The sequence below is a fragment of the Neodiprion pinetum genome, chromosome 6, assembly GCF_021155775.2.
Source record: "Neodiprion pinetum isolate iyNeoPine1 chromosome 6, iyNeoPine1.2, whole genome shotgun sequence".
NCBI lineage: Eukaryota > Metazoa > Arthropoda > Insecta > Hymenoptera > Diprionidae > Neodiprion > Neodiprion pinetum.
Window position 1 is genome coordinate 2,577,586 of NC_060237.1, and position 222,992 is coordinate 2,800,577.

Sequence of the window (222,992 nt, forward strand, 5' to 3'; positions counted from 1 at the left end):
CCACGAACATTTAATTGACGATACTACACAGACTTGTACCTGTAATGAGATGTTCAAAGACGAAAATTAATTGAGTCCGCGGAGCGGCGGTGGGCCGCAAAATTAAATGTCTTGCCGTGTGCTATACGGCTGTTTAGATGCACAGATTCTCGGTACCGTTAAGTATTATAAGGGCGGTTCTTAGCGCGGGGCGTAAAATTCCGAAATGACCTGCGGACGCGGATATACGGCGATTCGATCATTCGTTCACTTATTTAATCGCGGATCAGAGAGAGGAGCAGAATTTTTCAGAATTACGGTATCCATTCCAGTCCCGGGTTCAGACCTCCGGGAATTGGAATAATATACTTCTATAGGTTGTACCTACAGCTCAGAAGAACATATTCTGAATCCTCGCATGACTCGTAGCCGTTAAACCTTATTTCAATAATTTAGTTCAGAATCTGTTACATATATATGTATATATAGGTGGAGGTCTTCCTACTCCTCCGGAGAAACTTGAAATAATAACGAAGAACCCGTTAAAGCGCTTCGAGGAGCAGCTCTTTTAAATCAAGAATTAAATTACGCGGTCGCTCAAAACCGTTGAATGTGGCATGGGTATGTAAATACCGTACATAACTACACACACGCTCCGTTACATACGGAATTCGACGCGTGGTGAGTTTGGCAACTTTGTTCAAAATTATAAATTCATTCCTCACAGTTCGAAAAGAATTTTATTCGTATTTCTATATACCATACGAATATGCGAATATTTGTGTGTACGCATATACGTATGTGTATTTATACATATTATATATGTCAATACGGTCGTAATATGAAGTAACATGTATTATATCAAAGAAATTAGGTGCAAACTTCGTACGTGTGTGAGTTTAGTGTGAAATATCATAAGTCTGTACTTTCACGATAGTGAAAGTAAGGGGAGTAAAATCAGGGATTGAGGAGAGAAAATAGAGTGAAATATAAAGATCCTAGAGTTACAGGGTGTAAGGTATACACAGACGTAACGAAGTAAGCAATATTGAGAGTGACGTCGGGTGAACTCAGCTGTGGCTCTTCCTCGAGAGATTTTGATACGGGTCGGCAACGGATTGGCAGAATTTGATGAAAGGTAGTCCCTCGTTCCCGGAGGCTGGAACATTACATCTGGTCGCGGACCCGTGGTCACTCAAAGTTTGATTTGCCCCTGAAACCGAGAAGAGAGAAGAGATATCTTCGTGTACATGTATGTATGTACGTGTAACAATAACTGATTAGGGAAATTAATTGTGCAGGATAATTGGCTCGTGCATGATTAGAGATCGAGCGGGAGCCGGGCTCGATTTGCGTTTATAACGCTGCAGGCGTTATACACCTGGCTCGAGGACTCCGGGCGTTTATTATGATTACGATTAATACCAACATAAGTAACAATGATCAAACTTAAATTACATTCCGCGCGCTAATTGAAGTTTGAAATCCTGAGGCGAAGGAGGAGGTGGAGGAGGAGGTGGAGGCAGAGCTCCTCGCGCATATTTCTCTATCTCCGAATTTCCATACCAGCCGGCATTGCAGCCTGAACCCTCTCACTCTCACGTCTCGATCCTCGCGTAGCTACTTCGCCTGGCTTTTGACGAAAGGAATAATATTTAGTCGAGAGTTAAATCCCATGATTCTATGTCGCAGTGGATTAGGACTTGACGGAGCTTCGAACGGACTCCCGATAAAGTCGAGCCGCGGTATTTAGTTTCTATTTTCCCCATTTTTACTCCTGCCCGTTCGGTTCTTTTTCAAACGCGTTACATGCTCGGTATGCCGGTATATCTCAGGCTTCACGCTTCGTTTGCCACATTGCACGACGCTACGCTAGCCGGCTAGTCTCGACGCCCAGGATTTTCTCCTCTCCTATGCATATTCTCATCCCAGAAAACGGTTTTTCTCGCAAACTGTCGCGGAAAGGATCAAGCGAAAAATTCACAGGTATATGCGAATGGAAAATAATATGTGTCCGTTAATACACCGTGGGATAAAGGAGAATATACGATAATGCGTATGTGATAATTTGCTCGAACAAATCGATGAATAAAACGAAGGCTATTCTTTAACGCGGTGGCTTTTTTCGTTCCGCGTTACGCCCTGCATGCCGGCCCGAATAACATACGATATTTATCCTACGTATTTACATTTCAACAAGATTCCTATCTGTCCTAATTTTCAGCTTATGCAAAACGATTGATTAATTAAACCCTGTGCTCGTTGTCACGGCTCCGCGCGTACATGTACATACTTGTAGGTAAATATTTGTATAAAAAAGCGACAATATAACAAAGGCTTTTCGTTTAATTGGCGAAAAGAATAATTATTATTATCGCTATTTCACGTTTTTACAAAAGTTAGTCAATTTTTTCACCCTAACAGCAATTACAAGTGAACCAATATAATATTCATGATTCGCACATCCTTCACGGAAGAAAACAATTCGCCAGACCGGAAAATTTCGCAAAAATTTTCAGTGCAACGGCAAAGGATTAGCAAGTATTATATGTACAGCCAAGTGTCGCGAGAAATGTTTTTACCGTGACTATATTGATACTAAAATTTGTTGGTCCAGCGAATTGTTTTTATTTTTTTCACGTTTCAATTTCAGCGAGTCGTTTTGCAGAAATTTATCCGTGAACAATACCCACGAATGGATACTTCGAAACCAACGTTTCCTTTCTCCTTTATTTTTTCTTTCAAAATCTCATCTACATCGTACAATAAAATAGATTGTCAATTTGTTTGATCTCCGATAAGAGTTTTCCCATATTTATCATGTGATTCGGAATAAATTTAAAGAAGAGAGGAAAAGAAAACACAAAAGTGAACGTGATCGAATCGCTCGTCACGAGCTGCGATACGAGGGTCTCGAGTATGTCTACAGCGGGGGTCAAAAGGTATACACCACCGGGGGCAAAGATGAACGTCGACGTCACACGCTACACACGTTGTAGGTATGGAGGAGAGAGAGAGAGAGAGAGAGAGAGAGAGAGAGAGAGAGAGAGAGAGAGAGAGAGAGAGAGAGAGAGAGAGAGAGAGAGAGAGAAAGAGGTGGAAAAGGAAGAGGAGAGAGGGGGTCACGGGGTCGCCGAAATGAAATCGATACGTTTATATTTGTTCTATCCGCCTCATCCCCCCGGTGGCAGCATCATCGAACAATCCTGAGAGCAATTGCAAACCATGGACAAGAGTCGAGAACGCCGCTCCTTAAACCAGCTATTGAACCACTGTTAAAAGGCTGTTGACTGTACAGGATACGCAGAAAACGGACGATTCTTGTTCGGATGAGTAATACATCGATTAGTACGTATATCGGGAGAGAGAGAGAGCGGAAAAAGTTGGAGAAAAGCTCCAGGTCGATTAGTTTTTCTCTCGTTGCGCAAGAAACGCGCCCCGGTCGCAGCGATAATTATGTTTGAAAAAGGTACAGGCAATATACTTTTTGCAAAATTCTTTTTCCATCACTTGGACAGAAATTAATTTCTCATCGATTTTTCTCAACCCTTTACCGCTGCCCTCAATTTCAACATCTTCGCTTCACCTGACTTTGAGACGAAAATTTGGAGGCCAGTATCCGTCTAATATCCCCGTTCTTTATCACCGAATATGATAGAAAAAAAAAATGGTGAATCAACTGAACGCGAGGTCACTGGTGACGGAATGAATATTCATTTGTGTCGATTAAAAATCTGTCGGACTATTTAAATCGACTACACGTTTAGTCAGGCCAACAGATCTTGAATTGACACAAATAAATATTCATTTCACCGCCCGTGACCGGAAATTTAGTTTATTCAACGATTTCTTTCCGCTCGGTGCGTGCGTAGAATATCGCATTCGTTACAGGTATGCGCTAAATTTTCATTCCTTATTTTTTTAACCGCGATTTAAAAAAGCGCGGGATTCAAATTGACCGAGTACGCGAAAAGTTGGTGCGCTCCTAGACGCGGAGTGCGAGTCTGTTTGAACAAATTCTGAGTACGTTGGTACACACGTCACCCCGAGGAGTGCCAGGCTGATCCACACGCGTGGCCGCCTATTTGTTCGAGAGATAGATACCCTGCGGTTCCTGGCCAGCTGCATACATGCACCGTGAATCCTCGTTCGGATACCGGGTCGCTGGATCTGCCCAGGCAATAGCTTCGCCACCGTATTTAGGCAGGTTTGGCCTCCGTGAACGCGAGGCTGGCTCAAGCCTGGCTCAACCATTCTGCAGTAATTAATTGGTAATATTCCAAATTGAGAGCATCGGAAGATCAATCGAACGACCGTGAAGCTAACCCGGACCAAATCCGACTCGGGGACTCAACTCGTGTTGCAGGCATGTAGATAGATACGTACGCTCGATGTTCCGAAATTCGGTTAGGATCCGAAGCCTGCGCGTCATTCCTACGACCAAAACTAATCGATTGTTTTTTCCCGGATAATCGAGTTTTTAGGAATTTCACGAACAACGTGATACAACATCAATTTATGGGACTAAAGTATCGATTATTATCATTGACTTACTTACTGAGAAACTATTTGATATGGTTAGTGAAAGATGAATGAATATTTTTACTTGAAATTGAAAAAATGTTTTGAATGAAACTACAAATTATGAAAAAAAACTCTTTCGCCATTAAGACCACGTACTGAATTTTACGAAATTTTGGTTTCAAATGCACTGTTACGAAAAAAAAAAAACTACGAAATAATCCGAAATAATTGAAAATACCAATAACGAAAATGCAAAACAAAACGATTATGATATGGCTAATTTTGACTGGTTCAGACATTGCCTTTTGTTTAGAATAAAATGGAACTTTTTCTGCAGCCGATTGTAACGTCTATTGATCCTAACCGCAGGTACCGTAAAAAATTTCGCCTCTGATATTTGTCCGCCTTGTTTTACGCCGAACTTTGTGCGGTACATTTTTTTTTTTTTTCCTTAGATATTCAAATTTATTCCTTAACCGCGGTAATGGTTAAACGATAGTCTCCGCATCTGTATCCATGAACGGGGAACAAATGTATTTCCATTAAATATGTATGTAGACATAAATATCACAGCAAAGCAAAAGAGCAGTTCCTTGCCAATTTTCCTTCCTCTCTTTTTTATTGCCATTTCTCTTTGTGCTGCAAAACATGTGACATCGATGTAAAAACGAGTAGGCAAATCGTAATTTAAGGATACCTACCGACATCTGCGCTGGCTAGAAGAGCAACTGTCTGCAACCTCTGTTTCTGACGAGTCTGTAGCCGTTCGGACACATCTGACGATTGGAACTACGCGGTGGGAAATACATGGGACGAGATTCGGCCGAACAGATGATCGCGATTAGAACGATGAGCACGGATAAGAAGATCCCTCCACGTAGGAATTTCATTTTTACCGAACGACGGAGACGATGACGAGGACGATGACGAGGACGATGAAAGGGATCGCAAGACGACGGCGACAAGAGCTTTCGGACTTATGCTTCGGGCTTCGAACGATCCCTCCCTATATACCGCGGCAATGCATCGAAGTTAGTCATTAAGCTAGAAATGTGGTTTCCGTCCGTTTCTTTAACGCCGGGATTTCATATCTTAAACACTTCGGCGAGAACACGGTCACGCGGTTATGCGGTTTCGTTCCCAGTATCCGTCGGACTCCGTTGCACGAAGCGAAACGTTACTCACGCAGTTGTGCGATTACCGCTGATAATTCTGATCCACGAATTAAGACGCAGATCGCCTCGAGCTTTCCATGACGCTTCGCTTCTGGGTAATAACAATGTAGGAGTAAAGATAAGACTGTGTGTGTTTTTAAGTGTCGTAAATTTAAGGATTGTGTTGTGACAAAGGCTATCCAACATGCTGTTGCCAGATGAGGAAACGTGGCTAGTTGGTGAGTCTCGGTCACTAAAGTATAAGTAAGGGTATGAGGGTGGGGGTGGAAAAGGCCAAGAGGCCCTGCATCCACCTAAGAGCCAAAAAAGTCAGTCTAAGACCATCGGGACTGCTGGAAAGATGTACTCGTCACTTTGCCATAATAAAGGAATACTTCTGTAAAATTCAAACCTGCCGTCACACTGCAAATCCTTCTTTAGTAAAATTAATAGTATCAAACCTATTATTATAATTATACTACAACAATGATAATAGTTGTGATAATAAGCTTTGTTTATTACAATTTTGTTTGTAAACAAGGGAGTGAGGAGAAGAGTGAGGCAGGTTTGCAGTCGCAATAGAAACACCCGCATTGGCACGAGGTATGAACAGCCCTTCGTGTGAGCGGAGTTTGAGGCTGGCCGCCCAGCAAGCTGCCTTTCGGGAACGAATCAGGGCCAAAAAACTATTTATTTCGGTTTACTGATAGCTGAGAATTAGTTGAAATCAGAGAAAATCACGGAGAAAGAGTGCAATGGTGTTGAAATACGAAATCAAATGGCGTGTGTTAAAACACGTGTTTCTTTTTTTTTTTTTTCGTATACTTAGTAAACTTTTCGAAATATTTCTTCGCCGTTTTCAGTATGGCGAATTCAATCACTGAACCCAAAAACCCTTTTACAGCGTTTTTGAAGGGATTCGAATAAATTTGAAATTTTTATCCACCATATTGATCTGTCATCTTGGATCCTTGAAATCTAATTTCAGATTCATAATCAGCGAGCCAATTTGACTCAGCACAATAGTGTATGACTCGAGGAGTTAAGATGCTGGATCTCCGTGTACTTGACAATCTACACAGTTTTATTACTGTATTTTGTATAACGTGACAAGTAATACAACAACAATAACAGCAATCCATTTATTGGGTTCCTAAGAAATGTCCCCTGTGCACTTGAGCCAAATACACATATGCATGTATAGATATTCTTGTACAGGTGAAATAGACAAATGCCAATGATAATTGTAAAACGATTCGATATAAAATAAAGAGAACAAAAAAACACCGAAATAAATCGTGATAAATTTAACGTCGAAGAAAGCGAACGATATATAACGGCGTGCAGGAACGCTTGTCTCGGTACAAACATCAGCTGGGACCGCAGAACGATGCGTGTTGAATAATTTCAACTGCAACGTTATCCGCTAGCATACCAAGCTTGTAAAATTCACGCTTAGCTCTGTGACGGCCAATAATAAACAATATCGGATATTGTGCAGCGAAAAGAAAAATTGAAAAATAAAAACATGCCGCAACCAGGTTATCGAAAAAAATCTGCTCACCCGGAAAAAAATGATTAACCACATTTTCCGTTGTTATTAAATAAACAAAAAGTCGCGATACGAATCCTAAACGAATGTCGAATGTCTGATCTGCACTCACCTAAAACAGTATGCGACATCTACCGTTAGTGTAAACGGCGCCACCCAAACATCGAATTGGTACGACGAAGAGGGAGCCTTTGTTTACCTTCGTCGATTTCGGGAACGAGTCGAAGGGAAAGAAACGCTGAGTGACCTGGGAGGTATCGGTTGGAGCCGAACGGACCGATGACAGTATCGGCAAGAGGACCGCGACCAGCGCGATGAGAAAATCGGCTCTCATGGCGCGTGTTTCGAGATAGAAACCCACGAGATTTTATCGAAGCGCTCAGCGTCGGGTCGCACTGATAAACTGAATATCAGAGAGTGTCGATCCGGTCATCCCCCCACCAACGAGCAAAGATCCGACACGGCAAGGCTGTGACGGATGCCAACACGCGGCTGGCTCGCGGTGTCGTGCGTGAAAAATAAACGTCAGCCTTGATTGTCACGCAAGCACACATCGCACGTATCTAGTTACATACACAGACGAATGTCAATGCCGCGTGACGCGCGTGTCTTCGTCGTTGAATCGCGTTCCATGAATGTCGCGATACTCTGAACTTTCGAACAATGTATTCCAGGAACGATTCTGTCATCACGCGGCGTCATCGACGTTCGCAGATATGCTTTTTGCATCGCGAACTTTCGCAGATTACGATATCAGGGAAGGAAATTTACGGTGCGGATGAAATCGCATGGATCCTGCGTTATGACGGAAAGTGGGACCTGCTCGGGACTTGGACGGAACGCTAATCAGCCACACGGATACGCTCGGACAGATCGTCCGTCGTGTGAAACGTGAAAATAGCGTGACCATAAATGGCTGTATGAATACGTGCACGCGTTGATTAATGGGACACGAATCAGCCTTAGAGATGGGAATTACTGCCTAGTCACTTATAGTGAAGATGTGAAGAAGTCGAGTTTGCCTCAAACTGATTTAGAAGGAACGTGACGCTCTTTCTTTCAAGTTCAAACACCTGCTGGTGCGGAGTTCGATTGATATACTGGTAATAATCGAATCCAATTATAATACTCTGCGGCTCAAGGAGAAAATCGGTGTATTACGCAACTAGTGCGTAAAATGTTATTTTACGCACGGGTAGCGATCGAAAAGTATCGAACGAGTGACATTCGATCGCTACGTTGAATTAATCATCAAAACCTATGTATACGTATACCTAAATTTTACGTGACCGCCTCAAACGGGCTAAGATCGACCTTTGGATTTTCGCGAAGCACGAACTTGTGGTTAGTCGCGTAAAGTCAGATTCGTTCGCGTCGGCGCATGTGCGGAGTACAGAAAAGTCCACTTTCAAGTCCCAGGAGTTGAAAGTCGTCTTTTCCGTACTCCGTGCATGCGCATTCGCAGACTCACTCTACCGTCATAAAAACGGGTGCATTGTGTAACAACCAATGATCCCAGTTCATCTTTCCAAGTATAAGCAAATTCTCCCCAACTGCACGAACTTTTATACGACACAACGATGTGATGCAGGATTACTCACGGACAGCAAAATTCACACGCTTTTTCTGCACTGACCGAGGGTGGTGCGGAATGATCCTTCCTCGCAAGGATCGAGGGACATCCTAGGAGCGTCGATTACGGCGGCATAGATCCCATTTTCCGGAACCGACTGCGAATCCGATCTTCCAATTACCGAATTATTCCCAGAGGATATATTGATCAACGCCTCTCCGACAGGCCAGCAGCCCGCGTAGGCGCAGAATACAACAAGCAGGATCACAACCGGCCTTTGCCACTCCATAGTGATCTCCAAAAGTTCGAATATCAAAGTGAAATCGACTATTGTCGTCTGTATCTCACGCGGAGGCTGGGCGGCAATTGACTTCTCCCGGGGTTAAAACACTCCGAACTAATCTTCAGGCCTATGTTGCACAACGCGTAAGTTTATTTCTCTTAGTGTGCCTCAAAAAAGAATCAGAAAAACTTGTTTGCTTGACATAAAACCCACGCATGTGCGCACAGACGCGCGTAAGCACATTTATCGCCGGCTCTATGGTTTATAGATTATTGTTATAATTTATCGATGCGATTCATCGTTGTTGCGGTCCCGCCGCCCTGCCAGATATCTCTTTAAAAGACACGCCACGCCGTTTTCCTCTTCCTTCTTCTCGTTCTTCTACAGTCGTCTGTTTTTCCCTACAACGATTCAATCCCGAGTCGACTTCCCCCGGAAGTGATAACGCACAAGGTTTCGCACCGCATGCGCTTAACGATACGAGCCTTACAAGCTTCCGGTCTGTAACCTCGCGGCTTACCCTCAATTATACGTCTATACGCCGAATATTTTTTCGCTGCGTTTCGCCACTTTTTCACTTTTTATTCATCCAAATTTGTTTCGCATTCAACGTCGACGCGGTGCAATTTCGATTATACGATTGTCGAGCCAACGGAATTTTCACCCGTTAATGGTAGAATGTGACAGACACTTCTGACGGTGTACGTATACATTTTTTTTTATTTATGGCGGGTAATAATACAAACGGATTAGCGTAACGAGAATTTCTCATGGTAATAATTACACTTTTCATGTTCGATGTACGTGTAACGATAAACGAATATAAAGAGTGGTTTTGAATATTTCGAATCGGTATTAACGACAGATTAATTACTAGCTCGTATGAACGTATAGAATGAACAAAAACAAAAAAGAAAAAGAAAGGAATTTACAAGCGACATGCAAACACAATATTCATCATCACATACGATACGTTAAAATTATATTATTATTCACGTGAACGTTGTAAGGATACACTATTGGGGTGATTGTACAGCTTGTGTTAGCGTCAAATTGGCTAAGATCGAGCTTCGGATGTTACGCACACTAGGCTGTATCAAAAAGTTATCAGCGCGTAAAATGGAATTTGACGCACAGGATCGCAAAAATTATATACCAAATTTAAAAGCTGCGTGCGCGCGTTTATCGCTCGCTTCACAACTGATAAAACGAAGCTCGAAGTAAGCATCCGGTTTTCGTGTATTTCAGCTTTATTTATCGACATATTTGAGCTGTCGATCAGACGAGCTCGGAAACGTGAAGAATTTAATATCGAACTGCAGCGCGCGCGTCACTCTTACGATAAAACATACATGATATACAACCGATGCAGGCATGGATGCATTCGCGTACGGATAGAGGGAGATGCCGGAGGTGATATTTTCGGTATGGATTATAAAACCGTCCCGACGAATAATAGAAGACCGTACACCGGAATGTTAAAGCGTCGTGTCACAGACCACGAAAAGATCAACGCGTTCCTCACGACCATTCAAAATAACAACCAACGATCCCAGTTCGTCTTTCCAACCATATAAAGCAAACTCTCCCCAACTGCACAAACTTCCAAACGACACAACGATGTGATGCAATAATACTCACGGACAGAAAAATTCATATGAGTCTTCTGCACCGACCGTAGCGATCAAGGACTCTACCCTTTGTGCAAACTCTGAAACTCCCCTTCTTACGAACGTCGATGATTACCTCCTTGGGGATATCTTCAGAACTAGTCGTTTTCGATGTCGATTGAGTGGCCGGATCGTTCCGATGGAACAGACTTTTCCACGCCTCTCGAATAGACCAGCAGTCCGCGTAGGCGCAGAATATAACAAGCAGGATCACAATCGGCCTTTGCCACTGCATACTGACCTCCAAATATTCGAATATCAAAATGGACTCGACTATTGTCGTCTGTATCTGACGCGGTGGCTGCTGGGCTGCAATGGAAGGCGCAATTTCACGCGGGGTAAAAACACTCTCAACTAATCTTCACGCGTGTTCTGCACTAACGCGAGTTTATCTCTCATGTCGTTACTACGCCTCAAAGCGGAATTCCGAGACCTTGTTTATATGGTATGGAACCAACGATGTGTGGCCATGCATGTGTGCGGGCACACACGCGTATGCACATCTATCAAACGCTCTGGAATTCGCAGCTGTTCAATGTATCGATACGATTCGTCGATGTTGCGATTCCGCAACCATACCAGAGGCCTTTTTAAATGAGACACGACGGCTTTCCTCTTCCTTCTTCTTCTTCTTCTTCTTCTTCTTCTTCGTCTTCTTCAGCCGTCTCGCTTTTCCCGCAACGATTCACTCCCGAGTCGACTTCCCCAGGAAGTGATAACGCACAAGGTTTCGCACCGCATGCGTTTAACGGTACTAGCTTTATAAACTTCCGGTCTGTAACCTTGAGGCTTATCCTCAATTACGCGTTTGTACACCGAGTATTTTTCCGCTGCGTGTCGCGACTCTTTCTCCCTTTATTCGTCCAAATTTCGTTTCGCATTCAACGTCGACGCGGTTCAATTTCGATTATACGATCGTCGAGCCGACGGCATTCTCACCCGTTAACCATTGGTACGTGACAAACACTTCCGACGGTGTGCGTACATACATATTATTACATGCTACCGTTACCGTGCTGGTTTCACGCTGTCGAATATTTTCAAATGCCCGTTTGTAATTACCTTATTAGCCCGAAGTTATCCACGAATTAATTCGGTATCGCAACGATGAAATCAAGAATCACGCCGACCCAAGCATAGACCAACCACCTCGTACTCCTCGCGTTTTAATTAAAATTTCAACGCGCTTGTGTTTTATCCAAATCTGATTTCACTTCGCGGGGAGGTAGGATCAACGTACGTTCCCTGAACTCGACATCGCCCCGACGATCTTCGGTACAAGATTGCGCAGGTACACGTAAAACGAACTAATGAAATTAAGCGTGGTCAATTTTTCACGAAAGTTGACATAAATTTTCGACTCCGCCCGACCAAGTGGGCGCGCAATTATGCATAGATTCCCAGATATTATAGCCGTTACACGCCGCTGACTGTTCGCCGTTATCGTTCGAGGTGGACGTGCATCAGCGCTAAAAATAGGACGTGATATCAAACAGTAATATTTGATCACGTACGATTTGAGCTACCCCACCACCCTTGACAGCAGAGAATGCGTATTCGTTAACCTAATTGCTGGAACAACATTTGACCCAAAATTGTGCCGCACGATGATACTTGCGTAGATTAAGCTTGATGGAATTATATACGTCATGGAATCGGTCCGGCTGCCTGCTCCAACGATAAATCCCCGCCCATTCGCCAGTAATTATAATCATGAAATAAAATTCAAGTCGTTAATATTTCTTCGTGCGCTCGGATCGATCGATAAGCCCGCGTGTAACGAATCGATATAACGAAACAGTATCGTGCGAATATTTTTCGTATTAAATTTTACACTCAAGCAACATTACGCAGAGGGTACACTTTGCACAGAGGCTTTTACAACGATGATAATACAGCTATCCATGCTCTCCGCAGATATTGAATGAATATTTCAACGACATTGGCTATACGCCGTTTGGTCAACGATGAAAATTGTTTTTTCGGTTATTTTATGTTTTAGACATGTATTCGAATAAGCGGGCGTACTGTTAATTTTCCATCACTTTTCGTGCGCTTCGTTATTGCGAAAGGGTTGAAAGGGGGAAAAAAAATAAAAATAAAAAAGTAACGACGTTTCGGGTAAACATATGGGATTAGGAATTCGAGCCTGTAGGAACCTTCGCTCCGGTAGGTACGGCCGATATAAAAAAAAGGTAGGATAGCACGGACCTCATTATCTCTTGAGGCAAACGGGAAGACAAGAGGGGGGGGGGGGGGGGGGGGGGTGATGCGGGGTAAAGAGATCCGGAACCTCCGGAGTAGAAGAAGGGGAAGACGAAGAAGAAGTTACTTACGAATTGACCAAATCGTTTGACCCGTGGCCCCCTGCTTCCCAAGTAACCCCAAATACATTTACAACCGAGAGAGGAGATACAGAGACAGAAAGGAAATAGGTTGCGGACGAAAAGGGAGTGGAGACATGGAGGAGGGAAAAGGAAATGTAAATGTCGAGTTCTTAAAAATAGTCCCGCGGGTGGATCAACTTTGCCCTCTCGTATCTAATTGGGGTGAATTTCGTTTTCTCCTTACACAGCGTGCATGGTTGCGTTGAAGAAAACTGGCCCAAGTTTACGAATATTTCATTCACGGATGGCAAACGACGGCAGAAACGTTTCCCACCGCAAGGATCAGGGGGTCGATTACCTAACATCGCTTTTCACATTTGCCACCATCCAAGCATTCCGATTGGTTGACTAAAACTTGCAAACCAATCGGAACGCCTGGATGACGGGAAATGTGAAAAGTGAAATTACAGGATCGATCCCCCGAAATGACTTGACAAAATTATTTTTCTACACTCGGTGCAGCGCTGTTTGCCGAAGATTCCGAAACCCTCTTAAATCGTATTTCCTACCTTCGGGTTCAGCAAGAGAAGAACGAGAAAAACTCGGACCCACAAGTCCTCCGCAGCTTTGAGTGTCCTTGTATATTCTCGTTCTCAATGTTCCAAACTTTTATACGAATCACTCGGCGCACATACTACATATATATATGTATTATCGGTGAGAGCGAAGAGAGCACGGCTCTGTACGTACGTACGAATGGAAACTTACGGTCATCCAAGTGAGGGGCGACATGTATCCCCGACCTTAAGCTGTGTTCCGGGGCATTTTCGTGTAGTAGCTACGTCAATGATGTGACGAAAGTTTGGGTCCGCCGTCGTGGGGGGCGGAGTTGTAGATGTGGAAATGGGGGTGCTGGCCGTGCCCCGTACAGAAAAGTGAAGGGCCGTCTTGACGTCGTCGCGAATGGTGTTTATCGCTTTGCCGAGGCCTGAGAAGACGTTACCAAAGTCTGCACGCGGCCGACCGCTGGCGTGGGAAATCGAAACGGCGACGATGGCGACTACGAGGAAAAACTTTCGACTGACCATCTCGCGTCTTTCGAACCGCATGATGTTCTCCTTCCGCAATAAGACTCCAACTAACTGAAGCTTGCTCTGCTTTCGGTCACTCGGCCATCTCTTCGAGGTCGGAGGTGGTCGTTATCGCTCCGCTTAATGGCGCCGTAATCAACGCTGCATAATCTCGAATTAACGAGTGCAGTGGGACGTCGGTCAATTTCTCGACACATTGAAAATTATCTTGGTCTCGGTTCGAGGGAAGAACGTAGTTCGCCTAAGCTCGGTGATTTGAATAAGGATCTGCATGTAGCAGGATTTCCATCCCTAAACTCTTGCATTTTGTTTTAATTATGGATAAGCAATAAAGCAATCGTTTAAACGTTGATACCAAAAGATTCTTCGTGTATCGATTCATCGCGTGTACTAGACCTCTCCTTAGCAAGGGTGAAATCGAATTTCTATGGTCTCACTCCCCAAATTGCTTCGAAATAGTTCAAAACAATTATAAATTTTTTTTCCATCCATATTTACCCACCCCTAGAAAGCCTTACGTGTTTCCGTGAGAAAAGCATTGATTTTTCGAGGTTTTTAATCGAAATTGCGTACGTAGTCCAAGAAGAACCGTAAACATTTTTCTGAAACAGCAAAACGAAGGTGAATATTTGTCCTCCTTTGAAATACCGCTTTGGAAATTTGGCTATCTCGATTTTTGACTCCGCTATCTAGCTTTTAGTGTGGTAAGAAATTCCGACCAGTGATTCAAACTTTTCGGTCAAGGAACCCAGTGGTATTAGTTTTAAATAAAAAGGAAATTCTTCGCTGAAAATATTGACAGGTCTATTATATACATATATGTATACAACCAAACAGGCGTTAATAGCCAAAGAAATCAAATGTTGTTATGTCAGCAGAATTTATTTGGTGCTAAAGTCGTATCAAGGTAGCGGGTTATCCTAAGGTCACGGTGGAGTAATCATTACTTTAGAGTAGCTGTCCAGTTAATCCATTGGGCTGCGGTCACATCGTCTTTCTTTTAGAGAATAAGGAAAAATTATTAAAAATTCGCGATTAGATTGGTTGTTATCAGAACTGAGGTTAAGATGTCGAAACCAAATTCGACCATTGTATGTAAAAGAGAGCAATATTCAAATTCATATCTGTTTCGTAATTTTAATATCGTAATTATGTTTTTAATCCGCATCGAAAGTCAAGAAAACACATTTCGCGCGAACTACGGATTTAGATCGCCACGGAAAATAATCCATTTTCCATTATTGGACAAAATATTGATTCAACACGTGTCGAGTGCACGCGTAAGAAGCTCGCTTCCCGAGATGGATAGTGCGGGATACCTACCCAAGACTCGGTTACTTTATGGTCGAAAAAACGTCCGGCCTTCCAGCAGAGCTATTCGGATGTAGAACCGTAAGGAGAACGCCTATGGCAATGATTCTGCGTATCCCCTGAGCCGCGTAATGGGAAAGAAAAGGAGCGAAAAAATTCGCGAGGTGATTCATAGACGGAAGATGCACGATGTTTACCGAAATACTGAATCGAGTCTCTCTCTCTCTCTCTCGCGGGCGATTCAAAGGTAGCTTTATCTGTGCAACCGCGGAACGCATTTTCCATCGAGCAAGCTTGCGTCAGATCCGCAAGTACTTTTCCGTCCACCAGGAGCCCTGGTAGTCGAACTGAAACGTCGGGCACTTCGCAGGCTTCCACCGGACGTCGACGAGGCCGACATCGCGAGCAGGAAGAAGATGGCGAAGAGAAAGATGCCGGTCAATGGAATCCTGAACCGCATGGCGTTTGGTTCTGGAGGAGAAATTGACTCCAGGGATTTTTACAACGACTTTACACCTTACCGATGCCGCGATAATTCAATAATTCACCGTGTCGCATCACGCTTAGCAGGTGCGCCTGCCAATAACTCCGAGCCAATAAAGCTAACTCGGAAGAATGAGTTTGTTCCTCGAGTGCGATAATTGGTTCGCGATACTTGAATCGTTTTCACGGTATAACCTCGCATGCCAATTATTAACTTGAATTTTAATCAGCAGCGCTGTTAGTCCGCGGAGAAGAAGGAGAACAACGGAGGGGGATAAACGAAATTGTTATTGCGTGTAGACGGTGAGATGAGAGGTGATTTTTGCGGTCGGTTTACTCCGTCCGGGTCAAGGAATCACCGCCTCGAGATACGGGGTTATACGGGGTTATACGGGGTTATATCCATCTGCCAGTTTCCCCCGGCTTCGTAAAACACAAATTAGTTTCCAATAATTCAATTAGCCATGAAACACTTGGAAAACCAAAAGGTTTTACGAGCGTTCGTATATATATATATATATGTTCGTGCAACGCGAGGCGGACATGATGGACATATAGTTCCAGCTGGTGTGGCTATTTATGTTTAACATAAACACACGATCCGAACCGAGATACACGGCCGTTTTACCGCTCGGAAACTCGATTGTATAAAAATTTTCCGATTAATCAATACCGAAACGTTCGTTCTCTGCATAAGACGTGCATGGTTATATTATTACATTATATGCACCAGATGGTTACCGTAAAGTCGAACTTCTCGCATTTGTATCGCAAAAACAGTAATTTCAGACAGTAGGTTAAGGATTTGGTGCAAAAAACACGTCGATCTACGTTTTTTGTTTTTTTTTTTTCAGCCGAGTATTAAAAGGATAAGATCGAATTTATACACACGGTTAGTACAAGGCTGTCTGAAGTTGTGCTGTCCTCGTAATGGCCGTGTAAAAAAAAAGACGTTGAAAATCTACGTGCTTTTTGAACCAAATCCCTGCGCCAGTACCCTAACGCTCACAGTTTACAGTTCAAACGTTTCTCAATACTACGAATATCATTTCATGTACGTATTGAAAGCGATTGAATATTTGCCCACGAAACCCCCGACGTATTTTAAATTTATCAGAGAGGTATATTTCCATGATTGCGAAAGTATTTGAGCCCCTTCAGCGTTGAGCAGACTACTTAAAGCTCCGATTCCAAACCTCCGATCCAAAATCTCATTTCGAAGTTGAATATTTAATTTCATAGGGCGTGTGCGGAGAAAGAGAAGGGAAAGACGTTTAGGCTCCCCTTTTTGACCAAACTTTGCCTCTTGAAGGAAAGTCGCGAGCGGGCGATAATTTCGTAGGATATTCAAGTTCACCGGCTAGATTGGATCGTAGCAAAATTTGTCGCACTTTGTTATTCCGAATCCATCCTGTTGTACGAGCTCCCTGCCTTCTTCGCACCTATCTTTGGTCGAATTGCCGAAACTCCGTCCTCCAAGGCTGGGATAGATTTGCGCTCTCTGGAATTTACGATACCGGCCTACGGCAACAAGCCTTGGCACTTAATATCACGGCAGGCCGTCAGCCAAACGCACGAACGGTTTGTTTACAAAGTTATGAGAACTAAATCATCAAGTGGAGCACGAAAAGTGGCTCAAGTCTGGGTAAGAGGATGCTTGTTCACGGCGTTGAGGATCTTCATTAAGAATTAGAGAAGTTTGGAAACCCAATGAAGCTCCTTAGCCCCTCCCTGCCCCTCGCTCATTACCACCGTGGCCCAATTATACCCATAATTAATTTCAACCTCTACCCTTTCCATGAAATCACCAAATTCATTTCATTTTACCGCACGGCTGTTTTATGCTACTCGCTCCGTAACATTTTAAGATTCTACGCCGACAGATTTTTCGATATTTGTTACAAATTTACGGTGCGGCATACGTTTTAGATGATATCGATTCCAGTGAAATTGCTTCCATTCCCGCAAATTCATACACGTAGAACGGAATTTGATGAGATTGGATTGAATAAGCAGCATCAAGCACAGTGTTTATTTGATTTATTATTCGACTTGACATATCAGCTCAAACACGTTACCACCGATTGACGCTGAGGATGGTTCCCCTTCTATTATCAAAGACCAGCTCGGGTGATGATGTATTCCAACACTTACTGCAAATAGTAATAACAATAGCAATTAGTAACAATGGTAATGCCTAATAGGACAACGTGGCCAGGTCAGTCTTCTGTCAAATGTACGCGAGAGAAGAATGAGAGTGTACAAAATGACGTCGAACTTGGTAGTTAACATGGTTTGCTACTTATGGGAATTGGCGCACACCCTTTATGCTTCTCAATGCTGCAAACGGACGGACTCGATAAACAAGAGATACGATCGCACGAACCACATTAGGTACCTATATTCCGGGTCAAGAGATACCAGATAAATGACCCAGCGGTCAATCGCCTAGAGTTCGTCTTGGAAAAGATCCTCGCCATTGCTGTACGACTTCGAACAATCGGGCATATTACGTTCCTCGGGGAAAAAATCTCCAACGCTTATCCGAACCATTTTCGAAATGAGCTTCTAGCTTCGCGAGATCTATCCGCGCAATAACTTGAAGTAAGCCATTTTCACGATCTTTTTCTTTCATCACCATCGCCGGAATTGAAAGACAAAGTTCTTCCGTCAAGTTTTCACAGACATCACCCGCAAACTCACCTAATGCTTGACGAACAAGAAATATAACCGAAACTTTCCAAGGCTACACGAAATCTTCGATCTGTTCCACGCTCCGTACAATCGACGCTGTTACTAACATTGTTAAATATCGTAATGCTGACGATGAGTAAAAAGGGGTTTTGAGGCACCATCAAAGAATTCCTTCAACCATCCGTTGGGAATCCATGACGGGAAATCTCACCTCAGGCGGTGGACCTGGTTTCCTTCGGCATTCGTCATCTACCCAAATCTCTCCCTTTTCGCAAGTGGGAGCTTTGCATACTCCATCTTTTATTTCGTATCCTGGTGGACAGTTCTGTGTACTGGTTGAATCAGCCTGACGTGGCGGTGGTGGTGGTGGTGGTACATCGGGTGATCCAGAACCTGCGTCTTCGCCATTGTTGGCATCGACATCGCCGAGAAGCATCGAGAGGAAGATGACTTGAAGGAGGCAAAAGCCGAACACCGAGATTTGGAATCGCATTTTTGTCCACTTGTTAGGCACGAATCAAAGATCGTAAAGAACTATTGGGTAGTGAACCTCTTTGGCCAGTCTTATAGGTCAAAATCTTTTCCGGAAGCGATCAAGATGTCGAATCGCACTAAATTAATTCACGTACCCCAAACGATACGACCTCATTGTCTCAGCCACGCAATTGACCAGCTCTACATCGCCGTGGAGATAACCTCTCGCGCCTTGGAGCTTTAACAAGGCCTCGTCGTAATCAAAACTAATCGTTCATTTCTCGGCGATTATCGCGTTATACGCGAGGACCAAAGACCCTGGGTTTGTGTGACGAACATTTTTAATGACATCATCGCAAAACGAACTACACACACCACGTTAACTGTAACGATTTTTGATAAGAATATTAATCAATACGAAACTGATAGCCCGGCAGCGAATGTTTTACACTTGAACGGGTTAATTTCAATACCGTAGATTATTGTAATCCAATACTGACCGCACAACAAAAGAGTTTTAAGTTGATGGATTACTCGCAAAATGAAGATGAGAAAACCATCCACCCCGTTTTCAATATCTTTGGCAAGTAATTATAAATAAAAGTTTAGAAAACGAACGAATATGGTTTGAATTAATATTCAGACACCTTTTCCCATTTCCCGTTCTATCTCGTTCTCCTTGTTTGAGACTCGTTTTTTAAATCTATTGTTTCCCTCATCCTTGCCTCCTGTAAAAGTCTCTCTATTTATTCTTGCTAATATCGCTGATGCGTACCAAAACATTGCATCTAGCTGACAGAGAAACCGGCCGCGATGCGCGATGGTATCTTTACCTTCCAACGTGGAACAGTGTAAGGGCAGGGAAAGAAAAAGCTCTGAAATCACCAGCCCAGAATTACGCTGACAATAAAGAATGATAACAATAATAAAATAGAACTTCAGGAAGGAAGAAATATCAGGAATACGAAACGCGCAACGAACGAGCGGTCTGAAAACGAATCTCAGGGGTTTCTGAACAATTTCAAAATACAACAGAACTCCAAAATCGTTTACAACTTGCGGTTTGACGCGCGATAGTAGGTAATGATTTCTAGCGTGTAATAAATAAATGAAAAATGCACGGCGTGATATTTGCATTAAAATTACATTGGACACAGCTTATTGTTAGTACGATTGTCGTACGGATTTGATTTATGGGAAGTCTGGAGGTTTTTCGGGTGAAGGCTGACGCGAGAAATCAGAATACGTGTGTTATGGATGACGTTATATTTATACACGTTGATGCAAATTCTCGTCGACTTGGGAAATTATCAAGTAAAAAAAGGAGAAACTGAACGGAAGAAAACGAAAGAAAAATGTGTAAAATATATAGATCTTAGCTGTACAGAGAGTTTGTCCGCATAAAGTGACTCCTTTGAAAGTAATAAATTCCCGGCATGCCTCGAGCGCATAATTAAGTCGATTCCAATTAAAGCATGGCGTGCTTCGCATCAATACATGTATTCAAATATCACCTAATTGATTCGTCGTCGGTGCTGCATGTCATGTACGAGCAATACAGGTAGGTGGCGCATTGCGCTCTTCATTGTCAGACCTTCGAATCGCAACTAATTCGAGGTGTCTGAATCTGTAACGGAAAATTGTCGAAAAAGTTATCCCGCGTAATTTTTTTGCCCAGCGAAAGAGGCGGTTTTTTTTAATTCGAAGCAATCGATCCTGCGCAATTGCGAAACTACGTTTGCTTGCAAGTTTTTTCAGATATTTCCAACTCCACGGGTGTGCGGAGAAGACAAAATCTGAGCTCATATCCGCAAGTAACACTCGTGCAGTTACCGTCCGCAGAAAACTATTCACAATACCCGCACAGGCCTGCTCCATTATCGATTTACTCGAAATTTTACCTGTTCCAAGGCGGGTCTATAGCCCGTAGCCTTTGTGCACGTACGCGTTTTAAGTGCTCGAAGAACTCCGATCGTTCGTGGATCCATAAATATGCGTAGACATATATTGTGTAAGTGGTGAAATGTATGTGTTACGTATATCAGGGTGATCCTTGAAAAGGTGATTTTTCAATTTCGACCGGCACACCCCCCGAGTAGGCTCCAGATGATTAAAAAATAATTTCGTAATTTTTGCAGATTTTTATCTCAACTCTAACTCGTGCCCCAAAAGTCATTTGCTATTGCTATATTAGATTCGCCATTTTGAATCTTGTAATTTTGAGTTCAGATTCGTAATCAGCGGTGCAAGAAACCCCCCTGAAACCAAATTTCATCCGAATCCGTTCGGTAGATTTGACGTGCCCCTGAAAGTGTTGCATGGAATTCACCCTCTCTGAGACAAAAATCTGAAGAAATTAGGGAATTACTTTTGAATCAGGTGGAGCCGATTTGGGTAGCACGCCGATCAAAATTCAAAAATCACCTCTTTAAGGAACACCCTAACGTATATGTATATAGATATAATAAGCGAAAGAGCGGATTAGAAGTAACGGGTAAATGTTCAAGATTAATTATCCTCATCTCTCGAGTTGATGTTGATGTTGTATCGTGGAACGATACTTGCAACGCAGGGTTGCGTGTAGGTATTATTTATTTCACTTTCCACACCTACGCGCGTATCGCGATGTACACGGTACACATGGATGCCTTAGGCTTTCGTGTGGAGAGGAAAATCGGTGGGATGCCGCTCGGTGTTATTATCAATTTTTTCTCACTCCTCTTTTTTTTTTCACATATCTACTCTTCTTCATTGTTACGCTCGCCCTCTTTCTCTCTCTTTCTCCGTCTATCTATCTATCTATCTATCTACCTATCCGTCTGTCTTTTTCTCCCTTTTCCTCTCAAAAGAAAAATTTACTCGCGAGAAGGTCTCTCGATAATGGGGGCGGCGTGGCGGCGCGCGGATTCTGCGAGGTGAAAGAAAAGCTTAATAACTAATCGAAAAAAGAGAAATAAGCGGGGAGAAAAAAAAAAAAAGAAAAAAAAACGGGGGGAAAGGATAAAAATAAAGTGAATAGAAAAAAAATGGAGAGAAAATTCTCCACCGTGTCCACCTGCACACCGCAAACGGCATTCAATTCCCGCCATCGTGACCCAGTTACAAATAATTTTCTTCCAATTGGACGGATCGCAAATATTTCGATGAAATATCGAGCTTGTAGAACCGACAGCGTCCCCGCATGGTAGCCGGGATGCAATATGCGTATTCCGATTGTTATACGGGTCCCTCGAACTTCCGCGATTCTCTTGCGAATTCTTTGCGATTCGATCACGCCGAGGAAAAATTATACTTGCGGACTTTTTTTTCTTTCTCAAAAATCACCCCGACTCGAAGAGTGAAATAAAATACAATTCCTGACTTACTTCCGCCGCGTTTGTTTAGCTCCCCCCCCCCCTCTTTTGCGCGTTCACTTTGTAATCGAGTCGAGGAAAAAGTTGCGATGTTTACGAGTTGGCAGAGGGCGTGTACCGTCCTGCCTTTCACCCATAACCGGCAGTTGAGCTAAGTAAAAATGTCAATTTCGCGTAACGTTAATTAAAGCTGTACATCGAAGAGGATGAAGTTAGTAGCGTTACCGTAACGATGCAGGTTGAAGAAAAAATGGCTAATTTTCGAAATTTAGCAAACCGTTATACAAAAAAAAACGTACACTATAATTCTGAAAAAAGCCAAGTCCTTGGTAAGTAATTCTAAAATTGTCCGATAATAATTTTAATTTTCTTCTTCCGTGTCGTTACGTTAACGTTACTAACTTCAGCCTCGTCCGATCCACTACTACCAGGTCCCAAAGGAAGGAGAGCAGAGCCGTCGGAAATAACTTGCCGATTTGTTGAGCGATTTTATCACAGACTTTGACACCCTGGTTCCGCTAAGCTCGGTCAAAGGATCGAGTCTTACAGGCTTGGTGCAACGAGTCGAGAAAGGTGATGGAGAAAATCGTGAACGTTCCGTGCAACGGACGGGATGGACGTAATGTGCGGACTCGGAGGCCTCTCTCGTGGCTGATGAATGATAGCTCCGCTGCACCGGAACTATCGCGTTAAAATATCTTAACCGTGCACCGGCGGCTAGATCGTAGGCGGATAGGTGGAGGATAGACAGGGTGACCTCGGCGCAGGGTGCATTATCGAACGTGTGCCGGAGTTATAGCTTCATCAACAAATTTCTAATCACCCCGCGATCTATATTTTCTAATTAATCAACGACTGGAGGGGATGCAGCTGTCTAGAGGCGAAAGGGTGAGCTGCTTCTAATTCCAGCGGTATCATAACCCGTGCAAGGTATCTATTTTAAACAGTTTCACTCCCCAAAGTCGTAAATCGTCTTCGTCGATTCGAAAATATCTGTTCCCTGGGTAATTTTTAGCAGAAGCTTAGATACGAACAGTGTACCCGAATTCTGAACGAATTCGGTATATTCTATAAACGGTTCTCAACGTCGTTCCGCGTTCGTTTAAAAACATTCCACGCAAAGTTTGTATATATATATATATATTTCAAGTAAATAGGAAATTATTGTAAAAGAAGAACGACCCTTTTCTTTTTCTCCACCCTTATCGTCGCATCGGAATAATTTTTTTCCACCACAAAATTTTCCTCGTGTCACTCCCGTGCAAACATACGCACGCCTGTGCACCCGGCTTACCAACGGCAAAGAGAGAAGCAGCAAATCGCACGGTAAAATTAAGAAACGTTTCAGGATATGCGATGTTTTACATAATCTTAGAGAGGATTGGAATCGGAGGATTTCGTTAATGGTGTACGAAACAATCAACCCTCGCGATACGTGGAATATAAAAATTAATCCGCGGAGTAACGTCGGTCGACAATGGCCGAGGGGTGGGGATACGGAGGGGCGCGGGGGTTGAAATTTTCTTTTCAAGATGCGCAGACGGCATATATACGGGAAAGATTTCTCCTGTGCAGAGCACATCGATGAGTAGCGCTCCGGCGGCCTCGCTCGGTTTCGGATCTGCGCCCGCGCAGCAGTCCTCCTTCGGTGGTTGTTTCATGGGGGCAGTCATCGGCCTGCCGCTACTGCGATTTAACAATATTATTCAGGCCGAGCCCTCAGTGCCGTTTTTCCGAATCCGACGGAGGCCGGAGTTTCGTTACCCGACAATCCTTCGGCCAGGGAAGAGTTCGCCCGAATTCACCTCGGATTTCATCCCCTATACGCGGGGCTATGACGCACTACTTGTAAAACGTCGACGACGTGCGCGGAGGCGGAGAGACACGCGCAATTTATCCAAGGTAAATAAAACACCCCTGCATGCCACGCACGGTAGACGACGACTCTTTTTGCACGCCCGGTTTCGGATCAGCCCCCGAACCTCTTTTTACTCGATGGTGATTCTCCAGACCCGCGTACTACCCGCGGACTGTCCTCCTTCCTTCTTCGCGCCTATATCGATTTCCATCGACGAAACTATTTCCACCAAAAGTTTTTCCTCCCTTCACCTCCCTCCCACCCTCCCGCCCTCACGTCACCCCGAGCAGTGCATTGTGCATCCGTCCGTTCCCCGAATTCAATGCCGTCTATCAGCGCCGCTGTCTCGGAATAGCTCGGAAAAATTTCTCACCGACGTTCTGGTTTTGCGCCCTGAAAATGCAGCTCCCGAAGAACGTCACAGGGTCCGAGGAGAAAAGACGTTCAGCCTTTTTTTCCCCCCTATATTCGCGTGAGATTTCTCTTTTCTTTTTCTCTCTGGAACGAAACTGTAAAGCGCAGTGCTGCGCAACCCTCGAAGCCTGCAGTCGCCTCACGAAAACTCGCTCTTTCGTATTCAAACGTTACGAATCGCGTTACGCGGGAAATCGCGACCGGCATATTATAGTATATTTTCCTTACGTACGCTACTTTATTTCACCGAGCTGATTTGAGCGGACGAAATGCTTGGAAATCCTAGACCAAAGTAAACGCGTTTGATATGCACGTTAAGATAAGAGACACGCTCTTTTTTCCATCGATAAAGTAAGTCTCATTCATTTTCAAGACTAATTATTTTTCGCGAAGCATAAAATTCGTCCACCAAGACGTCAGGGGGTTGCGGGTTGCGAGGAGGCGCCGTGGAGGGTAAGGGGGGAGGGGGATTAAAATGTTTTTATATTTTTCTCGTCTCTCACGACCCGGAGTATTGTAATTTATCAAAATTTCTGGGGCTTCCTTATTTCCATTTTCATTTTTTAGTAAACGATATACGTCGATGAGTTACGCCGTTACAAACAGTGTCGTTACAAAAAGTTTTCCTCGACTCGTCGTAGAAACCGTGTGTACGGTATAAATTGTTATATCGTGCATGCTCGTGCACATGCAAACAATTTTCACATGCTGAAATATCCCTCAGGCGCTACGGAACGAGAGAGTGAGATAAATTCGAGTTTCAAAGCAATCGTGCACGCGCGTGTATGCATGCATACATTCACACACATACATATATACATACATACATACATACACATAGTATATACGAATGCACGTATGTGTATGGTTGAATGAATCCGAGGTTCCCGAATTCGATAGTTACGTGCGCGGCTGCAGGTTGAAGCTGTGCGCCATCAGTTCTGCACCTAGGCACGCAGCTTTCCACCGCATTTCCCTTTGTACGGTCGTCCCACAATGCGCTCCTCTAATGAAGACTTGTTTTCGGCTTAATTTGCCTATTCACTAAAAGATAAAGGAATTAGTGCCACTTTGCTCGGCGAACAAATTGAGTAATTCCTGCCGCTGCTGCCGCAGCACTTGCCGCCCCGTTTCTCGATGCTGCACCCCCACAAGCGACGTGTCCGTAACATACGTGCATACCTGTTACCTTCTATACCTGCTTTACACTTGAATTTTCATCACTGCGTGGAAAAATAATTACCTCTGTTATCCAGACACGTATAAATATACGTACGTACCTACACGCGGATACGCCGCCCGCACGAATCACCGCAAACTAACGACTCTATTTATGCAATTATTGCGCTTGAAATTGACAACGTTCAACGTGCGATGATATCCCGCACGAGTTTCACCGGGAGTGTCTCTTGTCGGTGCGTTAATAACGTGGGCGAAAAATGTAACAAGCAAAAGAAACAAAAGGAAACAAATCAAAATGGAAGAAAAATAATGGACAAACGATGGTGAATACGGCAGAAAGAGGAAAAAAAAAAAACTTTACCGCTGCAAAGATACTCTTGTTCCTCCCATAAAATCATGAATTTTAACCCAACTCGATTGCAGCCGCTTCTCAATTAGCGGGTCCAACGCGCGATGGATCGAGAAGCTTGATCCTTTCTCTTCTTGTTTCTTACCGCGTAATAATTTTTCTGCGAGCGGGGTGTCAAGATTGTACGCAAGGCCAGCAGCAGAAATTGGCTGGTGGAAGGGAGAAAAAAAAAAAAACGCCGAAAAGAAAAAGGAAAAAAAACAATGGAAGAATAAAATGACAAGAGGGAAACAGAGTGGATGTCGACATTGGCCGCGCCCCTTGCGCTCGTTCCCGTATACCCGTTTGCACAGCGAAAAATAAAGAGGGCGAGAGAGAGAGAGAGAGAGAGTGAGAGGGAAGGAGAGAAGAAGAGAGCAAGTATCGCCGGCACATGACTCGGTGGTGGCCGCGGTGGTGTAGAGGAGGATTGGCACGAAAATTGGCACAATGGAAATCAACCACACGACCTGCCTCCGCCGCTTGACACGAATTTTCCGCGTCTGTTTGCGCGTCCGGGAGGCGCCCGTCTTTCCCCTACGAATGGTGGAAAGGAACCTGGGTGGCGTAATGCACGTATGTACGTACATACCTCTGTCGGCCGACAGCTGACGGCGTCGTCACACGTCGGCGTAATGGCACGCATGCAGAAACGGAGACGTACATCTACTGCCGCGTCAACGCGGCAAGAGGGTGAAATTTAGATTCGCGGTTTCGGCTCGTTTTCGGAAAATCATCGCCTCGATTAACCCTTTCAAGCAGGTTTTTTTCCTCGCAGTGAAATTTGTTGAAACTGGATATACATATGTTCGCGAGGTGATTGATTTGAAAAATGGGGTCAGATGAGAGAAATTTTCAAAATTCTGTACGTAGGATTTAATATGAGCGAATAGGATCAAGTTTTGTATTTTCACTCCACCATCTTGGATCCGACATCTTGAATTATGAAATTCTGATGCCGGATTTGTTTTCAGCGACCCCGGAATCCTCCGAGTAACAAATTTCAAGCGAATCGGATCGATTTTTATATTCTCAGTCCGCCATATTAGATCCAGTGTTTGGAACTTTGAAATTTTGGCTTCGGATTCGTTTTTAGTGACCCCGAAAATCGAAGATTACCGAGTACGTTCATTCTGTAAAAACAGGCATTTTCAACACATTGTTTATTTACAGCGTTTACTATAATCGCGGAATCGACATAGACATCTCAGAATTCATATTGATATTTGATATTTCAAAAATTCAATACAAATCCTGGATAACCGATTCAAAATGTGTCTCATATATAACGAGACGCTGTGCCGCAAAGGGTTAAACAGCTCGGATGAGACGCTGAACGGGGTTGATTTATAGAGGTAAATAATACGTCGAGACACGATAAACCTGAACGCTCGAGTCGAAAGAATAAAGCCATTTCCATTCCGAAGATAAATAAAACGAAAAAGAGCTCCATCCCTTCCGTCTTATGTAACGTTACAAGTAAGTTGACGAAAGATGCGCTGATCGTGAATATATTCAAGAAATGTCGAGGATTGATCGGAAGCACTTGTACGATCGTTTGGTTCGTGAAAAACACGCGTACCGCGGTTGAATTCGACAAAACACATTTCGGAAAAACAGAATCGCAGATCGCAAAGACATTAAATCTGATCTCCAACTCTATTGATGCAACGGATCTAAGGATCTAAGGGTGGAGGGAAAAAACCACGACTCTCCGTTCGCCCTTCTTCCTTCCCTCTAGTTTATTCGCCGATCCGGCTCTAATTCGCAAACACAGTGAAGTGCACGCACGATCATCTCCGTTCTCCTGATTTCCCCCTTCAAGATCCGATCTCTTCGCCCTGCAACTCTAACACGTCACGACGTTAAGTAAGTAGGCTACAAAAGCAGGGTGCAGGGCAGACGCGTGTCGACACATTGTTAGGGTAGTTCGGAACGTCGGCACCGCCTCGCGCCGCGGAGCCCGTAAACAAAAGGGGGCATTAAAATAAGACGTATTTTATAACAATATTTTATACAGACCGCGACGCAAAGCGCCGGAGAGAAAATTATTACCCCATGCAGGTACACCTGGCCTGCGACGCGAGTCTCCCAACCCCCGTAGGGCATGGTTACCCGGCTAAAGCTCCAGCCCGAGCTTTACTCGCCTCGGAGCTGAAAAACCCGGCATTTGTTCTTTAATCTTCCCCCCCCTCCACTCGGAGAACTTGGATCATTCCCGCGCCTTTGATAGCTCCGCACATGTTTACGTTCCGATATGTTTGTAAAACTGGGATCGGGTGGCGAAGGTTCTGGAACACCCGAAGGACCAGGCGAAAAAGGGTGACCGATAGATCGCGCGATAGCGGGCGAGTCTCTCTGCAGTTTTGACGAGGAGCAAATGGTAATACCCGGCAGGATCGACCGGAGGGCACGAACACCTGGACGACCGTCGTCCTCGTCTTTGTTCCTTTATTCCCCGGCTAGGTGTTCGCACAATGCCCCCTTTTACTCGAGGCCTGGCCAACCGGCGGTCCGCCATTCAGTCGATTTTGATTTGTATTCATGATTCCGCGGGCCGCTTCAACAGCTTGATTCTTATCGGGCCTGAATTCACACGTACACTTCGTCATCGCGAGGGAACTCGACTCCTTGTATCGCCCCTTCGACCACCTTCGAGCGGCTCTCCTAACTACCGGGTCGCTGTTATTAGCGCTAAAATATCACACCCGCGACTCGTTCGCCACCTTTTCCCATCAGGCGCTCTCTTCGCTCGATGGAGGTCAACAAGGGCATTTTTATCCGAATGATGAACCTGATCCACCGTCCATCCGCACGTCGGTACTTTGATCACGTTTTGCGCCCTGTTTTTCTCCGCGTCTGTACGCGCTAAGGAACGACGCCGGATTATTTTGTCGGAACGAATTTCATTTTTCGTTACTTTTCGTCTCTTTACCAGCGAGTCGTACGAAAATTTTTTGAATTAAAAATGAGACCGAAGGCAAAGCGTCTTTCTTCATCCCCTCTCGCCTCTTCTTCTGTATCGTTTGTTTTTCTTTTTCACGGTTAATTGAATTGCGGAAAGGATCTCGGCTAATTCACGTTACATGAAACAAGATCGAGCGAAGTAACGAGAAAAATTTTCATGATTAAATCGCCGGGTTTTCGCCTTGATTTCTCGAAGCTCTTTCGCGCACGCGGATACGTATACATACTTAGGTACATAATATACGCAGTGTAGAAGCTACCCGCCTTCCAGTCTTGAGATTTCCGTCGCCCGTTCTTATAACGCGAGCTGGGGGAGGAGGTCACCTTCAAACCCGAGAGCTCTGAAAATGTTTGCGAGATAAAAAAATTCAAGACTTTCCTCACTCCGAAATTTCAGAGGCGTTTACCTCCCTTGGAGCCTAGCCCAAAAGGTGACGAATCAACGACCATAGGAATGAGAGAAAAAGTATTGTTTTAAATCGAAACAAATCCAATTTTTTACGATTAATTCACCTCCTGTCTGTGGCAATAATTAAAGGCAGACCAAATTTTCACTAGATTTCAATATTACGTTCAGAAAATTATACCCATAATACTTGTACAGAAAACAAACACTTTGTTGTCATCATTCGGTAGCGCGAGATCCATTAAATTAAATTACATCGATAAACCAGCGATACTCCAGATTGCACGCGTGGTCAGCGAGGATGGAAAAAAAATAAAATGTGGACGCCCGTACCGGATTTTTTAGATTTTTTATTTTTATTTTTTCTATTCCAGAAACGCGAAACTCGGCAAACACCGTTGCTAATTTTCCCTCGCAGAGTTTAATCGTCACCACGCATCTCTGCGGTCGAGGGAAACGTGTATGGATTTACTGCACCATTTCGAAAATTGTATCGTCCGAAAAGCACGACACTGCAATTCTTTCCCGCCGATGAAAGAAGAAAAATCATTTCGCAAAGTAAATTTTTGTCTGTTGTACAGTCGTGGCTGTTTTCGCGATATACACACTTCGGATCGCTATTCTCGTACATGTTTGGCGAGTTCAACTAATCCGTTCCTCGCATCCTGTTGTACTTTTATCCCTGCAGTGGAAACGACGAAAATTCCCGAAACTTTTCCCTGCAGTACCGTAACACCACGCCAATCGTGTACCCTGCACGGCTCTGCTTCGTATTCTTCTTCTTTTTCCTCTTTCTCTTCGTCCCATAAAATATTGATCTTGCGAGAAGAAGTGTAAGATGACAATGCCGGTAGGTATAATACTCCGCTCAAAATAGATCGGAATTAAAAGTATTCGGAATATAGCTGAATTTTTATGTTCAGGGGTTTTCGACCCTTAGGAAAATTTCACATCGAATTAGTCTTGAAATATCGTAAATAGAGTCGGATTAAAAAATTGCTGAAAAAGAAATTATTTCACTAAAATTCCTCAGATGCCGTCGATAAGTAGAATTTCTATTTTCTTAATTCGTTAATCCGACTCCGTTTCCGACATATGCGGACATAATTCGATGTAGAATTTTCCACTCTTCGCTCTGTTCTCGTCATTTTTCATCTATCGATAGCATTTTTTGAGTAAAACGTAAAAAACGTCAAATATTGCTGTGTTCTCGAATCGCCGGCACATGCAGCTCAAAAATGACTTCGGATCAGAGTTCCCGAGGGTGGTAAGATACCCAAAAATGCAACCCCGTATCCCGAATATTCTTAATTCAGACCTATTTTGAACTAGGCTCGACTAGTTTCTTGAAGCTTCATACACCTCGCGTTACACCTTCGAACGTAGGCACGTGTGCGGAAACACCCCGGTATGCATACCCGTACTTAGCAGGCTGGGATCAAGGGTAATAACTTCTGTCCACCTTTCAACGGCGTAATTTCAAACCTAGTTTCGCCGAGGGTGTCAGTTACAATTAAAAGCCAGGCTATGCATGTGTTCGCAGAGCTTTACACCCGGCATTCTTACTCCGTCTATACCGTAATCGATCCCGCCGCGGTAGAAACTCGACCCCCGTATCGACTGTCGTCATGCGAACAAGTTTATATTCGACGCAACGTCGTTGTTGTTTAATCCAGAATCTGTGCCGTGCATTCGAGAATTCATCAAGCCTCATAATTCCATCCACGAGTTAAAAATGGATACAAAATAACAAGTAGAAAACTGCAACAAGCAGCAACAGTTTAGAAGCTGTGCTTTTTTTTTCTTTCTTTCTGCTCCTTCTTCTTCTTCTTATTCTTTATTTTTTCCCTGGGCACCTGCATGCCCGAGTATAAACGTCGCCGGTGGCACTAAAATACCTACTTCTTTCTGAAAACGGACCAGCCAGAGCTTAAGTGGCGTCGAGTACCGTGCCACCCTTTGCATAATACTCCCGCCGCATGAAAATTTCAACTTTTAGGTTTACAAATATAAGCTAGACGCTCGAACTCAACGTCTGCTTGTAGTAGGTACGACTCGACGGTGCGGACGGCTAATTGCGAGTAGGAGAATTCTGAATAGTTGGGGGAGGGGAAGGAGACTTGTCTTTGAAGACGTTTGGGTTTTCGTATATTTGCATTTTACGCGCTAATTGAACTTAATCGGAAATCTCTTCTTATTATACACACAGTACATTAAAAAGCGAGAAAGGCGAGCTTGCGCCGTTCTATTCGCCTCAAAAGTGGCTATAATTAATACCTTTCCGGCGATCGAGGATTGAAAAAATATCTGCGACTTCTCGCAGCTTGCGTAATAAATCCGCTTAAATAATATTCGGTGAAAGTGTGGGCGGGTGAAAGCATCCTGGTACGTGTTTCTTTTTCTTCATCTTCTTTTTCCAAGGTGAAGGAGAAGAAACCGTGAGCCAATTACGTTTATAGTCACAATTTACGTGAGCCTGTCCTGATATAATAACGACCGTGGATGTATTTTGGGTTCGAGTATAATTTCTTACGGATTCTTCGCAGGTTACTCCCGCTCTCTTTGACAGAAACTGCACAGAGGCGATGGGGCCGACGGATAGATGCAGTAGTAAATAAATAAATGAATAAATAAATAAATAAATGAAGGGGAAAAAGCGTAAGAGAAAAAATAAGTACAACCAATTCAGTGAAATTCCCGAATATTTATTCAGCTCGCGACACGCATTTACCCGAGAACCTTTGATCACTTTGATCGCGTCCCTCGTTCCCTGTTGGTACATAAGGTATATCTATATGTACATGTATACGTGTACACGGTGGTTGTACGTTTTATTCGTCGTCGTTGCGGAGAATCGGAGGAAAAAAACGAAGAGTAAATGTAAAGAACCCCCAGATTTTTCAATCCCGCGGCATCCGCGAGACGTCGCTGGTATACGTGTACGTACGCATGCATATAGTTATGTACGGTATTAGGTATCGTACGAGTACACCACGCGTATACAGAACGCGGTAAAAGACCGCGGCAAAGTCAATTCACTGTCATTTCCGCTGAGTAGGGTTAGTCGGATGGGCATGTATCCATCCAACTCCGCGGGATATGTACGATACAGCGATTCGTGTACGCGTGAATATGGACGAATGGGTGTGTGTATGGGTATACAGGCAACCGTGCCTAGTCGAGATACCTAAAGGTCAACTTTAAGCAGAGATTAGGCGACGTAGGCTTATAAAACCTACTCGTCGAAACTTTTCGGATGGACGGATAGTCGGATTTTACTGCGAGCGGTGTGTAACCCAGCTGCATAAAGCACATTTTGGAGAATCCGAGTTGGGGAAAAAGCGAGGATACCGATTAAATTGTAGACTGCGTCGAGGCGAAGCGGCGTGCATGCATCGGGGCTGCATGTGCAAGGGGATGACGTGCTGCAGGGGGTTCTAATAGGCATGCGAGAGCGTTCGATAAATCAAAATGTAAAACGGTAGGGGAGGTGGCGGGGAATTCCGCCTCGCAACAAGACGCATCGCGGTGTCAACCGTCGACGGAGAAACGGTCGAGTGTTAAATATTCAAACAGTATGATAATTTGCCAGGGCCTCCCAGGAAGCATCGGAGTGTCTAAGGTCTCGCGGACCACGTGGCTGAGCTTTTTTGCCCCTCCGCTCCGCGACGCGAATAAACGCTGCTGTGGATGCGACTGCACATATCTACCGCGCGGAAATTAAGAAATACGAAAGGAAGCGAGGGGGAGGAATGGAAAGGATGCAGGAACGGAAGGGAAAGGAAAGGAACGAAACGGAGGGAGCAACGAGGGACGCCGAGTGTTTACTAAGGCGGGTTGATTAAGGAATCGACTTTGCTCGCCCGCTTATATGTTGCGTGTACGTGTGTGTGTGTGTATAAATACAAGGTGCAGAAGTCGGTGTGCATGCCTTATTGAAGACGACCGTAATACCGAGCAGCCGTACGTATAACGTTCTCGGATATTTCGAAAGAGATTTTCCCCGTTTCGTAACTTGGCTTCGCGTTATATACGAGGATATATAGTAACGTGAGTTTACCCAGTGAACTTAATCAACGGATACAGATACGTATAATAATTAATAACGGGACGTTTGCTCTGCACCGAAAATTCCACAGAAGCGTGAGGCGGCGACTTTTAGAAAATTATCACCATACGAGCCTTCTGATGTCGTTTCAGTTGTCGAACACGGCTGTTGCGCAGATTTGTCCGTTTTTATCGTTATGTAATTTATAAACCTGAAGATCTCGATTTACTGAAACAAATGGGAGATTTTACGGAACATTTGAAAAATTGTGGCGGGATTGAAAACGCGAAAAGACGTTCGCGGATATTCGACTGAAGGAACGGGCTATACGGCCGTAAATCGTGAAAACCCTTTAAATAAGGGGTTCGTTACATATTTGGAAGCTGAAATTGGATCGAAAAAGTTTAGAAATTTTCACAGCAAAACTTGAGACTAGATACTTTGTTCCATAAATTATTTATCCGTCCGAAATTCTCTCGCAGCAAGCCCGTTATAAAAGGATTGACGTTCTAGAATCGTTGAATTTATCAAATAGATGGAATATCTTTTGAGATTTTCAAAATGCCCGGTGTGAATCTTGATTTTTTTTTCCAATTTTCCCAGCTCGAAATCGCCTCGTGGAAATGTTTAATAGCCTGGAGGCGAAAAATACGCGAGCAGAGGTGAGTGATGGCACGTCAAACGGCGAAGAAACGAATTGAAAATAAAAAAAGTGAAAGGAAGAGAGGAAAACAGGAGGAGGCTAGAAAACACACCGATACGAGTTTAGTATCTTTCGCCTTCTCCACTTTTTTTCCTTTAATATTTTTCGAGCCTGAATGCGTGTTATATAACATCTATAGTGATTTGCCACCACCAGATGTAAGAGAAGAAGAAGAAGAAGAAGAAGAATATGAAAAAGTATAAAATAAGAAGAAGAGAAAACTCCGGAATCTCTTCAACCGAGATGATTCGCTTTTGATAGGCGTTCGGGGCTAATGTATAAGCCCCGATCAAGTAAGCAGCTCTTCGAGCGAACCGAAAAATCTTCCTCGAAGTAAAAATTTTCCCACACGCCCGTCCAATTTTTTATTGGACTTGAGTGCAGCCGCCGGTCGATGTAAATCCGAAGTAGGTATAGAGCAGAAATCGGCACAAGTAGGTACGTACGTTGTACCTACGTATGTTCTTGAACCGCCACGGAGTTAACTCGATCCGAAGATAAAGTTGTTAAGAAATTTTTAACAAGCCAAATTTCACTCGACGTTACAATCGTATCCGCAAACATCCAAGGAACTCTTGACAAACTTATTTCCGTTCCAGTTATTGTTTTCTCCGCTCCGTTTCCGCCTCGACCTCGACGATTCGATCGCGGCCGCCTCTTTTCTACCATCGTCCCGATAATCTTGCAGCAACGGGTTGCGTGCACAATCATGCATACGACACGCGTGGAGGGTGTTTAGATCGCAGTCCAAGGGTCTACATTTTTCTCTTCATCCGGGATCCACCCCCGCTGTAGTCGTCAAGTTTCGCCTACCGCGGAACTCTGGCAGATGGTGGAGAGGATACCGCCCGGGAACTATGCGATGATGATAATGGTAATAATAATGATAACAATAACGGTTATGATAATGATAATAGTAATGATAACGTGGCCAACTTTACCGCCCGCCTCACGGTTGGACCTAATATAGGTACAGGATACTACGAGGCACGTAATTAGGCTCGCGATTCTCGTTGCTTATACAGCTATATACTTGACGTTATAATACGGGCGATCGAGAACTTGCGCAATTATAGATCACTAAAATTTTGGGTAATGAAAGGTTTCCTCGTTGTACTCATACGGAAACAGATGCGCAAATATCGTCTCAACTTAACTTTTCCGATACACGTTGAGGGAGGATTACTCGGGCAGATCGAACCTCCTGGGCCGTTATCTATTTCACGTTTTCCACCCGATAAGCGGTGGATCCGGAGCGCGAGAAATGTCCATCGCGTATCATGCAAAAAACGGGAGGACGGCGACTTGACCGCATCAAAGTTCAAACTGACAGGGAGAGGAATGTGCGGTTGCAACTCAACGGTTACGCGGGCTGTCACCATGTACGGATTTCAAATGTCAAGGAAAACAAGAAGGGGAAGGAGGGAAGGAAGGGAAGGATATCTTTATGCCCGATTCGCCGATTCGCGTTATCCCAGTCTCGGCTCCGGGCTGCGTGAGCGGCGGGATCAGCCCTCCAATCGGCGATAAGGCGCCGCCGGATAAGGGGGAAATTTTAAGTGGGAATTTAACTACGAACATCCGCGTACCCCGGGGTTCCGGGTGTGTGTACCCACCTCGAAATTCATGGGTAAGCTTCAGGGAGCGGCGAAATTTCGGGATAAAGCGATCAGCGTGGAGAACACCCCGGCTGATGCCGAGGAATGGCTGCGCGCTTCGACGTCAATAAGCTTCGATCGCTCCTTCGAGTGGCCCCGGAATTGCTGCGCCATCTAGTTTATCATGCCATACTCGCTAAAGGTACGGAAAAAGAGAGGATAAATTAGAAGGCTACGACTCGTTACCGCGTCAACCTTTACGCGTCTGTTTACCTACACTTCGCCCTGAGCCCGCCCTTGCAGCTGTCGTAAAAATTCTCAGCGGGGGTCGGGAAATTGTGGACGTGTGATACTTCGGCAAAGAGATTCGCGAGGGGATGACTGCGTAGGAATCATCGAAACCCTCCGCTAGTCGTGTACGATTCGTCGCGTATTTCGGGCACCGATTCGTATGCGCGTTTTTTCGCAATGACAAGTCCGGAATAATTGCCATAGCTAGAAAAAGGCGAGTAGCGAAGCGAAAGAAAAGATCTACGGACACGTTGATCCCACTTGTTAAGATCGTCCATAAATAAGGAGATTTGTCGAAAGTCCTTGTAATTTGCTCGCGTGACGGTGCAGGCCTGGGGACGAGAGAAAGCGTCGGCACATCACCAGCTGCACCGAAATAATAAGCCTAGGTCACGAATGCCCCGGGATCGTCTTAACTTTAATTGAAGAGGGGGGGTGTTATCCCTTCGTGTTGGTATTATTGTTGTTCTTATCGCCATTCCGGGCTTAGAGAGTTCCCACCACCGCGCGTCTACTCTCCGTCGAGATTGGACGACGATTCGTGCAGGGAAAACACACACGCGGGGGACTTGTACACATACATGTATGCATACATCCCTACCTACACCAAGGACATAATCCAACGGTCGGTCGTTCCCAGGAAAGATGGGGGAGGTGATAATTAGGGTAAAAGTTTCCCAAGCACCATCCCGCAACACCAGACTTGTTAAAATTTCATTCAATCTTTTCCGCATCAATGCGGTCGCGGTCACACGCAAATGTAACAATTGAAGCAACAAATTGTTTCACCTGGGTAGGCGTACACGGCTGATCCTGGGAAGAGATTCCTACATCGACGTTGTTACCGACGCTTAGCCAACACTCAAACCTTTTTCTAGAATCTTCCAACGGTGGGGATATCCCACTTGGCTAAGTATCGGTAGAAATGACAGTATCAGAATCTATGTTCGGAATCAACCGTACGTCGTTACTCTCCTGCAGATGTACGACCATTAAGCGTACACTTGAAACAGGCTGATCCTAATTCGAAAAACTTTCGACGCTTAGGCGATGTTTCGGCGTCACCGGCAGCACCTGTTGGGGTTGATATTCTTCCGCCGCAGCAGCGTTTCAATGTTTCAACATTCGGAAGCAGAAAGGCATTTCATAGGGGGGTGAGAGAGCACGCGGAGCGCGTAAAGAAAAGGAGGCTGGGACAAGAGCTGCGGCATGCAGGGTGGGTGGTAAATAACGATGGTGTATCCGGTATTCGGGTTGGCTTAAAGAAGATTTGCGACATCCGCGTCCGCGGAGCGTGTCGCTTCCTTTCCATTTTGGCGGGGTGGAAAACAGTCCGCGTATCACAAATCTCCATTAGAGACAGGCGATCTTTATTGCGCCCAGGTTTGGGCAGTTCGTCTTCGTGCCTCGCCACGGCTCGGTCCACCGTGTCCGGAACGGAAGAACGGAGGTATAGCATCTCCGGGTCGAGGATAAGGCGCCGCTGTGAGCTCGGGCCAAGGATCGCGGTGATTCGCCACTGTGACCCGCGACCCCGGATCACTTTGCCAGCCTGTCAGAAGACGAGCGGAGGCAACGCGATATCCTTCGCCGAACTCTCCGACTCGCGACTCCTACGCGACGACGACGGTCAGAATTAACTGCACGGCTGCTAAGTCACCCGAAATTCACCCCTTCGCGGTTTATAATGGAGCTAAGGCAACATCCTCCTCGGCCCTAAGTCCGTAAACACATACACGGGACGTCGAGTGGTGAACATGGCGGTATTTTGAGTCGTGACCGCGATAATACCTTCCCGCTACTACCGCCAAGAGGCTTTCCACCCTGCACCGTCGTGGTTAGTTCTCGAGAATAACCACTGCACGAGTTTATCGGCCCACGGTGTCCATTATTGTCCCCGGGATCGTCTGGCTAGTTCCACTGCGATCATTAACGCGGCTGTCCAGCGAGCAACACCTCATCCCGAGAAGGGTTTGACTGATAACTCAGAATTTGGAAAGCCTTTCGCTTCGCGCATCTGCGCCTCCGAAGCTTGAATTTCCGCGAGCCGTTACGGCGAAGGATGCGGAAAGGAAGGATGTTTGCGCCTCGGTATTTCAACCTGGGGTGATTTTTGCCGGATTGAAATAAGAGAGCGAGCACGCAACGTCGACTACCAATATATTAACCGTTTAAAGAGGAGAGGAGAGGGAAGGGAAGGAAGGAGCCAGACGATCCTTGCCAGGTAACACCCAGCGCTTGTTCCCGAGCATGTCTTCGTAGTACGTCATCGAAACTATAAGAACGGCTTGCGCCCTAATGCATAAAAGATAGTCGAACTCCTCTGCTTAAAATAACGTTGCCCGAATCTTTTATGCATCAGATTGTCCGCCGGTGCCCGAACGCCTCCACACCACGTGGCGAAGCCGCGGTATATGCATATAATATCGCGTAATAACAGATCCCGGGATCCCTGCAATAATACGGGATGGTGCGGGAGAAGTGGGACGGGAATAATATAAGAACAATACCGCGTGGATTTGTTATTACGAAGCCATCCGCGGAGCGTGCAGCGAGCCATGCCAATTCGCCTCCCGTCTGCATGGACAAACAAGAAATAAATGACACTGAAAATACCCGAAGAGAGAGAGAGAGAGAGAGAGAGAGAGCTGCGGAGGTTGCAGATAGTCAAGCTCCTCGCTCTCCATCTCTCAGCATTCGGCCGAACACCCTTACACCCTTACACCCTTATACCTCTCGCTCCTTCAACAAGCCCCAGGGAGTGAAACGAGCTCGACGTCAGCTACGCCTGCACCTACTCCGTTGGTATTACGATTACTCGCAACTTCTCCCAGACTCGGTGCATTCGGATAGGAAAATACGAGGTACCTTCCGCGCGTAGGTAGGTACGCGGGAATGAATACCCCGGCAACCCGTCGGGTCGCAAAGACTCCGGGGTGTATAAGTATAAATAAGATGATGGTATGCCGAGATATGGGGGTCGTGGGAGCGTGATATGCTCTTACTAAGGTAATCCTCCGCGCGGCTGCTGCTCCGGGGTATATATTTGGAGTGTTGGGGTCCTCGTTGGGGTAGACGTAGCGTATAACTAATACATCTCGAACGGGACCCGACCTACGATCCGCAAGGTACGCAGGTGTCGCTAGTGTCGATAATTGCGTCGAAGAGATAGAGGGCGCCAAGGTGCATCACGAGAGTCCTTGCGTGTTATACGACCGGAAAACATGATTTCGAAATTAACCCACGTACCGGACCGGGGGTCGCGATACTGCGATACTACTACGTAAAGTAAAACGACGAGAGAGGAAAAGTTGGTTTGTAAGGAACGGAATTAGGGGAGCCATAAATACGCCGGTCACTTCTGGAGAAGGGAGCCCTGCAGTCACCCTCGGTGATCTTAAAGTGCCTTTGGGAAATCTGAAAAAGATAACTAGATCGCTATAGTGTCTACCTAGTGACGCGGCATACGTAGACCTCCCGCACCTCTACACGTCCGTACCTAATATCTTCCTCAAGCTCGAGCTGAGCTAATGCTGATGACTGAGGAGAGGCTGCAGCTGCAGCGGCGGACTCTCGGCGATAACGCGATGCGAGTTTTACCTACGGCGGGTACAAGGAAGGATCCCGGGGCGCGTCCAGGTGTCGAGGATATCCTAGGAAACACATTACGTCGCGACACCGAGCCGAGGGTAAATCGACTCTTGGAATCTTCGGCTATTCGGCGTAAGAGGCAATACTGCAGCTGAAGCTGGTTCAATTGTCTCTCCGGCATTGTAAGAGATGCGAATGTGATCCTACGTCAATTAATAGCGGATGCAGTAAGCCGTGAAATTGGAGGGCTGTAACGCTCGGACGAATGGAGGAGGTCTTTTTCTTGCCCTTCTTTCCCAGTTCCCGTTTTATACCTTCCGCATTTTCCCGTTACTCGGAATTCCAATTACCCAAGGATTATACCTCCCCCGTAATAATAGTTTTCCAAGAAGCTTTATGTCAAGCTTGTGTGACACGCGTGGGTATTTACTTGTCTTGTTTCGTCTGTTTCAGGAAACCCGGACGAGTGACGATAAAGATGATTAATTGACGTGAAAGAAAATTTTCATAAAGCAAGAAGAAAATGACACGAATCAGTTCGATATTCTTACTTACCTCGGGCGTTTTTGTCCTCACTTTGATCAGAGGTAAGTCAACCGTAATTACGTATAGCAACACGGTAGAGCGGCTATTCAAGCAATTAAGAAGCATCCTTACCGCACCTCGCAAGTCCGGCTGAACAATGTTCACCCCGTGTTTAAATCCCGGGGGTAATCTTCCGTCCACTAAAACTCGGTATATACACCAAGTAATCGAATCAACCGCCGGGAAATCGAAAATTATCCTTATACGGTGCGATAGTTTGAAAAGTTTTATCCTGTTTAATCGCGTATAGAAAGTTCCATACATAGACCGTACATCGGGTATATACCATCCGCGATATACTTCGTTCTATCCCTTCACCTTTGCACGCGAAAACTGATTCTACGTGTAGTTCTCGCGTCAATCGTAACCGAAAATTAGAAAATTATGTCGTATCCGCGATGAGTCCAAGTTCGCGATAAATTTTTCACACCGAATTGACAATTCAAATTGCAAAGTGACTGCGACGATAATGACTTTAACACGTGCATGAACTCAGGTGCCGTAATTCCACAGTGACGGACGTAAATTACCTCGGAGGAGATACTGGAATTAATTTGATCGTGACGCATTGGCCGAAACATAATTCCAACCGATATCGACACGGGCAAAGTACACCCGTTCGGCCATGTACTTTTACGCATATTGGGTATTGCGTAGATATATATAATTGTGTCAAATCGCTTACCGGTGAATCCACGCGAACGCTCACCTGACCTTCCAACGTCCTTGATTCCTGAGAAAAAGAAGAATATTTTTCATTATTATGCATAATTACGGATCTAAACCTGAATTAGATGGAAAATGATTTTTCCGAAAAGAAGTAACGATAAAAATTGAACATTGCTCGTGCGGCGAACAACCCCTTGGAAAAAAAAAAAAAAAAAATCAGCCATTCAATGCCAAACGTTGGTGACAAGGGTCGAATCGAAGTCTCGAGTGGGTTTTAGTCACAAATTCATGCACCCGTGTGTAGGTACACGGAATTATACCCGTAGAGTATAATACGAAGGCTTGTTTGATTTTGGAGGAATTTTCATCCCTCGCGGTAACGGCTTATTGTTAGATAATACGATGGGGAGACAGAGGAGCTTACGTATATCTGTGTTTGTTATTTGCATATTTAGCAGATATTCGAACCGCGTAATATCCTAATACGCGTTCATCGCGGCGATATTTCAGCGACGATAAAATCCGATTGAAACGATTTCCTAGGCCATTGAATATCCGAGTGAATTTTTTCCATTCGGAAAATGTAACGCGCGCTCGGATATAATGACAAGTGGATCACCCGACGTTTTCCCAGCTTCCCGTTTCGATTTCCTCGCACAGACGCGCCGCCGCCACGTCGGACACATCCGCAACCCTTCGTGACAAAAGATTTGCGTATTTCCGCAATCCTCTCCGTGTAACAAAAAAAAAAAACGAATAGCAGTATACCGTCATCGGGATCCCGTTAATGCATACTTGCGGAAATCATATTTTTAAACATTTTTCTTTGTTCATACGTAAAAAGGAAGCGAATACCGTACGCAAATTTTCGTCGTGAAAATTCGATCGAGTCGAATGTTTGTTTTCGCTAAAGCTTGCTAAGGTCGTATCCACATCGTACTGTGTAAGGAACGAAAGTAGATTTTCGATTAACCCCACAGCTGGATATAATGTGTGTAAGAGCACGCGTGAAAATACTGACGCGAAAATAATTCAAAGGCGGGAGATTGAAACAGGATTCAATTTTTTATCCTCGGCACGAAGAGAAGAAAGAAAAAAAAAAAAAAAAAAAATACATCTCGGGACGGAGGGGGCGCAACGAGATGAGATTTTTTATAACACACGTTTATAATCCCCTCCGCTTATACACCGTATCGCATCATGTATGTACACATCGATTCGATGAGGCTGATTTTAATTTTCAGAATCGAAACCCGTCAGCTGGGAGGAGTGGTGGACTTACGACGGAATTTCAGGTGATAATTTATTCCGCTCAAGTTAATTAATTGAACAAAAACGCGCTCCGCTTTGTCTTCTCTTATTCCGCATTGTAGACTATATCTTGTATATAACTTGTAGTGTGCCGAAAAGAAAAAAAAAAAAAAAAAAAGAAAAGGAAGAAATGAGGCAAAGTGAAACTTTTTCCCCGCAGGTCCGGCGTTCTGGGGCCTGATAAACCCCGAGTGGTCTCTCTGCAACAAGGGGCGAAGACAATCACCGGTGAACCTCGAGCCTGCGAGGCTGCTTTTCGACCCGAACCTGCGGTCCCTGCATTTGGACAAGCACAGAATCGGCGGGATCCTGGCGAACACGGGTCACAGCGTCGTGTTCGCGGTCGATAACGACACTCGTCACCCGGTAAACATTTCCGGCGGTCCGCTCAGCTACCGCTACCAATTCCACGAGATTCACCTGCACTACGGTCTCCACGATCGAACCGGCAGCGAGCACACCGTCGATGGATACGCCTTTCCAGCCGAGGTTAGCAAACAGCGTATCGTCCGAGGGCGATAGTTACTCGTTAGGTTCGTTACGATATATGCCTTGCCAAAAACCGCCAATGACCCGCCTCGAAACGGATGCGGAAACGGACGCCGGAGGGTGAAATAGGTAGACGGTTTCGTGCGATAATTCCGGGGTATGGATACCGCGCTGGCTTCGATGGGGGAAGTTAAGGGTGTACTGGTTGGACATTCTCAACCAAAAGTGAGTCTCGTCGACGATGCTGAATGCTTTGTGACGAGATAAAAGCTGGAAAACAAAAATCAATCGCAACAAAGGCGGTAAGAAAATTAAATTTTAGTAATAATAATGGCCAAAAGTTATCGACATGTTGTTTGAACAAAACATTGTTCAAGAAATTTTTGGGGAATGTTTTTTTTTGTCATGTAAAATGAATTCGTTAATTTTTCCGGATACGCATGAATTTTTAAAGAATCTTCTCATTATTTTGGAATTTCCGTTTTCGAAAATTTGTAAAGTCTGTATTTACGAAACTGTTCGTTCAATGCTCCGGAAATTTCTTAACTGTAATGTACAACGTTTTTATGACAACGTATCAAAAATTCACGATATTTCGTCCATTTTTCAAAATTTAACTGATTTCAAAACAATGACAAAGTTCTTTAAAAATTCATGCGTATTCAGAAAAATCAACGAATTCATTTCACACGACGAAAAAAAAACGTTCCCTAAAAATTTGTTGAACAATGTTTCGTTTAAACAATTTATCGATAACTTTTCAGCATTATTATTATTCATACGTAATTTCCACCCCGCCTTTATTGTGCTTGATTTTTTTCCAATATTTATCTCGTCACAAAGTATTCAATATCATCGACGAGACTCACTTTTGGTTGAGAATGTATAGCCAGTAAATCCTCAACAGGCCAGTCGTGGTTTGTTTGGTTCGATGATTCCAAGAGGGACGCCGGGAAGGTCGAGTCAAGTTGGTATCGAAATTTTTCCATCCCTCGAATCTTACGTAAAACTCTTCTTCCTCCCTCGATGCAAGCACAATTGTCTTCGCGCTACTTCCTTATTATTCCACCGAAAATAATCGAAGCGTTTTTCGAATTCACATCAAAAGTATCGAAAAACTCCCGGCAACGATTGAAAAAATCAGTTACACGCGTGCCTACTCGGAGAACTAACAGGCGCAACAAAAGTGAAAAATGAAACCCCACGCAGACCTCGCTAAGGGGGGAAATCTTTGTTCCGTTTCAATGAAATTCGCATCCAATAGGCCGTGATTCGATTAAACCCTCGTAGATGCGTGGGTGGGGAAAAGGGTTTGGAGATTGTCCGTCTGTTAAAACGAAATGAAAAACGTACGAGTAAATTGTTGAAATTATCGAGGCCCAAGAACGGGCAGTGAAAACAGCGTCGGCACGGCGTCTCTGGCTAATAAGGAGTCGAGTATCTGGCGCACGAACCGGCGCGCGGAGTGAAATGGCTCGGCATCGAATTAGGAGGTAGCCCTCCCCGAGGTATACAGCAGGTATATATCTATATCTCTGTGGCGTTTCCCTGCCCGACTAACTGATTAATATTTATTGTGCCGCGAGGGGCGGCAGGGTGGCAGCGCCGCGGCCACGGCTTAGATAATGCTTGACAAAGTAGGCAACGTCCTGCAGGAAGTTCTTAGCAAATTGCGATAGCCTGAAACACGTGGCTCTCGGCTCTCGGCTGTTGGCTCTTGGCTCTTGGCTCTTGGCTGCGCCTTCCATCCATACCCACCACAACGTCGTCCCGCAGCCCGGTAAAGGGCGAACTTTTCGGATGGGCCGAGGCGAACACCTGGGGCTACGGCTGCGTGAGTTACTCGGTACACACAAACGGCGCCTGCCTTCGGAGCTCTGTTCGTGATAAATCCAGATAAGATCCACCCACCACCATTTTGTGAATGAATTAGGTATTTGGGACACGTAAACTGCCACGGGCTGTGGGTACAGCGAACCCCCGGCTAAAAGTCCGTGAGCCTCGCACACAACCCTGAGGCAGAAGGCATTCGAGCCTGTTTCGAGTCGCTGTCCTTAACGACGCCGCGACGCTGACTGCGAGTTGGTATCGAGATGTTGAGGTTCCCCGGCTCGTTCGTAAAATACACGACTGCGAGAAAAACGGAGGTCTTAAAAAACGTAATTAAACGTTGAATCACGTTTTGATACGTGTTTGTAAGTGTCAATTATCTCACGTCATATTTGTTGTCGATTGCTCATTTTACCTCGGCTGTAATGGATCTAAAGTTCTATCCTTGATCTAGCTGACGACGATGATTAATCAGGACTCAAAATATTAGTCCTTTACACGTGTATGGTAAAGAATATGTATCTACAAGTGCGCGGTTCGATATTATGGTGTCAAGAAATGGAACAAAGACGTAATCTAATATTCCAAGAAATTACAGATTGTTTCGATAAACCAATGGTTTCTAAAACCACAGAATTATTCAAGACATCGAATATTACTCATCGTTTATATTTAAAAACTTCGGTAATTACTGTAGGTTTCTGTAACGATTCGTGTCTTGTATTAAAAATATGCTGAGCACTGTGATGTTATGACAATGTGACCGTCAAAGATTGTTTCGTTCAATTTTTGTAATAGCCTAGCTTCCAGCACGGATCAAGGGTGTCCGATACACCGTACTTTTTTGGCGTCTAATGCAAATGAGATATACGATCCCGAGGATCTCGAAAGCTGACAAAACTCGGCTTTGTCATGAAAGTCAATTTTTCTGATTCCGCTATCGCAAAGCAAAGGCGAGTACCGTGCAGGGATTATAATTCACCTTGCGGATACTTTGATAATTAACGATTCCAGCTGATATGGAGATAATATACGAGATTCCGCTGGCAATTTACAACCTATGGTCACGATATTTAATCAACAAAGTGTGCGGGGTGTACCCTCGAAAAGAGAGAGAGAGAGAATAGCAAAATTGTCATAATTTAACGAATTCAAAGGGTGTATTCACCGTATTTTACCTCCGTTACAGATTCAGATTTTCGGATTCAACTCGCAGCTTTACAACAACTTCTCCGACGCACTTCACAGGGCTCAGGGGATCGTCGCCGTTTCTTTGCTACTCCAGGTAAGAACGAGAACAAAATATAAAAACCTAACCAGCGGGCATTCTGCGGCAGTCTAGAAACGTTTATGAAAACTTTGAGGGGAACGTCAATGAACCGCGATTGTTTCGCGTGTGCTGTACACGGTTTTGCAACTTTTTAGACGCGTTAACTGCAACCGTTTCCCAGCAACTATCGAACAATGGTTTTGATAATGAACCTGCGCCGAACAGCGCAGCTTCGGTTGTTCGCGAAATGACAATTCGAGAAATTTAGCACGCGCAGACATGCAGACTCATTGTATACAATAATTGTCACAGAGTTCATTGTATCCGTGAGACGCGAACTATCTGTCGCGGATAAGCCGCTAGGTGTGTCATTATTATCCCGTGAATCGGGCTGTATTCGGTTCGTCTATTCTATATTCGATTCGTGCGCCTTGATTCTCTATAAAAGGTAATTCATATCTCGTTGCTCGGTGGTTGTTATTCTCGTCCTGCTGCATGTATTCAAATTGTCTGATATCGTGTGTCAATTATTTCCAGCTTGGCGATCTCTCGAACCCCGAGTTAAGAATATTCACGGAGCAGCTCGACAAAATTAAATACGGAGGTAAGATGAATCGCATCACGTCACGTCACGTACTGTCCGTCGATGTTTGATGTTCGTGAGGCGTTCGGTTCATGCGGTAGTTGTCGAAACTAGTTTCATCGTAGATGCTTGAAACTACCTGCTATGCTAGAATTTTTCTGTTTCTCGAATCTGGGGATGAGGATAGAGAGAGAGAGAGCGAGAAGAGAGGAAAGGAAAATATCGCAGGTGGCTAATTGTGGATTCTCGGTACGAACGTACATGTAATACGACGACTATTAATTACAGGCGAAGCGACGGAAATTAAACGGCTGGCTGTACGGGGGCTTCTGCCAGGCACCGAACACTACATGACCTACGATGGATCGACCACTATGCCAGCCTGTCACGAGACTACGACTTGGATTATATTAAATAAGCCAATATACATCACGAAGCAACAGGTAAGCTTTTTAAGTCATCCCTTGTACCGTGCGATGCGTAGATCTATGCAGGATCTTCGAGCTGTCGATAAAAATGAGAAACCATTTATCGGAGATCCTCCGACCTACGATCGGTTGAACAAACGGCTACAAAACTTGTTGAGAAATTCTTTCTCGTATTTATATTCGGTTAGGACGAAACTGTTGAGTCGACTCAATAAGCCATACTTAAGGATGAAAACTTTTCCCCAGCTGCACGCGCTCAGGAAATTGATGCAAGGGGACCAGAAACGCCCGAAGGCGCCACTGGGAAACAACTTTCGACCTCCTCAGCCTCTGCATCACCGTCCCGTACGAACGAACATCGACTTTAACGTCCAGGCAAGTTGGATCTCTCACTTGACATGTGGTATAATTCACTTTAAGCTCGTACCCGCGCGATGTACCGAGTAACGATTAGGGGGCGAGGGTGAAATTCCGTATTTGAGAAGATACGGAAGCGCCGAATTCCGAATTTTTTTATGGCGAAACTTGAAGTGAAGAAATCAAACTCTCACGATACATCAAAGTTCCGAAAGGACAAAAGTTTTGGTTATGTGAATTTCTGGCTCGTTGAAATTGCACCACTTTCATCGTTCTTTGTTTTGGATTCTCGATATTTTTACGTTCGGAATCCTGGTAATTCAGATTTTCGGTTTGTCTAATTCTTTGCACCCACTCGTCGAGTAAACTACGCCGTGTGAGTATATTTCAACGTTCGGAATTCTACTCCATCGAAACTTGAATGTCCGTAATTTTGCTCTATCGTAACTTGAACTTTGAATCGTCGGCTTTCCGACCATACAAAACTCTCTCGTTTCGTAAAATTATCATTTCTTTACGTCAAGTTTCGCCAGAAATAATTCGGAATCACTCGCTTTCGGAGCTTCAATCCCGCCCCACGATTAGCACCTACACCGGCATATCGTCTACATCTTACGATAATTAATAATGGGTGATTGAATAGCAAAGTCACGATGCAGTTACGAGCCGTGACGTTGAACTGACGGGTAATGGAACACCGCGGGGATGGTTAGACTGATGTCACAAGTTCGATACGCGGCTAATTTGATAAATTATTAATACACGTCGCGAGACGGGAGTTAAAACATCGAGAGGCAGTTCCAAGTGGCTTTTGAGCCTTGCTACATACCAACAACCCGATACCTAATTTGTCATTAAATCGTGTAGCTTCCAGGGGAAAGTTATCGCCCCCGACCCCCGCCCCTCCTCCATCCCCTCAGGCTATATACACGCGCTCACTTGTCTCTTCGTCGCGCAGTTAAGTGGTTAAATCAGCTTATTAGTCACAGTTCGCAACTGGGTCGGGATGGGATGATAACTATAGATGTAGGTACCTGGTACACAAGCAGCGGGGACGAGTTACGCTCTACGAGTTTATACATTTGCAATTTCTTCTTTCCGTCTTTTCTTCTCTCCTTTCAACAGGGTGCCAAAAACTGCCCGACGATGTACAGAGATATTTACTACAAAGGTACGTATGTACAGCCGGACATTTTACTAGGTCAAAACTGAATAATTCATCGACTCTCATTGCCAGCTTTTTTCGACTTCTTAAATTCACAATCAAGTTGAGAAATAAATTAATTAAAAAACTGTCCCGTATACAAAGGTGACATTCGCGTTAAAAGGTGTAACATTAGACGCGCCTTATTTACATAAGAGCAACGTACATGTATTATAGTAAATTATACGTTGCGTCGCACCTATTTATCTAATTAATTAACACGCATGATAGACGAATAATTAATAAACATAAGAGGCCAAACGCTTTTCCGAAGGCTCGGCGCGTTCTGCTCTTCGTATACAAATTCGTTTCAAGGAATTGGGTAAACAACAAATTATCCCATGGGCATGCCTGTTATACTGTTCGAATATATATATATACTAATATATATATATAATATATATATATGTATAACATATTATACTGACGACGTGAATATTGTTTTTAAAAAGCCAACAGTTGGAAGCAGCCCTGAACAGTACGGATTTCCGCTCTTCAGTCAAGCCGACGAGCATCGACAGATCTGCAATTTCTTGATATTCGCATGAAGATTGAAGAGGGCATGCAGTAAGCCGGAATTGCGTTACTTCGTACATATATCAATCATAGACATGTAAGGAAATTCAACGGGAGACGAAAAAACAAAAACAAAAAAAGAATAAGAAAACTTCACATATCATCGGCGCATGTGTGTGTGTGTGTGTGTGTATGCCGCGAATATTGAAAAAATAATAACGAAAAAGCAACAGAGACAAAACATTTTGTTACAGACTGTACAATATATATACGCATATATATAATATGTATGAAATATTAATAATTATGCGGTCTCTCCGTCTTTACGCATCGCACTACGAAAAGCGCAGAGCCGCCGATTTGTGTAATATAACGGCCGCGGCAAAAAATATGCTTCGTTACTTATATAAATTATTAGACGTGACTTGCCAAGTATGTTTCCATTTAAAGCAGTGAAGAAAAAAAAATTAAGGAGAACTAATATGAATAATAATATCAATAATAAGTAGCTTAGAAGGTCGAATAACGTGAATAAAAATAACATTAATAAGTATCGATTACCTACTCGAAGAAAATATATTTAAAAAAAAGAAGATGAAGCAAAAACAAAAAAAAAAAAAAAAACTGAAACAGAAACAGAATAGGATGTTGGAAGTAAATGCGAAAATAATAAGAATCCAAACAACAACAAAAAAGCTATGACTATCGGGGCCTGTGAGGGTAAGATGCAACTATGTAAAATAATATTAATATTAATAATATTAGTAATAATAATAATAATAAGAAGAAGAAGAAGAAGAAGAAGAATAAAACTAATACGATGGACAAAAAAAAAAGCAAAAAAAGAAAGAAAAAAAAACATAATCATGGATGGAAAATTTATACTCTATTCTTGTAATAAAATTGTGAAAACGTGGTAGTCTTTCATTTCAATTAATTATAACACGGTTATGTGCAATACCAATAACGACACTTCGTATTCAGGCCTAAATCTAGCTACAGTTTGTAGAAAAATTATTCCACCTCAGAAAGAGTGAACGTAAAAAAAGAAGTGCGTAAAAATTATTATCTGAAATTAGAATTATCCGAATATACTGTATCGAAGTATTCTAAATTGTTGAGGGCGCTGGATGTAACGAAACGGATGTGCGAAAATCCGTTCCGAAAGAGATGGAGAAATACATTAGCATATAAATTACTCGATTATTTGATATATAACCTCGAGGAGCAGTAAGATGGTTAACATCACCTGCTTAAAAATGAAAATACATAAACTGATAAATTCGGGTCTTTCACGATTCTAGTACGAATTTATCAGTTACGCAGGCTCGAAATTGGGATAAAATTGACGTAAGGTAAGACGGACGCGATCGTGTGAGATCGCAGCAGTATAATAGCAGCAGCGGCAATTCACGTGTGTAATAGTGTAATAAGCTCGTTTGGTACGAGGACGAGGGGCAAATTCCGATCGAAGCTTAACGTCGCACAAGCCTCGTTACCCGCTACCATTCATCGGACGATCCACGTCCATTGCCGTCGTAGTTTCGCGTGACGGACTTTTATTCCTGCTTGTTCGACGCAGTTTGCTTTTCCCACCGCAAACAAGCAAATGAAACGCTCCCCTCGATCTGTCGCATTCCGGACGTCGTCAGCGGCAATAACTTGCGGAAAGTACACACACGTGTGCGTGCGGCTAATGAACTATTCCCTGCTTTACACACCGGCGTAGACGTGTGGTGCAGTGTGCATGTATACGCGTAGCTACGCTTCGTCCGCTCCTCTCACCTTCTCTCATATAAAATATACACGTGGACGGGGCTGTGACAGAGTGTCTGGAGAAGTGCACGTGACGATATACCGACGCCCGTCATTAATTGTAAGTAGCGCGTGCCTCCCTTGTGAGAATTTTTTACAGTATCCGAAAGTTTTTTGGAGTTTAAAAATTTACCGGGGATATACGCAGTGCGGAGTTATCCCGCCGTCTCTCTGGTGTGAAAAGTACGAGGAAAAATTAGTGAACTTGGGGTGAATTTTCAATGTCACGACTCCTGTGTATGTGGTGGAAAACGAGAGGCTTTGGACTGGCCGTCAGCCAGACATCGAACTTGCCGTTCTCACACTGCAGGTTCCGAGTTTATAGAGGAAAAAAAGAATAATATCGAAATCGAATTTCGAACTGCAAATTCGGATTGGTGATTAACGATTTTAAAGCCCTCGGATAGCATATTACACGAAGATATGACGATTTTTTTTACTTTCAACCACTGTAACGGATATCCACTATCACACATTTTGGAAGTCTGTCCTTGGATTCGTTGTCGGTGACCCAAAAAACCTCCGCCTACCAACTCGTACCAAAATCGGAATATTTTTATATATTTTTCTACCATATTAGATTTCGCAAATCTGACCTTAGATTCGTAATTAGCAACCCAAAAATCCTCACAGTACCAATTTTCGTTCAAATCCATTCATCCATTCTCAACATGTCATCATTTTTATTTAATTCTTTGGAATATTGTTATTTCAATAATTGAAAAAGTAGCAAAATCTATACAGTTCCCTTTTGGAAAAGCCGCGTCGATTGAGACCGAAATCATTGAAAACCGGTATCTCGTTCTCAAGGTATGATCAAAACCAAAAAATTGATCGCATACGAAACGTCGAGATCCAGTAAAAACTCAACTTTTCATTTTCCAAAAGTTCGCTTAAGAAATATCGGCTTCCGAACGATGAGAGTTCGTATCGATTCCATTCAACTGGTGAAATCTGTCATGTACCCAACAAGCCGAGTTAACTTGCACCTTAATTGTACCCAATTTCGAAATCGGCACCGATCTCTAATGCGACAAATCAGTGTTCAAATCAGACAGATAAACCAGAGCAGTCTAGTCGTTCGCTGCACCGTTTTCTTTTTTTCGTAGGTTAGTACAAAAAAAAGTTCCACATCCGTTTAAACTTCGTTTGAGTTCGAAAGGGACTCCAGAGCCTCGGATCGTGTACGATTAGAATTATTATCAGAGGGTAATTGATCGCGTGCCGCGTGTCTGCCACGGTGTTTATTAATCAGCGTTCAAAGCTGAAGCTGCATCACGAACGCCAGCCGGAAAAGAAACAAGCTGTTCTTTCTCTTCGAGTATTATTGTTTCTTTATAGCTCGTCCGAGTGTCGTGAACTTTTTGATGAGCTCTCTTTCGCTCTGCGCAGTGGCAAGATTTTTATTCGTACCTGCGGAAACACCGTCGCACAAACTGAAAAGCGAACGACGTCGAAAGGTCGAACGGCGTTTCCGCACATCGATTCGTTCCAAACGTCTACTGCAAAAAGCTTCGTTCTGCAGAAATACTCGTCTTTCAGCGATGCGAATATCAACATGGCGGCAACGGACGAGGTTGAACGCTGAGGGTGAAACCGACGGACAGACCAGGTACTATCGACAAGTTATATATATATATATATACACGGTTGAAAATTATTGTAAATTTACTACCAATTTACAAATACGATGCAGCGACGTAAGTTACTATGTATTTGTCTCAAATTTACCATGAAAATTTATATGAAAAATACAACAAAGTAATTTGAATTTACTAAAATGTGTAGTAACTTTACTGTGTTTGTAAATTCACTGTGCCGTATCCGAATAAAACTTTCAATACAGTGTCGGAAGTTCCATAAATAAATTTTTAACGGCGATACACAGGGAAATCGAACCGAGCGCTTTTCTATCAGGCGTAGATGACGGAGGAAGGGTTTCTCCGAGGGTTAATCTATCCACCCCGTGCGTAGAAACGCGTGCCCGTTTTCGTTCCGCGGAGCCGGGTTTTCGCACACTGTAATATTCAAAGTTTTTGAGAAGTAATTTTGTCGAGGCAAGGCATCAGACGCCCAGGCGCCACGGGTGTATGTGCGGAGAGTGCGGAGAGTGCGGAGAACGTACAGCGGTATACACGCGCATGCATGCCGAGCCGGTGAGGGGATTTCGTTAAGCATTCAGTTTCGGTCCGTGAGACCGCAGCAAAGGCTGACGTCTACCCTCTACGCGGCATAAACAGGACGTTGATATAACACGAGGACGACAGCCGGCGAGGCGAGGTGGCCGATTCATATTCCGAGATGAGATCGAACGCGCATAAATTGTTCGTCGAAAAAAAAACCGATCAGAAAGAACGGCGACGGGCGTTGTGGAATATTTTTTATCACAGGAGAAAAAGGCGGGCGGTGAATTGAATTTCATTGCGTATTCTTAAAGCGCGAGGAAAATATACCGTGTCTCGGATTTTACCCTACCATCGGTTATACGTAGGTATAAGTGTAACGGGAATGAATATGAATGCGAAAGGAAACTTTTGATTTTGTTAAAGGTGAGGAGCGGGAGGATGAGGAGGAGGAGAGCTAACGGAAGCGAGGAAAAAGAAAGGACCAGTCCGTGGGTTTCGCCCGATTACAGTTTCCCATTTAAAAGCAAGAGGTGATTACACAATTAAAGAACTTCTGCACCCCCTTTCAACTCGACTCCGCTTCTTTCCGCCCGCTTCCTTCGCCCCGAAAGAGGAGCAACGGTTTCGTGTTATAAAACTCTTTCAGGTGAAATGTCGAGGAGATGAGGGGGGAGAGCTGGAGACCCTATTGCACGATTAAAAACTTCAGCGCTAACTCGCTTGCAATCAAAACTGCGAGGAAAAGTCTGAATTAAAATGAAACTTCGGACTCGACACTTCGCATCTTCTTAACACGTGCGTAAAATGCGTAAAAGATGTACGAATCCGTTTACGGGGTTGTTTATTCGCTGCTGAACGTTGCTAAAGGGTCGACGTCCAACAACTGTAACAAATGACCTTGCCCAAGGTAATTGGGTAAAGTGTAACTAGTGTAACCCTTGCGATTCCATTAAAGGGTAGCAACGAATTTATGAAAAAAAAATTTCATGCCATTTGCAGCTTTTCCAGCACCTGTAAAACCTAGTTTTCTCTCACATTTTCCCAGTTCAAGTAAGTTGGTAAAACCCAAATCGTTTAGCTTATTAACTCTGTATTCGGTTGAAGTTCAATTCGAATTTAAGGAAAATATTGTGTGGAAAAAAGGTCAGCTTAAGCTAATTTGTTTACTCGACGTAAAAAAGTAAACTGACAGCAAAACTGATATTTTCAGTTTTTCTTCACGACCAAATTAAAAATCCAGCAACAATTCCAGTTCTGTGGCCACCCTGGATTATAATTGTTTTTATTATCGTCACTCACGATTCAGAGCGAATTAGTAATTGGTCAATAAGGTCCGAGATCCCAGCCTCCTTTTTTCCTCCCCTCCGCCTCTCCGGCCGTCCGCGATCCCTGTTTCTTTGAAGGTTTCACGCGTCATTCGAGTCACGAGCGAATTACCCCCGCGCCCCTTGGCATACAATTTAATCCCTATAAAAAATGTTCATCTACACGAGGAAGGAATACCTAAGAGTACATTTCCCTGGCACGCGATGCGTGCATTACGCGCCCGCCTGTATCCACATCGCGATAAAACCTACGTAATACATTTCGTAGGCGAGTTGGTCTGTTCCGCGACGATAGAAGCCGTAGCAATTTTCTTTCTCCCGGTTCTAGGGACAATGGCGGTGAAGAAATTGAACGAAAATTCTGACGTCCCCAATTTTGAGGGAAATCCTTCGAAACCCAGCCGGCGGTCGCGATTTTACAACAATGCGCCGCTAAAATGCCCGAATCTTATCATCCCTGCTCGGGCATACGCCTCGGCACAATGAGCTTTCTTGCAGAAAGACGCGCGGGACGTCTAGACGGGGTTGACGACACGAATAGTACTCCGCCTGTAGTCTAGGACTCCAAGAATGAGCTCCTTCCCAACTCTCTCTAAGCACAAACAGCTCGTTTCTCTCAACAGTCGGAGAAGGCGTGAGGACTTCTTGGCTGGACGCTCCAGTCCCGTTTTATCCCCTCGCGAATCGCCCCGAGGAGGAAGGGGATACATTTACCGCCACGCAGGTGGATCCCATGAATCCAGCCCCTCGTCTAACGATAAGCCACGAGGAAGAACTTTCGGACCCCAGAGACGCGACACTTTGTTCCTCGCGTGCACGAATCCGAGTCATTAGATGCGGGTGAAGGAGATTCCGTGTTTGTTGATTCAACGTCTGTTAACCGCTCGCCCTCTCGATCAATCTAATTTATTTATTTATTCAGCCAGCCGTTGGTTCGTCGATCTATTTATTGAACACGATGTTCAATTTCTCAGAACCGATGGTGGGTACCTGGACAAGTGATGTTTAGTTTGAGTGTCCAATATTTTCGACGGTAATTCTTCGAACGTAGAACGTTACATGCTAACACAGCTGGCGCGAAGTTAGTTACGTAAACGACATGTAAATTAGTTTTAAAGGTTTCAACTGCCGGGAGTAGTCTAGCATCAATTACAATGAAGGATTGGATTAACTCATTCGTCTCGAATGAATTACCCATCTACTCGAGTTTAGTATCGTAGTTAGTCGACTTGGGTAAAATTTAACCCCGGTATCCATAATGCATATGGAGAAGATAACTTGCGGCCCGTGCGCGTACGTTACACGCATTAGATATACGGACAAATGTATGAAGTAGTAAATCGGTACCCATACTTTTTCATCAAACTCAGGTTACGACCAAATCGCGGTTCGGATTGGGGCCGAATTATTCCACATCGAGAGACACGCTGTGACCCTTCGAGGTCGAAATACAGATTCGAAAAATCCTGACCCGCACTTCGGTCAGGTGACTCAGCCCCTCAGGGTCGTTCGTGCTTTGAGAGACTAAGTAAATCGCCAAGAGACAGACAGACAGACAGGGCTACGAGCATTTGTCCAGCGTCGAGGAGCGCGCCAGCTCTCCGCGTCTGACCAAACACGTTCCGCTACCACTTATAACCAGGCACGCAGGACATCGAGAATGAGGAGAGAAGATTTTTGAGATAATCTTGCAACGATAACCGTAACGTTGTTTTCCACAATGGATAGTCGGACGGAATATTCATCATACGTGACAATGAGTTATCATCTTGTGAAATAGCCTACAAATTTTTCGAAAAGCAATCATTGAAACCGGTTTCTTCCACCTCGGTTACGGTTCTGACGACTACATCCACCGTATCGCTGTCTTTCGTGCGATTGATGATACGCCGCGGAGTACATCGATATAGGTGGACAAAATAGGCATTAACAAAGCATCGAGCTTCTACTTTTTCTAACTTGAGACGAGAGGTAGGAGGAAGGATGAGGAATCTCGAAGTGAGCACGCGATACAGATTTATAGGTACGCATGTATACGAGATACTTTTTTAAGTCTATAGCTGTGCTCCTCTACACCCGTATTTATAGGGACACTTGATGAAGGTACAAGTGATGGGAGCCGCGCGTGATCGATATGGCTACTGTGCGGCAGCGGCGGCGGCGACGGCGGCGTCGGCGGAGGGTTGCTCTCTGTGCGTATACCTATGTTGGTAAAACGTATAGCCACGCGAGGAGAGAGAGAGAGAGAGAGAGAGAGAGTAAGAGAGAGGGGAGGAGGAGGGTGAAGGTGCAAGTTGCGCGACGAAGGGATCGTTTTCAAAGCATTAATCAGAGAGTTAAATTATTGGGATGGAATCCATTAACTTCTCCTCACTACCGAGAAGTCGAGCAATGGATAGAATGAGAGAGAGAGAGAGAAAGAGAGAGAGAGAGAGAGAGAGGGTGGGAGAAAGAGCTTCAGATGCCATCGCATTCGCGTACAATATGTACATACGTACATCGATCTCACGTGTGGGTGTAACGTGACGTGAAGGGAGGAAGGATTAAACCAAATTATTAATATTATTCAATTAAACTCTGCTACCGTCACACGGCATACATTATACACATATATATATATATATATATATATATATATATATATATATATATATATATGTATGTATGTATGTACATATAAACTGTATATACATTGTGTATATATGTACCTATACGGGCACGTCACGTATATTTTCACCCAACTTCCTGTAATAACATATAAATGTAGCGTAGGTACAAGGTATACATTACACCAGCATGCAACCACGTTTCGTTTTGTTTTCTTAATCGTAGGTGCAGATTCCTGGGATGGCGGGTGTCGGTATCTACGTCTACGAAATGTCAATTACAAGCAGAAATTAATTTTGAACTGATAAAGAGACGCGATTTCATTTCGTAAACAAAACGGAAAGAATGGTAAATTTTCAGTTTGAAACATTTTGATCTCCGCTTGTACAGTTAACGCCATACTTTCATTTATGTTTTTTTTTTCTTTATTTTTTTTTTATAAGGAAAGTACACTTCATCAAAAGTTTTTATTAGGCCAATAAACTTAAGCCACGGGTGCGTATACGATATGCTTAGTTATGTGTGCTACTTTGGGACGTTGTGAGAAAATCCGGAGATCCACTTGAACGCCAAAGTAAAAAAGTTGTTTTTTTTTTGTTGTTCTTGTTGTTGTTGTTACCGGATTGCTAACGGCGTCATAAAACGAAAAGGAGGCACGAAGCGGTTAAGTAAAAAGAAGAGGGTGCAAAAACGGTTTATAGAAAAATTTCAATACGCAAGATACTTATAAATATGCTGCGCACAATTAGCTCGTGGGATTCCAACCATCGTAACCGTGCCTCGTCAGACACCGCGAGGAAGAGAAGTGGTCGGAATCCGAAACAAGTCAAGCTGCGTACATGAATCATCGGGATCGTTTCATCTTTGAAACTCTGGCAGTTGCTGTCAGAACAGGATGACCACCACGTACGATGAATCCTCGTTTTTCCCGAAGCCTGAACTCCTGCCCAGAAGACCGAGGATCCATACCTCCAAAGCCGGCACACGTACCCTTAGCGAGGGCGGGGAAAACGTCTCAGCTTCTTCGCCGCGCGCGTATTCAGATTAGTAGCTAAGGGTATAACGGACACCCGTCGGTCCGGGTCTCAGCGGCGTCCGCGGTGCGGACGAGAGAAGGTGAAACGGCCAAGTCAGCAGAGTCGCGAAAGAGATGGAGAGAGAGAGAGAAAGAGAGTGAGTGAGTGAGTGAGTGACGCGGGGGGTGGAGGGAGAAGAGATCTTTCGCGGTTATGCCATCCTACCGTCTCGCCTCTACCCTTATACAGCTCCCTGCGAAGATTCGCGGAATTAGAAACGCAGATAAGTGTTTTAAAAGAAAGCTAAAAAACCGAGGGGGGATGAGGAGAGGAGAGAAGAGGAGAGACGAAGGGTCGGTATCGCGGCTGGATGGCTGTATGGCTGGAAGGAAGAGGGTTATAGGTGGGTGCAGGGTAGGTCGGGGTGGAAGCTAGAGCGAGAGAAGGAGAAAGAGAGGAGGATTTCATTGAACGCCCCCAGAATTCGTTGGTGGTGCCCTCTTAGCTGTGCGGCGGCGGGCGGCAACGCTGCGTCATCCCCCTCGGCGCCCCTCATCGCGAAGCGGAAAGCGTCGAGAGGAGAGACAAGGAGAGGGAGACAGGGAGCCCGCGGGATTCACTGCTGCTGCTGCCGTGCCGAACCTGCGTCGGAGTGCCTCTCGACGTCGCGGAAAATATCGCACGTACCTTGGAATTTCAATAAGTACACAACAGAGGGACGACAGTTCTGCAGTCGCAGTGCCGGTGGAAGTGGAAGTGGATGTGGAAGTGGCTACGCTATCGCGCTCGGCGATGTCCACCACCGGATCGGGATGCTCAAAGCTCTGCACCCGGCCTGGATTAGGGTTGCAGTCGGTCTAAACGCGCTCTCGTTTCTCACCTTCTGCACGTTTCTATCATCGCTGGAGGAGGAGAAAGGAGGAGGAAGAGGAGGAAGAGAAGAAGGAGGACCAGGAGGAGGAGGAGGAGGAGGACGAGGAGAAGGAAGAGTGCGTCATTATTTGTGAAAACAGTTTTCATACAGAAGAGTATCGTCTTCCTCGTCTCGACAACGTGCGGCTGCTGTTTCTGGTGAAAAAACGTCCCGCTTCTCGTCAACCAAAGACGCAGACTTTACTCTGGAATATCCGATCGCTTGGTGAACGTGCGGTGCGTGACTGAAGCGGTATCAAGTGGAGCCCGGTAATTGGTCGTTTCTTTATTTTTCACATTCGGCGATTATTTGCCAATTTTCATACACACCGAGGATTGCTACAGCAGCCTAGTTTCATGAGAAACTGCTAAGCGCCGCGTCGTTGAAGAATCTACGCGAACAAATCCGTCCAAACAGCGGACGCAGCGACGAGACAAAGAGGTTTTATCATTCATGATCATCGACGTTTCGACGGTGCGGTGATTCGTTTGATTAATTACCTGCATCAACCTCTCCACATTCCTCGTGTGAAACTCGACCCGGCGAAAAATAAATCGCGAGAAATCGATATCCCCGTGTTGTAACGGTGAACGAGAGAGAGAGAGAGAGAGAGAGAGAGAGAGAGAGGGTGGGGGGGGAAGGGGGAGAGAGAGGGAGAGCGAAAGCCCCGAGGTGCACAGAATCCTGCACAAATGAGGGATGTCAAATTCAAGAAATACCATAATGTCGAGGAAAGGGCTGACCGAGGCTGCTTCCTTCTCCACGAGCGGAGGATATCGCTCGAACGATTCTCTGCGCTGTTAAATGTTTAACGACGTCGAAACAGAAGCAGAAGCGGAGGAAGAAGAAGAAGAAGGAGAAGAAGAAGAAGAAGAAGAAGAAGAAGAAAATCTCTATGTGATTCGCCTCGGCGATTGGTAAGTAAAATAAGCGCCATACTTTTGTATATTCCCCACAAATTCTCTCGCACACGCGAGTGATCAAATCGAGTCCATTGCTACATCGAGGATGTTTAATGGGTCAAAGAGATGCTTCTGCTCTCGCTGGCCGTCTCTCCTTCTCTCTATCCATCCATCCAACTCATTCTCTCTCTCTCTCTCTCTCTCTCTCTCTCTCTCTCTCTCTCTCTCTCTCTCTGTAGTGCGGTCGAGTGTCAAACGCACCACACTCCTCCGCGCCATGATATGCATGAAACTCCCCGATATTGAGCGGTTTTCCATTCCAAAAGATTCGATATTATGTTCGAAAAAGCCGTACAGCAGGGGCCGCCGACCCTCCGATTTCCCTCCGCCGCGGTTTCTCTACTTTTCAAATAGGCAGAAGGTTACGCATGTGTACATTTATACGAGCAGGTATGCGTTCGCGTTGGTGTACCCGAATCTCATTACCCCGTCGGTAAGGTGGTCGTAGACGGTGTCGCACTTTCCGGTAAGCGAGGTGGAATAAGAAAAGAAATTAAAAAAAAAAAAGGCGCCAAGGTAGGAGAAAAATTTGCCACTTCGCCATTTTGAAAGAAACCGGCAGCGGTGATTGTCATCTCGCTGTACGGTTACGGTTACGACCTTATCACCCGATTATGCCGGAGGATTTTCTAAATTACGATAATACATATAATAGCAATAAACTCGAACGGCTTTAGCTGGGAACCCTCTTGGAAAGCAAGCTCGCTATACTTATTAGACCCTTCGTTTCAACGGATCGCGCATTTGCAGGAACGAAGGTTCATTAGTTTCGTGAAAATGCATCTCCGGCATGTGCAGAGCCAGGCTCATAGGTATATATACGCGTTCTAGAATTATTTTCCAACCGTTCCCAGCGCTATCCGATGACGCCTCGTAAAAAGTGCTCTAAAAAGCTCGTTAATTTACACCGGCAGGGAGGGAGCGTAGCGCCAAGGTAAGTGGCACTAACGGTAAAGTGGGAAGATCCGGTAACGAACTCGTCTACTGAAACAGCTTCCCGTTTAACTGCCGGCTAAAGACGTCCGAGTAACGACCTTGACGAGGAATAACGGTCAAAAGAGTTTCCGACCGTAAGCCGAGGACGCGCTGCACTAACCACCTGCGGATGTCAAATTGACTGATCCGCTTCCAAATAAACCCTCGAGCCAATTTTCTTCCCCGAAACCAAAGCCGATACGCTCGATGAATCGTGCGTGGAAAAAATCTCCGGATTCCCCGACTGCGGAAGAACCGGTTGGTTGAGGGGTAGAAGGAGGAGGAGGTTGATAAAGAGCGAACAGGGGACGGCGTCGCGTCTTTCAAGATGTCGTCGACCGTTTCGTTAACGGCAAGACATTCCGGTGGAACAGTCGGCAGTCAGCTGTCTTTTATCACGCTGGCTCGTCTGGCGTTTCACCATCTTCCTCCTCCTCGTCATCAGCGGCAGTTTACTTTTGTTGCGTTTCGTTGCTTTCCTTTGGTAAGCTTTGCCTTGCGTCGCTTTGGTTTGCTTCGCTTCGCTCCACGTTGGAACAAAACAACGAACGTCTGTTACCGGTACGCGTGGGGTTATACATTCCCGGGTGGAATTGTAAAGCAAGCAAGCCCCCATAGTTTGTACGAGTTATGAGCATCGGCGTGGGGCAGGGGGGGGGGGAGGGGAGGGGGCGTTTAAACAAACGGTAGAGTCGTGAGAGACGCAGCCATCCCAACTCCGAAACTCCTGCTTGTGAGTTAGGCGCTGGCTCTGTAAGTAAATATCATTTGACGTAGGTAACGAATCGGTGCTGCTGCTGCTGCTGCTGTTGCTGTTGCTGATGTTGCTGCTACAACAACCGCGTATCTGAAGCCCCGTAACGCTGCTCTGCCACGCCACTCGTGCAGGTCCAACACCAAAGCCACGCGTACACACGTGTGAAACCGAAAGCCAACCGTCTGTACTATCCGTCTTATTTTTCTTTCTCATTTATTTTCCTCCCAATTCCCTTCCGTAATTTCCGAACAGCTATCCGAAGAATTTCTCGGCAACGAAATAACAGCCAGTCTTCTCGCTTCCTTGCGACGACTGTGACTCGTTATTATGTATTATATTTCATCGATATCTTCACGTTAGTCTTTGAAAAAAAAAAAACAATATACAACTTTTACCAAGATAAATGTCGATTCTTTTATACGAGTTGGAAGTATCCAAGGTTTACCGTCATTCGCTCGAATTCTTTCCGTTATTGCGATGAAAAATTGCCAATTCGGGGTGAAGATTTGTCGCAAAAAAAAAAAAAAAAACTTTTCCATTCCCATTCACAAAATCCGACCGTCCGATTTTCATTAAACAAAAGGAGTCAATAAACGATTTTTCACCGCAACAAAATCGCTTGCTGCTTCGATTTTTTCGAACAAATCGGCTCTCATTTTTTCACACTATAATACGATCTTGTCTCTTGTCAAACAATAAATCGCATCCTTCCATCATTCTCCAGATTACCTTATAACCAGAGTAGCGGAAGGACGACTCGTGACACGTAATGAAAATACAATAAATTCGGGTGATTTCGAGACTACAATACGGGAAGAATATTCCCATTTAGTACACTCGCGTCTACCAAGCATTGTCAGCGTACAAGCACAAGTATAATGATGATAACAATAATAACAACAACAACAGTAACAATAATAATGACAACGCGGCAGTTTGTTTGATGGTCGGGAAACGTGTCGCGTTATAACTCAGGGGTTCTTCGCCCCTAAGATTGAGCGGGAGGATGATCGGTGATATTTGCCGGGTAGTAACAGCGTGACAGTGAAAGTTTTACCGAGTGTCCATGCAGCGTCGCGTTGAACGCATCTCCCTTTGTCGAGGGGGAGAGAATGATTTGTGGATAAAGTGTGGGTGCAGCTGGGTGTAATTAGGTAGACACGCACCTTATCCGGTAGCAAACTATCGCCGTGGCTTCAAGATTTAGCCACCTGTCATACGATCCACTGCCCTTCCAAGCCTCCGTCATTTACGCGAGAGCGAAGCCGTCCGACCCCCGGCGTTTTCCAAATTCCATCAATCTATTTCAGCATCGCCTTTTCATCCCTCGCGTCGGATCCGCGATATCGGCTAGCCGCTCGAATAATCCATTTTACACACACTTCCATTGAATATTTCGGCATTATTGATCTTTTTTTTTTCAACCCTGTTAAGCTTGTGGTCCTGCACTTTTTTTTTTGTTTTTCCTTTTTCTTACCGTCAAGTCGCGAAGCTTCATTGATAATGTCAATACACGGTTGAAAATTTTTCTGCAGCATGCGTATGCGATGGTCTGCAACTTCGGGGTTGAGATTGAAAATCGAGAGTGTCGAGTTAAAGGAAGTACAGATACGTGAGTTCGCACGTCGAGCTCACCGAACCGGCTACCCTCGTTACTCAGCGAGAGAGAGAGAGAGAGAGAGAGAGAGAGGGAGAGTGAATAGAGCAAGAGATACAGAGAAATTGATGAAAAGGGCTCGGAAAAAGCGGAATTACGCGTAACGTGCAAAGGGAGAGGAGAGCTTGGGTTGAAAAGTGCTAGTAGGGAAAGAAAAATTGGCATTCGGGGAGATTCCCGTCGGGCGGCTGATAAACTCGACGATATTTCTTACTTAGAGCTTAACTAACCCAATTACCAAAGAAGGATCCGCAAGAGTCGCGCCTAGTTGGCTTTCATGTCGAAGGTTATACGTGTAGCTATCTGTGCGGTACAAAGTTTATAGTTAGTTACACGTTTAGCCGAACTGCGACCGGGATGTGCATAAGGGTGGACAATAAAGCGTCAAGGGTAAACTTGCACACCGTAGTTAAAAAATGGCAGCGAGCTGTGTCCGATGTTGGTACATAATCGGGGGGCTGGTACGTTGGACAAAGAGTTCGTCCCGAGCAAATATTAGTTTTTATTTCTCGCCCCTGACGCGAAGCGCGGATGAACGCGGGCAAAAAATCGTTTGCGAAAGTTTTCGACTTTCAGCGTTATTTTTCGGTTTCAAACGATTACGTTGTTCAACGGTGCGGCTCTAGTTACATTTCAGCTCGTTTTTCGCACGGCTGAAAAATATTCCGAGGAGATTTTTAGCTGGGATAATAATTTACAGGAAAATAGTTGGGCGTGTCAATTTACAGATTTAACATTTAATTTTCATTTATGAAAACAAATGTCCCTCGGCTATAACCGTTGTCATTCTTCATCATATCGCGGTGACGCGTGAGTAAAGTGGCAAGATGTGAGCGAAACCGGAGCTGCAGCGACCTGTTTTGTTTGTTTGTTTGTTTTTTTTTTCCTCTCGATTTTTTTATTCTTTTATCTTCGTTCGTACGTAAATCTAGACCGCGTTTTAGCCATGATTTGAAAGCAGCGCGCTGCCGGTGCCGTTCGTTTTACCCCGCGATTTCATATATCAATCATACTCCTCTGACTGCAGCGGTGGAAAGTCGAGAACGTATTTCGAGATTCGTGCACGTCAGTAGCGTATGCAGCATGTGTATATGTATACATATACACGCCGCAGGGGAGCGTAATAATTTATTTAATTTCGTATACTCGTTTCCTTTTAAATTCAGTTACGCACGTGGAAAATCTCTCCCGCATATTTATTCTAAGTAAGAAAAAAGAAAAATTGCGCATGTGCGTAGGCGTATAGGTTGTTTTTTTTTCACGGGCAACAGAAAAAATGTCAAAGATACAAAGAAGTACGAGATAGAAGAGTATTTCAGACGAAGGATGAAACGTTACTCGATGGGATGAAAAAGTTCTCATTCACTTCTCGGCGCCGTCGGAACGGAAACGGGGTATCAGATTCGCATCTCCGCGGTCGGCGACACTCGAGATAATAGCGATAATCAAAAACCCTTCGAGGTTCATAGCCTGCGGATCGATTCGACGGTTCTTCAGATTTCGTCGCTGCCGTGACGTTCTTACACTGCGGAGTGCGGAACTGCCGCACGGAGCGAACTCTTCGATTGACTTGACGTTGAGGGCGCTTATAACTTGGCGGGATATCTTCAGGGGGAATTTCTGCATTGTGCCGAGTTTTTTAACCCGTGTCTTTTATAATCCTTTTCACAAATTTATCGCTGATCTGCCGAAATGTCGGAGGTAGCAGAATTTTAAACATTCTCTCGTATAAACGAATCGTTTACTCCACACGCGTATATAATTATTAGAGACCGGATAAATATGTATTAGAAAATGATAAAATATCTACATTATACGGTACAGAAAAACCTTAAAAATTAAAATATGGTAAAAGTATGGAAAAAAGAACAAGCATTCTATGTAAAAAACCAAACAAGGAATGAAAATTATGTGTATTTACATATTAATCCGAGTCCTAATTATTATTATTATTGTTCTTGTTGTTTTTTTCGTTGCGAAAACTCAACGCGTGCCTAGAAAAAATGATCTCGAAGCGGAAGAAGCATGTCGTTCGGGACGTAAAAATTTTTATTTCACCTCGCACGAGCGCACGCATAACGGATCTCGTTTTATCCGATCGATGTATCACTCGGCTATACCGGCACGGAGGTTCCTTCGATTCTCTAGATACGAGAACAAAATTTCCCTTCTTTCAGGGCCGTTGTCCTATTACGTCACGGGCCGTCGACGACATTCGGGCGTTTTACAGTTATAAATAAAAAATGGAATTCTGGAGGCTTTTCGAGACACGCTCAACCGCGACTGAGCCTCTCCCTCTCTCTCTCTCTCACTTTCCCTCTCTCTCTCGTTGTCTCTTTGTCTCCATCTCCCTCCAGCCACGCTGTTGTAACATTCCGCACGGCCTCTGCTCGTTCGCATAAATGTATAACGGCGCGGCGTGCATACGTTGAATGCGATTACGAGACGGACGCGGATATCGCGTTATAAATTTGCCGCAAAAATTTCTCGATAAATAACGTTGTTGGTTCGTCGGCGGCGCGGCGGCCGTAATGCGTTTTACGCTCTTTCGACGCCCCGGGAACCGAGCTGCCCGCTCCTCTTCGTTCCCAGAGAATATAATCCCTTCAAGGATCACCCGGCTCCCTGATCCTCGGCTCTAACTGCAGAGAGCCAAATTTTCCCGGGAAATTCCGAGAATAACTAACCAGCCCCACCTCTCCCTCCCTTCCTACCTCCGTTTCTCCGTTTCTCTCTTTCCTTTCCTACCTTCCTCCCTTCCTTCCTTCGATCCTCTCCCTTTCAGCTGCTGCGACGTTCTGCGATAATTAAAGATCGTAAAATCGGAAGATTTCTCGAATTCCGCTACCATACCCTACCTGCGGAATATCTATTGCTTGGACATGAACGCGCGTTCATTCATTCATTCATTTCCACGGTGTCACCCGAATTTATATCCTAGCCCCTTTCCCACAGTCGTTCGGCATATTATATTCCCTAATTTATTGTTTAAGGAAACAGACGCCGTAGTCGCGTAGGGTGTAATAAATTATCGCTAGGGTGCGTCCTTATTATCGCCTGTTTACGAATCGATTTATACCCCATTTACCTATAATATACCATCCCCGACTCCTCATCCATACATAATGGGCATATTTAAAAAACAAATTTTATCACTTTCGCGGCTGAAAAATGTGCAAATTTAAACATTTTGTCTTCACGCCCTCCCAGGAGGTCCATTCAAAAATTCAACATGCGAGCTTGAACGTCGTTGAATAAAACCTGACGTTATCACATTATACGGTAGTTTAAACAGATTTCGTTATCCTGTTTCGTAACACACGTATAGATATAATTTGACGTTACATTTGATCTGTAAAAATGCGACTTGCGTATGATTGTGTCTGAACAATGATAAAAAAAAAATTTCGTTGAAAAAAAGAGTAGTTATCACAACTTTAAGGTTCGCGACAAATTATTTGCAGAAATATATTTTCAACACCGACTGGAAGAAAAATTGCGAATTTTTAATTCCCCTCATAAATCCTGAGAGGATTCGGTTTCTCTCCGTGTCACGATGCTGTGCCTCGTATGAAAAAGCGACGTGTTCTTTCGACGGCGAGCCGTGTTTTCTCGAGTTCCACAAACGACGTGTCCTAAAATTGATCGACGAACTCCTCGTCCCGGCTTATCCGATCATCCAGCTGCTCCAGACTTGGCGCGCGAACCGCGAACGTTGAATGACGCGAATCGAACGGATTAAGTCCGCGGTTGCGATGGCGCGGAGAAAATGTAAGGAGGGGAGGAAAATCCGCCACGTCGCACAGCGCTTCCCAACTTCAACGTTTTATCGGTATAGGTACCGAAGTGACGCGAGAGGAAAGAAAAAGGTAAATAAAACGCACCGAGTACGCGATATTCTAACAATTACGGCTAGTTGTAAGATCAAGCTTTTTTCCAATTTTTACATACACGGTTGGTTGATTCTGAAACACTTTCGGTATTCAGAATGGACAACGACATTCGGCCGAGATTAGAAAAGGGTTTAAATTCGTGGTGTCCGGTAAAAAATCCGTAACAAATTAAAGAAGCTTTCCAGGACATTTTCAGATTATTCAATGACATTAAAAATAGTATATTTCCAGGATACGAGAAAAATTCAAATACAGTTTCCAGGACTTTTGAAGGACAAACAAAATTCAAGGACATTTCTTGGACCACTCGACACATTGTTAAATAAAAAAATAAGTAAATCGATGTCCGTTCAACGTTCGGAAAGTAAAAACGTGAAAAAACCTCCGGAGTTGAAGTCGATCCAGCGAAGTGTTTATGACATCTGGAGGGGTGTGTTACAGCATTAGCATACAATATACGGTACGAAGGCATAAGGATATAATAGGACCCGAGGGAAGAAATTTACGAGACGGTTTGGAGGTTACTTGTTCTTTTTTTTTCTTATTTTTCTTTTTCCTTTTTTTGCATTAAAAAAATTTTGCACGCCCGTCCTTTGCTCCGTTTTATTTTTCGCCACCCTCACCCCGACCCAGGCAGCTTACGGAAGTAGAGTAGGGTGGACGTCAGTCCCACGTTTGACTTTATGGGCTGAAATTATAGTCATAGCTGGTAGCTCACGGCAGCGGCACACGGGGACAAGCCGGCGAGCCGCAGAGCCGGGGTTGGGCCTTGTAATAACGCGTCAAAAATCTCCGTCAGCTGCAGGAGTCAAAGGTGTCGCGTCGAATGTCCCCCGGCAATTAATCACCCCGACCCGTCACGACGCAACGACACCCGCACGACGGTAGGCGGCGCGTTTACACCCCCAGCAGAAACGAGCTGTTTCCCGGGCAAAAAACCCACCGTTATTATACGCGCATTCGCACACACACGGGTACAAATACGCGCGCATTATGCCTACGTCCGATATCCTCCCCGATCGAACCCTCGAAAAATTCTATCCGTGTTTGAGAAATACGCGTCAATACACATTCACCGCTGTGCCCAAATTTTAACAACGCGAAACGATGCGGGAAGAGGACGGCTATTAGCATCGATAATCGACCAGGTCAAAGCTGCGAAAACCCTGCGTTTAAAGAACGGGTTGAACGGTTCGTTGTAATTGAAACGTCGGGTTTTTCTCACAGGCATTTCACGATGCATCGAGGGAACAAAAACGGGGAATCATCGATAGTTAATTTCTATGGAATGAATCGAATTCAGGGTCGAAGACGATTTTACGACTAGAGAATTTGCGTTCCGATCATGAATATCACGCGGGGATGATTTTGCGTTGGTACTTTATGAGAGGAAATTAATTGCCGGGGTTATCGTACAATCATATTGAAGTCAGTAACGTTGTCGTGACGATTCGTGCTGACGAAATATTGTTATAACGCGATTTTGCAACTGTTTAGAATTCGGTAAACCGTAATAAAACAAGCCATACCCATATTTTGCAATCCTAGTTTCCTCAAAATCATTTCAAAAATAAGAAAATCGTATTTTTTCCCCAATTGTTCGCTGCGATAACGTTACCAGCTTCAGCCTCGTATCGTCCATGGCGCCTTTGTCATTTACACTATTATCCGCAATTGCCACGCTCAATAGTTCGGCGCTTTGCTGCAGCTCTTCGCCGTCGACTTTTCAACTCCAGCTTATGACACGCCAGCCAGCCACCCACATGTGCGGTAGACCGAAAAGTTCAGAAACCTGCTTCATACTCTCTTCCGGCTCTCTCTCTCTCTCTCTCTCTGTCTCTCGCTGCCTGCCATGCCTTCCGACTCTAAAGGTGAAACGGCTCGCGTATCATTTAACGTCCTCGCGCATTAGTTTCCAGACCTGAAATTGTCACCGTGAAGCACTTTCCATTTCTCTCTCTCTCTCTCTCTCTCTCTCTTTCTCTCGCGTTTCGCGTTCTTCTTACCGTTATTGTTATCATTATTACGGCTATTGCCATCGTTAACGTTATTGCATCCCACCTTTGCAGAGACGATTTTTTTTTCTTACAACTATTATACGATATATCATTGAGCGATAAAGAGGCGATTAGAAATTAAAAGATGGGGAAAATTCGTTTAATAACGATACGTGTTATCGGTTGAAGGTCTAAAACAGAACTGTTTTTGCAATAATATTGATTGCCCGGCAACCTTATTCATTTTATAACATATGAGAGCTCTCAGATGTTTTTTTTTATCTATGATGACTGTTAAATCATCAGAAAAAGGGTAAAAACAGGTGATTTCACCCTCTGCAACAATATTAATTTGGATTAGTTTTTGGATAATTTTTCACAGGGCTACTAATGTTTTGATTATTACTCTTCATGATTATCCTGGTTTCAGTTGACAGGGCTACAATTTGCTATGTCGAACAACGATCGCAGATTTTGTACGCACGCAATTCCACTTGGACGCTTCGTGGAAATTTCGTACCCCTGTAGATTAGAAATCCGAAGTATCGGTTTGCGTACGATTTTGTGAACGCGTTACGTTTGCTCGACGTTATACGATTATATTGTTATTTATTTTTTAATTATATTATTACGATTAGTACAGAAAGCGACCTTCGTTGGCCTCCGAATGAACATTGGTACGCAAACTTCGTTATTGTCACGTGGCTCTTACATACACACACATATGTACGTACATTTAGGGAGGTTCGTCGAAAATCTGAGCAAAAGTATAACGTCAAACGGAAGAATATGTATTTATGGTTCTTCGACGAGGAGCGGTATCGAATTACGATTCGCGTGCTGTGAAATACCTTCAGCCTGAGGTGGTGGCTGACCGAGAACGCGCTGTAAGCATTGACGAAGCGTTAAGTAGACTGCGGTGAGGTGAAACCTGATTGATCCGTGTGTGGAAATTGAATTACCCGGACATCGCACACGAGGGGACAACGCCGTACATGCCGGAAGTTTGGTGGTTGCGGAAGAAAAGTGAGGGAGGAATAAAATCGGCACAGAGAGAAAGCGAGATGCTTGGCGTAAGGGCGAGTGTTTCGAGTAGTAAAGAAAAAAATGAGGGCGGGTGGGAGGGAGGGAAAGAGAGGGAGAAAATAAAATACAGTGAAATAAGAACGGTATGCACGAACCGGCGGTACGTGACCCTATAAAAAAAATATGCGGACTAGCCGGTTAAAACCCGGGTGCTTGGTACACGTATATGCCGACCTGAGGCATGGGGTGAAATATACCAGGGATATAATAATAAAAGTCGGACAAGTTCGAGGAGGATATCATCTTGGGAAAGCTCCCGGTGCTGAACCACCCCGTCGGGGAAAGAGTTAAGGGGCTCGCTTTTCCAGCTCTACAGAAATTTTGCTAACCGGTTGACTGGTTTGAATTTTTCCAATTTTCGGGCCAAAAGCGGGAGCCGCGTACAATCGACGAAATTGAACCAAAATTGGTACCCGGGGTTCTTTCCGGTCCCTGATTTCGTTTCGTTTTCGGATGAAAATAGGGGTGAGTTCGGGTAAATTTTCAATTTCGTTGTTGCATTCAAATTTGAAATTTGGTGTACCTGAAGGGGTTTTTGGGGTCTTCGATGCCATTGCAAAAGCATTGGTGAAATGGCTGGTTAGTTGGCTAATTTTAGTATCGGTTGTAGATTTTGGTATCCAGTTTTATTTAGACCCTAGCTGAGTTTTTGTTAATTTATGCGTATTTTTCTTTTCTATTATTCTCCAATTTTTTACAAGGGTGCTGAAGCTCAGTCGTAATTACGTGTATTTAAAGCCGCCATTTTGAATCCCTGATATTGAATTTTTCAATTCTGCTTCCACATTTGGATTTAGCGAATTCAAAAATGACGAAATTAAGATACACCCTAGTAGACATGGAACAAGGAGAAACTTCTAACCGCCGTTTAATCGAAGTCATCATTAGCAGGTGTCGAGACGAAATTTGTCTTCCTTCCATTACAATAATCGGAAAGTTGTTCGGGTTGTTCCCGAGAGGGACGAGGGAAGAGGGGCGAGGAGAGAATCGATCCGAAGGTGAGTGTAGAACAAGGGGATCAGATCCGATCGAGATAAGAGCTTTGCTTTCGGAAGCGTGAAACGTTTGGCGTGCTGGGGCACGACACGAAATAAAAGTGTCGGCGCAGCAACAATCGTGCGGGGATCGTCAAGGGTGAATTTAAATTGAAAAAGTCTCAACCCCGATGTCAGAACACCTCCTGTATATTGCAGGTATATTATATACCTAACTTGCGGAGAGGAGCCCAGATTTCCTTCGAGTAATACCGCGTGTCGTTCGTATTTCCATTGCTTGTACAGAAGTAACGTGAAAAAGAAAAAAATAAATAAAAACCACCGCAATAATGGCTGTACGGATTGAATTACTGGGTTGCAGAAGATCCGGCCGAGATCACGTGATTTTCTTCATTTTATTTCTATCTTTTTCTCTGATTAGACGGAAATATGTTGAAACGAAGTTTGTACGCATATAGCGAGTGAAAAAAATGGAAACCAATTTCGATTCGTATATTCAAAGAAACTTTTTCACCCTTATGACGACTAGAATTTTCCTTCGTATTATTCATACCTCGATATACCGTAATAACGGTGATAACCCGCAGCTCTCTACTCCGTATTCCGTGAAATATATACATATGTATATTCGAATGTAAACCGGATGGGATATAAACCCTGGGCATCTCCATATGTCGTGGAAATATGAATAAACATGCAAATATGCGCCATGAGCGAAGCGTATAGCTCGTATAGAGAAAAAAAAAAAAAAAAAGAAAAAAATTCCCCGACCGCTTCCGCAACGATTTTACTTCCTCCCATTCCGCGTTTCCTTAAAACGTAGCTGTAACGTACCTACGTACATGTTTTTCTCCTACCGCACTTCTCTCTTTCAACCCCTCACGGATGATTCAGATTCCGCGTAACAACCCGCCGTTAAGACCCTCATACGTTATCCCACGGCGGGTTTTAAACCCCGAAACATCATCGCGGTGCGTTGCACGGTTTCTCTCTCAGACCGAAAAAAATCCCGCTGCGACCCGAGTCTTTCATGGAATAAAACTCTGTCCCTGTGGGTATAAACGTACAAAGCCAGCATCGGACACCGGTATCAGAGAGTATCGTAACCGTTGTCAAGCCTCCCGATTAAGCGCTTAGCCCGCGCAACTTTTGTTCAATCGAGCAAAAAGATCAGGCATCAGCTCGGCTTCGCCTCGGTCCGCGTTCCGCAGGGTTTGCACCTTGCACGAGGAATGGGTCTCGGATGGCAGCTGAGGGAAAGATTTATGCTCGGCGACGCTCGCGAATTAACTTTATCCTCCCCTGCAGAAATCCTTGGCCGTGTTCTCGGCGCGCGTGATTCGAAAGATAATTGTATTATTGCCGTCCCGTTATGCCCCCCGAGTCGGAGACGAAGGGAAGGGAGGCCGAGCGAGAGTCTTACGCGTATACGAAAGCCGCGCTTCGACAATAACGAATTAGAAGAAGGTTGAAAAAGGCGAAACAAAAGGCAGTTGGGAGAAAGCCCCTTGACTCACCGCCCCGCGGGACAAGGGATGGAAAACTTTTTCGTTTCTCTTCGGCATGCCTGCCAGTTCCCGGCGGAGCAAAACCCCGAATCTCCGCACCAATTTAAACTAAGTTTACACCGCGCGTGACGGGGCTGCAAACCGCACGTCCTCCCTCCCTCCCTATCGCGGACCTAAAGCGGAATGCAACCGTCGACGAAATAAAATTAATCCCGGTCAACCCCGGGAACTCGACTCGGTCGGATTCAATTAATTATCGCCCACCCCGTGAGCTCGACTCACAAACAGACGGACCTCTTGCCTTCCTCAATTAATTCTAACGTATCTATCTCCGTATCTGTCCAACTGCGTGCCTCCCGCAAAAGGGAAATTGTTACGCTCTCGTTTTATCAGCGTGTAAGGTGTTTCTCATTCTTATTGTTAGCTGGATGATCGATCATTTTGTCATTCGACAAGCGATTTCCGGAAGAGAAATTTCAGGGTATCGATATAACGGCGTTGCCACTTTGGTAACTGAGCATGTAGCAGCTCTGTGAGAAACTTGTACTAGGTGCTAGATAGGTAATAGAATGTACAGAATGGAATTCAACTATTGTGAGGTTATGTTTTTTGCCATCGGGTAGTGCTTTCTTGTTTTGCGCTTGTCGGTGAAGCGGGACACTGACATATCTCTTTCCGCAGGCTCGTGCGCATCCGTAGCCTACACAAAAGTGTACAAGATTCAAAGCAGTTTAAATTTTAACGCAAAAACTTGTACGGAACAAGCGATTTATCGAAAATGGTCTTTGGATTAATACAGTTTCAAGACTTCGATCTCTTTAATCCTAGATATTCTTGATCGTGGAGTAATATATCTGATCGTTGGTTGGATAAAATTCAGAACTCAAATTCACAAATGTAAATTGACTACAATACGTCTGAAATGTATCAAAAAAATCATAAAGCGTACCAGTGTACTAAAAACGGTTTAAATGTACTAGAAACGTACGATTCTACTAGAAACGACAACACTGATAGATAATATAACCTGAACCAATTCCCTAAAATGCACATAGACGTAAAAACGGTCGCTTTGATCATACATCCAGTTTCGAAGCATCGATTTGCACGTAGAACGACATCGGTAGCATTTGAATAACATGAGTCATGGTAATTTTGTTGAAGTAGAGCGGTGTAATGCGAGATAAATTTTGAACTGCTGAATCAGCAGAACGAAGTATGCACGTACAGATTGTTACAAAGGACAAAATCACCCGTTTCGATGATCCTTTTGCTAATGGTCTACGTAGGAGTCATCATAAATGAAACTCACATACAAGCTTTCACGTGTATTGAAATCAATAAGGTTGCTGCGTCAACGTGGATTATTGTAAAAAGAGTTCTGTTTCATATTTCAAACGAATAATACTCATTTTGCAATTAAAACATTTTTCTCAGCACTTTAATTTTCACCACTTGTTTGCTTCGTAAGCTCAGGAAACCCATATTTTATCGCGCAACTCCCCCGAAAGTTACGATATAATGTACGTATGTCGTGGATAAAAGGGATCCTGTTTTACTTCCAGTTTGGCGATAGTGGCGAGCCGTGGGGAGGACTGGATGGCCAGGAAGCCCTCGAGGTAGAACTTGATACTGAACTTTGGCGAAAGAGAAAGCGCGTGTTATGTGCGCGACGCATACACACCCTCTACGAGGGCGGATACTGCTCGCCCTCTTCCTCCTGATAACGAGTTTCACCCTGCTCTCGTCGGCGGTGGCTTTTCCCGACTGGACGGACTGCCCGGCGGTTTGTAGGTGCAAATGGACATCCGGTAAGAAGTCGGCGCTGTGTCCGGACGCCGGGCTAACGACGCTGCCGGCCTCCCTCGACCCGGACATGCAGGTCCTCGACCTCTCAGGAAACAAGATAATATCGCTGTACGCGGACATGTTCAACCGAGCCGGTCTGCTGAACCTGCAGCGGGTGTTCCTGAGGAACGCGGGGATATCGAGGATCGACAAGGACGCCTTCAGGGAGCTCAGGATCCTCGTCGAGGTCGACCTCTCCGACAACCAGATCGAGACTCTCGACCCGGAAACCTTTCTCGGCAACGAGAGACTCAGGATATTGATCCTGAGCGGCAACAAGCTCGTCAAGCTGACGGGACCTCAGTTCCCGTCGCTGCCCCACCTCAGGAACCTTGAACTGCAACGGTGCTCCCTCACCGAGATCCACAGCCTGGCCTTCGCCCGGGTCACCGGGCTCGAGACGCTACGGCTGGAGGGAAACCAGCTCGAGTACGTCGAGGCGTTGGCTTTCCTGCCGCTGACGCACCTCAAGACCCTCAGCCTGGACGGCAACCCCTGGAGCTGCGACTGCCGTCTGCGAAAGCTGCGAGTCTGGCTCGCACCGAACCGGCTCTACTCGGTTCCCCAGAAGTGCGAGGCGCCTCCGAGGCTGGAGGGGCGCCGATGGGAGGAGGTCAAGCCTCAGGAGTTCGCCTGCAGCCCGGAAGTGACGCTCACCGCGAACTCCTTCCAGGAGGAGATGAGCGGAAACCTGAGCTTGGCCTGCGTCGTTACGGGCGATCCGGAGCCGGAGATCTGGTGGCTCTTCAACGGGAGTCCGCTGAACGTGACGCGGGGTGATCAGGTGTTCGTGACCGAGGAGACCTACAACGGATTCCGGAAGTGGAACAACGTCACCCTCTACAACGCCAGCGAGAGCGACGCCGGCGAGTACAGCTGCGTCGGCAGCAACCTCGCGGGGCTCGGCAAGGACACCGTCAGCATCGTCATTCCCCGCGTCTACACCGCCCCGACTCTTTCCCAGACCGACACCTGGCTGCTATGGGTTAGCCTGGCCGGCGGTGGCGCCGCCGCCCTCTGCGCGTCCCTCATCGCCGTCATCCTCGCCGTCTGCCTCTGCGGCTCCAGGCAGAAGAGCAAACGGAAGAAGGTCAAGCTCCAGGGAAGCACCAGCTTCGGGGACCAGGAAAAGAAACTGCTGGACCTTTCCTTGACCACCACTACCAACGAGAGAATCAGCGGAAGACCGAGCCTCGAGGCTGTAAGTATCACGTTTCTCATCAAGGTAAGTTTACCAGTTAATGACACGCTTAGAACCAATAATTGACCCTTTTATTTTCCACGATTATAAATTGACGGCGCAAGTTGTGAATTTTTCTATGACTGAAACCAATTTTCAGAGAGTTGAACACTGGGAATTTATTTTTTCGTCATTTTAGAACTAGGGATCGAACGGATACAACCAAAGAAGGTCAATAATTGGGCCAGTGTCAGTAACTGGTACACTTACCTTAATCAGGCTTATCTCTGATTACCGGAACGAAAATCATCCTCGACGTTTTAATTTACGAGTAGAAATACGTACTCTTCAGAATTTGGAAGGCCTTTGCCACGATTACACCTTTCAATCGCACATGTTTCAACTATGTTTCAAATATTTTGCCTTGAATTTTCTCTACACGAGAGTTTTCGGGGTCGCTGATCACGAATCTGAAGTCAAAATTTGATAATTCCTAAATCCAAGATTGCGGTTCTAATATGGCGGATGTAAAATCGAAAAAACTATGAAAATTCGATGATCCTGACCGAAACTTGTTACTCGTGTATTCTCGATGTTATACGAAGTAACAAAGATTCATCTCAAGTTGTAAATAAACCGTGATAAGGCCAGGACACGGAGACTTTTTAGGCGGAACGCTGAGCATTTCACTGTGACTAAAAGGGTTAATTATACATGCCGTACATACATAAAAAAAATAACTCGCAGGTATCTGTAACAACGACCAGTTTCTCGCCAATATTGCACGGCAATTAACGGCTAGGATGTATTTTAACCAACAGAGCAGCCCGGCTGACATAGAACTGGCGGAAAGGAGTTCGTCGCTCTGCGATCCGCCGGTGAACGTGACGGTGGAGAGACACTGCAGGGAGATGCACAGCCACCTGCCGACGGTCTTCCCACCCCCGCCCGAATTCACAACGAGTATCTTGCCCGCGGGGGTATTCGGCAACATATTTATCTCGGTGTCGCTCGCCCAGGACGGTGAGAGGCGATACCCCGACCTCCTCGACATCCCGGTACACGCCAGCATCTCGGACAAGTCCGCGGGCCAACCGGCGCCGATACCGACGACCTCGATTTTGTCGGGATTCGCGACCCTGCCCCGAAGGCCCCTCCGCGTCTCCGACCTCAGCTCGCCCTACGACAATATGGGGCCGAGAGTAACGGCCACCGGAAGTTCGACTTTCTCCCTCACGGACCCGGATCTTCGATTGTCGCCCCCGCCGCCCACGCTGGTCATTCAACCACCCATAGAATTCGTTTCCCTGTAACAAATCTCGGCGCGCGATTCAGGATCAACGGGATTCTATAACGTGTTTTTTTACGCGAGGCCGACTGTGAGGGAGTACGCCCGTCGCATGGATGTACGTGTGCGCGGATACTGTGTCTACGTAGGTATATGCGTGTACGTTATATTATATACGTTTCGTATAATATACGTATAGGTATGTACGGTCGAGTGGAGAGAAAAAAAAAAAAAAATTATTTCAGTATTGTTTCACATGATATATATTTGTTAGTTTAAACGGAGGTAAGACGGGAAGACGGGAAAAAAAAAGACAGAATAAAAATTTAATCAAATAAACGTGAACCGTCATTGTAAATATTTCATAATTCCTTGTGAAAGAAAGAGAAAATTATAGAAATAAGAAAATCGTAAGATAAATATCTCCCCCCCCCTTTCCATACAAAAAAAAAAAAATCCAAAAAAAAATAAAGATGGAACTAATGACTAGGAGTAATAGAGAGTATATAATATATATATAATATATATATTACGATCGGAAAAATTATCTTTATCATTCATTTGAAACTGTATCACTAGTTTGTTAAAAACATTATAATAACAACATATATATATATATTATGTATATTATATTATATGTAAATATTTGTTACTATACATACATCAGTATTTACTATGAACGCTTTGTCAATTAATAAAAAAAATGATTGAATTTTATCTAATCATGATTCTGTAGAACACGAATCATGACGCATCCGGGCGATATTTCGCAATGAAATTCACCCCGTCCATCGTGTACTTGAAACTTTCTTCGTTTTCTTCAAACAGTGATTCGTTAAAAAAAAAATGAATTCAAGTCAATTATTCGACAGTCAACTTTACGCGATTCCTCGTACAATTAAAAGTGCGGGCATAAATCGTTTGACTGTAATTTCCAACATAAATAGAAATGGAATGATTTGAAGTTTGCGGAAAATTTTGCGCACGTAGGAAAAATCGCAAATCTGCTACAGGAGACGAAAGTCAATGATTTTTCTGCATTTTACGCAAGTAAATTCAAAGTCAACGACCGGCCGAAAATTGGTAAGAAAAATAGCGGGTATACATACGGGTATACATATATATATATATTGTATATACAAATAAATTACAACGCATGCCGAGGATATTTTAATGAATCAAATTCGCAATGTGGTGTAACAAGTAGGTATTAGATTACAATATGAACGACATTTTGTTAAACGGAGTAACAGCGTAATATATATCCGATAACGTTGATTTTTCTATTACTTGCTGTTTGTTCTACCAGTTTATTTACCACGTTTGGTGTATAATATTTTATCGTACATCGATAGCGCCGAGGTTTAACATTCTTTTCGATAGACAATAATTATCGGGCAAAAACAGCGTACATCTCATACAGGTATACATGGCACGTTACGTTAGGTACACCCCAAAATTAGATTACGTTAAGTTAAGTTAACACAGATTAGATTAGGTCAAATTAGGCTGAGTTAGTAGACACCTGCAGTGTTCGAGAATCTTTGAGCTTCCTCACCGTCCGATTCCCGAACTAATCTGGGCGTAAGGTTCTCCGATTGTTGCTCCCCGGTGCCCTGAAACTCTGCGGGGGAAAAAAGGCAAGTGCCAGATTATTTACTTCCGTTTACTTTATCGGCCAATAAGCAGGTTCGGTAAAAAAAAAAAAAAATATTGAAAATGATAGCGAGCCAGATACTTCCGGTCAAGGGATGAAACGATTCCTTCCTCCCGTCTTCTTCAATTATCCTTGGAATGGCGAGATCTCATGCATTAGGTCGAATGGTCCGCAATTCATTAATCCCGGGGCAAACAGGGGATCGGAATCATGAAAGAGTGAAACGTCTATCGACCTGGCAGCCTCCCCATACGCCAGCCGTTATCCCTTGCCTTACCACCGAAACCGGCAACGGGTCCAACTAATTATTTACCTTTACGAGCCACCGGTAATTCGTTTGCGCGAAAAAAGCCGCAAAAAAGCACGGATGAAAATAAGGCGAGGCGTAAAAAGGGAAAAAACAGACAGTCTAACGTATCCGTCTAGTGTTATACCATGCAGCGTTGTTACACCCTCCCGGAAATTATCCAACCCGAGCAACTTCGCTTTCCTTAATTTACTGCAATACTTGGCGTTTCAGTCCCGTCGTCGAGAGTTGGAGAGAACATTAATTGTCAGGGTGGGTGCAACAGCGGGTCTTTAAAGTCTACTGAAAAGCTGAATTTGACTTTGAGGTTGAAGAAAAAATCGCTTATATGATTTTTCAAGTCAAATAAAATATCGCATCGAACGGCTCGAGTCGCCCTTTGAAGTTCAAGCGGTCCGAATTGAAATTCCTGGAATTCGGATTACCGAAGAGTGCATAAAAAGAAATATATCCATATAAAATCGATGACCGCCCTCGACTTTACTCGGAGAAACAATTTCCGGGATTTTTTACCCGCCTTCTTGTTGCCCGGAATTCCGATAGGCCGAACCCTGCGGAGGCAGCGGAACTACGACTACGACAACGACGACGTCGTTGAACCCGGTACGCTCTATTGTTTAGTCCCCGGTAGCATATCGCCCGGTCCCGTTACTCATTTGAGGGTCGACAGGTTGTGGATGGCTCGGTTTATCTTTCGTGTATAATTATTATAAAGCCCCCCGATCCTCGGGTCCGTAAGTAACGTAAATTAATGGTGGGTTGGATCATTATCCCCCGGATAGGGACGCCGAACTTCACCCAAGATGCTCCGTATTTACTAATTATATCGTGTTTATCACATACGAAAGTAGCGAAAAATTCCCATTCCATTCCTTTCGCTCTGTCAATTTTTCAGAATTTATTAAATTACACCTGAGAGCTTATTTCTCTCGCAATGTTATACATTCACCTATTCGCTTACATTCGTTTATTTATCTATTCATTCGTTCGTTCTTATTTACCCGTACTGGGAATATGCAAAAAGAAAGAAAAAAAAAACAGATACCTTCACCCTTGAACAAAGCAGACGCCTTTAGTCGTGATAAATTAATCAGCTACTTTCTACCGCGTATACTCCTCTCTTCCCCGTTTTCCCTCGCTTTTTTCTCATCCTCTTCTAATCCCCGGTAATAAAACAAGGATATATTTTTTTTCGCTCCAATCTAGGGTCGGGGATAAAAACATTTTATACATGTATCTACCAGCATCGCAAATGATAATTCAATCTACGTAATAGCGTACGGCTGTCCGAATACTTGCTTGTATATATAAATTAAATTCGTAAATTTATAATAATCAAATTAGCGACATTGAACAAATTCCCAACAACGCGAGAGCGTAACAGGAAAGTTTCACGTTACACGAGAGTTCGCCTTTTATTTTCGCATACTATTTTCCACGCGTACAATCTGCATTTCAAGACGGTGATAAGACTTGACAAACGCAGCTTACGACCAAAAGCGCAAATGCCGAAATTTATAAAAATACTGCTACAGAATTTAAAGGCTAGCGTGCGATCGAACGCCCGACATCGATTCGGCGTTCAGTCTGACGCAAACGTTGTTACCACTGCAGCGCTCCGTCCGATCCTTTAATGACCGTTACTACTGCTGCACCGTGTTTGGTTACTCGGCATTTTCCACTCACCACCACCGCGCCGCGTCTGATCGAAGAACCATTTTCACTGCCACGTACGGACGGATCGGTGACCGTTACTACTGCACGTTAACGACAGTTTGACTCGGGAGCATTGTTACTACTGCAGCATTACGTCTGATTATCAACGGCAGTTACTACTACGGTTTACGGAGTTGATCACTTGATGGGTTGAGTTGGGATGAAAATATAAATGCGGGAATAAGTAGTTAGTCAAGTTCAGGTATTGATGCGACGCGTGATTTACGACCTCAAGGAAATCGTTCGTGTCCGAATGATTGGAATTTTGAAAATAGAAAAATACCAACGATTCAATATTCATTTCGGAAATAGATGATGAAGGATTTCCTGAATCAGGTGAGCCAGACTTTTTCCCTAAGCGGGTATTAGGCACAGAAACGTATGGATTTTTCTATATTAACAACGGAATACCTTTAATCTCTTTCGGTAGGTCACGAGGACAATTGATACACCGTGCGTCGGTGGTCTGAAGATCCAATTAAATAATCGACCGCGCGTTTAGCGTTACATCTAAACCATACCGCAGGTATGGCTAATTCCTGCTTACGTCTTCTTTCAGTGATAATCACGCTCTTCGCTTACGCTTTCTTAGTGCATTCATGTGTGCAAATGTGTGAGTGTGTTGATGGAGTGAAAGTAGGTGAAGTACGACGTACGCATACTCCGAGCGAAGACGAAGCGTCATTAATTACATCAGCAGGGAAAAAGAATACAAAAGTTGTTGCTGGTCGTTTGCCATGGTTAATTCAGCCGACAAATTATTAGGTGTACTTAAGCTGACGCAGACTGTGCGAGGAAAAACGATATATGCACGTATGTATATAATATACACAAATAAAGTAAAACAAATCAGTATACAATAGAGTGGAAAAATACTAAAATAAACCAGGTATCGTGGTCAACTATAAATGCAAATTAAGTGACGAAACAGGGAAGAAAGCGGTGCGCTGCTACCCAGAAGATTTTTCGCGGTTACCAGGAGAGGGATTTATTGATATTGTGGATAAAGTTAGGTACCTCTGTATATAAGGGTGATCAAGTTAGGTGGTGACCTGAGAAGTAATTGGGGAATGAAACAATTTCATTTAAGATTAATATAAAAGGAAGAGAACGTCCGGACGAAGGCAGGAAGGAATGAACGAACGACGGAACGAACGAAGCCGGGATTATCCAGACCTAACCTTAATTGAACCTCGGCTGGTAGAGGAGGAAAACGAGACGAGACGCGACGAAACCAGACGAGACATCTCCAAATCTCTGCTTTTCTTCACCGAGGTTTAACGTTTACACTGTTAATTAACGAGTGCAGCCCGTGGTAAAAAATTGTCTCACTTCTCCATTCGTACCGGCATTCTCAATTCCATCTCAGATCCGCTAGACTCGGAAAATATCTCGCCGTTCTCGAGTATCGGCAACGAACGCGCGCGTAATTCCTTAGCATGCACATTCATCGAGCAAAATAAGGGAGATCACACCAGGAGATTCAAAGTAAGTGTATCAGTTATTTACCCTATCCCAATGATTAACCTTTTTTCGTTGTATCTGTTTGAGCATTGGTTCTAAAGTTACCAAAAAATAAATCTAGCAATTGGTTTTAGTGCCGTAAATTTATAACTTTGGAAAATGAAAGCGTCAATGATTGGGTCTGGTCCAAACGTGTCAATAACTGGTACGCTCACCTTGGGTAACAAGCATATTAAAACTGCATCGGGGATCGGAATTACCTCGTATCGGCAAAATGGCCCACTGCTGATCCTCCGCTTGTGGCTCCTCACCACGTCTGTGGAGGCGTCCCAAACGAGGACCGAACCACATCCCGCCGCTCGACACGGCGTCGCCCGTACGCTTGGCCTTCGCTACTTTGAGGGCATCGTTCGCGTAGGACAACGAAGGGGCGTCGCGAGACCGGCCTACACGTGGGAAAGGTATCAAACCCTGCCGTTTCACCTCATGGGACATATCTAAAAGCGTCGTGGAATTTCTGAGGGCTGTAGGTGCGGTCTTCCAGACATAATTAAATGCATTTCGGATTCATCGAGTGGGTCTACAGACACTCGCCTGTCGACTGGCAAACGCGAATTCGCTATTTATAATCATTACACCCGTGTCTTTCCCTGTCTGTTGTCTCTCTCTCTTTCCCGCTCTACAGGTATACGTGTACCTGTATCTCCAAGGGACGAGTGTCCCTAGTCCTCGACAAATTGGCTTGGTAGCAAGGCTGTTTAATTAGTATCAAACATGAAGGTAGGTAACCTTTGCCGTTGAATCCGCTAAGCTTATGTGCTTGGAAATGTATGAATTGCCACTGGTTATAACCACAAACATGTAATCGTCAAAGTTTCGAACTTTTGGTAATAACCACAAGGGCCCCATTCTACGTACAGATAAACTTCTTTCCTGAATGATTTTTTTTTTATACTTATGCAAGCCTTTACAAGAGTGGAGCAAAAACGCTTCAGAATAAGACGAAAAATCTGAGAACACTGTTTTTTTCACCGACTTTCTACGTCGTGCCGATTTTACGTATAGTCGTATAGCCAAGCTGTATTATACCTATGTACCTATAATACACCTTGGCGTGTGCAGTCTCCTAATTAACGATCTAAAATTACGAGGCCAACTATCAACATCCCGTGGGGAGTTTGGGGGGCGTCAAAGGGTCCTTTACCCATGTCCCCAAAGGATCGGTCAAGCCCAGCCCTCCCGAGGACCCTTCAAGTCCCCTGAACCACGAATAAATTCATCCCCCGTAACGGTCGAAAGTTGTAATACTCGATGCAGAGTCCGAACCGTATAAATTTACTTCCATCACCCCGTGAACTTGAGGCAAGTTCACTCGATGCTCAATTTCATCGTCGCAGTTCTCGCCTCTCGTCATTATACAGGGCGAAAAGTGTAGAAACCAACAAAGAATAAAATGCAAAGTGAATTAGAGACTCTCACCGTCATAATTGAGATCGAAAGCGGCGTCGTAATCGGACGAGTCCGAGCGTCCAACTCGCGGGACGTTTATCATGCCAAAAGCTCGACCCGTCCTAGTGTGCTCCGTCATCTTTGGGGACCTGCCGACGCGTGGATAATCGAAAAGACTCCTGCATTGCTTCTTTAGTTTGATTTCCTCCCCACCTGGAAACAAGGTCCAGTGTAGTATCACGTCTTTGCTAACTCTGTAGCCGAAAAGCTCAGCATCGAGGTCTCCGTGCGTCGGGCGGATATTTCGCCAGCTTTACGTCGTCTTATATTCTCCCTCCTCTTTACCCCTTGCCAAATTACCAATTTGACGCTTAAAAGTTGAAAATGCAATTTCTATTCTCAATTTTTATCTCCAAATGGATACTAACCACCGAAGTAGATCTCAATTTACTCCGAAATACCGGGTTGCTGGTAATTTTCAGCACATGCAAGCAGGGATCGAATTTCGGAATTGGTACTCAATGTTCGGATAATTTGATCACGGTACTTAGCCTGAACTAGTTCGACGCGAATTAACACCTTCGACCGACAGTCTGGATATGATTGATTATTTTTTGTGAGGCTTCAAAAAATGTTCAACTCTTATTTCTTGGAAAAATTCTTTTGATTCGCATTCCTTCGTCTTTGGTTTGATAGATCTTTGATATTGAAAAATGATATTGAAACATTGACTAGTGTTATGATCGAAATAACGAAACTAAGAGGTTATATGAAACAATGCAAAACGGGATTTTATCCCGCTGTGTAATAAAGAAGAATAAAGAATATCGAGACGAATATAAAAAGATGTTTTTCAGTAAAACGAAACATTGCGAGGGAGAGGGAGAAAAATTCCTTTCGCTTCCTCTGAAGGAAGAATGAATTTATAGCCGCGGTTCAATTTGGAACTTGTACGTGAGGCCGTGGTGCACAATGAGAAGGTAAAACACTGACGTATCCGAAACGATTTCTCAGCAGTTCGCAATCTCGCGAGGATGGGGCTATGTACCAATTACCACAAACCCGAGTCCTGCCGCTATTGGCGGCTGGTATCCACCCTAATCTCATCAAAATGCTTGAGAGGGAATCTCAAAACTGTCACGATCGCCACGATACGACATCGTTCTGGTTTATCAGGATTCAAAGTCGACAGTTCTTTCGGCATTGACGAAAGCTCTCTGTCTGATGGCTTGAGCCCCGAAGCCACTCGCGAAGCTTGCAGAAATCATGGCTGCCTTAATCGAAACTGCGTAATTTCTCTCTAACGAAGGAAAGAAAAAAAACTGGAAGGAATTTCTTTTCGAAATCAAGTGACACAGGCAGAAACAACAATTTCAACAAAGTTAAATCATCGTCAACCGATCGTTTTGGACTAACTATGTAGGTAGACGTGTAAAGGGCCGGAAAGCTTCGTGCAAGCTGTCAGATTTTTAGTGCAAATAGTGCAAGATTGGCTTGTCGAAACATGGGATAGAAAACAATGATCAAAGTCGAATACGACTCCCTCTTGCCTTGGCTTCTCTTACATGCCGAATTCCGAAAATTTTTTTGTTTCTCGCAGAGTAACCTCGGGCTTGAACGGCAAAGAAATTTAGTGCTTTCACTTACGATTGAGCGAGGTGGTAGCGATTAATAAAACCAGTACGAAAGACAGAGTATCTTTCATCTCCGAAGTGTGCGGAATACGTGACTCGGATGCAAGTTGGCGTGTGTTATATTATATATACTCGACTTTGCGAGGAGTGCGGATGAAATATTGTAAAATAGAAAGCGAAAGTAAAAAATGGAGTTTGTGCTGCGAACTTCGCTACTACCGTGGCACTGGATGCTGTGCCCTGGCTTCGGTGAACTTTATACCTGGTGACCCACCCCTGCACACCCGGATCCCACCGACGCCCGGCACCCCTAAGCCACCCCCACGTGCCGGTGCGAAGCTTCTTCTTGGCGCCGCTCTACCACCTCCTCTTGGGTCTCCCACCAACTAATTAAAAACGAATTTACAAAGCAAAACCAGATTGGTTCGTGCTCGAAAATAAAATTTCCTTCATATACGTGTACATATATGAATGCGTACATTACATATAAATAAATATGTAAGTTTACGCGCTATGTCGAGTTATATTTATCCGTTTCCTTGCCAACGGCACTTCTTTTTCGCCAAAAACTTGTTCTACGCTCATTTTTAAATCTTCATCCCTCCCCCGCCCCGCTCCGAGACACCAAGATTTTCATCACGCGGCAGTACCTTACGCTGCTCGGATTTAATTAACCTACCAATTTATTTACAATATATACCCATATCCTCTGGCAATTAAACACGATCACCAATCATTACTTCAGCCAATTTTATGAGTAATACCTGACGTAAGCTGACCGTATCGACGTGTGGTATATTATACGCCACGGGCTGAAGGGCAAATTACAAATTCGATACTGAAATACAGTATCGTTCTTTAAATTACACGCTATCGATTCTGAAGAGTTTTACCACTTTTTTTCTACCCCTTCTCAAGTCTGAGAGTTTCAGATCATTTTTCGGCAAATTATGCGAAAAAACGTTCGCGCGCTGTTAATTAGATCGAGAAAAACTTAAAAAAAAAACATTCATACCAAGCTGCAATGATTTCGGAACAGCAAATTAAAGACTCTGTTTAAAATGTGCCAATACTCGTCTAGGTTCGATTGAAAACGAGGTGTTAAAAATTTTCGAGCTTCCCTGCGTGTGACAATCTCGATTTTCTCTATTTCCTCGCGGCAAGAGTCGCATCACGGACACACTAAGTGCAGTTGAATTAACGTGCTAAAAATCATTAGAATTCATGGCGATAATTGTCCCGAGTAAATACGAAGAAGCTGCAAAGCTGCGGAGTGGGTGTATAGGTATATAGATAAACGTTCGTTATACAATCTGAGATCGTTGAAATAATTGCTTTCGGTTTTTGTCTCGCTGTGAAAATATTTGGTTTATACCTTAAACGCGGCGCGAATCCGAGAATTCTGGCTGTTTGCCCGGCCTAAATGTACTTCATCGCTTCTAATTTGATTGTGAAGCTTTGATTGTGAGAGAAAATATCATTTATATAACGCGTGCATGTTATACGCGTTTTTCCATACGTATTTTCCGTACACAAAGTACCCGTTTCTGTGACGGTTACTCACTCGCAATTTCGGTGGCACGACGATATCCAAAAGAAATCGATTTCTTGTGATTTCAACTGATTTTCGACGATTACGAGTGATTTCTAAATTTCAGAAATCCCTGATTTCTAGATTGTCAAGAAATGAAGATTGGTTAATTATTTTAGATTAACAATAATTAATTTACGATCAGGAATACGTGGGTACTCAATCAATAACATAGATTATTAAAGAAATTAGAATAAATTTTTTAATCTCTCAGAAACATTTTCGCGAACACTTGAACTTTTTTCACTACATTATAATAGGAGAGGACATCGAAAATGTATCTATATACATGACATACACGTTGGATAAATGCTTGCTTGCTTAGAATGGGGATGAGTGATTCGCAGCGATTCCCGAAATCACATGTTTATGTGATTTCCCATGATTTCCTATACATTTTGAGATATCAGAAATCATATAATTCGAGCGATTTCCAGCGACTTTTAGCGATTGCCTGTCTGATTTCGGATGAAATGGTTCAATGATTTCTTAAGTGAGCAGCCCGTCGAACGATAGAGCATGTCTGTGAAATGCACGGTGTACAGAAAATACGACTTTCAACTCCTGGAACTTAAAAGTGGTCTTTTCTGTACTGCGCGCATGCGCCAACGCGAACAAATTTGACATTACGCGACCCTAACCTCAATTTCATGCTTCGTGAAGAAACGCGCAACATGCTCTTGTTATATAAAGAATCCTGTGCAATAAGGAGGCAGCGGTATTTTCGCCTAGCGTATTTTCGATATTTGTTTTCGTCTCACCAGCGACGCGTATTGCAACCTTAGGCTCGGCCCGAAAAAACCGAGTTTGCCTTTTTGTTACGCAACGTACCATTGTAGGGATCCTTTTCGAAAACTCGATCAAACGGGAGGCAAAGTGTGCGTGACCGTGTTTAGACACCAGGCAGTAGCTGCGACCCCGTTCGGGGCTAATGCAATGGGAAAAGTAAATTCCTCAGATCCCCGGTACAGTCATTCCTTATCATTATCCGTAGAGTTTCTCTTCCCTCCCCGTTCCGTTCTGTTCCGTTACGTTACGTTCCGACCTTACTTCTTTTCCCAGGTTCACTCACATCGGTGTTTACGGCACGCGATTCTGTATCAAAACTATTGGTCGAAATCTTTCATCTGTAGCCGCGGCACGTTTTCGCACCGCATACGTACCTACGTATATGGTATAACCATACATATATGGATAAACTCGTCTCAGCGATATGATCTAATTTAAGAGATACCGAAGCCGAGTTAACTTTGACGAATGGGGAGGGAGTCAGGGCGGAATTGTCTTCGAAAAAATTAACAATGATCGAAGAAAAAGTGCCTCAACGTCGGTAGCATAGATAAAAATCCATCGAGGAACAAAATCGACAGTGTGTATAGAATGAAAATTCACTGAATCGTACGTGTATGTATTAGGATGGTTCTTATTTTGGTCATGTCGGAATTTCTTCACGCTCACCTCGCAAAAGTAATAGACATGTATAAAAAAAAATCTGGTTAGATCCCTGAATTCCTAAAAAATAGACGCATGAAATTTTTTTATAATATATAGTCTTAAAGTAATTAACAGTTATCTTAAGTTAGAGTTACCGACAAAATTCGAGGATTTAGCCAGATTTTTGATTGTTGATTACTTTTTGGGGGTTCCGACACGACCAAAATCAGAACCACCCTAGTATATGTATATACGTGCACTGATTTTTTCCAGTGGTATACTTATAACTGGGAATCAGTGAATTATAATTTTCATTGATTTAAATTTAAAGAATGACGTGTAGTGTCGGGAAATAGTAAACCCCAAAGACGCAGGGGAAGTTTCCGTGAACTATTGCTTAATTAAACAGGCATTGGAGCGTGGGCGTTTTTTAAACGGTAGATAGTGCCCTGTTATCGCTCAGTTTACGTCTTTTCCATTCAAATGAACGACCTCACGGAGCCCGGAATCCGTGCATGCAAATAGAGTATCCTTAACAAGCCTACACAGCGTTTCGTTTAACCACCTAAAATACGCGTACATACACGCGGAAATTAGAATGTTTATTTTTCACAAATCACCATGAAGGAAAGCCGCCTTATTTTTATACGAAATTTTGCCACGTCAATATAACCAGCACAGTCCTTGAATTTATACGACGAGAAAAATATCTTCGTCACGGACGTCAGAGTTACACGTTATACGTCGCGTGCACCCTTGTATAACTTTCGATACGACCTATGCCAGCGGATTTAACACGATCGGGGTAACGATATTAAGCTATTGCAGAATGATATTGTCACGCCCGCTGTGGATTACACATAACACAGTTGCGGGATGCCCGCGTGGTGTTGCAAGTATAATTCAGGATGATAAAAAAATAGCACTGGCAATACGGGAGAAACGAAGCTGCACAATTTTTCGCACATGCACACATGGATTCCAAATAAGTGTACGAAACAAAACTAAATTCGTACAGAGAATGGAGGGAAAGGGAACGGAAAAAAACAGATTTCCACCATGCGGTGGGCCTTCGAATGATTTCCTAACAGACGCATACCTGCATAAAATCTATCCATTCAATATCGCGGGTCAGATTTACGCATACGTGGCACATACATGCATACATATGTACATATACATATATATACTTGATCGTAATATGGATACGCGCATAAGGGGCAGTTACAACGGCAATAATATATTATTATGTATGTATACGTAGAACGGTTTGGCGGTTGACACGACGCTAACTCAACGTCACCGTGCCTTAATTGCCTCGGTTAATTGTCACGAGCCATGGTTGTACAATATGACTTACGACGTTCCGCATCGAGCCTTGGGCGCGATTCAACCGCGAAACCGCAAAGTGTTTCGCTCGCGAGAAACGAGTCTAACAAATGATTCGCATTAGAAACGTCGGTGGGGAAAATTTTCATCGCCAAATAGAAATCCGCACCGAGAGCGGTACGCCTCTGATATAGCTCCGAGCTGATACCCATGCAAAGCCGTGGAAAATTATCTCGTCTGATTGATGAGCTCCGAGACTTTAATTCAAATTCCCGAACTCCCGACAAATTGTATATATCACTGTGTTGCATCAAACACACTCGAGGGTTTCCACTCTCAGTGCGAATGAAAAGTCTAGCCGACCCTTCACTGTCTTTAATACCCTGGTCAGGTATGCAACAACTCTCGAACTTGCCTAAGATTTCACATAAATTAATTTCTATCTCGTGTTTTACATTACTTTGCACTCTTTTTCTGGCCTTGGTATCCTGACAATTTCATAAAACCAAAACCTCATACTGATTATGGGGGAATATGCCGAATTCTCACGGAGCACGTCCCATTCGCAAAATTAAAATTAGGTTGAAGTTAGTAACGTTACTGCAACGATACGTTTCCATGAAAATAATCACTGTTCCACAACTTAGAATTATCTGAAATTCAATAAATCACGATCAAGCAAACCTGCACGCTAATTTTAATTTTTTTAAAACTCAACTATCACATTTTAAAACTGTTCTGAAATTGAAAAACAGGGATTCTTTTACCGAGGTTTCGTCACGTTAACGTTAGTAGCTTCAACCTCGTAAATTAAATCGATAACTGATGAGGAAATGTTTGCTAGTCGCCGAACTTGAAAACAATTGGAAATTAAATTTCAACATTTATTTCATTAACAACTTCACACCATACTTATACAATTGCGCGTTGGTAGCTTTGAGCGCCTTAATTTCGTCCTGAGCCTTTTGCAACTCGGCGTAAGCGTCACTCCCGTCCGAAGGAACGTCATTGCTACTAAAGAAGATTTCGGCATTCAGAAGATCCTGCTCTCGGCAGCTGTTCACAACCTCGATAACGTCGTTTTCAGAGTCCGCGTCGGCATTCCTCTGCAGACTGTGCAGTACAAGCTTAGGCCTCAAATCGTTGGTGAAAAAGTTGTTTACTGCCCTCGTAAAAAATGCAGCAGTAACGGGCCCCTTGTGAGGTATCGTTCTGAGGATTTGGCGGCTCGGAATGTGCCAAATGTTGACGAATCCGTCCGCGGATCCGGAAAGCAGAGACGTGCAATCAGTGGACACGGACAGACAAGTAACAGCCTTGATGTGACCCTTGAAAGTCAAAGCTTCCTCGGTCTGATTGACGTGATGTTCTCTGCCCCTGGGAGGAGAGTGTAAGTTAAACTGAAAAATCTCCCCAGTTGTGCATCCGACAAAGAGGTAACTCTCTCGCAGATCCATGCTTGCGGATGTCAGAGGTACGCCGAAAACAAGGCTAAGCAAGAGTGTACCACTATCCAGATCGTATATCTTAGCGGTACAGTCGAGAGACACGGTGACAAGTCTAGCCTGAATACCAAATCTGCCAATAAATAAGTCTTTCACAGCCAGCGAGTGATCGGAAAAGCTGTAAAGTGACGCTGCCTGCCGAGTCCCTGTGTTGTTCTCGGTCCTGCTGACAACACTGGATAAAGACCAGACAAATACGAGACCGTCGTCGCCACCGCTGATTAATGTCGATCCGTCGGAGGTGAATTTCAGAGAAGTTACAGTCTGGTAATGCCTTGAGACAACAGCTAGTAAAACCCCAGTACTCGTTTGCCAGATACAAAGCTTCTCTCCTACTGCAGCAGCGATAAATAATCCATCTGGGGAGCACGTCAACGCCGTGACGGTTCCTGGGGCTACAAAACGCATGTTTTCCACCGGAGTTTGCTTGTTTAAAGGCCAAAAGTACAGACGCGGCTTGGTGGCATCTGCTCCTATCAAATAAGAGTCCGCTAATATATTTGTTGTGTTGTAGCCTAGACTGGTTCCGTTTTTGTACGTTGCCAACTGAGTGCCCGTCTGAGGATCCCATGCCGCCGCACTGAACATTAGTCCTGATCCATCGCTTGTTATGATCATCTCGCTCAAGCTGCTCATCTTGTCCAGATGCTTATCTGCTTGTGAAAAATTATAAATAGTTTGAATAAGCTGATGGATGAGAAATGAATTATGTGCCGATTCGCACAACAAAAAACCTCCGCTGATCGAGAATATAAAGCGTCACAAAAGAACATTGCTATTAACGCGAGACATGTCAAATGCTGCGTGGAATATACCATACTTAGGTACAGTACACTGCCGACCAATATTCATTATCCCTGAATTTTCAATACCGCAATAGCTTTTAATCATCCACAATACTGATAACATTCTTCTATGTCGCGCCACATTTTTTCCTCTGGATCACACGTTAGTCATGTGAGAACCTTCAAAAAGGGGATGAAATGAGTTAATATTCTGAATTACACGGTTGCAAATGATACCATGTTTTTCAGGGACCCAAAAAATAATGCTGCTTGTACCCGTCACCGAAGGAGGCTCAAAATAATAAAACCTGCCAATATCTCATGTATTTTTTAGTGATTCTTGTAGGACCAGCATAACCTCAGTGGAGGGACTCTAGTGCGAGAATATGAGTAGCTAGGATCGAAATATATTCAGTAAAAAAATGGGCAAATAAAAAGTTAATATTCTCAGTCATCCCAGGAAAAACTATTTCTCGGATGCGGCATCATAACCTCTAAATGAAAGTCAACGAGTGTTAAAAATAGCATTCGCGATTATAACTGATAATGATGATGATGATGATAAATAAACACCTGAAAGTAATACTTGCCTGCAGTGGTCTGGTTACTATCGTGGAAGTAAGTTTCAATGAAGACAATCAAATTATTATTAATCTTCGCAATTTTGATCCCACAGTAAACACAGCAATCACATGTTTTCAAGCCGATCTGATTTCAAATATTGCGGCTTGTTGACACTAAAACCCAATCTGGCACGTGTTCCGTAACACGTTACCAATCTTCGGATTTGCGTTCCGCATGCGAGTAAAATAACTCGACGACACCGTTTCCAGCGTGTAATTTAAATCCGGATCCGGAAATATTACAACGTTGCTGAATTGAGAAATCATATCTCTTTACGTTGCTTACCAACTTGGAGCATATGCATACCAACAATGATATGAATAAATAATAATTAGGTGTATGGCAAAGCTTGCGCACGTGAAGCTCAAGCTTGAATGAGAAGATAGCAAATAAATTACGTTCATACGTGTACACAGATGACAAATGCAGTATATCATATTTTCGAACAGAAGTATATATGTATGTGCAAATGTTCATATTATACCTGGATGTCCATGTAATGAAGAAAGAACAGTTCGATGTACGTTCATCTTTTCTTCGGGAGAATTGAACAATTCGTTTTCACTACGCACACTCGAGTCCGAGGATATCCTAACTATAAACGATCACTTTTCACCTGTAAACATCGGAACTCTACGTTTGCAGATACACGAAACGAAAATCAAACTGGAAAATTTTTTTCATTTCGAGGGCGGAATAGACTCGTTTATTTTTTATACCGTTTGGATAATACACTACGTAAATACCACCGCGGACAGTATCACAAATGTATCACAAATTTGTTAATCTTTTTAATTCAAAACTAACAAACTTACCGTCAAAACTTTATTCTTTACAGCGCGAGAAAGAATTCGGACTTGGAACTGATCAACAACATGGCTTCCCGATCGTCTATCAATTGTTTATTCTAACGTCGCGGACCTGGACAAAAAACCGTTGACCTAAAACTCGAATAACGCTATTCACCAAAGTTCAATTATATTAGCTCAGTTTTTATGTTAATATATAACAAAGATAATCAATAAAAACAAATATTTACATGAGTATTGTCGACTAAAGTCCTAAAAGTAGACCCGATCGGCATTAAAAGCAGATGAGACTCCGGTCCGTTGCCAACGTCACACCGATCATGTTGTAAGCGTGATCCGCCATCTCTTGATGATTTTTGTAAGTTCAAAAGCTAGACGCCATCTACGAGATGCGTGCTGACAACTATGCTTTTTTAATGTGGGCATGTACGAGCAATCTATGAAATTCTGAAACCTCGCCCGACGCTTCGGCGTTTTGTACCGTGAATTGTAAATTTTCGTTACTCTTATTACTATAGAAAAACCGCGGGATCAGTGCTACTGTTGTAATATCTAACTCTGATTCAGTATGAGGTTTTACTCCTGAAACGATTGACGGTGGTTTCTTACTTACAAAGTAAGTACTTTCATTTATTCGTAATTCGCTTCATTCGATTTTTCCTTTCCTTCGAATTGGACAGCAGAGGCTTACGTGTACGGAATTTAGCTCATTGCCAGCAACAGCTTAGCACAGTTTTCATACATAATGTTCATTTCCCAAAGTCGGATTTCCAGGAACTCGATTGGATTAATTTACAGACAATTCGAACGGAGTTGTAACCTTCTGTTAACTATTTTGCAAGCGGCGGAAATGATATTTACTAAGAAACTGGAGCTTCTGATATTTTCCCACGATTTCATATATCATCACAAATCTTTGATTGCAGTAGATTGTGAAAAAATTAATTTTTCGACAAACCCAAGTTAATTGTTTTCAAGAATACCGTCTTTGAACGATTCATTCATTCATTTTCAAATGTACAGGTAAAGGATGGCGTTACCGCAGAATTACAAACAAGTGGCGATGGCGTCGTCAAATGTTGTTTCTAGCAATCGTATGTATAATAAACCTAAAGTGAACATCATGCGCATAGACAAAATTGAATGCTGAAATTATAACTGTTGGATATTTTTAACAGAACGATTACGGGCTTCCGGTGCCAGCGGTAGTTCTAGTACAGGGGTATGTTATCAAGCAATCTTTCTCATACTCATCAGTCAAACATCTCCGATCCACAAATTTAATCATGACATTATTTGCAGAAAGATGCGCAGACCCCTTTCATTCAAACACCTCATGGACATCCTGGATTTACCCCACAGAAAGTTGGAAAAAGCACACCGGTAGACATGCGTTTATTCACATAAAATGTTGTTCTGCCGTTCGCTGCTTACAGGATCCACAATTATGCTATATGTTTCAGGCGGATTCTAGGTTGCCAAAACCACCCAAGCCTCCAGAGAAACCACTGATGCCATACATGAGATACAGCAGAAAAGTCTGGGACCAAGTGAAAGCTCAAAATCCCGAGTTAAAACTATGGGAAATAGGAAAAATCATCGGGCAGATGTGGAGAGACCTACCGGAAGATGAGAAAACTGAATTCATTGAAGAATATGAAGCAGAAAAGGTGAGTATACTGAATTTCAAATATCGAAAACCCTTCTTCCTCATTGCTACCCACAACAGCTACATCTGAAGTTTTCAAATGTTTCTCTCTTTGAAAATTCTAAACAACTAGTAATGTTTGGTTTCAGGTCGAATATGAGAAGAGCTTAAAAACTTACCATAATTCGCCTGCATACCTTGCGTATATCGCTGCAAAAAATAGGGGAAAATCTGGTAGGTTTCAGCTAATTTTTTACTCTATCTGATATTCGTTGCATTATTGTATAACAAGACATATATAGCTCTAACTGCACTTTTCTGTGTCAGATAAGAAAATGATCTGGTATATTTAGATGTGTTTTGTCAGCTTGTGCATATCCAAACACTGAGTGTAGGATGTTTACAAATTTGTGTCTAATGCAGTGTTATGTGCAGCTCAGCAAAATAGCGATGATCGAGAAACTCATGAGCGTTCCTCTGGAAGCAGTAAAAGTCAGGCAGCCCAAGACCGACGGATAGACATTCAACCGGCGGAAGATGATGATGGTATACAATTTATCCATTAACTATCCATTCCTTCTTTTGTTAAACTGTAAGTTTTGGCCTAAGAAGTTCATAATTTGCTATCCCGAAATAAGAGGTAAGCGCAATTGGGATTTCCTAATCTGTGTTAGGTTTTGAAAGACTAATCGTATAAAGTTGATTGGATCTGTACAAACTTAGCAAACGTCGTTGAGCACCGAGTTATGTTCTATTTCTATTTATCCCTAGATCAAGACGATGGATATTCAGTCAAACACGTTGCATATTCTCGATTCGCCCGCAATCACAGACTGATAAATGAGATCTTTAGCGACACCGTTGTACCAGATGTGCGTTCTGTAGTTACTACTCAAAGAATGCAAGTTCTTCGACGCCAAGTACAGTCACTCACAATGCATCAGGTAGTCTAAACCACACGTTGTTAGTAAAATAAATATGTCTTCTATTGTAAAGCAAGAATTGCTTTAACTTATAAATATAATAAAATACTTCTGTAGAAAAAATTAGAAGCTGAGCTGCAGCAAATTGAAGAAAAGTTTGACGCAAAAAAACGTAAATTCGTTGAAGCTAGCGAAGTGTTTCAAGATGAATTAAAGAAAGTAAGTAAAAACTTGTAGTTTACAATTTTAGCATAATAATAAATTGTTGCTGATATACGTTTTATCCCATCAGCATTGTAAGCCTGCAGTAGACGAAGATGCATTCAATAAAATGGTTGAGCGTCAATACGAGTTATTACGAAGAGACAGACAAAAAGGTACCGAAGAAAATCGATCTGATGGCCCGGCTTCAAGCGAATCAACACCGAATTCCACTCCAACGCCAACTCCGGCCCCAGTTAGCGAAGAATCACAACCTGAGGTATTAATAATTTGTTATAAATATACTATGTAAAAATGGATTCTGAGTAAGAGCAGATTATTAGATGAACGGAGAACAAAGACATTCTCACATTCGAAGCTTATAATCAATTGACGTGTGTATATTTCTATAGATTACAGACAGCGAACCATCAGAAAAGAAAATGGATGTGGATCAGCCTATCGAAACGAAAAAGGAGACACTTTCACCGCCATATACAGAAGTAAAAACTGAAACAACAATGCAAACAAATAATCACTCTCCGCAGAGGTCTTCACCTGTGACATATCCGGGAGCAGTGAGCCCCATCCAGCAAACAACCGTTACTACTGCTACAAGCGTACCCCCACCCCAGCCTTCTACTCCACCAGCCATTGCTCCTGTACTTGTACCAGCACAGCCTCCACCACTGCTACTACAACAGCAACATCACCAACAACAACAACAACAACAACAGCAGCAGCAACAGCAACAACAGCAGCAGCAGCAACAGCAGCAGCAGCAGCAACAACAGCAGCAGCAGCAACTACCACCACCACCACCTCAGCCGCAACCTCAAACTCAACCTCAACAACAGCAACAGCAACAGCAACCTCAACCTCCTCCATCGCATACCCCCCATCAACAAAACGTTCTTCCCAATCATTCGATTCCTCCCCATCAGAATCACACTCTACCCTCTCAAGCGACACCTCCGCACAATCAAAACATGCCGCCCCAAACAATGCCTTCCCAAAATGCAATGCCACCAAACCCTCACGTGAACTCAATGATACCCACCGGTCAGAGTTACAATCAGCAGTATCAACCGGCCGGAGGTCAACAAGCGCAAAATGTTCCGTTGGCTCCAAGACCGCCACATCCTTCTTATGCGTATTCTCAACAGCAGCCGTATCATCAACCTTATCCTCAATATGCTCATCCCTATTATCAATCTTATTCCCAGTATGCTCCCCATTCTATGGGTAGACCGCACTCTCACGGCCCACACAGCCCTCATAGTCCTCATTATCATCCTCAATCACCGCACAATGTGGGAGATGGCAATTCAGGTTCTAATGTTGGCTCTGATTCAGGAGCTTCGTATGCTTCGACACCTATTCACGGCGACAGAGATCGACCTCCCGAAAACCAGGCGGACAATCAAAAAATGGATACATCTGGATCAGGATAAATCCACGAAGTGTTGAATTTAGTTTGTAAGCTATTTTCAAACAAAACAACCTTTTTATTAATAATTGTATTGGAGTGGTGTTTAGTTTCGAAAAACCTATAACTGTAAGTATTCATGTCCCATTTTTGTCATTATACTAGGTTATTCTGATTTATAGTTATATAATGTTGGCTACACACTGATTAATATAGGTTGAAGTAATCTAGTATTTCATCATCATTCACACCATAATGGAAGACTAGGTAATGCTTTTAAAAACACGTATGACCTAGCTGATCTTTTCGTAGAGTGTTTAGAACGATTTCTTAACAATTGCTGATTATCATTGGAACTGATCAATATGGTAATAGAAATAAAGCTTACTCTATAAAACTGGACATTCATTTTATCATTTCGGATGCAGTAATTTAAGCGACTGTACAGAAAACGTTGCAACACATCAATTTGCATAACTCGTGAGTATAAATGTAATAAATTCTTAGTATCCAGCTACAGTGATATCAAGTTTATTGACATGTTAAAAAAACGGCTGAATGCGTAGTAGTATATTCAATACCAGTCACAGGAGATTAATCGAAATAATTTGATAATTCTATTATTTTTTCCTTGTAGCAAAAGACAAGAATAGTATATTATGCAACAATAAAGTCAAAGATTATTCCTGCGGTTGGGTTTGCTACCTGAGCGAAACGAGGGCAGTAATCACCTGAAGGAATAATCGACTTGTATTTCTGTTGCATGTAAAACTTTATTCCAGGCTCAACTCTGATCACATTATTGACTTGATAGTCTTAACTTTTTATGTGCAAGTGTGATCATTTTATTAGTCTAAAGACTAGGATATTGTTGAAAATTCACAATAATACCGTACGAAATAGTTAAAATTTGAAAATAGTGAGAAAAACTGAAAAACCCATTTCAAAACTAATCATTATTCCCGCAAATGTAGGAGAAACGTGCTACATTTCTCTCACAAACGAGGGAAAGAAATAAAGAAGGAATCTGCTACTTTTGTCCCACATTTCAGGTCAATAAAGTAAACAATCATGGTTGAGTTGGGAATAGAATAATCTTATTTTACAGGCATTCCAGTAGGTAATAAAGTAACAACTCATTTCACAGCCTTCATTTGCCAAAGTCCATCATTGAGGTAATGACAGTTTTCAACACCAACGCCTTTGTTTATTTTTGCGCTGAAATTTATAAATGTAAGTTACAATTATGATACAATTGTAGCCAAAATTGTATTCATCAATCTTTCGACTTACATATCATCAGTTGACAACGATGTCATTCCAACTGCTAAAGCATGTTGTTTGCCCTCGGCCATAACTGCCTAAATGAACGAGTTACTTGGATATAGAATAATATTTTTGAACAATCGTGTGATAATAAAAACGAAGAAGAAATAAACCCATCACATGTCGATCACTGCCAATAAGAAAAATCCATCTCCAGAGTGACAATATGAAAACCTAACGTACCTCCTATACTGGAGAATAAAAGGTTTTTTTTCACGCGGTTGAGCTGAATATAAGTCTTTCTTATTAGTAGCCATCAATGTGATGCTAAAAGGTAATTTCCTATCAAATGTTACAATTTAACAAAATTTCTTCACATTTAATTGAATATAGTCAGCAATGAAAAAGGATACAACTACTGTTCCCTTTGCAGCAGCCGTCATTTGTGCACCCGGAGATGTCAAGCCTGGACACATGATGTTAGCACCACTAAGGACAAAGCGAATTGCCCCTTTATCTACTTGTTGTATCGGTAGAAAAAATGGATCTGCAAAAATATAGATCTTAGACAACTTTCAAATTGTGAAAACTGATTGATTAATCCAGAATTACCAGAGATTACGACTTGATAATGTCATTCACATACACTTATGTAACAACTTCAATGTAGGCATCCATGGTCCCTCCCGTTGATGAAAAAAAAGTAACTCTCCTGCACTGTTTACCATGATTTCGATGTGGTCGTGGCTACAATTTTATTAGTTAACATTGTATGACAATAAGATACATGTATAAACGATGATGTGCAAAAAATAGAAATTAATTTAATAATAATTCAATAAGCTTACTTACCGCGTAAAGAACCACTTCGAACATCAACTGCATATTAACTAGTATCCCAAATACATTCAACATTGATAGAATGACAATTACCGTATTGTTCCGAGTATAAGATGACGCCCAATTTCGAGACAATATTTCAGGGTGCTTTTCTTAGTTACCCGAACATAAACTGGGTCCACATATTAGATGAGGATGATTTTAGTGGGTGCTGGCAACGACTAAAAACCTCAGCTCATATTCGGAACAATACGGTAATTAGGACTTGTATCATTTTGACATAATTTTACACAATTATCTGAAGCATTAGGTGTTACCTTAAAATGATACTTTTTTTTTTTAATTCTTTTCATGTGATCTTACCATTTGACAATCCGAAAAGAGTCCTTCTTCGGTATTATCTGATCGATGTAAGACTCCAAATGTGGATAAAGCTCTAAAAGTTTGGATCTGATTCCTTTCTGAACCGACGATTTTAGTTGCTGTACACCTGATATACTATCCTTTTCATCGAATCTGCAAAGTAGAGAAAAATAATGTTTTTTTAAGAAATAAAAGGCGGACAGTTTTTCTACAATAATGACAAATTGAGGTTGTAATTCCCTTTTAAAATTCAATACATACTTTTTGAACATTTTTTCCAAAGTGAGGTTAACCCGGCTGTAGAAAGCACCACGAATGCACACAGCGAAATCACGAACTTCTTCCTTTTGGTAAAATTGTTATCCAACGGTACAACAAGCAGAACATCGTAGCTGTAATCACATAACACCAGAGATAGCACTGGGAGCTAATTTCGGAACGCATCCTAGGTATACACCACTACACCCGCTATATGATTATGCAAAAATTGTGGTTTTCGGAACACTTTGTAGACAAAATTTCGCCGACCTACTGCTACAGAAGATAAAGAATATAAATTGATGATAAATTAATCGATACCAGAGTAAAAAATATAGCAAAAACAAACAGAACATGGCAGATTTATTCAGTAACACATCTACGTTTGACGATAGTCGAAAGCCGAAAAGTGGCGAGGCTGAATTACAGGAATTTCTGATGGTCGAAAAGCAGAAAGCTCAATTCAATGCGCAGGTGAGGTTATGTTAGTTCAGATCTTCCCTGCATAAAAATTCGGAATAAATATCCTATTTACAATTGCGACATGCCCTTTTGATTAGCTACAGCCAATATCTGTTTATACAGACGCGAAATAAATTTACCTGACATTGCTCCTACGTTATTTTATCTAATACCCGATTGATTTTGCTATAGCGCCACATTTACCTTTTTTGAAACTAATTTCATACGAAAATATCGGTAAAACGTGTACTTACCTTAACAATTATATTTTGCACAATATTAGGCGCAAATTTCTCCTCTTCCAGATACACGAGTTCAACGACTTCTGTTGGGACAAGTGTATGGACAAACCAGGTAGCAAGCTGGACAGCCGGACAGAAACGTGTCTAAACAACTGCGTGGATAGATTCATAGATGTGTCTCTTTTAATAACGAATAGATTTGCTCAGCTACTCCAGAAAAGTGCAGGTGGAATGTGAACATTAGCTGAATTAGTTATATGTGCCACAAATTTTTACAACTTACACTTGTTAATGCGGCTCGATATTGTTAAAAAAATAGTCCCAGAATAAAAATGTTCAAATTTCTTTTAACAAATTGACAAGTCACAACACTGATTCGTTTCCTCCAATATTGCAGCAATGCTACAATATCAGCAACTAAATTATCTCACCAAATAATTTACTGACCGTACTAGCTTAGCGTGAAAAACTGAGGAACGGTAAGACCTGAGTTCAAATCCCCAGCCTGTCAAGGAGAACTTGAACAGCAGCTTTTCTGCAGTAAGATTTCTGTAGTATTCCGTGTCCCTTGTGCAAATGTGAGTGTTTCTGCTAAACATCTTAAGACGACTACAGTCGTATGATGATGATCTCTAATTCATCTCTTCCCTTGCTCTGCACAAGATTCCAATAATCTACTGGGTATGTCGAGAAATGGCAGTGCTTATCATTATTAGTGTAAGAATCTGAGTAGTTATTGAGACTACAAATTTGCAGAGTCGAAAGTGGTAACAGGGGGGAATACTTCAAGTTCTGATCTACTGGAAATAAATGTAAAATATTTTAAACAACGTTCAATTATGATTATTGTAACAATAAGTTATATATAGTCGTGAAAAAATATAACGAATATTTATACGCCTCTTTCACATAAGAACATTATATACATATCGGTCGTTGTGGTAAACACATGTTGTAAAACGCATCTTTTTTCCAGAAATCTTGATTCTTCCATCCACACCAGCCTTTGGTAATAATTGTTGTTAAATTTTCTCCGCCCGTATAGTGAGGATCGAGAATCAAAAACTTCACATCTCCCGAATTCTCATTGTAGTCTATGCCCAAGATTGTGTGAGCCAACACACCACCACCTAATCAGAAATATATTAGAATATTTTGAAACTGACCTTCGATAATGTATGAAGCTTGCTATATGTAATAAAAAAATTTGCCGGTTAATCAACTGTAAATAATTTTCTTACCGATCATAACAGGAGTTCCTTGTGTTTGAAAATGATATGCTAAAGAAGAGGCAAGACTGGACATTTCCTGACCAGTTGAGGCACATAGTACTTTTATGGTGACACCTAATAGGGTCTCCAGCACAAATCCAACTTCTGTCGAGCCAATCCATTGTTTACTTCCGATAAAACTGGATGGCTTATCACCGATATCTACTAAAATTCTTTGTATCTCTCGGTGACTTGGTATTGACTTTTCAGTGTAGCCATTTAATCTGCAAAGTTAAAGAGTTCGTCAGAAACCAACTTAAAAAATGAGTAAAACACAGGTCAATGACTTACATGTACCAGGAAATGATAGTTTGAAGAGATCTGTACGCACATCCCCAGCCATTGTCATCAAAATGATCTTGCATATAGTGATGATAGGAGTAAAGGCCGTCAACTAAGCTAGGCTTTCCACCTGCGACTAAAAATAATTTTATCATTTTATACACCTGTGCGTTGTAAGCAAAAATAGAATTGGTAAAGTAAACAAGAAACCTCCTGAGTTTTGAATTGCTTCATGTGGATTCAGAAGAGGTGCGTTCAAGTCTATATCATTTCGGAACTTGAGGGCATTTCCTTTACGGAAACATGGCTTGGTCATGTCTAGGGCAAGGGCTGTGTGTAAACTCTTACGGTACCAGGCTGAAATATTTATAACAAATATGTTCAACTACGAATTATATTATATACATACATATAACTTGAAATCTCTTACACATGTCGGCATCAGAAAACCCAGCTGGATAGTTAATTGTAAAAAGATGCCCACACCCCCGTGGTTTGAAATGTATTGATCCAGGCAATTTGAAGACAGCCCCATCCTTGGCAAACTGCTTACTCAGAGTTTGCTCAGTCAGCTTTAAATTACGACACACAGATTCGACCAGGACTGCATAAAGCTGGGCCATTCCTATATTAAGACTGACTAAAGACAATGCATCTATTTTCAGGTGAAAATCGAGACATTCAAACGATTCTGAAAAATAAATTGATAATCTAATTATAAAAATGTAAAAGAACTGGTAACATCCAATACCATAACACGATACATACTCGAATTACTCACGTTTAACATGTTGCAACACAGGGGCGCACTTGATACCTCCCTCTAGTACTCCATCTTTTGTTGATATTATGAACATATCTGCAGAAATGGCGTCCTATATTCAAAATTACAGTACATGTATACAAAAAAAGTTGTAGTCATTCCATAGCACTATTCAAATTTATAACATTTTGTTGTCGACTCGGAAATCATTAACAAGACTCACAACTATTTCAGGAACACGCTTCAGGATGTCCTTGGTGTTGCCAATACCTTCGTACAGGGAAGCAGTTGGCGCTTGCAAAAATTCAAGCGATGAATCCTTGGCGTCAATTTCTCCACCCAAGAGGTAGACGTTGTTTTTTGGTAAACAAAAGCCCACCTTACCTGATGCAATCTGCAAAATAATTTTAAATGTTGAAGATTTTAGAAATATGACATTACAGGATTTTGTAGGTTCAAAGGGAATACATTTTTCCTGGCTTGTTGAATAGCATCCAAAAGGCCATCTTTCCTTGTTACAATTGGGAAACTAGTTTCTAGTCTAATGTATGCAAATCGTTGCCAAATATCAAGTTCATTAAGGACTTCCAGACTCCCAGCCTTCTCTAATTTCTGGTGAATATAAAAGTACGATTGCAGTTCTGTGCCTCTGAGTCCACAGTTCAAGAGCAGAGGGTTGTCGGTGACATCGATGTCCTGTGAATAGGTAATAAAACGGGAAATAAAATATAATCTATATTTTTTCCAATATTATTCAACATGAATTTATGTTCTACTCAAGTCGATTTAGACGTTATGTCACCTTCAAAGCATAGAGTATGGCTTGTTCACTGCCCCCAATGGAAAGTACGCCACAGAGATCAATTTCAGCGGGCATATTTAACTGTAGATATACGTGACTTGTATTAGTCTCGTCACTGCCATTCTTAGAATCCAGGGTAAATGTTAAAACCATTAGAGTATTTTCGTAAACAACTCCATATAGCCGGCCAGTACAAGCATAGTCCACATTGTTTAATCGCTGCAAATAATTGCTGAGAATTAAAAAAATAAAATCCTAAATCTAGAACGTATTTTTTTTCTATCTTAGAACGATAATGATTTTTGAATAGTGAATATAAGTGACGTATGGCACTCATGAACCACCGTTAAGTGGCAAATTTATGATCACCTCGATTACGTTTGATGATATCTTCAATTGTGGTGCCATTCTATGTGTGTGAATTTAACGACTGGGCAGAAAGTAATTTAAATCTAAGATTCACAATATGCCATACGTCGTGGAAATATACAAATCGGTGCGCGCTACTGTCTGTCAAATACAAACAGCATACGGTACTGTGACAACTGTGAGGTTAGGTAGGGTATCGCGAAGCAGACGAGAAGAGACCACAGAGGCTGCTACTAAATGGCGTTCCGAATTCTGTTGGTCCTTTCTACTCGACACTAGCTGTGATTGGATACTCGTGTCCGAGCTAGACCTTCTAATACATAATCTCTATGCTAATATACCTGAATCTATTGAAACCTTCTAAAATACCCCATGATGATTTTTCTCAGTCAGAAGTGTATACGGTGTATACCTATATCATGTGATTGATTGCGATTTTCTAGCCATTTATTGAAATTTAAATAAATCCCCCTTCAACAATGAATCAACAATGGTCATGCTTCCGCATACGCTGCACCACCTCTAGGCTGAATTCAATCCTTGGCCATATATTAAATTTCCACAAACACACATAGATCCTGCCACAGGAAAATGCTGCCGAATTAGCCAAGACGAATTGTAAAATATAAGGTGCTGATTCTTAAAAACTATCATGTAAAATTAATGTCATTTGTTGAGATTTACGCAAAAAGAAAATCTCACTCCATAAAAACCGCAAGGATTCCGAGTGAAATCGGAGGGAATAATCAGGAAGAAGAATGATGGTTTTTGGAACGTAGAGAAACGCGATTGGTAGATAAAATATCCAGAGTGCAAACATTGTTTCGATTGGTGAATTCAAGCAACGCTTGTAACGTATCGCCAGCTGTTGGAGTTGCGTTTGTTTAAAATCAAACGGCGAGAGAAAAGTTTGTTGGTGTTACGTCCAGCTCCGATATTCTCTGCAATGCTCGGGCAGTTTTGAAGCAACGTATCCTAAATATCGACAGGTAACGGGCACGTATCAACGTGTCTGTATCAAGTAACCACTCAACAAAAATAAGCTGCTCGCACTTGTAAATATTTATTTGACGAGGAAGTAATATTGATCGAAGAAATAATGGCTACAATTCGGGTGCACGAGGACCAGGAGAATCGGATAACCGATATCCTACGCGGCAAAGAGAATATTTCGATACCGAATCCAAGCCAAGGACTACAACAAAGCAAACGGGCGGTCCTTGGAGTTATTAACAACAACTGCCTGAGAACTTCAAAACCGGTAATTATAATAATGAAATATAAATAAATTTTTTTTTAGGTTCACCTCAATTTTCCTCTTATCTCATACAATTTGTCATATATTTCTGTTTCTCCACCTGTCAAACCTTCATCCATTCTACATCTGCAAAATTATGCCAATCTCAAATCGTTCGTTTCACCTCGTAGCTTCAATCTGCCTCGTTACTACTCACGTTGGTAATTTTTTTTATTCTTACTTGTTGGTAAATAAACAATGCTTAAGTCGTGTAAATGACCCTGTGTGAATCGATTAAGCTATTTCCATATTTTCTTGACTTATGGCAGTTGTTTGCGAGGCTTTTGAAAGACGTATGGTTATTTGCAGCCAGCTTTACCATGTCTGATACATGGTGTTGTATTGTACCTATGAAATGTGATATTTATTTGAACATTCTGTACTCCATTTATACAAAAGTTATCCTTAAGAGAAAATCATCGTAAAGTTTTCCTTCCAAAGCATTTTTATTAACCAAAAATCGATGATCAGCTCAGGACTGCCTCACATAACCTCAAAACAATACATTGATATAGCATTGTTCTTATCAGGAGATTGGTAATAAAGACGAGAAGTATCCGAAGGCAAAAGCATTCGTATCCAGTCAATATGAGACTTTCAAGATATATGAGGATAAGAAAGATGATGGGACGTTTAATATATATGAAGATAAACTTGAAAAGGAGACATCCGTTGCCCTCAGAGAAACTAAAGAGTCCAAGGAAACAAAGGGGAAACAAATTGCAGACATGACAAAAGTTGAAAGAGAAATGCCGGTTCTTGATGTAGTGCCTCCCATTTTACCATCACTTCGAGCAGCTTTGCAAGAAATAAATAAAAAAAAACGGGACGAACCGTTCTTCCCCCAAGAGAGCCCCATGTCCTTGGAAAAATCAATTTGCCTGTTGGATTCTTCGAGAAAAGATATTGCAGCTAAACGTGAAGCGAGCAAAGCACTCAGGCTTAACTTCTTCGATGTCGATGAGTACAGGGCAGACATATACAACTACCTTCGATCTGCAGAGGTTTGTCTTTGTGCATGCAATTTCTTGCATTTACTCCAAATATATATGTTTTTGAATTAGGAGATTTTCTAGTAATGAGTTCTACATGTAAAAAAAACTCAATACTAATTCTGCTGATAGAAATTGTACAAAAAACTCTCTTTCATCTTGCGCAGACTCAGCATAGACCGAAGCCAGGGTATATGAAAAAGCAGCCAGACATAACATACTCGATGCGATCAATACTTGTTGATTGGTTGGTGGAAGTAGCTGAAGAGTATCGGTTGCACAGTGAAACCTTGTATTTGGCTGTGTCTTACATCGACCGTTTCCTCTCCTACATGAGCGTGGTACGAGCCAAACTGCAGCTTGTTGGTACTGCTGCCATGTTCATCGCGGCGTAAGTACTATTCGTTGATTTATCTGAAAAACTAAAAGCCGACAGTGTACATTAGGTACGTATACTTTTTATTTAACTCATTTTTTGTATTAGTTCTACAAACTGAGAATAAGAGTCCAATTTGTGTCATTCAGCTTCAACTTGTCATTGGTATAGTCAGAGTTAAATAGCATATTATAATACTACTGTTTATCCAACAGCAAATATGAAGAGATTTATCCTCCTGATGTTGGTGAATTTGTATACATTACGGATGATACGTACACAAAGAAGCAAGTATTACGGATGGAACATCTCATACTTCGTGTCTTATCCTTTGACTTAACGGTCCCAACGCCCTTAGCTTTTCTCACCGATTTCTGTATCAGTAACAACCTTTCAGAAAAGATCCAGTATTTGGCTATGGTAAGTTTTGATTGCTATTACTACTCACATATACAGAAAATCTACTCTGTTATAATCGAAGTACAAATACACCTCAATACATTTCACTTCTGAACATGATATTAAAAGAACGAAAATAACCCTTTCATTTGATGTCGTTCAGTATTTGTGCGAACTGTCGATGCTGGAGGCAGATCCCTACCTTGCATTCCTGCCAAGTCACTTAGCAGCATCAGCCATAGCCTTGGCACGACACACTTTGAACGAAGAAGCATGGCCTGAGGAATTGGCTCTTTCGACTGGCTACAACTTCAAGGAACTGAAGGGGTGCATAAGTTGTCTTACAAAAACATTCAGCAATGCGTGTAACATACAACAGCAAGCCATTCAGGAGAAGTACAAAAGCAGCAAGTGAGTATCTGGCAGTACACTCGGAATTACAGTGATCGAATTACATAATTTTTTTCTTTGGCATCTTTTTATGCAAGTATTCATATGTACATGGATGTGAGCATTGACTAAATTTACAGGTACGGACACGTGGCTCTTCTACTTCCCCGTAGTTCTGACGTTCTGGGCAGTGAAGATGACGGCGAAAGCGCTTAGCTGATAACTGAATAACATCGAGTAATCTGAGACAGGCCATGTTATAAATATGAATGCTAATTAACGAACCTCCGGCAACGAATCCCAGGATTAGGAAAGTATCTAGGGGGGGATCAGGGCAAGACTGATTGACTCTTCTGCGTACAGAAAAGTGCATGCATTATTATCAATTTAGTCTATTCGCCAGTATGCACACTGCCTGCGAATAATAACAATAATTAGTAATCGTACGGCATGAATTCATGTACTGAAGTACCTACTTATACTTACTGACTTTGGTCAAAAGTGAATTTTCAGTAACCATTCGGAGGTTTCCGTCGTTATATTAACGCGCGGGTACCTGGATTGCGGTTCATTGAAATTTCTTAGTATTTTTATACTAGCTATAAATATTTTTTTAAGCGATTTTTAATTAAATTTTTGCCACTTTTACGGAGAGAATAAAACAAACCAGCCAACAAACATAAAATAATATTACTAATTAATAAAATAAATAGAATCCTAAATTTTGTTGCCAGTGAAGTGTGAACAATAGATGATAGTAATAATCTCTATTTATTACCAATACTTTACTATTAGATACACTTTATACTATTGTGATAACAGCATTTCATTTAATTATTACTTGTAAAATTTATTACTGTGCTTTTTAACCAGCCCTTCATGTCTTGTACAGTTTATTTATTTACAAACGATCTGCTGGATATTTTACTTATAATTTCGAACTCGTCAGTGTTTAAATACCTCCTGGCATTGCAACTACGTACTAAATTATTTTTACATAAAGTGCGCTACTGTCAAAAATGGTTATGACACAGTGTCTACATAGAACTTAAGCAGTTGTGCCGTACTAAAAAAAAATATATATGCAAACTGGCAAACAACCCATACGGCTGCATTTATTAATAAACATTACACAATTCTAGACCAATGTAATAAATTATTATTTTATACAATAAAATATGCTGAATCCGCATGTAATTTTTTCAAGTTCTTTCGTCACGCAAAAGCCTTCGTTGTAATTGGTATGAGCTGATAGCGTTACTAATGCAACGTCATTTGTAAAAATTCAATGTGTAAAGAGGTCGGACAAATTTAACGAACCAAGTGTTTTTAAAATGGCGGATATCTCAGTACATTCATAACAACGGAATACGAATGATAAATGCGATTTCAACGTGCAATTGGATGAAAGTGATAAAATTCAGTCATTCTTATATTTAACTTCATTCTTTGCATGGTCTCGTGAGTGACTGCAGTTCTTTACTTTTTACATTTCTTTATTTGCAGATCCGTCACGGACAAATTTTAGCCATCAGTACCGACGGGTAAGTGGACCTGGGTAGATCTAGGGCTATAAAAAGCCGTTTTATCGGCAGGACTTGTTTAATACGCCCGGCGTAGCCTTCAAATTGCGTTCCGCATTATTTGTGAGTCATTGCTCAGATTCCAGAGGGCGACGCTCCAGAGCAATTGTTCGGGCGTGAGTTTTGCGTCTCTTCCGACATTTTTTCACACTTGATCCACCTCCCACACTGTTCATTCATCATTATTGAACGTGAACGTTTGTGATTTAGTGGAAAGTTTGGGATTTTGACATTTGACGTTCAACGGAATTATTTCTTACACTCAGGTGTTTCGTTATTATTACTGTACAATAAAACGTGAGTAGGATATTCTTCTCGGTTTTACCATCAATTCAATACTATAACGGCCAGCCATGTGTATTAACTAAATTTGACCAAATCTACTAATCGCCTAGAACGCTAACGTATTGACAAAAGGGTCAGTCACTCATATTGTATTATTTCAATAACAGTTAGCCTAACTTGCAAACATACTTTGGATAACGACTTCAAGTATCGTAATTGTTCTGCCTAAGCAAACCAACGAATTCCGTTAACACTCCAATGTCACTCAGTACATCTTCCTCGATTATATTTTTCTAATGTGAATCCGTGATCACTCATTCCAGTGTTCAACTATGGATGCTTTCGGTGACAAATTTTTCAAGGATGAACCTGAGGTTGATCCAGCAGCAGAATTTTTGGCTCGTGAACAGGATCAACTCGCTGGCCTCGAGGATGAAATTCCACCCGCCACCTTATCCACCTCTGCTGCAGCACCCCCTGCCGAAGGTGGGATACAAGCTTATGTCACGAATTTCACCTTATAATTTGTATTGTGCTATTGACACAACACTTACCATACATTATAGATGACTTCTCAGCTAACTTTGGAGATTTGAAAGGTGGTCCTGGCGGAGATGCGGACGGCAGTTTTGTTATGATCAATGCTGTTGAACAGCCTGCAGAAACACCTGCTCCAGAATTACCAGGTACGCTTATGCATTATACCATATATGTTAGACTATGCTAAACACTATCTGGTTATTCTTGTATTCAATAAACAAGTATTCAGTGGAAAAAGTAGTCCTGTGACAAACGACATGTTCAATTGACATTTACTTTCGTCTACTTTTTCTATCAAGAACCAGCTGCTGTTATTCCTCCAGTGTATGAAGAGCCTGAGAAAATCCGAAAATGGAGAGAAGAGCAAAAACAGAGGCTGGAAGAGAAGGGTAATTATTTCGTGCAAATTGAAGTTAATGTGGAAAAGATTCTGAAGTTTCGTAGATTGATTATATTATATGTTTTTTCATGGTAATTTCTACATTCTTCATTTTAATTTTTAACAGACTTGGAAGAAGAGAAGAAAAAAGAAGATTGGCGGGAAGCGGCAAAAAAAGAACTTGAAGAGTGGTACAAGCATCATTCCGAAGCTATCAGTAAGACTAAAGCTACAAATAGGTATGGCTTATTTTTATTCCATATTACATAGTATTAACGATCGATGAATTTAAACTGCCTATGCTTTGCTTATGCCTTATAATTAGCTGACTTATGTGCGCTGTGATTAGCATCAGCCAATAAAGACTTTTTGTAACATTTGTACTTTAAACAGCCTAAACCAGTTTTTTATTACTTAATATTTGAATGTGAGTTTCACAAATTAGTTGAAAGTGGCTTCTATCTGCAATTCAATTAATTGACATATAACTTAAAATAATTAGCAGTGCAGTTACCATGACCTGGTCATTGTCACTAACTAACTCATATAAACTGCTGCTATCCCATCAATTTTTTCCAATATCTAGAACCTTCACTTCGCTGTATTCTCAATATTATCAAATACCTACCTGATATTCTTATATAATCTGTCATAGTGCCCTGCTTTTTTTATGCTTCTTAGGGAATCTGCCAAGTAAGTAAATCATCATCACATAACTTACCCTGATGACACTCACCAGCCTGGCTATTTCAATAAGACATTCATACGAAATCCTGATTACATGGACAAATTGATTGAAGTATTAAAATTTCCTAGAGTCTGAGTGACTGTTTTATTTGCTAAAAAGAATATCTCCAATCGAATCTTAAATATTGTGCTCTTCATTAGATGTGTTAAGTTTTTAACCCACGTTTTATTACTGCTTTGTGCAATACTGCTGGAAATATTTCAAATTGTAGAATACGCTCTGTTCAGTGTTGCAAAAAATCTGCACTACTACTTTTTTAGCGTTGCAATTTTTAAGTACTCTACGTAGCGTATTATATTATTTAATTCTCTTCACTCAAATCATGATCGTACTGTGTATGTTTTTCCACTATTCAATGAAAACTTACTTTTGAGAAAACGGATTTCATATAATCTGGACTGTACAGAATGGCCTATACAGTTTACTATACTCGTCACTACATTTCACAACCTTGAACACGTTACTTCGCCGCCTTTCTTTGTTATAATTTATATTAGCTTGTCTGTACAACGTAAATGATAAATAATTTTTCGATTTGCAATAGAAATGCGGAAAAACAGTTCGTCGCAGAAGCGGATGAAGTGGAACCTGGAACGGAGTGGGAACGAATTGCTAAACTATGTGATTTCAATCCAAAATCATCTCGCACATCCAAGGACGTATCTCGAATGCGGTCAATTATTTTACAATTAAAGCAAACTCCACCGGCGCCTGTCAATGCCTAAGCATCTAATGTTGTACTATACACGTTCCATTATAATCTTATCGGTAATATTGATAATTATGAACACTACATAAATTCTCTAACAAATCACAATTGATATAATATAAAGTTAACATAAATAAAAACACGTTGAACATGTTTGATTCACGCGAGTGTGATCGTATTGTCAATAAAATTATCTGATAATCAAATAATAGATTTACTCCGGCTTGTTCCGACGACGAGGAGGAAAAATAAATAGTATGTATCTGACATGTGTGTGATTTGTTATCTTTAATCAATATAAAATTATATGAAAATACATCTCTTGATATTAATATATACTCTATATCTACACATATGTATGATAAAATGTATTTCTGCAAGTGTACGTACTAAACTGAATTGAACATTTATCAAAAACTCACATTGACAACTTTGTGAAAAAAAGGTAATCCAATACTTGCCAAAACCAGATACATAGTGTATTATAGATGAAATCATCTTGCTAAAAGTACATAATACCTTGAAATGTATGAACTAATTATTAGGTACCCTACATTATTCTTTCCTGAGGTTTTTATTGTTTTTTTTTTTTTTTAAATTTTATTTATTTATTTTTTTTTTTTTTTTTTAAATAAAAAAGTTCCGTACTTAGAATATTTGTTATGTATTCATACATTAAAATCAGAAAGACTTGTAATTGAAGAGGCATAGAACGAATTTTTGTAAGTCATGTTTCTCGTAACAATTGTGCTGAAATCAATTGCTTTGAATTATTTACCACTGAATAATATAGAATATCACATGTGAAAAAATATCAGTAATAAAGATCAAGTCTGATTTACACAAAAGCAGTTAAATTTACCATCAATGTGTGTTTTATCAGATTTGCGTGAAAATTGGAAGTATAGAATCGACTTTTTCTAGTCCCTAGGTGGATGTATTTGACGCATTGCTCCATGCTACCGAATCAGCTGATACAAAATTATGTTGCATGTCAAAAAGGAAGTCACAAGTGACAATAACTTCAGTACTTTTAGTTTGCCGCAAATTTTTGGTTAAGTCAAACGAACTTACTCAGAGTCCACTGCTCTTCAATTTTTGATTGAACCAGGTAACAAGCTTTATGAGCACCAAGAATAATATATTATTTATAGAAAATTTTAAAAATCTATAAATCACTTTTTATTCACATGGGGGATTTGTAGCAACACCCTTTAGGGAAATATGCTGTACCAATCTTTTAAGGATTCAGTTTTGTACTTCTAAAAGCATAATTCACAAGAATCCAATAAGCCTCTTGTGATATTTCATCTTTGCATGTTGTCTTACATACTATATTTGTCTTCCACACAAATCATCTTCTTCTCTTTCAAAGAATCATCACACTCATTATAATTATTATTTACCGTTTAATGTGTTTAATGAATGAAAAACCGAGATCATCCATTTCCATCAATTGTATTCCAGAGTTTTAACACAATTTTGAGATAGACTCCATGGTAGCTTTCGTGTCAGTGCAAATGGGGTATTCAACCTAAAAACGATGAAATTACATATTATGTCAGAAAATAGTATCAAGGTCAACAATTTTTTCTATTAAATTTTAAGCATACCTTGACCTTGAAGGTTCGTTCTCCATAATCAACTGGAGCTGGTGACGCCAACGATAAATATTTGGATACAAATTTGGGTTTATATCCATGTCCGAGATGGCATGATAAACCGCATAATCTAATTTTGATGCTGTGTTTCTAAAGAAATTTTTTCTTATCAGAATTTATAAATGGGATGAATTGCAAGCAGTACTTACCCATGAATAAACGTCATGTCCCCTTGTTCAGCAGCATACATGTCGTCGTCCGAATCGCTGGATATAGATCGTGGGGATGATGGAGGTGTGAAAAATTCGAATTCTTCATCTGTGCGAAGACAAACAATGTTTAAATACACGCATTCAAATGTGTATTGCAGAAAATGAAAAACAATCACTTTTCTACTTGGTATTACATTTTCCATTACATTTCATTGTTCATTGTTTTACCACTGATGTACTTACCGCTACCAGACAGGTCACATAATAACTGGCTCTGCAGTGAATCTAAAAACGAAACATTGAACGTAATCAATGCTGGCGAATTTTTTAACCAAAACTGATTCCTTATAGATTCATTACAAAATAATGAAACAGAAATGATTTTAAACAATAATTTTATTTTGCAACGAGTCAACACGTTAATGCATTGTTTACACATTCTGTAAATTGTGCACAGATTTTAAAATCTGTACAGTCTTACCAAATTTACTTGATCCCTGATTATCCAGCATATTCAACGTGGAAAAGCTTAGCTGGGTACACAGAGCATTCATTTCATAATCTGACCCTTGATCATTACCATTAATTGGACATGCTTCAATGTCCATTTTCTGTAAGGATTAAGACATGTTTGTATTGTATTAAAAATATATACACACAGATTACTTACTTCTATACTTTGCTTTGATGGATTGTTAAACTTTTGCTGAAAAAACTCCTCAAGTTTTGCAAGTCCCTCCTTACTGGTCAGATCGGCAAAGGTATTCAAGAAAGGCCAATACTCTTTCCATGCAACACGATATTCTTTGGCAAGGTCTCTGGAATAGACGATGAACAAGTCTAATGTCAATTACAAGACGTACTGGACTTTAACAGCTAGATAAAATTTAGATTACAGATTAATTACAGAAGGTAAAATACTGACCTACCGACACGTTCAAGTCCTTTTTCTGTATCTTGTAGCCGATATATAGTGTTTGATGCAGGGCTATTCTGACTGTAAGAATCATCGAATGAAAGGTTCAATTTTTTAGTCGGAGTGTTACGTATTCTAGGTGGAGTTTTCCACTTTCTCCTAAACTCAACAGCTTGGTTTTTACTCATTGGTCCGGCAAATGCAGAAACCTCTACCCGTGGACTTATCGGATCAGTGTTTAATTTCTGAAAGATGAATTGATAATTATTTAAGCAATATAACTTGTATTGTAATTATCCCGTTTACTTGTGAGTGATAATGTACATTTTCGTTACCACTTACAAGCGGACTAGTAGGAGAAAAGAGCTCGCCAATTAATGGTTGAGTTGTATTATCCTCAGATCTTATCACAGGCACATAATATAATTCATCTAGCAACGAAAGTATTTCCCTCTTCAATACCTCGTCTTCCTGACACTTTCTGCTGCATATTATCTAAAATGATGCAATATCAAATCAGTGTTTAAATATTAATCAATTGCGACGTTTACTAAAGAAAATTTGTCTTCCTGGAATGAGATATCAACAAAAAAGTTGAAGCCAAAAAAATAAGTAAAGTTATTATTAGACTTACATCAGCAGGAATTTGTTTATACTTATTCCGAGGTGTCTTTAAACATTGAGGATAAGAAACAAGAACTTGAACAACTTCTTTAAGTCCAAATTTCACAGCAAAATGTAGCGGAGTCTCATTGAGACCCTTGTCAGGAGTGTTTAAATATAAATCGACTAATATTTGAGCTCGATTAAGGTAGTTTGAATAATCATCTTCCCCATCCAATAATTTTATAAAGTCTGGATTTCCCACTGTATTCAATATCAGTTCGCACATATCTGCTCTACAAGCGACTCTCACTGCTATGTGCAAAGCATTGTATCGAGAACCTTCCTATACAAAACAAGTTTATGTTCATTTACACAAAAGTCCAAAGTCATAATCACTATTACTTTTTGTCCAATCTTTTTACACTTTTTTATACAGTTTGTAACAGCAAAAAAAATTGCGTGCATACTTTCAAAATAGCAGGGGTGTCACCACTACTGATCAAGTATCTTGGATTTTCCCAAACTATTTGCTTGACTCTAGCCAAGTCCCCATTTTCAATAAACTTTCTAAACTGCACGGTTTCTTGCTGTTTGGGAGCCTTAAAATTACCAGATTTCTCTTCGACTTGGCCAGTGCGTTTATTTGAAATAGACTGACTCTCAGTTGTCAATGTAAAAAACTGTTCATTGCCGTGTTCAGCAAAGTTTTTTGCTTCATTATAAGTTTTAAAACTTTTGAAGCGACCTTTTTTATATTTCTTGATTATATTGAGAGCATCAGTCTTGACCGTGTAGACATATAGCTGGTCTAAAAAGAAAAAAAAAACAAATTGCCGGACAAAAACTAAAAGAAATAACAAGGAAATCACAAGAGATTTACGTAGGCCAGATTTATCTTATCCATTTGGATTCCAACTCCATGGGTGGCTATGTTTTAAAATACTTACGCTATCACATAGCATTAACGTCATGCCATTAGGCAAGTATTTTGCTCCTTTTTTGCAAACGTAGGATAATACTATCAAGAGATAAAACAACGAATACAAACGATATTGAATAGCTAAAAGTTTGAAATGTATTATGCTATTTTTATCGTATTTCATGAATATGTACATGACGATGAATTATAAATTTGGTAAACAAACAAAACTTTGGTTATCTGAACAATATTTTAATTAGTCTTATATCATTATAGATGTAGCCTTGAATTACGGGCAGTTGGGTAAAAGATGGTGATAACACGCGGACGCATTGTTTGTTTACACCACGGTGTATGACCTACAGATCTAAATAATCACAAGCGATAATTATTCTCGCAATGAGAACTAATTCAAGATGAAATGGGCGGCAATGTACCTTTAGATTCGAACCAGTTAGAGTCCTCCTGTGGTACGTAAACCCCGTAATAAACAATGTCAAGCCCGGAAGAGTTGAGGTTACCGTGGTCCGTATCCATGTTGATTGATATATCAAGGTAGAAATTACAAGGCGATATCTACGCGATCGTCGAGCGTAATCCTGGAGGTAGTCACACGTAATATTACAGAAATATCATTAACCGTAGACCGGCGAAGCGGGCGAATCTCAAGAATCAAAATTACATAAACCATTTGACAGCAAATTTGAACTGTCAGCGCAGCGTCTCATGGTCCGGAATTGAGGGAGCCTAAAACTTTCAGCCTACCAATCAGAGACGTTGCGTTCTTTCCAAACGTTTCAGCCAATCATGCGGTACAGAAAGAACCGCGGCAAATTCACGATGAGATTTATCCTCAGTATTTATGTGATCGCGTTTTCAACTCAACCGTTGCAAGGTGGTTCTACACCCATATTGTATGATCATTTTTTCTTCGTTTTTCTTCGTGGCTATATGCCGTTATAGGGCAAGCAGAGATAAAAGCAGAGGGGGTAAGCCAAGTACCAGTCAAAGAGGACGGGAAGTAATGCCAGTCGCGTTGTCAAATGCAGTCGCGTTGCCGTGATAGTGCCAGAGACTTTACAACTCTGTAAACTGCACTCGACACAACTCAAATAATTTTATATTAGACTTATTAGCCTACCGAGCTGCGGCCTGCAAAAATGCCAGTAGGCTTCTTGAGATATATTACGGAACGCACGCAAATGGGCGGAGCCTGAACCACACCATTCAAGACAACCAATCAGAAGCCAAAGTCAAGTATCTGCAAGGAAGACGTCAGTTGCGTAGCACGTTATCTATTCTTTGTTTTTAATTGTACTTGCTGCAGTCCTTCAGTCGCATTTTGAGAGCAGCCAGCTGTCCCAGCTCTCCTTTAGTAGTGTATCAAAATACAGCTGGAGGCACGGAAGTGTTTGCGATCACTTCGTCGGCGATAGCCCGCTTAACCGATTAGAGTAATATCACAATCAGTCGGTCTTTCGTTCCGTCACGCGACGGTCGCGTAAGGTTAACCAGTCGTTGTTTGACAATCAGGGACTCGAGTAACCGAGTCTTACGCTCGTAAGATTTACTTCTGCTTGATATAAATACAGTAAATAACAGTTTTGAGTCGGTCTGCAACCAGAGTTGACAACGAGAGACTTCATTTCGGTTAACCGGATTGTGAAAAATGAATTTATCATTTGCTGGATGTGGCTTCCTCGGCATTTACCACGTCGGAGTTGCGGTTTGTTTTAAAAAATATGCACCTCATCTACTCCTTGACAAAATAAGCGGAGCATCAGCCGGAGCTATCGCAGCATGCGCCCTTCTCTTAGATCTACCACTCGGTATGCTCAAGCATTTATTTACTTTATGCTAAACCCCAAAAACTTCAGTTGCGCTCGCGCCCTCTTATAACCTGTTTCAACTCTGCACACCTACAGCTTGTCAACTGACCATGAGTTGCACACATCTTATATACAATCTAGTTCATTCACCATGCACATCATTCTGATCAAAACAATCACAATGCATTTGTAAATAAGACGTCTATTCAAGACTCTTTACTGTACTATTTTAGGTGTCTATATTTTGGAGAAAAATCTGTAAAGCATATAGCAAATTGTCAGGGAATTTTGTCGGCAAATAGTAGTATAACCTGTGTTGTTGATCGGACAGAAACAAGTGTTGAATCAACAATGCATTGTTTGAGGTAAAAGTGACAGGGGAAAACCAGGATTAGTCAGGAAATTTTGTCTATTGGGAAAAGTCAGGGAATTATGATCGGCCACGCGGAAAAACTTACGTTTTTATAAATTTTTTTCAAGCTTCAACTATGCTTTTGTTGAATTTTATATATTATCTGAGGTGATGTTGAAATAAATGTCATGTTGTGTTCGTAAATAATTGTGTGAAACGAAGCAATACTATGTAGTTGTTAATCTAAATTCATATATTGAAGGTGTATAGTTAAGTTTGATGAGAAAAGGTAGGTGAATTCTGAATTTTTTGACAAGGAAAGTTAGGGAAAAATCAGGGAATTTCACTTGAGCAAAATTGTCACCACTCTGACCAAGCGACATAGTTATTTCGCAATTGACAAAACATCGAAGAAAATTGAGATCCAGCTTGCGTATAACCCGAAACTAGCAAAAATTTATTTCCAGTAGTCAGTGAAAAACAAACTTCTGTGAAAAGCCCATTTATTTCAGTTTTTTTAAGTCATATTTTCACCTCGCCTCCGAGAATTACAGAATTTTTGTTATTGGTAAGATTAAATTGCTGTTTTAATCAACCATATTGAAAATATCTTTCTTGTTAGTCAAATAATAACGTAATTATAGAGTGCTAAAACGTGCATACTGATTAGATATAATCCATTAGAATAAACTGAAGTTGCAGTATTCACTGTCATCTGCTAAATTGCCAAGGTCCTTTCTTATCTTAAAAGTAGCACCCGATAGAATAAACATCCGTCATCCACTAGCTTTACCAATGCTGTTCAGAATTCAAATTTCGATTCGTTTACGAATGATACTGGTGACAAATAAATATTGATTGAGCTTTCTAGTTTCATGTAATATGCATCAAGAGTAAATCTGTTAATTTTCTTTAATTATTATATAGGGAGATGTGCTGATCTTGCACAAAAAACGTTTATTGCATCTATATTGATATATGTCAATCATTTATGACAATTGACCCATTGTATAATATTTTAAATACATTCGGTATCAATAGTACCTCCTTCTTGCTGTGCTTCTCACTATTTTACCCCGCTAATAGTATCTGGAGCTGATTATGGGAAAGATCAATCAAACGTTAATAAAATTATGAAACACAAACTATGTTTTGATGGTAGAATTATATCAGCTGACGTCAGAACTTGGGCAGCTGATATGTATCTGAAGAAACTAACTCGTAATGTGTACACACACACACACACACACACACACACACACACACACACACACACTCTTGTTGGAAATAGTTTTTTACTCGCAATCAGTGAGATGCCTCGTGCAAGCAAGTAAATACAGCAATGGAAGTGGGTTGTCTCACTTGTGTAACTTCTTTATGTTCGGTTGACCAATAATAATATGCATTCCAAGTTGAGTCATTCTAGCACTGCTGTGTCAGTATTATAGATCTGTTTTTAATTTTCTACTTTTGAACTTATTTATTGATATATTTCAATTATATTTAGATATTTATTCAATGACCTTAATTACATTTAAATGGTTGTTGAAGAGCTTTGACAACTTTTTGGAATCTCTTGAGTTCTGAAAGCAGGTCATTGACCTTGATGATTTTTTCCATTCAAAAAGAGAAAAGAAAACACCATAACTGAATACCGCTAATGATTGTATAACAACATATTTTATCATTTTTTGCTGTATAGAAAGTATGGGTTCATTAAATACTTTATTTTTAACTATTTATAATTGTGAAAGCAATGTGGACAAAGCAAATATTTTCTCAGGGAATAAACAATGGACACAATAGAGTAACTACTGCAGTTGCTTTATTATAGTATAATTATGTGTGGACTGCACAGGAAATACTTTTCTGCTGTTTCTGGTACGTTGAAAGAATCCAGGAATATTTTATGGATAAATTTCATTTTTTTTTCTCTAACTCTCTTTCTTTTTTGCTAAACATCGACTTATCGGAAGATTAATGTTTAAAGTCCAAAGATCAATAACCATTTTATTTATGAACGTATCATGTTGCGCAGTAGAGAAGAATACAGGTACACTTGTCAACAATTAATCTTTATAATCTCTCAATAATTAAAATATTGTACTCATAAAACGTTGCAGTTTGTCACAACTGTCGGTGTTATCTGGTTATGGATTATAATCTAGTTGTCACTTATATCTGAAAATTTGGCAAAGTGATTGAATGTTAATCGTGATTGTGAGATTGGTGTGAACTTGATTTCACCCATAAAATAATCTACACTGTTATTGACTTTCAGAATGAAAGTTATAATAATAAAATGGGGATAACTATTTTTGATACACAAGTAAATTAACACACACTAAATATTTCGTATTCTTAACATGTTATTTAACAGAGATGATAGCTAAGCTTTATCAGAGAGATTTATTTACCAATCGATGAATGAAATTTCTTTGTGTATCATACATAGGTAAAATTTAACTTAGACAAAAGTTGAACAACTTTTTTTTTTTTTTTTGCAATAGTGAAACAACATTCATCATATATACCGGTATTTATTTATTTTTATTTTTTGATATACATTTCATTTTCCAGGGGAGATCACAAGTAATGTTTTGCGGCTTGCTCGCGAAGCCAGGCAGCGAACTTTGGGGCCTTTCAGCCCTTCGTTCAATGTGCAAGACATTTTATTGGAGGGTTTGACTAAGGTAGCGTGAACTATTAATCGTGAAGATCACTTGATTTACAATATAATTTTCCCACTACACTAATTTCATTTGCTTTCCATTCTAGTTCCTACCCGATGATGCGCATCTAATAGTTAGTGGAAAGCTGCACATTTCATTGACCAGAGTCTATGATGGGAAAAATGTAATTGTTTCACAGTATAACTCAAAAGATGATTTATTACAGGTGAGAATGACAAATAATACACTTTATAGATACCATATTAATAGAAATGATTTCAACCTTGAATGACCAGAAAATTATCTGTCAATGTCAATTTCTAATCTACATTTTCTTTATCGTACTAAGCTTCTAGATTAGAATATGGAATTGACTCAGCAATTTGAGTAGCTTGGGAATTGCTTGTTTGAAGAACGTGGTTTTTTTTTTTTGTTATTTCTTTATTTTTAGGCGCTGCTGGCCAGCTCTTTCATACCACTTTTCTCTGGACTACTACCACCGAGATTTCATGGAATCAGATACATGGACGGTGGTTTCAGTGACAATCTGCCTACTCTTGACGAAAATACAATCACTGTTAGTCCATTTTGCGGAGAAAGTGATATCTGCCCTAGGGATGTATCTTCGCAATTATTTCATGTGAGATGATACAGCCTTGGATTAATTTATTTATTTTTACTGAAATACGGATAATATGAATGAGTTATGTTTCTGAATTTTCAGATTAATTTCGCAAACACAAGTATAGAACTGTCTAAACAAAACATATACAGGTTCGCGAGAATACTTTTTCCCCCAAATCCTGAGGTAAACATTAATTTATTTGCATTATTTTTTAATTAATTTCATATCCGAAATTCGGCATATCGTAATTTAACTCAAAATGTGTACAGATACTGTCAAACATGTGTAAGCAAGGATTCGATGACGCACTGAGATTTTTACATCGAAACAACTTGATAAACTGCACACGTTGCTTAGCTGTGCAGTCAACTTTTGTTGTCTCTGAAACCATAGACGAAGGCATGGAATATGATCCAGAATGCTCAGAGTGTAAAATGCATAGACAGGTTTGTGATTTGATTGTTTATCGAATGCTAAGTACGAATGTTTGTTTCATTTCCTTAATTTTTACAGTACTAAAATCGACCTCATCATTTTGGGAGATGATTTTTTGTAATTAATTGATTTTAGGAAGCATTAGTTGCCAATCTTCCAGAAACTGTGATGACAATATTCCAAGATGCTATAGATTCTGCAAATAAGGGACTCGTCAACTGGCTGTTCAAACACAGGAGTGTCAAATTGTTATCTTTGCTAAGTTTGCCCTACATACTACCAGCTGACGTGGTGTACGCTACATTTACAAAGTAAGTTTATATTGCTTGTACTTCATTTTGTGCTTCTCAACAGTTTAATTACAGTCGATCTTCTCCTTTCTCAGAATTTAACGACAGTCATACGATACGCCTATTTACATATTCATTTATCTAACTGGAAAATACTAACTTATCACCGGTTTGCCTGCTGTGTGTAGTATACGACTTCTTCTGAATCAATTTCTTCATATATTTAATTTGATTTTCCGATATCTCTCCTCCGTTTGAGGTGTAAATTTCGAAAGACGATTTTTTCATTGCAAATACCATTCATACATTTTGGTTATAGCTACTAACTCTAATGATGTGCATGTGGTTCTTGTTAGCCTGGTCGGTAACAAGGTCGAGACTCGTACCTTAGAGTACAGAGTAATCGGGAACATTCTGCGTACCCCCCAGCAGGCGATTGTTTGTGCTAACCACCTTACATGCCCTTCACGGTAAGCACAACACTGTCGCTTTTCTGTGTTTGCTTACCTGTATAGTCCTCCTGCTATATCTCCACGATAAGTCCATAAATATATCCACAATTTTTCACATGACATTTCTTCAATAACTATCTTTTTGACTTTGTTACAATCGCTGGTCATTTTCATTGGTATTTCGAAGGTCATAAGTCTCTGCTGGGGTGTATGTCGAGCATAGTATGTAAGAGTAAATTCTCGCTAAAAGTAACCTGTGTAAGGTATTCCGGAGAAATACTGTTGTACGGTATTTAATATTGAAACATCAGTATTTATAAGAATTGATAAATCAAGTTGGATATGGTTCGACAATACAGAAATATTGCAAATAGCAATTAGACAACAACCGGTAGTGACGTAAAAGTGTTTTCCACTGCCTGACTTTAAAATGATCACATTCCCACTAACATGATTACTTATTGTTGTCTTGCATAGATTTGTTCTAAACGCTCCAAAGTTGACAAAAAATCTGGTAAAAATGATCAAGTACTTCATGGAACAAATCAGCAGTATATTCCCTGGTGTCAATGTCTACTATCAACCAATGCCACAAACTATCAATTGTCAGCTTGCTATCACCGAATATGGATCCAGTGAGTTTGACATTTGAGAAATATTTTTTAAAACAACGGAGTAACCGTTTTTTAACATAAGTTCACCCCTTTAATCAAACACACAAATCTTCAGGTATATACGACATCGAGGCTGCACATCCTAATGAATTATGCAAAAAATCGAAAACAAATCTCAATTTGAGGCTTCACTACGATGAACGGTACGATGTTTTTGTTTAAATACAGACTTAAAATTAAAAATCCCGAATATCTCACGTTTCGTTTTCTTATAGGCAGCCTTGGAAGGATTATAAACGGCAATCGAACTGTGTAGTCAACATAGCAGATTCAACGACGTTTGATGACACTTTTGAAAATATTCTTCAAGTAAGTACCTTGTCTTTTACTCTGTCAGTCTTCAAATACCGAAGTACAGTGGAAATGTGATACCGTGATAACTTCTAAGGCAGATTCTCTATCATACTATACCTACACTTGGTGCCTGTGGACCTCCGAGCTAATATGCTTGGTAGAGCCATTTATTGTCCTGCCATTTCCGAGAATTTTCCATTCCTACGGCTTCATTGGTGAAAAAATATCAAACATCTACCATGGACGAATTTTCTTGTATATCTTTGGAGTCACTCACATTTGAAACTAATACCATCAATGGTTTTAACTATTAATCATACCTTCCATCCAGGTAACGTCAGATCAAGAAGCTGTTATGGTTTGGTATTACATGGATGACAACAACAAAGTACAGGTTACAGAGATCTATGACGTCACTGATACAGAAAGGCAAGCGATTCTTAGCCCAGATGAAGTTGAGGCAAATACAAAATTGCAATTCGACGAGTGGGATGAACCCACGTGGCTTTCCGATCACACTCTAGCAGAAGGTACAGTCATACATTTTTAAAATTGTATCCACAATATAATATCTGTTCTGTATTTCTAATGACACTTGAATTTCCGGATATATAGTTGTGACGGAGTCGCTATACACAGACGAAGATCAACATAGTTTGGAAGATTTGTCTGACATTTCCTTGGAAGATGATTTCTTGGATAAAGAAGGCTCAAACATTTTCTCAGACCCAGAGAGTGAGTGGGGAATGGGCAGAAGTGCAGTTGTGCAAATAGAGCAAACATCCACTCCGCCAGACAGCAGACCAGAGGTTGACCAGCCATCGACCTCTAATCTATAATTTTAAGTTAACGATTATTAAATTATAATAGAAAACCAAAAAGCAATGTTTCTCCAGTCATACATAACTTATTTATATTGACGGCGTATTAATTTACCTCAATATTCTAGCTTTATACCACTCTGTGGCATTGAGTTAGAGTTGGAGAATAGATGCCGAGGTAAATTGTATAAATCAATATTTTAAGTCTGAAACTGTTACAGTAAACTGTAATATTGTATACATGTAGAACGGTGCAGATGGTAATTCGAATTACCTTGCCAATCTGAACAATTGAATCGTGTCAGTTTTTAAAAGAGAAACAGATTTATTTTTTATAAATATATGTTAAGAAACATAAGAGGAAGAGAGTTTTTAAATTAATTAAAGAGGGTAATATGAGTGAATTTCAAGAACTTTGGAACTGAAATGACGAGAGACGTGTGTGATATAGTGTGACGCTTAAGGAGATAGTTAGCACATAGATTAGCACAAACAATCGCCCTCTGGAATACCTAGTAAAACAATGATTCGATATGCTTATTCTTTGCTAAAGAGCAAATGAAGCTCATATTTTTCGAACAGTCGAAGTGACCTGAAGGACCTGTAAATATTTTTTTTTTTTTTATAAATAACTCATTCGGATTAATAGAACGAAAAAATGAAATCTACAAAGCTGTTGTTTGAATGTATTACTTTGTAGATATTCATATTCCTACAAATAATTCTCTAATTATATGTATACATATACTATATTATGGTTATTAGACATGTTTTATGAATTTTGTAAGTTCTTTTGTCTTTATGCTATATTTTCTTTCCATTTCAATTGTTTAACTGCACTGGTGGTTATTATCCATACTTAACAATGCAGTCGGTGTGTCAAATTTGTGATTTGCTTGGACTCGATAGATTCTGGATCCAGAAGCTACAGAAGTTAGCCAGTAGTCTTAAGTATCTTATCAAAGTATTATAATAGCTTTACTCTATAAAATAAATCATACTTCGCTTTCGCGTACGTACCTTAATACAGTTAAAAAAAAAAATTTCAATAATGTCTTAAACGTGGTTAAAATTGTTTTTTTTTTTTTCCTCCCCAATACATTACACCCACTACGAGGTTACGTAAATGACAGTAACTTAATACTTTGAGAACGTGAACAATTACCTGGTTTTCAGCAGCTGTTGGAACATAATTTATTTGCATTTATAAGTATTTTTTTTATTTATTTTTTTCATACAGCAAATCATAATGCTGCACTCGTTTTTTCCCTACTTAGAGTTAATTTGGAATCGAAAAAAATGAAACGTATTATAATAATTTTGTTCAAAATGTTAGCTATTATGTAAGTAAATATGTTTAGAAATTAGTTGCTTTTTCCAATACACCTTATTACACCGAAAAAAGAATTATACTACATAATAATTTGATAGTTCATATTCAAACCATGTGTATAAGGGGATTAAATTGAGAAATTAATCATTCAATCAAATGACGTATTATACTAAGGTATGTTTCATTTACGTATTTACATTCTACCAGAAAAGTTTGTACTTGTCGAATGATATTAAAATATTCTGAACGATTCTATAAATTTTTCTTGCATATTGTCAGTTAAGCTATTGTGTTGTATTACAAAGAAATGTCTTTCTCAAATACACATCATGAATTGTACGACAAAAATATGGTTGAAATTGTTTTTACGAGTAGCTTTCTGTCAGATATTTAGGAACATTATTACAGATATGTTATAACTTCCTTATAATTTACAAATAACAATATCTATTTATATATCTACTGTGTTCATCGATGCTCGTAATAATGTTCTCGTTTTATTGCGCGACTAATTGAGAAGTGGCTGAAATATTCAGGACAAACATTTTACTAAAGTTCAGTTGCAGAATACTTGTAACAGTGCTTTATTCAATAGTAGGTAAGCTCCTATCATTTCAATGTTATATAACACATAACATATCATTGCTGATTGTTCAGGTACATTATACATACATAATAAGATATTTGATAAAACTTCAAAGTTGTAAACTTCCCCTTTGGAAAACTCGATTAACCGAACTACTTATAGAAAAAATTTGAATTGTTTGATACAATAAAATTTCTACCCATCTTGTAATGATAGAGTTGAATATCCAGTGAAAAGTTGATTTTTAACCTTTCCAATTTTGTGCACTCTCTTCTAAGAGAAAAAAAAACGTGAACATTCTTCCGCGACACAGCATACGAATGTGATAATTTTCAAGACGAAATAATTGCAACCTTCTGGAAACTGAAATCAATTGTAGTTAAGAAATTAGTAGGATGAAAAAAATCAATAAAAATGGAATATTTATTACTTTTTTTTCTTTTTTTTTTTTTTATATAAAACAAATCATATATCATATGTATATATAATATGTACAATAATTGAAGCCCCCTTCCCCAGCCCCCCTGCGTTATCGAATGGTTTTGCAAGACTTTTGTTTCGATTTGGTGCAGGTGCGTTATTGTACATGCACGTGTTATTTAATATTTTCACCGTTTTCCTGACTGCTGCTTAATTTTTTTTATAAATAAATCATGTATTTCAGGGCAATACATTGAAAAGAAATCTATTATTTACACGAAAATCAATGAATAAACAGTACCCAATATGATGGTATATTGCTTGAACGGCGTGTAAATTTAATTTTTTACTTACGTAAAATATATACTATAATATGTATAATAATGTACTTGACAATATCATTCGCAAAGAGGCTTTTATTATTTTAATTCAAAGTGACTTATTTTAAGGTATTTGAACGTATTCAGAGAGAGTCTTCCCCGGGAGTAGATTTATTTCGCTGTTGTTGCAATTGCGTCCTATTTGGCGAGTTTCCAGCTACTACAACTGCCTTATGTTGAGCAGCTAAACATTGTAATTGTTGCAGCTGGACCGGCTTCACAAGGGTCCTCTGCAACTGTGAATTATAAGTATTATTGAAGATGTTAATGAATTTGTAACATCACATATACATGTACAGTATACCTGTTGCTGCGATAAGCCTGTAATGCCAAGGCTCTGAGGCTGCAGGTTAGTGGATCCTGTAGATAGTCGTGTGTGCAAAGACTTTGTAAGCAATGTTTGCTTATTTGCAGATACTACCCTAGCGGAAGATGGAGCTTGAGTCGCCATCAACACTGGTTTGCTACCTGGAATACACAATTATTTCAGCACATTCGGCCGTTTTCAAACAGAACATTTGTCAAATAGTAATAATATTCCCTTATTCTTTAAAATGTTTCTTCGATTATTTTCAGCGTTGTGACTGTAAAAAAAAAAAAAAAAGAAAAGAAATATCTTACCTCCAATTGGAGTTAACACCTGTTTATTACCAGACAAAATCAGATGATTTGCTGGTACAGGTTTCGCAACAGTTACTAACTGGCTCGGCATAATAGTTGGTTTAGCTTGATTTGGCTGTACGTGACGGGCGATTTGATTAAGCCGCTGCCTCTGAGATCCAACAAGCTGTATCGCCGGTCCTCCCTTTGCCGGAAAAATGGTGATTAGATGGATGTACATGAAAGCCACTACGTGCATTTCAAGAAATGATATTGTATATCATGCAACATTATTATTACAATACCTGTGAAAGAGTAACTGAATTAGTACTATGCATGTTTTGTTGTGATAAGCCTTTTACTCCTGATGGTATGATTTGAGCTGAAATGAAATAGACGGTGTTTGAGGTGCTACATAATGAGATCATATTTGAATTTAAATCCAAAATTTCTTACCAATTGGTAATGACAAATGAGTATTGGCAGGGTTAGCAATTACTACTGTCGGACTACTCCCAGACACTGCAGTAGTTACAACAGTTGCAGATACCATCTAAAACGAAAGTTATACAATAGCATTTGTAATGAAATAATCTACAGCAGACTGCGAATGTATTATTGCCATTGTGACAGTAACTCACACTGGAAACAGTCGTGCACGTATTGGTACCAGATGATATTGGAACAGATACGATTACTCCACTCGGGGTAACTGATCCTGTAGCTGCCGAAACATTGAGTGACATCGTTATTGGTTGAGATAAACCAGGAAAAGAGACCTGCCAACAGATAGGAATATTCACTTTGAATGTTTATGTTGTGTTATTTATGCAAGAGACTTTCTAGTTCAACTCTAGTTAATACAAATAGGTTGACCAAATTTTACATTATGCTTTTCTCTCAGAATGAAACAGAAAATCAGAGAGCTAAGCATCGTCAGCTAGCCATGTGGAGCTGAAATATCACATTCATTTACATACGATCAGTAGAGCTATTTAACCTGAACATTTTGTAGACCATTTATTGAATTGGGTAGACTAGTGAGATTGACTCCCTGTAAATTCACATTCGTTGCTGGTGGACTAGTCATAGGGCTAGATGGTTGGCTACTTTGACTCGAGGAGGCTGTTAGCCTCTCCAATAAAGAGGAAGTTGTATTAATTCCAGGAATCGGGTTGTCAGCCGAAGGTGTACCTATTACCAATAAGAAAAAAATCAAAATTATTCACGCTAATCAATTTACTGTTTATGTTAATTGTTTAAATCTTACCAGCGAGCAAAGCAGACAATCCGGGCATTGAAAGTCCGAGCGTGGAAGCAGGATCTTGTACCCTAGCCAATCGCACAGCCTGTTTTCCTGCTAGCTGCCCCGTCAAAGCAGGGGCAAAACTTACCCTCACCTGGAATGTAACAGGTTTTGCTATCTAGTAATTAAAGATGATTATTACTTAATATTAATACTATATGTTCAGTGATAAGATGATCAATAACGATTTATGATAAACAGAAACAATCACCTGGCCTGTAGTATTAGGAACGGTGATCACATTGCCATGCCCGATCACCCTAGGTGGTATAGTAGCATTTAAGGAGATCCTTCGAGGTTGAGTCTTCTGCTGAGTTAAATTGGCAGGACTGCTGTTCAGTAAGCTAAGAATAGCAGTGTTATTCGATTTTGTACTAGCCTGCGCGCTATTGTTCATGGCTGCAGCAGCTGCATTAGCTGTAAAGGATTGGAAAAAGTTTTGGAATTCGCCAGGCAGCCCATTATGTTAAATTTATGAGTCACAAAAGTGGTGGTCAAATTTGAAAACCAAATACGCTGATATATATGCATGAGTAAAATTTTCCAACTGAAACAAACCTGCAGCTTGCTGCTGAAATTGTTGTGCTGAATTCATGAGAGAAGTAACAAGAGCACTTATTGCAGGATTCGTAGAGTGCTTTTTGAAAGATGTCTCTCCCTGACTCTGACTCGAAGTCTCTCTAATGTTACCCTGGGTACCAGCTTGCAGTTGGGCTTGCTACAAACAAAGGTTAAAAATTATAAACTACTAACATGAGAAAAATTTTTAAATCGTTGTCTCTTTTTTTAGCATGTTGCCGCACGGATTTCTGGACAATTGATTAAAATCGCACGTTTTTCATACGTTTTACAGATTTCTTTAAAATTCGTACCAGAACAGGAACATTCGTAGCTGATATATTGTTTACACAAGGGGCAGGCTTTTGCTGAAACACTAAGATTCCTGAACCGTTACAGGAATTAACGTCGGCTCCCGGCATCGGTGAAGCATCTACTTGAACAGTAGCTGTATTATGTAGCATGCCGTTACTCATCGCTGGAATTGAATTAGATGTTGTTGCTTCTGCCGTAGATGGAACAACCGATAGATCCAAGCTTGCCAAATTAGCTTGACAGGAGCTCGATGCATCTGATGCAGTTTTCATGGAAGCTACTTGGCTTGTTAACGTATTCAATTGTCCTTGAGCTCTTGTAAGGATCTATGAAGTATAAAGAAGATTACAATTAAACTTTTTCTAAGCTACAAAAAAGTCAACAGAGTAGACAATTGCTACAAACCTGCTGGGCGACGTGCTGCGATTGGGCTTGTTGCAGTTGCTGGGCTACAATTTGAGCTGCTTGTGCTTGTGCCTGTAGATAAAAAATCAATACGGAGGATTTATTTTAACTTTTTGAATAATCAAAACTTCGATAGTTAATTAATATTCTTGAATAAAAGTATCTCATTCTAAATATAATTTCAATGATACTATAATTGATAAAAAGTTACCTGTTGATGCGCACGCTGCATTCCAGGAGTACAGGTAACACGAGGGGGCTGCCCTGGTACAACATGTTTTATTCGCACATTTTTCCTACCTTCCTCTGTAAATATTTCCGTAAATTGCTGTATATAATGATTTGCCTGTGCTCTAGTACCAAGACTGAACCTGTTTGAAGGATATTCTTATTTAAAATCTCTGCATAAATATTGAATTTGATAAGCTGAAGAATTTACAATAAATCTATGTCACATCAACTTTTTTACATTATTTCAGAAGCATCCATTTTACACATACCGACAAGCCGATCCATTTTTTTCTCCTTCTCGATGATCTCGATCTACATAAAGCTCACCAAGGTACTCAGAATTCGAAGGTCTCTGTAGAATCGAAAGCTTTATATGATATATTCGACCTTGGCCCCTTTCAGTCTCTAATATATATTCTTCTATAAGTTGTGGTAGACAGTCTCGTGTTTCCCGTGGTCGCTCGTACGCCTTCGCATACCTGATACCGCAAAACTCCATCAGTATATTGATTATACATTAACTTTAATTTACCCCATACGATTTAATCAGTGACATAGTATGAATACCTTAGAACATCAATCGGTGTGCTCGGTGGAAGAAGTGGAGGATTAACAAGAGACGGTGGTGGGCAGGCAGTGGTTGTTGATAGTCCCCTTTTTGTACGTAATTTCTGCATCAAGTCTTGAATTGTCAAGCCCTCAGGCTGTGCAAGCTGTTCTAATTTTCTCTTTCGATTTACTGTAACCTGTGAAATGCATTCATTCATTTACAATGAACTTGTGTCGTCAGTACCATTGGACGAATCTCTCGCAGCGTAAGCCGATAAATCAGCAATACCTGAGAAAACTTTTTAGCCTGCCGCATTAACTGATGATCAGTAATTAGGGCCTTCGACTGACGTATCCGAGTAGTTGCCAAACTAGGCGCTGGACTGGGATCCAGGCAAAGCGGTCCCTGTGTAGCAGCCACCAGATGAGACTCCAAGACGAGTCGTTCTTCATGGCTCCAATCTCCATCGCTTGTTAGTGTCGAGACATCCGAGAGTACACTCTAATAATCATTAGTTGTTGTTAAAAACTGCCCAAAATTTATTCATTGGCAATAAACGTATTTACAAAATGGCATACGTGATTTAGAGATTACAGTATCTAGTTTTAAGTTTGTCCACTATGTTTTTAAAGTGTTTACTTGTGTTGTAGGCTTGAGAAGAACATGATGTACTTCAGGCTTGGCGTGAGGAAAGGCTTTACGGTAATCTCGTACTTCGGCAATAATACATCCATCGTAAAATAAATGCGAATGACTTCCTTCTAATTGTTCAGCTAGGATCGCAGGCAATTGTCCATTGTCTATTGAGGATAATAGTTCCCCTTGCTCATACCCCATTAACTGAGTCTCAGATAATAATGTGTTTTTATCGAATGTATGTCCTGTTTCACTGCTGGTCAAAACAAACAGATGTAAAGTAAAATTACTAGGAAATTCATCCTTCAGAATCCCATCTCTTTGAGAAAGCTAGGCTTAAAAACTGGAGGACTCATAACAACATTACCTGTTTCTTATCCCTAATGAGTATCCTTTATTGCCAGCATAGAGATTTACAATTAACGTATGGAGGCCTTCTCTTTGTACCAATCTACCCAGAAGGTCGCACTCATTTTCGAGATTGTTCTATTCAAAGTATGTAAGTCAATTAGAGAAATTTTTGTTGAATGCAGTACAAATTTATATACTCATTTTAATATAAAGCATCAGTTGTCACAACATAGAGTTGACGATACATACCAGAACAGAGTCAGGTGTTGCGTGTGGAACTTTTGACAACTCCTCAAAATATAGTCTTGTCAATTTTGACTGAATGCTACGCTTAGAGTGATTTTGTTCCTTTTTATTGCCACATTGAATTGGATTTAAGGGTGAATTTAGACAATTCTGAGTCTGAAACTCTTTCCAGCACCCAGGCACTTGGTCAATCATATCCTGTTGGAAGTATAAGATAAGCATGACTACATCTATGCAGAGTTGATAGCATTTTATATTAGTTGATCAACTGTCCTTAAAAATATGTTACAGCTTCAGCTGAAGGATATTTCTTTCCCTTCCATTCAACTGCCTCCATACGTAAGTACATAGATGTAGGGTGCATTTGTGAAAAATAATGCCCTGTGTTCTTTGTGTAATATTGCATCATGATTGCTTACCTGAGCTTGACGACAAGCATCTTCCAAACTGGACACTGTGCCAATCATTTTGGCTGGATGTTTTTACTAGCATTCAGTGTCATAGTTCATGTACCGCCGATCCGCTATATTCTGTAAAATGTATAACTATGAGTGAAATGGGTAACTGTAAAGGCTTTGGTAAATTTAAAATTGTCACTGTTTTTATGTTATTATACAAAATGGGAACACATCGTTATTCCTACAGAGCCGAACTTACTTCTGGTCTTTATAAACGTGAATTTTAAAAATATGTGGAATAACAAGTATGCTATTTGTAAATATGTATCAATTATAGAAAAACCAGCCACACCAAGTTTACATGGAGATTAAATATAAATTTTGAATGAGCTAAATTTAAAATTGACTATAATAATCGTAATAATAATGATAATGATGGTACAATGCCACTGTTGAAATTGAATAATTCAATTCTACGATTTTTTATATCAATCAAGAGTGAGTTGAATAACGGTGTTAAGCATATATTTGTTATGTAACAGGAAGAATAAATGTAATATATCGGTCTTGTCCGTGATATTTTCACATTCACAATGAAATATTTTTTTATCAACACTATGTAGTCATAATATAAAAATATAGTGCAAAGATTTGAATTCAGCATAATTATCATTAGGTTTGACTTGAAAACCGAAGAAAATACTAATAAGCTGGGTTATTTACACTTTTCAATGTTGTGCTATAAGGAACGGGTCAATTTATTATGATGCGAGACCCAAATACTTGAAAGACTCTAATTACTTTTTCTTTAGAGAATATGCATACGTAGGTGAAGAAGAAACATAAAGAATTGCCAGATATTCGAGGCCAATGCTTGTCCTGTCTCGCTTGTGACAATTGTGAATGAAATGAAAATTGAAAAAAAAAAATGGAGTAATCTTTTGGGTGACCTTTACTCGCCAGTATAATAATATAAATGGAAGAAAGCGTGAGAATTAACGAGAGTTCCAACAGATTCGCGGTATAATGTTTGAACAGTATTACGGGTATTCGTGTATGTACGGTATTGCATCAAAAGTGAAATGTCAAAACAAGAAAACACATTGAATCGAGGTTATGTCAAATGTGTGAAAAAATTAAATGGTGAGTAACATAAATTATCGATTACAAGCTGATGTTTTGATAATGAACTATTTACCTTCATTATAGATATAAAAAAGAGATCTAATAGTAAACATTGGACACAGAATGTAAGCCAGGTGAACTCGCCTATCATAACCTCATACCGATCAATAAATAATTCACAACTTTACGAGGCAGTATCAGCGGATTTATTAACAAGCAGAACTAGCTAAGCGAGATTATTTCATTTAAAATAAATAATAACTACAAACTACAAATGTCATTCTAGAGCATAGTGTAACCTATTATACAAACACCACACAGGCACGGACTGGGATATAAAGCATATTGCTGTAGACTGTGTAACTATTCGCCGTTAATATTTTCAATACTGCACTAGCGACTCGACGATCGGATTTTGTGGCGCGTCAAAAGTCCCGTAAGGTCAACCGATAAAAAAGGCATCTACTAGTAGTAGGTCTTATCATCCTATCCACAGAACGCATGTCGGCTTGTTTCCGATGTGTTTGCCAACTCTGAGTGACGTAAAATCATCCGATCTTTGAAGCCTTGCTGATTGGTTGAGCCGCAGGTCAGACCATCATTTGTGATTTTTGGTCACACTGTTTGACAGACGCGTGCAATTGTGAATCGTGTTGACTCCAAAGACTCCAGAGTAATTTAATAAAATACTGTTACATTGATTCGGAAATAAATATATAATATACGATAATGGCTGATCCTACGGTAAATTGGCCCAACATACCTCAGGAAAATGAATTCCCAAATTTTCCTGCCAATGACAGCTTCAATTTAAACGAAATGACTGGCTTCGATGGTATGGCTTAAGTCTTTTCCTAATATAAAAAACTTATTTGAATGACAATGAAGTAGCTTATACAATTTCACAAATACTTGATCCATTCTGATATTAATACCGTTTCTCTTCTCTTTAGAAATGGTATTTAGCCGCGTTTGCCTATATTTTGCGTAATTGTAAACAATTGCACTTTTGCAAGTCAAGCTATGCAACTAATATATATTTGTAACAAATCACTGATCCGATCGATGAATCAATTGCAGAATTACTGACAAACTGCGAGAACGAGTTATTGAAAAATGAAAATCTCTTCAGTGACGAAACCCTGTTGTCTCAATTGGAAGAACCGATACCGATGGACGATGACACCTTAGAATTCCTTGGTGTGAACAATCGCAGGGATTTCAAAGATCCATCCATACTCGAGGCCAGCAATGCTAAAAAAGATGTCACTCTAACTCTACCATCTTCGACTCCTGCTCAACAATCAACTCCCTGTGTACCTGACTCAATTCAAGTGCAATCAAGAGCGCAAAGAATTAGCATTCCTCAGACTCCTACAGTGTTTAGCTCTCAGTACACCCTTCCTCAAAATATGAATTTCAACGTTCAATCCCCAGTTGTGACCTTAGCCCCAGTTGCTACCCAGCAAAGGCAACTCCTATTTCCCGCTAAACTGATCAAGTCGGAGTCACTTGTTTACTCCACAGGGTCTCAGGCAATTACTTCAACATCTGTACCGCATCAGATTCATACACTGGTCAATACAGCAAATGGGACTGTGCTTGCTACAGGTGACTATATGTGATAAGATTTCAATCAACGATATGTTTCGAGATACAAGTTGTCTTGATTTATTTTTTCAACTCATTTATGTTTTTCATTCATACGTAGGTATTCCAGTCGTTTTGGATACCGAGAAAGTACAAATTAACAGAATCAATTCTGGATCCCACGTCGGAGTGCCTAGAGTCAGAGAGGTGAAGCGAAGTGCTCACAATGCAATTGAACGCCGCTACAGAACTTCTATCAATGATAAAATCATTGAGCTGAAAAACATTATTGTTGGAGTAGAAGCAAAACTTAACAAATCTGCAATTTTACGGAAAACGATCGATTACATCAGGTGAGCATTGTTTTTTGGAGTAGCACAAACATATTGTAACATTAGGAAATTTTTAATTATCTTTCAGAGGAAAACCTGCATTCCAAATTTCATAGAAGGTTTCTCGAACCGGAGAAGAAATTTTTATTGATATCTTAATTTTCTCATTATTGATCAAAAATTTGTATTCTAGTCAAGCTGGTTTCTAAAAACTCAAACTTCATAAGATTATCTCCAGGTTCCTTCAAAACACCAATGCTAAATTGAAAGCTGAGAACATGGCGTTGAAAATGGCTGAACAACGACAAAATCTGCGTGATCTATTAGCTTGTGGAGAACTGACACCTCCACGCTCTGACAGCAGTGAGCCGTCTCTGTCCCCTGCTCCAGCATCCCCATCCCCACCATCACCATCTTCTTTGAAGGATGATACAGAGTCTCTGCATAGTCTACATCATTCAATGGTGCCACAGACCAAAGGAATGAGGGATCATACCCGTCTCACTTTGTGTGCTTTCTTATTTGTTGTATTAGCTTTCAATCCACTCGGTCTTGTTATGAATAACATGCGAAGATTGAATCTTGATTATACTGATGCACGAATAGATGGGAGAACAATACTTCAATATCAAGGTAAACATTTTCAGTCGAAAAGGTTGAAGGTGTATTCAATTCTCACATTTTTTACAGATCCGTCAGATTTGGATACAGGAATATGGACGAATATATTCTTGTGGTTGACAAACGTCATTCTTTTGATTTGTGGTCTGAGTCGGCTTCTTCTTTATGGTGACCCTATGCTACCTTTTGACAATAAAACGACATTAGAATTACGTAGATGGAAGCGCCAGGCAGAGTTCAATATATCAAAACAAAATTATGAGCAAGCTTATCGAGACTTATGCCAATGTTTGAGATGTTTCGGACGTTCGCTACCATCTAACCGTATGGAGACATTCTTTGCTACAGCTTGGCAAATCGTGCGACAAGTTTTGCATAAATTGTGGCTGGGTCGATGGGTGGCTCAAGTTGCAAAGTGGTTTCAGGACAAGTCAGAAAGGCAGCAGGCACAAATATCTTCTTTAGAGCTAGCAATTGTCTACCAGCACATGCTCTGTCTTAGACTTTCTCAAGGATCGGCTGAAGCCACCTTATTCCTTGCGCTGTCGGCAGTCAACTATGGCGAAGCTGCTGAAGATGCAGTTCCAAAATCTTTGATGGCTGAGTTTTATGTAAATGCAGCACTGTGCTTGAAACAAGCTCTCTTTCCTTTCATCCGTAAATACTATCTCGGCAAGGCACGAATGTTATTAAATACATGCACTGTGCCAGCAAAACTGAAATGGATTATGAGTGTGGAGGGAGCCCGTTTTCTTGCATCACAGAAATGGCAGTACGGTGAACAATTCGTCTGTGACTTTACTTCTCAGTGTAGCAAAGCTGACCCCTTGTCCTTCGCGGCTCGGGCTTACCGAGAACATTTGATCAACCAAAGCCTCCGCCTTCTAACTGGCACTGCAGAGGACAGTCATGCATCAACAGTCCTCGAACTTGCTCGAAATATAATGGCTTCTGCCGAAGTTGAGCCCTACTTCATTAGTGATGACAAGCTGACCATAAAGAGTGAGTCCGAAGTTTTTTTTTTTTTATTGTTCTAATAAAGATTATCTGTTTCATTTGCACTTTCAAGATTATCATTATCATGCGTCTTCTGGTATTACATGCTACAGCACTGTTTACAACATTAACATATGGTAAAACTCGAATAAGCCGTTTCATTTAAAATACATTGCAGAATGTGAAGATGAAGTGGGACTGTGGTGGGGTGCAGTGATCTACGTTGCTGCAAGCTGGAGATTAGGCGAAGATGACCAAATAGCGTGGAGTATTTTAGAGAGCCGGTTTCCTTTTGATAAGAATCGTCAGCAACCGAATGCAAGCTCTCCGAACAACAGTACCAATCCACTGCCTCATGCTGTTCTCTTCGCACTTCAGGCACGTCGTTCAACTAGAAGAACGGCAATGAGACTGGTAGATCAGGCGGGGGTGCTGCTTGAACATTCAATGGCCTACTATCATTGCAAACAGCAGTCTTCACAGAATACTCTGGTTAGTTTCTTGAATGTGTTCATATTTTGATTAACTTGAAATGCAAAACTAACATCCTGTACATTTATCTATCAAGCACCTGTGTGTTACAAGGGTGCATTGTAGTTGCATTGCACGAAATATAACTGTGCAATACTTCTGCAGTGCAACCTCTGTGGCAGATTATGCCAACATCAGTTTTGGTAAATGTGTTATCATAAAAATTCAAATGATGAAAACATTTAGTCATTCACGTTTATGTTATAACTTGAGGGTCAATATTTCAGCTTACGCAACTATTGGTATGTGACGGGCTCCTCGAGGTACGCACTAGTTTATGGCAAGAAATAGAAGGTGAATTAAGCAGACCGGTATCAGGTCAAGCTCTTGTAGGCTTTCAACGAGATCTGGCTTGCCTGCGTCAACTGTGTCAGCACATACCGGTGACTATTGCAATCTTTAGTAGAAGTTTCAATTCTGTTCCATAACAATGATAACAATTTTCTTATGTCTATCTGTTACAGTCTGTCTTAACGAGGGTATTTTTATACGAAGCCACAGCTCGGCTCATGGCAGGTGCTGCACCTGTCCGAACTCAGATTTTGTTGGATCGCAGCTTACGGCATCGGAATTTGCGTCCGTCTGTAATATGCGGCAAAGATCGTTCCCAAGAACAGGGGAGCGGCGAAAGAGAACACGCCGCTGCTTTGTACCTCGCTTGTCGTCATTTGCCCACCTTGCTACTAGCTTCACCTGGTGAACGCGCTGGAATGCTTGCAGAAGCTGCCAAAACACTGGAAAGAATTGGGGACCAAAAACGTCTTCAAGAATGCTATGAACTTATGCGACAATTGGGACCAGCGATTTCTGTGAATTGAATAGCTGAGAATAACCCTTTTCATTTTCGATATCATTCTTTTCCTTTTCTACAATACAATTTATTTCATTTTTCCTATTCATGGCCTAAGGCGCTCATCATATGCATTATGTATTGTATGTATACGTATGTATTACGTAAGGCTGTATATGTTTTGATAAGTAACAGACAGAATTTTTTTTTTTGTCTAGATAATGTATTTTAATAAAACAGCATTGGAGTCTTGGCAAATCCGGTCAGCTTCCTCTTCAACGTGTAATAAACAAATAGATAAATCTTCATGTAATGTGTGTGATTAGCTGATGACGGACTAACCGCGTGGTTTCGTACTCCCGCGTTGAGTGTGTCGCCAAGATGGCGGATAGTCGACATTTTTTAAGAAATACAGGAAAGGATTTTAATTGGCTGTATCAAACTGTCAGATTTCATAAATCCAATATGGTGTTTCGACGCGTTGTTTTCTTATACATATCTTGTTTGAAATAAGAGCCAGGGACCTACATGTGATGTGTGACGAATACTTATTAGTAATTTAAATATTTTACGATGTTCAATTATGTTTATAAAAGTTTTCAACAGGTAATGATTGTTCAATGGTAAAAAATGGTCCGAAAGTGTTGCGCTTGTTTCAAAGGTTGCGGCAAGGGGGAAAAGATAACCTTACACAAGTACGTATGTATAATTGATCTTCGAAATGCTAGACGTATGTACGTTACCGTCAGATTCGAGTTTTTTTTTACAGTAATCAACGAATAAAAAGTAATGAGCTATGCAAATTTACAATGCAGATTTCCTAGAGATCAATTTGTTCGGCGACAATGGGTGAATGCAATTCAACGTAAAAACTTTATGCCAAGCAATACAAGTGTTCTATGCAGCAGACATTTCACCGCTGAATGTTTTACATATGGAAAGTCTGGCAGCCAAAAAAGGGTATTTATAAAACCGAACGCAGTTCCTACGCTCTTTCCACCGATAACACAATCCAGGTATGCTTCATATTTTACTCTCGCACCTACCATGTTATTGTATGTACCTGTATATGAATAGTGAGTGATCTAGAGGGAACTGCGGACAAGAAATATTACTTTCCAGGAGATCCTTAATGCGATCGATACTTCCACCTCCAAGCAAAACAGAATGTTCTGAGAATGGATTTCTTGCGAGTCAATCGAGCAATCCTGAAGAATATGTGAAGTTGGAAGCGCAAGCGTATACCGATACCAATGTCAGTGAGGCTGGTATGTCGATAGAATCAGCAGAAAACGTATTGGACATGGAGTTCCTAAAAGAGCAAGGTAGCTCCATAGACTGGGTTGAACATTTTGACCAAAGCAATAGCTCACCGGCACACGTCAATGAACAGAGTGCCTCTATAGACTGGGTTCAGCATTGTGAACGAAGTAACGACTCCATCACACAATACAATAGGTAAAGTACATAACTCCGATAAATTGTAAGTAAATATTGGTTTTATGTTTTGCGTGTTTTTTTTTCAGAGAGTCCAATCCTCTATCGTTCGCTGAAGAACAAAAGAATTGTGATGATAGTGACGATGTATTTGAGTTTAAATCAAGAAGAAGAATTCTTAAGAATTTAAACTCGGCATTGAGCCGTATAGCAGCACAGCGGAAAGAGCTAAAAATTGTAAAACAGAAAAATAGGCTACTTGAAAAACGTTTATCCATACTTAAAGCACTGTTAACGCATGTGTTAAGTGAAAAAATACTTTCAGAAGATGAAAACATCTCAGATTCAGAATCAGAATCGGAAATTTGGAGTGGGTGATGCTAGATGCTGGGTTTTCTGAACACAATACAGAACTTTAACTTCAATCGGGTTACTAATATGGTCTAAGGATGCAGTATGTTTTTTTATTTGTTTGTTCAGTTAGGTGAATTTTCGATACCTATTCGCTAATGTGCTTACATGCATTTCAAGCTGGATAGTAACCTTGCAAATCGGAGAAACAAATTTTTACTTTGTGTTGAAATATATTTTGTCACCGATAGAGGTACAGGTTTCTTTTTTTTTGAATAAGTTGCTTATTAATGCTTCGAAATACTAAATTAAGTGACAGGACTAGTGTCTTGTTTCAGAAATTCCAAACAAGCAACACATTTAGTGAGGACCCAATTGTCTATGCCGCAACAAGACGCAGCAAGTTTCATTATTTTGAGGCAAATACAAAATGAACCCATTTCCAAAGCTAAAGGCATCCTTTCAATAGCTGGTTTTCTTCGAGAAAGAATGATTTCTTCAGTCTTTTAATTAATCATTAAAATTTGATAATTGTCGATGGAACAAAGAAATTTTATCTTTAGTTTGATTTGACAACTCGGAGTAACTTCGAGCAAATTGACAAATCTAACAAAGCTGATCTGTATGGATAATAATAAAAAATGTGCGAATACATTTCGTATTCTTATTCACAGTATCTGGTGCAGGTGAAACCTATTCAGTCACTATTTCATTCAAAATCAATTGATCATTACAAACATGAAAAAATCACAGTTATAATAGAAATAATAATCACTTTCAATACCCGCCATAACCGATCGGCGGGTAAATTTATGATCAAAATTAGTTGATATTATGTGACCTCAATAGTGACCTTTTTTTGTATACAATTAAATACTTTGAAATAGAAAAATTCGAACATTTGAGTTGCACTGAGTTATTATTTAATCGTCTACAATGGCCGGCAAATTCCACAATTTGAATATTTGCGGCAGGCGTTCCAAAGCTGTACGATTCGTGGGATATAGCGGCGGAAATTCTCAGATGAAATCTGATTTGACCGTTCATTGGACGGGAGCTGTAATTGGATGAATACCACATTTCAGTCGACCATCTGCGAGAGTTTCGATACATCGAGTTATTTTGCGGTCGTATCGCTTTTGGCTTCTCCTTTCTGCGACGGAAACACGGCACGTAAGTTCATTTCTTGTCTTTCCAAAACATTATCGGTATTTTCCCTTTACTCAGCTATTATTAACTGGATCGTCCGGTCCATACCGATGTAGAAATTCGTACACCAAGCAAATCTATTGCGCAAAGCTTTGAATGACAAGTTATTTGCACTTTACTAGTCGAAACAAATTCACTATCATGACCGACCACGTGCAGATGGTACGGAACCCGAATCTCTCTCTATTCTTCCATTTCTTAACCCTAACGTTCTCCTGTACGATATCACAAAATTTATTTTTCCCATTACTTTTTCAGTATCTCTTACTCATTCTCGTAATCACTTTGAGGTTACGTTAGTTGGTAACTGTCGATGCACCGTGCATCTCCACGATCATAACCCGCATATGACGCTTACTTGTGTATACGCTAGCCAACATTTCCATGCTTTCATTGTACCGTTGGTATTTAAGTCCGCCGTAATCTTTTTCCCCATCAATATCAATCCAACAATACAAGCCCACGATCCATCGCTGGATAATTATTTACACAGAAAAGTGACAAATTGTTAATATACTTGCAGACTAGACTGTCAAAATGACCAATTCAAAGGGTTATCGTCGTGGTACGAGGGATTTATTTTCTCGCAAATTCCGGAAACATGGAACCATTCCATTATCGACGTACATGAAAGTGTACAAAGTTGGGGACATCGTAGACGTGAAAGGTAATGGGGCCGTGCAGAAGGGTATGCCGTACAAGGTTTATCACGGAAAGACTGGACGTGTGTTCAACGTAACTCCACATGCTCTTGGAGTCATCGTCAACAAGCGGGTGCGTGGGCGCATCATTGCCAAACGCATCAACCTCCGCATCGAACATGTCACTCATTCCAAGTGCCGTGAGGATTTCCTCAAGCGTGTAAAGGAAAATGAAAGGCTGAGGAAAGAAGCAAAGGACAAGAACGTCCGGGTCCAGCTTAAGAGACAGCCTGCTCAGCCATCTGCTGCCCACATTGTCTCTGGCCGTGAAGCACCTATCTTACTCGCTCCGATCCCCTATGAATTTATAGCTTAAAAAGTAATAAACATCTTGATATGACATTGAAGATTTCTTGCAACTCATTCAATCCGCACCCAATTTTCGCAGACAAGTTGATCAAGGCAATCTGTCAAAATATGTGGGAATGTCTATTTTGAGATTCTCAGTATTCGACTAAAGGAAAATATGACTTGTTTGGGCATGAAAACAAAACTTGCGAAGTTAAGGTGTGTAATAAAATTATCTAAGCCTATAGCAATATTTTTTATTATCAGTCATATATTTTTACATTCGAATAATAATAATAATAATGTACTATAATAGTGCCTGTAACATGTTAATTTTAAATATCACTGACATAATAAGAACCAAGGTAAGAGTATTTTAAATAAAAGATTCCATTTAGCTCTTACATATTTTCAGTTTCGACTAGTTCTACGTAGTACAACATAGGTAATTAAAATAAATAAACTTTACATTAACATTTTCTGATTGCTTGTCTGCCATAGATGAATACTCATATCGATTTCACATACGTGATCATAGCTTGCACGCATCTAGTATATCTTCTTTTCGGCTGTTTAAATACCAATGCGCGTAGAACACGTTCAAGAAAATAATTGAAAAATCTGATAGCATATTAAGGTAAACGACCGATTCGTCAGCATGCTATTTAAACATTCGCAAAGTCCCATGGATCATCATCATCATCACTCGTATTAAAATGTTAAATTGCTAAAGTATAAGTCAACTTCTAGCTACAGTCCCTTGATTGATAGAATAAAATGTAGCCAGTTTCGGAACTCTTTTGAATATCTGACGTCAAGCCGTAAAAATCTTCTATTGTCGCTGCATCTATTTTCTGGGACAAACAGTAGGTTCATTTACTTCAACTCAATATGGCTCTAAGAGATGTTTTGTTATTATTCCTTGAACTTACATCAACCATGTCATCATCAAAAAGTAGCCAAAATCCATGACTTTTTACAATAGAAATGTAATGACCTCTATTAGGACCGCTACCACAATGTATAACAACTGCTACCAGGTCGTACAATCGATCTGGATTCACAGCATCATCACTCTGAAAATGATGATCAGACACCAACAATTGCATTGCAAGGAAGTCTTAAGTAAAAGATAAATCGACTTACAGTGTTGAAGAGTCTCAACTCTAATGGGAAGACCACTCTATGAGAAACTTTGATGTGTCTGTTGTATTGTTCTACGTATTTAAACCTTTTTAAATGCAACGCTAATATCATTGGCAGCTTCTTCACCCTCATACGTTTCTGTAAAAAAAAACAGTTTGAAAAAAGTGGTATCATTATAAAATGAGTTTATTATTCCACGTAAGTTCTTAAAGCTTACATATAGCGTAACTTTTTTTTTTTACCTGAGCCTCCTGGTAGCTACTGCAATGATCACATTTGAATTTGTTGTCACTGCATAATGTTTCTGTATTAGAGAAGCATTTCAGACAATGTGTGATAGAAGTGTTCTGATCTACATCAACTTGTAGATCAAAAAAGTCTTCATCTTTACTGGAAACAGTTTCACAATTGAGACAACGAGTTTCTGAAGTCAAAATGCCCTGGAAAATTTCGTGAACCCATGTCGGCTCTGGCGGAGATCCTGCATCTCCTGCCCCACCTTTTCCGCCTGCAGGTCTGCTTTGGTTTCTTTCAGCTGTGAGTGAATGGTAAATATTGCTTATGGTTTTAATTCTTAAATTAGAACAAGTAGCTTCAATACTTCTACAGAATTAAACCCACCGAGTATGATTTCGTTAATGTGATTAATGAGAAAATTGAGAAACTCATGAGCATCTTGTTGCATATAGTTGTCGAATTCCTCTGAAACGAGGGAAAAAAAATTGGATTCAGACATGCAACCGTCTATACATTCATGACCACATCCATGAAAACTTGCCAAAAAAAAAAACGACCTACCTTTTTCTTTCCTTAGTCTAGCGATAAATTTTTTTGGGGCAATGGAGCCAACTTTTTTCTTCTGTGTCGCAATACTGTAGAAAAGATCTGCCAAGCATGTTAATAAGGTTTCTTTGGTTCTTTTATTTCTTGCTTTGTATTCCAAGACTTTCTCTCTGAATGGACGACAGAAGTACAAAGCTTGTAATACAGAATTGCTGTAGCACGTGTTACCAAACTGTCCAACACAAAAAGTCCATCCTTTAGTCCATATATAGATTGTAAATGGATTGTAACAAGTAGAAAGAAAAAATTAACCATGGTGAAGTAGCTAGTATAATACAACCCGTGGAAAATAGATAAACTTAGCCAGTAGAAAAATTTCAGCAATTCCTTCTTATTGGAGATATACTCACGTTTACTAATCCAAAGTAATGCTCATTGGGAGGGAACTGATCAGAGCCGATGTCTCTTTCTAGCTGCGATATATTTGCACCCTGGAATTGGATGTGAAGATTGAAAACAAGGCGGAGACTCATTCTTAGTAACATATTTCTTCCATTGTTAACGCACTATTGTATCAAAATTCCATACAACAGTTAAGATTATTGTGTACAAATTAGCAGTATCAAATAATGGAAAGAATAGAATTAAAACTAGCTTTGGTTAGCTAAAGACAACATAAGACGAGGTTATCTTCGGCGATTTATCGTATGAACACGGTTTTCTGTGGAGAACGTACCATTTTATGATTTGATAGTATCAACTGGATGTTGACAAGAGCTAAGTACAGCTTCCACCGTTAGCTTAAGCCCCATCGTATAACAATTTGCACGTTTATATCAATTAAACGACCGACCGAACCATTGTCAATCACAACAGGAGAGTGAGTTTTAACGTAGTAAAAACTTTCATACGGTGTGATACAGGGAGGAGGATTAATGGATCAACGCTTTCACCTCAATTGTTTAAATAAATTAATTACACTTTTATACTAATTTAAAAGAAAAAATTTTACTACTTCATTGCAACATGCAGGATAAAGCTCGCGTGTATGCATGCCCATACGTATCCATTAATGTGTGTATGAATTGTACGTATTATTATGTATGTATTACATGCGACTACATGTAGATTTGATTATCCCGTGTTCCTGAAACACTGGAAAAATTACTAAACAACTCGACGGATATCCGAGCAATGTTTCAGTCATCTACTTTTTAATCTACGGTGGTATTCCTATTTTATATTATCAATGTTCAAATAGCAGACACTATTACGATCAGTTACGAAAGCATCGCCGTTCAATTGCTGTCAGATAGGTATTAGGGGTTAGAGCTGCACACATAGATACATAGAATCAAGTGCGTAGTGTCATTCAAGGTTATTTATAATTTCATCGCAATACTCTCGATTAGACGATTCGCAAAAATATGTAACACAACCCGAAGACAGTCTGACAGTCAAAATGTTGAGATCAGTGCGTATTTTATACTTGGGAAATCCCGGGGCTCTCAATCTCCACACAAGCGTAAGTAGATGTTGATACTGCACCACGGCTGTGTGCTGAGTTTCCTACTTAACTGCCAGCAGTCTGTACCTAAACCTTAATTCCATAATTTTGCAGTGTGCGAAATGCAAGGAGAGCACCAAAAACGAGTTCACTGTCAAATTGGCAACCGGGCCGACGCTCCACGACTTTGTTTCAGATACTACGAGTAATTATGAAGGAAAGCTGAAACTGGAAAAAGGGGAAAAAAACCGACTCCGACTACCACCATGGTTGAAGACCGAAATACCTATGGGGGCTAATTACAGCAAGCTAAAATCTCAACTTCGTCAATTAAACCTGAGCACTGTATGCGAAGAGGCACGTTGTCCCAATATCGGAGAATGCTGGGGTGGTGGCGAACATGGAACTGCAACAGCCACTATCATGGTTCGAACTTTATATATATCAGTATCATCTAAAATAATTTGTTCTTTGGTGAAATGAACTGGCGATGTGTGATAAATCCTTAGCTCATGGGAGACACGTGTACTCGCGGATGTCGCTTTTGTTCAGTTAAAACTGCACGGACTCCACAACCCCCTAATCCTGACGAACCAGTCAACACGGCAGTAGCAATCGCAGACTGGGGTTTAGACTACGTTGTCTTAACATCAGTTGACCGTGATGGTGAAATATTTTTTTTTTATGTAACATTACTGTTATAGAAACTAGTTTAAAAAGAGCAACTTTCAGAACTCATACTTGATATTCATTGCCCATTGCAGATTTACCAGATGGGGGAGCAAATCACATAGCAGCTACTGTTGTAGAAATTAAAAAGCGGTAAATTTTGTATCATGCATTTCATTTGCTACGTTTTCAATGCTGTTTCTCAAATTTACCTTATTTTCTTAGGAGACAAGATATGTTGGTCGAATGTTTAGTACCAGACTTCAGAGGTAATCAGGAATGCGTAGCAAAAATAGTTGAATCGAAACTTGATGTTTTTGCCCACAATATTGAGACTGTGGAACGTCTAACACCTTTTGTTCGTGACAGGCGTGCACACTATAGGTGAGTTCCAGCGAAATGAGCATAGTAAATAACTATTAATGCTGTTCATTTGCTGAGTAACATCTTTAATTGATATCAACATTTGTCAGACAGTCGCTGAGCGTTTTAGAAGGTGCGAAGAATAAGAATACAAATTTGATAACCAAGTCATCGATAATGTTAGGATTGGGGGAAACTGAACAAGAAATTGAACAAGCCATGCAAGATATGCGAACAGCTGGAGTGGATGCTTTAACTCTGGGACAATACATGCAGCCAACAAAACGACACTTAAAAGTCATCGAATATGTAACACCAGAGCAATTTAAAGCATGGGAGAGTGTAGGAAATGATTTGGGCTTTCTGTACACAGCAAGTGGCCCATTAGTGAGGTCTTCTTATAAAGCTGGTGAATTTTTCTTAACAAACATATTGAAGTCACGTCAAGCTGAATCTATTACACAAGATTCAGCTACCTAACTAGTTATATCCTGAATTTTATAGCTGGTGCAATGATTACATAGTAATATATATAGAAGGAAGTTATTTATACAAGTTGAAAGCCATTAATAATCATTGTAAATTAAATTTATTCCAAAAGGGTGACACGCAACATTTTCTAACTTCTACTTTTAATAATCATAGCAATAATTATTTCCGAACCTGCCATACTCTTTCGGTTACGTTCCCACAAGCGAATAGGTAGCTTGACCAGGGTGGGGGAGGAATGGATTAGTAACCATCATGTATTTCATAGCCGAATCTTTTTTAGTCAGTTCTTAATAATTATTCACGCGAGGAATTACACATTTCTATTTTTACCGATAATCTTATAATCACATACCATGAAAAGTTGAATTATCTTGATTAATTAAAGTGCACAAACTCTGGAAATATACCATTTTATTTCCTAATTATGTTATTACAAAAGCTTATTCAAATAAATGTTGCTATATTTTCAATACAATTTTCAGTTTACCAACAAGACTGATATCAAGTTATCATAAAGATGAAAATCCTTGCTGCCAACGGAGAAAACGACTTTATTCCGGTGTGATTAATAACATTTTTTTATTGCAACTGAAAAAAGAAAGCATTCACATAGCAATGTAATTCACTCTGTGTCCATCGCAACAGCCGGCTGGGGATCTTGTGGCCCTTGGTCGGCAGGTGGAGGCTGAGGTGGTTGACTATCCTGTTCTGCAGCACCACCAGGACCTCTAGACCGTTTCTCATCCCCTTCAATTTCTGACAAGTAAATTGCTGTAGCAGATTCGTCAAGAATTGTAAACGGCACATCCTTTCCCACGATTCCAATCGATACATTCTGAAAATTGTCATATATTACAGTCAATACATTTGGAATACAGCGCAATTCTAATGTAATGGTAAAAGTACCTTGACTGTGAGATCTACTTCATTGGGTAACGTGTCGCGCAAAGCTCTAAGTCCATGTTTGACAATCTCGTCAAGATCGCAACTTGGGAATTCGTTCAGATGTTTCTCAAGATATGTACGAGCACTCTGAGAACGTGACCCCAGTGCCATAGCTTTGCAATTGAAATAGTTGGCCGATGGACATGTTTGAAAAATGTGTGGTCCTTGATCCTGAAAGGTGATTTTAGTCTGAATCAGTGCTTCATTTCAAAACAAAAATGTATTAATCTCGTTAGAAAAGTGATAAACTTTCAGCATAGTAGAACTGCTTACGTCGTATCCAGCAACAAGAAGTCCTACTCCATACGGGCGTCGATCGTACCTTTGAGTACACGTTTGCATCTTATTACCAAGGGTAGTGATGAGCCGACTCACAGGTAAGACCGAGTCATGCGAGTATTTGTAGTTTAAACATTCAGTTCGCATGTATCGACTATAAGAATTGATATTATAGGTGATATCAAAAATCAGAGTAAATAGTATAAATTTAACAGAGATGACAAAATACTTGGAAAATTGTGGATATTTTGGCAAAGTTCACAATGCAGTTTATTATATTTATTGACAATATTTGCATTTTTTGAACGCTATATCAATGTAAAATTTAACAGTAGCAGCATTAATTAATTGTCATTTAAACTGATCAGCAAGACAAATGTTGATGTAAAAGACAAACCTTAGCATTCTAGCATCTGCAGTGAGACCAGCAAGAGTGATGCCCATGTGATTGTCAATCGGGATAATCTTCTCCTGATAAGCAGAGAGTTCGGAAGAAGCTCTCTTTAAAGCAATCAGTACAGCATGAGTTCTATTCTTAAGCCCGACTGTTGCCGAACCCTGTTTGACTGCTTCCATGGCATATTCTACCTGATGTAACCTGCCTTGAGGACTCCATACCGTCACGTCGCTGTCGTATTGATTTCGGAACTGAGGGTAATTGGAAAGAGAAATAATATTACAGAATATATTGGAAATCAGGTAAAATGACTTCAGTTTGCCATTTAAATATAACTACGGCCGGGTTCTAATTTTGTGTATGGGGGTTCGAGTCACCTAACCTCGCAAAATTAATGAAAAAAACTGAAAAATTGAGTATTTTAACATTGATTATTAACTCAAAACCACCGCCATATGATTCTCATTCCACATCGTTGTATGATCGGAGTTTTAAAAGCGACTGCAAATCTGTAAATTCTTAAAATCGAGGCAAATGACGAAGCAAAAAGTGCCGAACCTAAAAATTGATGTATTAGAATTTTTATTTCATAATAGATCGGATAATACCAACCATTTTCACTTAATAATCCACAATAGTATGGGACCCGGTAAATTCACTATTCCTTCAATCAAAGTAAAAAGAAATAATGTGCCGCAAAGTAAACTGTCATCAAGCGTCCATGAATGAGACCCCGAATGACAGTGTTAACGCAGACGAGAATACCAAGTCTTAGGAAATCCTGTATGTGTCTGTGTTCTGAAATCTGATGAAAAAAAATTCGGGTAGAGTATCCAGGGAGACGATCGCAGCGCACCTAGCTGCTAAAGTTTCGGCTGATAACGAAAATTTTCAGCACTGTTCAGTACGTAGATAGCCATTGAACGGAAAACAAGAATGTGATGTTTAGCGATGTCACGACGTGTACGTACCTTAGCAACCGTGTGACTTTTCAATGTTGACAACCAATTCATAGATTCATAGTGTCTATTAAACAACGCTGTTTGATCGCAGTTTGTTTATCATAAAAAGTGTTTATTTAATATCGTGTGGTGTATTTCCACTTGAATCAGCACCTTAAGCAAGATATGGTAATTATCTGTAGTAAACATTTATTCATTTGCTCGCGGGATCTCAAATATTTGGAATCGTTGAATGCATCTGTGACAAAAAATGACTAATAGATAAGGTAGATTAAATTGAATAATGTAACTAATTTGTTGATCATAGACGTCAGCATACAAGAAACAAATCAATGGTGGAACAAGGAAGAAAAGCACACCAAAGTTTGAACTGACGGAAGAACAAAAAGCTGACATTAAAGAAGCATTTGATTTATTTGATCCTGATGGCACGGGAAAAATTGCTACCAAAGAGCTGAAAGTAGCGATCAGAGCTCTGGGTTTTGAACCAAAAAAGGAAGAGATTAAAAAATTAATAGCCGATGTCGATCCGGATGGTCTTGGTAAATTGTCATTTGAGGAATTTTTGAATCTTATGTCGGTGAAGATGGCAGAAAAAGATTCTAAGGAAGAAATTTTGAAAGCTTTCCGTCTATTTGACGACGACGATACAGGGAAAATATCATTTAGAAACTTGAAAAGAGTAGCTCGTGAGCTGGGGGAAAATTTGACTGACGAGGAACTACAAGAAATGATCGACGAGGCTGATAGAGATGGGGATGGAGAAATTTCACAAGAAGAGTTTTTGCGCATTATGAAAAAGACTTGTTTGTATTAAAACAGATCGGCAATGCTAATTTCAGTTTCAACTTTTATCAATATAAGTCAGCAAGATTTTTACTAACCAAGGACTGACACTACGCTGTATATTTGCCAAAATCAGTCAAATTTTACGATCACTTGTATTTAGTACAATCTATCTCTATTTTTGTTTGAAAACTATCATTTTAATGTGGCTCTCAGAAAACGTTAAATTGTAATCTCTACTTTGGTAAATACTGCTTATCAATAATATTTTAAATGATCAATAAAACTAAACAGTATTTAACATCTACCTATCAACATATGACTAAATCCTGTGATCGTTTTTCTGATTTTGAAGGCACTGCACAAAGTAAAAGTAGTCAATAAAGAAACAATGTTTATTTTATCAATTCGATTCAAAGTACAGATACTGTTTTTATTGATATAGTGCTTTCTCAGTTTGTCACTGCAGCCTCGATAACTTTTCTGATAAGATCTGCTCTCTTCTTAGACTTTTCCAAACTTTTTGACAATAGTTCTTGAGATATTGGAATTCCTCCTGATGACAAATAATTAGACCTCTAAATGGTTGAATCAATTTTTGCAGCATTATAAATAAAATAATTTCATTTCATTTGATTTAACTTGTTATCATTTTATCCATCGGATCAGGTAAACCCATTGAGTTTGATTTGCATCCAGTACTACAGAGATAAAGAACTCAGTTACTAGATGTTGCAAAGAATAAGGAAAATTGCTAACCAGGCTTGTAAAGGCCACATAATTCTGGTCCGTCAATTACGAGACATAGTTTCCCTTTGGCCAGAGATTCCTCTTCATCGGTTGGATCAGCAAGTAGAAGTTGTCTAAACACAGACATATAATATTGTTTTGTATACGATTTGAACTTACAGTATTTCAATAATGTTTCCACGTAATCCAAGCAAAATGTATACTGATGGAAGATACTTACTCATCAAAAATTGCAAACGTGGTAGATACAGGAAGTGACTTGAGAGGAAATGGTTTTCTGTCAGAAGTGTCTACAACGATGGCACCTGTTTCAGGATTATGTTGGACTTCTGGTAAAGTTACTGTGCAATAAACAGTGGATCATTGTTAAAGCAAATCCATGAGGCTAATATATAACAATGAAACAATTGTAGACTTACAACTTTTAAGTGCAGCTACAAGTGCGCCAAGGCATGCATCTGTAACTGATCCATCATAATCAATGCAAATCAAATCGCAGTAAAGCACCCACACTAGTTTATCAATGCAAACACATAGATCTGTCAAGTCCAGGGCAGAAGAATTTATTAAGATGTCATCTATTGTCTTAGAAGCAACCTGAGCCTGGTCGCTGGGTGGTCCAGGACGAAATTTTGGAGAACACAGTGGTGAGAGTTCGACGTTGGGTATTAAATATCCGCAATTTGGAGTATCGGCTTTTGGAGCTGCTAATTCCTACAATGAGAAGTACCAGCTTGGATCATGTAGACAATTAAACTATCAAGGATGCTTACAGCTTTGATCCCGCAAACAACAGTTGTACTGCCGATCTTGAATATGGCTGAACTATCGGCCTGACTAATAGCTCCTACGTTGACACTTGCAGACCTGAATCGAAGAAATTCACGACCATCGGGTCTTATGTCTTGTGCCTGTGACGGACAATTTGAAAATTATTAATTAAAGCTTCACTATTGAGATTTGGAAAAAGTTTATTAGTGGCACGAGCCAGTGTAATATGCTCCAATGGCTCGATGAATAAAAGTAATCGATCTTCTCTCATTGATCTACTTTCTGTAAATCATTCATACGGCTTTTTCAATGGTCAGAAATTATAAAGTCGTAAAATATATTGTAAAACTTACAAGGTAATCTCGCAGATATTTCACCGGGTGAATAGTCCTTGAATAAAATTTAAGAACATAGTGATTAAGGTTATCGCGAGAGAATTGTATCACTAAAATCTAAATAACACGTGACATTTTTTTTGAATTTGTGTGTCAAGTGGTTTATCTGCAATGTGTGGCGTACAAAGTGCGAATATGCGTTTTATTTGACGTTTCGAAAGTTGAAAATTACTCAGGTATACTAACTTATATTGAGATGCCATTATTTATAGTATTGCAAGAATACATCCGAATGGAACACATGCGGCTATGTTGACTAAAGCTGAAGTCATGACTGCTAGTCATGGTTATCTTTCGTAACGGTTTGCCGGGCTTGGGTAGATTTGGGACTAAAATTCGTTAACTCTGTACTTACCGACCCGTCTTATGGGACTCTTATATAGAATCGAGTCAGCATAGCAGAACACTGCAATTGTCTCTCCCGCCTTTCAGCACCAGTTTGTATCACGGGTAGTATTTTACTGGTGGAGTTAGTTAGGTGTCCGAAAATTAACGTAAAAGGAAAGCGGCCAAGGATATCCGATAAACCTAGAGTAAATAATTGCAACCATTGAATACCGATGAGTTTTTGAACACTTCGTAAGCGATCAGCGAATTCGTGGCTTTGATGCTCGTGGTCACGTCTTTTTGATGACGTCGAAAGAAAATAGCATAACCTGTCGTCATTCAGTCACTGATATAGGTTATAATTTTTCGTGTAATAACTCCGTTGTAATTGCAAGATAGTTTGTATTAAAAAAATAAAACGTAAACGTAGATAAATAAATAGACATGCATTCAGTGTTGACCCGTGGAAATGCCATTCTGGCTTATACTTTAAGCGTATCGGCCTGTCTAACGTTTTGCTGCTTCCTGTCCACCGTATTCATTGACTATCGAACTCATGCGAACCTAAATACGGTTAAAGTTGTTGTGTAAGTGTTACGTTTTAACATGTTAGAATAATATATAATTTTTTGAACGACCAATTGTCCTTTCTCTAAACCTATGTTCTCTGAATTGATTTGCTTTATACACGGTATATGTAGGTTATACCTTACTTCGATAATTTGCTCTGCCAGCTGTTGTAGAATTACCAATAGCCTCTAGTTAACATTCGATGTAACCAATTCTGCGTCGCTTATTCAGTCAATCGTTTATGTTGCAGGAAAAATGTGCCAGACTACAGTGCTTCGAGAGAAAAAAATGACCTCGGGTTCTTAACTTTTGATTTACAAACAGATATCCTTTACTACTTTTACCTGTATAGCAATAAGATAATTTTCGATATTTGTATGTATAATATTTCATGTCTTATACATTAGAACTATTAGGATATTTTCATTTTCCTTAACGTAACACACATCTCACCCCGCTGTTTAACTGGAACGTCAAGCAATTGTTCTTATACTTGACCGCTGAATATGAAACAGCCAACAATAAAATAAATCAGGCAAGTTTTTTAATAGTTATTATTATGGGCATAGCAAATATTTTGTTACCATTTGAATTCTTTCTAACTAGCAATATTTCAGGTCGTACTTTGGGATAAAATAGTATTACGTGGCGATAATGCAGTTCTTGACTTCAAAAATACAAATACTAAGTATTACTTCTGGGATGACGGTATTGGTCTTAGGTGAGCTAAAATTGTCCCTCTTTTCATATATACATGTACTCACTACAAACGAATTTTCAACCACAACAATACAAGAATTTCATTCTAGGGGCAACAAGAACGTAACTCTGACATTGTCGTGGAATATTATACCAAATGCTGGATTGCTACCAAGTGTAGCTGCTCTTGGATCTCACTCTTTTGCTTTTCCATCCGAATATACGACCTCTCGAGTCTGAAGTTGGTCGAGGTTATTATAAATTACTATAGGCATAATGGGAGCGATCGAGTGCATGCAATGATTTGTCACAGAATAAAATTGATGTTTTCAGAATTATTACGACTCATGAATGATACAATATCCTCTGGAAATAAGCATTGGCTTATCACAATATCAAAGGATTCATTACTTTTAGACCACGTTTTATAGGCTTAAAATTCCTAGAATTTCTATAATTCGCAAGTCTGATCTGTAACACATGCCAATTATCAAATCATTTCAAATATAAGTCGATATTTCACTATATTTGACGGCAGAAATTAATTTTCGAATATACTAGACGCCTTATTAATAAACTTTTTTTAACATCTCTACGGTCAACAACCATGATATTATATGTGGCACAATGAGGCAATGTATAAATTTATACACGTGATTTTTTAAACTAGGAACCATTGTAAGTTATTTGAAATTAAACGAAGTAATTTGAAACGAAAATCACGTCAATGTTGTAAATTATTGGACTGGTAAAAAGTAGATAATTCAATTGTGAAGGAGAATAATACAATTGATTTTCTTTAATGTAATGAATACACAGATTTTTTCATATTTCTAGGATTATAGTAACAACGATCAGAATATTTTTAGTCTTGATTCCTTTACAGAGCATTACAAAAATTGTACAATTTCGATGTTATGTGTAAGTATAACTTGGAGAGGTGGGATTAATTCACAGAAACTGTATCCACATGGACTGATCTTTATACGAATAATTTAAATGGCTTTTCATCATAGATCAATTAGTCAATTTTGTATCATAAATAAATTTTTTTTTTTTCAGAGCAAAACTAATGCAAGTGAAATGTTATTCACTATCAGATAGTTTATAAAATGGTCCCCCTTACGGTCTCTCCTCTTCAATAGAAATAATCTCTATACTCAATTAATTAGCTATCCCAATTTCAGCTAGCAGATGTCCCTTTGTCCATTTTAGATGTCTTGTCGCATTTAGAATCAGACTGATTAGTATTTTCCTCCTCATCACACGAACTTTCTTCTTCCTCATCCTCTTCATCTTCACCTGAACTTTCACCTTCGTCATCTTCGTCGTCATCGGCGTCTTCAGCGTCATCTGCATAATCCCCATAGCTATGAGTACTATTACCTGTGCAAGAGTATTGAATATCTTTGTTAAGAAAACGTTTTTAAAAATTTAGTGCGAAGTTTTTCTGAATCGTAGTAAACAAACTGAATAAATCTTACCATAATATCCGTATCCTCCATCTTCTTCATCAGAATCATAGGTTCCTGCTTGATTTTGCCGACCAAATTTATGGCTCCTTGCTGTAAGAGTGAAGATTATATGATTCATAGATGTTACATCGCTGTTAATATAAGAAGTATGGTACCAATTTTGTAACTTACTTGACATACTAAGATCCTTTGTTTGAGAGGTTTCGTAACTGCACTTGGGGCATGGAATTGGCTTGTTCTTCTCGTACTTGAAACCTTTCCTTCGAACATGATCTTCACAGTAGCACGTTTTACATCTCAGACAAGAATATTGTCCAAGCTTATTGCAGGACTGACCTGCAATTTTTTCAAAACAATTCTCTTGAATATCTCGGTTTCAGGTTTGTCATTCAGTGTGTTACTTGACTGTACTAGTGGTGCCAAATATTTGAATAATAAAAACATGTGAAAATATATTTCATAATTACATTTGAAACTTTCAGACTCCAATACTTGGCAAGATGCCTGATGCTCAAATTGATCATCTTCACACAGAAAGCAGTCACAGAAAGAGCATCGAAATATTCTGCCGCCGTGATCCCATACCCCTCGTTCACACTCCTGACAAACTGCATCCATCAACGGACAAGTACAAGCATGGGAAGTCAGACATCGTCTACCATGGCATACCCATGCCTCGCAGTGGTCACATATTGCTCCCTAAATTATAAAACTTGTTTTGAATGTAACTGCAAATCACTGTGGAAAAATTGTCAAATTACTCTAGACAAAAATTGAAATTTTACGCACCACCATACCAAGGCCAGTTGTAAAAACTCCGACATGTCGAACGACACAATCTCCAGTCTTCAACATGCATTTGACTTTGCCACATTGAGCACATATTGGCAAACGCTGAACACTCTGACAGAAATAACAAAATGCCCGACTCTTCTGCTTTCTATTGCACTTGTCGCATTCCTGCAGTAAAATCCTAATAACTATCGAAACTTACAGAGAGGGTCCGAAGTTAGCTTGGATATTTGTTAAAAATGAATAAATAGGTCACTTGGTTATTTGATCGAAAACAAAGTATTGCTCATCAATGATACTTGCCATTATTGCATTGCTAGGAAATTTTGCAAGGTCTATCTGACCTTTGGCAGTGCGAATTTCCTTTTGTCTTAACTTTTGTTTCTCAGCCTTTTTCCTTTGACCTGTCTTTTTTTTCGGCATAATCGCTTACTGGCTTATAACTTGCAAATCAAAATACACCCAAGTAAAGCCGAAAACTATTGTATATTTTTTCGGTATCGATGGTATTGACCCGGATTCGGTGATTAAATTACGGTTATGTTTTACCGAACAGCACTCCGAACAAGCCTGCGCTCCAATTTGCTCCGAGCTATCTCGTGAGTGGTTGTCACCCAATGTTACGCCATGCGTTCATTGGTCAATGGCCGTCAGCCAATTTTACAATCAGCTCCATCTTTTACAAAGGGGAAGAGGATACACATGTATATATTGTTGAACCGTGGTAAAGCTTGGACATCTGTCGTCATCGGTTATCTCATGATTATTCCCGAGGACGCGTTCCTAAAATTGATCATTAAAATCTAAATTGACGTTTGCCATATTGTTATTCTATTCATGAATTATGCTTTTGAGTCTCTCATCTCTGAAGTTTTTTTTTCAATAATTTTCAACGGAAAGCGGTGGAGCCGTGGTGGAGTGGATACGACGTATTTTTGTTCCGTGATTAGTGATAACTGGGACAATTAAGCCATTGGCTGTGTTGATACTTCCATTGGCAATCTTGATTGACATCTTCCAGATTGTGGATTAATTGTCGAAGAAAATTATAAATGCAGTTGAACTGTGCCGCAAAGCTTTCGCGTTCTCTGTGGTAACGCACCTACGTATTTTAGCGTTACAAGATTTGTGCTTGCAGTTGATTTAACTCAGTTGTGAATGATTATACGATCGTTTGAAAGATAATTAATAATAATGGGTGTTGGTCTGGAACCGCTGGAATTTACCGACTGTTTGACGGACAGTCCCTATTTTCGTGATAATCTTCATTCCCATGAACGCGAATTAGACAAAACCAGTCAACAGATAAAACGCTTGATAAAGGAGGTCAAGGATTTGCTTATAGCTGCCAGAAGTAAGTTTTTTTCACATTTACGACTCCATAAAGTAAGTTTGACAAAAAAATTTTATCGCTGCATTTTACTATCCTTATTGCCGTCTGAACATTAGGACAATGCAGCAGTCCTACAAACTTCAGGGCCTTAAAAGGGCGAAAATCCACTTAAAACATAACTGGTTGAATTTTTCTGCTATATGTTAAACAAGTCTTGTGTAAAGAAAGAGTAATCTATTCCAAGAATTATATAAATTGACATATATATATTACTCTCTGATTCTAACCAGAAGTAAAAAAACGATTTTCAATATCATTTGAATAGAGCTTGTATCCTTGACGCAACATAAACTTATTTGTTAAAAGAAAATTCAGTCAGGCTCATACTGAGGCAACTTGCTAGCTCTTCGATAATTCTTGAATTTTTTAAATTGATACATCACCTAAGGCATTAGCTACCAAATCTTATTTAAAGAAGTTATACCAATTTCATTTAAAGCGATAGAAAATTGAATCGAGTCTTCAGTCACAGCTAATAAATTACGTAATACTAATGTTTAGATGCATGATTAGCTAATGAGGTTTATTACCGTGATCTTGATTTGCAGATTTATCACGAGCTCAAAGAACATTCTCGAAAACACTTCAGAACTTCAGTTTTGAATGTATTGGCGAAACACAAACCGAGGACGAAACACACATATCACAGAGTTTGAAAGAATTTGGTAGACTTATCGCATCGATTGAGGACGAGCGTGATCGCATGGTATGACCCAGTTAATGTTGAAAAAATTTATCCTAAAACGTTTGCATATTTTGATCTATGTTTTACTTAAATTGAGTTGATCAATAATATTTTATGAAATTTAGTATAATTTACATACAATTATAGAAGTTTTCACTGGCTACACGCTGTGCGATTTTCCTAGGATTCTGCTTCTGCTATTGGTTGAATACTGCGAAAATTGCACTCACTGTATACCAAGTACAGCCAGTGAAAAATGCTATTAATTGTTAATTCAATAAAAGTTTGACCTTATACTCAAAGTATGAGCTAAACATGTTAATGTGTTATTCAATTTATAAATCAATTAACTTTCTAACCAAGTCTTTTGTTTTTATACCTAGTGGACAAATTAAGACACGCAAGTATTATATTACTTTGCATGAACGTTTTTAACATACATTTACCCAATATTCATAGCTATTCTATAGTTGACTCATTTCATTCACAGTTTATAGTTTATAGACCAAAATTAGTAATATTATTTACGTATATATATTTTGATTTGAACAACAGTGACAATTAAAATACGCAATATTATATTCAAAAGGAATATACTTTTTATAACAAAGTTATCAAAATGTGCGACATCCTTTCATTTCGAAGTATAAACTTTGCTGTCAGCGCAAAATTCATTTCTCTTCATAAATACGTCTTATCTAATTACATAACTATCGTATATTATTTAACTAACCATCAAATGTAGCCGGTTTTCTAATATTCCTGTAGAAACGGTGTGATAGAGTATAACCAATGATACTTATTAAGGCTCTGTACATAAAGTTACATTAATAGTTATTTTTATTGCAAATGCGCATAAATTGGGAATTCCTTGACGAGTGCAAAGTGCGAATATATATACCTATACACGCACATGCCACAAAACCTATTTTCTGTATTACCTCCAGTCAAAAACGAGAATAATGTGTAGTTTTTATAAGCACTAGTGCGCATAAAAAATACAAAATAGTCGAGTTTTTGACGGAGATAGCGCAGCACCACTTTTTCATTCTTATGCTAGTATTAATAATTTATTCAACATTGTACAGCTTTGTACAGCAATGCGTTTATATTTGTTAAGCGTGTCTTTTGAATCACTGTTAATTAATCATTGCAAACCTTTTTTCATTACAACACTCATTCAACAATGTTAAAAACAAAGATACATCCAGTGTTGGCAAATACTTTGACATTAGTTTATAACGATATATATACATAAAAAAGACTTTCTGCAGCATCTTTTATCAATTATATATGGTTTGGAAATGAAACTGATTTGGTAAAGTAAGTCAGCAATATCCTCATATCAAACAATATCATACATCAATATCTGATGTATTGAAGTAATCAGTTTCCAAATTCAAGAAAATGAAGAAAAAATAGATGTACCTTTGACATGGCTGGTCTATTTGAATGTAAAATAATTGACGAGCATTGATTTATGTGCATATCATGGATCATTGCATATGTAATTACATGCCTGTTATACGTACAGTAGAACCCCGATTAATCGGGGTGTGGTTTAAACGTCATCCTCTCGAGTGCCTTCGTGCTTCGTACGAGCAACAGGGTACGGTTGTACTGAATTCTTTTGAACAACAAGCTGGCAGTAATTCAATCTAATATTTACATCTTCGACAAATAAAACATATAATGATTTCACTTATCCATGGATTCGTTGGTCCCGAGCAGCCTGGTTGATCGGGGTTGTACTGTATGTCATTGAATAAGATCAATTGTAACCATAATCACATACCCATTAATGTGTAGTGTTGTCTCAATAATTGTTCACTCTGCGTTTGTGTTTTTTCTTAGCTATTACTAAGTTGTTGCGATATGAAATTATCTGTCATTTTTCTAATTACTTGTCATCTGTAAGACATTTGTTTCAATCCTTTCAGCTGGAGCGTGCGTATGATCAAATAATATTGCCACTGGAAAACTTTAGAAAGGATCACATTGGTGGCGTTAAGGTAACCCATTAAATGATGAAATACTTTCTGCTGAGGACTCTCTTAACTTACTAGAATAAATGTGCTTTTCAGGAAGGGAAAAAGAAGTTTGAAAAGCAAACCATTAAATTTTGCCAGAGTCAAGAGCGCTATTTAAATTTGTCCACAAAAAAACAGGATAATGTACTACAGGAGGTAAATAATTTCTGACAGACTCATATATTTACTCATGTGACCATATGTGTTGAATTTTTATTATCAATGTTCAAATATGTATCATGTACGTTTGTTTAATGAAAATCTTGTTAATTTCAGGCAGACGCTACATTGGATATGGCTGAAAGACATTTTTGTCAAGCCAGTTTGGAATATGTATTTCTGCTCCAAGAGGTTCAAGAACGCAAGAAATTTGAATTTGTCGAAACAGTAAGTACACGTTCAAATTTGAATATTTATAACAACTTAGAAGCACCCCATTTGACAATCATTTGATGCTACAGCAATGTAACGTGTCGCATTGATTTTATAGCTGCTAGGATTCATGTTTGGATGGCTAACTTTCTATCATCAAGGGCACGAAGTGGCAAAGGACTTTAAACCTTACATGACAGAGTTGCAGTTGAAAATACAAAAGGTGAAATGAATTTTCTTGTTATCTGAAGTACAAATATTTCTTGATGAACTTTCGAAAGCAAAAAAATTATAAGTTTCCTTCATTCAGTGTGTAAGCAACTAATCAAAGTAAATCAAGTCACTGTAATTATTCACTGTAAAACAGTAATGATGGTAATAATTTTTCAATATTTGATCTCCTCTCCTTCACACACACAGCACCACCTCTAACTTAGTAATGGCTTACCATTTTTGTTAATAACATAGTAACTTTTACGACAATGTAATTAAATGTAGCTTCGATTTTTATTCTCCGTTTTGTCCCAATCTGGAGCTGGCAAATTAATTCAATTTTGCTCATTACTGTCTATGATGTTGAATCTGAAACTAGAGGTATTCAAATATAACAGTTTTGATGTTTTGGTTTTAGTTGTAACAAGATAACAACTTGCATGCAATATTTAGCTTATTAATTGCTGATTTTTGTGTGTGTGTGTGTTTTATAAGACAAGGGAGAATTTCCTCGCCACCAGGGATAAAACTGAGTCACTCATGAATAAAATGAAGGAGATGAAAAAGGTAAAGTAAAAATAATTCAGTATGTATTAATTTTTTACTCCACAGTATAGTCTTTGTGGCTTTTGTAATCCTCTCTGACAATTGTTTTATTTTAAATTTTCAGTCTTCTGCCGAAGCAGCCCTCTGCAAATTAAATTCGCGTGAAGGCTATTTATTTTTGATGGAAAAAAGTGGGTAATACAGTTTCATGGAAAATATATTTCTACTAATTTGTACAGAAAACAGAAAAACTAACTCGTGTTCGTTTCATTACAGAGGCCTTTGGTACAACATGGACAAAACAATACTGTACATATCAGAAAGACAAAAAAGAATTCACTATGATACCTTACAACCAACTTACTGGAAAATTTGTAAGTATTACTGCGACGTTACAGTGTCAAATATTCGAAAAATCTTCTGGATTTATTTTGTACACTCTGTTATGCTTCATCAAAATATTTTTCTAACAGAGCAGTAGAGAAAAATTCACCCTTGCAACCTGTGTACGGCGTATGTCCGATTCTATAGAAAAACGATTTTGCTTCGACATCACTGCTGTCGATAAGTAAGTTTTGAATTTGTATAGAACTCTGAATAATGCATAACTATAACGAGTTTTGCCTCATTAAAATGCATTCTCTGTTTACATTCGTTGAACCCAGCCTTACAAATATGACAAACCGTTGAGTCCCTGTTTTTAATTACTTTTTAGACCAGGAGTAATATATACATTCCAAGCTCTTTCTGAATCTGATAGAAAGCTGTGGATGGATGCGATGGATGGTAAAGAGCCTGTAAGTAATACATTTTCCTTCAAGCAATCATTATCTACCATAAAGTAATTTATTTGTACTTTCAAATGGATGTTGGTTACCATCATTTTTTATGTGTACAGACATACGCCCTGCAAGGCCCATCTGTAATGGTGGAGGAAACAGGTCTTGATGAGACTGGCTTTGCATTTGTATCAAAATGCATAGCAGCCTTAGAGGACAGAGGTAAGATAGCAATCTCTCGATTAATTTATATAGTAAATGTGCTTCGAATGTGAATAGTTCTGATTTAGAAACTGCTTCATCCTTTCTTCAGGACTAAACGAGCAGGGGCTCTACAGAGTTGTAGGAGTATCTTCGAAAGTAAATAAACTTCTGGCAATGGGTCTTGATAGAAGGAAATTGGAAAAATTCAATTTAGACGATCGTTTTGAATGGGAAAGCAAAACGATTACAAGCGCCTTGAAAACCTACTTACGAACATTGTCTGAGCCACTGATGACATTCCGATATTACCACAGCTTCATAGCAGCTGCGAGTGCGTATAGGTATTTTTTATGTTGCCATTTTTATGAGCAAGAACCTTTGGCAAGCAGTGACTACTTCTATCATTCTTCCAGCAGTAATGGCATCTCACTCTTCACGATTACTTGAAATCAGCATTGTTTTATGATACATGTTGACATTTCCGTGAATTTTAATTGATCCCTACCAACATTTGTCATGTTTTTTAATAACCAACGTAAACGCAGGAATCTGACAGAATTTTATAACCAACTAATTGTATACCTGATGACTGTTTTCAGAACAAGAAAACAAGGAAACACGGATTAACGATGTTCATACACTCGTATACAAGTTGCCAAAAGCAAACTTCAACATGCTTCTTCTTCTGATAAATCATCTGAGTAGGTAAGCAGAGCTTTCATAAATTTTCGTATCAAGGTAATCGTATATCGAAGTACATGTGAGAGAGATGTGAAACTTTTGCGTTACAGTGTGGCTAAAAAAAGCGATAAGAACTTGATGACGACTGGAAATTTGGCTGTCTGTTTTGGACCCACTTTGCTCAGACCAGAAGAAGAAACGGTTGCATCAATAATGGATATAAAATTTCACAATATAGTGGTCGAAATACTAATTGAGAACTGTCAGAGAATAGGTAGCGGTCCTCCAAAAGAGAATCCTCCTGGGCAGTTAATTCAGTCACAAACTCTGAACCCAATGCAGCCTGATGTTAAAGAAAGTCACAACTCTACAGGAAATGGCACTACGATATTATCAAGATACTCTCCGCACATAGCTGTACCAACAACGCATGCTCATGTATGAAAATAATTTCTCATCCACCCAGTATCGTGTAACATGGTACTTGAACTGAGGAAAATATTGACTTATTATCTCATTATGCTCTGCAGCTGATCACAAGATCGTATTATGATGGACCTATGTCTGTGGCTTCTGGATCCTCCATAGATGATAGAAAAAATGGAGACTATGAAGAAATCGATCAAAGTACTCAGCGAATGTCTTATCCAGAAAGTAGAACAGGACGTATGAAATTGAGCAATACAAATTTCATTTACCATTCAACAGATAAGGGTAATAATTTTCAATGGACTAGACCCATTTGCCATATTCTGATATTGGAAATTCATTAGGCAAGAAGGTCTTGGCGATGCTTGCAGTTAACATGCATTTGTATAGTTACAGGAAGTGGAAACACGAGTAGTTCAAACGAGTCGGTAGCCTCAGATCCAAATCCATTTCCCTCTGATTTGCCAGTGAAACAAAAACGAGGATCAATGATGGGAGTACATTATACTACGAGTTATCAGCAGCGAGGAAACCCGCCGCTACCTCTGTAATTACAATAATCAATTTTTGCTATCAGCAGGACGAGTTATCTATTTTAATTCATATTTTGCCTTAATTTTTTTTCTGAAGGGTGAACGCATCTTCTGGAAGTGGTCGTTCAAGTCCGGGACAAATGGGTGGTATTTGGTATGTTTTTGACTGTTTAACCGCCAAGAATTACTTATTTTGATCTGTGATGCGACTTGATTACCACATTATGCTCATACTCTGATTTATTATTTAAATAAATATATGATTCACTATGCAATTCTACAGGAGGGTGAGAACGTTGTATGCTTGCATGGCGGAAAATGATGGAGAATTATCATTTGAGCCGAATCAAATAATAACGAATGGTGAGTCAAAGGTTTTGGGATCTCCAAAAACAGTTGACATCTAAGTTCAAAAAATCTCAAATAAAGTTGGGATTTCTGATTTTACAGTGAAAAATTCATTGGAACCTGGATGGTTGGAGGGAACATTGAATGGAAAGACAGGGTTGGTGCCCAGGAATTATGTGGAGCAGTTACCTTGAAGATTTTTGAACCAAAGAGTGCCTAATAGTTACTGAAAAATCGTGAAGTATACCAATATTTCTAAATACATTCCTACTTGCACATTCCTGAAACGCCATACATATACTTCCTAAATATTTATTTCCGAGAAATAAACTACAGGTGAAAATTCACACGCAAATGAAGTTCAAAGCTGAAACGAAGTTTGAGAACCATATGGGCAGTCAATTATGTATGTATTTTAGTTAATAAGAGTTGTCTCGCTCAAAAATGTTTACTTTGTACATAATTCACAAATGAATTACAATATGTATTATACGGTTAATATATGTCATATTTATTCATATTTAGAAAAAATTCATTGTTGGCAATACCTCGAAGCCCCTGAGGCAATATTACTTGTAAATATAAGGTAAAGATACACTACCTATATATAACGTCTTATACACGTAGTGCTATGGAAATTTTAAATATAAATTTTTATTCACTGCTATTATAAAGCGATTAGTGTAAGCTGTGCCATATTCTTGGTTCTTTTAAACTTTTCGCCTATTTATATATTTATTCTTAGAATGCGTTCAGGCTCCATATTTTATAGTATGCGATTTATGCTTGCAATAAACCGTTCTAGTATTGTAGTGTTAAGGTACAGGTAATAAAATTTATTTTTGACAGTACTTTGCTGTCACTAAAAGCCAGGAGTTTTGATTACTGATTAAATGAATGATTCCCAATTATTGAATTGGAAAATACGAGCCTCCAAAAAGTAAACATTATCGGTGAATCTAAAATGACACTAGTTTTTCTTTTTATCACTGTTAAAAGGCATTAGTAGCTTGAAGAATTGACCAATGGCCTCATTATTCAACTTCAAATATTAGTAAATTACCATAAATTTTAATATTAACATTAAACCTATCGACAATTTACGTATCAACCTATTCCTACCGTGACTGGTTAAATCAACAGCCGTAGCAAATGGGACAGGTTACAAAGAGATGTGAGTATGTATTGAAAATCGCATTGTATTTCATTGCAAGTGTAATTGAAGAGAACTCGTAAGTTAAATTGCGATATAATAACGTTGTACATAGGTAATTTACACGAAACCTTAATAACGGTCATTTGACTGCTTGTGGTAGGTTTAATGTTGAAGTACTACGGTATAACATTAGCTTGTATACATTACTTACTATTTCTATACTAATTAATCATTAATTAAAGTAGGATGCAAAAGTGCGGAATAGGTGAATTGTTAACAATGTTACTAATGTAGTCCATTTCGTTTATTAAACATATCACCGGGACAGCAATTGTAAATACAAAATGAATATGCAACATTTGCTGGAATAGCTTACAACTATCCCTTGCATTTATAAATGGGTAATTTCTCTAAATACATCAAGTATTCAGCCACTTGCCCTTTAACGATATTTCCTACCGTAAAACATGTTACATTCATTTTATTGTCTATTTGAGCATCAAATGTTCTATTGGGCCACAGTTCAATACTCTGTATGAAAATAATCAATAATAAACAAAAATCCCTATTATAAGAGAACGTCTTGAGTAGTACATACATTAAAAATAATAAGTAGCATGTAACTTGTAGTGGAAACTTTCATACATGATAATTGTGTTGGACTAAAGTGATAATAAACAAAGTATTTGAACAGCAGTTAATGAGGCCAAGTATTTTATCATGAGATTTTTCTTGCAAGAACTAAGCCATGTTGAGATCAATATTAACCAAGCGACGTATTGTATCAAATTTATATCTATTTTTCCAATTAAGCATTCTCGAAGTGCATTATAAACTGCTTTTTACAGTAAAATTTTTCGTGATTTTCTTGCAAAATATGATTCATCGAATTATCGACTTAAAATATCACAGTGCTTTTGACAGCTTCTCTCGTGAGCGTAATTTTTCGTTTCGTAAATGTATACTCTGTTTGTTACATTTGACAATTACAGATCAAATTAATGGCTAGTTATACGCTCTGTGGAACAGGATCTCTAGAATTACTGAAAATGAAAACTCGAGCTTGAACCATAATACTTACAAAATTTAGATGCCCTCGATCAGTGTTTATAGTCGGGAGTACCTACTCCCAAAAAATATTATTAAAATTTCCTTAGGATGTCTATATCTTAGCAGATAATGAAAAATATTCTAAAGCTTTAGGTAGTATTAAATGTTCAGTATAGACCAATAGATATTTGTGGGATCAAGATGCTTGCAATATAGTACAATTACATGCATGTTTGATATACGTAAACTTGCAAAGTGTGTCATGTTGAACTTAGCTGGTTATTCAATTGGTTCAAGTGAAGCTCCATTGCCCGATATCCAGCTTTTAGAGCATTTTTTTCTACACTGTTCCATAATGTGCTCATAAAAATTACATAACACAATACTGCTGTCAAGAAAAGGCGACCTACATTAATACCGATGCTTATTCCGATGTACGGTGTTTTGTACTCAAGTCCCATTGACCAAATTAATGGTACAACTAATATACAACTTGCTATCAAGTACCAGATACGTTCACGCTTTATTGATTTCAGAGCGAGCTGGCAGATAGCAAGAGCCTCTTTTAATGATTCCTTCACATCAGGCCCCACAATTTTGTCAAATTCTCCTGCAACGAAAAATTCTTAGCAATTATTCTCAATTTTAGGAAGACAGTAACTGTATGTAAGTATCAAATGCAAAGAGGCATCTAATTTTCGAGATAATACGGTAAAATTCTACCTTTTCTTAACTTGAAGCTTGCCATGATTGCTTCGTGGTCTGAATAACTGAAATCTTTGTTTGGAACTCTTTTAGGAAAAGGATGTTTATAGTTAGCTACTTCAATCTGTGGGTAAAGAAGTAAATAAAGGTAATTGTCATTGATGATCATAGACAATGTTAAAGATAACATTCAATTGTGTACCTTAGAGTTCTTTGAGCCGAGATATAGGATATGATCAATGCGTTTTCCATCTGGTTCTTTCTTAGCTAGTTTTTTAGGTGTGTAACTGTTGTTGGCACACTCATTGGTCCCTAACTTACTATTACTAATTGAGCAGGCATCTTCAAGGCCAGCGACACCGCGTATGATGCGATAAGCTATATCTTTTGGCTCCGTATTCAAATCTCCTCCAAGAACTACCGCATCTGATCCTTCCATAGTCATCCTAATAAACTGTGCAGTATCAAATGCCTGCAGCACTCTGTGAGCCTTGTACTCATCATTATCCCTGTTGTATTCAGCATGTAGCTGGAATAAATATGTGAGTAAGCGCAGAAATTTTTGTTTCTTGTAAAGTTCTTTAAGGGCAAAAGTGATATTACAAATCTAAGAGTCAATTATTCAGATTCACTATCTGAGTAATACCGAACAAATAGGGACTCGTGCATACGGACAAATGTGTAGGTCAAGGTCAGAAAATTCTAGTAACAAGGATAGATAGATCTGATTGAAGATACATGCAATATTCCACTTACATGCGCCACATAAACATTGATAATAAAATTTTTGAGCTTTATTTTGCAAAGACCGACACCCTTTCCACCGAACCAGTCACCATGGTGAATTTTATGCACATATCCGTTCAATGGCCATTTATGAAACATTACGTCTTGGATAGGGAAACGAGAAAACATACAGATGCCCGATCCCACAACACCGCTGTGAAAAAATTGATAATTTTCTTGAGGTTGTTCTTCTACTAATAGCGTTTTGCCTAGCGGATCTACAAAATACTTAGAAAATGTTTAAAAATATTTTACTGTTTTATTAGTTACGATCATGGTGCTACTGTTAGTTGTGTTATTCAGAAAACAACGTAGACTTATTCGAATGCAGCATGTATGATTTTTTCTGTACCTGTAGAAATAATGTGAATATGGTAGCTTCTCGCAAACTTTGGCTCTCATCATTTTGAAGTCACTAACTGACCAAATTTCCTGCAGGCAAACGACATCATAATCATCTGTCACACATTTCTCAGCAATCGCCTCCATTCGATACAACCTATTTTTTGATACAAGTGGAATGCCCCTAAAGAAAATAATGTATTTTGAAACTTCAGTTAAAAACATTCAAGGTATTATCCACAGTATATCAAACGGTTTATGTTCAATTTTAGATGACAACTATTACATTGTGCATTAACAAACATTTGTCAAGAACATGGTTTTGAGTGTTGAAGCTAAACAATGGATGTATGAAACAAACTATTTTCTATCCTTATACGTGATATTATAGTTGGCTAAATTGAAATACACGTTATACTTCGGTTATCAACACATACATACCAGCAATTAAGAGTTAATAAGTTTAGAATTTGTTCATCATTTGTAATTGACATCGCGGAGTAATGCAGAGGCGAACTAAAATAACAGTTTAAATGAATAAATATGTAAATGATAAATTAAAGGGACGCATATGTCAAATTCTAGGTTCTCACACCTCGCAACTCTTGTAAATTTGGCCCCGTTTTTCAATGTATCGACACGTGATCGTGATTGAGCAGCCGTGGGTGCATTGCTGCAGCACTAAAAATTCCCTAGGATAGAGGCAGAGCTATCCAAGAAATCAGCAGCGCAAAAGAGACAAATGATTGTTGACAGCACTTAGAGCTAATTTTGGAACGCACCCCATAATGTCATGTGGGGATTTGTCTGCCACAAAAATTAAGCAGATCAGTAAATCAGTATGCGATTCTTAGTACCGGCACAGCTGATTGACACACGGAAAAAAGTGATATATGCCTGTTATAATCTCGTACGCTCAGATTGCTGAAACGTTTCCTCTCAGCGAATCAAATGCAGAGTGAGAGAGACAGAGTAGCCCCGATATATATTTGGATTTCTCATCACTTCGACTGCAATTTTAGCACGGTTTTCGCGAGGTTGACGGGATGCGTTGACTGAGGATATACCTATATTCGATTAGACTTCGCGTATTGAAGACCCTTTTTTCATTTTTTTCTGATTTATTCGCAAACAATGCAGAAGCAATTTATTAAAGTAAAAGAGTAACAAGGAGTAATTAAGGAGCAATATAGAGCTTATCCTGTTTCGGTGGAATAACGAACGTTTTGTCACTAACATTGGTTTGAATATGGTGCCATTTTATTGGAAACGTTGCCGACTCACGGTACCTGATGCGTGTTTTTGGATTTTTCCAAAAACCATGAGGGTGCAAATAATAAAAATTACGGTGCAATTAAGAACAATTAAGGAACAACTATACGGTACATGAATTTCATGGAAATTCGACGATTTTCGAAAATTCGCGACACACACGGCCGCTGCCGGATATGCATTCTTTTTTTTCGATTTTCTCGAAAACTGCATGGGAGCAAATAATAAAAAAATGGAGAGCAATTAAGAGCTAATTGGGAGCATACATTTTTTTTTAAATTCGAAGGTCGCAGGCCGACTTCACACAAGTCTACCTTAGCCCCAGGCCCACTTATCTGCCGAGTAAAATTCACGAAAATTTGCCCCGGGTAACCGTCTTTAAATTCATCCATCAACGACGGGGTTCAGGTCTATGGTTGCGTCACCGAAATAAGGCTGTTCTCGCCAAATCAAGGAACTTCCAAAATGGTCGCACCAGTCGCGTCAATCGAGTAAACTTTCATGTGCGTACATACACGGAACGTGCGCGTGTCGATCGTGTGTATTTTAGCGTAATGTCGTAATTCAAGTTGGGCTATTGGTGATTTAGCATTAATTGACAAAATCTGTATTAAACACCTGCGAGACTCGGGAATAGTTTGTAAGTTAGTGAAAGTTTAGGTGTCTATTTTCAATAAAGAGTACCAAAAAATTTCATCATGGCGATGCACAACTTGTTTTATATACCCCTGTTGATTTTGTTCTGATCATCTTGTCGGTCGTTTAATTTTATTGATAAACGCAATGGAGCAACAAGCTAGCGAAATTCTCGTCACAGACGCAATATCTGCCCCTATGGTCCTTATCAAAGGGGAACCAGTAGAACAAAACGCGAACGGTCAAGAGCTTCAACCTGTCGTGGCCCAGCCGACTTACAATGAGGAATATGTCGAGCCAAGGATTGAATGTACTACTGAAACTCATGAGAGTGAATTCCGAACGTTGTTATCAAAGTGTATATTTTGCGCAAAGACATTCACTCCAGCTGACAATTCGAAACTATTGGAATGTCTCCACGCTGCATGTGCAGCCTGCATTACCAGCAAACCCAATGAGCACAGTTTGGCTGACGTAGAAGTCGTCCGTGAGTATTTTGGTTGCATAGGATACTGTGTAGCAAATCCAAGAATAATCGGATTTTCGTAAGAATAATGTTATTTAGTATGCAGGTTTGCCACAATTTGCAGGCAACTTGCATTAACTCTTTGTACTCAGATATCTAAAATTGTGAATGTCAAGATCAGTAACTACAGCCTGTTGAATATCGTGCTGAGCTTTTATAATTTGAGCATCTTTCTTTTTCACTAGCAAGTGTATCACTTGGATAGCGAACCTAACAAATCTGGAATTGAACTTGCCTTAGATATTGAAAAACTGTGATCAGACAGAAATTTTTTTTTGAGAAGTCTATGAGCATGATTACATCGAGTGTAGATATTTTTATAACGAAGCTGAAGCTAGCACCCAGAGTTAGCAGCCAAACCTGTTGAACGTTTTGGAAATAGAAAAATGCAGTTCAGATTTATAATCATAATTTTGTAGAAGAATTAGAGATTCAATGTATTTCAGAAAATTTTGATATTCGGACTTCACTACCTTATTCGAATGAACATTAGAACGATTGGCTGCTAACTCTGGCTACTAACTTCATCCTTGTATGTTTATAAAGAAGCCCTCAATTATATGCAATTTTTACATTCCAGTTGAAAGCAACGTTATCGTTTGCCAAATCTGCAATGTCGCCTGTAGAATGGAAAACCTGATAGAAAATAGATTTTTCTTAAAATTAATGGATGAAGAAAATGGCTGCTTGGTTGAAGATCTGCCTGAAAATGTTAAGGAAGGTGGTGAAGAAGAGAAAAAGTGTACGAGTTGTCGTGATAATGCAACAGCCACTAGTTGGTGTGTAGACTGCGAAGAGTTTATCTGTGAAAATTGTGTTTTGGTGAGAAGTATTCTTTATTGTCATATTACTATAGAAAAACTGAACATTCATTTCACATCATTTTTCATATATTAAGTTATTGTCAAGCTGTACAGAGCCTGCTAACAATTGATGTACCCTTTTTAAATAATTTACACGATATGATTTTTCCAATGATTGCTGGTGTTGTCAGTCAGAGTATCAACCAGATTTAATCTGATGAATGTACTTATTTAGCGGTCATGTATGTATTGCGATTGAGTAAATGTTGCAATCCACTGCTAACATTTTTCAAGTTACAAATAGAGTCACTCTGTATCCATTCTTAAATTTCATGGAATGATGAATTAAAATGTTACTATTGATATTCTGCGCATACCTTCAGCTTGCATTTGATTATTAATGCATGTATATAATTTTTCAAAGGCTCATCAAAGATTGAAGATAACAAAGGATCATACAATAAAACCAAAAGGGGAACTTACAAATGATGAAGAATGTACAAAGAAAGGAGGCAAAAAAATACCTGGATATTTATTTTGCACAGTCCACTCACACGAACAGTTGTCTCTATTTTGTCAGACTTGCGATAGGCTTACATGCAGAGATTGCCAACTTAGCGACCATCGTGATCACAAATATAAATTCATCCATGAAATAGCAGCTGAAACTCGCACGACTGTATCGACATTGCTGAAAGAAGTTAGGTACGCTATACTAAATGAGCAATCGCTGCATATTTTGTATTACCAATTTAATCATATAGCGTAACGTTTTTGCTACCAGTAATTAATAAGAAAATACCATTCTTATAGTTACAAAAGAGTTCTGCTGAAAAGTGCTATGAAAGTAATTGAAGATCGGCAAACTCTGATAATTGAGAAAAAAAAAAACTTGGTACAAGATATTACCCACATGGTTGTACAGTAAGTTTGTATTATATTTTGTGGCTGTATATCACGCTGAAACTAGCAGGTAATATTCAGCAGATGATACGTCTGAAAGGTTTTCAGAGAGTGAGCAAACGATAAAATATCAAGGAATATATTCGAATGAGTTCCTTGAATAATCCTGACAAATTTTATCGTTTGGTCATCCCCTGGAACATATCCGCCTGTATTACCTGCTAGTTTCGGCATCATTGGTTGCATTTGCGGATAAATGTATTTCTTATCTTATGTCTTCATATTTATAGACTGACAAATGCAATTAACACAAGAGGCAAACAATTGGTGATGCGTCTGAACGAGGTGTGCGATCAGAAACAAAACACTTTGAATGAAAAGAAAGTTGCCCTGGATCAGCTCTCCAAACTAACGGATCATTGCATTCAATTTGTTAATCATGCTCTTGACAAGGGGTCAGACATGGCACTACTCTACAGTAAAAGGTACTTCTTTTTTCTATTTGACCAACTTAACTAAATAATAATATTAAGAATGATAATATGCTTAAATCATTGCACTTTTTGCCGGTTTTTATAGGTCCGTAATAAACCATTTACAAAGAATAAAGAGCCGGCGAGCCGATATTCCGAATCCCGAGATACCAGTGAGAATTCATTTGTCTTTGGATAAAGTTCCAGATTTAATTAAAGGTTTGTTGAGACAGATTATTAACTACTTTGTTGGTTTTGACACTTGAGAGAATTTTATTGCAATTAAAATTTTTTCTCATTACAGTAGTTTCGTCAATCGGGGCTATAGTTGTCGATGGCAGAGTGTACCCATCGATTTCGCCCACCACCGGGCCAAGCCTTTTATCCAATCAATTTAGTGAGCCGAATGCAGAGCAAAAATCTCAACAATCTAACAACTCAGGACCTTTGGAGCTATCTGCTGTTCCTGTGCATATACCTTCCCCGACCCAACACACCAATATTCTTCAAAATCCCTTCCAGCAAATGCCTCATCCTTTAACACAGCAGCAACCACTGCAAAATTACTCACAGCATTATCCCCCACACAATCTGCCCCCGCGATCATCACCGCAAACACAATTGCCACTGCCTCGGCAACCTTATGGATTAAGTCCCAATATACGGTTGCAGCAACCGCTGCTCATATCGCAACGTCCAGGTAGCTGTCATCAGCAAGTAACTTCATCGACGCATCCACATCAACAGATGCATTTGGATCAGCTGGGTCAAAATCCCAGCCTTCGAGGACTTCTTGCCCACAATCCTCCGCCCTATAGAGCTTCCAGTAACGTAAATTATCGTTTGCCCCCAAGTTACCGCTATCCTTCAAACAATCCTCACCGTCCACTCCCACCTCACACAATGTATGCACAAACAAACACAGCTTTGGGATCTGGCGTTCGAATGCAACAATGTAGCCCAACTTCTCCTTCAGCGCAACATTTTAACTACCCTGTTCATCAGCAACCTGCTGCTCGTTGGCACATACCTCAAAATTTGAATCCCCGTCATCAATCTTATCCTACCAGACATTCCACACCACCTGTATCAGTCGCTGCAAATGATACATATAAAATAACTCTGAAAAATCAATCTGCCAATAATCAAAAATTTAATCTCAACACAAATACGAATTCAGAGACTTTACCGCAGTCACAAAATTCCTCTGTTGGTCAAGCGGTAAGCTCCTCTGTTCCAAAAACTCCCAGCCCTGTACCTGCGCATGCAAAAACTGACGAAACCGAAAAAAGTTTGGACAAGTTTTGTCAAGAATCTGTCAATGATTTAATGCTTACTATTGCTAAACTTGACAGTAACGGAATAGTCGTAATCCCAGAGGCTCAAAGAGGGCAGTTAGATTCCACTCAAGTTGACAGTTCTACTGACGAAGGCATACATTCTCTTGCCGATAATGCTTCAGGTAATATATATTGCACAGTAGTTATAACATTTATTCTCACAGCTCTGTAAACGTATCATATTTCTCGTTTGTATTTTACAAATAATACGACACTAAGTCAACAATTTCTGAATTGTATTACTTTGTAATACTTGAAAATCAATAACATAAGATTTCTCATGTGATAGATAATTCCAAAAATTCTACGGCTTGCATGACTAAAGATGATCCCAATGAAGATTGGTGCGCTGTCTGTATGGATGGAGGAGACGCTGTTTTGTGCTGTGACAAATGTCCCAAGGTTTTTCATCTTTATTGTCATATACCGAGCCTAAAAATGTTCCCTGAGTAAGTATATAAAGTCAGTAAAGCATCTATTACGAGCTGAGTATGCTCCTGAATTCTAGCAACAAGCAATATGATACTTTGCATAATAATGATCAGAAATGTTCCAATTTGTATGGTTCTTCTCAACTTAATTTATTATTTTTATAAATTTTTCTTGCAGTGAAAGTGAAACGTGGCAATGTATGCTGTGCACTAATGTGCTAGATTGTTCGGAAGATCCGCCAGGAGAGAAAAGACCGTCTAGTATGAGTGCTCGTGATTTGAGGGTAGCGCAACGCATTGTATTGGAGCTTTATTGCCAATATGAGCATAGTTTACCCTTCAGAGAAGTTGTTTCATCAGAGGTATGTCATTCTATTTATTGGTTATTAATTTTTGTTTTCCTTTTGCCTTTAACTTATCTGTGCACAAACTTCTAATGAAAATCAAATGTACATGCATTTTGTTTATGAAACTGAAACATGCGACTTATGTTGATATGTTGTCAGATTGTGGAGTACCATCGTATAATTAAGAAACCGATGGCTCTGGATGTTATTCGGAATAAACTAAAACCTGATCATCCAAATCATTATACCAACCTACGCCAAGTTATGTCAGACATCAGATTAATGTTCAAGAATGCGTTTACTTACAATCCGGTCAGTTGACGATTCAGTGAAATGTTTTTAGATAATATGCATCATGTCTTAATTCCTGAAGGATTTAAATTATTGAATTGATTAGGTGGAATCGCAAGTTTATCAAGAAGCTCGAAATTTGGAGGAATTCTTTGAGAAATTATTGCTGAAGTGGGCACCAATATATGCTTATGACGATCCATTCCTAACAGCTGAAGGTGAAGAAGAGGAGGAAGTATTTCCTCCAAATAGAAAATACCGTCGTATAATAAGTGATTGAATGAAAGGTATTTATTACAACTTTTATTTACAAAAGCCTGGTTATAAAAGTATTTTCAATGTGAACATTAATGCATCCACAAATTGGAAGAAGTTAAAAGCATTATAACCATCTATCAATTTTATGTACTGAATTTTAACTTTGTACATTAAAAAATTTGAGGGGTAAGCACAAGGGTGAGATATTTAATTGCACAATCATTTGATTTACTCATTAGACATTATTGTGAGGCAACTCTCTATCGACAGAATCGTATTCAAAGCATACTTTCCTATTATTTACGTTATTTTCAATACACATTCATTGGTGTAACCAAAAGCGGAGTTGAGTCAAAAACTATTTGAATTCAGTTATTTATGTCATTTTTACGTTTATCTTTTCAGTGCACATGTAGTGTACAATATATTATGCATGTATATTTTTATGCATAACTAGGTCAGTACTCCCAAACTTGTAAAATATATACCGATAGCCATTCGATTTACCTGTCAAAGTTACAAATTAATTACCCTTGAGAACATGTATTTACAAATGACAAATACGTGAATTGTTTACAATATTTATGTTTTTACGTTACTATTTTTACCCTTTCACACAGTATATCCATGTTGAAAATAATTATCGTTGCACAAGTGGAAAAGATTTAATGTATTTTTGTGACGTAGTAATTATAATGATATATTTTGTTTTATCGGAATTGTAGGGTAATTCGTTTAATATATGTGAAATGTTGATGCACAGTTTATTGTTTATATGTAAACTGTACAAAGATATCAAACAAATCTTATATACCTAATATAGAATAATCATAATTGATGAAAAATTTTTAAAAGTGCCGGAAGTTATGAAAAAGCGTAAATCGCACTCATATCCAATCGCAGTTTTTAATACTATTTGTAAATAAATAATTATAGGATCAAATATTGTACTTCATACAATTTTTATCAGCTAATGAATTGCATTGAAACGTAATTCAAGCTTATGTAACTGTTTAGAATTTACGTTTCATATTACATTGTAAGACATGTATCGAAAATTGCAGCAAAATGTTGAGAGCAATAGTACCTATTGCTACTAACTATCTATTAAAATGTACATACAAACGCTTTTGCTGTACACAAGACCGTTTGTTAAACATGGATTTGCAAAAGAATATATGTACGTTACATTTTTTGTTCAGATATCAAATCCGAAAATATACCAGGTGGTTATTCTACTGAAGTATATCTAATAACAATCCTCTACCTCCACTTTAAAAATCATAAAAGTGACAAATTAACATTAGTTACACAAATTTTATTAGCTGTGCAAGATATATTGAGAGAAATATATTAAGAGATATTGTGACGTATAAATACCTATAGTTTATTTTGCATGCATATCATCATTTTGTTTATGGTTCATTCACCAGAATTCAACTCAATTTGTTGATTCAAAAAAGACCTATACTTCCCACGTACCTATTTATTCATTTACCAGTACTCGCAATTTAAAATAGAACCAATTAGTGCTGATATAACTAGTGGAAGGATTGAAGTGGTAACTATGCCATAGTGATGTCATTAAGGTCTTTTTTAAATTTAAATTATTGAATTACAAAACTAATGCGTAGTGCATAGTGATGTGTGGAAGTTGGGGAGTGGCGGGGAAAGGACTGGAAAAGACCAACTCCCAAACATCACTATGTATGATTCACCATTGCCATTAAATACCAGATAACAAAACTAATCCTATGTGGAACAGTATAGAGTAATGGTTGGTTAAATTAAATTTTTGAGATAACATCAGTATTTGATGAATTTGTCACATTAAATCAATCTCTACTTTCTACAAACACAACATTATATTTCTCGGTCGACTGCATATAATATTTATAAAATTTTCAACTAGTAGTTCATTGTGATTTTCGCATAAATTGTCCAATAATCCAACTACATGGAATACCCTGTTTAACAAAGTATTCTATAAAGAATACTGTAGCTGCCCCGATAACTCCGAATAACAGTAAAAACAATGCCGGTATAAATTCTCCAACTGGAATTTGAACAGGTTTCAACTTGTAGCTTGCAGGACAGAGTGGCTGTCTGTACCGCCATACATGTTTTATCCTCTCTCCTATTCCATGTTCAATAATTTGACGCAGTCTGTAAAGGACGTTTACAGTTCGAGTTATTGAACCAATAAATTTTTGTCATTTTTATCTCATGTTTTCGAGGATGCACACCATAGGATATTTAACACAGGCCCATGTAGAAGCAATAGCTCGAGACAAAAGGAAGTAGACCAAGTTACCTAAATGCAGTGGGTACTCGAAAACACAGGGTATATGCCATGTATCAAAAGTATTTCTGTTAAATATGATTGAATGTACAGACCCATAGGTGACCATTTTTTTGAACGGGGAATGTTTACTAGTAACAGTGCCAAGATGCGGAGCAGGAAATAATGTAATTTCAACTAGATCACAAATTTCATCTTCAGTAAATTCATCCTAGAAATAATTATTAGATAAAATCAAATTAGATAGTGGATAATTATTCATTACATTCATATATGCATATGTTGTTATATGTTATGATATATTGAGCTGGTCTCTTGCCGTTATAAATTTATACGCAGAATCAACATCCGTGTGATAAGCAAAATTGCCCTTTTGCACTCTACGGAGCCCTTCGGTTACATTGAAGTAGGCGGCATATTTTCGACCTTTTCCAGGTGCAACTTTGCGCCTATAAAGTTCCAGGGCAATCGGATCTGTTGTAGTCTGCCAAGAAATAGTTGCACCGTTATCGTTCCATGGATAGTATGCAAGCGAATGAGAATTCCCTTACCGCAAAATGGTTGCGAGTGTAGGCGATGTCTTCAAGCCCTACAGGCATATCACTATCCAATAGATCTTGCAGTGTTTTAATGTATCGTGGCGGTTCTGCCAATAGAGAACCAACAATACTTGCTGAATAATACTGGTAGAGTAAGAGAGTCCACAAAAATAGTGAGAGGAATACCAAACGCCCAGAGTAAAGCTGAGGACCGTCCGATAAACCTAGATTATCAAGTCAGACTTATCCCATCTCATCTCCAACAACTTTGATGAATAAACTGGACATAAGCAGTATATTGGTCAACTGCAGTAAATTTATTTTTACCCTGTTGGCATGCAGCAGCCAATGTAATCAAAGCTGTTTCAGATCCTGTATGCGAGTATAGAGTGTTAAGCGGTGGGTGATCTCGAAAATGGATTTCAACTTTTGCTGTGAGCCAGAGTAGAATCCAACTTAGTACAGCCATGATAATAGTGAAATACCAGACCTCCTTCTTAAATGGCTTTAAAAATCCATTGTGAACTGTACGCTTTTTTGGATGGCGAAATATGAAACAGCCTCTGTAAGGAATAGAAATTATATTAAGGGGCGATAAATGTTTAATTATGAGGTCATATTGCCAGGTTGAACAACTTTGCCATGTATGTTTGTACTGTAAACTCCGACACTTTGAGACGTTCATTTTTGAACATTATCGGACTTCCTCCAATGTCAGCAATTCCGGCAATCAGATCTCCTACCATACCATTATACGATCCGTTTATCAAGTAGCCCCAGCTATCCGTTAGTTTCAAGTGAATTCTATTTATGTGGAAAAACAACGTATTTTTATTTGTTGTGCATGTAAAAAACGAGCGACTGTTACGTCAAGATCTTTGTGTGAATCTTGTCGAGAATTCAAACAGTTGAAAATACTTGCGTGAAATTGTAATAATCTTGTAAATTTCGGATCAGTGCATAGTTATAGCGATGCATTGTGTCGAGGTGTCGATTAATTGGATTTGTCATGTAAGTTGTGAAATCTGGAGTTGGCTCATGTAGAAGCTGAGAACAAAAAAATTTTCTGATCAGCTAGGCATCCTATGAACAAGTAATGCTGACAGAGGAAGAGAAAAATGCGGAGATACTGGAAATATTTTTTTTTCTAAATTATTCATTGTACGAACAACAAGTGACACATTAATACAGAGACCCTCCAAGTTCGCACGCCGTTGATACTTGTACTGAGTAAGTTTAATGTCCAGACCACTGTACTGATTCCATTTTCCCATGTATGTTACATTTAATATTCCGCCGTGTCTGTAACTTGGGTTGTAGACATCATACAAGATGTAATCCAATCCACTTTTTACAGCTACTGACATTTCCGTATCTATGGTCAGTGGCAGGTCATGGAGCGTTGTGATAGGAGGTGTATCTAGTTTGGTTACCAATAACCAGTGATAACTTTGATTATATGGAAGTTGCTGCCTTGAAAACTGAAAAATATTGATTAATCAGTATCCAGAGGTATGAAAGTGCATTTCAAGTATAAATACATATATAATATAGGTTGAAAAAGATTTGTAACTCAAGCTCACTTCTGACAGAACAGAGTCGCTGTATCGGCAGTCCAAGTTGAGGATTATACCAAGAGTGTAATAATTAACAGTTAACAATCTTCTCATGTCCAAAGCATCGGATGGTATGGGAATGTACGTAAGTTTCAGCTTAGATACCGTGGAGTGGTGATAAAAATTTACCTGTTCTGTTGACCAATGCAACCAAGGTAAAATTAGTGATAATGTAATTGTTCTTTCCCTACCTAAAACAATCCATCTGAATTTTCATAATAAATCTTGAGACAAGTTTCCACAAGGAATTTTATTTTGCCTATAATAACGGATACCAATATTGACATCTGATTCATACGTAGGAATCCTATAGAAAATGAATTAACATTCCATAGACGTTTCTCAAACTTAAAAATTATGGGAATGAAGATGAATTTTTAAAATAAGGTCTCAAACGGTTTGGGTTAGAACAGTTTGACATTCTCTCAAGCAATTTGCTTATAGTGTTATAATCTAATTATGAAGATTCATTTCGTGAACAAATTCTATTCAGAATAACTCGACGAAAAAGTAATACTCATTAGTCCTACCATGGGTATCCCAACAAGCGAAAACTGTGACCTGACGTATGAATTTTCTTTCGAAAAAGTCAATTGTGAGCTTTTGAATTTCATAATTGTTGGCGTGTACACGAACCAAGATAGCAATGAAAAAAAATAGATATAATGAGCTCATTTGGCAAGTATTAAAGATCTCTACTGGCGACTATTTAACGAATCTTCACTCTACAAATGACTTTCTGAATCTAACTTCTTAAATGTCAAACAACCGCCGTTTCATGTCATACTCAAAGGACGTTTACTCATTCATTATGAAATAAGTATTAAAGCTCGTTCCATTTCCTTGTCACTATACATCTTTTACAATTCGATAATTTCGTGTGTACATATACATAGCGAACACATCATTTCATTCCAGAACATAGCATAATTGAGGAGTTAACATATGTCAACAAGGAGCGGAACTCTTCAAATATTCGTGCATTCTATCATCTTGTAAAATATGGGGTTCTCTGGGCTGCAATTTTTCCTGCTGAAGAAATATCCTGCCTACTCAATAATTCATCGATACCCTCAGCGGATGTAATGAGCACCTTGCTCACCGCGGACCACGAGCTTCCAGCTGGTATGATGATCAGGTCGTGTTTATTGATGAAAATCTCCGGGCAAATAATATCAGTAGAATACTCAATTCTCGACGCTCATTCGGGTGCAAAATCAAAAAACAACATTTTATGTATATTGAGAAATGTTATTTAATACTTCGATTATTCGCCTTATCACAGGCAACCCAATTGGCTTTTCTGTACGTTGAGTTGCTTTCGTATCGTATGATCATCACCATCCCTGCCAGTTTTTCCAATCGTACGATCAGGATCGTATTGGTACAGTAATTTTACCTCCTGTACGGACATACGGTTCAGTTGCTTGATCGTAACCGCGATTCAGCCTCCGATATTGCAAAAGAATCAGGTACAGAAGTATGAAGGAACTGTCCCAGTAATTCACATTTCGGGTTATATGTGTTTAATTATTGATTCGAAAATAAATAAATAAATGTTTTCTACAAATCTCTACCAATTGCGTCGTGTAAGTAAGTAATTCATCATTTTTATCGTTAGTTTCATGAAGACTAGCTAGTCTCCATGATTAGCTTCAAATATTCTTGAACGCAAAAATGTAAATAATTTGGTTAAAACCTGTCTGGCCTTTGAGAAAAGAAGCAAAATCGTGATAATTATACGACCGTAGAAAAAAAAGAACAAAAATGTACTTCCGTTGACTGAAAATATATATCGTGAAATCTTTGTACAGTTCTGAAATTTTAAAGTAAAGTCCATCTTCACTTTCAGTACGACCTGTTGCTACCAGAGGGCTGGCAACGCTGATCCCTGATGCTGCTCAATGCTGCTGCTCAGTTTTATTTTCGACTCGTACCTGCGGTGTGCGTCTGCTTGTGCCGCTCCGCGTGGTTTGTCAACTTAACCTCAAACTTCTACTTGAATTTAGAAAGTGTAATACGTAAGGTTTTGATTTTATAATATAACTTGATTTTGTGAAAAATCTGTATAAGTATGGTGCGAAAAAAGATAGATAACAGGATTCGCATCTTAATCGAGAATGGAGTCAAGTTGGGTCACAGAACAATGTTCGTTGTTGTCGGTGATAAAGCGCGTGATCAGGTAAGCACTGTCACTAGGTAACAGAATTTAAACTCTAACAATAGTCAAGTTTTTACCAACAATTGACGTTTTAATACAACTCAGTGTCACTAATATAAACTTCCTGGATTCATCGAAATTGATTAGGTGGTCATACTACATCATATGCTGTCAAAGTCGGTGATCAAAGCACGACCCTCTGTGCTGTGGTGCTATAAAAAAGAACTGGGTTTCAGCAGCCACCGTAAGAAGCGTATGAAGTCATTACAACAAAAGATAAAATCTGGGAAGCTGAACGTCAATGAGGATGATCCTTTTGAATTATTTGTCGTTTCAACTGACATTCGCTACTGCTACTATTCCGAAACACATAAGATTTTGGGCAACACATTTGGCATGTGTGTTCTCCAGGTAAGTCTGATTATCATCATGAGTAAATTACTGCTCTTGCTCTAAGTGGATCTTGATCTTATTGAAAATAGCTCTATGTATTTTTTTATACTTAATATAAGTGACTTCAATGCATTTTCAGGACTTTGAAGCACTAACTCCAAATCTGTTGGCTCGTACGATTGAAACTGTGGAGGGAGGTGGAATAATTGTTTTACTTCTACAATCTCTGAACTCTTTGAAACAGTTATATACAATGACTATGGATGTTCATCAACGTTTTCGCACCGAGGCTCATCAGGTGAAATTAAAAAATAACTCTGATATTCATTCTCACAACTAGCAATATCTTTTATAATTATCGTAAAACATATTTCAGGATGTGGTGTGCAGGTTTAACGAGAGATTTCTACTTTCTCTTGCATCTTGCAACCGTTGTCTTGTTGTAGATGATCAGCTGAGGGTGCTTCCGATATCCTCGCAAAATTTGAAAATTGAAACAGTAGAAACCACCAGAGAATCTGAAGAGCAAAGTGAACTAGACATATTGAAAGATAGCCTTCGTGACACTCAGCCTGTCTCTGCACTTGTTAATTGCTGTAAGACTGTTGACCAGGTGAATATAGTGTGTCTATAATATCTACAAGTTTTCCCTGGAGTTGGTAACGAATCTTGCTCTAATAATTTTTCTATCAAATCATCGGCAAAATACTTGGTAAAACTCGGCAATTTTTTTTTTTCAATCCATAGTTGCTACTGATTCACGTTAGGAACAAAATAACATCAAATTTTTTTGTAGGCTAAGGCTTTGCTCACATTTATTGAAACAATATCTGAAAAAACACTTCGATCTACTGTTTCTCTAACCGCTGCCAGAGGACGTGGAAAATCCGCAACAATGGGTCTTGCTGTTACTGCAGCTGTAGCATTTGGCTACTCTAACATATATGTTTCTAGTCCGAGCCCAGAGAATTTGAATACATTCTTTGATTTTGTTTTTAAAGGCAAGTATCCATTACCCCCATGAATAAATAGTTATCAGTTGACTGATCATTGAACAGTAAACTTTTACATGTACTAGTGTATATTTACAGGATTTGATGCTTTGGCATATCAGGAACATTTAGATTATGGACTTGTACAGTCAACTAATCCAGAATTCAATAAAGCAACTGTTCGGGTAAACATTTTCAGAGACCATCGACAAACCATTCAGGTATGGTAACTTTGTCTGAAATTACTTAATATAGGATAATTCATAGCACATATCCACCTTGACGATATCAATTGATGATTGCAGTATATTTATCCAACCGATGTACAGAAACTAAGTCAAGCAGAGTTACTTGTAATTGATGAAGCAGCAGCGATACCGTTGCCTTATGTCAAGGCCATGCTAGGGCCTTACTTGGTATTTCTTGCTTCCACAATAAATGGGTAAATTGGATAATCTAACTTATAAATTCTTTCACTTAACTTAAGAAGCTAGTAAATTACATAATATACACATTGACAGGTACGAAGGTACTGGACGATCTTTATCCTTGAAACTGTTGCAACAATTGAGAAGCCAAACGTCGGGATCGAATAAACATGACAAGAGTTTCCAGTCTAGTAAAGATACTCAGACAGTTGGAAGGCAGTTGCATGAACTTACACTTGAAGAATCTATCAGATACAAGTCTGGTGATTCTGTTGAGCAGTGGCTCACTGAACTACTTTGTCTTGATGCAATGACGCAAGCTCCTATTCTTTCTGGCTGTCCACCTCCTGATACTTGTCAATTGTATTACATCAACAGGTAATCCCTATTTTATCTCTGGATTTTCATTTAATAATGCAGAATATAAGCATTAAAAATTTTACATTGAATTATGAACATATTTCGACCTTCAGGGACACTTTATTTTGCTACCACAAAGCTTCGGAAATGTTTTTGCAAAGGTTGGTTGCATTGTACGTCGCTTCACATTATAAAGTAAGTATATGGCTATGTGATATATTTTGTCATATTGCATGAATCGCCGGTATTATATGTATATCTATATATGTATATCGTGATTATTACACCATTTTACAAACGCATAACAACCCCTCACAGAATAGCCCAAATGACCTCCAAATGATGTCGGATGCTCCGGCACACCATTTGTTCTGCTTGTTGGGACCTGTTGACCCAAACAAAAAAGCATTGCCTGAAATATTAGTGGTAATTCAGGTTTGTATCCATTGTCTTATTTAGTATACATGATACCTGTACACAATGTCTGACAACAATCTTTTCCTGCAGTTATGCTTAGAAGGTCAAGTCAGCAAATCTACGGTTGCAGATGGTCTTGGAAGAGGACGGAGAGCTGCTGGTGATCTTATTCCGTGGACTATTGCTCAGCAGTATCAAGATCAGGACTTTCCTACACTTGCAGGAGCGCGAATTGTCAGAATTGCAACACACCCTGATTATCAGGCGGTAAGACGATTATACATTTCTTCTTTTTCTTTCCAGAAATAGTAACAAGATAATTTATTTCCTGTTGCAGATGGGATATGGCACCCGAGCATTGCAACTTTTGAAACAATATTATGAAATGAAAATACCGAACATTGATGAAAAGGTCGAAGAACCAATTACAGAAATCTCACACGTCCAGGATGATGAAGTATCTTTACTCAAAGAAACTGTTGGTACGTTTTTCCACAATCAATACCTACGTAGTCATATACTTGTTAATTGATTAATTAATATTTCTTAGAACCTCGCAACTCGTTACCACCTTTGCTGCTGAAATTGAGCGAGAGACGCCCTGAGCCTCTGGATTACATCGGTGTATCATTTGGCCTCACTGAACCACTTCTTAAATTCTGGAAGAGAGCCAATTTTGTTCCCGTTTACTTACGGTATGCATTCATTCAAATAGTGAATATGCTCAAGGATTTTGGTTACTAATTCTTGTTTACTTATAATTTAGGCAAACAACAAACGACTTGACTGGAGAGCATTCTTGTATTCTGTTGTGCAAACTGGGAAGTGATCAGGAAGAAACCAGTAATTGGATAGAGGCATATTCTAAGGATTTCCGTCGTCGATTTATAACACTTCTCTCATTCTCGTTCAGCTCATTCTCCCCATCTCTTGCACTTAGTGTTCTCATAAATAAGGCTATTCCAGTTTCTCAAATTAGTGAGTATTTGCTCATCTTTGAATGAACGTTGAACGTTCGAACTGTATCCTCAAGTACTTTCATTTGATAATCTAATGTTTTGCTTCAGCCCTAGAAAAAGATACATTGGACATGTATTTCACAACATACGACGTGAAGCGCTTAGAAATGTACAGTAATAATATGGCTGATTATCATCTAGTCATGGATTTGTTACCATCTCTAGCCAGACTCTATTTTCTCCACTTGATGGGTGACGTTCATTTCTCACCAGTTCAGTCTGTAAGCATTGCCGTGTTATATACTTGCATCTGTTATCTAAATTATTTAAAACAGATAGTTTTATACGACTTGTTGATCTTTAATTTCAGGCAATTCTACTTGGATTAGGCTTGCAGCATAAAACCGTTGACAAATTGGTAGAAGAGCTGGGCCTTCCTTCGTCTCAGCTATTGGGTTTGTTCAACCGTGTCATTCGGAGATCGGTGCAGTACTTGAACAGTGTGGTGGAAAACTTTATTGAAAATAAAATGATGAATAAAATAACAACTAATACTGGAGTAAATATGAACCCTATGGGTGGAAAAAGTATGCACGATGAACTGGAGGATGCAGCTAAGGTTTGGATTTTATGTTATTAATTCCATGGTACTTAGTACATGGTTTTACAATTATTTTGCTACTCCCGTTTTCCACTACAGATTCTCTAATGATTCTAGATATTTCATAACAGCGGTACACGAATTTTTTTTTGCAGGAACTGAAAGTTAAACAAAAAGCTGAACTAGACAGGTTGAAAAGAGAGAACCTGAGTCAGTATGCTATAAAAGGTTCAGAAACGGATTGGGAAAGTGCTCTTTCTGGGAAAAGTAGTCGTGCAAGTCTCATTTCTGTTAAAACTGCAGACAAAAGAATAGTTGACGATGATTCCAAGGATTTTGCAAAAAGCGGGCAGAAGAAAAAGAAGAAACGCTTCTCTAAGTAATACTTCTCGAATTATAAGAAATTACAGATGTGCAGTGCATGTATATTGATGAACATAAAGACACTCCCTCAACCTTTTTCAAATTCTTTATTGCGCCAATACGTATTAACAATATCATAACATAGATAGCAGAATGTAACTATTCAAAATAATTATTATCAACAATGTACTTTATACATTGGCAAATCAAGTTTCTTTCATGCTGTATTGATCGGGACAAAAGCTTGTTGAGTAATCGATTTTTGTTTGTGTTCAATATCCCTTGTGCAGTGTGATTTTTGTTTTGATGAAACCTTTGATTGTTACGTTCATTTTTATATTTGTTATTGTTTTGCTTTGTCTTTTCAAAATGTTCTAACCTATGTCTGCTGTCATTATTTCTCGTTGTAGATTTATCATTAATGTGACAGTCATCTATGTTTGTTAAGGCCGGAACGCTTACAGGAATGTTAGTATCAACTTTTATTTTTTTAAAAGGAACTTCCTCAGGTCCATCATCTGTGGAAGCAAAATAGCTACTGTAAGAACAATGGCAAGGTAACATTAGATAAAAGATTTTTAAAATATCGTGAAAATTCTAGAGTTATCTAATAAGATAAAATATAAACATTACAGCATACTGTATTACGTAAACTTACCTTCGTCAGAATCTGTGCCATAATCTGCTACCAGACTCAACGAAAAATTTTTATTTGCCTCGAGGTTCATGGTTAGATCCACTTCATCACCACCAGAAATGTGCCCTGTACTTCTTATGTCCACTTCATTGTCTGAATCCTCAATCAGAGAATACTCTTCATCACTCGTCGATTGCCGTAAGTTTACTTAAACATCAAGATTCACAGTATGTTCATAATTCAGTGTATGATTTTCTAAAATTGAAATTATACGCATTTTCCTTGAAAACTTTAATATCTTCATCAAAACTATGACTTACAAGTGCCTGGAAACATTTGCAAGCCTCTATAAAGCTGCGATTCCATAGCCTTTGCAGGTACAGGTAAGGCACGTGGTCGTCTACGAGTTTTGCGTCTTGTAACTTTCTTTGTTTCATTCTTATGAGTTCTATTGATTTCTGTTATTGATTTCTTCTCTCTAATTACTTCATACCGCTTTTGTTTCTCCAACGCTTCAGCTGCTAGATGTTTTATGTTTGCTTTTGTTGGGTATCGCCTGAAATCATAATTATGTTTATGAAATTTGATAGTATCAAGATTAAGAGATTATGTATCATTCAATATTTGAACAATAAATATTCAATGTAGCTACCGTTTGCGTTCTGCTATCCAGTTTTGGATATCTTCTGGCGTAGATAGATTCTTCATTCTATGATAAAGGCCTGTAGTGTGTTGCATGCTGATGTGTTTTTCAACGAGCTTTGGATGCGCTGAAAAGACACAATCGTCTATTCCACAAACTCGATGTTCCCCCATGTGCCGAGCAAGGGATTCCTCTGATGGGAACTCCCTGTCACATACCTCACAGTAATACTCGTGTTCTTCTTCCGAGCTCTGATAATTTTCATCTCTTTCATCATAAGCAGATGTGTCAGCTGAGTAGAGGGTTGCCTAAAATTCATAACTTGAAAAAATTATTCTCATTTAGTAAATCCTTAGGCGAATTAAAGTGCACTTGGAGTATAGTACTGACAGAATCCCCCGAAATGTGAAATTGCCTTAGAGTAAACAGGCTCAAGTAACTTCTCTTTGATGTAATGGCAGATGACTCAGTTATAAAAAAATGAAACGATCGAGTAGTTCTGTAATCGCACTATATTTCAGTAAGTATTTCTAAGAGCTTCAGAGGTACAAATATCTACATGAACTTTAAGTGATTTGAAAAGCATACCTAATTTATTTTTTTTTATTTACACAGGACTGTATTCATTGCTTCAAAGTAAAAATTTGTGTTCTTTATTTGAGCTCAGATAATTGTCTACAGTATGTATTAACTGTAACAATATGCTTACCATTGAATGACTCATTTAATTCTTTTATCTGGTAGGCTCATATTATTTGTTTCTGAATGATGCAAAACTTCATAAAATAAGTTACGTATAATGCTTAGAGGAGCAATACCAATAAGTTGAGCGGTCAGTATACAGTAGTTACAATAGAAATTCAATATTTTACCAGCAATCAAATACTGCGATTAAAAAGAGAATTACAAAAATAACAAAGTGTTTGTCGCACTTTTAAAGAATCTTTTTTTCTTTATTGTACCAAAAAGTACTTTATCTTCAGCACAGCGAAGGTTATTATTCTTGCAGAGATTAGACATGCATAACTGATTCTTACTGTTGTATTAATAATGTTGAACACAGTATGTTTTGCAAGAAACTTAAAATACGATTATATTAGTGGATTATTATATCAGATCAGGTAAATTTACAATACGTGTTGTTCAAAAAACTATGATATCTTTTGAAACCTCAGAATATTATAAGCAAAAGATTGGCTACCCAATATTATACTGTGGTAAATTATATATTTGGTATTTCAGAAACAGAATGCTCCTACTTGGGCAATGTGTATGTAAAAATTATCCAAGTTTTATAGTAGTGTCTACATACAATGTTGATTGTCATTAAAGTAAATTGTTTCATTTAACAACAATAAGTGTACTACTTGTTAGATGTGCCGAAGAGAAACTTCTTGTGCAGCACTTTCAATTTGTGGATAATACAGAGTCAAAAGGAACAACATGATTACAAGTTATAGAAATATTTATTCTTACATTATGTTTTTTTAATACAAATTTCCTTTCGCTATTTATCATTTGCTTGAATAATATTGGGCCAGTACAAACAGTGAATTCGAAACACTCTCCAACTGCAATTGATAAATTAAATACTACATTCAAATAAAAGCTACATGAAATAAATTTACATACATTACAGTGCTAAAAGCTATCTAAATGAAATGACTGCAGGCAATTCATTTAATCTAGAGTAATACCCAAAAATCTAAATAATTAAATCACAAAAACAGAATCCCCTCAGAAATTAATTTTACTATGTAATATCAATAAATATAGCTTGGAGCACTGTATACTGGCCGCAGAGCAATTTAGGAGCATATTAATTCAAAAGAAAAATTGTCTAAAGGCCAGTGTAACTTTGATCGTTACATATATAGGTATCTTAGTAAAGTCTTATGCATTTCCTTTAAGCAAGAGGTGTAAGAAAAACGTAAACAGGGTTTTAACCAATACACTAGATGCTAATCAAATATTAGGAACAAAAAACGTCATTCAAGTCTTAAGTTGGATTTGAGAAGGTAGTTTGCCTATACCTCTTTTTAGATTGGTATGTGCTATGTGTGCTCTTGTGCATCAATAATTTTCACATAATAAACAAAACGAACTATAATACTAGTTTCTACAGTAAAGTAAATTTTTCGAGCTTTCAGAAATAGTTCGTTACTTCATTGAGATAATGAATATTGAATACTAAAAATATAAGTTTGACAATGGATTAACTTATTAATGGTTAGAAGAAAGAGGAGTAGCCTAAAGCTTAGGACTGAGCCTTTTCGCTGGAAGGCTGCGTCTCCTCCGCTAGCTTCATTTGCTCTGTTTGCTCAGTTGAATCGACAGTTATCTGAACACCCTTGGATTCAATTGAATTCTTATCACTTGTTTTTTGACCACCCTGTAACCAAAGTAATCTGTAAACTGTTGTGCTCTATTTATCTGTCCGAAAATTTCTTTAAACATCATAACACAATTGAAAAGTTAATGGCCATATCTGCGGCAAATTTCCCACTAAGATTTCTGACTCCTGCAGGTGTTCCAAATTTGCTCAGTTTCTATTCGGAGCACTCTGTGTACGATAATCAGTATGTAAAAGCGTCTTAAAATTCAATGCGAAGTTAACCCATGCTGAATTAAAATATTCTAGAAACTTATTATCAATGAATACCTGTTCCGGATTCCTGGCCAAATATTCCGTTTTAGCGTCGCGAATCATCCTGGTCACTTTATTCCGCAAATCTTTAAACTCTTCCCATTCCATTGCGTCTTTGTTTTTTTTAGCTTTGGCGTATAGCTTATTTTTTTTTTGTATCTCGCTACGAATCTCATCAGTCATCCATGGCTTCTTTAATTCTAATTCCTATGTACCGCAGATAGAAGAAGATCGATAAATATACGAATAAATGAATATACAGGTGAAAATTTTGGTTCAGCAGAAGTTATACAGACGGTCTTGATAGGTAACTAACAAATGATAACTGGTAAGATGAACCTATTAACCTTTTAGAGGGCCGGCATTTTCCCTTTGAAACTGAAATTTTTAGGAAGTATGATTTATGTAAATACATATTTAACACGTTCGATGGAGTTCCCGAGTTATCTGCCAAATCCTAGAGGAGCCAGGCTGGCCCTCTAAAGGTTACTTTGATATATGTATGTCTGACATGATGATAATTAATCGTCTTCTTTCTTTCCATGTCTCTCACCAGATAATAGACAGCATGACTGCTTCGTATCTCACAGATGTGATATAGATTTGGATAGCAATGAAATACATTTCAAAAAAACATTAGCATCTGTAATTGCAGGCCAAATTTTAGCTAATCGCGCATACAAACTAGAGCCATGCATTAGTGTCCATGTCATGTTTAGACATGGAAAGAGCCACAGATGCATGCGAATAACCACTTGGATGAATAATTAAGATGATAGAGAAACTGCGGTAAAACTAACAAGCAATGGACAACTTATAGCAAGTGGTTCACAATAAAGGCCAAACTTCATACTTATGCCTGTTTTGATTGGCTTTTGTAATGTGCAAAATTGATAAGAAATTAGTTGATGAATTATTCAGAATATTCTGTCTCAGCACATGACATTGCTCGACAATTTGTCCTCGATGCATACGAATCAGTGCTGTATGATAATTAAGTAAAAGACATCAATCGAATACCCAGACTTTATATGAAGTAACATTTACCTCAAGTTTGCTGACTTTTTTCGAATTATTCATTCCTTTACCCTTCATGTTAATTCCGCACAGCGGTAGACGGGCACGCATGTGCGGCAAACCTTGGGATGGCAGCATGCCTCGAGAAGTGGGTCTCATGGGAGGTGGACCACAGGGTCCCATTCCCCTGGGACCCATCATTGGCCCCATCATCATCGGTGGCATGCCGCGTATCCTGGGGCCAAACATTGGCATGCCGGGACCAGGTAATGGCATACGTTGCCTCATGGGGCCGAACATCGGATGCGGCGGCATTCTGAGCGGCATACCAGGAGGCGGTAGACGGCCACCGAACCGTGGAGGAGGCATGGGACGCATCCCGACCGGAGGCATTCGAGGGCCGAGCATTGGCCCCCTATTTAATGGGCTCATAACGTTCAAAAACGATCCGGAATTACGCGGTAACTGATTCTGAGGTAGACGTTACTTTCCGTCAGTGCAATGTTTATCGCGTGAGAAAGCTATAGGTTAAAACGCGATAAATTTACATGTGCGAGATCGCAATAGAAGGCAGGTTTTTTTATTGTTTTTACTCTGTGTCCCCTTATTCGCGTTCACTATACACGTGCTCGAATCTTTAATACATCAAGTTCACGAATTTGCCTACAACCGTTGATCAAATCAAACTGAATCGCAAAAATTCGATTCTCACAGGTACTGGACTCACGCGATGGCCATTCAAGGATGTACAAATTACTGGAGATTGGTGAATAAATGATCGCCCTGCTGGCGATGTCGACAGTTTGGCGCTAGCTTCGCATCGCGAAACACAGGGACGTCGTAGCAGTTGTCTTGATCGGTTGACTTTTAAGACAACTTGTAGAGATATCTTAACAAAGTTATCTTGAGGTATAATTAATCGTGTCGGTGAATTTTCTGAAGAGACATCGTAAAAGGCAACTTTTAAAAATTGGTGTTCACTAGGATATCGTTAACGGAACATTCTGCGTTAGTTTCAACTTTCGGCGCCTGCCTAAAGCGAATGGGCAAACTGAACCATTGGGTAACCACTCTGTACTAGAGTCTCTGCTTCAAAGGGACACTGCAAAGGGAGCCAGCCGTATAACGGTCGCGTGCAGTGTGTGACAATAATTGTGTGGTAAGTTATCGACATTTCAAAGAATAGCGAATAAATATGCATTCCGCAATGCCAGCATTATAGAGAAATATTTTTCACGGACGGGACGGAGTTTCTAACTCTATGACTATTGTCTAATTCATGTTCCATGTCGATGTTGCTGGCAGTTTTTGGAGTTTTTTCTTCTTGTCGCACCATTATTCACGTATCTTCGAATTTGTTCAATAACTTATTTTCAACAAATGGTTGAAACTATAACGAAACCTAATAAATCTTCTAATTCAACTGTTCTTGCTGTCAACTTCGGCGACTAATAGTTTAGAAGAGTGAGAGAAACACATCTTACCCGTATTAATCTAACTCAACCTAACTTAACCTATCCGTCAAAATATCGCGTCATACGGTTTTAGTTTACGTACTGGTGTAGGTATAGCAATCATATGTGAACTCGGCAAAAGAATTACAGCTATGTTTCAATCAAATAGTACTTTGTGGGGCGTCAAATTATAAGCTGAAAATTTTTCGATAATATCTACATGAAAGTCATTCGTAACAATCAAATTGCTATTGTGTTAAATGTACGAATTGTAATTCGCTTTCTCTGTTAAGTTTTTGTTATATATGTGTTATAGATGTCGATAACTTTTCAACAAATTATGTTGGATGCTGAAAAGCTAGTGGGACGTATTTCGGATCAAGAAAATAATACGGATAATTTAATATCAGATATACAATCAGTATGCAGCCAAATCGACAGTATGAAACAAGTTAGTAAATTACAATTGAAAACTTAATGGTGAAGATAGTACACTTTTACATTTACTTATGAAGTACATTCTTTTTATTGTAATATCTTTTTTTCGACATTTAGTATCAAGAGGAAGTTGAAATCCTTAACTCGGAAGCACACCATAGACCTCACTTACAATTGATTGCTGGAATTCAACAAGAGAATAAGTATCTGCGTGAAATTCAAGCAGAGAATAAAGAATTAAAAAATGCTTTAGAGGATCATCAGAATGCTCTTGAATTAATAATGTCAAAATACAGAGAACAGACTTCGTCTTTGATTCGCCGTTGCAAGGTGGATTTTACATCTTTCCACAATTCAAAGTATACTCAGGTAAGTTTGATATAAAAGAAAAAACTCACTGATGAATCTGCATTGGTTAATAAACAATGCAATTTCCATATAATATTATCTAAATATCTGACGTTGTTCCAACAGTTAATCACCAGCCAAGCGGAAAAGATCAACGAGATGGCGGCAGTGATGAAAACTGCAGCTGCGATCGATGAAGAGAATGATATAAGAGGGAAGGAAGTTTATTCTCGGCTTAAGGAAGAGAATACTGTTTTGCGAGAAATACTCGATATAGCTAATAAGTATGGTTCTCTGGATAAAGATCCAACGATGGACGATAAAACTGTTCAGACAGAGCCAGCATAAGAAAAGTATGAGATAGCATTCTAAATGTGTTCTGAATAATATCACTTGCATTGGTTATCTATGATAAACGGCAAATTTCAAAGATGATTGCGCAATGTGTATGTAATTTATGTGGTAGCTTGAAACTTTAACACAATGGAGATATAACGAATCAAGGACACAGGTCACTTCTGAGCTAACTTGGATGTCGGTGGCAGGGAAGACCAAGTGCAGTGGTATGCGTGCATAGATGTACCAGCCATGCTAAGAGGCCAACTGTCAATCGATTGCTGGAAAATACTTTGTAGCTGCATGGTAAAACGTAGTTCAGGTACCGTTTACACCCGGAAAAATATTCATTTCAGTTACATCTGTGAATTGGCAATGTCACTGGTTTGGATAGCTTTGTTCAACTTCCTGATACAATTTGAAAGCTAGTATTTTTGAATTAGACTGAGAAAGTTGAAGTATGTAATTTTATTTTGAAAACGTGAGATCCTTGCTTTTTTCTTCCCTTGACGATTGATCGGAGAAAGGTTATCCGTGCAGTAAGAACAGGCCCGCTGAAGTGAATCACTACTGGATTTCAAATTCTTTACCATCCCACGTCTGCTTTTAGCATCGTATATTATTATCTGGTTGCCAAAATAAATTCATGCATCATTCTAATTACGCAGACAAGTTTAATGGTTAACGTCCTCGTGTTGAACATAATTTGGTATAACTCAACTAGTCAACGTTATTGTACACATGTCAGTTATATTTAACCATAAGTTTATCGTATGTTCAGCTATCATCCGTTATTATTTGAATCTCTTTTTAACCTGTCAAATATCGACATAATTATAAATTAACAAATACCAGGCACTGTCCCTATTTCGAAGGTAAAAATTTCAACACAACATTAAAACAATATAGGTATGTAACAATTAATTTTAGATGAAAACACTTCGTACTTATGATCGTAAACAAGGTAACAAAATATTTATACATTATTAAACAACTTTTGAAATTAAAATATTTAATGTATTACGCTACTGCAAATGCGATGCATTCGTGTATTGCGGGTTACGTCCCTTTAGGCGGAATTACACAAGTTGATTCAAATTTTTCACTATTCTAAAAGTGGATTTGATTTTCGTATCCAGTCTACATGGCTTTCACTCCTAAAAGGGATGATTACGAATATGAAAAAAGCTATGTCGGAATATTTTAATGATCAGCTATATTTCTGAAAACTGATTAATCTCATTCGGCGTTTAACGGACTACAAATTAGAACGCGCATTGCGTCAGAATAGAGATCAGGGCGGGTGACAACTGTTATGTAATAATTATTGTGCCATATGGAAGTAACAAATGCATATTCCATAAAATGTGCAATTCGTTTATTGTGCATAATTTTTAATCAATCAATTTTATATTTTTCGACCCATGATGACCGTATACGCATTCCTTTAGTGTTAACTATGGGGATAACAAATAAAATTTCGGAAAAAAATTTCACCACAATTCACGATCTTTGATATTCGCATGTCTCAGCAGCAGAAGCGGTATATGAAGTTAAATATTCTATGTCTAACGTATGTACGCGTTGAGCAGAATTTTGGAAAAAGTTCGAACTCATTTCTGGTAGCGCGGCGCTTTAAAATAGCTTCCGATAAAATAGAATTGTATGCCTCTGGTGCGTTACTCCGGCATAACGGAGGCTTTGCAATCAAATTATATGTCGAGCAGAAATATCGCAACCCGAAATCGTCGGAGTGCTTGAACACCGACGGTGAGACTGCTGGAAAAATCTTTGGTCAATATTAGTTATAATTAGCGATTTAAAATGTCAGAATTAAGTTTAATCAAATAAACGGAAAACGAGAAAACGCACAAATGACCGCTGTGCCTCGAAAAATGGCTGCATGCACATGAAAAGTCTGTACATATCATATGTGTAATACTTACAGTGCTTACACCTTCGCTGCATTTACATGTATACAGGTATTTTACGCGTAACCGTATAATCGCCATGTTCTCAATAAGATAGAACTCATAGAGCGGCAGCACTTTTAAAATGTTCATTTATTATAGGGCGTAGCCACTCCCTACGGATGTTCCCAAGTCCCGTACCCCTTGTATATGCCTGCATGTAAACCTATAGGTGTACACCATATAATATATAGATGCTAAAGCAGTGTTCGTGGAATGACATACGATATGTACTACCTGAAATATTTCTTTCCGAAAATTGAACGCCCTGTTTCATAACTGATCGTCGATGCAACGAATCGGGTATTTTGGCGGGAACACAAGTTTTCTCTCAAATTAACGAATGTACGGAATTTTTGTCGTGGTATAAACGTTGAGAAAACGGTCAACTTCCATGAGGAAATTTAGCTGTCCAAGATTAAAACGGTCGCAAACCTTGACTAGGATATATCTCTCTACGGCCAATTAGAGATAAAAGAACAATTAGAGAATCCACCGGCGACAGAAAAAAAATATATATATATTTTCCTCACGAGGCCTGTAAAGATAAAAAATCCTTAAGCCGCTTGCAATTTCCGCTCTTTGTAAGTTCGAGGCAGTAAAGTAATATCTGAAACGAGATATAAATGCACAGTTTGACGTTTCCAGTAGTAGTTGACAAGGGTCGGTTTTAGTGACTATAATATTTGGCGCGAATAGACATGCAACAAATAAGTGTTGTAAAAATCTCACGGGCTGGGAAGGGTTAGGTAGAGGACGAATGCGAATTACCGTGACAGGGTTGCGGACTTGCAAATAAAAATACTGCCGGGTTCGAGCGTCTAATCCTTTTTATAAATCCTTTAAAAAACACAGACAAGTACACACATACGGAATAACCTGTTATGCAGGTAGAGCTGTGGATGGTGGAGGGTTTCGCCGCAATAAGACCCATCATAATGTACCAGCGGGCAGTCAGCTATAGTGTGGGAACAGTCAGTCCTGCACCGAGTAAAGGGCGGTTAGATGGGCGAAGTTAAACGAGCCCGCTGCTGTCGTCGTCGCTGCTGTTGCCGCCGTTGCTGCTGTTGCTGCTGCTGTTGCCGTTGCTGCTGCTGCTGCTGTGCGAGCGAGCGCCAAATAGTGCAGTAGATACGTCGCCGCAGAAAGAGAGAGAGAGACAGAGAGGGAGGGAGAAAAATAAGGAGGGAAAATCTCGTGGCCGCACGATGCACGCATGTATGCGCCGCGCGCGGTGGCTTATTCTTGTTCGTTAAGGTTCGCGGGCGATTGTAGAAGTTTTGGGATACGTCTAGCGCGACTGGCGCGACTGCACAACCGATGCGCTGTATAAATTTTACGTGTGCTTATGTTTATACGCTTGCAGGGGCGTACAATTTTTCAATAGCCAACTATATATGAGCCACGATATCGCTTTGGCTTTAATTTTTCGCCGATCGGACATAATTAGCTTTCAAGTAAGAATGGTTTATATATTCCGCGTACGCATATTTATAGCCGATATTAGACTGTATACTTGAACAGCTATTAGTATGATTTATGAGCGTCGTTGTAAATTAAAGATCTAAAACATAGATATGCGGAAATCTATTGCAGTTTTTTAATGAAAACTGCACAACTTAAATCATGAATTTCTCTTATAATATGTACATAGATTTTTGTTCGAGACGATATCCAAGGGCTACACTGCACGTAGTTGCATGTATACTATAAATTTAAAATTCTTTAAACTAGCATTAAGATGAACCAAAGGCTCGCCGTTGCAGTTTATGTATGTAAAGTTTTCGGATAAATCATCGAATTTCAATACAGAGGTTTATTACATCGTAGTCTCGGTCCTTCGTATATTTGGTTGATTTTAACGCTACCTCAAAGTCTCGGAATGAGAATTATACGGCTGTCATTGATCGAAGGGCTTTGCGCAACCGTGCAATATATCGATTACGTTATAATATTCTGACCTAAAATTCGCGCGATAAGCAACTGCCGGGCCCTCGCGCGTGCAAGAACGCCTATCAAAGTCGATGTGGTTCTCCACTGTGAATATAAAATGGCGTCGACCTCGCACATCCATACATACATTACACGCGCGCACGCGATAGGCAAAGTTAGCCACAAAATGTGCCATGCGTTGTACGCATACATCTGCGCAATGTGTGCATAATACTGACGAATAATTAATCGCGCGTTATTACGAAATTCAGGCCCTTCTTCGCCGAGTACATCGCGACATGTGCACGCGCGCACTTTGCGCTTATACGTATAATCGCGACGCGTGCATTTACGTGCATCCAGCTACCTAATTGTACATGTACACACTACTGATATACACGCGGAGCAGCAACTAGACAAGAAAACCGTGAATAGATGTTGTGCACATAAACAGACGGTGTCGTACTCCGTTGCATGGTGTAACGTAATAATAAACGTACTCTACACAAATTTTGCTAAAAAGTCTCGAACAGTGACGATGATTATGCGCACGAAGCGTATAATGTAGGTACTTCGTCGCGTCGACGGTGTTTTTTGGGGTCAGTTTGAAATCGGGCACGCCAACATGACGCCTACGAGTGTACGTGCGTACCTTTAGGTACACATGCATCGTACCTACACACATAAAAGTTACTCTATACGTGTTTCTCGTATGTGTATATATATATATATATATATATATATATATGTACACACATATATCTAGGAGAAAAATGACACGCACACTTTTAAATGACTTTCGACGCAATCGCGTTTCTCGGCCCTGTACATTTATTCGCTGGACGACCCTGGATGTGTGGTACTATGTATGTCAGTATACGCATGGCATGCGAGTATAGGGCGCGGACTAGCTGCTGCTGCTAACTTGATCTAGGACCAGCACGGAGCGCGAGCCCTAGACTGGCTAGACGGGAGGAACATGGTGTCGGTGGAGAGGGAGAGGGAGGAGGCCAAGGTGGCAAAGTAGGAGGAGGAGGTGAGGAGTAGCTGTGCCCAGGGCAAGCGCATTTCGTCTGTTAGGTATGGCGGGCGTCTATCGGAGCTAGACGATGGTGCGCTGCGGTGCAGGGCTATAGCTAGGCTAGTTATGGACAACCCTACTTGCCAAGGTCACCCTCCCTCTTTTCTCACTCTTTTTTTACGCTCTTATGCGATAGAAGGGTTTTATAGCTGCGTGGCCTTGAGACCAACAATGCCGGCGTGTTTCCTGTGCAGCACCTGTTACCGCGCTCTTTCTGTATTTATACCAACTGGTCTCGCGATGTACAATTTCTTCTTACCGTTAAATATACTACAATACTCGCCTGATCGCTAAGCCTCGCCAATAATTCTCCTACATTTAATTTATCCGTATCGACCCACGGCCACGACACGCAGACCTGCGGACCGTGCAACGTCTTCATCCGTGTACCGCGGTGAGTACGTCGGTCGATGAAAATAATTAAAACAGTAAGAAAGTTTCATCCGCAATGTCAATATTTCCATTTTCGTTCGCGTCTCTGATAGATGATAAAGTGTGATTCTTTGCGGTCAACTCGGTACACTCGTGACTTGTCGGAAGTTGACATCGTGATAGGAAAAAGGAACTGCATGGGGTTGAGTCGCACGCTGAACAAAAAAAAAAAAAAATAATAGTAAAACGAAAGAATATATATATATACGTGTTTCGAGGAGTTGCGTATATTCTTTCGTTTTACTATTATTATTATTATTATTTTTATATATATGTATATATATGGCATGTATATCGAACAAGTATCTCCGACGAAAAATAGAGGAAATATTCTGTCAATAAGTATCGATAGTAGAAAAATGTGCTATTTTGAATGGCGTCGTCGCCTCACGAAATGTGAATGACTGTCCGTTTAAATGTCCCAGCCTCGGTTTTAACGGTGAGAGAATGAAATCATATCACACTGCGAGGCTTAACGAAAAGTGATGTATAACGAAACGAGTACGTGTTTTTCATTTTCTTTAAATCTCGATCAATGGAACTCGAAATACGTGCTAGAGTTTTTCTACTTTGCAAAAGTCGTTGAACCGGGAACCGTTGCGAATAGAAACCGGTATGGTTACGGCGGTGCGTACGGCGGTCAATTACACCCAGTAGCGAGTAGCGGATAAGTTGTAAATGGTTGGGGGCTGGTTGGAAAATTGCATGCAGCTTCTCAAAGTTGCCAAGTGACTATAAGCCCCGTATCTTCTTGCGATCACCGCTGAATGAATATAACTGGTACACACGTGTGGAGTTCCACCGGGTGATCGCGTTATAGAAATGGCGAGTATACATTACACGACACGTACTCGATTATATACGTATATACTGTATGTATGTATATACATATTCCTGTATTTCGTTGACGTGGAGAAAATCTACGTAGACCGGGTGATGCAGTTTCAGAAAATCATGCGCATACATGTGGCAACAGTGCTAGGGCTAACATTCCACATGATCAGGACCGGTTTGCGGTTGCCGGCCTTCTAACACGAGTCTAATGCAGATAAACCTCCCACCCTCCCTCCCTCCCTTCCGCCCGCGCCATAGGGAGGTAAGAGGGCGACTAGGGCCGGCGAGTCAGTCTGGCGGTGGGGAAGGGGGGAGGAGGGGGGGGGGGGATTTGTCGCTTATTTTTTATTGCAACCGGCCGACGCTGCTGCTTCTGCTGCTTTGGCTGGCTGGCTGGCTCACTAGCTGCATGGCTGCTTGCTCGTTCGTTTGCTTCGCCTAGCCATGATCCATTCGTTCCTATATGCCAGCGATGTCTGCCAGCCGTACTGTGTATTGCTATATATGTGTATATACATATATGCACTCCTGCATACGTAACTGCTTGAAGTCGACACACCAAATTCTTTGATTACAACTATCTTGCCTGAATGAAAAAAAAGAATGAGAAAAAATACATGCACATAGATTTTATACGTATATACGTTATAGCGGTTTGACTCGCTACGAAAAAATTTTGGTAGTTCGTACAAGATTCTACATTTATACGCGCGTATTATGACGTATATGTGTTGTGTTATGTATCGTGAATTTTTTTACGGGACTTGTTTATAGTTGTACACATATGTCTTTCAAGTCCGTCTCTTATGGTTGTTGAAAAAACTTCAACGGCTCCCCCCCCCCCCCCTCTCCGAAGCTGCGAATGAAAAGTATTAATTCGCATATATCGGAAGTCAGAACCGAAATATAAATAATACGGAGCCGATGTGTTGAATGACGTTTCGTAACCTGACCTCCACGTCGGCGAAACTTTTTAGTGGAATCTTGTATCTTTATTATGGTTTTTAACATTTGGGCAGTTGTGTCCATTAAAAACGGTGTGATAAATTGTGCTGCGGGCATTGTACCGCTGCAGTAGCGTAGATGTATATACGTACATACATACATATAATATTATAGTTCGGTTCTCTGCTAAATTCATCGAGGGTTGGATGAAAAAAAAAAAAAAAAAAAAGGCTCGACGGACATAATAGATGCGAAATCTTTCTATAGAATTTGGGCTCCTTTTCTCGGTCCAGATAACGGAATACCTGTCGTTTCTTTGTTAAGCGAACGAACCAGACAGACGCACACCCTCTCGAAAACTGCACCTATATTATGCAACCTATGTGTGTGTGTTTTTTACGGTACGGCGGTGCGACGAGGTGTTTCGTTTGCTTGGTCTGCCGGCATATGCGCTTACCCAACAACCTTCACACGCCTAAAACACCGTTATGTAATATTGCAGAAGCAGCGAGGCGAATTAGAAAATTCATGGCAAGAACAGCTGTTGTTTCATTCCCCACGTCCGGAATACAAAATTCAATAGTCATCTAGCTGGTTGATTTTTACTCGTATAATATAATTCTATTCGTATATTACATATAGGCGGTTAACCATATACGTATATGTATGTTATGTTACACGATTGAATTGACAATTGTACGAACGTATTTCGTACAGGCAACGATGTGCATTATACGTCCGTATGATGTACGAGTTTCTTGGTTATTTTTTTCTTGCTCATAGGTATATTCTCATTCGCGGCCCATTTAGATGGCGTAATTAAAACTTTTGTCGTACATGCCATTTTGCCTTGAGCTTAAGTACGAGGATGTGAACAGGAATCACGTTCGCCTAATTGACCACCTCGTTTATCGAGAAATATATGCGGAATCATTCGGAATGGTGGGCGACTCAACAGAGCCGCAAGCTGCAATCACTAATGCAGCCTGTAGCCCGCACATGTAACGTTCGAGTAGTCGAAATTTGAACGATGTTTCACAACCCGCTAATTATAATAATAGAACCGTCAACTTTCTGCCAGGAAATGCAACACTCGCCTTACGAACGTATCTAACGGAAAGTGTTGCGAAATTTTTGCCGACAATTTCTCTCTCTCGCTCTCTCTCTATCTCTCTCTTTCCATCTCTCTCTTTCCATGTATCTCTGTCTCTCTTTATCTATCTTTGTCTACCGTCCATTTGAATTATCAGCGCGGTTAGAATGCAAACCACTATCTCTAGCCTGCATTTCCGGCGCAACAAATTACGCGAGATCAACACTATAATGTATACATACGAGTATATACTTTCATTTTTATACATGCGGAGGACAATTGAAAGGCTGCCTTGCGTTACCGAGAGTGGGTTCACATACTGTATCATCGTATAAAGATATGCCGTAGGGCAGTAATGTCAAGGGATCAAAGACACTGCGTGGCAGACACTCGCTTTAGTCGCATAAGCGAGATCAACGCTACAGTGGCCCTTATTATACATACATACGAGACGCCCGTATTGTATGTACATTGATGCGATTATGTGAGCGTGAATTATTATTATAAGTGCAATGTGGGAATGGATCAAACGATGGTGAATCGTGGTTGCATCGATCGTTACGGTAAAAATTACGCGCAACTGTCGTGTTTTTTTTTTTCTTTGGTCGTTTGCAATTTCTGTTTAAACAACGCGATATAATTACCGATGCGAATAACGTACGTTGTGCTTAATAATTATATCCTTATATTTATGTAGTTGTACTACGTGCGCAACATGATTGACATAGACCGCATTTTTCTTCGAAGGAAATTTGCTTAGACGGAACCCGCGTTCGAACTCGGCTTGATCTTATCTACCGCCTGCGGACATGTACTGTGCCGATTAGTATTCGACCAAACAAAATATCTCTTACACATGACATTCACACATGTATTTACCGAAAGATATCTATGAAATTTTACCAGCGTGTGAGAATGAAAAGCAAATGCACGCGGAAAACGAATTTAACCGTTCAGAATGGCAGAGCAAGTTTTAGGGAAAGTTTGAATTACATCCAGAGAGAGATATATATATATATATATATATATATATATATATATATATATAATCGTGATTACGACTGTAAGGATAGACAGAGAACGAGGCTAGAAATATGCGTGCGCAAACACAATCGTGTTTCATCGTGCGTCGGTAGCTCGAAAGGTGCCTACAGCAACTGAAAATTGAAAATTGATGTTCCACGAACACGTATTTTACTTATTATACACTATACAGTATATACCTGTATGTCAGATACTCCGTGTCTGGTATATCAACAGTGTGCACGAGTGTCGCGGTGTTCTGCACTATCTATAGTTAGGTGTATATATATATATACATATATCACAAAGAGACGAAGTAGAGCAGGGAAACTGATGTTTGCTCATCGCGATAGCATCGTATGCGTCTCGATTATGCGTATCATTTCGATGAACGTCGATGTCGTTCTCATGCGTGTTCACAAGCACACGCGGCCATCATCCGCGATACTGTTTATAGTGCATACCCATGGTACAAAAGTATATAATACGGGCTTCGTAACGTATATAGTTTATGTTTGTACTTGGTACGAATTTATATTTCATCATATTTCAACGCTTGAACAGCAACGGCCAAACAATAATTATTTGTCCTCACTTGTATAGTTATATCCTAAAATACGGAATGACGGTCGAATTTTCTATCGGTGCGACATTCGTTTCAATACCTTATATTTATTTGAATAATTGTTTTACTTTTGACGGAGGTATGTTTATGCATTTGAATCTCGATAATAAATTGCAGCAACGCGATAGATATCCGAAATAATCTTATAAGATCGGTTGTAGGTATAAGACCCGAGAAGAAGAAGCCCCTGATGGAATAAACACGGTAAGCCCTATTTCTAAGGCACCGAGGGTGCCTGGCTGTTGGGTATTCTTGCACGTATACCTTCTATACCTATATATATATACATATATACATAGTATATACTATATATATATATACTATACATCTATTTACCGCATTGCAAGGCCATTGACCGCTTTCGCCCTAAATCGATTACGAGCTACCTGCTGACACATTGTTAGTGTCATAATAGAAGGCAAAAAGTGTAACCAGGGCTTAAACGACAAGTGCAAATATTGCGTAATTGATATTTGGATTTCATATTAGCGCTTATGCATGTATTTTCCATCTTCGTATAATAAAAATATACCGGTGATGTTCGATTCAACCAGCACGATCGAACACGACGTATGCTTTTGGCGCACGTTTGTAATATCTGACCGATATAAATTCGTCGAATAAAAATAGTATTATATTCTTAGCGAATGCAGTTAACCGCGAACAAATGCAGGGAATACAACCGTTGCTGGGTAATATTTGAAATTCGTTTAATTGAAAGTAGACATTCAAAATGTAAATGGCGTTTTGCATGCAACATTTTAAACGTTCTCAAAGCAACCGTTCACATTTACCCGTTTAAATTATATTTTTGAAAGTATAATCCATTTTTCAATTTAAATTAATCGATAGAAGTATCTTACCCAGCAGTGAATACAAGTCTGTAAATTACAATTTTATTTCACACCCGGGTGTGTAAGTTTTGTATTAAGAATGTAGCTATTGGGCAAGGAAATTGGCGGGAAACATTTAAAAGTTTGAATCTTCGTGTTATGTTTTTTTTTTTTCTTCCATCTCTTCAATCCTTTCTTCCCAGACGCAACTAACGCCTATAAAGTTCGAAAATCGAAGAATCCGGTACCGCGACAACCGCGCGAAGCTTATAATGTGAACCTGGGCGTGGTGACGACCTATCCACATCTAGCCTATACTCCGTCTCTCTCTCTCTCTCTCTCTCTGTCTCTCTCCTCCGTTCGTATACGAAAGTTTATCGAGTTGACTCGCAAGTTGCAACCCTCCCCCCCTTCCTGCCGCCCGCCCGACAGCCAGGGAGGGCATCACCCTTGTTACGACGGGATGGGGCACCGGCAGGAAAGCGGCGTTGATGGTAGTAGTGAGGCTGCACCTTGGCTCTAATGCGTGAGGGGGAGCTCGAGGGTCCGCCGATAGACGAGACTGCCGCTGCATGTATGGCTGGATTCTCCACGTCTACGGCTACGTCTACGTCTACGTCTGCGGGCGTGCGAGCGACGGCAGACCGCGCGGGCCACCCCTATATTACGAGAGTATACCCGCCGACTTGGGGCAGTACGGTCTGCAGGAGCTGGAGGAGGAACTTCTGGCAGGACGAAGGACCAAGGACCAAGGACGAAGGACGACGTACGCGCGACGTACGCGCGACGATACAACTGCAGTAACGACGAAGAGGAGGAGGAGGAGGAGGAGGAGGAGGAGGAGGAGGAGGAGGAGGAGGAGGAGGAGGAGGAGGAGGAGGAGGAGGAGGAGGAGGAGGAGGAGGAGGAGGAGGAGGAGGAGGAGGAGGAGGAGGAGGAGGAGGAGGAGGAGGAGGAGGCGGAGGAGGAGGAGGAGGAGGAGGAGGAGGAGGAGGAGGAGGAGGAGGAGGTGGAGGAGGAGGAGGACGAGGATGAAGAGGACGTGGACGACGGGGACGGGGACGACGACCGCGACCACGACCACGATCACGACCACGACCACGACCACGACGTCCGTCCTCACTCATTCCACTTTGGTTTGGTTCATTCCGCTCCGCTCCGCGCCACTCTAGCGAGCTCTCGGGCCAAACACCATAGGCACGATAGCCTAGGAATAGGGCACCGGCTAGAGAGAGGGTTCCGTTTTCGTCCAACCTCTTTTCAGAATTCGTGCGGGTGTTTTATAGAGACAGTGCGTGCCGTGCAGCCGAGAGTGCGTGCGTGAAAAAAGTGCGCATGAGTGCGTCGAGCGAGAGCCGTGCCTTCCTCTATCGCATCCTGAACGCAACGCAGGCTTCAGTCTCTAAATGTGGCATTTAAGTGATCGTTCCGTTCGCGCTCATCGACAAAACACTCGAAATTAAACAAACATGCATCCATCGCGAATTTACAAGTGATATCCGGTTATTGTTAATATCGGTTATATCAATTGTTATCTTTTTTTTTTTTTTTTATATACATATACACACACGATTACAAACACACGAGCGCGCGCGCGCCTTCGTATCTATATATATACTTATTATACGTATGCATATACATATTCATTTATACGTATATATATATGCGTATACTTTATAGTGTGCATGTCGTAAATACAGCTATATTTGAAAAACTGCATACATTCCGCACTTATCACATCAAGTAAGTGACTTTTTCAAATAACATTGACGCACTTTGTGATAGTGTTAAATTTTTTACTTCTCGTCTGTGTACTTTTAACATACAACGGATATCGTGTAGTTCTTATAATATTTGGCGTACAATATTCACGGCTAATCACTCGAGCCGTAATTAATTTTTAATCTATTATTGCGCTGCTTCGGTAGACATTAGTCAACGAAAAATGTTTCATTACTTAAATTTACACGTTACATTGCCTTTTCTAGTATTGTTTTTTTTTTTTACATTCGCTTCGTCCTCAAGAAAGTCACGTATACTATTAATTTGTAATCCGCGGGTAATTTGCGCGCATTGTATACTTACGCGGTATTACAATATTCGTTAGCAACGAAGTATTCGTCGAAATTTCGTTCAACTTTCATTAATGTCGAATGACAAATATCGTGTTAAATCGATGAAATTGATGAATTATCGGACACGATAATATTTAATTAACGAAGGATAAAAATTTGCGTTTTGTGTCAAGTATGGCGTATATACAGGATATGCGCGCACGAGTCGCCATGCGCATGCTCTACAGCTGCGAAAAGTATACCTATACATTGGCCTTTTATTTTACAAACTCGTGATAATTATCGGTCTGCACATCAATTTCAGTTAATAAATCGTCTGCTCTCGGTATAATTAATCATTCCTGTACAATATGCAGTCGTGTTTTTCACGCATAGTGTGCTCAGAGTACGTATAACGACTGATGCAGTTTTCGTTGTATCAGCTTATACCTTATCATACGACTAATCGGATAATTGACGGTTAACATGTGTACTTATACATTGACATATGTGTTTAATAAACAGAAACAAGAAATACTGTTATTGAACATAAACGACGGTCCGGGAAATCGCGACAAAAATGGTTTATTCGAGTCACGTATATGTCAGGACTTTGAATCGTACGCTAAGAGAATGCCTGCACAATGACGCAGATTCTTATATTCTTGGTCGATGCGGTTACTGCGGGATTCGTTTCTAATCCAAATATGTCACGCCTGTTACTAAAAGCTATATATATGACAATTTAACTAACAATAAATGTTCCCGATGCTTCTGGGCGTTTAATTTTGATTTAAATTTGCGCGGTACTGGAATTATGCACTGCATTATACTTTTATACAATTCGTTTTGTCGGTGTCGAGCAAATATTTTCGCCTTCTCATATCGTGTAGAAATCGATATGCCGCATGTAGAAATACAAATATGTAGATATTTTCATTTGACTTGAACTTATACGTCACAAGTTAAATTGTAAAACTGCGGTACTATGGACGGTTACATATTATACTCTTATATATATACGTTACATATTATACGTTTATATATATTATATATTATATATATATATAATATGTATATACACGTACGTCATAAACTGAGAATTATAACTGCACGCGAATTTTGTATTCGTGCTCAAGTCGCTCCATGCGATACGTTTTTTCGCTTTAATTTAGAATACATTTTCATTGATATTGCTTGGGGTAAATTCGATATATTCATATTACATTCATTACATATCTTTGGGTATACAGATGCCATGTACCATGCATGTGTAAATGCATGCATGGAAAATATTAATGTGCAACTCCTGAAGATATAAAATTATTGTAGATCAAATTCTAATTTTGTAGTTACGATTCATGTTTATTCAAATAGCCAAAAATATCAACAGTCCAAAATAAACATTTGTCTATTTTTCTTTGTCTAGGATTAAAAAAAAATACTGTAATGGGGACTGCAACTCAACAGTACTGCCTGCGCTGGAACAATCACAGATCAAACTTACTGACAGTGTTCGACGAGCTGTTGCAAAACGAGGCTTTCACCGATGTCACGTTAGCAGTGGATGGCGGTGCATCGGTCAAATGTCACAGAATGGTTCTGGCGGCGTGCTCCTCGTACTTCCAAACTCTCTTCATTGATCTACCGTGTAAACATCCTGTAGTCGTGCTAAAAGATGTTAAATATATCGAGATAAAAGCAATTCTGGAGTACATGTATCGTGGCGAAGTAAACGTTGCTCAGGAACAGCTCGGCGGCTTGCTGAAGGTTGCCGAAGCACTCAAGGTTAAAGGACTGGTAGAAGAAAATGGCTCACAGGGTAGAAGGGAGGAAGGTGAAACCACAGCCCCGTCGCCTCCTGCAATAACGACTAGCACTACAAGCAGCGCGGCTCACAGTAGTGGCCAGATCTCGCCACCTCACTCTACCGGCACCCCTTACAGTCAGTACGGCAAATCGCCCGTAGATAGAGGACAGGGAAGGCTGTCTATGCCGATGTGGGCATTGTCAGGGCTGCCGCTGGCCCAACATCCGTCATCCGGCCATCCGCCACCCCCCCATGCCCAGCATTCGTCCATGTTGGGTGGCTCGTACGACAACGGGTCAGACTCGTCACCTCTAAAACGAAAAAAAATGTCAAATATGCTTATTAACCGTGATACACCGATCCTGAGAACCGTACTTGGACAAGGGCATGCAGACAGCTCCCAAGGGGGTGTACCCCTGTTACATCCAGACAGTCACGAAAGCCACTCTCGCACCCATAGCAACGGCTCGGCCAATGACATGGACAGGCGCAACAGTAACGATCTTTCACAGAGCGAGGCTGTTCACAGTCCTTACACAGACATATCGCTAATGGATGAAGATGAAAAGCCTTCGCCACAATCCTTTGCAGGAGAAACAAACCGAGGTGAGATTGAGAAATATGATCATGGAGCTTCTGCGTTGGAATGGGATTAGGATCTGTCGAATATGATTGTACAAACACGATTAGCTTCAGGGGGTGGATTTTACAATGGTATTGATGATTTTGAAATAATTGTAAGCTGTACTAGAGATTATGTCAGAAGATAACTCAACGATTTTGCAAGAGTGCTGAATGCACTTGAGAGTTGCTGTTACAGCTAGTAAATAGCCGGAAGGTTGATAGATATTTATCACGTGTTTATATTCTTTGTTATCAAGATTGTAATTTTGTTTTGTGTAATCATTTTAGGAATAGTCAATTACGTTCCGACACAAAAACCTGAATGGAAACGTTACAAACAATACACAAGGAACGACATAATGTCAGCGATAGAAGCGGTCAGATCGGGAATGAGTGCCCTGCAAGCGGCTCGAAAATATGGTGTACCATCGCGCACCCTGTACGACAAAGTCAAAAAATTGGGAATAACCACATCAAGACCTTTCAAACGTGGCTCTAATGGAAGCGGGGCTTGTTTTCCATATGGTATAGGTGGTAATGCAAATGGAACCATTTACAGCGGTGGATTGTCAGAAAGTGAAAATGAAAACAGTAGCGCAGGAATAGGGAATAATCCTGGGTCGATGCTCGATCCAAGTTTCATAGAGGGTCGAGACACCGTTGAACGAGAAACTATGATAGAAATGACACTTCGCAGTCCGAGCCCAGCCGTTCACTCAATGTCTCAACAGCACCAACAACAGCAGCAGCAGCAGCAACAGCCGACTACAGAAGATCAAGTAGAAGATTTGTCGGTGAACCGAAAGCCAGAGATTCGAGTAATAGTACCACCGTTAATAGTCAAGGAGGAAGAACAGGATACTCCAAATAACTCTGATCGTAACTAATTACTAACGTTGTCGTTGTTGTCAATTTTTGTTTCATTTAGTTACAAAGATAAATTCAGGGATTAATCGTTAGCTGCATACCAATAGTCATGCGACGCATGTAACTAATGCTATAAGCATTCGTATTCACCGATCCGTACTATATAATGTGAACGTTACGAAGAGAAAAAAAAAAGAGAATCAATGAAACGTGGTGATTATTCCTGGTAGTAGCTTCAATAAGACTGACTATGCGTCGCAATTTCATGAGACTGAAAATATAATATGCTTGTCCAAAATTTGTATGAGTATTCAGCCGATATTAATATTACGAAAAAATTAATCCCTCATTATCGTGCCGTGCTCTGTAAATTTTTGGACCAGCGACCATATTTACACTTATTTTATATTGTTGTGATCCATTTTTATTTGCAATCGATTAACATATAGTAGTAATTTAAGATAAGAATAAATTCTTAAACGAGCATAGTAGAATTGAGTTACGTTATGGTATATTGGGGAAGATGTATATTATTTTCACATTTTCAAAATATCCTTACTTGGCATTAAATGCTAGCCATAGGACGTGAATTTATTATATACACTATACATTGAACAATTTCGTTGATGACTGAGATACCGCTGTTAATTTGTTATATAAATAAGAATAGATTATTATCTCTACAGACCTTGGCCCTGGGAAACAGCTGCAATATTGCTCAAACATATCTACATAATATAATAGAACGACCTACCTCATTGTACAATACGGATATGTTGTACTTTAACATAAGACTGATCTACCGAATACATGATACCAACTCGACAATCCTCATGTTAAACACGCTAATTACATCATATATTATTATACATATATATTATATTATAAGTTATAAATACTATATTATTATATTGTACGCTAGTATCAACTTTCATTAATATTATTATTATTATTATTATTATTATTATTATCACTCTTTTTATTCTATTATTATTGCTACTATGATTGTTATTATTATTATTTTTATTATTACTACTACGATTATTATTATTATTATTATTATTAATTTTTTTTTTTTTTAATATTATTAATTATAATAATAATATACACAGTATATCACTGTAGTTGCCTTATCATAGCCGTCCAACGGCTTATGACAAAAGATACATTGTGTGTTTTCATAAAATTCGGCACTAGTACCTGATACTGTGCTGAAGCTGCGTGTCGACACAGCGAAGCATGTTGTATTTAATCATGAGGAAATGCCTTAGGAGACTAATGCCATAAAATCGAATCTAATTCATACATGTACGGATATCTACGGGTATATATATATATATATATATATATAGAATATATATATATATATATATAGAAATATTAAATCGAATCTAATTCATTTTAGTATAGATATCTACCGATATATATATAAATATATACACACATACGCAAATAAATAAATGTAATAAGCATGTGTATGTATATAAATTATACATAGGTGTATACACAGGTAGATATCTAGAAATATACTGAGAAACATTTATACGCGTAAAGACGCGTGCATAGTTCTTTAAAAGTCTGAATTAGTAATTACACAGCCGCTTTGTACAATTCATATATTAAGTCCTACCTTTACATGTAACAAAAAAATTTATTATACGTACACAAAATTTGGCGTAAAATTATACAGACACAGTGTTCACTCGTAAAATATTGGCCACAACTGCATGGAGGATATCATAAATTGCCCTCTATTTCATTAAAATCTTAGTTTTCCAATAATAACTAATACACCTATATAGATTACAATGACGTACAAGCCTACACTGTAATGTTTTACACGATTATTGGGCATTCCATATACTCATGTGCAAAATAGTTTTAACCCATAGAATATTGATTCACAATCAAGCTATTGTTAAAGTACCTGGAAATGTGATTTGTCTCTCGTCTTCACATGATACTGTGCTTCTCATTTTTGTACTTTCACACTTACCAGTTACAGAATATTCAATCAGATTTGTAGGAATGGAAAACAAAAATAGTTTGTCGATTAAAAAAAAGCAAAAAGAAATAAAAATGTATTAATTTGCCAGTAATCGTAGTGACATCTTTTGTTCATAATAGTGCATAACAATAATTGTAGAACTGTTTTGGAGGACACATAAGAAGGATCGGCTGTAGAAATATTGTTTCCATATTGTTATATTTTTTTTCTTTATTTTATGATAATTTCGACAAATTTATGTCTAATCATTTTTCGCTATTAAAATAAATGAGTGCTTTAAGTGTTGATGTGGCCCAGCCATCGCACCGTATGTATAGGTATCTATATATATTTTATTAGAAAAAAAAAAAAAATTTGTGAATATCACACCAGATTTGGAACAGACAAAGCCTTAGATTGAAATAGCATTGTATGTTTTTATTATATTCTCATATAAACGTTAAGGTTGTATCAACAATGGGGTTGGCCACAATATCGTTACTTGCAAGAACAACGATGCCTTATGAGACACTACCATATTTACTTAATTTGCTTACGATAAATAAATTATGAAACAAAAGTAAATAGTTATAAGTGAATGATACTGCCTTAACAACAGCTGTTGTATTATTTGTAAGACTGATTTTTTAGACTATGATAGATATTACAGCGAAGATATATATATAAGAATATTTGTCTCACATGGATCACTGAATATTTCTACCTCATGGAAGCGTATTATCAATTATTGTGCAAGTTTGTTATGAAATATATTATCCATATAATTTGATGTTATTTTCTATTACTGTTGGTAATTAATTTGACTCCGAATTTGAATTTATAGATTGTCCTCGTTCAATCTTGTCAGATGAAACTAATTAAAAACAATTTTCACTTCACAATGTACTGTAACTATTTCTGGAAAATTTCGAAAAATAAAGAAACCCGAAAATTGATAAGGTCGACAAAGCGAAAACAGCAGGGCCATTGTTCACGTATACGATGTGAACAAGACTGACTTACGATTGGTAAGCGCTGGTATCAAATCGCGGGTTGATTTAACGAAAATCGGTGGTGACTAGTCAGTGGTCGCTGCAATCGATGGTTCAAAAGTTGAAATCAATACCTGAACTTGTGTTACATTTTTTCGGCGGTTGAACTTAATATGTTCTACTTGGCTATTTCGCATTTCTGAGGTTCAGATGAGTTGTGACAGAAAATTGATAACCAACTTGGTGAGAAATAGTTATAGCTCCGAAAAAAGTTATTACCAATGAAAACGTAGGACTGACCCTTTGGCATTTTTGTCGGAAATTTTCGCGATTTTGAAAAGTGCTGGAATAAATTCTTTCTGGCACTATTCCGACGTAATTTGGCGAGAGAAATCGATTAGGCGCAGTCCCAATACGCTGCGATTAACGCATCAAAAGTTACAGCCAAAAAACGAGAACCCGTTTTTTTGACATTTTTCAGCAGGTGCTTTTTCCTTCGCCATTTCTCTCCTGTTGGTCCTACGCTGTTTTCGCTGCGATTTCTGAGTTCCTGAGGGTCCAATTGGTTGGATAAGGGTCGTTTAAATCGAATCTGAGACCAAAAGTTTGTTGCCCAAAAAAAAAGTAAGGCTAACCCCTTTGTGTTTTTGGCGAAAATTTTCGCGGTTCTGAAAAGTGCTGGAATCTATTAATTGTAGCACTGATCGGACGTAATTTTGCGAGAGAAATCGATTGATCGCAGTCCGAATACGCTGCGATTAACGCATCAAAAGTTACAGCCAAAAAACCTGAACCTGAATTTTCCACATTTTTTAGCAGGTGCTGTTTCGTTCGCCATTTCTCTCCTGTTGGTCCTACGCTGTTTTCGCTGCGATTTCTGAGTTCCTCAGGGTCCAGTTGGTCAGATAAGGGTCGTTTGAATCGAATCTGAGACCAAAAGTTTTTTGCTCAAAAAAAAAGTAAGGCTAACCCCTTACCATTTTTGGCGAAAATTTTCGCGATTCTGAAAAGTGCTGGATTCAATTAATTGTAGCACTGATCGGACGTAATTTAGCGAGAGAAATCGATCAGGCGCCGTCCCAATACGCTGCGATTAACGCATCAAAAGTTACAGCCAAAAAACCTGGACCTGAATTTTCGACATTATTCAGCAGGTGCTGTTTCGCTCGCCATTTCTCACCTGATGGTCCTACGCTCTTTTCGCTGCGATTTCTGAGTTCCTGAGGGTCCAATTGGTCAGATAAGGGTCGTTTAAATCGAATCTGAGACCAAAAGTTTTTTGCCCAAAAAAAAAGTAAGGCTAACCCCTTTGTTTTTTTGGCGAAAATTTTCGCGATTTTGAAAAGTGATGGAAACAATTAATTGTAGCGTTGATCGGACGTAATTTTGCGAGAGAAATCGATTGAGCGCAGTCCCAATACGCTGCGAGCAACGCATCAGAAGTTACAACCAAAAAACCAGAACCTGAATTTTCGACATTTTTCAGCAGGTGCTTTTTCGCTCGCTATTTCTCTCCTGTTGGTCCTACGCTCTTTTCGCTGCGATTTCTGAGTTCCTGAGGGTCCAATTGGTCAGATAAGGGTCGTTTAAATCGAATCGGAGACCAAAAGTTTTTTGCCCAAAAAAAAAGTAAGGCTAACCCCTTTGTGTTTTTGGCGAAAATTTTCGCGATTCTGAAAAGTGCTGAAATCAATTAATTGTAGCACTGATCGGACGTAATTTTGCGAGAGAAATCGATTGGGCGCAGTCCCAATACGCTGCGATCAACGCATCAAAAGTTACAGCCAAAAAACGAGAACCCGTTTTTTCGACATTTTTCAGCAGGTGCTTTTTCCTTCGTAATTTCTCTCCTGTTGATCCCACGCTGTTTTCGCTGCGTTTTCCGAGTTCCTGGGGGTCCAATTAGTCAGGAAAGGGTCATTTAAATCAAATCTGAGACCAAAAATTTTAGGCTCCAAAAATGAAAAAAAAGTAAGGCTTTGCATTTTTGGCGAGAATTTTCGCGATTTTGAAAAGTGCCGGAATAAATTCTTTCATGCACTACTCCGACGTAATTTTGCGAGAGGAATCGATTGGGCGCAGTCCCAATACGCTGCGATCAACGCATCAGAAGTTACAGCCAAAAAACCAGAACCTGAATTTTCGACATTTTTCAGCAGGTGCTGTTTCGCTCGCCATTTCTCTCCTGTTGGTCCTACGCTCTTTTCGCTGCGATTTCTGAGTTCCTGAGGGTCCAATTGGTCAGATAAGGGTCGTTTAAATCGAATCGGAGACCAAAAGTTTTTTGCCCAAAAAAAAAGTAAGGCTAACCCCTTTGTGTTTTTGGCGAAAATTTTCGCGATTCTGAAAAGTGCTGGAATCAATTAATTGTAGCACTGATCGGACGTCATTTTGCGAGAGGAATTGATTGATCGCAGTCCGAATACGCTGCGATTAACGCATCAAAAGTTACAGCCAAAAAACCTGAACCTGAATTTTTGACATTTTTTAGCAGGTGCTGTTTCGTTCGCCATTTCTCTCCTGTTGGTCCTACGCTGTTTTCGCTGCGATTTCTGAGTTCCTCAGGGTCCAGTTGGTCAGATAAGGGTCGTTTAAATCGAATCTGAGACCAAAAGTTTGTTGCCCAAAAAAAAAGTAAGGCTAACCCCTTTGTGTTTTTGGCGAAAATTTTCGCGATTTTGAAAAGTGCCGGAATAAATTCTTTCATGCACTACTCCGACGTAATTTTGCGAGAGGAATCGATTGGGCGCAGTCCCAATACGCTGCGATCAACGCATCAGAAGTTACAGCCAAAAAACCAGAACCTGAATTTTCGACATTTTTCAGCAGGTGCTGTTTCGCTCGCCATTTCTCTCCTGTTGGTCCTACGCTCTTTTCGCTGCGATTTCTGAGTTCCTGAGGGTCCAATTGGTCAGATAAGGGTCGTTTAAATCGAATCGGAGACCAAAAGTTTTTTGCCCAAAAAAAAAGTAAGGCTAACCCCTTTGTGTTTTTGGCGAAAATTTTCGCGATTCTGAAAAGTGCTGGAATCAATTAATTGTAGCACTGATCGGACGTCATTTTGCGAGAGGAATTGATTGATCGCAGTCCGAATACGCTGCGATTAACGCATCAAAAGTTACAGCCAAAAAACCTGAACCTGAATTTTTGACATTTTTTAGCAGGTGCTGTTTCGTTCGCCATTTCTCTCCTGTTGGTCCTACGCTGTTTTCGCTGCGATTTCTGAGTTCCTCAGGGTCCAGTTGGTCAGATAAGGGTCGTTTAAATCGAATCTGAGACCAAAAGTTTGTTGCCCAAAAAAAAAGTAAGGCTAACCCCTTTGTGTTTTTGGCGAAAATTTTCGCGATTCTGAAGAGTGCTGGAATCTATTAATTGTAGCACTGATCGGACGTAATTTTGCGAGAGAAATCGATTGATCGCAGTCCGAATACGCTGCGATTAACGCATCAAAAGTTACAGCCAAAAAACCTGAACCTGAATTTTCGACATTTTTTAGCAGGTGCTGTTTCGTTCGCCATTTCTCTCCTGTTGGTCCTACGCTGTTTTTGCTGCGATTTCTGAGTTCCTCAGGGTCCAGTTGGTCAGATAAGGGTCGTTTAAATCGAATCTGAGACCAAAAGTTTTTTGCTCAAAAAAAAAGTAAGGCTAACCCCTTTGTTTTTTTGGCGAAAATTTTCGCGATTTTGAAAAGTGCTGGAAACAATTAATTGTAGCACTGATCGGACGTAATTTTGCGAGAGAAATCGATTGATCGCAGTCCGAATACGCTGCGATTAACGCATCAAAAGTTACAGCCAAAAAACCTGAACCTGAATTTTCGACATTTTTTAGCAGGTGCTGTTTCGTTCGCCATTTCTCTCCTGTTGGTCCTACGCTGTTTTTGCTGCGATTTCTGAGTTCCTCAGGGTCCAGTTGGTCAGATAAGGGTCGTTTAAATCGAATCTGAGACCAAAAGTTTTTTGCTCAAAAAAAAAGTAAGGCTAACCCCTTTGTTTTTTTGGCGAAAATTTTCGCGATTTTGAAAAGTGCTGGAAACAATTAATTGTAGCACTGATCGGACGTAATTTTGCGAGAGAAATCGATTGAGCGCAGTCCCAATACGCTGCGATCAACGCATCAGAAGTTACAGCCAAAAAACCAGAACCTGAATTTTCGACATTTTTCAGCAGGTGCTTTTTCGCTCGCCATTTCTCTCCTGTTGGTCCTACGCTTTTTTCGCTGCGATTTCTGAGTTCCTGAGGGTCCAATTGGTCAGATAAGGGTCGTTTAAATCGAATCGGAGACCAAAAGTTTTTTGCCCAAAAAAAAAGTTAGGCTAACCCCTTTGTGTTTTTGGCGAAAATTTTCGCGATTCTGAAAAGTGCTGGAATCAATTAATTGTAGCACTGATCGGACGTAATTTGGCGAGAGAAATCGATTAGGCGCAGTCCCAATACGCTGCGATTAACGCATCAAAAGTTACAGCCGAAAAACGAGAACCCGTTTTTTTGACATTTTTCAGCAGGTGCTTTTTCCTTCGCCATTTCTCTCCTGTTGGTCCTACGCTGTTTTCGCTGCGATTTCTGAGTTCCTGAGGGTCCAATTGGTTGGATAAGGGTCGTTCAAATCGAATCTGAGACCAAAAGTTTGTTGCCCAAAAAAAAAGTAAGGCTAACCCCTTTGTGTTTTTGGCGAAAATTTTCGCGGTTCTGAAAAGTGCTGGAATCTATTAATTGTAGCACTGATCGGACGTAATTTTGCGAGAGAAATCGATTGGGTGCAGTCCCAATACGCTGCGATCAACGCATCAGAAGTTACAGCCAAAAAACCAGAACCTGAATTTACGACATTTTTCAGCAGGTGCTTTTTCGCTCGCCATTTCTCTCCTGTTGGTCCAACGCTCTTTTCGCTGCGATTTCTGAGTTCCTGAGGGTCCAATTGGTCAGATAAGGGTCGTTTAAATCGAATCGGAGACCAAAAGTTTTTTGCCCAAAAAAAAAGTAAGGCTAACCCCTTCGTGTTTTTGGCGAAAATTTACGCGATTCTGAAAAGTGCTGGAATCAATTAATTGTAGCACTGATCGGACGTAATTTGGCGAGAGAAATCGATTAGGCGCAGTCCCAATACGCTGCGATTAACGCATCAAAACTTACAGCCAAAAAACCTGAACCTGAATTTTCGACATTTTTGAGCAGGTGCTGTTTCGTTCGCCATTTCTCTCCTGTTGGTCCTACGCTGTTTTCGCTGCGATTTCTGAGTTCCTCAGGGTCCAGTTGGTCAGATAAGGGTCGTTTAAATCGAATCTGAGACCAAAAGTTTTTTGCTCAAAAAAAAAGTAAGGCTAATCCCTTACCATTTTTGGCGAAAATTTTCGCGATTCTGAAAAGTGCTGGATTCAATTAATTGTAGCACTGATCGGACGTAATTTAGCGAGAGAAATCGATCAGGCGCCGTCCCAATACGCTGCGATTAATGCATCAAAAGTTACAGCCAAAAAACCAGAACCTGAATTTTCGACATTATTCAGCAGGTGCTGTTTCGCTCGCCATTTCTCACCTGTTGGTCCTACGCTCTTTTCGCTGCGATTTCTGAGTTCCTGAGGGTCCAATTGGTCAGATAAGGGTCGTTTAAATCGAATCGGAGACCAAAAGTTTTTTGCCCAAAAAAAAAGTAAGGCTAACCCCTTTGTGTTTTTGGCGAAAATTTTCGCGATTCTGAAAAGTGCTGGAATCAATTAATTGTAGCACTAATCGGACGTAATTTGGCGAGAGAAATCGATTAGGCGCAGTCCCAATACGCTGCGATTAACGCATCAAAAGTTACAGCCAAAAAACGAGAACCCGTTTTTTTGACATTTTTCAGCAGGTGCTTTTTCCTTCGCCATTTCTCTCCTGTTGGTCCTACGCTGTTTTCGCTGCGATTTCTGAGTTCCTGAGGGTCCAATTGGTTGGATAAGGGTCGTTTAAATCGAATCTGAGACCAAAAGTTTGTTGCCCAAAAAAAAAGTAAGGCTAACCCCTTCGTGTTTTTGGCGAAAATTTTCGCGATTCTGAAGAGTGCTGGAATCTATTAATTGTAGCACTGATCGGACGTGATTTTGCGAGAGAAATCGATTGATCGCAGTCCGAATACGCTGCGATTAACGCATCAAAAGTTACAGCCAAAAAACCTGAACCTGAATTTTCGACATTTTTTAGCAGGTGCTGTTTCGTTCGCCATTTCTCTCCTGTTGGTCCTACGCTGTTTTCGCTGCGATTTCTGAGTTCCTCAGGGTCCAGTTGGTCAGATAAGGGTCGTTTAAATCGAATCTGAGACCAAAAGTTTTTTGCTCAAAAAAAAAGTAAGGCTAACCCCTTACCATTTTTGGCGAAAATTTTCGCGATTCTGAAAAGTGCTGGATTCAATTAATTGTAGCACTGATCGGACGTTATTTAGCGAGAGAAATCGATCAGGCGCCGTCCCAATACGCTGCGATTAACGCATCAAAAGTTACAGCCAAAAAACCTGGACCTGAATTTTCGACATTATTCAGCAGGTGCTGTTTCGCTCGCCATTTCTCACCTGTTGGTCCTACGCTCTTTTCGCTGCGATTTCTGAGTTCCTGAGGGTCCAATTGGTCAGATAAGGGTCGTTTAAATCGAATCTGAGACCAAAAGTTTTTTGCCCAAAAAAAAAGTAAGGCTAACCCCTTTGTTTTTTTGGCGAAAATTTTCGCGATTTTGAAAAGTGCTGGAAACAATTAATTGTAGCACTGATCGGACGTAATTTTGCGAGAGAAATCGATTAGGCGCAGTCCCAATACGCTGCGATTAACGCATCAAAAGTTACAGCCAAAAAACGAGAACCCGTTTTTTTGACATTTTTCAGCAGGTGCTTTTTCCTTCGCCATTTCTCTCCTGTTGGTCCTACGCTGTTTTCGCTGCGATTTCTGAGTTCCTGAGGGTCCAATTGGTTGGATAAGGGTCGTTTAAATCGAATCTGAGACCAAAAGTTTGTTGCCCAAAAAAAAAGTAAGGCTAACCCCTTTGTGTTTTTGGCGAAAATTTTCGCGATTCTGAAGAGTGCTGGAATCTATTAATTGTAGCACTGATCGGACGTAATTTTGCGAGAGAAATCGATTGAGCGCAGTCCCAATACGCTGCGATCAACGCATCAGAAGTCACAGCCAAAAAACCAGAACCTGAATTTCCGACATTTTTCAGCAGGTGCTTTTTCGCTCGCCATTTCTCTCCTGTTGGTCCTACGCTTTTTTGCTGCGATTTCTGAGTTCCTGAGGGTCCAATTGGTCAGATAAGGGTCGTTTAAATCGAATCGGAGACCAAAAGTTTTTTGCCCAAAAAAAAAGTTAGGCTAACCCCTTTGTGTTTTTGGCGAAAATTTTCGCGATTCTGAAAAGTGCTGGAATCAATTAATTGTAGCACTGATCGGACGTAATTTGGCGAGAGAAATGGATTAGGCGCAGTCCCAATACGCTGCGATTAACACATCAAAAGTTACAGCCAAAAAACGAGAACCCGTTTTTTCGACATTTTTCAGCAGGTGCTTTTTCCTTCGCCATTTCTCTCCTGTTGGTCCTACGCTCTTTTCGCTGCGATTTCTGAGTTCCCGAGGGTCCAATTGGTCAGATAAGGGTCGTTTGAATCGAATCTGAGACCAAAAGTTTTTTGCCCAAAAAAAAAGTAAGGCTAACCCCTTTGTTTTTTTGGCGAAAATTTTCGCGATTTTGAAAAGTGCTGGAAACAATTAATTGTAGCACTGATCGGACGTAATTTTGCGAGAGAAATCGATTGGGTGCAGTCCCAATACGCTGCGATCAACGCATGAGAAGTTACAGCCAAAAAACCAGAACCTGAATTTTCGACATTTTTCAGCAGGTGCTTTTTCGCTTGCCATTTCTCTCCTGTTGGTCCAACGCTCTTTTCGCTGCGATTTCTGAGTTCCTGAGGGTCCAATTGGTCAGATAAGGGTCGTTTAAATCGAATCGGAGACCAAAAGTTTTTTGCCCAAAAAAAAAGTAAGGCTAACCCCTTTGTGTTTTTGGCGAAAATTTTCGCGATTTTGGAAAGTGCTGGAATCAATTAATTGTAGCACTGATCGGACGTCATTTCGCGAGAGAAATCGATTAAGCGCAGTCCCAATACGCTGCGATTAACGCATCAAAAGTTACAGCCAAAAAACCTGAACCTGAATTTTCGACATTTTTCAGCAGGTGCTGTTTTGTTCGCCATTCCTCTCCTGTTGGTCCTACGCTCTTTTTGCCGCGATTTCCGAGTTCCTGGGGGTCCAATTAGTCAGGAAAGGGTCATTTAAATCGAATCTGAGACCAAAAATTTTCGGCTTCAAAAATGAAAAAAAAGTAAGGCTAACCCCTTTGCATTTTTGGCGAAAATTTCCGCGATTTTGAAAAGTGC

General features: G+C 40.0%; 30 protein-coding genes and 3 long non-coding RNA genes across 76 annotated transcripts; 17 read left to right on the forward strand and 16 right to left on the reverse strand.

Annotated features, from left to right (window-relative positions):
* Window positions 1–700: 700 nt before the first annotated feature.
* Window positions 701–14,370, reverse strand: LOC124220838 (uncharacterized). The gene is made up of 2 exons (XR_006883678.2): window positions 13,831–14,370; window positions 701–1,192 (listed from the first exon to the last, which is right to left on the reverse strand). It is a non-coding gene; the product is annotated as an uncharacterized lncRNA (long non-coding RNA).
* Window positions 14,371–17,970: 3,600 nt separating this feature from the next.
* Window positions 17,971–19,521, reverse strand: LOC138191082 (uncharacterized). Its single transcript, XR_011177371.1, has 2 exons — window positions 18,853–19,521; window positions 17,971–18,100 (listed from the first exon to the last, which is right to left on the reverse strand). It is a non-coding gene; the product is annotated as an uncharacterized lncRNA (long non-coding RNA).
* A 4,561-nt stretch (window positions 19,522–24,082) lies between these two features.
* On the forward strand, window positions 24,083–49,797 carry CARPB (Carbonic anhydrase-related protein B). The gene is made up of 10 exons (XM_046632580.2): window positions 24,083–24,370; window positions 40,368–40,501; window positions 42,413–42,463; window positions 42,640–42,968; window positions 45,988–46,083; window positions 46,606–46,672; window positions 46,940–47,094; window positions 47,326–47,454; window positions 48,562–48,607; window positions 49,093–49,797. The coding sequence occupies exons 2-10, from the start codon at window positions 40,438–40,440 to the stop codon at window positions 49,113–49,115; spliced, it is 960 nt and encodes a 319-aa protein (XP_046488536.1). The 5' UTR covers window positions 24,083–24,370; window positions 40,368–40,437; the 3' UTR covers window positions 49,116–49,797.
* An 8,673-nt stretch (window positions 49,798–58,470) lies between these two features.
* Window positions 58,471–77,576, forward strand: LOC124222021 (leucine-rich repeat-containing protein 24). 2 transcript variants are annotated; one of them, XM_046632568.2, is made up of 3 exons: window positions 58,471–59,875; window positions 74,354–75,861; window positions 76,638–77,576. In XM_046632568.2, the coding sequence occupies exons 2-3, from the start codon at window positions 74,452–74,454 to the stop codon at window positions 77,127–77,129; spliced, it is 1,902 nt and encodes a 633-aa protein (XP_046488524.1). In that variant the 5' UTR covers window positions 58,471–59,875; window positions 74,354–74,451; the 3' UTR covers window positions 77,130–77,576. The 2 variants fall into 2 exon arrangements, with proteins under 2 accessions (XP_046488524.1, XP_046488525.1); XM_046632569.2 differs by having other exon boundaries at window positions 58,501–59,875; window positions 74,354–75,837.
* Window positions 77,577–77,741: 165 nt separating this feature from the next.
* LOC124222029 (cardio acceleratory peptide 2b) lies at window positions 77,742–93,749 on the reverse strand. Of its 4 annotated transcripts, XM_046632589.2 has the most exons (6): window positions 93,639–93,749; window positions 93,415–93,520; window positions 93,084–93,215; window positions 83,728–83,910; window positions 82,509–82,745; window positions 77,742–78,728 (listed from the first exon to the last, which is right to left on the reverse strand). In XM_046632589.2, exons 3-6 carry the CDS (start codon window positions 93,127–93,129, stop codon window positions 78,619–78,621), a joined length of 576 nt encoding a protein of 191 aa, XP_046488545.1. In that variant the 5' UTR covers window positions 93,130–93,215; window positions 93,415–93,520; window positions 93,639–93,749; the 3' UTR covers window positions 77,742–78,618. The 4 variants fall into 4 exon arrangements, with proteins under 4 accessions (XP_046488545.1, XP_068993065.1, XP_046488546.1 ...); XM_069136964.1 differs by lacking the exons at window positions 93,084–93,215; window positions 93,415–93,520; window positions 93,639–93,749 and adding an exon at window positions 92,566–92,672 and having other exon boundaries at window positions 77,743–78,728; XM_046632590.2 differs by lacking the exons at window positions 93,084–93,215; window positions 93,415–93,520; window positions 93,639–93,749 and adding an exon at window positions 85,345–85,546 and having other exon boundaries at window positions 77,744–78,728; window positions 82,509–82,694.
* LOC124222026 (WD repeat-containing protein 18) lies at window positions 90,556–92,687 on the reverse strand. Its single transcript, XM_069136959.1, has 2 exons — window positions 92,572–92,687; window positions 90,556–91,849 (listed from the first exon to the last, which is right to left on the reverse strand). Exon 2 carries the CDS (start codon window positions 91,824–91,826, stop codon window positions 90,570–90,572), a length of 1,257 nt encoding a protein of 418 aa, XP_068993060.1. The 5' UTR covers window positions 91,827–91,849; window positions 92,572–92,687; the 3' UTR covers window positions 90,556–90,569.
* Window positions 93,750–93,852: 103 nt separating the features above from the next.
* Window positions 93,853–99,402, forward strand: LOC124222019 (SWI/SNF-related matrix-associated actin-dependent regulator of chromatin subfamily E member 1). 2 transcript variants are annotated; one of them, XM_069136950.1, is made up of 11 exons: window positions 93,853–94,024; window positions 94,432–94,502; window positions 94,587–94,630; window positions 94,711–94,791; window positions 94,872–95,078; window positions 95,206–95,290; window positions 95,480–95,602; window positions 95,828–96,000; window positions 96,097–96,198; window positions 96,272–96,460; window positions 96,594–99,402. In XM_069136950.1, exons 2-11 carry the CDS (start codon window positions 94,439–94,441, stop codon window positions 97,632–97,634), a joined length of 2,109 nt encoding a protein of 702 aa, XP_068993051.1. In that variant the 5' UTR covers window positions 93,853–94,024; window positions 94,432–94,438; the 3' UTR covers window positions 97,635–99,402. The 2 variants fall into 2 exon arrangements, with proteins under 2 accessions (XP_068993051.1, XP_046488523.1); XM_046632567.2 differs by having other exon boundaries at window positions 95,492–95,602.
* MCTS1 (malignant T-cell-amplified sequence 1 homolog) lies at window positions 98,125–100,470 on the reverse strand. The gene is made up of 6 exons (XM_046632591.2): window positions 100,340–100,470; window positions 100,079–100,231; window positions 99,522–99,622; window positions 99,289–99,422; window positions 98,903–98,970; window positions 98,125–98,827 (listed from the first exon to the last, which is right to left on the reverse strand). Exons 1-6 carry the CDS (start codon window positions 100,348–100,350, stop codon window positions 98,746–98,748), a joined length of 549 nt encoding a protein of 182 aa, XP_046488547.1. The 5' UTR covers window positions 100,351–100,470; the 3' UTR covers window positions 98,125–98,745.
* Window positions 100,471–100,580: 110 nt separating this feature from the next.
* Window positions 100,581–102,258, forward strand: Tim8 (translocase of inner membrane 8). Its single transcript, XM_046632592.2, has 2 exons — window positions 100,581–100,810; window positions 101,104–102,258. Exons 1-2 carry the CDS (start codon window positions 100,691–100,693, stop codon window positions 101,275–101,277), a joined length of 294 nt encoding a protein of 97 aa, XP_046488548.1. The 5' UTR covers window positions 100,581–100,690; the 3' UTR covers window positions 101,278–102,258.
* Window positions 101,861–104,752, reverse strand: Ufsp2 (UFM1 specific peptidase 2). The gene is made up of 10 exons (XM_046632575.2): window positions 104,528–104,752; window positions 104,159–104,377; window positions 103,825–104,052; window positions 103,580–103,750; window positions 103,375–103,468; window positions 103,024–103,284; window positions 102,804–102,950; window positions 102,603–102,729; window positions 102,282–102,535; window positions 101,861–102,170 (listed from the first exon to the last, which is right to left on the reverse strand). The coding sequence occupies exons 1-10, from the start codon at window positions 104,564–104,566 to the stop codon at window positions 101,959–101,961; spliced, it is 1,752 nt and encodes a 583-aa protein (XP_046488531.1). The 5' UTR covers window positions 104,567–104,752; the 3' UTR covers window positions 101,861–101,958.
* A 640-nt stretch (window positions 104,753–105,392) lies between these two features.
* CycA (cyclin A) lies at window positions 105,393–108,834 on the forward strand. Its single transcript, XM_046632576.2, has 6 exons — window positions 105,393–105,788; window positions 106,355–106,828; window positions 106,984–107,207; window positions 107,408–107,612; window positions 107,755–108,002; window positions 108,122–108,834. The coding sequence occupies exons 1-6, from the start codon at window positions 105,627–105,629 to the stop codon at window positions 108,195–108,197; spliced, it is 1,389 nt and encodes a 462-aa protein (XP_046488532.1). The 5' UTR covers window positions 105,393–105,626; the 3' UTR covers window positions 108,198–108,834.
* LOC138191083 (uncharacterized) lies at window positions 106,618–107,773 on the reverse strand. The gene is made up of 3 exons (XR_011177372.1): window positions 107,641–107,773; window positions 107,472–107,566; window positions 106,618–107,238 (listed from the first exon to the last, which is right to left on the reverse strand). It is a non-coding gene; the product is annotated as an uncharacterized lncRNA (long non-coding RNA).
* A 427-nt stretch (window positions 108,835–109,261) lies between the features above and the next one.
* On the forward strand, window positions 109,262–112,557 carry Clc (clathrin light chain). 6 transcript variants are annotated; one of them, XM_046632585.2, is made up of 8 exons: window positions 109,262–109,391; window positions 109,488–109,525; window positions 110,173–110,335; window positions 110,416–110,535; window positions 110,689–110,778; window positions 110,896–111,007; window positions 111,450–111,461; window positions 112,061–112,557. In XM_046632585.2, exons 3-8 carry the CDS (start codon window positions 110,182–110,184, stop codon window positions 112,239–112,241), a joined length of 669 nt encoding a protein of 222 aa, XP_046488541.1. In that variant the 5' UTR covers window positions 109,262–109,391; window positions 109,488–109,525; window positions 110,173–110,181; the 3' UTR covers window positions 112,242–112,557. The 6 variants fall into 6 exon arrangements, with proteins under 6 accessions (XP_046488541.1, XP_046488538.1, XP_068993062.1 ...); XM_046632582.2 differs by having other exon boundaries at window positions 109,288–109,387; XM_046632586.2 differs by lacking the exons at window positions 109,262–109,391; window positions 109,488–109,525 and adding an exon at window positions 109,545–109,680.
* Window positions 112,558–112,690: 133 nt separating this feature from the next.
* Window positions 112,691–117,651, reverse strand: Ankle2 (ankyrin repeat and LEM domain-containing protein 2). Of its 3 annotated transcripts, none has more exons than XM_069136956.1 (11): window positions 116,917–117,651; window positions 116,028–116,368; window positions 115,589–115,903; window positions 115,279–115,449; window positions 114,964–115,199; window positions 114,709–114,856; window positions 114,520–114,649; window positions 114,282–114,323; window positions 114,036–114,144; window positions 113,839–113,976; window positions 112,691–113,759 (listed from the first exon to the last, which is right to left on the reverse strand). In XM_069136956.1, the coding sequence occupies exons 1-11, from the start codon at window positions 117,014–117,016 to the stop codon at window positions 113,678–113,680; spliced, it is 1,812 nt and encodes a 603-aa protein (XP_068993057.1). In that variant the 5' UTR covers window positions 117,017–117,651; the 3' UTR covers window positions 112,691–113,677. The 3 variants fall into 3 exon arrangements, with proteins under 3 accessions (XP_068993057.1, XP_068993058.1, XP_046488529.1); XM_069136957.1 differs by having other exon boundaries at window positions 113,839–113,991; window positions 115,297–115,449; window positions 116,917–117,650; XM_046632573.2 differs by having other exon boundaries at window positions 115,297–115,449; window positions 116,917–117,649.
* Window positions 117,571–125,984, forward strand: bmm (brummer). 2 transcript variants are annotated; one of them, XM_046632571.2, is made up of 13 exons: window positions 117,571–118,308; window positions 121,241–121,353; window positions 121,439–121,558; window positions 121,784–121,972; window positions 122,057–122,140; window positions 122,227–122,403; window positions 122,528–122,703; window positions 123,039–123,152; window positions 123,612–123,769; window positions 123,864–123,951; window positions 124,024–124,117; window positions 124,434–124,632; window positions 124,718–125,984. In XM_046632571.2, the coding sequence occupies exons 1-13, from the start codon at window positions 118,149–118,151 to the stop codon at window positions 124,939–124,941; spliced, it is 1,896 nt and encodes a 631-aa protein (XP_046488527.1). In that variant the 5' UTR covers window positions 117,571–118,148; the 3' UTR covers window positions 124,942–125,984. The 2 variants fall into 2 exon arrangements, with proteins under 2 accessions (XP_046488527.1, XP_046488528.1); XM_046632572.2 differs by lacking the exon at window positions 123,039–123,152 and having other exon boundaries at window positions 117,578–118,308.
* On the reverse strand, window positions 125,460–134,734 carry LOC124222018 (transcription factor SPT20 homolog). Of its 10 annotated transcripts, none has more exons than XM_046632556.2 (21): window positions 134,663–134,734; window positions 133,260–133,370; window positions 132,844–133,038; window positions 132,611–132,729; window positions 132,247–132,499; window positions 131,896–132,108; window positions 131,625–131,803; window positions 131,327–131,536; window positions 131,038–131,197; window positions 130,827–130,898; window positions 130,421–130,747; window positions 130,107–130,266; window positions 129,760–129,965; window positions 129,513–129,666; window positions 129,243–129,436; window positions 128,884–129,021; window positions 128,699–128,795; window positions 128,548–128,624; window positions 128,264–128,447; window positions 127,947–128,110; window positions 125,460–127,878 (listed from the first exon to the last, which is right to left on the reverse strand). In XM_046632556.2, exons 2-21 carry the CDS (start codon window positions 133,305–133,307, stop codon window positions 127,726–127,728), a joined length of 3,303 nt encoding a protein of 1,100 aa, XP_046488512.1. In that variant the 5' UTR covers window positions 133,308–133,370; window positions 134,663–134,734; the 3' UTR covers window positions 125,460–127,725. The 10 variants fall into 10 exon arrangements, with proteins under 10 accessions (XP_046488512.1, XP_046488515.1, XP_046488513.1 ...); XM_046632559.2 differs by having other exon boundaries at window positions 129,513–129,642; window positions 132,247–132,496; window positions 134,437–134,695; XM_046632557.2 differs by having other exon boundaries at window positions 132,247–132,496; window positions 134,437–134,695.
* Window positions 134,735–134,960: 226 nt separating this feature from the next.
* LOC124220980 (Sterol regulatory element binding protein) lies at window positions 134,961–141,663 on the forward strand. Of its 7 annotated transcripts, none has more exons than XM_069137430.1 (12): window positions 134,961–135,198; window positions 135,444–135,974; window positions 136,075–136,306; window positions 136,524–136,918; window positions 136,976–137,908; window positions 138,081–138,394; window positions 138,661–138,816; window positions 138,898–139,918; window positions 140,039–140,239; window positions 140,346–140,681; window positions 140,750–140,897; window positions 140,986–141,663. In XM_069137430.1, the coding sequence occupies exons 1-8, from the start codon at window positions 135,093–135,095 to the stop codon at window positions 139,249–139,251; spliced, it is 3,021 nt and encodes a 1,006-aa protein (XP_068993531.1). In that variant the 5' UTR covers window positions 134,961–135,092; the 3' UTR covers window positions 139,252–139,918; window positions 140,039–140,239; window positions 140,346–140,681; window positions 140,750–140,897; window positions 140,986–141,663. The 7 variants fall into 7 exon arrangements, with proteins under 7 accessions (XP_068993531.1, XP_068993530.1, XP_068993529.1 ...); XM_069137429.1 differs by having other exon boundaries at window positions 138,898–139,758; window positions 139,830–139,918; window positions 140,750–141,663; XM_069137428.1 differs by having other exon boundaries at window positions 138,898–139,922; window positions 139,993–140,239; window positions 140,750–141,663.
* Window positions 141,664–142,035: 372 nt separating this feature from the next.
* RpL21 (ribosomal protein L21) lies at window positions 142,036–143,268 on the forward strand. Of its 2 annotated transcripts, none has more exons than XM_046630543.2 (2): window positions 142,036–142,184; window positions 142,744–143,268. In XM_046630543.2, the coding sequence occupies exon 2, from the start codon at window positions 142,758–142,760 to the stop codon at window positions 143,235–143,237; it is 480 nt and encodes a 159-aa protein (XP_046486499.1). In that variant the 5' UTR covers window positions 142,036–142,184; window positions 142,744–142,757; the 3' UTR covers window positions 143,238–143,268. The 2 variants fall into 2 exon arrangements, with proteins under 2 accessions (XP_046486499.1, XP_068993537.1); XM_069137436.1 differs by lacking the exon at window positions 142,036–142,184 and adding an exon at window positions 142,192–142,219.
* Window positions 142,812–146,297, reverse strand: Usp12-46 (Ubiquitin-specific protease 12/46). Of its 2 annotated transcripts, XM_046630520.2 has the most exons (8): window positions 145,875–146,288; window positions 145,549–145,704; window positions 145,154–145,370; window positions 144,977–145,057; window positions 144,598–144,890; window positions 144,356–144,493; window positions 144,142–144,285; window positions 142,812–144,063 (listed from the first exon to the last, which is right to left on the reverse strand). In XM_046630520.2, exons 1-8 carry the CDS (start codon window positions 145,875–145,877, stop codon window positions 143,956–143,958), a joined length of 1,140 nt encoding a protein of 379 aa, XP_046486476.1. In that variant the 5' UTR covers window positions 145,878–146,288; the 3' UTR covers window positions 142,812–143,955. The 2 variants fall into 2 exon arrangements, with proteins under 2 accessions (XP_046486476.1, XP_046486477.1); XM_046630521.2 differs by lacking the exon at window positions 144,977–145,057 and having other exon boundaries at window positions 145,875–146,297.
* Window positions 146,298–146,335: 38 nt separating this feature from the next.
* Las (lipoyl synthase, mitochondrial) lies at window positions 146,336–149,254 on the forward strand. 2 transcript variants are annotated; one of them, XM_046630523.2, is made up of 6 exons: window positions 146,336–146,663; window positions 146,760–147,071; window positions 147,155–147,311; window positions 147,410–147,467; window positions 147,540–147,698; window positions 147,792–147,930. In XM_046630523.2, the coding sequence occupies exons 1-6, from the start codon at window positions 146,601–146,603 to the stop codon at window positions 147,796–147,798; spliced, it is 756 nt and encodes a 251-aa protein (XP_046486479.1). In that variant the 5' UTR covers window positions 146,336–146,600; the 3' UTR covers window positions 147,799–147,930. The 2 variants fall into 2 exon arrangements, with proteins under 2 accessions (XP_046486479.1, XP_046486478.1); XM_046630522.2 differs by having other exon boundaries at window positions 146,348–146,663; window positions 147,788–149,254.
* On the reverse strand, window positions 148,564–150,561 carry Prosalpha6 (Proteasome alpha6 subunit). The gene is made up of 5 exons (XM_046630532.1): window positions 150,403–150,561; window positions 149,791–150,041; window positions 149,388–149,547; window positions 149,076–149,285; window positions 148,564–149,004 (listed from the first exon to the last, which is right to left on the reverse strand). The coding sequence occupies exons 1-5, from the start codon at window positions 150,403–150,405 to the stop codon at window positions 148,792–148,794; spliced, it is 837 nt and encodes a 278-aa protein (XP_046486488.1). The 5' UTR covers window positions 150,406–150,561; the 3' UTR covers window positions 148,564–148,791.
* Window positions 150,562–150,689: 128 nt separating this feature from the next.
* LOC124220996 (uncharacterized) lies at window positions 150,690–152,174 on the forward strand. Its single transcript, XM_046630542.2, has 2 exons — window positions 150,690–150,920; window positions 151,060–152,174. Exons 1-2 carry the CDS (start codon window positions 150,918–150,920, stop codon window positions 151,567–151,569), a joined length of 513 nt encoding a protein of 170 aa, XP_046486498.1. The 5' UTR covers window positions 150,690–150,917; the 3' UTR covers window positions 151,570–152,174.
* On the reverse strand, window positions 151,732–153,779 carry LOC124220992 (exosome complex component RRP43). Its single transcript, XM_046630533.2, has 7 exons — window positions 153,641–153,779; window positions 153,413–153,449; window positions 153,062–153,199; window positions 152,708–153,002; window positions 152,509–152,629; window positions 152,298–152,401; window positions 151,732–152,094 (listed from the first exon to the last, which is right to left on the reverse strand). Exons 1-7 carry the CDS (start codon window positions 153,655–153,657, stop codon window positions 151,991–151,993), a joined length of 816 nt encoding a protein of 271 aa, XP_046486489.1. The 5' UTR covers window positions 153,658–153,779; the 3' UTR covers window positions 151,732–151,990.
* Window positions 153,780–154,078: 299 nt separating this feature from the next.
* Window positions 154,079–157,796, forward strand: Spase22-23 (Signal peptidase complex subunit Spase22-23). Of its 3 annotated transcripts, none has more exons than XM_046630541.2 (6): window positions 154,079–154,368; window positions 154,602–154,675; window positions 154,798–154,886; window positions 154,969–155,072; window positions 155,161–155,301; window positions 157,008–157,796. In XM_046630541.2, exons 1-5 carry the CDS (start codon window positions 154,226–154,228, stop codon window positions 155,288–155,290), a joined length of 540 nt encoding a protein of 179 aa, XP_046486497.1. In that variant the 5' UTR covers window positions 154,079–154,225; the 3' UTR covers window positions 155,291–155,301; window positions 157,008–157,796. The 3 variants fall into 3 exon arrangements, with proteins under 3 accessions (XP_046486497.1, XP_046486496.1, XP_046486494.1); XM_046630540.2 differs by lacking the exon at window positions 157,008–157,796 and adding an exon at window positions 155,384–155,769; XM_046630538.2 differs by lacking the exon at window positions 157,008–157,796 and having other exon boundaries at window positions 154,224–154,368; window positions 155,161–155,385.
* Noa36 (zinc finger protein 330 homolog Noa36) lies at window positions 155,819–157,761 on the reverse strand. Its single transcript, XM_046630524.2, has 6 exons — window positions 157,621–157,761; window positions 157,315–157,485; window positions 156,993–157,224; window positions 156,697–156,861; window positions 156,535–156,615; window positions 155,819–156,436 (listed from the first exon to the last, which is right to left on the reverse strand). The coding sequence occupies exons 1-6, from the start codon at window positions 157,738–157,740 to the stop codon at window positions 156,234–156,236; spliced, it is 972 nt and encodes a 323-aa protein (XP_046486480.1). The 5' UTR covers window positions 157,741–157,761; the 3' UTR covers window positions 155,819–156,233.
* A 130-nt stretch (window positions 157,797–157,926) lies between the features above and the next one.
* Graf (GTPase regulator associated with FAK) lies at window positions 157,927–167,808 on the forward strand. The gene is made up of 20 exons (XM_046630511.2): window positions 157,927–158,671; window positions 159,259–159,416; window positions 161,336–161,407; window positions 161,480–161,581; window positions 161,702–161,812; window positions 161,916–162,020; window positions 162,506–162,577; window positions 162,681–162,747; window positions 162,833–162,930; window positions 163,030–163,124; window positions 163,272–163,353; window positions 163,455–163,557; window positions 163,649–163,870; window positions 164,139–164,244; window positions 164,331–164,658; window positions 164,751–164,934; window positions 165,040–165,196; window positions 165,280–165,336; window positions 165,466–165,545; window positions 165,633–167,808. Exons 1-20 carry the CDS (start codon window positions 158,512–158,514, stop codon window positions 165,722–165,724), a joined length of 2,451 nt encoding a protein of 816 aa, XP_046486467.1. The 5' UTR covers window positions 157,927–158,511; the 3' UTR covers window positions 165,725–167,808.
* nSMase (neutral sphingomyelinase) lies at window positions 165,743–170,300 on the reverse strand. 2 transcript variants are annotated; one of them, XM_046630519.2, is made up of 7 exons: window positions 170,165–170,300; window positions 170,011–170,085; window positions 169,580–169,753; window positions 169,198–169,381; window positions 168,644–168,970; window positions 168,460–168,565; window positions 165,743–168,346 (listed from the first exon to the last, which is right to left on the reverse strand). In XM_046630519.2, exons 2-7 carry the CDS (start codon window positions 170,061–170,063, stop codon window positions 167,997–167,999), a joined length of 1,194 nt encoding a protein of 397 aa, XP_046486475.1. In that variant the 5' UTR covers window positions 170,064–170,085; window positions 170,165–170,300; the 3' UTR covers window positions 165,743–167,996. The 2 variants fall into 2 exon arrangements, with proteins under 2 accessions (XP_046486475.1, XP_046486474.1); XM_046630518.2 differs by lacking the exon at window positions 170,165–170,300 and having other exon boundaries at window positions 170,011–170,158.
* Window positions 170,301–171,159: 859 nt separating this feature from the next.
* LOC124220977 (E3 ubiquitin-protein ligase TRIM33) lies at window positions 171,160–178,087 on the forward strand. The gene is made up of 11 exons (XM_046630504.2): window positions 171,160–171,964; window positions 172,584–172,825; window positions 173,231–173,511; window positions 173,620–173,730; window positions 174,000–174,194; window positions 174,289–174,401; window positions 174,487–175,644; window positions 175,812–175,971; window positions 176,132–176,315; window positions 176,460–176,612; window positions 176,698–178,087. Exons 1-11 carry the CDS (start codon window positions 171,625–171,627, stop codon window positions 176,869–176,871), a joined length of 3,111 nt encoding a protein of 1,036 aa, XP_046486460.1. The 5' UTR covers window positions 171,160–171,624; the 3' UTR covers window positions 176,872–178,087.
* LOC124220982 (ionotropic receptor 75a-like) lies at window positions 177,709–182,048 on the reverse strand. Its single transcript, XM_046630514.2, has 10 exons — window positions 181,837–182,048; window positions 181,274–181,440; window positions 180,860–181,171; window positions 180,613–180,737; window positions 180,327–180,494; window positions 180,018–180,253; window positions 179,703–179,914; window positions 179,471–179,635; window positions 179,247–179,362; window positions 177,709–179,015 (listed from the first exon to the last, which is right to left on the reverse strand). Exons 1-10 carry the CDS (start codon window positions 181,979–181,981, stop codon window positions 178,766–178,768), a joined length of 1,896 nt encoding a protein of 631 aa, XP_046486470.1. The 5' UTR covers window positions 181,982–182,048; the 3' UTR covers window positions 177,709–178,765.
* On the forward strand, window positions 181,290–188,077 carry l(1)G0020 (RNA cytidine acetyltransferase l(1)G0020). Of its 3 annotated transcripts, XM_046630505.2 has the most exons (19): window positions 181,290–181,461; window positions 182,225–182,431; window positions 183,159–183,488; window positions 183,615–183,878; window positions 184,000–184,158; window positions 184,237–184,473; window positions 184,657–184,861; window positions 184,952–185,073; window positions 185,158–185,294; window positions 185,374–185,658; window positions 185,754–185,835; window positions 185,959–186,075; window positions 186,148–186,324; window positions 186,395–186,539; window positions 186,608–186,752; window positions 186,824–187,035; window positions 187,125–187,297; window positions 187,387–187,635; window positions 187,773–188,077. In XM_046630505.2, the coding sequence occupies exons 3-19, from the start codon at window positions 183,381–183,383 to the stop codon at window positions 187,998–188,000; spliced, it is 3,045 nt and encodes a 1,014-aa protein (XP_046486461.1). In that variant the 5' UTR covers window positions 181,290–181,461; window positions 182,225–182,431; window positions 183,159–183,380; the 3' UTR covers window positions 188,001–188,077. The 3 variants fall into 3 exon arrangements, with proteins under 3 accessions (XP_046486461.1, XP_046486463.1, XP_046486465.1); XM_046630507.2 differs by lacking the exons at window positions 181,290–181,461; window positions 182,225–182,431 and adding an exon at window positions 182,708–182,899; XM_046630509.2 differs by lacking the exons at window positions 181,290–181,461; window positions 182,225–182,431 and adding an exon at window positions 182,708–182,895.
* Window positions 187,939–193,815, reverse strand: LOC124220984 (FMR1-interacting protein NUFIP1). Its single transcript, XM_046630517.2, has 6 exons — window positions 192,955–193,815; window positions 191,923–192,114; window positions 189,270–189,568; window positions 188,938–189,173; window positions 188,639–188,824; window positions 187,939–188,498 (listed from the first exon to the last, which is right to left on the reverse strand). The coding sequence occupies exons 1-6, from the start codon at window positions 193,354–193,356 to the stop codon at window positions 188,140–188,142; spliced, it is 1,674 nt and encodes a 557-aa protein (XP_046486473.1). The 5' UTR covers window positions 193,357–193,815; the 3' UTR covers window positions 187,939–188,139.
* Window positions 193,816–193,931: 116 nt separating this feature from the next.
* Window positions 193,932–197,544, forward strand: LOC124220993 (Fibroblast growth factor receptor 1 oncogene partner 2). Of its 5 annotated transcripts, none has more exons than XM_046630535.1 (5): window positions 193,932–194,083; window positions 194,695–194,829; window positions 194,934–195,185; window positions 195,291–195,517; window positions 195,631–197,544. In XM_046630535.1, the coding sequence occupies exons 2-4, from the start codon at window positions 194,695–194,697 to the stop codon at window positions 195,510–195,512; spliced, it is 609 nt and encodes a 202-aa protein (XP_046486491.1). In that variant the 5' UTR covers window positions 193,932–194,083; the 3' UTR covers window positions 195,513–195,517; window positions 195,631–197,544. The 5 variants fall into 5 exon arrangements, with proteins under 5 accessions (XP_046486491.1, XP_046486492.1, XP_068993535.1 ...); XM_046630536.2 differs by lacking the exon at window positions 193,932–194,083 and adding an exon at window positions 194,211–194,485; XM_046630534.2 differs by lacking the exon at window positions 193,932–194,083 and adding an exon at window positions 194,212–194,388.
* A 9,788-nt stretch (window positions 197,545–207,332) lies between these two features.
* On the forward strand, window positions 207,333–213,916 carry LOC124220983 (protein tramtrack, beta isoform). 4 transcript variants are annotated; one of them, XM_069137433.1, is made up of 3 exons: window positions 207,333–207,770; window positions 209,752–210,738; window positions 211,045–213,916. In XM_069137433.1, exons 2-3 carry the CDS (start codon window positions 209,772–209,774, stop codon window positions 211,641–211,643), a joined length of 1,566 nt encoding a protein of 521 aa, XP_068993534.1. In that variant the 5' UTR covers window positions 207,333–207,770; window positions 209,752–209,771; the 3' UTR covers window positions 211,644–213,916. The 4 variants fall into 4 exon arrangements, with proteins under 4 accessions (XP_068993534.1, XP_068993532.1, XP_046486472.1 ...); XM_069137431.1 differs by lacking the exon at window positions 207,333–207,770 and adding an exon at window positions 207,804–208,011; XM_046630516.2 differs by lacking the exon at window positions 207,333–207,770 and adding an exon at window positions 208,021–209,524.
* The last annotated feature ends 9,076 nt before the right edge of the window (window positions 213,917–222,992 follow it).

What these genes read in the sequence shown, in the direction of transcription:
- Ufsp2 (XM_046632575.2), bottom strand. Translation starts at nt 104,566, where the DNA reads ATGGCACCACAATTGAAGATATCATCAAACGTAATCGAG. An exon ending in TATCATCAAACGTAATCGAG is followed by an intron (nt 104,378 to 104,527) that starts GTGATCATAAAT and finishes AATTATTTGCAG; the next exon opens with CGATTAAACAATGTGGACTA. An exon ending in AGGAACTCCTGTTATGATCG is followed by an intron (nt 102,171 to 102,281) that starts GTAAGAAAATTA and finishes ATTTCTGATTAG; the next exon opens with GTGGTGGTGTGTTGGCTCAC.
- Spase22-23 (XM_046630541.2), top strand. Translation starts at nt 154,226, where the DNA reads ATGCATTCAGTGTTGACCCGTGGAAATGCCATTCTGGCTTATACTTTA. An exon ending in AACTTTTGATTTACAAACAG is followed by an intron (nt 154,676 to 154,797) that starts ATATCCTTTACT and finishes AACGTAACACAC; the next exon opens with ATCTCACCCCGCTGTTTAAC. An exon ending in GATGACGGTATTGGTCTTAG is followed by an intron (nt 155,073 to 155,160) that starts GTGAGCTAAAAT and finishes ATTTCATTCTAG; the next exon opens with GGGCAACAAGAACGTAACTC.
- CycA (XM_046632576.2), top strand. Translation starts at nt 105,627, where the DNA reads ATGGCTACAATTCGGGTGCACGAGGACCAGGAGAATCGGATAACCGAT. An exon ending in GCCTGAGAACTTCAAAACCG is followed by an intron (nt 105,789 to 106,354) that starts GTAATTATAATA and finishes TGTTCTTATCAG; the next exon opens with GAGATTGGTAATAAAGACGA. An exon ending in GCTGCCATGTTCATCGCGGC is followed by an intron (nt 107,208 to 107,407) that starts GTAAGTACTATT and finishes TTTATCCAACAG; the next exon opens with CAAATATGAAGAGATTTATC.
- Tim8 (XM_046632592.2), top strand. Translation starts at nt 100,691, where the DNA reads ATGGCAGATTTATTCAGTAACACATCTACGTTTGACGATAGTCGAAAG. An exon ending in AAGCTCAATTCAATGCGCAG is followed by an intron (nt 100,811 to 101,103) that starts GTGAGGTTATGT and finishes CTCCTCTTCCAG; the next exon opens with ATACACGAGTTCAACGACTT.
- LOC124220993 (XM_046630535.1), top strand. Translation starts at nt 194,695, where the DNA reads ATGTCGATAACTTTTCAACAAATTATGTTGGATGCTGAAAAGCTAGTG. An exon ending in AAATCGACAGTATGAAACAA is followed by an intron (nt 194,830 to 194,933) that starts GTTAGTAAATTA and finishes TTCGACATTTAG; the next exon opens with TATCAAGAGGAAGTTGAAAT. An exon ending in ACAATTCAAAGTATACTCAG is followed by an intron (nt 195,186 to 195,290) that starts GTAAGTTTGATA and finishes TTGTTCCAACAG; the next exon opens with TTAATCACCAGCCAAGCGGA.
- LOC124222026 (XM_069136959.1), bottom strand. Translation starts at nt 91,826, where the DNA reads ATGAGCAGCTTGAGCGAGATGATCATAACAAGCGATGGATCAGGACTA.
- LOC124222019 (XM_069136950.1), top strand. Translation starts at nt 94,439, where the DNA reads ATGGCGTTACCGCAGAATTACAAACAAGTGGCGATGGCGTCGTCAAAT. An exon ending in ACCGGCGGAAGATGATGATG is followed by an intron (nt 95,603 to 95,827) that starts GTATACAATTTA and finishes ATTTATCCCTAG; the next exon opens with ATCAAGACGATGGATATTCA. An exon ending in GCGAAGAATCACAACCTGAG is followed by an intron (nt 96,461 to 96,593) that starts GTATTAATAATT and finishes ATATTTCTATAG; the next exon opens with ATTACAGACAGCGAACCATC.
- LOC124222029 (XM_046632587.2), bottom strand. Translation starts at nt 85,402, where the DNA reads ATGAAAGATACTCTGTCTTTCGTACTGGTTTTATTAATCGCTACCACC. An exon ending in CGCTACCACCTCGCTCAATC is followed by an intron (nt 83,911 to 85,344) that starts GTAAGTGAAAGC and finishes CCTTGTTTCCAG; the next exon opens with GTGGGGAGGAAATCAAACTA. An exon ending in TTTCGATCTCAATTATGACG is followed by an intron (nt 82,746 to 83,727) that starts GTGAGAGTCTCT and finishes CGACGCTTTTAG; the next exon opens with ATATGTCCCATGAGGTGAAA.
- Prosalpha6 (XM_046630532.1), bottom strand. An exon ending in GCAGATGCTAGAATGCTAAG is followed by an intron (nt 149,548 to 149,790) that starts GTTTGTCTTTTA and finishes CAATTCTTATAG; the next exon opens with TCGATACATGCGAACTGAAT. An exon ending in AAGTAGATCTCACAGTCAAG is followed by an intron (nt 149,005 to 149,075) that starts GTACTTTTACCA and finishes GACAATTTTCAG; the next exon opens with AATGTATCGATTGGAATCGT.
- LOC124220980 (XM_069137428.1), top strand. Translation starts at nt 135,093, where the DNA reads ATGGCTGATCCTACGGTAAATTGGCCCAACATACCTCAGGAAAATGAA. An exon ending in TGGGACTGTGCTTGCTACAG is followed by an intron (nt 135,975 to 136,074) that starts GTGACTATATGT and finishes ATTCATACGTAG; the next exon opens with GTATTCCAGTCGTTTTGGAT. An exon ending in TGACAAGCTGACCATAAAGA is followed by an intron (nt 137,909 to 138,080) that starts GTGAGTCCGAAG and finishes AATACATTGCAG; the next exon opens with AATGTGAAGATGAAGTGGGA.
- Noa36 (XM_046630524.2), bottom strand. Translation starts at nt 157,740, where the DNA reads ATGCCGAAAAAAAAGACAGGTCAAAGGAAAAAGGCTGAGAAACAAAAG. An exon ending in TTCCTAGCAATGCAATAATG is followed by an intron (nt 157,486 to 157,620) that starts GCAAGTATCATT and finishes ATTTTACTGCAG; the next exon opens with GAATGCGACAAGTGCAATAG. An exon ending in AAAGGATCTTAGTATGTCAA is followed by an intron (nt 156,616 to 156,696) that starts GTAAGTTACAAA and finishes TCACTCTTACAG; the next exon opens with CAAGGAGCCATAAATTTGGT.
- nSMase (XM_046630519.2), bottom strand. Translation starts at nt 170,063, where the DNA reads ATGTCAATTACAAATGATGAACAAATTCTAAACTTATTAACTCTTAAT. An exon ending in TTATTAACTCTTAATTGCTG is followed by an intron (nt 169,754 to 170,010) that starts GTATGTATGTGT and finishes TATTTTCTTTAG; the next exon opens with GGGCATTCCACTTGTATCAA. An exon ending in TATTCACATTATTTCTACAG is followed by an intron (nt 169,382 to 169,579) that starts GTACAGAAAAAA and finishes ATTTTTTCACAG; the next exon opens with CGGTGTTGTGGGATCGGGCA.
- CARPB (XM_046632580.2), top strand. Translation starts at nt 40,438, where the DNA reads ATGACACGAATCAGTTCGATATTCTTACTTACCTCGGGCGTTTTTGTC. An exon ending in GATACGCCTTTCCAGCCGAG is followed by an intron (nt 42,969 to 45,987) that starts GTTAGCAAACAG and finishes CCTCCGTTACAG; the next exon opens with ATTCAGATTTTCGGATTCAA. An exon ending in ACATCGACTTTAACGTCCAG is followed by an intron (nt 47,455 to 48,561) that starts GCAAGTTGGATC and finishes TCCTTTCAACAG; the next exon opens with GGTGCCAAAAACTGCCCGAC.
- Usp12-46 (XM_046630520.2), bottom strand. An exon ending in ATTACTTTGGATTAGTAAAC is followed by an intron (nt 145,371 to 145,548) that starts GTGAGTATATCT and finishes TGTGTTGGACAG; the next exon opens with TTTGGTAACACGTGCTACAG. An exon ending in GTAGCTACCAGGAGGCTCAG is followed by an intron (nt 144,494 to 144,597) that starts GTAAAAAAAAAA and finishes TTTTTTTTACAG; the next exon opens with AAACGTATGAGGGTGAAGAA.
- Graf (XM_046630511.2), top strand. Translation starts at nt 158,512, where the DNA reads ATGGGTGTTGGTCTGGAACCGCTGGAATTTACCGACTGTTTGACGGAC. An exon ending in TGCAGTTGAAAATACAAAAG is followed by an intron (nt 162,021 to 162,505) that starts GTGAAATGAATT and finishes GTGTTTTATAAG; the next exon opens with ACAAGGGAGAATTTCCTCGC. An exon ending in AGCAGCCTTAGAGGACAGAG is followed by an intron (nt 163,558 to 163,648) that starts GTAAGATAGCAA and finishes TCCTTTCTTCAG; the next exon opens with GACTAAACGAGCAGGGGCTC.
- LOC124220982 (XM_046630514.2), bottom strand. Translation starts at nt 181,981, where the DNA reads ATGAGCTCATTATATCTATTTTTTTTCATTGCTATCTTGGTTCGTGTA. An exon ending in GTACAAACATACATGGCAAA is followed by an intron (nt 180,254 to 180,326) that starts GTTGTTCAACCT and finishes TATTCCTTACAG; the next exon opens with AGGCTGTTTCATATTTCGCC. An exon ending in CTGCGTATAAATTTATAACG is followed by an intron (nt 179,363 to 179,470) that starts GCAAGAGACCAG and finishes AATTATTTCTAG; the next exon opens with GATGAATTTACTGAAGATGA.
- LOC124220977 (XM_046630504.2), top strand. Translation starts at nt 171,625, where the DNA reads ATGGAGCAACAAGCTAGCGAAATTCTCGTCACAGACGCAATATCTGCC. An exon ending in ACATTGCTGAAAGAAGTTAG is followed by an intron (nt 173,512 to 173,619) that starts GTACGCTATACT and finishes CCATTCTTATAG; the next exon opens with TTACAAAAGAGTTCTGCTGA. An exon ending in TCTTGCCGATAATGCTTCAG is followed by an intron (nt 175,645 to 175,811) that starts GTAATATATATT and finishes CTCATGTGATAG; the next exon opens with ATAATTCCAAAAATTCTACG.
- LOC124220992 (XM_046630533.2), bottom strand. An exon ending in ACGTTTGCAATTTTTGATGA is followed by an intron (nt 152,402 to 152,508) that starts GTAAGTATCTTC and finishes GTCTGTGTTTAG; the next exon opens with ACAACTTCTACTTGCTGATC. An exon ending in ATGTGGCCTTTACAAGCCTG is followed by an intron (nt 152,095 to 152,297) that starts GTTAGCAATTTT and finishes ATTTGTCATCAG; the next exon opens with GAGGAATTCCAATATCTCAA.
- bmm (XM_046632571.2), top strand. Translation starts at nt 118,149, where the DNA reads ATGAATTTATCATTTGCTGGATGTGGCTTCCTCGGCATTTACCACGTC. An exon ending in TCTCTTAGATCTACCACTCG is followed by an intron (nt 118,309 to 121,240) that starts GTATGCTCAAGC and finishes TTCATTTTCCAG; the next exon opens with GGGAGATCACAAGTAATGTT. An exon ending in AGGCTTCACTACGATGAACG is followed by an intron (nt 123,952 to 124,023) that starts GTACGATGTTTT and finishes GTTTTCTTATAG; the next exon opens with GCAGCCTTGGAAGGATTATA.
- Las (XM_046630522.2), top strand. Translation starts at nt 146,601, where the DNA reads ATGTTGAGATCAGTGCGTATTTTATACTTGGGAAATCCCGGGGCTCTC. An exon ending in AACATCAGTTGACCGTGATG is followed by an intron (nt 147,312 to 147,409) that starts GTGAAATATTTT and finishes TGCCCATTGCAG; the next exon opens with ATTTACCAGATGGGGGAGCA. An exon ending in GACAGGCGTGCACACTATAG is followed by an intron (nt 147,699 to 147,787) that starts GTGAGTTCCAGC and finishes AACATTTGTCAG; the next exon opens with ACAGTCGCTGAGCGTTTTAG.
- Ankle2 (XM_069136956.1), bottom strand. Translation starts at nt 117,016, where the DNA reads ATGGATACGGACCACGGTAACCTCAACTCTTCCGGGCTTGACATTGTT. An exon ending in ATAAACAAATTCCTGCTGAT is followed by an intron (nt 115,450 to 115,588) that starts GTAAGTCTAATA and finishes GCATCATTTTAG; the next exon opens with ATAATATGCAGCAGAAAGTG. An exon ending in AACGAACCTTCAAGGTCAAG is followed by an intron (nt 113,760 to 113,838) that starts GTATGCTTAAAA and finishes CATCGTTTTTAG; the next exon opens with GTTGAATACCCCATTTGCAC.
- LOC124220983 (XM_046630516.2), top strand. Translation starts at nt 209,311, where the DNA reads ATGGACGGTTACATATTATACTCTTATATATATACGTTACATATTATA. An exon ending in TTTCATTGATATTGCTTGGG is followed by an intron (nt 209,525 to 209,751) that starts GTAAATTCGATA and finishes TTCTTTGTCTAG; the next exon opens with GATTAAAAAAAAATACTGTA. An exon ending in TGCAGGAGAAACAAACCGAG is followed by an intron (nt 210,739 to 211,044) that starts GTGAGATTGAGA and finishes TAATCATTTTAG; the next exon opens with GAATAGTCAATTACGTTCCG.
- Clc (XM_046632582.2), top strand. Translation starts at nt 109,363, where the DNA reads ATGCGATTTCAACGTGCAATTGGAT. An exon ending in ACCTGCTCCAGAATTACCAG is followed by an intron (nt 110,536 to 110,688) that starts GTACGCTTATGC and finishes TTTTCTATCAAG; the next exon opens with AACCAGCTGCTGTTATTCCT. An exon ending in ACAGAGGCTGGAAGAGAAGG is followed by an intron (nt 110,779 to 110,895) that starts GTAATTATTTCG and finishes AATTTTTAACAG; the next exon opens with ACTTGGAAGAAGAGAAGAAA.
- LOC124220984 (XM_046630517.2), bottom strand. Translation starts at nt 193,356, where the DNA reads ATGAGCCCATTAAATAGGGGGCCAATGCTCGGCCCTCGAATGCCTCCG. An exon ending in AAAAAGTCAGCAAACTTGAG is followed by an intron (nt 192,115 to 192,954) that starts GTAAATGTTACT and finishes TGCGGTACATAG; the next exon opens with GAATTAGAATTAAAGAAGCC. An exon ending in TGGCACAGATTCTGACGAAG is followed by an intron (nt 188,499 to 188,638) that starts GTAAGTTTACGT and finishes TTGCTTCCACAG; the next exon opens with ATGATGGACCTGAGGAAGTT.
- RpL21 (XM_046630543.2), top strand. Translation starts at nt 142,758, where the DNA reads ATGACCAATTCAAAGGGTTATCGTCGTGGTACGAGGGATTTATTTTCT.
- LOC124222018 (XM_046632556.2), bottom strand. Translation starts at nt 133,307, where the DNA reads ATGATTGGCACAGTGTCCAGTTTGGAAGATGCTTGTCGTCAAGCTCAG. An exon ending in ATGCTTGTCGTCAAGCTCAG is followed by an intron (nt 133,039 to 133,259) that starts GTAAGCAATCAT and finishes TACTTCCAACAG; the next exon opens with GATATGATTGACCAAGTGCC. An exon ending in ACACCGATTGATGTTCTAAG is followed by an intron (nt 131,537 to 131,624) that starts GTATTCATACTA and finishes TTGCGGTATCAG; the next exon opens with GTATGCGAAGGCGTACGAGC.
- MCTS1 (XM_046632591.2), bottom strand. An exon ending in TCTTTTCGGATTGTCAAATG is followed by an intron (nt 99,623 to 100,078) that starts GTAAGATCACAT and finishes ATAAAATTGTAG; the next exon opens with CCACGACCACATCGAAATCA. An exon ending in ATTGAAGTTGTTACATAAGT is followed by an intron (nt 99,423 to 99,521) that starts GTATGTGAATGA and finishes ATATTTTTGCAG; the next exon opens with ATCCATTTTTTCTACCGATA.
- LOC124222021 (XM_046632568.2), top strand. Translation starts at nt 74,452, where the DNA reads ATGTGCGCGACGCATACACACCCTCTACGAGGGCGGATACTGCTCGCC. An exon ending in GTATCACGTTTCTCATCAAG is followed by an intron (nt 75,862 to 76,637) that starts GTAAGTTTACCA and finishes TTTAACCAACAG; the next exon opens with AGCAGCCCGGCTGACATAGA.